Source organism: Catharus ustulatus, chromosome 10 (genome assembly GCF_009819885.2).
Source record: "Catharus ustulatus isolate bCatUst1 chromosome 10, bCatUst1.pri.v2, whole genome shotgun sequence".
In the NCBI taxonomy this organism is placed as follows: Eukaryota; Metazoa; Chordata; class Aves; order Passeriformes; family Turdidae; genus Catharus; species Catharus ustulatus.
This window is the reverse complement of record NC_046230.1, coordinates 12978912-13267269: the sequence shown is the minus strand read 5'-3', so window position 1 is coordinate 13267269 and position 288358 is coordinate 12978912. Positions and strand designations below refer to the sequence as shown.

The following is a 288358-nucleotide window of genomic DNA, read 5'->3' as shown; positions in this document are numbered from 1 at the left end:
GGAGCGCGCTCGGCGGGGGCTGACCCGCGGGATAATAGGGATGCATACTGAATGAATTGGAAGTAACACCTGGCCTTTGTCTGGAAAATTACCATTTTTTTAGGCCAGTCTTCAAAGCTGAACATTTCTTTAGGACTCTGGAGCCATTGAGGAGGCAGACAAAAGGAAGAGAGTCATGGAGAGACATGTAAAAGCTGTAGGCCCAGCAGAAAGGGCGAGAGGGTATGCGAGAAGGCTGAAGGAACAGAACTTAAAACCTCAGCATAAAATTCCAGTTCTTCCCATGCGGATCAGTTTTTCCAAGGGTGAAAGGAAAACAAATTTTCCAATGCATTTAAGTGATTTCATTACACAATTATGTGCTTGCCTAAACTTTAGTCACATACTGTTACCCATCCTTGCAAGTAATCGGTTTTTGGTCTGTGTTTTACAACATGTACTTAATTTGAACATAAAATACATTCATGTCTCTGTGTGCAAAGAGACACATTCACCAAACTCTGTGCCCTGCCTCTCGTTACAGAGAGAGGGAATGCATCTTTTCTGGGCAAACATTACTGTAGAGGAATAATGTTTTACCTTTAGAAACATCCAAAATCCATTTACCACATATATCTAATTGAGAGAAAATGCCACTCTTCTACACTAGCATCCAAGCTTCCAAACAAATGCTCAACTCACTACATTCCAGAGCAAAAGAAACCATTGCCCAAGCCAAATAGAGGGGTATGTGCAGAATACTGGGTAGGTACATTCTCACCAAGATCTCACTCTAGTCTGAGACTGATCCAGCATAACAGAAGTAGGTTTATGCTGGTAGAACTACCCAAATGTTTAAAATTTCACACTTTCTCAAATGTTTACTTTTCTGGATCAGAGTCTTGTGAATAATTGGGCCTGGAAAGTCTTGGACTATTTTGGTGGGAGGAGTGTGATCAGGTCATAAAAATGAGAATGCCATTTTTATAGGGACTTAGCAGTCACACACTGCAAGCTGATCATCAGCCTAACTGCATGTCATCCTCCCCTAAATCAGATTAGTCACAAATGCTTATCAACTGAGCCCTAAAATCCTAATATAGTTTGAAAACATACAAGTTTTTATGAAAGTTATCTTGGAGACTGAATAAAAAAAACCCAAACATGGCAGCTTTGAATATATCTGGTGACAGTGCCTAACAGCCAAGAGGAATCAGGGAGAATTGCTATGTAAAGTTACATCTTTTCAAAAACAAGCCAGTTAGATTACTTCCAGCTCTGGAATCTGCTGTCAATGCCAGCAGCCACCCTCAATATTTTTACCTTGTTTCGTCTTCACTAGCTCACAGCTTTGTGACAGCTATTAGTATTTTGAGTAAATTATGCAGCTTTGATTTGCAATGGTAGAGAAAATTCTTTCCCATCTGCTGGTGGTACCAGGTCTGCCCAGCCTGAGCAGTTCTGCACAGTCAGGTGAGCTGTAGAGGTTACATCAGCCTCTAGGTTGGACCATTAGTCTCAGAAAACCTCTGCAAGCATTTCATGGATGACAGAACGCTACTGTCCCAGGAGAGCAAGCCTGTGCATAGGAATTTACTCAACTCTGTACAATAGTCCTTAGTTTGGTGCAAAGCAAGGAGCCAAAGCAGTGGTTTTTTAGCATCTCAGTGACCTGCTGGTAAATCTGGCAGCTATTTCAGATTTTTCTGAGCAATATTGTAATCACAACAGCATGTTACACCTTTGCAGAGATGCTTCTTGAGAAACAAAGTATATAGTATGGACCTAATAACAGGTTCAGTACAGCTGTACAATATAGCTTGGTTGAGCAAAGAATTTCTGGTTTGCATTTTTGTTCCTCTGTCTCTTCTACTACCAGAATTGATTTTCCCCCATATTGTTTCTAGGTCCAAAATTGAAGGATCAGATCTATTTCTTTTCTGAGCACTTGTTTCCCATTTTGAAAGGTAAGTAATAGTGTAATTTTTTTTTTTACTTCTAGAGCACAAATAAGGTTCCTCATATATGCCTCAAGTGCTAGAACTTGGCATACTTATGCTCTAGTTATCCAGCTGACTTTCTGTATTTATTAAATTTTTAGTACAGTATGTGGAATTATAATCAATGTACTATTGACAAAAGCACTTGGATCACACACTATTTATTTAATTTACTACACTGACTCTAATTTAGTAAATTTAATTCATACATTGTGTTTTCCTGGCAAATTCAGGTACATTACTCAGCAAGGGCACATAGATTGTTTAGTTAACCACTCTAAGTTATGTAAGGGGCCTTGCTTTAGGCTGTTGATCATTAACCTATTCTTTACCAAAAACCTTGCTTGCTGCACATGTTGGGCAGTAACTTGTGAAGTCTGGCCATGCTCTGAAGTCATAACACAAGAAGGGATCATAAATTCTAAATCTCCAGGGTTTTTAGAACAAATTATATCAAAGCAATCTGATCGTCACTCTTTTGCACATAGGATTCTCCCATCAGTAAGTAGTCTCATATTACAGGCATGAAACACTGATAAGCATTTTAGCTCCGGCAAACTATCTGCAGCTGTGTCACATTTGTGTTTCCTTATTTTATGTGTGCCAGTTATCTAGATTAAAGTTGGAATAGCATAGCACTCCACTAGATGACAGGCTTGGTTTAAAGCCAGGCCACTTAGTGATGTTTATCAAACAATTTTCAGCTACACACAGTAGCACAATTCAAAAACCTGAGAAGACCCTAAATTATCAGGCATGCCATGAGAGGTCATTTCTTTTTTTAAATGGAAGATTATAACATTCTCCTCACAAATACATGGAGTCTCCCTAGTCAGAGGCATCAGTGAAATAATCTGATTTCATTTTTTCTACCCAGTTTTGAATGAATGTGAGACTCTCATGGTTCTGAACAATCTTACCCAGTCATTTGGAACCAGAGATGGAAAACGTGTCAAATCAGTGGCCCATGAATTTCAGAAAGTCCTGCTTTCAATAGCTCATTTTTCTGTTCTTTGTTCTTATGCTCATTTAGTCTTTGTTTGCTTGGTTGTGGTTTCTAAACTGTTAATGACCAATTCAACTCCATGGGCTGCCCTCAGGCAATGGTGCTTTAACTTGCATCCCTATGAGATACAAGTTCACCTTGAGCTTCCCTTGCATTATGGTGGGACAACCTGTACTTTAAACCATGACAGGTATTTGCAGGAAGAGTATGACTTGTGATTCTGATATATCCTGAGAGAGGATGCCTCCTGAGAGGCAGAAGGCAAGTTTTTCCTGGATGCTGATGACTGTTGGGGCTGATACCATGACTGGTCTTCTGGGTAAGCTGTCATAGGAAGGAAAATCTGTTTTGACTACCCAATGCTAACATTACCTGATCCAAGGAACTTCTTTAAAGCTAGGTTACTTTTTGCTTTAGAAACCCAATTGAAGTAAATTATGTGGAAGGTAGACTGGAACTGTGTTCTGAACTTACAAATTTGCCTCTTGCTGCTGTGGGGAAAAAAAATCAAGAACTGTGTGCTGTACAGAAAAAAAAAGTCAACAGCCTGACTGCATCACTGCCACCTCTGTCCCAGCTTGGGATGTCTGTAGGGACCCAAGTTGTGCTTACAGAGGATTTCTTGCACATTGAAGAGTGACAGTGAACTTCAGTTAACTTCAGACAGAAATACAAGGCTCATTGCCTGGTCCTTCTGAAGGAGAGAAATGGTTGCTCACTTGCTTTGCCAACATCATGATTTGAGCAAGAAAACTCTGAGTTAGCATCCCCAACACCTCTCCACTACTTTTGATCAAAGCACCTCTTCAACTATACAGTAGTTTATAATGTAATCAACAGCAAAACCAGCTAGCACTTGGCAAAACTCCATAAATCAATTGAGCTAAGAATTCCAGATAACTTGACCATCTGTAGGAATAACTTTACAATAGACACCTTTCTGTGATAAACGCAAACAAGCAAAATACACCTTGATGCTCAGAAAGAGCTAATGATACAATCCTTGCAAATTCTGCTTCATTCATTATTCTTTTCTCAATAAAACCAGTAAAACTTGTCCTTTAGGCTTATGCTGTATACATTTATATTTTAATATTGAGTAAAAATATCCTGTACACTTCCCCTTAGCAATATCTGTCTGTGTTTTAAAATTACAGGATCTGATTGTTCATATTCTGGAGTCAGTGAAAATGTTCCCACTGATACCAGCGAGAGCAGAATCTGGCTTCTAATTTTTAAAGGATATAAGCCATCCTTAGAACAGCATGGGCTCTACTCCCCACCTTCTTTGATGACTTCTAACATTCTTTTGATGTGGAACTCCAAAATAAACCATTTTCTTCTTTGGATATATATGTTGAAAATGATGCAAAACATTGAATAGCAGAGTAAAACATTTTGTGTTTCAGGCCACAATCTCGTTTAAACCAGAAGCTGTTAATAGCAGTTAGTTAAAAGAGAAGAAAATATAGAAGAATAAAAATACTGGGCAAATTTCTTCAAACTCATGGAAATACCATACTGTTTGGTGTAGGCACAAGTGATATTGTACTGATATAGTATAAAAATTTCACTTACACCCTGGGCCTGTCTACAATCATGAGCTGGATATTCAAGCAAAGGTCTTGTGAGCATCCTAATTCTGCTTCTCTGCACTCTGCTGAGAAAATTTAGTTAAGCAAAATGGATAGATAGGAGGGTAAATGCCATTTATAAACACAGAAACCCAGTGACATGCTGATGGTGGAGGGAGGGGTAAAGGCACATCAGGATTATATTCACTCAACATTCACTTTCTCAAAGTTATGATGAGAATAAACTTTGATGAAGTCTATGTTAAAAAATATATCCAGTGGCTATTGTGAAAGATGCCTGGCAGTACTGCATAACACTGAGATGTCACAGCTCTGATTTGACTTCATGGAATATAATTGATGGAACAGATGATGGAATGCAATCATATTGTTGAATGTAGTATTCTGGAAAGATGCTTCAATGTTAAAATTGTATGTGTAATGTAAAATCTGGGAAAGAATAAAATAGGATATAATTGAGTAGAACAGAACAGAACATTTCCTTTCAGAGGCTGAGGTTTTGACTGCAGCTCTGAAATGAACTGAATTTTCTTCTTTCTGTTTTTTTCTTAGTGATTAATTATTATCAAATATTCTTTAAGAGCTTTGACATCTGTTAAATGTAATTACTTTCTCTTCCACATGTAAATCAAAGTCTTTCTTAAAAAAAAAAAGAGAAAGAGGCAGTTTATACTTAAATTAAGTACTTTTGTCTGCAATTTGCAAGTTAAGGTGTATGTAAAGCCTGTGGCTATACTAAGGGCTCAGTTGTGCCTCCTAGGCACAGTGTTAATTAAAGGATGATGTGGATTCATAGAACTCTGAGGAGAACTCTGGAAGGGATTATACCTTGGAGAGGCACAATGCCTCCAGTGCAGCACAGCATGTCAGTAAAATGCACATGCTGTTCACCACCCCCGTTGGTGTTGCTCAGCACCTCCATGGGCCCATCTCCTTCCCACACCCCTCATCCACTTTGCTGGGGTTCACACCCAGGGGACAGTGGCAAGGGACAGTCCTGATACCTGTGTCTGATTCCTGCATGCCAAGGGAAAGGCAGTGCTGGCATCCTTTACACTGCTGATAACTATTCAGACAGGATGCAACCTGGCCAAGGAAAAACAGAAATTTCCAGGTGTCATTCCCTAGATATAGGTTCTCTATTTACTCAGTGTCACATCTTGTAAAAGTCTGACAGCATGTATGATGTTTGACAGCTTCTTATATTTTATCTAAGCCCATTCTATATAGCTGATTCTGAATAATTCTATATCCATGTCTGATTTTGTTCTCCTTCATATTTTTCATCAGGGATCATTTTTCCCTGGGGCAGCACTCTTGACACCAGTGTAGTTTTAGATATGATTTACTCCTATGCAAATAAGATCAGCATCATACCTATGGACCTTTTGTTTAGAATATTGACAGTATCCAAAAGATTTATTCTAATCTCTATGTAAATAATATCTGTGATCAATTTAATACACATTTGAGGGTTTTTCAAGGCTGTATTACTCACTGGATTAAATGTACATTTTGGTAATATATTATTGCATTGTACTTCCAATAGATCTAATTCAGCCCAGGGTGATTTTTTTATAACCGAGTAATAGACCACTGAAAATAGGATTTATTATAGAAGTGCCATGACATTCTTATTTATAGTATAATAGTACAAATTGCCCCTATAATAAATACTCTTCAGTTATCAAATCATTAGTCTTTTATGGTAACACTGACAAATGATCCCATAGGCACAATGATATTATTAATGTAATGTATTAACTTTCAATTTTAAATTGGTTATTGGATCTGGAACAACTGCACATTATATAATGTAGTTTAAACAAGACTTGTGACCTAAATCTGCATAGCTTCACAGCAAAATGTGACTACACATAGTGCTTTAGATATCCTCATATGCAGCATGAAAACAATGTTATTCTGAGCCAACTCAACACAGATCTGTAGATTGCATCCACTGAGAGGAAACTGTTACCAAAGAATGTCTAAAAGGAAAATTTTTAAATCATGCAGAAAATTTCTGGTAAGTCATTGTCATTATGGGTCCCAAGAGAAAGCAGGCCAATTGTTAAGAGCTGATGAAAATAAAGACTAGAATGAATTTTCTTTAGAAATTAGCTTTTGAGGGTTCTTTTCTTACCCGTAGGTGTTTGTTGCATAAAGTGTTCACTGTTACTAGAGAAGAAACAGTATTTACTTATGTATATTTGATCTGGAAATAGTGCAGAACCAGGGTCCTTTGTAGAGATTTTACATTTGTACAAAGTGAAACAAAATAAGCAGGCAGGATTAAGAAAATGTTATAAAAGTAAACTTTACAAGAAGTATTTATTAAACAATGCAATTGGCAAGTCTAACAATGTAAAAAAAATATGCTTAGCAACTTTTCATAATTTAGATTTTTAGTACCCAGCAGATACATTTTTTTATCCTCAGTTCAGTCCCATATTTCAGTACTAGAAATACAAATAATAATTTACATCATTAATAGTCTCAGAATGAGGTACTATTTAATTATATAAATGTTATGCTTCAGCATCACCAGTAATTTATTCAGAATTTTAAGTGCTCTTTTAATGCATCAAAGCTTGATTGGAAAAAAAAGTGAAAATTTTCTATTTGTCTTTCTGGTCAGTTGGATAATATTTCTTTTTCTTAAGAGAAATTTAGGACATTTTTTCCAGCAGCCAGTTAAATATTGTCATTGTTGGTGCCAATAGTTTAGACAAAATAGTTTAGGAAAAAAAAAAAGTAATAATCACAATGGGATGTTAGGAAATTTTTTTTTTCTATATCTCTTATGCATTTTTCTGCTGTGGAGAAAATCTTAGTTTCTTGACTTGCCTCATTCTCATTCCAGCACCCAGCCTCACAAGTCAAGTACAGCAGCTAACTGGTTGATCAAAGTTAGGGCAGCTGGCTATCACTCCCAGACCACATTATAGCATGGAAAAATTCATCCTGGATCTCAGTCAAAAGTCTCTTTCCTGTCTGTCCTCTCCCAGCCAGTTAACATAGTCTCTTCTCTTCAGAAATTCCTGCAACTGAAGATACAGCTTTATCCCAGGTGGAGATTCAAGTGTTTTTACACTCTCCACCTGAAAAACATTTACAGATATTTCTGCAGTCCCTTCTACTCACATTTGGCCCGCAGAGCACATCTGTAATTTTATTAATTTACAGTCATATGACTTTAGACTGTGGATTAAGCACTCATTAATAGGCAGTAAAAGTATGTGTTTATATCTGTCTGTCTTTATCAGAAGAAAGCATCTCTATTTATACCAGATACTATGTCACTCATGAATAGCCATCTGAAGTGCAACATCCTTCACTCATCGTGTAAGAATGTTCTCTTTTCAGCTCATCTAAACAAACTCTTCAACTACAGAATTCAGCAACTTAAAGTCCAGTTCAGCATCCCTTGTCTTGTCAAAGCTTTTGCCCAAATGAGATCTGAGGTGGCACATGGACCAGTAGTTGCTATGAAAATTAAGAATATGGAATCACCCAGCAAACCACAATGAACCTGAAACAACCCCTAAGTCCCATTCTTTACTGCCTGCATAACAGAATTAATCACCAAGGCTTTACTTTGAGATCAAACTTTTGATCTAGGTACAAAAAGAATTCATCACTGATTTATACCCTCAATTGGAGATGCAATTTTGGAGATGCAGTTATCCCAAAGCCAGAGACCAAGTCAAAACACCTTCTAAAAATCAGATACTAAATTGATGGTGGTGATGCAAAGGCCTCGAACAGCTGCCCATGCTCAGTTCACACTTGATCCTAAGCCCATTGAAGGCACTGTGAATCTTTCCTTTGACGTCAATGGGCTTCAGATCAGGTCCTGAGCAATTTTTTAAAAACCTCAGAGAAATCAAAACCATTTCCTTTGGAATGAGACTGTTCACACCCCTTAGTGAAGACTATTTCCTTTCCAAACACAGCTTTCATACCCAAGTCACATCAGCTGAATTTCTATTTTTACCAAAAGCTTCATTTTTTAAAGAAGCAGGAAGTATGTTTTTACTTATATTTCATCTACTATCATCTAAGCTGGTTTTGTTCAGCTTTCAAAAATATCTCCAGCTGGGCACACCAGATCTACAACCAAAAATGCAAAGCATTTTAGAAAGTTATGGCCATTTAAAAACCCCTTTTTTAAAATGGACAGTCCTTGCAGAGGGATTGTCCCTACACACTGCAGCTAGTACACTCCAGTAGATTATTTTGTCTGAAATGTATGGCACCATGTCAAATATTACAAGCTGAATAACCGAACTGATACAACACTAACTGTTATACAGTTAGTATAACATCGTGACAAATGACAAATACTATATAAATTGATTTATGAATGTTTCCAAAATTCAAAATAAATTACAAAGTATAGTAGACCAGGGAGAGTAGATCTACCTGTCAGGATCCAGCTTTGCCTAACCATTTCCTGAAAGTGATGGGGAGATTCTTGGATAATTTCGTCCATGAAAAACAATCCTTGTAATGACCAAGAGAAGAGTGAGGTTCCCCCTTTATTGAAGACTGTGAGAGTGGTGAGTGTGTGTTCACTGCTTGGAGAGAACAAGGGAGCAAAGATGTGTTCAGAGACACCATGTTAATGTGCAGAAAAGGCCAAGCAGAGCTCACCAATTTGAATTATTCCCTTGTGTAAGCAGATCTCCCATAAAGTTTTTCCTGGGGACATCACTGACCAGTGGGCTGTGAATACTACCTGGGAGACTTTGTGTCCCTTTGCTGAATGCCAAAATATCTATATTGATCATTAACACAAAAACTGCCGTATTTTACTATTAAGACTCACATGTGCTGGTATATTATCATTTCAAAGGATAAGGTTATAAGGGACCTTTGCTCCTTGAACTGAAATAACTGCTTATGGTGATGGAGAGTCTATCTTCATTACATTAGCTGAGTTATCATGGGAAAAAACGATGACACAAGCCAAGCATAGCCGTGACAACCCCAGCTCAAAGATAGGCATCTCCCATTTAATGTTGATTGCACCTTTACTCTGGGAAACAGCACTTTCCGGATAAGTTGCTTCCTGAAGAATCTCCTATGGACACTTCTTGCCAAGTCCACCGCTGCGTTCCTGTTGTATTGGGCCTTCATCCCTTGTGACAACACCTGTGTAAAACAGATAGATAAGGTGATCCTCATCTGCAGTTTGCCCCATTTTTTCCTGAGCATTCTGAAAAGATGTACCTCTCAGGGGCCTCATACCTGTGGTTTCGATGCAGAAGCAAAAGCACATGTTTTGCAGAGGAAGAATGTAGATCTTCTGGGATACTTATGATGCACAGTAGTCCTGAGTAGAAGCTAGGTGAGACACAACCAGATAATTCCCTTGGTGAACAGTAGCTCAAGCTATATGGTAGACAGTCTTGGGATGAGATAAAACAGAAGAACTCAATACAGAAAAACAGTCTAAGAAACCTCTTCCAGACTGAAAACAGCAGCTAAGAAGCCTGAATGAAAAGCATTGTCAACTACTCAACTGCATCACTTTCTTCTTCCATGGTAATGAAAGACTTAGTCTAAGTAAAATTTATTGTCCAAAAAAGGCTTGTTCTAGTACCTCAAATGAGGCCAGTAGAAGGGACAGAGATGATTAGTTTGTGAAATTGCCCCCGAAATATGTACTGTGCCTCAAATCAAAAACAAGCAGACCAGGAAGTATAAAATAAGCTTTGAAGGCAGTGCAGGGGGTCAAAAGTGTTTTTTGGTGTGAGGGTCTTAGTGGCCTCAGCTGATGCCAATTTAAAGAGACAAATTATTATACCAGAGGCAGGAAAAATAATGTGGTATTATTCCCTGAGGTATCGATATCTCATCAGACACATTTTTTTGAGTTAAGCAACAAGACAAAAAGGAGGGGGGAGAGAAGCCAAAAGACAACCAAAACCCCCCAAACCAAAAACACCACAGCTCCTCTGAGTATGAATTTAACCAAATAGTTGCTTGATTGTGTTTTTTTAATCCCATGAAAAAACCTGATGCTTATCTGGCTAATTGGGACTCTTCTTGTATCATGACAGTTCAGGAAGCCTAAAGAAAAGGGCTATAAATACATACAGAAAGAGAAGCAATGAATAGGCAGTCATCCTGTGGGTTTAAGAATTGCCCTAGCAGATACCAGGCTCCCAGTTCTAACTCATTTCTTTAACAGCACTGGTGAACATCAAAGAGTACAGCACGGAGCATGCTGAGTCCCAATTACACACCTCAAAAGTAAATGTTACTTCAATGGGAAGTCTTTGGAAATTCAAAATGAAATAAAGGCCAAGATACCCAAATACTCTCTTAAAAATGTACACCCTTACTGATAACAATTGTTTCCTCAAAATACATAGTTATTAATACACAACACTATATCATTTTGTGAAAAATTGTTTCAGAAATGTGTTCAGAGCACATATGGGTATTATACTTTGCAAGATATCAGGAAAAGAAGTGTCAAATAATTAATTTCAGTGAATTTCTATTGTTTTTTAACAAGACATTTTTAGACACAGGAAATCTTCTGAGCTCAGCTCATGTGTTTAAAGGAGAAATAGAGTTAGTACAAATAATTGGTACGTGTTAAAGCTGGGCAAGCGTGAGCTGTTTTATTTTTTTAAAAAAAAAACCCCCTTTAAAAGCTGTGTAAACCCTCTGTAGCTAAATACAAGTTCAAAGAGTTATGTCTTTCACATCATTTAGCAAAAAATCATTGCAACAACTGTCTTTGATTATTGGGTTGGGTTTTTCTTCTTTCTTCCTACAGTAAAAAACAGATTTTTCTCTAATCCAGTGCAAGGAAACAAACTTAACCATGTGGCCATAACATTAATTCAAATAAGTAATGGATAAGGAAATTAATAGATTAGGTGGTCTTTAATTTCAGTTATACAACCTCCTTAACCTTTATGACAGTGTTCACATGCACAGTCCTGTCACATACACTTCCCTTCCTGCAAGTGTATCCAGTATCCAATGAACTGGCTATGGCATGTCATGAAAGTATAGAAGTAACTTCTACAGCCTCCAGCAAGCCCAATGTTACTTAAATTGAATTATTTTCATAGAAAAAATTGTTATGCTATGATAGATATGCCAATACTACCTTAGGTAATATATATTAACTATTAAAAGAAGTGTATGTGTGTGAGTGCTTTATTAAACCTTTGCATTAAGCTACTAACAAGAGTTCGTGCCCCTTACTCCATAGGGTGTTGGTGTTTAGTTCACGTTTTACCTGGTCCTACCTCTAAGATTGTGAGTAGTTCTGGTTTTGTTCTCAGAAAAGGACAAGAATAAGCTTTTCCTAAGGAAATTAATATAAACCAGGATTAATAAAATGTGTTAAGCCTCTTTTACTATTATTTTTATTCTAGACTGGATGCACTGCAAGTAAGATGTAGAAGATGTGTCAATACAGAAATGTATAGAGGATAATTCATGCTGAATATCTTCACTGATAGTTTAATTTTGCAAGACCAAGTTGAAAGAAGGGTTTGTTTTGTCATACAGTAAAAATAATCACCATATTTTCATTTCTTCAAATATGTCAGAATTGTGATTTTTTTTAATGTGCTCTTCATTGCTCCATAATTCCCTTCCTCTCACTGTTTTTGATATATTTTTCTTGATTTTGTTTTCTATAGCCTTTCTTACTTCATTTATCCCTTACAACCCATAACCATAAGATCTTTTCTCATTGTAATGGGTTTCTCTATTTTATTTCCTTTCTTTTCTTTTTAATTAGGTCAGCCCACCACAATTCTGTAGTTTACTTTTTTAAAAAATGGAGGATTGTATAAATGAAGGGAGGGAATTTGCATTAGATTTCATATTAAAAACAAGAACTAAGCTTAACTACAAATTATCTACAATCCTTCAATCACACACTTTTTAGAATAAGCACCTATGAGTGATGTCCTATAATGAGGACATCTGTATTTTGTTAACACTCATTTGTGTTGTGAAAGAGAGCAGAAAGTCATCTGGCTTGCCCATGTTGGCAGTCCCCAAGCTGCCAGACCTGAGCCTGGGTCCTGATTGCATCCGGTGCCAAAAGACACAAGAGGAGGAGCCAACAGCTGAAATTGCAGGGCAAGTGCTCAGCAGAACCTGTGAGCCTCACTAAAGCAAACATTTAGATGTAAAAGGAACCATTTGCATATAAAAATTATTTGGATACATCTGCTTGATGAAGCAGCCATTACGCCCGCCCAGGGCTCTTACAGATCTCAGTCTCAGGTGTGGTTGATCAAATATGGGCAGAAGCAGGTTTGGATACAGGATCAGTCAAATCTATGAACCTCTCCATTAAGACAGATAGCAGCCACAGCAGTACTGAAGCTAAAACAGAGAAATCACACAGCAGGGAAGCAATGCACGGGAAAATGTGAGGAGCTCTGAAGTGTGCGTTCTTATCTTCACCCTCTTTTTTTTCTTTTTTTTTTCTTTTTTTTTTTTTTTTGCATGCTTTTGATCATTTTTAAAATAGTTCAGAACTGCCAGTTAATGCTGAATCTAGATAAATGACAGTAGATCCTGCATGTCTTAAAACATGTGGGATGATAAGGGTTACTCTAGGTACAGACATTTGTGGGGGTAGTTTTGCTGCCATAAGAGCTAATTTTTTACTTTTTTTACAGGAAGTCTTGGATTGTGGATTAGTCATTCCTTGTGGCTCAATATCACCTTCAGCATGATCCAAACCACAAATGTGAGTCACTAATTATCTTTCCTTTGTTTCTTTAGAATCAAGCCTTTTTATTTTTAAATTATTTTATTACTTATCAAGTGCACGAAAAGCAAAATTTCTACTTCATTGGTACAAGAACATGTGCACATTTTTACTTTTTGTTGCTTGCTATTTCAGTTTTCCAATAACACAGAATTATCCGCTTTGTAAGGCTGTAATTTCTCTTCCTGTTTTGCAGTAAATCATCACTTTCAGGACATTCAGAATTTCAGGAAAATTTGTTTTCAAAGTTGCTCCAAAAATATTATTTTTCAGCTCAAACTTAATAGGGTAGCCTTGTGTCTGGACAACATAACCATATTTTGCTATTAGCAATTATAAGAAATTTTCTCTTAGTGCATGCACTGGTACTAGTACGGAATGCTTTTAGATTTCAGGTTACTTGGTTGAAACTGCAGTATGTGGAACTTTTCACAAACTACAGTGCACTTAGCATTAAAAACACTGATTTAATCTAGCTGTATGGATCACTACTGTTAAAAGCAGTGATTTTCAAAATATGCCTTTAAAGCCCTCTTATTTCTTAAACCTGTTTTATCTTTCCTTGCAGTGAGAATGCCAAGACAAACTGATATATTTCCCTGTAGTTAGAACTGATTCATGGAATATACACAATATTCCTGCATTTTAACCCTACAACTATTCCCCAAAGTATCTGCATGCATGGAGCGCCTACTTTCGTTCCTGTCAGCCTAAACAAAGAGTCCTCATCAGTGCTTCCATATTTCTGCCCAGGACTTCCCAGACAAAAATATGCGTTCACATACCCTTAAAATATTTGAGGTATGCACAATAAATCCATTACTTTCATAACACGTCAGACATACTTGTGAATGTGCAGAACTGGACACCACATGCTAAGTAGCTGTTATGCCTCCTGGAAAACAGAGATACACTGCATGTCAGAACCTCCTGGCAGCACAGTCCAGCACTTTCTGGAGTCAGCAGACTTCAGAGAGCAGCCCTGCTGCAGAGGTCAGTGAACCTGCTCTCCCCAGCACTCCTATGCTGGCACGTGCTTTGGAAAGAACATCTCCAGCACCCTGCTCTGCCCTGCAGGGCTGAAGAGCAGGAAAACCCCTGGGCAGCTGGAGCCCCCCATCAACGCAAGATCACAGGTGTGCAGCCTTCCAGCAATTCCCACAGAAATGATGGAGATGTGCTGGTCAGGGCAAGGTTAGGATGTGACTCTGCCACTTTTTCTCTCAAGAAAAGACGTTGGTCTTTGGAATTGGCTGTTGCTGTAGATCAACAAACAGAATCAACAAAGAGCAGGACACATATCAGGGTAAGGATAATAACAGGCATATCAAGAAACCCAAGAACAATTTAAGCCAATGGAAACAAGCAAAGCCAAAATATCTACATCTATACACAAGCAGTCTGGCAAAAGATAATATTTACAACAGATGTTCAGTTTCTTGTCCATTTTCTGCAACTCCAAATTTCAGGAGACAAGATCTGCTGTGGCAATGTTACCAAGCTTATTTAATTCAAGGTCCTAAGAAAGCATGCATGCACTTTAAAAGTTTACATTCATGTTGTGGGGAAAAAAAATTTGGAAAGAGAAAGAAAAAAGATAAAAACATAGGTAAGATATGAAAGTGCTAGAATTGACTCTGTTTATTCATCTCTACATGTGAATGTTGCTTTGGTGCATTTCCTCAGCCTGAACACACTGACATGTACAGACAATCAGGCACATTGAGCCCAGCAGCAGGGGACAGGGGAAACAGCTGAGCCAGGGAGGAGACAAATTCAGGGCAGATCTCAGGATGGCAGGGGAGAGTATATCAGGAACAGAGATTTTACATCCTAGGAAGGATTTTTTGTTCTTTCAAGAGACTTCTACAGTACAGTCCAAAAATGGGATGTTAGGCATACAAGGTTTAATTGCTGTATTTCAGTACTAAAAAAAAAATAAAAAGTGGGGGGAAAAAAAGAAATATGCAATGCAAATGTAAAAAAAAATTATGTCCCTCTGTCACAGGATGACTTTGTCATCGTACAGCTATGGTAAAAATGTATGAAGAATGTAACATATCTTCCTTGTATTAATATACAGTATCAAGAAATAGGTCTAGAGCTCAGGACACAAATGGAGCTTTAGATTAGCTGTCAACAATGTCATATCCATGTTAATAATGCCCTATTCATGCCTGGGGCTGACAGTCTTTCTTATTTTTATTCACAAATTCCATTTAATAACAGCAATAAGTCACTCTAGACAGTGTATTTCTAAGGGATTTCTGCACTTCTCAGGTGGTTAAAGTCACTTGACCTTCGGCCTCATGCCTTAAAAACTCCCTAAGAGATGTGCTAAATTGCCCAGAAATACATTGCCTGTCATGTCTTGTTGGTTAATTAAGGGCCAGCCTAGATGACCTATAAGGACTGCCCTTAAGTAATTACTAATTGATCTCCTACTCAAGAAAAATGAATAAATTCCACAGCAGCCGCACTGTCACATGGCATTTATTCAAATTCATATTCCTCCAATGGAGGATGAAAAGCACACAGTACAATCCACAGGGTGGATTGAGTGCAGAGAACCTTCAGAGCAGCAAAGCCTCAGTCCCAGAGTTTGTCATGTCTGGTTGTTCTCAGCCCTTCACTTGCATTGCCTGAAAATCAGTGTTTGTAGAGATTAAGAAATATCTAGTATTTCCCACCTGGATTTAAGTACTTTGAAAAATATTTAAACTTTGTTACAAATATCCAGCCAAGGAATCTCAGCAAGAATGTAAAATTGTCACCTGATAAAAGCCTACCAAAACAACCAGAGGAAACACATTTCAAAGGTCTTTTCTGAAGAAAGGAGGTGGGACTTAGGTTGGTACAGGAGAGGTCTCTTCAGCTTTTTCTAACACAAACTGTTTATCAGTACTCATGACAGAAATTTCCTGGCATTTTCTGTTTAAAAGAGTCCAAAAACCTGCTGTTTATCATCTGTTTTGATAAGACAATGAAAATGCTTTGCATTGCATCAGAAATCTGGGCAATGTATAGGAAGATATTTTCAGGTATAAGCAATATGAATACAATGATCTTAAGAAATGTACGTATAACAGTATTTATTAGCCTCCTGTCAGCCTCAGTAAGAGCACATTTGTATATTATCCTATCCAAGCAGTTTTCAGATACTGACTTCTCACAACTATTTTAGCTGTTTTCGTGTCTCAAAATTACTCAAAGGGACCCACCGCTGAAATATTTCTTCTGGACTCACTGGATGAAACGAGGACTCATTGGAGTCAAAGATAACAGTTCTGTTGACTGCATTATAAGGCTCAGATTTTAGTCCTGTAGACATGAATAGTATAAAACTTTAAAAAATGGGGAGACACTCTAGTACACAGTAACATATGGTACAGGAGGATAAGCCAGTTTTTTTAGTGCCTTATATGAAAGGCTGCAGTGGTTCCATGCTTCAGCTGATGCTTTGTGCAGGGTTTTCCCCCCTCTCCTAAAGCCACATTAGGGGAAGAGTCGCATTTACCCTGATTGCATAGAAACAGGAACCTGAAATCTGGAAACACGCTCTGATCACTGCGGGGGTACAAACACCACTGGCATAATGCTAGGAATCACATTAAGATACCTGTCTCACTTATTAAATGTTTAAGTGCTTTATCATCCAGACCTTTTAATTTGTTAAATGTTGAGGAGTCAGTGTATGTAAAATGGTAAGTGCTATGGGTAGCTGAGACCAGGGACATAAATATACCCTCTGGTCATTATGATTGCATAACTGATTGCTAGGATTTGACTCAGTGTACAGTACTGATTGTTTTAAGATATAAAGAGATTGATAAATTAAATAAATGCAACAGGCATTCCTGATGCTTGTTTGAAACAGAGAAACAGCGAGTTAGGAAGGGCTGCTTCCCCCACCTGGATAAAACCAAAGGGCTGGAAAGCACAGTCAAATCCAACAACTGCCCTTTCAATCAGTCCCCTGGTACTCTGTGTAAAAATTACATCCTGACCTATTTCTGCAGTTGATGCAATTCTGATATGTTTGATTAAGGTGGTTACTGACAAGATGTGTAAACACATGCAATGTAAGCTGATTTTTGTGATATAACATTTTTACAGTTACTCACAGGCTGCAACAAACTGGTATTTCTAGTGTGGGGCATTTTTTCAGAACCTTGGAGCTAAACTAGATTTTTATGATGTTAAATTCATCTTTAACGAACATCAGTATTTATGCAGCCTCTTGGTGTAGCAGTAAAACATATTCCTTTAAAAATAAGAGAATAAAAATAGTGCTAATTCTGATTCGTAGTTTCTTGCGACTGAAAAGGCTTTGATGTCATCATATTCTGCAATGATTTCTGTGTTTTTCTATAACGTTTTTCTCCCTACACATGTGGATTTTATATCCTCTTCATGTTGGTATAGCATGAAGTCTTATGTGGAATTTAGAGGATCTGAACTAAATGTAGCTAAAAGGAACTTTTGGATGAACTGCCTGGGATTTGTTCAGATCTGTTAAAGTAATGGGGGAAAGCACAAAAGGATAAAGAAAGAAAGGCCTTAATCTTTGTTCCATGAGTGATAAAGCAGCATCACATGGGTGAAAATTGGCCTGACCTTCACCCACATGATGCTGCTTCTGCCTCAGCCACTCTTTCTTTGCTCTGATTAACTGAAGATAGCCTCTTTCTCTGCAAGGAAAAGTCAAAGAACAAAAAGAAAAAAAATTCTGTCTTAACTATAAAAGGTTTATTTTTTTAATCACAGTTGGGCTCATACAAGCCAGTTTCTAATCTTATTTTTTAAGCTAAAAAAGTGCCTTTTTAGAATTTCTTTGGCTCGGTTTCTTTAGCCCCCCCTTCAAACCTCAGGGCCTAGATCTTAACTTGCTTCCCTTGGATGTGCTTTGTTGCTCATCTTCACTTTTACATGATAGCTGTTTGACTTAAATGGGTTGTGCGCCAAAGGATTGCCCCTTGGGGAATGGAAAAACTGGAGGGAGGGAGAGGAAAAGCAGTACTCAGCTGGTTTAAATGGCACGTACAGTATATCTATTGGCAGGGTATTGCCAATGCTCCAAGGAAACTTTCAGCTCAGCTTTTACCACTGAATGCCAGACACTGAGACATGATTTTATGTATCAGATTATCCATGTTCACACAGACTAAAAAATTTACTGCGACACTGTTGTCAAGCAGTTCCTGTGACTAATATTTTTAACAGCAGGATATTTAAAATTTGACAAGGATATAATAATTCGTTGTCCAGATAGTCAACATGCTTGGAGAGCTGCTAATGTCTTCAAAGGTTTCAAGAGGGCACTCTGAAATTAATCTCTTTTGCAATGTGTGCTACATAAATATTTTTGTTACACTATTGCAACAGGATCAAAATGTATTTTTAATTGGATGTTAATCTACTAAACATCACTTAAAGTCATGATTATGTAGGTGTATGTAAGTGTGAATGTATCTGGCTGAGATCCAGTGAATTATTGGCTAAGTCCACGGGCTAGCTTCAATTTGCACTGGTCATTTTTTCCCTTGGGAGCTAAGAATATATGATGCTGTGCAACATAATGGAATGTCATTGTAATGTGCAATGTCTGTTATTGTATTACATATCTGAGGTAGAGAATGAGGAAAGACCTCCCCAGCTTACCTACAGCAGGCATCAGACACTGGAAACACTCCGTATATTACTTAGATGTGTTATATTATGAAATAGCAAATTACTCAATAAGTTCACAGTAGTTTCTAAAATTGAAATCAGACATGCCAATACAAGCATGCTCTGTGTAAGTCTAATGTGACTACCACTGATTAATTAGTGTTGGAAACAACAAACACCAATTCGCTCTGTTTAGAAATTTTGAAGCAGCTATGATTTATGAGAACATTCTTAAAATAATACTGATTCTAATTTTGATATGTGAATACACTGACTCTAACAACATCTCTTCTTCTTTGGCAGTGGTTTCAGAAGCACCAGCATGAGTCCTTTTCTGGCCTGGGCAGACTCTGTCTAGCTATATGTCCTCACATGCACAGCTGAATCAATTATTTTTTAGCGATATAACTGAGATTCACAAGACCTAGATTTTGAGTGTGTAGTAGTACCGGTCACACCATCTAAGAATATGTTTCCATTTGTTTTCCAGAGTAAATTGCACCATTGTGCCCACAGAGTGCCACACAAAATGTTGTGGTTGTAAATATTTTCAGCAACAGTTAGGATTTGGATGCTGATTCAAAGCCCATTGAAGTCAGTGAAAAGACTCCTATTGATTTCAATGTGCTTTGGCTCCATCACTTGATTCTTTGTTTAGAACTTCTAATGATTATTTAATGCAAGAGGCAATACTCTGAGCTTCGGGTGCTGCAGTACTCTAGCTAAAAATAAAATTATAAGGAAAGAATATTTAAAGGGGAAAAATTATCATTTGTATAGCAAATTTAAGTTAGCAATTTAACACATATAATCATCAACACATACATATTTATGAACATTTATGGGGATTCATAAATGCTTCCATAGTACATACAAACACACACACACTCCCTCCATAGTCATACAAATCATACTAAGAATTCAAGATATAAACCTCTAGGTACTGATACAAAGTGCCTAGGAGAGTCCAGTGAAATCCAGGGTATCTGCAACATCCACTGGCAGACGCATCAGAGAGTCTGTAGAGTCCTATTTTCTTCTGAATTGACCCTAGGAGGCTGGTGACATCCCCAGGCCTTGCCAGATGGCATCAGGGTCCTGGTTTGAGGCAACTGAAGGCAGCCCTTAGCTCAGCAGCTAATTACCAACAAAGGATTATCAAGGTTCTGTATATTTTCTCCATAATCATCTTACAGAATTGTTTTTAAGCTCAGAATTTGACAAACCAGCTGGTTTTAATTTTGTGGCTTGAATCATTATTTCATTAACAAGAGGACAGCATTCATGATGACATATAAAATATTGACGCAATAGGCTAAATTTAAAAAGATGGAACATGCTGAAAACCACATTAAAAAAACAAGAACGTGTTTTTATTTAAACCACTAAAAATACTTTAAAATACATTTTTTGTTGAATTGTCTGGCTCTTTTAGTGTTTCCCAGTGCTAAGAGGCTGCTTTCACACACCCATAAAAGCGCACATTGTGCATATATGATTCCACCCTCATCAGTAAGGAGGCAATGTAATTTGGTAAATTCACCTGCTAGTTAGTAGCTATTGACAGGACTAATCTGAAGCCTTCCTCGCCATAAGAAGATAATGAGGTCCAGTACTTTTTTAATTTAAAATAATCTGAGCCAGCCATTGTATTTTACTGAAAATGCACGTTTCTACATATTAAATTGCTCTACATACAGCTTGTTTTGTATGACTTTTTCAGTACATGGCAGCTGCCTTAAACAAGTTTGAAAGGGGCCATTATGGTCTTTTGGGTCAAAATTGTTTTTTTTTTAAAGTGCCAAAGTACTTAGTTACAGTGAATTGGTAACACAATATCCACACCATAATATGCATATCGTGCATGACAAAAGGCGAATAATTTGTAATCTCCATTTAAAATAAAAGCATAAATACCTACTGTATTCAGCAAATCTGAAATATTCTACCAGTACATATTTAAAAGAAACCCAATGTGTTCCCTGTGAAAGACAACAATAGTCTGTACTTTTTTTGTGCAACTTCCTAAAAAATTATTGCTCTTTTTTAATTTTTTCGGCTTTTCCCACTTCATTATTAACATGGTTTCACTATTGAAACATATTTCAGGAAGTCAACAAACTAAAATCTATGTGCAAATAACAGCAATGAAGGCAGGAGAAGCTACATTAAGTGTAATCTCCCAGTGCAACAGAAGTTCAGATCAGAATGGTGTCTCATCCATCTTGGAGGGCCCATTTCAGGCTGTCACCCACACCAGGATTGTGCTAGCGACTGCTGTAGCTGTACTGTATGTCCACAGTCCTCTTCTCCTTCGTACAATCCTTACTTGCCACAGATTTACTCCCTCTGCCTGGTGTTTCTCACAGATTTTTATTGATGACATATATAGACACCATCCCTCCTTCTGTTACATTTGTTCAGTGATCCACATGCAGTATACATAATACAGGGACCTGCATTCGTTTGCAAAGCCTGAAGATATTGTTCATTATGTTTTATGTGCCAGAATAGATAAAAATTATTCCCAGAAGGGTGCATGTTTAAACTGGCAAAGAAAGATGATTGACATCTACCATAAGTACTTTTGTCAAAGCTTTGGCGTGTTATCAGTTTGCAAAGCTATTCTAATGAACAGTGCCCATACTCACCAGATGTGCTATCAAGAATATGCCAGATACTTGCAAAATTCTGCTGCAGTCTTAATGCCAAATGTGTATGTCACAAACAAGTCAGGCTACAAGTTCTGCTAGATAAATTTGATTGGATAAAGAGTTGAGCCTAAAGGGTCAAAGAATGTAAATAATTCTAGGCAGGAGCCTACCCTCCTGGCTAATTTCACTAAATGTGGATTATTATCTCTGTGCTCAAACACTAAATTGCCTTGGATAAATTTGCAACTTTAATACTGATTCAGGCAGAAGTGGAAAATGCTTAATTAAAATAAGGCTTTATATCTGTATCTGAGAAATTAAAAAAACTACAGTATTTAATATTCCTGTTTGTTTATCCTTTTATTCCCAAATGCCCACTGCTAGCTCACAAACATTATTGTTTACATAGGGTACAAGAACAAGAACTAAAACAAAGTCTGTCACAAACACATGAGGGAGGATTTAATTCTTTCATGCTTTCAAGACACCAAGAGCTTGGCAGTGGTTTTCAGCAATGCCTTTTAGTCCCAGTTTTGAAAGCAGTACATACAGAGAGCTTTCTAAATTCCCAGCACATGGCAGGCCCATGCTTGGGCTGGGTTCACATCTGCTCTGACCACCTGAAGGCTGCACAGCAGTAGAAGATATTGGTGAAAGGGATCTTGATTTCTTCTGGGACTTCTTCAAGTATTCCCTAGCTACTCATCATTCAGATATGCATTTATGGACTTCTAATGTTTTAAATTATTTTAATGAAGTAATTAATACAAAATATTTTGTTAAAGTTTAATTCTTTTGGGGACTGCTGGGACTGATACGTTAGAAACAAAACATCAGACTTTTGTTTGGCTTTGTTCCAGGAAGCAGGTACCGCATATTTGTGGATTCAGGTAAGAGCTACTACACAAATTGGGGATATTTTTATTTCATTTCCTTGAGAATCTACTGTAAAATTCTGAAAAAATTAACTAGATTATCATTACTTTCTTGTCAACCTACCACAAATCATCCAAACACAGATTTTAGATAACTACTTCAAAAATATTGAAAATTGGCCCAAGAAAATATATGTTTATTTAGTAATATTTGCTTGCAACGATTCCTCCACACTGTCCCTTACAAAGTGAAGCTAAAGAAGATCATGGGTTTTGTAATGGAGACTGTACATCTGCCAAAATATTCATTTAAAAGTTTTCTTACTCCTCTGAATTTGGGAAAATTCCCCACTGCCATAAGATATTAAGTCCCATGTTGCAGATGTCTAAAAGCACTATTTGTACTAAAATATGCACTGCCAATGATTTCAGGAGTGCCTAGATTCTCTCACTTATGTGGAAGAGTTAATATTTGGCTGGTGTCTTCCCACTTGTCCTTGCCATGGGAGGGAGATCCTCCCTTACGGCCTGGGAGGCCCAGTGACAGCACTTCCACCACTTCATGTCCTCCTTCTCGCTCTCAGAGTTGCTGTGCATTCATACAGAATAATACTTCCAGAGTGTAACTGAAAAAACACCCCAAGTCTCTTAGAATGTGTGTCAAAATTACAAACACAGGGGTTGGTATATATGCATGATAATCATTTCTAGTTATGCATGAAGTTAATTTACAAAAGAAGATTTACATTATTTTAATGGCATTCTCTACAAATAATATTCAATTATTTCAGTTTGGGTTTTATGTCTTTTTATTATTTGCTCATTTGGAGATGTGTATTCATTTGCTTTATCAATAATATGAAAAATTAATGGAGCTCTTATTAAGGTTAAAAGCACCTTAGAGAAGTCATCACTTGTCAGCTCTGTTTTACCACTACAATTACAACAAAGTTGTGTTGCTACCACTTGGCAAAATATTACTCCCTTTTCCCTGGAAGGTTTCAGGTTGCTTTCCTGCTTTTGCTGCTGGAAAGGAGCATTTGGAGCTGTCCTTTAGAGCTGCATGGATGCACTTGCAGAGCAGCACAGAGGAATGGCATCCATGTGCCCGGCATAGCTGGGAAATCCCAGCCTGTTCCTCATCCCCTGGGCACACAGACACTCAAACTCTGCCAGCTCTGCTCCCCCAGCAGGACCCTGCCAGGCACCCACCTTCTACGTCTCTCCTTCCTTGGAGACACCACCAGCCCTGGCTGTGCTTGGCCCTGTCTCTTCCTGAGCTCAGCTGGACTCACTTTGCTGGCCTGAAACAGTGGAATAAATCTCACAATTTTTCCTTTACAAGGTCTAATCCTTCCAGTTTCTTGAAGGTGATTTCCCTGTTGATATCTGAAGACAAATGGCAGGATAATACCCATTTGAAATATAAGTGGACAGCAGCATCAGATCAGAAGGGTAGTGAGAAGAGAGTGAAAGGAAAATGATGACAGAGCACTTTTTGTAAGTGCTGATCCAGTGAAGAGGGTCTCTCTCTGGTTAATGTAATTTAGTGATAATTCTTTGGAAAGGAGAAAGGACTCTTTCACAGCTGTATCAACAATAGCCACTCTCTTAAAAAAAAAAAAAAAAACAGCAGCTGACTTGACATGTCAAGCATCACATTTTTGGCTATGAAAGCAAAGCATAAGCCATGCTGGCCAATAGCACAGACTTGGAATGATGCCACTGAAAAGCTGGTCTGTAAACTGATGCTACCTTATTTCTTGAATTCTAAGAGGGCTTGCTGAGATTTAACAGCAATGCAGAACTACCACATTCCTCATAGATATTTCTTTTCTTGTTACATGAGATCCATGCATGAAGTGAAAAGGAGCAAATGAACATCAGGTTTACATCACCACTGATATGTGAATGATTGATCACCCATTAAATCACATACAGAGCCAGTAACAGCACACGGGGTAGTGTTAAAGCAAAATGTTTGATATTCCGTACTCTAATTAAACATGGAAATAATATGATGCAGTCTGTATTGTAAATGTTATTGCAGATTATAGACCTAGAGGAGAGGTGTTATGCCACCTTTATAGCCTCCAGTTCCTGGAGACTGACTTAGAGCTGCCTCAGGGCTGCCCTAAATTACACCAGTTGGTAATGACTCCCAAAGGGCTGCTATGCATCCAGTGGTTGCTGGAGTGTAAAGTACTTTGGCTATGCCAGCAGCCCATCATTTCACAATGGAGGCTGCGAGCAGCTGGCATAGTGCTTGGAGGAAATCCCCAAGTAGTGGTTTAAGACATTTTTCTAACACTTTTTGTCATGAGAGTGATATAAAATAAAGGCCAGATTTCACAAACACACAAGGGTTTTTTCATTTTTATTTAAGCATCTGTAGTTGTGGTTTGATAAACCTGGAGATGATGGTTTCTATAGGATTTCAGAACAGGTATCAACCAAATATTACTTCAATTGGCAGCATTCCAGATCTCCGTTCTGGCCTTGATTCCCTGCCCGTGCAGTGTAGCACCACCAGCTGTCAAAGGCATATTCCTGATTTACATCTGTGTTAGCAAAAGTAGAACTGGATTTCCCCTTGTATATGCAAGTTTTCTAGTTCAGGCCTATATTCCAGCCTTTATTGGAGCTGCCAAAACACCAGTTAGCATGGACAGAAGATCTTTCGAGTACGTATTACTGTAGCTCGTTCAAAAGCTGTGCCAATTCAGGCAGAGGAGGGATGGGTGCAGTTTTTCTGTACAGTGTGTGGGCTGTGCCAACCATTCTTACACAAATATCTCAAAAGGTCAGCTGTGAAATTATTACTTAATACTGGCAGTTTGGGAAGTTGAATTTTCATCTATCTTTAGGATGTTCTTAAGTGAACATCCTGAAGAAAATAACTGTCTGCTTGCAGCAGAAACTCATGACTCTCAAACTAAGCTAATGCAGTCCAAAACTCAGCTGATGACAGTGTTTTCAAAACTCTGAGGCAAAAAGCCACCACTTACAATCTTACTAACTGTTCTATGAAACGCAGGGAAAAATAAAGTAATTTACAGAGATATACAGAGCACAGAAAAGTAACCCCCTGGGAAGCTACCCAAGGAGATGGAATTACCAGTTCTGTACTAAAGATATCTTTTTAAAAATGTCCATAAGCCCAAATAACATCAAGGAGAAAAATGATCTTATGAAATGTCCCAGGATGTGAACTCATAAAGGACTGACTTTCCATTTAAGTGGAGAAAGGTGAGTGTGCATGCAAGGACTGTGCTGTAACCTTCTTAAAAAGAAGCAAAACATACCATCCCCTTCTCTTCCACCAAGTCTCCCCTTTGAGCTAGTGCTGGCTGGCAGGTCTGCACAGGGTGGAAAAAGGTCAAAAGGAGGATGGATGAAAGAAGCTAATACTGCATTTTCTCTTTTTCCTACCTGTACATCCTCTGTGCAAGGAAGACATGGTTTAAACTTCTATCCTCTTCCTGGAAGGTTCAGAAACCTGTGAGAAAACTTCTTTAGTGCCCTGTACATATTCACAGACAGATGCATGATTTCCCAAAAGAAATTAAGTGGATCAGAAAATCATAGAATTAATTATACTGTAATGATAAGAAAGGGAGATCATCTAGCCCATAATTTTTCCTTAAGTCAGGATTGATTTCAGAGAAGTAAATTCTGGTAGTCATTCTATTTGTTTAATTATTTAATGATTTTTAACATTAGTAGTACCTGTTACTATTTGCCAAGCAAACCATTTGTTGCTTAGCTACTTTTTCTGCAACCTGAATGATATTATCACATTAGAATTAATACAAGCTGAATACTAGGGGTCTGCCACAGTTTTAGTATGTTTCATTTTTTCACTAGATCCTTTCTGGAGCTTGGAAAGAAGCCTAACAAAACTTAAATTACTTGTACCCTACATGTCAAAGGATCCTGGCCAAAATTTCTGTTCAATTTAACAATGTAAACTTGGAATAAACCCTTGGAACACCGATATTTTACTCCACATTTCCAACAAAGCTAGAATACAGTACCTGAGGACAGGAAATTCTTTTGCTGTGGTGTAAAACCTACCGATTTTTCTCTCCTGTGTACTTGCAGAATTTGTTCTTGAAGGCAGAAAGGCTGGGATGGAGAAATACGTAATTAAAGGGAGCTAAAGCAGGAACAATAACGAACAAATGCCATTATTTTTACCATGGTTCTTGGGGGAAGCTAAGGTAGAGACATAGAAAGTCAGTTACTGTGATGCACTTCACTTAGCATGGGTTCATGCAGTGCAAAGAGCTTAATGTCTGCAGCTGAGCTGGGCCTAATGGGCAGCAGTTGTTATCTGTGGAAATGGAGTCTGTGAGAGGCAGCCTGACTACTGCTCCTGTCTCTGATGGCTACTTCTTACTTATTTTGCTTAATTTTCATCCAAAAAAAGCCATCATCTGACTGGTCATCCCAACCCCGAATTTTGCAATCTGAGTTCATTGGTGAGGGTTTAGTGAGGAGAAGGAGGGAGAAGAGGGGGAGTCTGCAAAATAAATCTGGGACTGTGGACAGAGGGGAGCTGCTGCAAGACCTGTGCACCTAACCAGCATCCACATTTTTACAATCTTTTCATACAGTTTTTATATGTCAATGTATGCATATGTACAGGTAGCCCTTCATACACTTATTTTTCTCCCAAATAACAAGAAACTGCTGTAAATCTTCTAATAGGCTTGCAGGGATTTTGCATGCTGCCTTACCACAGACTGAAACCCCTTTCCCACTCTACCTGTCTCACAGCAGTCCCACAGGTGCTGAAAAGCTCCTGCAGTCAAACCACATGAGAACAACCCCACCAGTGCACCACCAACCACTCTGTGTCCTGCCAGCTCTGCAGACTGGTTTGTAGTTGATATCTGCCAGTAACTTCATGGGCCTTTGAGAACACCAAGCAACGGAAACACCTTGTTCTCACCAGAATTAGGGACTCCCAGGCCTCTGTCCTATCTGAGAAGGCTTTAAAGTAGGAAAGACGGTTACCTGTATTTTCTTGCCCCATATACAAAGGCAGGAGTACTTACCTCTATGGAGGCAAGCATTCAACTTAGAAAGAAGTACTGTGAAACCCATCATATTAATCACCATAAGCTTGCAATTTCTTAAGGCAAACACTTATTTACCTGATCTAAATTGATCCAGTTAAATAAGAATCTCATTTATTATTTATATACCTTATAAAGCTCCTAGCACATGAGGAAACTGAGTAAATAAGTAAGGAAGTTCACACAGAAAAACTTATTACCTGTTATTGGTATTCCTGGACTATTCTGATGTTTGCATGCTGTGTATGTTTACACAAAAAGTCAGACTCTCCAACACAATAATGTGAATTTAACAGAAATGTTGCTGGCTTCATTTTTATTGTACAGCAAAATACTTCCCTGCAAGGTTTAAGTATGGATAGTTGGTAAGAATGAGGTCACAAATACCAATACTCCATGGAGTTGCAACAGAAATACAGTGGTCTGGTAGCTCTGTTTTTCTAGATCCTGACAAGACTTTGATAAAGTGTGAAAAGAAAAATATTTTATTCCAGACCATGCAGTATCAAGGCATTGGTTACTTGTTTACTTCCCCCACCCCCCGTTTCTTTTTTATGGTGGGTTTTTTATCAAACCAGACCAGGTGAGCAGGTCACCATTTGACATTCCAATTGCATGGGTGTCTTTGTGTAAACAGAGTATTTTTCAGTGAAGCTCAGCTCCATTTAACAGATGAAAGTGGATTCTAAAGGTTGACGTTCTACCAACAAAACTCAGAAGAGCTGCAATTTAATGATATGCAGCTGAGTGAAATACCTACACCAGGCTGAATCCTGGCACAGGTGAGCAGGACGGCAGGAGCAGGACCCAGGAGGCAAATCTGCAGTCTTGGGGTTACAGAAAACCCTTTGTCAACAGCACCAGCACACAGATTTTAATTGGGTGGGTGTTTCCTCCAGGAAAGAAGATCTGTATTTGAGATTGCTCATTTGGGGGGATGAGGTGAAGGGAGGTGGAGCAGACACGACACAACATTTTGGGGGTATTGTGGGGAAAAGGGTTTGCCAATCGAAGCAAAGGAAAGATGCTGCTCGTTTTCCCAAGTGTCCTGCAAAAAGGCTGCTTGAAAAGTGCAATGATTTTTGACAAATTGTCAAAATCTTTGAGGTGGTTTGGATGCTGTCAGAGCATTTTTCTCTCACCTCAAACAAAGCTTTTCAACTCCTCCTATTTTAACAATCCTAACAACAAAAATTCATCAAATATTCTTTCGCTATTTTAAATGGCTATTGTTTCGCTGTATTTAATCATTAAGGAACCAGAAGGGACACATTTCGTTGAAAAATGTTCGTTTGACCCTTTGTAAACAGCAACTTGGAGCATTTTAACAGGCTCTTCAAACTGTTTGGGCAGAAATAAAGAAGCATCTGGTTTGAAGCACACTTTCATATTGTATTGTTTATGTTGATAGCTTAAGTTCTTTGCTGTGCATTGTTATTTATGACAATTGAATGTAGAACATTTTTGATTCAAAGTGCTTTCATTCTACAGCATGGGAATAAGGCAATCAAAGCTGAGGTGACTTGACTGATTTCATTTAGAAGCTGGATTTCAGCAGGCCTATTAGTGTTGGAGAAGGGAGGGGGAAAGAAAGGATGGAGCAGGTAACTAGGGGATACAAATTAAAAAGGGTGAGAAATCTGGGAAGGAATCCTGCTGATGGTACGGACTATATGAGAAATTTCCACGAGTCACTAAAGCCATGGGAAGAAAGACCAAGAATCTGTCCAAACAAAAAGGCAAGAATTCTATATAGATTTTTTTTTTAACTGGGAAACTTTCAGGAAGACATAAATGCTTCAATTCTCTTGTCCCCTAAGCCAATAAAAGACACAAAAATACATACATTTTAAAAAAAGATTTCATTTTGTTTTCAGTATTATTTCAGAGTTAAGCAGCAAACCAAATGATGCATATTATAAATATAAATTTAGTCAAATGCCAAAGTAACAGTGGAAAATAAATAACAAAAAATAATATGGAGTTATACAAATACTAGCAGAACTGTTCCATGTCAAAGAAAGTTCCTGAAAAGGCTTTTCTGGACACTGTTTTCACCAGACATTACCTATATATTAAATATATGTATATAAATTTAATAATATAGAATTATCAAAAATATTTAAGTCCAAGTATTAAATATATAAATTAATTAATCGAACCCTAATGTTGATATTCAGTAAATGTAAAAAATGGAACAATGAGCTGCTTAAGAGCAAGGTTTATGATTATTAAAGACACATTAAAAGCCTCTATATGCTTGGAGGGGACTGCAGGACAAGTACTCAGGCTCTAAGGAAATCTGTTTTCTAAATATTCCAGGGACAGGAAAAGGTTTAGAAACTCTAATAAGCATTGTACATTTCCAAAGCAGCCGAGGAAGGCATTTATGATTCTGACTTTTCTGTTTAATTTATTCTGTCCCATGTTTCTATTTACTGCACAAAGTGCTGGTTTTGAAGCCGGAGCAGCTCAGTTAATTTGATTTCAGAGCTATTTCCCATAGATCATCCACTAGAACAGGGCTCCTGTAAAAGCAAACAGAAGCCTGACTAGCCCTAGAGCTTCCTCCCAGGCTATATGTTATTTTCTTAAAGACTCTTATTAGACTTTCTGTTTTCAGCCATGTTCAGCAATTCAGAATCAGCACTATTCCAGTCAAAGGAGTATAATGCAATTAACTATTTTTTCCTGTTGCAATGGTAGCATCTTCAACTTGTGGTTTGACAGAGCTTTTTAGTCAGGGTGAATTAAGCACTGTATGCCTCTTTTGCCTGTTCTCCCCTCAAGACTTTGGCTCTCTGCTATTTAGTTCCTCTCAGGCTGTTTTCCTTTCATTTGCCTTATTAGTAGGTAGGTCAGTGGCTGATGCCACCTACTGTGGGCATCCAAAGCTTTTCTTTTGTTTCCTTTTTTTTTCCCCCAAAAGCTTGAGAAGTTGCCACTTTCTTTAGTAGTGATTCACAAAAGATATTAAAAAATAATTTAAATCTCTTGTTAGGAAGAAGATACTGCACCTTCCTTTACAGCTATGTATACACCTTTCTTTAGATCATGTGTGCCTCATCCGAATATCTTAAGATGGCAAAGGTAAATAAAAATCCAAATGAGTTATGGATATATGACATATTAATTAACATTTTTCCATTTACAGGGCTCTTTTTGTCTATAATAGTCTGGTGATTTTTTTTACCTTCCTCTACTCAGAAACCCCTGGAAGCTGGGGAAGGTCAGACCTTGGCTGTGTTGTTAAGACAGAGGGACAAATTGGCATCCATATATCAGATCTGCACTGCCTCCCTTGAGTATTTTTCCAGGAATCTGAACAAATGCAGAAGATAATGTTGTACTCTGGGTAATGCTTATCTGTAGAGGAGCGTGAGGCAGTGTGTACATGTGCATGTGTACATATCTCAGCAGGAACAAATAAACTGTTGTAAGAAAAAGGCATTATTATAGAGGGAAAAAGAAAAAAAGAGGGTTAGTATGAAACATGTTCTCAAATCCTGGAATGATCAGACAGGTCCTGCATGTGTCTTTTTACTTTACAGTCTAAGGTAACTAAGAATTTTCTGATACTCTACCATTCTTGTCTTTAATGCTCTGCTGTCATTATATCTGTCCCTTTCAGTCAATCATTGGCTTTGAGAGTGGTCCCACTAATGCCCTTTTTCTATATTACATCCTTTTTCCTACTGGCTACTATCTTATAACATCCTCTGAGGTCAAATTTGAAGCTCTCTTCCCCCTGGCTTTCTTCTACTCAAGGGCACACTATGCAGCTAGTACTCCATACAGGATCACTCTTATCCTGTTTAATTTTTTAATTATTGCCCTATATCTATCCTGTTCTGTGCAGTATTCCTTAGTCATGCAATATGTTTCTCTGCTTCTATTGCAGCCCTTGTTTTGTCTATTTCTGTACCTTTTTTTTTTTTTTGCAAGCTGCCATTGCTCCAGTACAATTAATATAGGCATAGCTCCAGAGTATAATGAATAGCTCGTTGCAGATTTAAGAGCATATTTTGGGACATATTTATATTCTCCCCTAGAAAGGGAGACTGACTCCAAAGAGTTAGCACTACTAAATCTGTACTGATGTACTAATCTCTCAAGTTCATAGACAAGTTTCTGAACTTAAATCACTGATGCAAAATGTGAGGTTGGAGATCTCCAGATGACAATTTCAATAAATTTGTTAGTGAGAATCACTCCATTAATTGAATTTACTGATACTGGAATGACAAGGAGCACCACACTTAATTCATTAGGTTACATTTTTAGAATGATTGTGGTGATTTCCAGTCTGTAAAATCATGTTCTCTCCTCATTTTGCTGGTTTTCTTGCACTTCAAGCCCTGGAAAACAGCTGCACAATTCAGTATAGATGCCCAGTGGTGTGTGGCCTCTGGAAGGCTTTCACAGTCATAACCATCTGCTCTGTATATCAAACATACCTAGCCAAGCAGCTACTCTGCTGCACCACCAAACCACTGTCAGGAATTGTTTATGCAGCAATATCAGGCCTAAAGCACAAAATAGTGCTCAGGCAAGAGTAAGTATGCATACTCAAAGCTGTATCAGTAAAAAAAAAACTTTGTCATGTGCAGAGAAATTGCAAAGGAGTAATGAATAGCCCTGTAATACAACACAAATCAATCCCTGTAATAGCTTGCTTGCAGTGCTCCATTCTCCCTGCTGCATTCCCTCCTTCCCCTTCCAAACTGAAACTGCATTCAGAATACCCATGCAGAATGACCACAGCTGCTACTACATCAGTGTAAACAAAATTGCCCCAGCCTGTTTACAAATGTGCAAGATGTACTTGGTTATGTGTGTCTGAACATAAGCAGAGCCATAAGCACATATGCAATCAAATCAGTTGCAATGTATTGCAATACATCCCCTGTCATGACAGGTTTTCTGTCTATAAATATCAGATAGATAGATAGATGATAGATTAGATAGATAGATAGATTAGATAGATAGATAGATAGATAGATAGATAGATAGATAGATAGATAGATAGATAGATAGATAGACAGACAGATATGTCCCCATTTAATTCCTCTCATTTTATGCATCCTAAACTTTTTATTCTACTTTATAATCTCATTTTATAGCATATACAATGCTCTCATCTTTTTGAACACTTCAGGTGGCTTCTTTTTCTCTAAGCAGCATCTTGTCTCCCAGTAACTCACAAACATAACAATTCAGATTTCTCTGTTGCTTCCTTGCTTATCACTTTAATGTTTCTGTTTGAAATGAAACTGAGAATAAAAACACTCCAAATTGAATCCACTCCAAACATCCAAAGTGAATTAACTTGGACATGTAGATGTTCTCTCATAATTCTTTCACTTTGGGGACTGTATTTGTTAAACTTTTTTCCTTTCACTGCATATCATACAAATTTTGCTAAATTTTAAATTTTCTAAAATTACTACATTTCATTTACTAAGAAACAGAACAGTTATATTTTCAAAAGCATTTATGCAATAAAATTATGTCTTATGCTGATTCTGAATTTTCCATGAGGCACATCTTTCAGCTTTTGGAAACATTGTACTGTGGCTTCCAGGAAAGAACTTAAGTGTCTAAATTGTTGCTGTTGGTTGGAAGTGAGGATCCAAAATTCTCATTTAGACAGCTTTACTTGCAAATTCTGAGCACCACCAGTCACTTTATCATTTTCATTGTGGTATTCATGTAAACAAGAGGCTTGTCATGAATATAGAACTGGGACCAAACTGAAATGCAGAGAATAGAAAAATTGTACTTCTGATTCACTGTGAAAAGTCGAGTTAACTGAAAAAGAAATTGAATTGGCTATGCACAGTTCTGCTCTGGCTTATTAGCAGAAACACCAAAGGCTACTATTCCTATTTCTACCAGTACAACAATACTTTGGACAGTAGGTGTTTGCATTCCTTGGGTTTGGAATCTTGACAGCTGTTGTTGCCAGAGCCTGCCTTCTTGCATTGCCTTTGACATTGGAAAAACATAACAACCACAGCATGTTTAATTTTACTGTCTTATAAGGAGAAAAAAATCACTTAGAATTACTTTTGGATTTTCATTAATAAGCTCAATAATCTCTTAAGAAGTCTTTGGCAAAGCAACCAATAAGAATGAAGGGATTACAAACTTTAGGTTTTAATGAGAATTGGTTGTTTGTGGTTTTTCTTGTTCTGCCACAATCTATCGTTGGAAGAATGTGTGTTAAGATTTCAGTGCCTAGAATCACAAAATCAAAGTATGGTATTTGCATTACTCGTGTAGGCTTTGAATTGGACTAGTCAGATGAATGGTTTTAAATGTGCACATTTGATTTTGTTGGCCATTTTTCCCTTTGTTTTTAGGCAGCACAGATTTTGAGGAAGGAATTCAGTGGCCAGCTGCCCAAATTAAAGAATAGTGAAAAGATCAAAGTAGTGCATATTGCTACTGTGGTAGTTATTAGCATTTGTGATACCTTTTTCTCATGACAGAACAGAAAGTGGCATAACATCAATCTTGTTTTGTTACAAAAAATAATAAAATGGGGAATTGGTACAAGTACAGCTGTTTTCATTATAATCTCAAGAAAGTAATGTCAGAGTCCTCTTCAGAGGCTGTAATGAAAGGACCTTTGAAGAGCTGGGGTATTCTTCTGTTAGTCACAAAGGTACTGTACGCAGTAATTCCTTTTCTTAAGAAATGGCTGTTCCGTTAGCCCAACAGGAACTGATCACGAGGGTCCCACTATTGCTGAGATGGGGTCATGTAGAGTGGAAATATGAGCTCTATAACCCTTGACCCCTTTCCCTCTTTATTTCGATTCCTTTAACAATGCATGGTTGGCAGACAAAAACAATGGAAAGTTCCAATCTCTTTTGTTTGGCTTGGGAAAAACTCAAGCCAGCTCAGTTTTGTTTTTACCTAAAAGTATGTCTGGGTTTCAATTAAAAGGAGCTACTTTAAGTTTGCTAGTCTGTGAAACTTTGAAAAAAGCCATTGTTGCCCATCCATGATCTAAGCAACAATGAGATAAAGATTCTCACAGTGTGTCACAGTAAAACTACATCTCAGTTCTAACTGCAGAGGCTAAGAAAGGATGGGGTGCTAGCAAGCTGCATTTTTGAGCTACATTCCCATTCATATCTACTTATTAAATCATTACTTTTAAAACAGGACACAGTATTTTAGAAAGTCTGTGCCAAGGAAATACTGGCAAAAGGAAGAACCACAAATAGCACAGTCACAAGAGCTGGTACAGCTTGGGAGTTTAGCAGGTGATGACCTCAACCAACTGTCCCTTATAGAAATGCCATAGGTTTTATTGCAGAGGGACTGAGAAGTCAAAAGTAGTTGATTCAGGACTCTTAAAAAAACAGACTTTATTACTGGATTTATATTATAATCTAGGATTAATAACACCTATTTCTAATCTGCTCAGAGTTTTATGAACAAATGCATTCTTTTACAGAACTAGACATGAAGAGGTGAGTATTTAATTTCATATTTTCTCTCATTATTATACAACAACTCAGTGTCTCCTTTATATCATACTTGGGTGCATGAAACAGTGATTTCTTTTGCAAACACCTCCTCAGGATCAGCTGGTAAAGAATTGGTCCATCCTAACTCACTGTTAATGAGCATTTGAAAGAACCTTGAATGATGAGGCAACATTCGGCTGTAAGAAGTATCCAGTGAAAATTTATAATAAACACACACATTGCAAATCACCTGCAGAGAACTGTATTAGCTGACACCAATTTGCCCTGCACAAATTTGTCCAACACAGTGGGTATGATGAAATAAAGGAAGAGCGCAATTGAAGTCTTTATCCTATTAAAACATCCATGATTTTTATAAAGTCAGCAGTTTATCTGTGCTCCATTTTGGTATTTACAGTTTACAGCTTTGGGTCAGCCCCCAGCTATATGACCTGTGAGTGGAGATCTCTTCCTGGTCTCCCTGTCAGTGCAGACACTGGAAGACCCTTCCTGTGAAAAGCGTAAGTGCTGCATTTTCAGGTACAGTGCAAAGAACTAAACTATGAAGCAGTAATATATGTATTGCAGGATATATAATTACAGTTTTTGAAGGACCACAACCAAATACTTCTGAAGAGTTTGTTATTTGTAGTTTCAATTATGCATTTCCAGAAAATATATTTGTTCAGCCTTCATTTGCTAAAGATAGCTCTGTAAAAGCATTACTCTCCAAATTGTAACTTTTTTTTTTTTCATTTCTTAAAGGAAAGTTTACTTTTGCTTCGTATCATTCTTCAACCCTAAAATTAAGAATTGCTTGATGAACTTGATGAACTTTTGCAGTTCAAAAGCAGTTCTTAAGATTAAGTTTGCAGTATCACACTGTGTCTTCAACTCCACTGATAGAAAAGAATTTGTAAGATGCAGCTCTGAGGAAGAAGTCACTAAAAAAGAAAGTTTCAGACTGAATTACTCTACCCACCCTTCATACAGTTTTGTCACTGGAGTAACAATAATTTAATTTAAATCCAATTATAGAGAAATATTTACAGTAGGGATTACTAAACTTGGGAGTTGTTTCAGTTTCAAGCTCAGCCTGACAAGAATATTATGGCTAGACCTAATCTAGCTAAAAAAGGTTTCCTAGGTTCCTTCTGAGTAAGACAAAGTATATAAGGTATTGGTCATTGCCAACCACTTGACCACCTGCAGAAAAGAAAAAATATTTTGTTTTTAAAAATATAGCTAAATAAAAGAGGAGAGGGAGTGGTCCACCTTTTCTGTGGGTGCTGAAAGGAAGACATTTGTTAGCTTATCCACACAAAATGAGGCACAGAAGCTAAAGGCACCTCAAGTAGGGAATTTCTGCAGGCACACTCATTTCTTGTCCAGAAGAGTACCATCTAGAAAGTAAATTCCTATGTAATGTACAATTCTAAATATTAGCATATTATTGACACCCTGCAGTTTGATCAAAGGCCACAAATTCCTAGATGTGTGCATGGCTTCCATTGTCTTTTGTCAAATTTCTGGATAGGCCTCTGTAGGCAAAATTTAGCCTGCTGCATGGTTCTGATTCATCCTGTATTCCTCTAATGTTCAAAATCTTAAAAATTATTTGGATCAAATACATGAAAGGGAAGACAATATATGGAAAAGGACAGAGAACAATTATTCTCTGTTTCAAGGGTGAATTGCCTTAAGTGAGCAGAAATCAGTCGCAGAAGGCTGCTTGCTTCACTTATTTTTCTAACTGCTCTAGGCAAATACAGATTAAGCCATTCTTTTATCAGGAAAGCCCTCTCCCCAGTATAAAGACACAATCAATCTAAATTGAAGGAAACTAAGATGCACAGAGGGTTTGTTGGGCAAGTTTAGGCTGTACAATGACAGAAAAAGTTTAGGGTTAATTTTGATCTATATTTTACTCCAATATGTTCCTCAGAAATTGAGGTCAAAGATAAACACCTGATATGCTTTATGATAATTTACTGAATAGTTGATAAAGGAGAGTTTCATGTCATCGCTATAAACCTTCTATAAAACACGCGTAGCTAAAGTACAAGCTCAGCTTATTTTCTCATACAAAGTCAAATCAAGATGGATAAAAATAATTTACCCTACATTGAACCACTGCAACCCTTAATCAAATTTAATCCTGTTTCCCTCTTTTGAAAATCTCAACCAAGTTGTGGTTCAGAGAGAAGGCAAACAGTTCCGGTACTCTGGGTTGTCAGGAAAGATTAAAAAGGCTAAATCTTATTTTTATACAAGTCTATACAAGTTCATGATTTTGAAAATAAGAAGCATGCATTATGCACACAATATCAGATTTTGTTCTGCAAAAACAGAACTTAACTTATAAGCTATTTCCAAACCCAACTCAAAATCACATTCATCCCAGTTTTCTCATAATAGAAATGACAAAAATAAAACCTTTTTCTGAACTCAAGAAAAAGTGTGATTTTCCTCGACCTCTGATGATCAGAATAAAAGTGAACAAAGACTCAAACTACCCATATTCTGAGTTTGAAAAAAGAAAATGTGGCTTTTCTGCCACTCTCCTGATACTTTTTTTGGCTAGGAAAGTTTTGATGAATCCTATTTTTGTGTATTTCTGAAACTGGGACATAGAACCAAGAATGCTCCTTGGTGAAAGATTTTATTTACACTTAGAAAGTCTTATTAGTTCTGCCAGAGCAGTTCATATTTACGGGAAGGAGAGATGGCAACAGGGATGGTGAACAGCACAAAAGCCACTGTACTAGATATGAATTCATCAGTTGAGTAGCAATACGTATAAGTGCCCATTAATTTTACTTTTGTGTTAAGACCCACCTTCATTGTGTTATCTCTTCAGTGATGCACCTTTCAGCTTCCCAAAGGAGGGGATAGCATAGACTTTGTAGCACTGATTAACTTCTGAAGTGAATAGAGATTTTAATAACAGCTGAGTAAAACAGAGGGACCAAAGAGCACCAAGGAGCATTACTCAGTGCAAATTTCTCAGTTCTACTAATAAAAGGAGAGCTTCTACTATAGCTTTTTCCTGGAGCCATGAAGAGCTCTTCAGAGCAGCAGTGTGCTTCTAGGAAAGACTGATAGAGCTGGAGAGCCTCGATGGACATTTCCCCAAATACCAAATGTACCTGGGAGTTAGAGCCCCTGTTTCTGTCTCACTGCAGAGAAGATAGGGATGGATTTCAGAAGTTCTGTTGGCTGCAGAAGTTGCCCTGATGGATTTACAGCTTGACCACAGCAACTGCCTTGTCTAGAGGTGGGGCACACACCACAGTTTCTGCTGCTGCATCTTGCTGTTGTAGTCTCAGATAAACTCCTTTTTTTTCACTAAAACATAACATTTTGCAACAGTCATTGAGCTCAATCCAAAATATGCAGCCTTTTAAATAAACCACAGCATCTCAAACACAGACAAATTCACCACGTCACCAATTTTTATTTGGATTATTCAGTTTTCTTGACTCATCTCTGATGCTGAACTAAATTTCCACATGTTATTAACTTTTAAATATTGAATTGTTCCAGTTTTTGATATCAGTATTAAAATCATAACTGCATTTAATTCTTCCTGTATGTAGCTTTACTGAGTGCTGTAAGTTTACTTCTAATGTCAATCCAAGATGAAGTCAGCTGATCCTGCATTTTCTGCAATGATTAGAGATTTTAGTACCGATTTTCCTTTGTGGAAAGTACTGTGAACTTAAGCATTCTATAACAAAATAATCAAGCAAGAAGAAATCAGTGAACTGAAACACTGCTAAGGGTAAGCTAATTTTTGAAAAAGACTGGCATTCAGCAGCCCATATTTGTTAACATGCTGGTGTCTTTTGAAATCGGTTATTGTATTTCATTCCACAGCAGATGAAGACGGTAAATTAGTTCAATTGCAGATGAGAGCTCAGAGCCTACAGGAAGCTGATTTGTTTGTCACCATCCAGGAACTTACAGCATGAAGCAGATCTCTCCCAGCCATCTTCTGTCATAGGGAAAGGAATACCGGGATGTGTGTGTCAGTTTGTTAGCCTGAAAAATGCCCTTCACTTCTGGGTGTCTTCCACTTTGCTTCTGTCAATTGTCTACAATTACTTTAAATTTCAAACATTTAAAGACAAATTGGTGATATGCAAAACTGTGGCATACCAGAGAGAGCTCATTCTTGCTCATTGAAGGCAGGAAATTCACTTTTCTTAGGTTTCAAAACTCAGGGAGAAAAGCAGCTAGAGAAAGAGGCTGCTACCCTGGGATGAAGGCATATGGCACATTTATTTCTTTACTTAATTGTCCACCATATTGTCCCATAACTGTGGAACCCCTTTTCAAATTATGCTCTTAAGCCTGAAACAAGCTCCCCCAACACTGTACAAGGGGCGCAGGAATGTGCTACTTACATTGACTATCTTGGTGGATTTCAGGAAAAGATCTGCTGGGGAGAAATTAAAAGATAGAGGGCATTTGGAAATGAGGGCACTTACACCTTAGTTCCACTTTTAACAAATGGAAAGGTAAGGGAAGAAACACCAAGTGCTAGTCATCTTTGACACCCTCATTATTAGGAGGTTTTTAAATTTTATTCTTGTGGCTCATATTCAACCTGACAAGTCATGTAGCGATTAAAAATTGGAATGCTGCAACAACAGTGTTAGAATTAGGATCAGTGACTGGTTTAACTCTCCCTGACAAGGAAAGCCTGGCAAATGACTCGGTTCCAGCCAGTAGGGAATCTTCAGCCTCACTGCGCACCACCAATGCATCCTGACATGTCTTGCCAAGACAGCCAACGTGGGCCTAGCAGATGCCCTCGGAAAGTTTTCTCTTCTTGCCTTTCTTGCTCCTGTGCTGTTCACTGTTGGACTCTGAACTAAATGTTAGCATGTGCTTAATGGGGGCTAGGTGCATTTTCTAGAACTAGCAATAAGCCTGGGGGTAAGGCGTTGGGCTTATGGAAGAGCTTTTTCTTCCTCAACCTTCTGGAAAAACAGAATTTTTGCAATGACGCAACCACAAGCATGGGAGGTTTCAGAGCCCAGATACAGAGCCCTAGAAGTTTCTAGAAGGAATTATTATGGGGCAATTACATGCTCACAGAGGACTGAAACTTTTTTTACAATATGTGGGCTCTGCTGTTGGTCCTACAGCATTGAGACAACCTCAGTGATATATTCAGATAATGATTTTGGCTCCCCTGGTATCTCTCTCTCTCTCTTTCTGTCTGATAACATGCTGCCCTTTCTGCTATATAGTTGCAGGACAGACGTCTTTGACTGATGTGTTTAAGACATGGGTGGCTTAATAGCTGTGTTATAATAATGACTGATTTTTGGTGTCCTGGGAGAACATCTCTCTTGGCAATTCCGATATAAAAAACAAGTGACATTTTGAAATAAACAAGGTCTACAGGTGGTAGAATTAGCACTCAATCTGTCATCCTGCATGCAAGGCAGAGCCACAGCCACCAGAGGATACACAACAGAAAGTAATTTCAGGTAAGCAGACTAAAATTTGGAGTTTATTATGAAGAAACTAAGACTCAAACCTTAGTCTCCCTTTCTTCAAAGTTGTTGCAGTAACTGGGCACGTGCAGCAAATGACATTTCTTGGGCAGAAGGACAAGGATGGGAACAGAGTTTGAAGAGCCACAGTGGAAGTCCTGCACTCCCCAGGCAATATGAGGCTGGATTCCTTTGCAGTTCTCTTGGGGGCAGCTTGCAGCATCAATTTTAGCATGTGGGCAGTTTATTCACTTCCTTCATTTTCTTCACCTCATGCAAAGGTTGCAAGGGTTGGGTCTTGCCTTCAGGTTTGTAGCTCTGTATCCTTTCTGTGCCCCTTGGGAAAAGATTTCTTTCCTTCCATGCCAGAAGCTGAGATTGGTGATGAGATTTTAGCCAAATATACAAGCAATATCCATGGCTCTGCTGGCTACAATATCTGAAAATAAATAGCAGTTTTACTGAGGAAAAATACACGAGTGTTTTGAGGGTTTTTTAAATTCCATTTTCCTGGTTAGCAAAGTTTATTTCTAGATGAGAAAATCCAAAATGTTCGTGAAGGACTTCAGTCCATACTCATTCAAAGTCATGAACCATTCCAGTGCAGACTTTAAATATGCAATTGCAAATACAATCTGTCTCTGATAAAATACTTTTGTGTGATGACAGAAGAGATACTAATCAGCTCTTGATTAATATTCATTGTATACATATGTGTATTCAGGAAATTAAAAGGCATTTTCTGACAATATGAGAGCATACAGCACAAAAGACATTCCCAGATAAATTGAAGCAAGAAGTGGTCAAGGCAATCTCTTGAATTCAGAGTTAACAAAAGGCCGGGCACTTCATTTTTTCATTCACGCAAGAGGATTAAGAAAAACAGAGCTGGTAGAATCTTGTGATCCCACCCACTCTGGGTACATGTTTTCTAATTAATATGGAAATTTGATCAATTATCAGAATGCACTGGCTGATAGAGATGTGCCATTCATCCTCTGTTCAATCCTACATGTGCCTTGGAAGCAAGAGGAGTGTTTTCCAGTTCTGTACTAATTTAGACACTAAAAATGTCATATTTTTTTTATTTTATTTTCATGTTTAAGGCCATCATTATTAGTATTTTAAATGAACCAAACCAAGCCATTGTCCTGTCCTCCACTAAGATCATGCAAAAATAGCACACACATAAACATAATGCAGAGAATTGCATATAGGGAGATAGAGAACGTGACATCAACATAGTTATCTTTAAGTATCCTGGCATTTGCAAAGGCTAATCATTTCATAGAACTATTTGCAGAATCAGCTACTTCTCTGTGAAGTCGCAATAATCATTAAAGTAAATGAAGAATTTTCTACAGCTGTTTCATCAGGGACCAGGAATCCAGTATTGGACCCAGTGGGACTGTGGGGAGGAACCACCCACCATCAGGAGGGTGCTGGGCACACCCTGCCCTGCTCCTGCTACACTTCCCACACATCACAGGCCCCCATTATGGACAAAACTGAAACTCGACTGCTGAGTAAGGAGCACAGGGCAAAGAAAACATTTTCACCTTTCATGTGTTTGTGGTAGTCTACTAGATCAAGGGTCATCTGTTGATGTGTATGTTTTTCCAATCCTTTTTTTCAAAGACCTTAAGAATAGAAAGTGGGTGGACACAGGGGAGCAGTGCAAGGATAACTGTTAGAGACAGAAACAAATTAGTGAGCCAAAGTCTAGGAAATGGGTGCTACTGAGGCAAATTAAGAGGAAAAATGTCAAACCATAAAGATGTAAATGAATGCTGAATGTTTATAGAGACACTTTTGACCAAAATTTTAAATAACTGGGGAAACCATAACACCCACTGTTGCGCTAACATGAGAGAACAAGAGCACGTGAGATGGCTTGTTGTGGTGTTGTGTTGTCCTAATCCCTCTCAGACTGGTTACAGACCCAGTTAAGAAAGTCTGAGCTCATACACATCAACAGCTCAGATGGCAAAGGCCAGCCTTAATGCAGTAGGAAAGCAGACTGGGAAAAGCCACTGTTAATTTGCTGCCTTCAGTGACAAGAATCTGCTGGTTCCCACCAGCCAGGCCCCAGCAGCTCAGCCTACTGAAAAAGTAGGTGAGCAAAACAACCATCACATTGAAAACTGAGGCTGTGTGAAAACACACAGCCTGAAATGAAGCAGATGGATGCTCAGAGAGCTCCACTCATTCTGAAGTCAAAATACAACAGCTATCTTCTTCCTGTCATATCATGCATTGTCTGGGAGTGCCCTTCAAGTGAAAATCTGATGAAAGAGAGAAACAATAGAAGGCTTAAGTTTCATCTCTTTTTATTTATTTATATTTACACAATTAAAGACTGTAGGTAGGAAAAAGTGCTATTTCAAGAGACAGGTAAGTGCAAAAGCCAAGACCATATCTTAGTGGACAAAAATCTGACAAAGGCAGCAGGATTCAGATTATCTAGGCTCAGAACAAAACAGAGGGATCTGCCTTGCTGGTTTGCACTAAGAAGGCTTCAGTAAATGACATTTTTCCATATTTATCCAGAAACCTACTCACTTTTGCTTCCATCTTCAGGTTCCACTTAAACAAATCTCTGAAAATCTTAAAAGTCTAGTCCTGTGCAAAGATCTCAAAGCTGCTAAAAGTGATTGTTCACCCAAGCAGGGCGCTAGGGCATTTTTCTATTGTTGTAGCTCAAAATATTCATAAGATTAATAAAGATCATGTAAATGCATGTTCACAGCCATATTGTTAATGCTAATAAAGCATTTGCTCCCCAAGCGGGGTGTAGATGTTCAGCATTGGGACAACATGTCCCAATAGAGGTTCCTGCCTAGGACCACCCTGCTGCAGAGGCTCTATCACAATGTAAGGTGAAGAGCAGCAAGTAAATGCCAGATTTCTTTTTTTTTTTTTTTTTGGTACCAAAGACCATGCTGGGATCATTACAACACTGTTTTCCATTATCAATGTACAGTTTTTTAGGATATTTTTTTTTGTATTTGTCCCATCTCCATGGGTGAGGAAGAGAAAGCATGATCTTGCTTGTTTGCAAAGTACAATGAGTTTACACACAACTCTTTTCCAGAGTTTAACTTATTCTGTGTGGACAGAGTGGGAATGAGAAGAACAGGAGCCATCTCTTTCTGCCTTTTTTATTTAACTTCTTTTGTTAAGAATATACTTTTGTCATCAATGAATTTCAGTGGGGATTTACCACCAATCTCAGTGGTTGAACTATGGTGGGTGAAATTCTGACGTCTTGATATAAAACTAGAATTACAAATAACATGTTATAGTTTTATCTAAATTGGAAGAAAGGATTATAAAATTCCTTTAGCAATAACTTGGGGCTTATGCTTTTTAAATTTCAAATATCTGTTTGAATCTCCAGAATTAATGGGAGCATGTTGGAAAGAAATCTCAAATTAGATTACATTGTTTATTTTTGGATAACTCAAAGATTATTTTTCTATCTCACATTCACCAATAAAGAAAGAGTTAAATATAACTTTGGAAGGTATTTTAGTCATAACAGTAATCTCTTTATATATCAGTGGGTCAATAGTTCAGTAAAAGAAGGAACTATAACTTGAATAGACACTAATTAAAAGAATCAATTCTTATCCTACTACATATGTCCAGTCATATTAACACATTTCTAGATTTCTTACTCAGTGGACTAGTCAAGATTAAAGGATTTGCTAATATGGATGAACTGAGTATGCTTCCAAACTGACTGAGCAGATTTGTGAACAAATTAGTTCATTTAAAATTGACAGTGAAAGATTGATTTTGCACAGAATGAGTTACCTAAGGTATTCATCATTTCCTCTGCTTCCATGCACAAGACAGAGATCTGCTTCTTTTTCTTTCTGATTGTAATAGGACTGCTTACTGAGCACCTTTATTTTACAGCCATGATTGCAGCCTGTCATTCTTTTAATTTAGACATATTTTAGCCTCCACAGACCTTCAGAAATAACTTCCTTAAAAGCCTCAGTCTAATGACTCATTACATGAGTTGCTCAATTCAACCACAGTACTTTAAATTATAATGCAAGGGGAAAAATTGCTAATTACACAGAAAAAGATCCAATTACTCCTGAGACCATTTGATTCATTATTCAGATTGTTTTGGAGGTGGGGGTGGGAGGAGGGGTGTCTCTAAACATGGGGTTATGTATCAATGTATTGTGAATGGCTCTTAGATGTCAGATTTGCCATCAGTTATCATCATTCAGAGGTATCCAACATCTCTGTATTTTCCCCTCCCAATCAAAACAGAGTTTCCAGACTGTGATTCATGCATATGTGCCAGTATACAGTTCTTCATCTTTAGCCATTAAATGACATTAGAAGAAAGCTATAACCAATCCTTTCTTAATGCTGCTACATGCTCTGTCATTCACTGAGCTGCCAGCGGGACTTATGTGACCACAAGTTCAACGGGATGTGACCCACAAGTCACGAATCCCTGGAGAGAAGAGTTCTTCCACTGATGAAACATATGGTGCTTGATTTTCTGCCAGTCCAGAGAGTTTGTTTGTGATTTGCTCGTGACTTGGTCCCTCCCATGGCTCGGTGTGATGTTTACTGTTGTGTACGAGTTAAAATCAAAGGGAATGACAAACTTACCAACGTTGTCCTCTTCAGAGCCAAAATTACTGAGACTTGTTTCAGCTACCACCATAAACCCCTTTGGACTCTACAGAGTTAGGTCACATCTTGTCTAAACTTGTGTTTTGCTTATGGGACATTCAGGGCACCCTTACCAGGACTACAATCTCCTCAAATCTGACTCATGTTTAAAGCAGAAGGGAACTGAAATCAGCTAACTACATTCTGTTCCCTGTCTAACAGTTATAGTAACTAGATAATAAAAGATTTTATATGTATTTGTGCTTTTAGTTTAGTTTGCCCAGATGTGAAATGAGATCAAATTTTGATCCAAGGAAGAGCATTTAAATGTGATTGTCTGAGTGTTTTCATGCCAAAATTAACAATACAAATGAAGATGATTGTAATGTAGAAAATTTGATAAAATCCTAGTCTTTTATCCTACTGCAGACTATTGTTTGCAGCTATACTAATGTGAGATGAAACAATTTTAGAGCTCTCAGAAATTACAGTTCTTTCAAAAACTTACAGTCTGCTCAGTCATAGCTCCAGTTTGTTCTACAGACTTTACTAACTGATTCAGCGCTGCTATTGTTCCCTGAAACATGTGTTCTTCCATAACAATTGCTCTTTTGCAGTATACCCATTTTAGTCCCATTTTTTGCTGGATGTCACTAGTCCACACTTTCATTTTGAGCCTAACTGTAATCTACTTTTTTTTTTTCTTCCATTCATGCTTCTTACTTCTTACTTAATTTCCTTTTATTTTACCTAAACATTTCAATACTAATTGCTTTTTCTGATTGCAATGCAGCTCTCCTTCCATTTTCTTAAATTTTGCAGAACTTCTCCTGACAAGAATGTTATGTTACTTATGATGAATTATGCAAGAGCAGTAAAATGCAAAATATGTAAATGGCACACGATTGTTATCTCGCTATTAAAGTGAGACAGTAACAGAATCTGTAATGTATATTAACAGGTTGTTCACATTTTTAATGCAGTGGAGGATGAGAGAAAAAAATTCTCTGGACTTTGTTCTGCAATTGCAGGTGAGAGCAAGACATAATGAAGACACTCTCTCCACCTTCAGTGATTTGTCTTTCACAGTTCAATTCTGCCATTTCACAAGCTTGCTGGCTCTAGGGTTATGTGTCCTGGCAAATTGTTGTCTGTCACCTGTTAATGTATTTCCTCACTTACCTGATTGACAAATTCCCTGCCTTGGCCATTGATTTGTGCGGATACACATGAATGTCTGATGAATTCAATCAAAAACCTCAACACTTTTGGGTAGTTTTTCCTGTAGAGGTTTATCTTTAGTGCATTTTGAGAAGTAATCCATAGCTGTTGCCAAATATTTGTATGTGTCAGGGTCAGCAGTGAGAAAACAACTATCACCATTAATTTGTGCTATCTGTACAGCTCCTATCCTGATGAGCCTGCCATGGTGCTCCGCTGGATCACGTTGTCTACCTCCAGCCAAATCTGACAGCTAACAGGCAAGTTTTGCAGGAGGGTCTCCCATTTACTGGATTTAGCAGGACCAGTGACAGTCTCCCCAAGCTACACAGTAGTCCACAGTCATAACAATTTTAGCAGATGCTGGGCAGAGGGAACCCATCATCATGTCCACCCCAGCAAGGAAAAACCATGGGTTTTGACCAGCCCAGAGGTTTGTAGCTGCACCTGAGTGGAGAGAGGCAGCAATGGTGATGAGCACAAGTACATCTGTGTCAGTCTGATAGGGAGGCAGCTCCCCCTCATCCTGCCTGACAGCTCAGCCAGACTGAGTAGAGCTGAGCATAGGTTTCAGCTCTACGATGAAAGTCAGGGCTCGAGAGCTGAGTCACAGGATGGGAGAGGATGGGAGAAAGAGGAGAATAACTTAACAACCCCAGTCTCTCATGTGCTATGCTTGTTTTCAAAGTGCATCCAGTTTTTGTGTTAGGAAAAAGGTCTTGATTTAAAAGCCAACCATTTCTACATCTGCACGAAACTGAATTTTTATATCATCTTTCACTCATATCATGGTGAACATCAGTATGAGAATGTCAGTCTATGGACTAGCAACAGCTCAAACCAATTCAAATACCAACCAATGCCATTCCTGAACTATCAAATATAAATAAATAAATATAAAATCCTCCTAGCTCATTTTGTTGCTTGGGAAGCCTCACTTCACACCCAGTAATGTAAGCACCTGGTGATTTCTGCTAAAATAGCAATCCTTTTGGCATGCCATTTACTTTGAATTATTCTGCCTAGGCAGTGACTCCTGGATTCCTTTGGGACCCTCAAAACCATCAGGTTTTGGGGTGAACTCAGTCTAGCATTGTTATAGCCTGGATCAGCTCTGCCTCTGGACTGAAACAGCAGCTTCAGCAGGCCACGAGCACAAAACTGGGCGGATTTCATCCAGTCATAACAAGGTCATATGGTGACAAACTTGAGTAATGAAGTTATTCCAGTAAAACAGCACTGGCATTAGCCAGGATTTGCCTTTATGTAACTATATCGAGTTCAAAATTAAAACCAATGTCACTTTGAAAGAGTCACCGTTTTCCTGTTCTCTGGCCTTTTTTTCCTTGTCAGCATCATGAAGAATTTCTACTTTCTTCAGGAGCAGGACCTGCAACTTTCACATTTTAAAAGCTTCTCACTTCCATCGAGGAGATGGAGCAGGTTCTTACCTAAAGCCTACTGATGACAGATTTACTGGGTCTGAGAGGATGTAGAACAGGCTGTTAGAATAAAAAAATCAAGCCAGATTTTCTGATCTGATCAGACAGGAGGAAGAAACCCAGGAACCTTAGCTTATTTGTTTGTTTTCTATTTAGAATGTTATTTATTTTTTATTCTCATGAAGCTAAAGGATTAATAGTGGGAATATTAACTGAAGCCAAGCATAGTGTGAGAGCAGATGCTTTGCAAGCCTTTCCATACAGCCTTGCCAATCCTTCACAGAGCAGCTCTGGGTTACCACACTTTTCTCCATTTTTGTGTCTCTTTTCAGCAGTCAGTGCTAGCCAGAAGGAATTGAATGATGGCTTTGTGATTTAAAGGAGTAATCAGAAATACTAAAAGACTATTGGGTATATTCTTTTGATCAACGCAGGCAAGAATAAAATTTTTTATTATGTGTGTGTGATAGGCTATAAAATGCACACAGTAAGAATATTAATAAGGATAATTTCAGGTTTTGATGATTTTTCAGAACTTCACAATTCTCTCAGGCCTAAAGTGGGAGACATTTTAAGGAGCAAGGATTTCAAAAGAGTTTATAAGCTAGGGTCTGTGTTTTGAGTTATGCTTACAAACAAACTGCTGGCCAGTGTATTTTAAGATCATGTTTTCCTCTTTGCAAAGGGCCCTATAAGACAAATGCATGCTGATTAGCCCACCCTGAAATAATATGCTGTAGCTGTACTAATTGCTACTAGTTCCCATACTGGAAGGGGACAGAGTACAATGGTGTAAAGTGGGCCCCACAATTTCCAAAGGATATCCAGGCCCAGAAAAAGGCACCAAAACTTGAAGGGGCTTGAAGGCAGGTCCTGAGACCACTGGGTTGGCCTAGGCTGGGGCAGGCTGAGAGGTGACCTCATTGCTCTCCACAGCTTCCTGAGCAGGGGAAGTCAAGAAGGAGGTTCTGCCTGACAGGACTCCAGTGGGTGTTCCAAAGCACTGGAACCCCTGGCAACATCTGCATGTCCTGTTTTATTTTGGCTGATTCACCTGCTGCTGGGCATCCCTGCGAATTCATCCCTACGTTCAGGCTGGGCATACAAGGTCATTCATGCTCCAGATATTCATTAGGTGGTGGGGATGCCAAAGAAAGGGTTTGCTTCTCTCTGTGTGAACTTTACAGAGATGCACAGAGCTGGCAGGATTTCCTCACCATTTCTTACAGTCACAACCAGCAGATCCAGCCCTTAAGTCTTATGGAGTCCCACAGATTTCATGTTCATCATGGAAGAGTGAGGCATTAGAGGTATGATCTGGAGGGTGCCAGAAAGGAGAAATGGCTATAAGATATTTCTGCAGACAATTTTTGCATAGTCTCCTTTTCTGCTACCCAGAAATTATTAGTCAGTTGATCCTTTTCATTTAATTTTAAGAAAAACATTGTCTCTATTAAAAATAAAAATTTAGAGTACTATTTTCTTCATACTTTGCACTTGACTGACAAAGTACAGGTTGTTTCAACTGAAGTTTCTGCTTTAATTTTTAAATTGAAGTTACATTAAAGTTTAAAAAAAAAACCCTGCAAAACATAAATCTGTTTGATATTGTTGCTCATAAGTTGCAAATTATGCCAAAACCATGTAAGCTGTACAACAGGAATAAAACCATAAAAATGGATTTTCGTAAATCTCAGAGTCAAATTATTGAACTATAAATATGCAATACACATATTATTGTGTTCATTTTTTTCTTCAGTGAGGTTTTTCCATGTCAAGAAATCTCATCTAAAAATTCGGCTCAGTTCTGATCCTTTAAAATTCCACTAGCTCTCATACATTAGCATTTTCATACTTCCTATTTATCACTATGCTTAGAATTGTTGCAGTGTGATAGAAAGAATTATTTTTGAAGACATAAGTAAGCCTGTTATCCACATGAATAAGGAAGATAATACGGTGAATCTCTCTGAAATGCACAGCCTTAGTGTACAATCAGTGTATTTCTTTCATGTTTATTCCTTTGTCACATATTCATTTGTGAGGGTTCCACAACATGTTCAGTACATGTCATGAATTGGTTTACCACAAGTTTATCCTTTCAGTGCATTTTATTTCACTGCTAAGGCAATCACTGCACATTGGCAGATTTTTATGTATCTAATAACTTCATTCTCTTATCAAAAATTCATTTAATTGGATTTGAGACCGGTTTCACACAGGATTTGGATAAATGGAAGCATAGGTTGCAACCTATGTTCCCTTAGCAGAAATTCGTGTAACTTACTTCAATTGTCGTTTAATACACAATTGCTGCTGTGCAGTTTATCTGCTTGAGTGTTGCTTTTGACAACAGGACCAGTTTAGAGTGTTAGTGTCCCTGTTACTGGAGTATGCAGACAATAGGCTATAAAGGCACTGACTACTAAACTCAGCAAAGCCAAGCAAAACAGACTAACTGAACATTAATAATCTTATTTAATCATCTGGTGGCCCTTGAATCTTCTAAGTCAAAGATGTTTAGGCCTTGGAGTTATAGATGGTCTCTATTGCCAGATAAATTTAACTCCTGTTTTACCAGAAAATAAAAATACCAAAAACCACCTTCAATGACATTCACAGAACCCTACCATCTCTGTTAGTACTTGGGGTGCAGAGTGGCCTTTTTCTGTGTTCCCTTTGCATGTCCCTCCCTCTGCAGCATATCTGTGCAGGGATTTTAAAAACTACATCTATTTCATTTGGGTTATTTGCTGCTGCTTTTTATTTATTTTTTAATGAAGCTTTTATGAAATTCTATATTGTACATTTTTCTGCCTATTGCAATTCCAAGTGCATTTATTATTAAAGTTGAATAACTTACTAATGAAAAAAGACAAGAATTCAGCTGCAGGGTACTTTGTGTTTGGGATATCCAACTTGCATGGTTATCCTTAGATTTAACAACACATGTTCACTTCCACGTGCACACTTTCACACAAAGACACGATACCCACTGGACTGTACCAGAACATAATTTTTAAATTTACCATTTTAGCAATAAATTTCTAAATTGCTTTTAATATATCTTTCCGTTTCCCCTGGATACTTTATAAGTTAAGATTTAGCCATAAAGGTGATTTGCCAACATTAAAATCCTGTGAAAATAAAGAGCTTTTTCCACACTGGTGTTGCACAAAAGTAACTAAGGACAGAATTTAGCCTCATGTGTCAAAGAGGGATTAGGCCTTCCGTGGTTTTGGTTTTGATTAAAATCATCATTGTTTAGCTGTACAATATATTTATGAAGAAAAAACATGAAAGAAAAGAATATATTTTGAACATTAGGAAATTGAGGCAAATAAAAAGGTTAAAGAAAACTATTTCATAAAATGGCATGTAAACATGTGGAATACGTTACCAAAGACAAGAGAGGTAACTTAGAACATATGTTTATGAATCAGTATGTTCAAAAGAGAACAAGATGAGTTTCTCCACAAAGAGAGAATAGAGTGTGAGGAATGCAGGAAATTAGAGATGGAGGGGGGGAAGCAGAAAGGTTGGTTTTATGAGGATTAGTAGCTTTTAACAGAGCAAGGCTGTGAGCAGGTGGAGTTCCCACCCTGGTCTGAATGGCAAATGCACAGCTTGTACTTCAAACACTTATCCTTTTCTAAAGGGGTGAATGGGGTGGGGAGAAGAGTCTTCAGCAGCAGTTGAAAACTTGCAGCTAAATATGGTAAAATCTAAATATAAACACCAGGTTGAGATCTTTAATGCTCCTAGAGTTTTACTGTCAGCATTGCTATCCCAGAACATTTTTTTCTTCTTTTGAATGGGGTGCTCCTGCCCTTACTGTTTGATAAAATTAAGTCACTATCAAAAAGCAGAACTGACCCAATGACTTCACAGACAATAAATACTTGGTAATTGAAGACCTTGGCTTCTTACTTTCTGCAGGAAAGCCAAAAGTAAGCCTGTCACTTTAAGTGTCCTCTTTTCTTCATAATCCTTTCAGGTCCCTGTCCAAAAGAGCTGTTCTATACACCCAGTGGAACATCTACATTTGGGGGCACATCACGCCTTGGGATCATCTTAGAGATCAGACAGAATATTATGTCAGAAGAAAGTCATAAATCCAAAGCTGACCTAAATGTAATCCAGAACACACAAAAGATTCTCCTGAAAAACCTCTCCTTGCCCTGGTCATCTGGTTGTTTTCCTCTCAGAACTCATTTCTAGAAAGGCCTATACAAGGACACTGCCTGTACCCCTGGCAGCCCAGTCTGCTTCCCAGAAGTTTCAGGTTTTGTGAGAAGGATCTGTTTTTCTTGACGAACATGATGTTAGCAATCACTATAGGTAGGAAGAATGACCAAGTATTCCTCTGCATTTGGGATGTGCATCTGCATCCTTTTACCCCCTTCTTTAGAAGTTCTATATGCTTTAATACTTTTCTGTAATAAAGCCATTGTTTTTCTCTCTGATTGATTGTCTAGTCAAAATGCAGTAAATGGGTAAGTTCGTATTGCTGGCAACTTTGTATCTGTGTATTTCTTTGCTGGCATACATCTAAGATCAGTTTTGACCCAATCAAAACTTTTGCCATTTCCTTCAAAAAGAAAGCTCATGTTAAAGTAAGGAGATTTTAATAAACCAATGTCAGACCTTTTTATTCCCTTAAAATCTTCTATGAAAAGAAAGGACATTTTTCCCACAGCATTGATGCAAAATAAAGATTTTAAATTTTCTTGTAAAAAAAAACAAACATGAAAATCTGCAGAAAGCAAATTCATGGAGGGTAGATATATAATCAGGCAAATCTTTGGGTGAGTGATGTTCACAGTATGTGTTCACTATCCCCTATTCAGGAGCAGCCCAATGTGGCATGTGAACATGTACAAGGGCTGACACAAACACCAAAATACCATGCCGAGGATCACCAGGAAATTCTGCACTGTTGAGGAGTGATGCTGTTGAAAGGCATCGCCCTGTCTGCTCCTACACCAGGCTTAGCCTCTTTCAACATCAGACCTAATCACAGCAGAGGGGTTTCTCTGCAGATGGGGGAGGCCACACTCCCTCCTCCATCCTTCCACTGCTGTGGTTGCTGTTTGCTCCCCTTCGTCTCCCTGGGCTGTATCAAACCTCATTATAATGTCCTTGTACCTATTAGTGACATCTAGGGGAAAAGCTCCCAGACAGGTTTATTTACAATGTTTGCTGTCCTCTGCTCACCGTAAATTGTTTGTGATGATGTAACATCCCTTTCTGCCTCCATTTTGTTGCAGGAGGTGGGATGCTCTACGAGTGGATGCTTTTGTTCAGTGGTGGTTTCCTGTGCTGTTAAGTGGCAGCAGATGGTCGCCCCGCAGTGAGATGAGCCCTGGCCATGGTCCTACTGGCAGGGGCAAGAGCACTCAGCTGTCCCTTGCATCCGAACTGGTTTTATCAGGAAAAGCTGGAGAACAAGATAAAGAATCAGATTTCCCTAAAGCAGCTCCCCCATCCCCCCGCAGCATCTGTCAGGGCCTGCTGGCTACAGCTCCACCACCCTGGGAGGCTTCAGACACCGAGGGAGAGGGTGTGCTGGGCCGTGCCATGCTCACTCCTGCTCCCAACAATATGGTTCTTGCCTTATGTTGCATTACTATGGATGCACAGTTTCCATGAAAGGGTTTTATTTTTTCACGGCCACCTGTCCTTGCAGGTCTCCCTTTGCTTTCCCTGAAGTGATATTTCAGAGCTGTCTGTTATAATTTCGTTTCTGACTTTCTGCAATTCGCACTTTTCTTTCTCTGACTCTCACGTTAGATTTATTCTATACCAAAGGTTCTCTTACATTTTAACAATGGTTGAGTTCAAGTTTGCTCTGTGCTGCTCTTCTGAGTACATACTTTTATTCCCTGGCTTGTGTCCATTCTTTTATAGCATTCAGTGTTAGAAGCTTTCTTATCCTTGTTCCACATTTGGTTTCTGACAGCCTTATTCTGGGCACTGTGTTGACACAACAAATTCTTTCCTCTGGCAGTCATATTCCTGATAACATTAAATCTAGAGCTTGCCATCTGACTCTGTGAGCTCAGCTCTTCCTGCTACACAATGCGCTCCAGCAGGACATTGTGCAATACAAAACACAATTTCCATGGCATTCTCCCAAGATGTACTGCTGGTTTTCTCTTTGGCTTATAATGTAAAACCCAAGCAAGTTCCTCTACCAGAAATACCACTAGATTGATCACTACTATATCATTATTGCAAAGTGATCAGTCAGAGTGACAGATGGCTAATTGGTAAGTACGAGTGATGCCCCCAACTGCTCCCCGGAAGAGTCTTGTTAGTAACCTCCTCCTACATCAAGAAAGCTCGGATCACCGAGGTGGGAGAGAAGTTTAGAAGGGGCAAACAATATACGAAATCACAGCATTTGATGGTGTTCTTTGCTGTGTCTCAGCCACCAATCTTTCAGGCTAAGCACTGTTCAGCTCTGAGTGGTCAATGAAGCAGCCTGGCATCATCCCATCCTTGTGTTGGGTAAACCCTTGTACCACCCATTTGTGCACAAACCACTTACCCCAGCCCCAGCACGTGCACTGGGAACACAGGCAAGTAAATACACCCCTGCTGCAAACTGAGACCTGACATTTTTGATGACAGCTTTTAACACAGCTCTTTGAATTTCATTTCCTGAGAAGATTTCAGCCAGTGAAGCTGAGCTATTCATGCAAAACATATGCAAAAATGAGGCAAGCCCAGCAGATGAAATCACTTCTCAGAACGTGAATAAACTTTGGTGGAAAATGTTTGCTATTTTTCCCATGGTAATTGAAAAATTGTGCCTGAGAAATCAGTATCTGCTTCTGAGCATGGACAGCCAAAGTTCAGGTTAAAATAATGACTGGAAGAGGCTTTGCCCATCTCTCAAATTGAAATTTTTTTGCATGTTCAAAAAAGCAAGGCAAAAGTGTTACACTTGTTTACCTGGATTAGATGTTCATTTTATTTGGAACTTATTTGTACACGACTTTTTCTGCAGCAGAAATATCGAGCTCAAAAAAAAAAAAAAAAAAAAAAAAAAAAAAAAAAAAAAGGTTGGTTTTCAATATTTCTGTCCAAGTTCTACTCCATTAAACTTGAAAGTAGGAGCATGTTCCTATGATAGTTCAAGCACCATTTTTACTTGATCTTATTATGCATCTTTTCTTTATTGGAAGGGATGGCTAGTCTTGGTAATGGGCTGTTAAAAGTTTTCTCAAAGTTGTGTGTTCACTCTTTAATTTGTACAGTCTAAAGACGGATACATTGCTTTAACAGTTAAGTGTGGGGGGAAATGGCACAGTAAAGTTTTGGTCTTTCAAAATAATCATTCCTGGGCAAATGCTGTCCTAGAACTTTTGCACCTTCACCAAAAAAAGTTATGATTAACGAGGAAGGAGTGACATAAATATAGAAGAACTTCTTGGTTTGCACTGCAATCACATTTGCATGAGGTTACTGAGAGCAAAAGTTGGCCCATTCTCTTCACACACTTTTGCTATCCTGTCACTTCAGTGTTGCCATTTTATTGGTTTCCAAACAAGTATAGAAAACAGCTAGAAAGTCTTCCAGTAAAGTTTCAGCTTTGCAAGCATGTCATTCATCACCTGAGAGTGTTTCTCCAACCACAATGATCAACATCTGCTACCTTTGCACTGCAGATACTTCCATTTCACAGCAAAAATAATTTTCATTTAAAGAGAGTAAAGTAAATATATACAACAATAAATATAATAAATAATGTATCTATACAGATGACTTGGTCTTGAAAAATGAGAAAGCTTACTTTACAATACTTCAGTTTTGGAAACAAACCCAAAGAACAAGGAGGAGCTGGTTGAGATCAAGGCTGTGTAATTCTAAGTTCGTTTTTAGTTAATAATCAGCCTCTGACTCGCAGCATCCACATTGTCTGGTTTTATTTTTTTTAATTTGGAGGAAAAATATCACTTTCAATTATTTCCTTTTTTAACTCAGCAGAAATTGTTGTGAAGGCCAGTCTTTGTCAAGCTGAAATAAAGGGCCCAAATGCCTCACAGAGAGACAAAAGCAATGGTAGGATCTTATCGTCATATGAAGTTTTCATTGAAAGACCAGTTCAAAGGATCACTGAGAGGGAGAGAAACATGGGTTGTTATGATGAAGTAACAGCCAAAACCCCAATGAACAAAAAAACATTCCTCTTCCCATTCTTCTCCTTCAGCTGCTTATTTCAGTTTCTAGTCAATTTTGCTTTAATTTTTTTTCTAAAGAAGTGATTAGACTGAATAACACCATTTTGATATAAGCCTACACTTTAGATGCATCCAGGAACTGTGGTACCAACCACCTGGAAGAGTCAGCTCCAAACACCAGAGTCAAGGTCATACCAACCACAATGACTGAGGTGCCTTTAATCTGGCAGAACTCAAGAGCAACCTGACTTTTAATTTAAGCTCAGGGTCATCTGTATTAGACACCCATCACCAGTTCTGAAGATTAAATATGTAGATCAAAATGTTTAAGGCTGGATAGGGGCAGAGGAATGTGAGTCTTGAAATCAGAAAGATAGAAATAGTATTCCCCAACCTGAAAATATTTTTAGGCACCAAATTTTAGCAGTTCACAGCATTTTCTCATAGAAAATTTTCTTGAGGAAAAAGTAAAGGAAGAGAGAACTTTTTATTCCCCCAAAGCCTAAATTACTTGTAGAGAGATATGACTGAAGGAGAACTCAGTAAAATTTGTCCTATCCTGCACCCCTAAAAAAAAGCAGAGTCACCATAAAGCAGGGAAGCAGGACAATAACTGTGAGACATCCTTTCAAAAGGCCCTTCAAAGGTTTTATAGACAGATGGATGAGTAGACCTCTCTATATATCTCTAGCCAGATTCAGATCAGTGTTTGTTACAGTATTTAGGTGCACCTTAACTCAGAAGAACTGTTTCAGGTTATTTACTTTGAACAAAAAAAAACCCCACCAGTGAACCCTAGATAGCAAATTAGTCCTTTCAGCTGTATTTACTGGCTCATAGGCAGTGTACAAATCATAAAATGTGACTTGGGAAAAACTAATAGTTCTTCACCCCAAGGTGAATATACTGTGGTAATTACAGCTCCAGTTTTGCACCAACCATAAGCTTTTTTTAGATTAATTTTTTCAGTGCAGTAAAGATTGCTGACTGTGGCCTTTAACAAGGGTGTGGGGACACTCAAATGCCTTGAGCACTATGCAACTTTCTCACCACTCAGATGCTGTGGTAGTAGCAGAAGTCATCCTGCTGCTGCTCTTTGCAGGCACTTCTTCCACGTCCATGTGGGAGAATGTTCTCATCAGTAGAGAAATCCATCCTTGCCATCTGTTTGTGTCAATGAGTCGATCAGCAGTAACTCATCTTCCCAGCACACTGCTCTCTCCCCTCCAGTGTGCCTCTGGGAAGGTTGTCCCATGCCGTGACACGAAGGAGGCTGTGAATAATACTAACATTCAACAAGACTGTGGCTTACATGACTGTGGTCTAGATGAGGTTCTGATAAACTCTCGATGAAATGCCCTACTGTAGTGTCAGATTGTTGTGGTGTGTCCACACTATTTCTGTTCTAGGACATCTGTATTAAAACCTGCAGTGAGTGCCTGACAATCTTCAGTCTTTCCTTCAGAGTGCTGCTGAATTAATTTGAAGTACGGTGATTGTTGTATGGTAGGAAAGCACATCTCTTTAATCAATATAAAGATTGAACTGTTTTACTCAGCAGTCTGTCTTCTGCATTTGGGCAGAAAAATGTGGACATGCTCCTCCTAAACAATACCTACGCATGCCATGCTGGGGTGCTGACAGATGGACATTCTGTATTTACCAACTCCCCCCTGTGGTTTCTTTGCTGTTGGATGTGACATTCTTCAGATGTCTGTTTTATGAATGTCAAAGACCACATGGCTATTTTGCAAAGAGTGGAATTGTTTAAGCAAAATCTTGGCCTTAGTCCCTATTTTAGTTTTTATTTCCTATGTTCTGCTACGGAGACCAGAGCAGGTCTTTCCAAAAATGAACATTCCCTGTCAGTGTGACACCTTTTAATTCCAATAATGAATAAACCTGGTCGTTTGCTCTGTTCCATACTTAATGTTTTCACCTGATCTAGTTTCTTAGCAGCACTGCCACAACAGGAGCAGTATAAGATCTTACTTGATTTATCAAACTAATGAGTTAGTTTTATTGTAAGTGATTAAATGTGTTTTACTTTTTAAAGCACAGGAACTGAAAAGAAATGCATTGTTACAATCTGAAAATAACTAGAAAGATAAGTTCATTAACTTGCCTACACTTGTGCATCATAAAAACCTTGTTAAAAATTACTCCCTAGCCTGCTGTATTAGCTTCTTTATGAGGTAATTTCTCCATACAGTAATAAGATTTTTCTTTTACTCTCCAGTGCATATTAAACCCACTAATCTTCTTTTATAAACTATAGTTTCAGCCACTTTCTCAATTTACTCACTTTAAAGATATTCTCCTATTAATATTAAAGGTAGCAAGCACAGATACGAACTTTGCAAAACAGTCTCTCAGATTTATGGCACAATCATACCACTGCATTGCAATGGCACAAAAGGGACAAAGCAGTAACTGTCAAGTATGTCTCATGACAAACCAAACAATGTTTGTCCCCACAGAATTATTTTCCCATCACATTTATTATGCGAATGAACTATGGGCGTGTTTTCCCCTCTCTGAGCATAAATATAAAGTCTGAATATTCAGTTCTCTGAGGTCTGCACAATTTGCATGGATGTGGCTGAATAAAGACCTGCTCCACCAGGGTATTGCTGCAGTTTTACACCAACATCCATGCCTCTGATTTAGAATGGATGCAGTTAGTCTTGCCAGGGAGGAACAGGTTCTAGGTCACCAGTTCTGTTTCCAATAAAGCAGTGGCCAAATTTCCCTTGAGCCACAGTGAAGTTGTTCAATTGGTTGAGTATGGGCTTGGAAAGGAAAAATACAAATGGGCTATAAATTAACCTTTGCTTTTTCTCAGCTATAAAATAAGAGAAGCCTTAAAATTCAAATAAATAATCTCTGCGCTGAGTACGAGTAATTTGTTATTGTCCTGATTATTGTTAGCATTTTTATTGTTATTTGAAGTGTGGCCATCTCTTGTTATGGCTCAGGAAGCCCTGGGGTCAGAATCTGTGCAATTGTTGAGCAACCAGTCAATCAATACAGTACTTAAGAATCATATTAAATTCAATACTGTATTCTGCAAAGTGTAAGAGTCAGTTTATCCATACTTCTTTTCTTTCTTTTTAACATTATCCAATCTATTTAGGTGTTCTAACAGAGGCTTCTGAGACACTGGTGTGATTTCTATTATCATCTCAAATATCATCAGAATTGTTTCAAGGTAGAGGGTTGGGTAGAGTATGGCCTATGCTGCACATCTGACAGTGCGGGATAACCTGTAAGCACAGGTTTTTAATACTGGCACAATTCCAGCCATTATAAGAGAGACCTAACAATTAAACCATATGTAATTATACTTAGAAAAAGATGTGACTAAGGTGATGGTCCCTCAGACAACACTGAGAAACATTTCCTTCATTAGGGCTGCCCCACTCCCAGTGCCCCTCAGCACCAGGGAACTCAAGCAAGGAGCAATCCCTTTGGTTGTAGGGCATATCCATTTTCAAATGAGCCCGTGTAAGTGATAACAAAGTGGGACAGAAATCTGTAACCCTGTCTGTTTCTGAGCAGATTGGTGCTGTAGCAGTGCATGCATTTACAAATAGACATGAGCATCCTTGCTGACTTCTGTGGAGAACCTGGTAGAAAACCAAGGGATATGCAGGAGTTTTGTGCTCCCATTACTAGGAAGAAGATACAGTATTGTTGGTCTTACACAAATGAGCAAATTTTAATTGCTATAATTTCTGAGGTTAGAAAATTACATTTGGCTAACCAGGTTTGTATTTCTTCATAGTGTCACACTCTTCCTGTAAATTTGAAGTCAAGATATCACAGAAATGCAGACCTCTAATATGCACCAAATAAACTCTAATATGCGCCAAATATGCTTTTAAATCATTAGCATCAACATCCCACCAAGTTCAGTGTAATCATTGCTTTGAGACAGAGCTAACTGAAGAGTTACGGTATAATAGGACAGGAGTAAGAATAAAGCCTCTTGTCAGTGTAATGTTTATATAACATCTCTAGTATTTTGGAAGGGAAGAATGTCTCTGTGAAGTCCTGCCCTTTCCCAGAAAAAACTTCCATGGATAATCTTACACATTGAAAAAGTCACTGGACTAATCCACAACATATTTTTCAAAGTTCTCCTCTGGCAAAATTCACACGAATTACATCATCATAACAGAGCTGTTCACTCTGAAAACAGAAGTGCATTTACAATTTCAGAGGACAATAAGTCTACTGAGCACTACTGGAGAATTTTTTAGTGAAAAGTTTTATTTCTATTCTTTAGGTTTTAAAATGCATCCTAGTAATTGGTTCATGCATTCAGTGTTGACTTGTTATAGAAAAACACACATGCAATCAGACTGGTGAAATTTGATACCTTACAGCTAAAAAATTGGAAAAAGTGACTTGCTGAAAACCATTGTTTAAAGATGTTCCCATGACAGGAGGGCAGGGAGAAAATGAACACAAGTTATGAAATGAACATTGAAGTGTTTGCAAAAAAGCAGGGCATGTGTATTCATTATTTAAACTACTTTCTGAAAAAGTATTGCCTCCATTAAATTTCCAATAATGTGTCTTTTTGATAACACACAACCAGATTGGGCACTTTCCTTGTTTCCATGAATTACTCTTTAAGGAAGGGATGTAAGTTTGGAAAATCTTACTAACATCTTTCATAACTCTTGTTACATCATACTTCAGTAAAAATTTACAAACTCAAATGCATATTTAGTTCCAGAAGTTATTTGATATCTCTGTTATTCATATGTTTGTATATTAATAAAACCGTGCCATGTGTCCAGACCTGAGAAATGCATGTGGTAAAAAAATGTTTAACTTGATTTTTTCTATCACTTCTCAGAATATAATTTTGCAATATTTCTTGAGTGACAAAATAAGTATTATGCCTTATCAATGGCTGTACCACCTTGCAAAAGAAGAGAAAAACTGTCACAGTTAAAATTTTATTTTTAAGGAAACTAAATAGATCTATTTTTTTAAATATGTGAAGACATAGTAGAAAGGAATTCAACGAATTTGAGTCTCCAAAACTAAAGGTATTTGCAAAGAGCTCTCAACTAATCTGTCTTTTAGTCATGAAAGGAGCTATTTTATGATAGTGGCAGGGAGAGAAGTCCACAGTGATATGAACAAGAAAAGTGTCATTTTCATGTGTGTATGGTCAAGACTGGCAATAATATACCTTAAGGAAAATTTTGCCTAAGTACCAATTTTGCAGGGCTTAGGTGGATTGTGAAGCTTAGTTTTTTCTTATTTTGGGGAGTAAATAGCCTTGAATTAGTACCAAATCTAAAACTTGGTGCAGTTTTCACAGAATTACTATTTAAAAAGGGAAAAGGCTCATGCTGCTTCAGAGAGCTTTCACTTGCACCTTTTCCATTCCACACAAAGAGCTGGAGCAGTTCTGATGTAAGTAACATACGGCTAATTTGCTGTATTTATGTCACATTGATATGATACTGACAGTATTCACACAATGGAACCATTATCTGTTAAGACATATGTCTTCCTGGTGTCTGGGTATGTGCAAGGGTCAGAGGAGAACCTGGGCTTTTACAGACAGTTTGAGAAATCCAGGATCATAGGAAAGTGGAGAGGTATAATAGGCAGAATTATCTCTGCCCACTCAGAGGTCACGAGCATGATTTTCAGACATTTAGCCTCATTTATACACAATGATAATGTGAGGTGCAAGCGCTCCGTTTTATTTCCATGCATGGGTGAATCTTTAGTGTTTGCTGATGGAGGCAAGATTGAAGGAGCTTTGCTTTGGCCCCTTCCACTGAAACGGGTATAAATCATGGTTAGATCTGTATTCGTACCAGTGAAATTGAATCCAAACCCACAGACAGGTACAAGACAAAGACCAGGAGTTTAGGCACAGGGACGCATAAGCTGCATAGGGGTCAGCAAAACACCACACCTGAATGGAACCCCTGTCAAAGAGATGTATTGCATAGCAGAGTTTAAATTGCTGTCCTTACCTCCTTCATTTCCATATTCAAAGCTGCTCTTCTCAGCTTAGACAGCACACTCACAAAGTAACCCACGAGTCTAGCACTGTGTCTCAGTGACCTGTAAGAAGTTAGCTGAGTTACATTAATGGGTGATGAGCCTTCCTGACCTAAAGCACAGATGTTACTCTCTTTCATACATTTTATATCCTATGTGGACATCTTTTTAAAGGACCAAACAGTTCCCAACAGAATATTTGTACCAAACCTTTTAAGGTTCATTCACATTTATTTTCTTTTATATTTTTTCACCCTTAAAGGTCATTTCACAAAAGAGATCAAAAGGAACCTTTTCCATTCCTCCTCTGCAGGTGGCCAGCAGCAGATTAACTACTAACAGAGACTTCAATGTATAAATCTGAATGACTTGTTTTACACAGCAATGCAATGCTACTGTCATATGTTGTGTTTGCGTACATTAAAGTGTCTCCCCTAATTTCCTTCCCAAAATGATCCCTCACTACTCTTTCCCCAGAATAATTGCTTGCAATAAATCATCTGTCTTGATATTTATAAAAAGGTACCTTGAAGATGAATAAGTAACTCGTTTTACCAAAGAAACAGAATGCCTGCTAATAAGGTTCTATAAGAACAAAATGTACATCTAAAGTCAGCTGCCTTTGTCCCAGATAGGAGTTAGCTCCTGTAATCTTGGTTCTCCAGAACCCTTCCCAAACCAAATCTGAGCCTGAAATGGTAGTAAGACAGATTCAAATGTGCTTTCCATGAGTTCTTGAAGAAAGAGTGTTCAAAACAAAAACCTTATTCATCTGTTAAACAAAAATGTGGTTTTCAAATGAAAAGTGCTGCATTCAGTCAGTGGAAAATTCAGAATGTTTCTTTAAAATATCTATTTATTCTGTTGCCCACAATTAAAAAAAAAATTAAGAACCTTTTTTTCTAATTGGGACACAGTTTAAGTAGCATTAGCAGGTCCTTGCAGGGCTGAATACCATTGACTACTGTGCCCTTCAGCAGGTAAAATTGTGAATCTTCTTTAGTTGTGTTGCCCTATTTCTTTTAAGGTAAAGACTGGTGAAATAGTGAGGACTCCTCTTGCAAAAAAAAAAAACAATAAAAGAATGTCTGAGAGGATTCTGTGAAGAAATCAGCTGCTTATATATCCATTTTGCTTCAAAGCTATAAAAATAGGATGTTCGCTTCCTGACCCAAGTATGTAGGGCAGAGAATAGAAATGGGAGACTTTTTCACACTAAAAAGAACAGTTAAGAAATAGATTGGCAGTCTCAGAAGGCAAAGTGATTATCAAAACTTAGAGATAACTTTCCAAGTTGTTATACACCTAAAGAGGGTCTATCAAACGATCTGCTCCTGCCCTAGACATCTGAAATTGAACTTTCCCATTGCACTACCCTGGCACTGTGAGTGTGCCTTCACTCACAATACATCAATCAGAGCACATATTATCTCCAGACTTCTGAGTATTTAGGTACTCTGCATTGAAGACAATTTCCCACTACCCACCACTCATATTTCAATTAATACTACATCCCCCCACTGCAGGGTCTAACAGTGAGTTGCTTGACTTATTGTGCAGATTTGATGCTTTTAGTTTTAAAACCAAAAAAGAATCCTTTTTTCTATCATGTAGTAAATATTCCTGGTAATGTAAGCCATGCAAGACCCTTCCTTGTAGAGCCAGCATGTAACACCCCAGCTTGGTGTGTCCCCAAGAAGGGACACAATCACTTTTGTTCATCTGGGATGGGCTTCAGTGTCACAGCGTGGCCAAGCACGACTCCAGCTTGCACAAAAGGAAAAGACAAGGTTCTCTGAAAAACTACTGTATGAAATGTGACTTTCAGTGAACTATTCCAGGCTAGATTCACTTTTAAGGGAAAGGCAAGCAGGCAAGAAAAGAATATTATGATGACAATATTAATAAATATATGAATGAATAAATAATATGAAGAATAATTAGCTGCTCCTTCACTTCCTACCACAAAACAGTATTTGTGTAAGGTACATGTGCCAGGGCTCAGGAGAGAGCAGTCTGCACCATCTCCCACTGGGAAGAGTAAGGTTGTGTTATGGTTACACCAAGGCAATGTGCAGGTGGTGCAGTCACTAGAGGAGGGACAAGCTCTTCAGCTGCAAAGAAGAAGCTGGGAAGTCCAGGACTGGCAGAAGAGGAGTCCCCAGCTGCTCTTACCACCACAGTCCATACCAGCAAATGCCTCCTGGAGTTAGGAAAAATTGGGTGCTGCTTTCTAGCTGAGCAGGAAAGTCCAACTTCTACCTAACCTCTAGAGACATTTTGGGCAAGCAGTGTAATGAATAAGGAACAACACAGCTGGAGAAAAATAGGAGACTTGGTTTTCCTTACAAGTGGTATTTTGGCTTTGCCACTGTGAGTGATGTTCCAAACCAAGCTGTGTGCGACACAAGGTTAAACTGTAACACGCATTTATGGGCTGGAGTTTTTCAACATATTCAACCTGCAGCATCCTTTACTCACTACCAAGGTGACACAGAGTCCATTGTTTTCTGTTACTTGTTGAATTTGTCTCATGTCTCTTGTAGTGCAGTTGAGCTTGACCTGTTGAAATCAGTTGGAATAACTCCACTCTGTTTTATTTTCCCTGGCATTTCAGTGCAAAGCATGATCCCCTAGCACAATCACAGGTGCCTATCTAACCCTACTGTGATGTAACAGGCTGAGGAAGTGTCTGACTGGTTTTGACCTTCAGTAAAAATAGGTCACTAGGAAATCTGGCAGCATTTGGCATAAGACACAGAGAGTATTATTTGTGTTTTAAGGTACTTAGGCAAATTCAGAAGTTAGTGGCAAACTGATACTTTGTCATGATATCATATAGCTGAGGGCAATCTATAAAATCCATCAAGACAACACTTGAAAGCTTCCTGGTGGGAATATTGCACTCAGGTAGCAATGCCCAGAGAAACACTGAGTGTTGGCTATGATAGACAAAGATCATGGTCAAAGGAGGTCCTGAAGCAGTCTGTGCCAGTGAAGGTGCTGAGAAGCCTTGACTGTGTGTTAATTTTTTCTTATTTTTGTCACACATACTTTGTGAAGGATCACACCAATTAAATACCTGTACTGCACCTGAGACACTCATCACCTGATACTGAATTCCAGAGCCACAGAATTTCAACAGAAAATACTTGACCTTATCAGAGTGTCAATAGGACTGAATTTTCAGCATTTTCTGGACTTGGATGTATTAAATGACATTACTAAAATATCTGGTGCTTTTACTGTAAATAATATTTGGATTAAGCTAACATTAATAGCTGCTAAAAATACCTCACTAAGGCAGTGGGAAAGTGAAACAAATCCCTCTATTGCAGAATGGACAATATTCTTATCCAATTCAGCAGCAGAGGAAGAGATACTCTCTCAGAGCAGAAAGGAACTATTTTTAGGAAGCATGGGGCCGCTTGTGAAGAGATAAAGCACAGGTGTAAGTGTAAGAGGTTTAAGCTTATTAAGAGAGTGCATTTAAGATGACAAACATGAAATTAATGCTTTTTTATTTTATTACTTGAAGACTAATGCAAATACATGGAATATCATATATAAGTTAGATGTGTTCCTGCAAAAGTGCACGCATGCATTCTTGTAAACCTGCCCACGTTAGCACAAACAGAAGATTGCCCTAGCAGAAATGGTACAGCCTTTTCTGGAAGTAGCATGGGATAAAATTCCATTGCAGCCATATATCTCCCAGATAAGATCCTGAGATGTGGCCCTCCAGCAGCCAGCTTCCACCTTTCAGAGAGAGAGGTGTTCAGCCAGTGCCTAGATAACCAGTGTCTACATCTCCCTATTTAAAAATCAATTTAAGAGAGTATTGACTGTTTCTGACAAGGTACCATAAAGAAATGTCCTGCAAAACTGATTTTTACATGTTTTAAATGTTTGTCTTAACAAAAATGTGAATCAATCTTTAGGGAACATATCTTAACTAAAAATTGCAGTAGAGGTAGATGTAGGAGCTGGATCTTGCAAACTTTGCTTTTAGTCAAACTAAAAAGAAACCTAATCTGTTGTAGCAGTTACAGTCATATCTGTGCTAACTTTGGAGAGTCAAAAATTGCTGTCATTCCTAACAGACATTGAGACTTTTGAGAAAGATTATTTTTAAAATTAATTTTTGTTTTTAAATCTTCTTTTTTTTATTTGCCTTTCCAATTTGGGCCTTTGGGATAGATACTTTCAAGACCTCCTCAATCAATAAGCACTGAAATTTAATTGTTAGTTTTATTAAGAGAAACTAAGACACTTAAATAATCATATAGCTTAAGGAGTTGGGGCTTTAAGGAAAATACCAAACATTTTTAGATGTGCAATAGTATCAACATGCATAATGATTTTCAGAGTCTGTCTCCTATCCAGAAAATCTAATGATAATTTTGTTCAAGACAGAAGTCACTGTATGAAGAGTGTTACATACAGAAAAGGACCCCATACTTGCCAATTGTTATTTGTTCCATAGCCTCTTCTAATTAGTAGAGTTCCTTCAATTAGTAACTGGAATTGGTTTGCATACATCCTCCAAATTGCTGTAATCAAGCCTCAAAGTAGGAGTCTGAAAAATAGAGGGTGGCAGAGTGGTAATAGAGGGATTGCTGGTGACTGACTGTACATCCAGCACTGGCCAGACATGAACCTCACAAATTCAGACGTACCTTTGGTGTCCCAACCACCTGTACATGCTTTGTTGTGTTTCTCCACTCTTTCCCATGTTGCTAAAAGGGAGTATAAGGTCTACAGCATGACAGATAATATGGATTAGAATAAGCTGCCTTTTTCCAGGCAGAAATTCCCAAAAGAGGTACTTGATTCCTTTAAGAAACAGTGCTAGACATAAGTATTACTAATGACTCACGTTCCTTTGCCCATTTCCAGGGTTCCTAATGAAGGGCTACACTCAGTGCTCAAACATGTAGTTAGAGCAGGGCTGGGAACTTGGTTCCTTTTCATTCAAAACTCCCTTTGATAATAATTGAACTGTTAACTAATTAGTATAAACTCTGTCTGCATTGAAAAGAATGATCAAAATATCAAACAAAAAATCTCAAAACCAAATACAAAGGCAAAAAATCTTTCTTTTTTTTTTTTAATAAGAAACAGCGAATTCTCAACCTATGGAACAACCCACTTGACAGGTCTTTTCCATCACGTCAATTCAAATTGGACACACTGCAGCTTTTTGTGAACAGTCCAGCAATATAATATGTTATACTTGTTAGACCATTACATCAATTGGTGTAAATATTCTCTCATGGCCATGTTTCTCCTATTCAACCAGTTCATGAATGACAGCCAGATAGCAATTTTGTAGTAGTTTACATCAAACAGTTCAGAATAACTTTCCCCACTGTTTGGCCAGCCTTCTTTTCAGTCCAGGAACTGACAACCATCAGCACAACCAGGCTGTCAGGAAGAGCTCAGCTGCCATTTAGGGCTGCATGAGCTTTGCAAAAATGCTCAGGAGTTATCAAGTCCCCCCTAAAATTGCAGTGAGTTTCACCCACGCTGTGTCAGCCATTACACAAAGAGAAATGTATGCAAAAGTACAAATAAGACTGAGGTTTTGTGTAAAAACTAAAGTGTTCAGAAGCACTCCTGCTTGGATGACTAAGATTTTATAAATGACAGGATTGTCAGATGAAAAATAAAATAGGGTCAACTTCTGCTGTTAAAAAAAAAACAGCAATGAACTCTGAAAATAATATTTGTCAATTTTCATAAATGTCCAGTTCACAGCATGGACAGTCATGAACCGTGACAAACTAAATTCAGCACAGAAATTGTACTGAAACAAAATTTTATTATTTGACTTTTTTTCCTCTCCCTTTGTTCATAGATCTTGTCAGGAGAAACTGAATAAGCAGGAAGAACCAAAACAGCAAAGAAAAAATTCAAAATATTTCAAAAATAAATGGACTGTAGATCTTCAGCTGGTTTAAATTGACTTAGCTGCACTGGTTCAATTGTTAAGTATTAAGCATAATAATGTTTCTACCGATTTCATAGCAGGTGAGGGTCTGCCTGTGCTCTTCAAAAGGGACACTTTCCAAATTTAATTTTTGATTTAGAGCAGATAGACAGCTCCTGTTCTCCATCCAGGGAGCTTGCTGGGCTGACGAACGAAAACTGCCTGCGTGAGGCTGACTGCCCCCAGTCCCACAAAGCCATCTATGTTCTTCAGTTGTTCTAACTCCGCTGAAGTGGATGGAGTTGGAGCAATTTAGCAGCAGCTAATGAAACACATTCACATATCATAGCCCAGAAAAATGTTCGTGCTGTATCTCTGCTGATAAACTGTGGACTACTGGCTAATACTGCCTGCAAACAGTAATCACTGGGGCACCATAAGGAGGTTTGTCCTTAGAGATTTGCAACAGATTTTGCTCTCCAGTATTGAAATGCCATGAGCCTAAAAGGAGAAAAAGAACAGTAGGACTAAAGTGTGTTGGACATGCCAATAAATTAATGATAAATTATTAAAGCATGATTGGAAATATTGCCATTTTTCACAGCTGTCAGTTTAAGTATAAAAGCATCAGCACATTAAACTAGTTACTGCTTTTCCATAATTGAGACTTTAGCTTCTAGCTGTGCCCTGCAGCTTTTCATTAATCACTGGGACTGAAGTTCAAGCACAATGACAGCTTAGAAGGCATTAAATGGGCAAAGTATTTTCCAGGTACAGCTAGTAAAGGCCTTTTAGTCCTATAATCCTCAGCTAATTGTTTTTCAAAGTCTCTAAATAAAATCTGCTCATGGCGTCTCCTAGTGACAGAATTAGCAGCAGACTGGTTCTTTTTATCTTGCCACTCTTTCTCTCACCAAAATCTATTGAGTGTCTATATGTTAGCTGTACATAACAGGTGCAAATGGATTGCGATATGTAAAACTGTAACCGATACGCAGCCAGGGACACATTGATTAGATTGCCTGGGAAACAAAACTTCCTCAATGCTTGCTCTAATCACACCATTTAATTTGTCACGAAAGAAGCAAGATGGCGTGGAAGGCTTCTGCAGAGTCTCCCTTTAAACATGGGAGAAGGAAATGTGCAGATTTTAAAATTCAGCCAAATTTGCATACTCAGTGCCCTGGAATAAACAGGCATTTCTTCTGCTGTAGCAGAGGCTGTAGGTTCCCCTCTTGGCTTCCTAGTATTCCCTCCTTTGCAAAGATTTGTACATCAGGACTTAATAGATGTGCCAAAACATTCTTTCTTTTGTATAACAAATTATCAACTGCACTGAGATTCATTAATTATGTCATCTAATTGGATTGAGGCAGGTGCAAAATACCTCAGATGAAGTGGTCACTGGCAAGAAGGCCTAAGCACAAGTTTTTCTATTAGAAATCAGCATGTCTCCAGACTCCTGGAATTACTTTGTACTTATTGATTAATGGCCATAATTTATTACAGTGCAGAAGATCTTGCATTGAGTTAAATGTGTGATTAATCAATTTTCCATCAAATTATGAACAGCAGAACAGTTGCAAGAAAGAAAATACCAAGTGAATTTTTCCCATGGTATATGAATAGAGGGTATGAGGACTTCTGCTTGAGGAGAACTAATAACTGTCTAGCACTTGTTTAATATTTCCTGCCATACTGATGAATGCCATCCACATAAATAGGCCACAGGTAGCAGTGATTGAAAGACCACCAAATAGGTTTTATAGCTGCCTCTCTTATATAATGAAATATTCTTTAAGCCCATCTCAAAACAATTTATTAATGCAAAATGCATTTCTGCCTTCAGCCTGAAATATATCATTGTTAAGTCAACAATATTATATTAAACCGATAACTGATATTGCAGAAGGAAAAATCCCTAGGCAATGTAGAGATGAATTTGAGATTTTGTGTACAGAAGCTCATTTTTATTTCCATCAGAAACACAGACATGTGACTAATTGATGTCACTTCTAATCAGCTAGTAATGCACATTACAAGTATAGCATGAGAACATTTGGGGCCCAATTGGAGGGGGGAAAAATCCCATGGTATTTCTATGTCTTTTATTGAGTAGAGTGACAAGCTTCTTTTCCCTGGTGAAGCAGCATATGCTGTAGAGTTTTATATTACCCTACATCTTCTATAGGCTGTTTTGCACCTCCCTTACTGTAGGAGAATGACATAAAATACAAGTTGACAACACTTCCAGAAGGCAAAAGAAATTTGAATAACTTTTTTAAAATATGAAAAGCAATATGAAGCATTTGCAAAATCAAAGTGCAAAGGATTTTTTCTTAAATGCCTCTGTGATTGATCAAATTTTTATTTTCAAATCATCGTGACAGATTACTCACAGTGATTTAGTTGCAGAAGCTGCCTGGCTGCCATGCTGTTCATTTCCTAAGGTATATAAGAGTAATTTCTGCTTTCTTTGATGTCTTTCCTTAGTAACTGCCCAATTTCCAGGGTGTAGAGTAGAGTCCTATTCATCCCTCTTGCTACAGACTACAGGAGATGGGCACTTGTGGCTTGTTACTGTTTCAAATACACAAATTTGCTTTTTGCTGTACTCAACTTCCCAACTAGGACAGGGACCTTTCTTCTCTGTGTGCTGCCTCTGTTGGCACTACTTCTGAGGTAAGGACTTCTGTTTTTAAAATCATGACCTCCAAAATGTCCTACCAAATCCTGTAGATGGTGCAAGGAGGCCATTCAAAATTATGCTCATTTTTTTGTTGGCCAAATGTCACAGGGCCAACTGTTCAGAAATCAAGTGGAGAACAACTTGAAACTGTGTTCTTTTAAAATGTCTAAGCTGTCTGTAACATCCAAAAGTGACTATTTTTGATGGCTTTTCTGGGCTTTATTGGAAATTAACTGAAAGTAATCATGCTTGGCAAACAGATGACTATCTCTCAACGTCCCACCAAAATCAATATTCCTTGCTTCTATTTGTATCATCCCAGAAAGATAACTTCAATGGATCTAAAATAGATTTGTTGCCAGAAGGAGAGGTTAGAAATTTAAATCTCAGAAAAAAAATTATAAAATATGCTTTCTATTGTATAAATAAATTCTAATGTGGTATTTAATCAACAAATCATTAACTGCTGCATTAGGAATGTCAGATCTCTCTTAATCTGCATGCTGAAGCATTGCCTGTGGATGTGGGAGATCTTGCTTAGAGCTTCACTCTCACCTCAGAAAACTGAACCTGCGGAGGAAGTTCCTTCCTCCCCCATTCATGTTGTCTTTAATAATGGGAAGTGTGGGATGATTTCACCTACACTGTGTTTTTCTGTGACACCCATTAAATAGGTGTTTGCATTTTCTGAGTGACTAATGCACTGAACTTACTTCCCCCCTCCAAGGAGAGCTATCATGCAGAAGGGGATGGATGCTGAATCCCCATACATTTATATCTAACACATACTCTATGATTTCTCATGTATGTGATCATCATGAAACATATGGAACATATTACAAAAAGTGAAGACTGGAGGTTACTGCTACCCTGGGAAAGTTCAAAATTGCATTTCTGTCTAGATGAGTGAAAAATTCCTGAGGCATACAGAAGGGCAGTCTATGAGGAGCACAAGTGTTTCACTGTGAAATGATGTTTACAGTCACAAAGTGCACAAACATATCTCTTCTAGGAGAGATGCTTGCATATGTGTGGCCACACACAGAAGCAAAAGCTGATTGAAGGAACAGAATATTTAAGTATACTGAATACTCCCACAGTCTCCCAATCCCCATCGAATCAGCTGGAGCCCTGGGGCCAGGTTTCTCATCAGCATCCAACAAGGTGAGAGGAAATCATCCTCAGGTGCAGTGCAAGGCTTTCTGGGGGGCCTGGGGGACTTCAGTCACCCTCCGTGGCCCCTCTGGGAACCCCAACCAAGCACTGCGCTGGAGACACAGCAGCTCCCTGCTGACCCTTCCATTTTCTCTTCTCCTGTGCTCTAGGGTAGTATTTGGGGCTTTCTGTCCTCTGTGGGAAACAGGGTGCAGCCTGGCCATGTCCTCAAGCCTGCAGCACCCAGAGTAGCCCAAGTGGCCCTCCAGCAATGTTTTGATCAGTAGTGGCTTCTGCTGCTTGTATTTAATACCCTTGCACACTCCTGTGTGTATATTTTTTCTGATTCTTTTTTAAATATTAATTTTGTTACTAATTAGAAGTCTGCTCCAATTAAGTGAAGTCCTACAAGTGAACTCCCTGTGAGAAAAGTCTTTCTTGAATAAATAGTCATCTACTGAAGCTTCTAAAATTTGAAAATACAAGCCGTCTAAATGCTACAATATGTACCTAAAAAAAGTGCAATTACCTATTTAATAAAACTAAAAGCACTGTATTAGCACTACCAAAAATTTGTTTTGAATCCATTATTTATGGCACTGAACAGAAAGTTCATTTTAGTCAGCTGTAGGCATTAGTCTGTAGCATGTTCTGAACACGTGTATTTGCCTTTGGTTACTCAAAGGAACAAACAGATGTTTCTCTTGGAGATATTAACTCTAAATGTATTTATTTTGTTGCTTTCCTCGCATGGTCTTTTTTAGTTCTTCTGAAAATCTTTGTTTAAAGGTTATTTAGGTAAAAAGCTGCAAATGTAAGAAGGTGTTGAAGGCAGGACTGATGCTCAGATGAGCTTCATGGCTTTCCCTGAATTTAGGAAGAGCTGTGGGAGATGCTTTCAGATGGGGCAGGCAAGAGAACCATGGGGTCATGGAAAAGACTGTGGATAGCAGAACCAGGGGGAACAATGTGGGAAAGAGACTTACAGGTATAAACTGGGAATGGCTCTGGGAAAGGACAGGCAGCAAAATCTGGCTTTGAGGATTGAATATGAAAGAGCCTGAGGTAGGTTTGTATTTGGGTGACTAAAGCTATGTCAATAGATGTCTGGGAGTCAGATTACTTCAACCACATGAGTCTATGTGCTTTTTTTGGAGCAACAGAGCTGCAGAAATCAACACAATGGATACATGACCAGATGGGGGAAGCAAACCCTTTTACATCCAAAAAAAAAAAAAATCCACAACTATATTCATCAGGCAAAATGTCTCCACCTAAATCTCTTGAAATGGAAACTTCAAATAAATATTCAAAGTAATAAAAAAAGCAATCTGCATGTGATATCTCAGCAGAGTTATATCAGCACATCTATGGGACTGTCTTGGCTCACATAAACTGAGAGGCTCCTAAATGAAGTCAGTGCATCACCTGGAGTACATGAAACTAACGTACGGATATCATCATCCATGTTAAAACCAGAATTAATTAAGTCCCTTAAAAGCCTTCTGCTTCAAAGAGTAAAATGCATTTTACATATAGCTTCTTAAAGATACACAGATTTCCAGATCTTAAATAAAGGCTAAAGTTCCTTGAGGAAACTTATTCTTAAATTAAAGTCATGAATGCTTCTTGCAGTTGTCTCATGAACTGGGAGGCAGTATTTTACTAGGATTGCTGAAGAATGACTTCTCTGGCAATTTCATCTGGAACTTACTTTTATATGATATTTGCCTAGCTGTGTCATTCTGAATGTCCACTGCCATTTCAGATCAAATAATTTAGATTTGGCAACTATATATCAATAAAAATTAGGCATGTAGGTAAGCTAAATGTTTAACCCTTCGCTATATTTGTTACAGTTAAAGCTTATTCTTTTAATATTTACACTCCATCTGTATTAATTGTTATAGAGGGTAAAGGCCTTGTCCTTTCTTGAAGATTAAGAACAAAGCAGAAGCAAAACAAGGAGAAGCAGCAGTTGTGAACTTTGTGTTAGGTCACAGCTTGGTCCTCAAAATACTGAGGAGAAGGAGGAGGAGGATGTGGTACCCTTGGGTTTGTTGATGGTCAGCTCCAGGCCTGCTGCAATTCAGCCCTTCCAGCTCCATCTTTAGCACCTCCCAGCCAGTTGTGCCATGCTACAGCAGCTTCAGACAGCTGCTCCATCCTCTGCTGCTGTTTGGAGAACGAGATTATCTAACTTTTGCTTTAATCCTTAAGAACTTAAGCCTGTGCTTATGACATGCTAGATACCTCGCTGCAGCCAGACCTCTGGAAACAGCAAGTTCACCCATGAAAGCAGCTGCAGTCCTGATGTCCTCAGCCTCTCGCAGTGAAGGGGAAAGGCAGCTCTGCAAAACTCATCCTGGCTCCCCAGGAGCGCTGCCAGTGGAGGCTGGGCAGGGGCAGGGCTCAGCAGCCTCTGCCCGGGCCTCTCCCCTCCCGCTCCCCTCCCGGCTCCGGCGCTTTTGGCACGGGCTCACCTGGCTGCCAGCCCCTGGCACGGGCTGGTGGGCAGGTGGCTTGTGCTGCTGTGACCTTGCTCCAAGCAGACTTCTTATCACCAGGGGTCGGCAACCCGAGGAGCGGAGCCGGTCCTTGAAATGCAACCTCTGACTTTTGTGGGCATGGTGCTGCTCACCGAGGCCTGAAACAGGCTGGCTTCAGGCGTCACGTTCGCCCTCAGACGCACACACGGTGCATGTGCCAGTGCTGGAGGCCCCAGCTCCAAAACCCCTCTGACTGCTCAGCCACTTAAACCAGCATTTCTAAGACAACTGGCACACAGCTAGGGAAGCATCCTGCTAAAATGGGGAGAACAAAATTTCTGCGCTCTCAAAGGAGCATGTTTCCCAGAGAGCATGAATGGAGGGGATAGGCCAAAAATTGGTGCATATAATGGCAGCAAACGACAAGCATGTAAATATGCAAGACTATCATTTGATGGAAAATTTTAAACCTCATTAGTGAATGCTTTTTGCATTACTCCCTATATTTACAGAAGACAATACAGGAAAGTTAACAAGGCAGAGTATGTGCTGGGGTGCCAGTGCACTGTGCTGGGAGGGGCTGTCAGACCAGTATCAGACCAGTAACCTGTGCCATCCCCAGTTTCCACAGGCTCCAGCAGGCAGAATGCCCTGGGCTGACTGCTTGGGCAGCATCCAACACCCAGTGAAGTCACGAAGGATCCTCACCATTGACTCTGCTCAGTCCTTGCTCCCTGGCACTTGGGGAGAAAGCAGCTACTGCAGCTTCCTCAGCCTTAACACCCCACTGGTGCAAACCTCCAGCAGGGAGGTGAGGAGGCTTCCCTGAAACTCTCCATTCTCCATCCAGAGATGGGGAAAAGAAGTGTAGTTCTTGTACAGGGGATATCTTGTTATAAATTTTTTTTCACTCTCCCTTTGGCCAACAGAGGCATTAAGGAAAGTTGATTTTTTTTCCCCTGCCATCCATGAGGTGTTCATTATTGCAAACAGTAGGAACTCAGTCTCCAAAATATATTTGGATCTTAAGAAGAATAACATACAGACTTTTAAAGTTTGGACATCCATTTTAAAAGAAAAATACGAGTAGGCTTAACTGTAGTTCTTATGTGAATTTTATATGCACCATACATTTTTTCATACGGTTAATATCAGTCAAGCATGGTTGATATTCTAGTAAAGCAGTTTCTTGTTATTTTTCTTCAAAATATCCTCCTGAAGGTAAGTTAAATGCTCCATAGTCCCAATTCTAAAATTAAATTTTAGGAAAAGGTCCTTTAAAATGGCGTATTGTGTTAAGCCATAGATGCAAAATGTTATTCCTGGCATGACACATCACCACAAGTAACAGAATTAATTTTTCTTTTACAGAAATTACTAATTAAATCAACATAATAAAAATCCTTACAACCAAATTTTCCCCACGGTAACAAAATCTGGACTGGGCTAAAAATACTGAGAAAAATTGTTATCATAAAAGAATTTTATTTTCAATTGCACTCAAGCTTACTTTGGGCTATATCACCTTCCTTTTGGAGAAAAGTGAGGAGCTGAAACTTTAGGAGAGTTTCAAGGAAAATGTTTCAGTGAGGTGCTCGACAGGGAAAGGAGAAGAGTTCCTTATGGCAAAGGAAAGTAGGCTGGCCCAAAGGGCCTGAAGCAGGCCCTACACAGCCTGTGCTGATCTTAGACCCAGCCCTAGTGCTTTGAGCCCAGCCTGGAGACTTTGGGAGATGAGGCTGAGCCACTCTCCTATGGACAAAGGGAGATACCTGTTCATAAACAGACATTTCCACATCTGCACCAAGGGACACTCCTCCACCACGAGCCAAGAGCAATCAGAAGAAAAGCAGGAATAACCCTGGGATGAAAGGGAACTAGAACACTGCTAACATGACCTCAGGGATCTCTACCTTGCAATTTTAAGATTGCCATTCAGCCATTTTATGTCCCTTAAACTCTCTACTGCCTGCAAACCATATTTTATCCATCCCTTATCAAACACTTTGTGGTTACACTTCAGGCCAGATCTAAGCAAAGTTATTAATCATCTGTCAAATAAAATTGCCAGTCTGCTCCATCCTTATTCTTTTTCAATAAAGATCAATTGAAACTGTGCAAAAAATGTCAACAAAGTCAAATCTTTTAAAAAGAAAGCAAAATGAAAGAACTGTAAGCTGTGGTCCAACACACTTTAAAGTAACTAAGCTGTGGTTTTGGATTTGGACATATCTAAGCCAATAGGGGTGGTATTTGTTATTATTTATTGCTTAAATGTGAATCTTTGTTTTCCTTCTAATATGCCTTATGAAAAAAAGAGACATCTGTGCTAAAGTAACCAATCCTTATGGGTGGGGAAGAAACCATCTGGGTTAAAGTAACCAGCGTTTCACTAATTCTAAATCAAGAAGCAATAGCTACATGAAAAAAAAATAATGGGATCTTCTTTAAATTAAAGCACTGAATCTGAAAAGCAGCATTCTAATCTTTTGGTACAATGGCTTTATTCACAAATATGTCTCTAACAAAAATTATGTTGTAATGCAAAGCTGATGTGTGGACAAGTTAAATCCCAAATTTCTATTTTAAGCTTTGTCACACAAACATTGAATAAGTTTTGGACACATAAAAATCAGCAAGAATGGCTATTGTAGTTACAGTGCTGAAACCACTCAAACTGACTTCCAATTAAAAGTCAACAGGATTTTTACACTGAAATTTATCAAGTATTTTTGAAAAAAATTTATTGCAACATTTGCCTTTCAGTTGTTGTTGCCTTGCTGCAAGAATCTCCTTCCCATCTTCTGTGATCTGTGTAAGTGTGAAATTGTCTTTGTCTCATAGGGTTACCCACTTGGCCTCAAGTCAGGCAATAATTCCCTAATCCCATTGTCAATGCTCCATTTCCTTCTACCATAAGCAACGTGGCATTGACTGTTCTCTTGCAAGTACCAGCAAGACTGCAACCCTCTCTGCAGCTCATCAGGTCTTTCCAGCAAGGTGCTCAGCCTTTTACCCAGGCTGGGGAATGTTCAGGAGCAGGAAAGCTCTTGAGATATTTCACCACATTCCCCAGCCCACACTGTGTCTTCCTGCACTGCCAACAGCCACAAGGGTCACTTCTGTTTTCCTCCAAATGGCATTTTCTTCTGTCTCCAAGAGTTTTGAGTCATGTCAGCCTGTCCTTCATGGGAATTAAGCCTCTGTCCCAAGACGCTGCCACCAGTTCTTACTTCGGAGACATCGTTTCTCTCTTCTGTTTCATTATCTTACAAGGCAGGTTGCAGAGCAAGGAATGAACCTAATCCATAAAAATTAGTGCCTGATATCAGGGAAGAAGCTACATTTGTGGAGAAAATGCTAGTTTTGGAGCGTCAGAGTAACAGCAAAGATGAGCCCTGAGGGGCTCTAAGCCAGGGTGATGTGTTGCTTTCTTTGTGCTTGTGAGAACAGAAGGGTTTAAGGCCCAAGTAAATGAACAACTTAAGTGTTTACCCTGGCTCTTTGAAAGGCTCTCAGAACCTGACTATCATTCCTCAGCTCTAAAGATACTCTTTATGATAGTGACAGGGGAACAAATCAGTTGCCCCATGATATCAAGCTAGGGATACGTTTCTGCCTTTTGATGGCCTAAGCCAGATCTTGATTTCTTCCTTTTCCTGTAATTGCAACCTACATATTCTTGTACAGGAACATGCTTCAGTGAAAGTCTGCTTGACCTCTACAACATCAGGTCTTCTCTCAAAAGCCAAAACTCAAATGTATATGTGGTATTTATTGCACAAAATTCTTCAAGAGGCAAAGAACCTTTCCATCAAACTTCTTGAGGCACAAAAGTACTGTGGAAGATTATTTATTGATATGGCTTGGATCCAAAATTATGCACAAAATAAATATTCATATCATCGTTATTGCTTGGCTTTGACTGCTGTTCTCAGGAGGCCATAACAACCTAACTATGACTAACCTGGCACAGGCCTTTCATTGACAGAACTGTATGTTTGTTCTGTTTTATACTGTCAGTGGTGTATAATCAATTGCTGCTCCTTGATTTGTATTGCCTATGGCACTAGGGAAAATTAAAATTAGCATAAATTATAACATTTAACCTTTCAGTACTAGCATGAGATGATATATAGGCAAATGGCAGGGTAAAAGAATCATTTCCACAATGTACCTTTGAAAAATGCATGCAAGTGAAATGAAAGAAGAACTTATGACAATGTTAATTAACATTATGGCATCTTAATGGACTCATTTCATTGTAATGTTTGAAAAATGAAAAATAAGATTATTAGTCAGGTGAAATCCAACTGAGAAAAGTGCTGTCTGGGTATCTTCTGCCAAGTGGAGATTTTGCTATGAATCCACTGTCCGTGTGGTGTTGCCCTCCCTGGAGCTACATATCAGGAGGCAGCAGCTTCAAAGGACTGCAAAAATAATGTCCTTTCCTGATGCTCTTTGGTCCTCATATTTAAAGCAAATGTTGGGACAGAATTGGCCTTAATTAAAAATAAATGTGTTTCACTGATGCTTCCTGAGGTATGCTGAAAAGTTGGGCTGAAGCAATTGGCCTTTGTTGTCAGGAAAACACCTTGCTGTGGATGAACAGTGCTGCAGTTCATGTCATTCATGCTATAGTTCTCTTTTCTTTCTAAACATAACTTTTTCCATTTAAATAATGCTTTCTTACACTTATGATTATTTCTAAATCTGGAAGGGGAAGAACAATACAATCTAATCCCCTTAGTTGTTAACAAGTAAAAATGTGATTAAAAGGTGACTATAAATAAATATAAAATTTATTCAGTTTTCCACATCATTTTATTCCTTTCATGAATGTCTACAGCAGTTTAAGTATGAAGCAAGCGATCTAATCCCACTTACTTCTGGAACATATAAAGGATAGCCATAACCTACAGAGAGACAGACAGATATATGGATGCACAGACAGGATAACATTTTCAAGGTTTCTGGTGAGAGAATCCTTGCAACAGATGTATTTTTTAATTTAGGATTTTCAGTACAGGCTTAGATCATTCATAATTATACCCTCAGACAAGGAGGGCGGTATAAATAAACTTTAATGGAAAGGAAACAGTCTGTAGAATAGGCATTTTCTTTGAATCATAACAACTCTTTGAATTTAAAAAAGAGGCTTTCCTTGAGGGATTGGATGAAAAGCATTTAAAACGTGGCAATCCTTCCCACTTTCTTCTTTGTCTGAGCAGATGGCTGCTGGTCAGAAAAGGCTGAATTTGAAAAATACTAATTTGTCAGGTTGATTCTGGCCCTCAAACATATAACAAATGACCAGTACAGAAATAACAACAGCAGAGGGAGGCAGGAAATCAGACTGGTCTCTGAGATCTGATGCTCCTACTGAAGAGCTGAAAAAATACATAGAAACTAAAACAGAAAGTGCACTAGAAAAATAGCTCAAAGTAAGTAACCATAGGACCTTACTGCTCCAGACTCTGGCCATATATTGGCACTGGGACTTCCTTTGAGCTGGTAGGATAAGGGCTTTAAGTCTCAACAGAGGGAAAGAGGGTGCCTGGAATCAGGCCTTTTTGCTGGGGGCTCTGATAATCCAGAGACAAAAGTCGATAGTGAATTCCAGAGCAGCAGCTGTGATGTTTCCATCTGGGGACCAGAAAACATCTGAATGAATGAGAGAAATGATCTAACAATCAATAACTTTTTTCAAGGCATCACAAGAAGCCTTTGAACAATATCACAAGAAGGAAAAAAAAAGAGAGAAATGCTGTTCTAATGGAGGGGAAAATGAACCCACAAACAAGACCAAATTGACATACAGTATAGCATTATGTTCACAGGAGTAAAAAGGAGAAGAGTCTGGGAACCAAGAGTTTCAGTCCAGAAAAATATTATTTTAAATGTTCTTAGCAAGCTTGGAAAAAAAAAATCCACTGATTGTGGTGACAAAGAAGTGTTGCTTTATTTCATAGAAATGAGTAGTTCTTCAAAGCAGAGCTTCACATTTTACCATACAAAAATTCTGTTCTATTACACAGATGACTACATCTTGATCAAAGGAAAAAGGTAAGATGAAAGATGACCTATCTGTTAGGGCAGCAGGGGGAAAGGGTTAATAAAAGAAAATGTAACCAGCAAACCCGATGTCCTGGTTCTTTCTCCCTGTAGTCCTTACTGGGACAGCTGTGTCCAGACTACACTGGTGAAGTTTTATAAATTACCCTTCCAAATGCAGTGTGGTGGAAGCAGAGGATGGTGAGGTCAGAAACCTTTTCTTGTCATCTCATACCATTCTCATAGAGAAGGTGTAAGCTGAAAAAGCAGACAAAGGAAAAAGGGAAAAAAAAAAAACCCAAAACCTATTTCAGACCAAAGCAGTCTCAACAGTGGAGCAACCTGCAATAGAACAGAAATCAGCTCAGGTATTTGAGGTTGAACAGAGTTCTTTTATAACTTACAGATGGCTGAAATCATTTGTAGGATTTAAGAATTTGCTGGTCTTGGTTAGTGTCCAGAAAGTAAGGAAACAATAAGAAAAACCAGCTTTTATATGTACTCCTGGTTTAAATAGTTTTCAGGGAGCATTTATGCATTGTCTAGAGATAAACTTCAACCCAGAGCGATGCAGTTGCAAAGTATTCATCTCCCTGCTAAGGTGGGATATTTAATGGAGGTGTTTTCATGGAGTAAATAAGACCTACTGCTTTGTGAAAGCATCACAAAATAGCTGCCCAGCCTTCTCATAGATAAACCTTCTGGCAAGGTAACTGGTGAAGAAGCCACAGGAAAAAACCCAACCAACAAAAACAAATAAACAAAACAACCAGAAGATGTTAAAAATTCCCCAATGCAAAATCATTATGTCAATCTCAAAATTCCTCAAAAATTCTATTGTAAATTCTCTTTGTGGTTTGTTGTTTTTTTTTTTTAAACAACTGTTGTGGTTCTGTAACAAGATATGTATTTCATACTTCATACTCAGTAATATCACTGTAACATATTCTTTTTATAAAAGGAACATATATAGTGTCTAGTCCATATAATTACACCCCAAAAAAATCTGAAAACTAAATTAAATTTTGACAGGGTTTGCAGATAGGAGAATGGATTCCTCATTTAGTTCATTTGGAGCCCAGCAAACTCTGCTCTCTCTTCACTGGAAAATTGTAGGACTTTGGGACACTGTGGATCCTCACTGTTCTGCAGAAATATTTAAAATAGGAGATGAACTATTGTTTGAAGAAATAAGAAAGTCAGTTCCCAGCAGCCAGGTGCTTTCAAAAGGCACCAATCTGTGGGGCAAGGGCAAGCAGGGAGGTCGATTTCTGGGAGGGATCATGGGAGCTCCTGCCTAAAGACCAGAACTGCTCTGCCTAGTAAGCATCCTGAGAAGCACTTCCTTGAAACACAGTTGAAAATAATAGTCCTCATATTTTATGTCAATGGGTAATTTCAAAGATAAGCTACAGCTCTCTGTGTATTTTTATGAGGGTAGGAAGCAGGAGATGAAATATTTCAGAGCACTAGAAGATTAATATTACTGTGAGATTCAAAAGTTCTGGTGTAGAGTTTAAACACTGTTGTAATGAAACTTGGTCTCTCTGTGCTGTGAAATACACACACCCTAATTATTTCATGACATTTCTCACACAAACACAAACACAGAATATTTTATCACGTTAAATAATTTAAAAAGTCATGGACAGATGAAACACTATCAAGTATATGAACTTTAAACAACATCTTTGTGAATCACCTAAACTCTACAACCTTCCAACCTCCCCCTGCTACAAAAGCATAACTTAATGTTATGATTTTCAATTTCTAAGTGTGAGGCAATTAAGAAATGCTGAATTCCATCACATGGGATTCTGTGATCTTTCCAGAATGGATCAAGTCTTAGATTTACAAATTATGTCTTACAACTAAAGATGTAATTCACATGTTTAAGGCTCCCAAGATGCTTAATCAATAATGCTCTGAGAAAATGTGTTTTTAAAGTGTGTGAGTTATTACCCATCAAAAGCTGTAGGTTTGTAGCAGGAATGTTGCTGTCTTCATGTGGAAAGTCATCAATGTCTATTGACATCTTCTGTTTAATTGCAATTTAAATCATGGTGTATTGCATTCGATCTCAAAATGGATTACAATGCTTCATTAATTTTGTAGTTCTGTATGGGAAACTTCTACCAGTGACTCTATGGGTCATATATAGGCCTTGGTTTGTGAAGGGAGCTCCTATTGACATCATTGTGAGTTCTGCACATGGACTGAAGGCATGACACGGCCCATTATTCTCAATTTTCCATAGTACAGTTCTCTGAGAGAACACATCACAATAGAAATTGCTTATCTGGGATGCATCAATAAATATATTCCAGGTTTATTATCAAGATTGAAAAAACTCAAACATCCTCTGTACCCACATAGTCACACTTTTTCTAAATTATATTGTCTTTCCTTTTTATTCCTTTCAGATATAACATACAAAACCATCCACATGAAACAAAAAGAATCTGCTGATGAAAAAACACATCACTTATATTATCAGAAGAGGAAATGAACAATAAATCTTAACTAACTACAACTGGTGGCTCTGTCATTGATTTCAGATAGAAAGAAATAATTTCATGGAAGTTTTCTGCTATTCTATTTCCCAATAGTGAGAAAACTTCTTTTTAAAAAAATCTTAGGTACATGTTGGCCCAAGATGGACTGTCAAGTAGTGGAACGAACTTGAAGGGTATATTCATTAAGGAGAGGCAGAGCCCAAGGTGGAGAGAAACAGGATATAATTAGCAATGATGGTGTAAAACTTAGTAAACAAAAATATACACAGAGCATCAACAAGAAAAATTGTAATGCTGAGATTTTTTTAACTGTGAGGATAAAAATAGGGGTGATTCTGTTCTATGTACTATACACACAGAGCACTGGAACACAGGTTAAAAGTAACTGATGTTTGGTTAAAGACCTTTGATCCTGCAGTTTTCATGGCACGCATCAGGAATGAAGCACCGGGGGCTCATCCAGACCTTGAAGACACAGCCTTCAATGGAGGCATGGCAGTGCTTCTCCTCAAAATGGGTTCTTGCAAGTTAAAATGTGGGAATGGTGCCCAGTGCTGTATACTTCTTTGACCCCACTGTTACCTCTGAATTAGCAAACCAGACTTGTATTCAAAGTAAATTATACATCATCCTAGCAATAATATTTGGGGGTTGCTGAAGGATTTTTAGTCCACACTCAATAAGGAGTTCAGTTCAAGTCTTGATCCAAGGAAGAGCAATGAGCAAAAGCAGAGAGCAGTGAGGGAAGGCAAGGATTTCTTGTACCTGCTGATGCCAGGGCAGCTAAGACAGAGGCAGAAAATAACCCATCCCTTTCCCAGTGTTGGCTCTCCACACCACCAGCACTGCATGCCCCAGCATCACAGCCCTTCCTTTCTCCCTCACAGCAGTACCCAAAACAACTGCTGCTCTGCCCAGAACCACTCCTTAGCTGGGACAAGCACAGACTCATGGCATGCACACAGGACCACCAAGGTGCAAACACTGATCTTGTCTTCTTTGGGTGCAGCTTGGGAAAACCAAGAGCTCAATTAATACTCAAGCTCTGGTTTACTACCTCTGAGGAAAGTGAGGCACATTTTTGACTCAAACTAGATACTGATTAAAACTAGGACATAATGATTTTAAAAACATAGATACAAAACCTGAGGAAACCATAAAAGTGCCTTTACAAGTATCCAAGAAAGTATGTAAAGCTTCTAATATTTTCAGTACATTTTCAGTGAGCACATTCATCAGTACCAAAGACACCCTTGGCCCCTCTGTACTGCCTCCAGAACATTAGCACTAAGGCCTTCTGGTAGGTATTCTTCAGAAAGACAATGATGCACCTCTGATCGAGCAGAGATTTAGGGCAGATCCACATTCCTTAGCCACTTCAGAGACCTCATGAATGGCACCACTGCCCACATCACCCAGAACCTCATTTCCTCTGATTGTAGCAATCATTATAGTGATACTCATCCCCCTGACAGCCAGGGAAACCTGCCAGTAAAGCTGAAGTGGTCCTGACTTCCCAAAAACTTTAAAAAAAATCACTGTTCTTTTTTTCTAAGTGGGAGATGGACTCATCAGGGATTGGGAAGGACTCTGCTTGTGTAAACTACATATAATTTAAGAATTGCATGGGGGGGAAAGGGAATGAACCATGACAGTCCTGAGCTAGTTCCTATCTATCCAAATAGTGTTTTTCCAGGGTGGATAACCCATTGTTTACTTATTATATTGAACTTGTTAGTCACTGTGGTATGGATCAAGGAAATTGCCATGACTCAACAAGTTGCTGCAAAGTTTTTAATGGATAATTTTGATGGAGTACATGTTCCTGTGCTGAAATATCATGCCTACATCTTTGATATTACATGGAGGAGGAAAATAAACCCTATAGAAATAAACAATCAACACAGGAAAAACAGATAGCTTTAACAGCATTCTGATTCCAGTAAGAAGTTTCCCAGTAATGAATTTCATTGTCACCATTAACTCCAACTGGAAAATGGAGGTTTTGAACACAGTCAAGAAGAATCCATCAACAGTTGAAAAAGTCACTGCACCTATTTAAATCCACATCGTCTTGTGTGATCCATTTTTACAAAGCACATGCTGAGTGCTGTGTATGAACCAACAAAGTGGTAAGTAAGACAGGAAGTGCAGAGAAATCTGATACTGGAATAAAGGGAGGGCTGAAGCTAGCAGTGAGGATAAGGCTCAACCTAAGAGCTTACTGTACTTCCTTATTAAAGATTGGGCTTAGCCACATTAGAGCCACCTACTCTCCACTGAAACCCTCCTCCTCACCGTTCTCCTCAGCTCTTTTTATCTTGTGCTGCAGAGGAGGCATGGGAAGTTTTGAAAGGTGCTTCCTCTCCGTGTCAAGAAGCTTTCTCATCACCACCCATTGTCCCTGCTCCTTCACTGTGCCCGTGCCTGGGAAACTCAGCACTTCTCAGCGCTCTCATGGCTGGCAGAGCTGGATGGGAGGAGCACAGTGCTGAGCTGTAGGATGAGCACGTGAGTGAAGCCTCTGAAGAAGACCTCAGTTCTCTTTCTGCTCTGGTTAGTGACAAATTTCTGTAGAATTGATGGTTGTCAGAAAGACTATCCTGTGTTTTGGCAGTGCTAGGATAGCACACTGGCTGTCCTTCAGCTGCTGCATTCATTGTTAAGGTAAGGCACTAGCCTTTTTCATTCAGGAGTGTCTTAAAAGTGTAGATTCTGCCCCTCCTTTAGATCAGAGCTTTTTCTGAGGACAGGATACACCTGGGACCACCAAAGCCTAACTCTCACCTAATCAAGGAGCAGAGGAGCTTTAGGGGAAGCCCGTGCACAGTAACCAGTAGGCAGAAATGGGCCACTGGAGAGCGTGCCAGATCTGGGATGGATCCACTGCTTCACACCACCTCAAGCTTCCTCACCCCTTGGCAAACGGACCAACCCAGAACACTCAGGGGAAGGGCTCTCATTTCAGGGACATTTCACACATTTGAAACAGGAACTGGTGAAGTACAGAAGTCTTAGTATAGAGGTGTCAGTGTCAGAAAGGGGGAAGGGAAAAATTAAGAAAATATTCACATTTAAGGAAGTATTAGCACTTAAACGGCTGTAGCTCTGGTATGTGATATCCTGCATTCTCTTAAGCAGTAGTCACAGAGAAATTAAATCTGTTCTCTTCCAGTCCATATAATCACACCTCAGTATGAGTTACATAGTGGATCCAGTCAGAAGAGCAGAACACTTTAGGTGATGCATAGCTGTAGGCTAAGCCTGGGTAGTAAAATTTTTATTTTGTCATATACTTTTTAAATTACATGGAAACATTAACAGAATTTCTTCTTTTGATTTCCTTCTTTAATGACTGCTTTCAAAACACAGTAGATAAATTAGCTTCTATTGATCATGAAGCAGTAGAGTAGCTAGCACTTTTGATCCATGGAATTAGCATTAAAAGATAATGTGTGAAATGCACAAAGCATGTGCATCATGAGTGAGTATTGTCATCAGTAGTCTTGCTTTTCAATAAAGAAAAAATTGTTTGGGGAAATTGGTCAAACAGCTATTGCTATTACATCCACACACTGCTGATTTCTAATATTTTTTTCTAAAGATCAGTAATGATATTCTATTAGGGTGATGAGACCAGAATTAATTTAAATAACTTTGTGCCTGATTCATGAAAAACAAAAAAATGCCTCCACAGCCAGGGGCCATTATTTCTGTAATTTTTCCATGGAAAAGTCATGGTTTGTATTCAACTTCCAGTTCAAAAAGAAAAGTTTTCTATTTATATAGATAGGATTTTATCTTCACAATCAGCTCCAGAGGAATGGCCTAAATACTAAAAGGAAAAACTCCTCCACTATCTAGCTCAGAAATACACTGAGCATGCAACAAAACTCAAAAATATTTTCTTCTAAAATTTATTTATCCACACCCACTGCAGCTGCAAACAAAGAGTAAAATAGGCACACACAAGAAAACTGATATACTGATATATTAATAGGTCGTTTGCTTTTTTAGACATCAGTATAATTCCTGCTATTGAATAATTAGAAATGCCAAAAAGTTTTTACAAGCATGAATCTAAATAAAGATAGGAATTAAAGTAAAACAGGGAGACATGTTGCACTTCTCTAATATTCGAGCAGTATGTTCTGTGCAACAGCTCACATTTACTTGTTTGCTCACAGCACATCTCTCAGCAAACTGTAGCAGCATTGTAAATACCGCTTTCATTTCGCTCTTTCCCTTGAAATCTTTTTTTTCATCGTGAGCAAGAGCTGTGTACCTTGGAGAGATATCCCAGCCAGCTGAGAGACAAATTATGTGGGTAGCATAACTTTATGAAAGTGCAGTGGTTAAAGGAGCTGCACAAGATTCTGCTCGAACAAAATCAGATGAGTATTGCCTGCTGGTTAGAATATTCCTGTGAAGGCCAAATCATATCATATTTCAAATCTGGCAAAATATTTGCAATATTATTTTTACATTTTCCAGTATGATTTTTATTAAAGTGTATACTTGTTCGGTAAAGAATAAGCTCAAACCACCTACCACAAAGATATTATCCACACTTGTACAGGAAAGTAGTTTGCTTTCTAAAGTTACAAAGAATATTTAAAATTAATGGAAGAAAAACAACGGGGGGAAAAAATCTCCTCAGTTTGTTTATAGTGTGCTTTTGACAGTGCTTTCTGTGTGGCCAGGGTTAGCGTTTCCTTTAGTTTCCCTTCGTTTATGTGTGCAACTTTCACAGCCACAGAGAGATTATTTGCAAAGAGATATATATATGTATGTAATTGAAAAACCACAAAACCTGGCCAAAAGATGCAGCGGAGGCCAACTCACTGAACTTTAATCCTGTTTTTAAAGGAGTAGATCACAAGTTTTTAGGGATAGCTTAAACTTCTAGTACATAAAAACCTGCGAACTATGATTTTATTTTTTTTCAGAGAAGTTTTCTTTCCACTTCAAATATTAAATCTCCATGGGGAAAATTTTCTTCAGGTATAAAATGTTGTCTGAAAACAGAACCTACTCCCTGCTTTAATATTCCTACTTCAAGAAAGTAACTTACTGATCCCAGATGACAGCGAGGATACAAACAGTAAAATCTCTTTCACATCATTTGTTTAATGAATTTTAATAACACTTTACTGCTTTTTTTTTCCAGAAATACATTTCTTTCTAAATGCTGCTCTCAGCAAGATAGGAAAGGAAAAAGAAAAAGGTTCATATTTGAGTACGGATTGCAGGATCAGGCCCATTGATCTTGGCTTACTTTCTGCTTAGCTAGCAATAAAGAAAAAAAAATATTAAAGACTTCTTTTTCAGGTACATATACTACAGTTTCCTGCAGCCATAAATCCCTTAGGTTTAAAGAATTTCATCCCAATTACCAAAAATGTACATCCAAGCCCAAGGTAAATTCTTTCTTGCTTTTTTGTTTGTAATTTTAATATTAGTTTTGCTTCCTAAATAGTTTCTTTTCGATCTTCAGGCTGTTTTACACTTTACTATTCCCTTTTTATGCATTTTCTGTCCTTAGATTTCTATTTAATACTTGTTTATGCATTTCTCAATAATTTTAAAACATAACCTCAAAAATAAAATCATACCTTTTCTGCTATGAAAACCCTTTGCTTTAATACAAATACAGTGATTTAAGCACCCTTCTGGGGTTTTTTAGCTGTTAGTGTTCCTGGTCTCAAATTTTAGCATCATTATTTAAAATGAAGGAAAAAAATCAACTTGCAATTTAGACAGTTACCAAATTACCAAAACTAGTGCAGCAACTCTTAATGAGTGAAACCATTAACAATTTTCTGACTGCAGCCCCTGTTCAAATACCTTGGACACCTTGTTAGCACAGAATGAGGTGTTCAATCAAGACACTGGGAATTGGAAGTACCAGGGCACAGTTTTGAGTGGTGATTACAAGGGCATGAGTGTGAGTGCCAAAGTAACAGTCTTCTACACTGCAGGAAGCTGAGAAACCTTCAAGTCTACATTTGTAAATCAGCCTGGATGATTACAGCAGTCACAAGCAAAGAACATATGAAACAATTATTTGCACCGTTCTTTCACTCTTTTAATTTGCTCTTAAAACGAACACAGTGATATTAAGAGCCATTAGTGCTTTGTCTTTGAAAATTTCGTGAGACTTCATATCTTTCTAAGCAGCATCTTAAATTGCTTAAAAGTAGAAATGTAACAAAGAACTATTGTTTTCTGATTGTTAAATCCCTTTCACACCAATAATCTAAGCTTACATTAGCATTCAGATATGTCTTTGAATTTTCTTAGGAAGTATTTGGTTCATATGCAGAAGCAATATGATTTTAGGCTTTCTACTTTTCCGCTTCTTAATTGCTGTGACAAAGGCAGTTTGCCTTTCTTAAATGAGTAAATTTTAAAACAAATTTTGTCACATTAATATTGTGTTGCAGATGTAGATCTACTTCCGTTCTATTAAAGCAAGAGAGTACCACTCTTTGGTGCTAAGTTTGCTACTTTAATTTTATAAAAAGAGTCCTTTATAATAGTTTCAATACAATCCACTCTTTTTTTTTCTTTAAATTCATAAACTGTAATCCATGAAGAAATAACCCTGAACATTACTAAAGCTCATATTTCAGACACAAAACTTGCAATTAGGAGCTACTTTCATATTAAAGATAAGGAATTATTGACTAAGGAAGGGATGAGAAAAAGCAAAGAATTAAATTATCCCTAGTGAAAAACTGGAAAAAGATTATCTATTTTCAAAAATTCAGACTATCCTAATACATTTCTATACTTCATGGATATATATAATATATATATGTAATTCTAGTATTTCACTAGCCTCTGGTTTGAAGAAATAAATTGTCGTGAAAAGTATGTAAAAACTGATGCTTTAATTTAAGAGAAATACAATGTTTCTGCTGTAAGTTTTTTGGACAGCTCATCTAGTGCCTTTTATAGAAATAAGCAAAGTATATTATGAGCTTACTTAGCATCTCAGCTGTACTAATTGCTTATATTAATAGCACATAGAAATTCATTTTGTTCTTTTTGATCATCAAGAAACCTTATGCAAGAACTTTTCACACAGGACCTATTTCTTACATATATTATTGTAGGAACATAAAATGCTTTTTTCAAATTAATACATTTTTGTAATAATTATTTCCTTGCATAATTCTATTTTGAGCCTTGCAAAAACAGCTAGATCTCCCATTTTAAATGCTTCATTATGTCTAACAAATCCTGAAATGCTGTCATATCAGTCTCTGGTTTTACTACTGTTTTCTGGAAACTCCCCAGAACAAATCTTTTAGCACTAAAAGAAACAGATAATTCTGATTCTGTATCTAATATATGAAGACTCAAAAATTATTAAAACAATACAGCCAACCTGTACTAAAACAAAACTCCAGACTGTGAAGTACTTCACTGTTAATGACACACTGGGGAACTAAATTATGCTGTAGGGAATGAAAAGTGCAGCGCTAGGGATCTAAATTATGCTGTAGGGAATGCAAAAGTGCAACATCTCTGCTGCTATTTTGCGCTTGGCTTTTTCCTATACAACTTTAAATTATGTATTGCTGTAAATTTTGTACCTAAGGGTGCTGAAGCTTTCAGGTAATATTATAAAGTTACATAGCACTTAAAAATACAGCTGAATATTCTTACCCCTCCCCCGCTGCCCAGCTATACCTACCAGCAGCTGAAAAAAGCAGTAATTGAAATTAAAGGCTCTTCCAGCACGTAGGAACGTCTGGGTTTAATAACCGGAGGGGTTTCAGGTGCAGAGGGCGCTGTTGTTCGTGTATTCTGCAAGCATTTCCTGAGCAGGGAGAAAAACAGGGATCCACCAGTTTAATGTTTATATTTTTAAGCTTTCCATAAAATGTCAGTGGAATTGCTGACATATAGATGCTACCTTCCACAGTATGTGATGAGTTTCCTGAAATAAATCCTTTTCGTGGCAGTCTAGAAAGGAGATGCCAGCTATCGTCACCAAAGTGAAATGTTTTTCACTGTTTCCACTTTACAGTCCATTTACCAAGATTTTATAACCCAGCCACAAGGTTCCTTCCATCACACATTTTCATATAAAGATATTTCAGTTATTTTCATTTTAAAAGCACACCAGATGTGTTTAAGTGTAACTTGCAATGCAAAGTGTGAAAACAATTCAAAACACATCACTTCGGTGGCATTCTTCTACATTACTTTCTTTCTGAAATATTCTTTGCAGTTCATACCTAGTTGTTTCAGGTGTTTCGCCCATAACAAATTATTGTTAATAAATACACAAAAACCAGTATAATATACCATTTACATCTTGAAATAATCTTCTGCACAATAACTTTTCTTTTGAGTTTTACGTATGCATTTCTTAGCATTAGACGTCCACGCACATAGCAAACAGCTTTAAAGACATCATTCGTTTTTTGAAGTAAATTGTTTTCTAATTCCCTGTACAATGTCCTACATCTTCTCATGCATTCACATTTTCTCTTTTCCCCCACTGATAGAAAAAAACTACCATGCCTAAAAAATAAACAAAAGAGTGAAAAAGAAAAAAGGTAAAAATCTTTATGACAATTTAGACCCACAGAAAGCCAAGAAACTTACAGTTACAGCTGAAATTTTGGTTTAAACTTGAGTAATTATACCTAAGGCATTTGGCTGGACAGGAAAGGATGGTAATCCTGCAATCCTTTTCTGGAGTCACTGGAAGTTCGACCTCAGTGGGAATTACAGATTCAGGCATCCTGGATCAGCTCCTGTGCTGAGTTTCCTGTGCTACCTAAGCCCAACAGGGTGTATTAAAGCCAAAGCAACAGGCTTTGTCCAGTTCCAAGTTGTGACTTTAAATCAATCTAAACTGCTCAAGCAACTTTATTAAGTTCAACATTTATTTACCCATAAAATCTGACCTTGCCTAAAAAGTTATTACTTGAAAGAAAGGAATTGAAGAAGATTATGTGATATACTTTACTTTTCTTCTCTAATAAATTTTATTGATTGCTGTATTGCACTACAGTCTAATGCATCTGTATTTTAAAGCGTGTGCAAAGCATCCACTTGGGAAATCTGATTTTTAAAATGAAGTAACTAGGTTAAACAATAAATTTTGGGAGAAATAAGTTTCTCACATGTCACTCCTGCCATGGGAGTCTCCAACATTTACAAAACAAATTCCACATTTCAAAGAAACAAAAAAAGATCAGAATATGTGGCTGACCAAAATTGCTCTTTGCATGAGGTTTGTGTTCCCCATTAACCAAAACTTTACCTGTTTAAAACAGTGCCTACATTCTAATAAAAACCAGCCATTGATAGTTTTTCTCCTTGAATCAACACTCATTCAAAAGTTTCCCGCCTGATAAAGGCTTTAATATAATCGAGACAAAGTTGCATTTTATGATTGGCAAGTTCTTTGCCCCCCAGCTACCCCCCAGCCTGGTGCAGTGGGGCTCCGAGATGCATTTTGGCCCTGTCTTTATGTCAAATCACTGCCATCAAAACAATGGCACATATTACATGAAAATCTTGTGCAAATGAGCCATAATGGAAGTGAATGACAATCTTGTAAGACCGTGCAGCAGGATTCTCCTTTGATCTGAAATATTGTTAATCTTTCTCAAACATAACACTAAGTATACTTGGCAAATCCTGGATGAGAAAGTCCCCGTAGTGCGGCTCTGTGGACAGCCAGGCAGAAGCCAAGCACACCCCGCCACAAAAAGAGGCACAGCCACGAGAGAGGGACACACCGACACTCAGCCATGAGCTCTGCAATTGCCACAAATTTGTTTACAATTCAATGGCCTCTTCACCCATTTCCTTTTCCCGAAAACAAGCTAAACAATATGTTTATTTATTCTTAATAATGGATATTTGCTGCTGGATCACAGCTTCATTTAATTAAGAAGCTGCAGTATTTAAGATATTAAAATCCATGTTTCGAAAAGGGTTTGCTTTTACAAAACACAGGCCTTATTTATTCACAGCTTAAGAAACAGTCTCACTCTAAATTATAGTTTTAATATGATGTTGCGGGGGAAAAAAATTCTAGCAACATAAGGCAAGATTTTTCATTGGTAACAAAAGCATGATATAGGAGTTTATACTTTCCTAATGATGCTTAAAGCAAAAATCTGGAACGGTATGTCTCAGATGAGGTCATGCATCAACTCCAGGAGAGTAAAAACCTCTCCTCAGACTATATTACAGCCAACTCACACCTTTTTGTTGTGCAGCCAAATATGCACAGCGTATGTAGACGAATGCAAACAGAGTAAATCATGTTGATTCAGTGCTAGTAGGAAATATGCCTCTTCAGTTCTGTGCTGCTTTTGAAGTACTGCCTAAAAATCAGTCTTGGGCTTCAAAGAGAGGGGATTATAGCCTTTATCCAGCAATTAATATGGCTGAAACTCAGAATGTCAGCACCTGACGACTATACAGGCCGGACAGTAGCCTAGTAGGGGTCCAGTCCCCCTCAAGAATTGGAATTTACAATAAAAATGAGTGCATAAATAATATAAATGATAATATAAACAGCGAAATATTTTGGAAAGGGGCGCAAAATTTTAACTTCTAATGACCTGTCTATATTTTGACATGCAGGGAAGAGGGGGAGTTGTGGTGTCCCTTGACCTTTAACCTGCCTTATCCACCTAGATCATTTTAATCTCCCACCAACTGTTAAGCAGAAAAGAGTGCTATTAAAGAGAAAGCTATTCCTTTTGCCTTCTTACATAGATCAGATGACAACCTCTCCAAGTCCCTCCTCTCTGTCAGAGTTCAAGGGTTCAAAAATGGTCAGAATATCAAGCAACAGAAAGCCAGCAGGACTGCTGCAAAAAGAGTTTAAGGACTTTATATTATGCAAAGGGGGTTAAAAAAAAAAGGGAGATTCCATTATTTTGAAGTTTTACTCCCTGAATTTTTTTTTCAAATAGGTAGTTTCTTTTCAGAACATCATAGAGCTTCTTATTTGAGGGGGAGAAAAATTCTTCAATATTGTGATATGTTCCCAAACATGTACCTACTTAATAATCTTTTCTGTATTAATTCTTTCTATGTAGTTCCTCAGGCTTAGGTCACGTGCGCATGTATTCATCAATAGCGTTGTACTGTAAATAAAATGAACACTTAACGATCTAGCTCTAGCCAATGCGTCAGGGGAAATAAAGTAAAATAAGATAAAATGAAATTAAATAAATTGGAGCATGCAGTCTTTTACTTCATAACCATCCTCAGATGGCATTTCCACAATGCTTCATATAGCACCCTACTCCTCAGGGAACATCCAAGCTTTCTACTATTTCTCATTCTTAACCATAGACAGTTGTTATAACACGTTTCTTCTCAGAATTTCCACTTGCTTTGAAGAAAATATCCCCTGAGTACCCATGCTTAATGTACTTATAGAAAAGCAACTCTATATCATGACAAGCTAAACAATATGGTTCTTTAATAAAGAATGTGCGATATTAAATGCAGAGTTCCTATTTCAAAATGGTAAAAAATCAGTTTGAGGGAAGGAATATAATTGCTCAACATAATATAAATGGAATGGGTGCAAGCTGAATGTAATTTTTAACAGAGCCCCACTTTCTAAATATACATATAATGTGTTTGTGTGCCTGTGTACAGAGACATGATAAACAATAGAATTTAGAAAACTGCGTTAGATTTTGGCTTTTCCATTGGACCCTTCATATCCTGTGCATCCTAAAACGCTTAACAATGTTTCCATTGTACTTAACTAAATACAGTAATGGTGGTGCAAGAACACAATGGCCTGAGCTCTGCCTTGGACGGCCAAGCCTGGCTGTGACAGCCAGTTTTGGCTGGGAAGGAGGCTTAGCCAGCCTCTTTTCACAAAAGTGCCACGGCGATATTGCCTAGACAGGCAGCAGGGGCAGGAGAAAGGGATTTTGGATTAACATCTCATCTCATGAAGGACGGCACCTCAAACAGTTCAACACCTCCCCGGTGCTGCGCTGCCATGTCAGCATTAAGAATCAGCCCCAGTCCTGGTGGGAGACTTAAACTTGTGACCTTCTATCCAAGAGGTAAGAGCACTGCTGGCTGAGCCACACTGTCATTATCGATATGTGCTTGCGTGGGCTGACACCAGTGTTGACTACAGTCTGACCTGAGAGTGGAAAATTGATGCCCCCACAGATTTTAGTAGTAACCCCATCTTGCAGAAAAGCTTAGGGTTTTTTTCCCTTTTGGAATTTGCCTCTTCTACCAGAGAGCTGCAGTTTCCAGCAGATGCCTAATCTCTAAATACTGACTTCCTAAACACCTTAAAGGAATTGGAATACCTTTCAGATATATCTGGACTCACAGTATTTAAATGAAAATTTTTAGTTTAGCTTATATTGTTTTCCAGGTAGAATGTATTTTTATAGCAAAGTTCCTGGTGGAGGAAAGAAGATAGGTATAGTATTGCCAATAATTAGGATTAAATTTTATTTACATTTTACAAGGTAGTCAAAGACCTTTAAGGCATCTTGCACCTTTGTAAGCCAGGGTATTTTTCAAGGACACTTTAGTATCAGTAGACAAGACACAAAAAGGGGTAAGAAAAGTGTTCAACTGGTATCATGTGCTATGCACAGGAAAGGAAATACCCTTGGGGAATGTTTTCATTACATTACAACATACATAAATTTGATAGGGAAGAAATTACCCATCTTGATTCTGCTTCTGCTGAAGTTGCCATTACCAAATTAGACAGTTGATGATTGCAGACTTGGACCCAGTCACTGAAGACTCATTCCAATTTGACAGTGATGCTAACCCTATTTAGCAGATGTTAAAATTTAAGCATCTGAAGACTATCTAGATTTGCAGAGTGATGATGTAAAAAGGAATTTTCTAGGGCTGAGGTACACTGTGGGTGTAGATAAACTTTTGAATAAATCTTTAGCTAGTAGTCCAGACAGGTTTAGATTTATAGTTTGATTTTTTTTTTTATCAAAACTTATAATTGGTGCTTATCCCAAGCTGCTAGCACCACACCAAATTTAATTTAGAAGCACAAATCATAGCAGAAAGTGAAACTCTGCCAGATACTAGCAATAACAGTGCCAGCTAATTCTTACACATAAAAGAATCTCCCTCTCTCAGCAGATATCTCAGGGCAATCATATGTTCCTAAAGATACACTGAAAAGATGAACCAGTGATTTGATGGTGGGTAATATCCAGCAACCTTGTTTAATCAGATTTTAGCCTTCAAATCCTGCAAAGTCAGCTGGTTTCACGAGTTTCTGATTGCTTCAAAATCAGAGAGTGAAACAATGAATTAGAGCTGATTACCTACAGCTCTAATTCAGGACCAAACACTGGCAGCAAATATTCCAGAATGGAAACTTGAATACAAGCCTCAGCCTCATTTCTCCAGCCCAGATAGGAGGCATTGAACTGTAACATCTTTTTTTCTATCTGTTCCCTTTTTTTGTACAATGTGTTTGCTTGTTTATTAAAATGTTCACTGCTGTGATCCTGTTTTTTACCTGGGGAGTTGAGTGGATTTAAGATGACACATAGCTGTATAAATCTTATATTTACTATGCCTTCTGTAAAGATGTGCCTGGCTGACCAAAAATAACTTTTATAAGGCAAAAAAGTAGTGGAAAGGCAAGGTGAGGGAGACTAAGGGGGTTATGTGTTCTGTACAGTGTGGTAGATTTACAGGCTGTTGTGTGAGAGCTGAGTCTCTTCCTCAGGAAACCAGCCCAGTCCTGGAACTCTCACTGCTGGATTCTGTGCTCCTACCCAAATGTCATTTCAGTTGTTTAAATCCCTAATCAAACAGATTTAAACTATAATCATACTGAAGACCTTTTACTGAGATTTTTTTCCAGTAAAAACTTTAAAAGTCTTTGTGACAAATGACCTGAATGGATTTTAAGAGGTTTGATCCCAATCTTTGTAATGATTCCCTAAATTCATTTTGGATAGATGTAAACTGTGTTTATGAAGCTAAAGAGTCCTGACCTCTGTCCCTAGTTCATTGATATGGTTTGCTTCTTGTAAATGGATTCTTCTTCTCTGAAATTCATAGGCCAATTCTATCATTTATTATTATTATTATTATTATTATTATTATTATTATTATTATTATTATTATTATTATTATTATAGAAAATCTATTCACATCCATGATTCTATGAATTACTGTACAAGGGCCTTTGTTCTTAGAAGTGGTTCCCTTGAAGTTTGTCAGAAATAATAAGAGGAAACAACTTTTATATATTTCCCAAAACAGAAACTCCAAAAATGGACATCAAGCAAAATATTAAAGTAAATATCTCAGATATTTTATTTATACCAGTGCTCATAACTCAAGGCAATTGAACTCCCCCACCTCTTAGCATAGCTTTTTGCTCTGGGCATTTTCCTTCCACATCTCCAAAGTGCAAGTCTACAACTCTAGCACTGCTTCAGGATATGGAATATCTACATCCTTATGAGTGTTGCACCTCGACGCCAGGAATCACACCACACCCCATCCTCAAGAGCCAGCAACTTGTGTGGAGTCCTTCCTTGAGCTGACTGGGATCTCTGAAATCCATCTACCCTTGAAAGGCAACAACCAGAGAGGCAGCAGCCTCCAGCAGCATGATCTTCCCCATATTCTGTGCCAGCCCTCTTCTCCTCCTAGCTCCAAAACCTCACCTTTCTCTTCAGCTGTCCCTACCCTCCCCCAACATCTTGCCAGCCCAAACCTTCCCACCAAACTCAGGCATCTGCCCGAATCCATCTAGGGCACCTCGTCTTCACTTATTTTATAGTTCACTTCCACTGGTACTGTCTCTATCTGTACACCTTTATCTTCCACACTGCTTCTGCCATTACCACTACCTCTATGCTGGAGATCTTTCATGTCAGAGCCAATTGCTATGGTTACAGGCAATCTGCTGTATGTTTCATCTCCAGGAGCTGTAAATGAGGGAGTTTTAGCAGCATTTGAGTAAGCGCTGCCTCTTCCTTAGATGGAGAATGCAGCCCCACTCAAATTCATCTATCCACTAGTTGCTGTTGCATCATATATATTACACTAATTCTACCTAGATGTACAGATTGACAATGAGCTTGCATCTTCTGAGAAACAACAGCTACAGGACTTTTATTTTATGATCTTTTTCACTTTAATGGTGTAGAACTACCATTTCAGTCACACACCTTTCTAGCTTGTGTACGCAAGCTCTGATTCTGACTGAAGTACGAGAGAGAAAAAGATTTTATCTTATTCATATCTATATATAGTTCTGTAAAATGTTAGTGAAATGGAATATACACGCTCTGCGTCCTGAGAACAAGCCCCACAATAAAAATTACACAGTGTGTTTGCTCTTTGTGCCTTAAGACGATATTATTGGTAGTCCTGAAGTTTTAGTATCATGGAGATGAAGTTCATAGCAACTGAGAATCAACTAAAATATAATCTTAAACACCAGTCATTCCATTTTATTTGCATGTGTGTGTTTGTAATAAGGATGGGAGAGTAGGAGGCATTTCAACTCTGAATTTGGATCAATTTGTACCAGTCTAAATGATGGACAAAATTGATAATACTAGTATTTTGATGTTTTCCCAGGTAAAAATCACACTAGCTAGAAAAACTGTTTTCATTAACACAAATGCAAAACATTCCAATAACTGAGAGTTTGATACTGGTATAATTTTGCATCAGAATATGATCAAAACATTTTGCCTGATTTTATTTCACAATGAATCCAGCCACAAACTCTTCCCACAAATCTGTGTTTAAAAAGAAAACTGCTGATCTCTCATAAACCTCAGTGGAATCAGGATGATCCCCACACTGATCTTCACACTTTCAGCTCAGTGTAGGTGTCAACAGAGTAAATTCTGGTCTGTCCACCCCTCAGATAAAACGCTTAGTTGCTGCTGGCAGATTAGAGGGGCACAAAGGAGCTCCAGCCCTGAAAGACTGTGAGCAGGAACCCCCAGACCAAGTGGCCCTGTTTAAGGAGCAGCCATGGCCAGGCCAGAGCACATGGCTTCAGTGCACACCCAGCTCTGGGAGCTGCTGGGGGCTGCACTGACACACTGACTTCCATGAATTAGTGAGGCAAGTCCCTGTTTGACACAGCAGGTCCACTGGGTATTCTCTGCTGGTTTCAGTCTGTGACATGGCCATCCCTGTGCTCTGGGGAGCTGCAGCTCGTGTCTGTGTGTATCAGAACACAGCCCAGTGCAAAGCCTGCTCCCTGCAGCCCAGCACTGCCTGCAGGTCAGGGCTGCTCATGGAAAGCTCATTCCACGCTGCCTTTGGCTCCTTTGGCTGCCCTTGGCTGCCTTCCATTCCTCCCAGCTCCTCACCAGTGCTGCCCACCAGGAAGGAGTTCCTCCCTGGGGACAGGCTACAAAAATGCCCTGACACTGCTCACATCCCTTGTGATCTGCTGTCCCCCATCCTATACTGCTCCTCATCCTGCTGCAACCTAGTCCAGTGTGAGACTGGAACAACTGATGGGAAAACTATTCTCATTTGTAATGGCAGCATCGTATTTAGATTTGGTATAATGCAAAAATAAAACAAAGCTGGGCCTGAATTTGGCTTTCTGTCTGTAAAATCTTACAAAGGGATGATGACAGCTGAATGAAATCAATATATCCTTTAGGCAAATGACTTTCCCTTCCAAGAATAAATCTCTACAAAAATAAAATTACACACAGTCATTTCAAGGCCCCAAAAAGAACATGATCCACAAATACAATAATTATTTTATTATGTGTTTAATAAACTCTCTTCCAGTTGATAATGTGGCCTTTTAAATCCCTCCTTCCTCGGAGTTCAACTACTCATCATTCACCCCTGATTTAGCTGTGAGTAGCACATTGAGAAAGCTATCACCCACACACCAAATTCCTGTACTGGCAGTACAAAGCTGACCTTGGAAGGAGATGAACCTGGAAGAGCAGAAGGAGGTCTGTAATGCACCACAGTGCACAGTGCAGGATGTGCATGGGGAGCACCTGCTGAGGCTCAGCTCTCAGCTCAGACCTGGCTCTAGCAGCCCCAGGAGAGGGGCCTGGGCAGGACACACACCCTCGGTTCAGGCTGCAGCCTCTGCCCACCAAGCCAGTGTGCTGCTTTGTTTGTCATGGGCTGCGGGGGTAGAACAACTGCAGTGCAAGTCTTGGTGCACCTGACAACAAATAAATGCCCTCATCAGCTCCACGTCTGTGTTTGTTCATCAAGTTAAAGAAGGTCTGAGAAGGTTTTCAGCATGAATTTACCAATGCAGTTTGGAAATTTTCACCTAAAAATCTTAGGCCTGCTTTTTTTTTTTCTTTTTTTTTTAGCATCAATTGATTCCCTCTTCTAAATTTACAGAGCATTTCACACTGTTTCCTGCTGTGGTCGTCATCAGTTCTTGGCCAGAGGACCATGAGGAAGCAAGGCATGAATGGCAGAAAACCCTGTGGCTGTCCTTATCTACAGAATGGCAAACACAAGCTGAGCTCTGTGCAAAGTCCGCTGGGCTGTCAAAGAAAAATTACAAAGGGTTCCCTTCTTTCAGTGAAGTAATATATTTCTGACTTTGCAAAAGTATTTTACTTAGCCACAATTGCATCATATCTGAAATTATTTTATGACCTGAGGCGTGTGTAGCAGGCCCATCTGTTCTCTCATAGTGGCTCTGAGAGGACTGTCACCATTTCATTCAGTGCTTAAAAATTCCAAAAATGAAACAACTTCCATATTTGTTCATGAGATTTACCAAAAAAAGAATGCCACTAACAAAAAGAGACAAAAGAGAACACAAATACTCTCGATCTGTATCTTTCCAAGCCAACATTTTAACTTTTCAAATATAGTCACAGAAACCCTTAACAATTGTCACTAGAAAAGCAACTGAAGTCCAGCTAGCAATGAAAGGAAAAGTGGCTGAAGGTTAGGAGCTATTTGGTAAACTACAGCTAGCTTTTACACTTGTGATTTTTAAGAACAAACCTTTAATTTTGAAATTCACAGTCTCTCCACCATTACAAGCCCCTTCAGGGCAATGATCTATCAAGTTCTGACTGTTTCAAACTGTTTGTGCTAGATTCAGCATCTATCACTCCTCAGACTTGCTGCACATTTAGCCACGGAGCCAAGAAACAATAATTTTCAATTAAGAAACCTGGAGAAGACTTGGGGACTTGATTTATGGTGCATGACTAATTATCAAATAGCTAGCCTAATGAAAATTAAGCTGCTGGTTACTACAAAGATTTAACTTCATTTTCTTGAGAAGAAGCTGATATGACCCAGAATATAATTTATTGAAGTTTTATTATATATTCTAAAACAGCAGAAATTATCTAATTAAATTTTTAAATGCGATTTTAAATTTTCTCATTTTTTACATTGTACACTGTAATGAAGATAGCTCATGTAAACTTATATCTGAATTAAAAGCTTTTTATTGCCTGAAGTTAAAGTGTTTCCTTTTGGATGGTGATGAAAGAGATAGGAATATGAAGGGCGATATGACAGAAATTGCTTTTAAGGCTCAGTGCATTTACAAGCAAAAGACTCTATTCAGCACAGAGTTGATACACAAAAACTAGGTTCAATACCTAGAGTATTTTATATGTAAAATCCTGGTTAGATATTCTGTTTTGGAATTAGTTCTGGAAATCTTTAGAAAATAAGTAGGATAATGCTCTATGATCCTTATTTATTTTTAATTCTTTGTGGGTAGTATTCACAGCTTAAAGAAATCAGTGGACTTTCTTCTCTCGAGTATTTTCTTCCTGCTTGTAGCAGACTGTTTCAGGGCTGCAAGGGTCCAGCTCTGTGGCTGAGAGTAGCACACACTCATCTAAGCAGTCCCACTGGAAACCTCCATCGGGGAAGAGGAAGGTTTACAATTAGGCACTGGGGGTGAAGGCAGAGGTCTCTTAATTACTATTTCTGCAGTGAACTGTTGGATGGAAATTCACAACACTATACATTTAGGGTCTCCAATCATGCAAATATTACATTATTAAGCAGGAGCAACCTTTTAAGTATCCAAAGTAAACAACTCTGTATAAGTCAGTAGTCACCACTATTTTTACCCCACACATTCACATTGACTTTCTCTGGTGTCCATGGATCTATACAGAAAAGGGAAAATGAAACAATAAATTCTTCAAACAACACTCATTTGCAGAAGTTAAAAACCGAAGGTATTTTTTCCAAGGAAAAAACAAATCTATTCCTATGGAAGAAGCCAGCCTTAGCTTGATGTGTGTCACTGCAAACAATTCTCCCTCTGCTCTGAGCCCTGCACGCAGCACTCATAGGCTTTGTTTTGTGCACTTAGGCAAAACAATGGGGAAAGAAATATCAAGGTGAAATGACATAACCCCCTAGATTAGAGCAGCTGGTAACAAGACTGCTCAGGATCGTCACTAAAGATGCTATTCACTGAAAGGGAGAAAAAAGGGAAGGAGGAAGGGTTAACTTGATTTATTCAGGAAATTGCTTGTTTCTTCAGAAGGCCTTTATGGGGACCATCACTTTATGTTAGAAGACAGCTGGTAACCAGAAAGGGAGTGGGAATTAAATTAATTTCCTATCTAACTCTTTAAAGATCTGGGTTCTGTTCAAGTAGATGTACAGATACGTACAGAGAGCAACTGATGCTTTTCCTTCAGTTTCCCAGTTGCAAAAACAGCCTAAACCAAGACTGCATATTTTTAGTATTTTCCATACTGAGGCAGCACTAAATCTTGATTAGCTCCAGTTTGGCTGGGAAAACTCTACCTACACAAATTTCCCTGATGGTTTCAAGACCCTACGTGCTTACATGTGTGATTACAGACTTTATAGCTCGTATGGGGAACTTTCTCACAACAGGTTTGATACAAGATGAGAGACATAACCCCAGACACTAAAGTCAAGTAACAATGCCTTGCACTAGTCCATGAGGGAGAAATCCCTCCCTTTCTCTCCCAAGGTGTTCTCCACTGTCCCTCTGAATTACTTGGACTGGCGCTGGGAGAGCATGTTGTCTTTGCTCTCCTAAACCTATTGTGTCGAACTGCTGTGTGCTGTTAAACAGCTGCCACAATTCATCCCTGGCCTGGCCATACTTCAATAGTGGGTGAAGTGATTCATGCATCTATGGACTGTAAAGTTTGTAAAGCACTTCAGGATCCTTTGACAAAAAGCTGCTACATCACTGTAATTTATTAGCTGAGCGCCTTAAGTCTTAATGACAATACCCTCCGAGGTAATGCAGCTCAGACTATTAGGCTGAAATGGTCTTGAAAAGTTTACACACAAAACTAAATGTATACTGTAAAAGCTTCCTCTGTTTGCAGTCTAGGCTCACTGTCTGTCCACAAAAAGACTTCCTTGTCATGGTTGTTTCTTTAGGTTGCATGGCATTTAGGAGCTGGAAATAAACATATATCCAGATCCTTCCTTACTTGGTGTTGCAGTGCAATGGAAGTGGTTGCACAAAAATATTATCTGATTTAAAATGAGGAGAAGGTCTGTGCACTCATGCATAGTTCAAACTATCAACAAAAATGCTGAGCACCTTTGTTCAGAACTTCCTTTTGTCTCCTGATTTACTGCTGTCATCAAATTTTCAAATAAGGCCATATAAAAATATTCTGCTTCAAGTGAAACCACTTCCTGTGGGGAAATAAAAATACAGGAAAACAGGGAGTAAGAAAAAACGATTGTAGTCTTATTTCAGGTCTAGGATGTAACATTCATATCTCCATGTTACCATTGTGGAGCTTCATGTAATCTTAGCTACCTGATCAATGGTAGATAAAATAGAACACTGTACCCAGGGAGACAATCCTTACACATATACAGTATGAGTTTTCTGTATCTGTAAGATGTTGGAAATTTATTGGAAGAAGAGAAGGAAGTTGATCTGCACATTAAAAGATATATGGTCCTTCATTATAGAGACCTCTCAACCCAAATTTGGAAAATGTTCTGTTTTCCCACTAAAATTTCACAGTTCTGGCCCCTCTCTCTATTCATTGCTGCTAACATGCAATGTCCTCTGATTTACATATTCCAAGTAGCAAGTTAACAGAACCTGAGACAAAGAGGAGAATTGCAGTCATTTGGCTTGACCTATATAGCTCAGGCCATGGCTGAGGTACATGGCCCTGAATGTCATGGGGACATGGTTATCTGGGCCTCAGGTCTCTCACTGTCACTGCCTTCCAAGGCACATTTTGCCATCCTGGAAATCTTTGGTCCTAGATACGAGAACTGGCATCCAGTCACTTTAAAATTCATGCTGAGTTGTCATTCTCTCCAGAACAAGTCAAGGAGTGATATGTACATACACTCCTGGAGTCATCACCTTGCTCAGACTGGAGGTTTGAATCAAGAGCAGGTTCACTGTTTCCCAGGTTTACACAGCAGTGTGGTTTTCTCTGTAAAACCTGCAGGGTAATCAGTTGGATGCATTATGGAGTATTATATCTTAGAAATTACCAGTAGACTTTTAAACTCCACAAAAAGACCATATGGGGTTTGACTCCTTTTCTATTCTTTTGTCCTATTGACCTTTTCCTATTGGCATTGGCTTCTGGTATAGGAATCTAATCCAAACTCTGTACCTTATGGAGCAACTACACCCTAACAAGCAGAGATGCTGGGGCAGTACACAATGTCTGATGTTATCTGAGTAACATCCTGTGAGTTTCTTCTTTAAAGCAGTGGGACCCCATCTCTGCTTCTCAGTGGCCACTGAGAGATCAGCATCTTCCAGTTTTCTCAATTGCTAGTGCAATGCTTAGTAATAATCAGTGCAGGAATGAGAGGAGATGGAAAGAATGGAAGAGAAAATACAAGCAAAACAAGGCTTACTTGAGATTTGAATAAATTAGCTGCTGATGGAGGAAGATGGAGCAGATGGTCAGTCAGAGAAACCTAAGCCCAGGCAGTTCTATGAAAAGCAGCACAAAGCCAAGCAGGCAGCTCGCAGAAGAGGGCCAGCTCAGGCATCCAGGGCTGGAGAGACTGGCACCATCCAGTGCTGGGACGGGCAGGTATCCCAAAGCCCACCAAAAAGAAAACACACAGCCTACAGCAAACCCTCAGGCAGACTGCTAAGAAAAACAACTAGAAAACCAACTAAGTATCCACAGCTGTTCAGGCAAAACAAACTCTTAACTAAGCACCCACCACAAGATTCACCTCAAAAAAAAACATTAAATGGAGCATCTTATTTGTCCTTTAATCCCTGTTGGACCGAGAGGCCAGACGAGTTAAGAATCTGTGCTTTGGTATGGTTGTACAGGTTGGAACAGCCGAAAGAAAACAAGTTCAGCGGTCTCAGATCATTTCCCAAAGGGCCTCTCGTGCCACTGCTGGCAAGAGCTGCCTTTCTCCTTGGCAGCCACAGCCAAGGCAAGGACAGAGTGGGTCTGGAGGTTGCTCACATTTTGCTGGATAATATTTTGTTAGCTCAGAGGATGCTGCAGGGATAGTGAAGTGGGATTTGTATTTACTGTTGCCCAGCCTCAGTTAAGGCAGGACTACAATGTGCTGGCTTTACCTGCCCCTTTTAAAAGCACAAACTCAAACCAAATTTTGCATTCTATTTTATTTTTAAACATGGCTGCATGAAGCACTAAATATGTTTTGAAGGGATTTTTTATGCTTTGCATTAAAAATTCAGTGAATTTCATCTTTACCCTTGGCAAGCACAGAGTTCATACTCAAAGAAACTTCATGAGAAGTGTGAAGGCAGATGCTTTTTTTTAAGGTCACTTACTAAATTTTAGATCAAAATGCAGCAGAAAATAAGTGTCTCCCTCTAAATAAGACAGTTCATGGATTCAGGAAAATGTTTTTAAGTATGGTTGTAAAAACATAGTGCTTATAGAGAAACTGGTTTTACTTTCTAAAATGCTTAAATTTTTTAAAGAAATGTGATTTTTCTCAATTTTCCCTAGATACTAGATTATGGGCCTGAAGGTATTGCTAATTCCAGGTATATTCAAAATTAACAGCTGCTGTTTCTTGATATAAGCAGCATGTTTTCCCTCTCCTCAGACTACTGTACTGCACTAAGTTTATGCTTTTGACAGAAAGGCCATAACAAACTGACCTAGGATAAAGTCCAAGTGCAACTCCTAATGTGGATCACTGGAGAATTCTCAGCAGATTCTGGTGGACAAGGTCTTATCAGGGTGTTCCTACAGTGGAGTATCCAACAAAGGAAATCAGTAATTTCAGGAGTTTTTCTCCCTGCTTGTTGCTGTTTCCTGTTAGGAGATATATCAGATCTCAGATAAAAGTGTTAGTAAGCCTAAATAACCTTTACAGGAAATGTAAAGTCATCCTGGCCTCCAGCTCTGGACCACATGAGGCAAGAAGGGATTTATCTGCTTAACAGCCATACATACCTACGTCCTTGTATATGTGGCTTTTATTCCATATTTGATTTAAAGCACATTCTGGAGAGCCTGTATTTTCTCTGCAGTTAAAGCAAAACTTGCTGAAAACAAAACAATGCAAACAAAGTAGAAAAAATATCATAACAGTATAACTATGGAAAGCTGAATCATCAACAGTGTTCTCATATTTTATTGTGATTTTTCAAAGTGCTAAGTTTCTCTATTAGAAAGACATGGAGATCTAGTTTTACAGCATATTTGAAACACAGAGAAAAATGTTACATGCTGGGCAATGAAATTGAATTTTTTTTTATTCTTGAAAGAGACCTATCCATTTCGTTCAGTTCTGCCATATTTTTAAGTAAAAAAACAATAGGAATCCACAAAAATATTTTGGTAAAATTCGTGAATATCTGCAGGGGTTCTGGAACTAAAAGTGATATTTCTTCCAACCTTCATATGAATAACTCATCTGCTAGCCCCATTTTATTTAGCACAAATGAAATAATAAGGCAGAGACACAGAAAACTGTTTCTCTGCTCATACAGTACTTCTCACTTGTTATAGGTCCATTAATACAAATCAGGCACTTTTTGTGTTAAAGGCTGAAATGATGGAGCAGCTAAGTGTGCTTGTGGCTAAACATTTTCAAAAGACAGTCTTTGATGAGATTCTACTGTGCCATTAGAAGGAGCTGTGTCCTGAAGAGTTTGAGCAAGGCAGGTGAGCCTTAGGGAGGCCAAGACAGAGCAAACCAGAGAAGAGAGGCTTTGACCCTGGGGTGGCTCCCAGGAGTGCAGGCAGGTGCCAGGATTACAGCTGGCAAGGTAATCCTCCCAAACCCACAAAGATCAACAAACAACAATGCTCACATACTGCAGCTGGGCATTTTCTTAATAAAAAATGAAGGGCAGTGCTGCTTTTTCACAAGCCAGATATTAAACAGTCTGTATGGAAGCTGCACTAAGGATTTCAAGAGAAATGTGGTAGTAAAGCAGAGAAGACCTTAGGCCACCTTTTGCAAACAGTGTGTTTAAGGTCTTGGGAAGATAGAAATTGTAGGTTTTACTCTTGCATCTTGATTATTCAAAATAAAAGCTGACTTTATCAACACTCCAGTTTAAAACATGTATCATCCTGCGAAAACCCAAAGTCATTCCAAATGCTTTTGTTAAAGCAGTCTTGAATATATTACATAATTTTAATTTTGAGTATTAGTTTCCCCTTTTCTCCAAATTTCTCTAAATTAGCCTTCTGCCTTATTCTGTCTCCTTCACATAACTCAGGTGAAACATATCTTGAAGAAACCACATGATTAGCAGAACCTACAGTGGATGGGATGAAGCTTTACAGATATTGAGAATTTAAATTTGGGTAATGACACTAAGAAAATATCACTACACCTAAGGTAGACTGGGAAACAGGAAGCCAAAGGTAAAATGTCCTTCAGTATGGTTACAGTAACGATATTATGCTTCTTTCAGGATGTTTTAGATTGGCTTAATTGATGAAAAAATTAAGAGTAAATCTACTCTCCCCATCTCAGCTCCACCCTACAATGTAATGCAAATTAAACAATGTAGTGTAAATTTTTAAAACATAATTATTTCTCTGGTTTCTCAAGCTTCCAGTTTCTAGCAAAAAACTAATATTAACATACCATCATTCATAAAGACTGCACCATGCTGTGCTAGGTTTGTTTTTGTCACATCCCACCTTAAATTGTAAACCACCTTTGAGAGCAGCCTTGTTAATTCATTTTCAACAGGTCATTTTAGGGCCAGACCAGGATTTGGCTTTTGCTTCTGAAAATTACATGTGAACATAATGCCATACAAATAATGAAAAATGTAAATATTCACCATTTGCTGGAATATCCTCAGGTCAACCAAACTCTTGCTGCTTTGTGATTAGTGGTCTATTAATGTGCACTGTGGCTATATCATCTTGCTTTCCCATGGTGACATTATAAGCCTATTAAATGACTTTATATACATAAACATTGGGGGTGGAGGAGGAAGGCATTAAAACATAAAGAGGAATAAACTTCTTTTCTTTTTTGGTTTTTGCTGCTGTTCTTAGTAACGATGCCTTTTTAGTTCTCAGTGTAGCTCATGTCCCTCACTCTACAGCAATTTCTCAGGGCAGCCAGAACAAGCATCCATTGCAACAAACCTTCTCTGTTGCTGTGGCTGCACTCTCTGGCCAGAGGACCAAGTTCTGTCAGGAACTGGTCATACAGGAAAACAGAGGTTTTCCTCTGCTTTATGCCTCAGGCTGCCTGAGACCTCCTTCCTTTCCATGTAGCACCACATAGATCTCCTGGGTTGGTGAAAATGTTGGATTCTGATCTGCACCTCAGCCCTGTGGTCAGTCTGCAATGTGCTACCACCATGATGACACTGTCACTGACCTCCCTTCTCCCCCGACCCTCCAGCTCTCACCCAGAGTGTTGCCCATCCCACAGAGGATATCCACTCATCTGACACATTGCTCCTCATCAAGGCAACCCCTGGCATGCTCTCCTCCTGGAGAATTTGTGTGCATCCATCACATTTCTCCACCTGCAAAGCCTCCCCCTCATGCTGCAGCTATTCTAGCAACAGGGAGGTTCTGTGACTGCACACAAGGTTCTGGATCCTCCCGTTTGACCAATACACTCTGGGCAGACAATTTCTTCCTAAAAGCACTCTTCAGTGGACCATTCATGATTTTTCCATAGGTTTTCACTATTACTCTCTCATGAAGGCTTTGGGATTAGTTGCTGGACAGTGCAGCAGAGGGAGATATCATTGAGAATGTTCCTCCTAGTGCCTCTCCACGAAAGACACAAGCAGAGTCCAAAGTTCCCTTTCCAAGAAAGAGCCCTGGCAGGGTGGCAATTTCAGAGTAACCGTGCATCTCTTTGCCATTTTGGCTGGTATCTGAGCAGTAGTTTTCTCTGTGTCCCTGGGAGGCATAAACCTAAGTATGCAAATGGAAACCAGGATATGATCACCGCTAATTTATGAAATCTGAGTTATTATAAACAATGCACATTTCCCATTAATCTCATCGAAAATGTGTTTTGTGTTAGAAAAGCGGAGTAATTCACAGTTTCCGGGGCATCAAATTTATGAAATTGAAATATAATTTGAATTCCTGTAGGGTTAACAGATATAATTTTCACAATTCATTTAGCTAAAGTCACATTTTCTTCTTTTAACTCTCTTATTGGATGACTAAATTATGATGTATATTAAGTTAACCTTTAATCATGAAAAGCTGTGTTCAGACACTTTGCTACTCTGCAAATGTTAACCAGGAGCAAGAGCTTTGTTCTTGTTAGGTGTGACCTTCCTGTGGGAAGAAGCCTCTTCCATAATAGTTGTATGCTATGCATTTTAGGCAAGCAAAGGTTTGCCCTTATATAGCCTTGGAAATACCTAAATACAGCACTGTGCTATGAATCTGCTTGAAAGGGAAACCTCAAACTCCCAACTTGGAAATCCTGACTTCCATCTGTCATATCCTAGTAAAGGCAAGCATCTTTTCAGGCCCTCCCTTCCATAATGTAGAAGGTATTTATTAGATTTTTCCAAATTAATCCAGCCCAGAGCTGGTTTAATAGTGTCATATTCTGCTAATTACACAATCTTAACATTCAATGATGTTGGCTGTGAAATGTACCCAGCCTCAACATCTCCATTTGATGGACTTACTTGATGTTTTGGCTGCTGCTGTTCAGACCCATCTGCTTGAATGGCACTATGCCCACTCATCAATTGGTTGGACCTTTTCATTACAATATAGATGTCTATCATTTACGAGTTTATGCTGGTTTTCCAGCTAACATTAGATTCAACACCCATGTAGTGAGTGCTTCATGGAAAGCAAAAGGCACACATAGTGACACAAAACCCTGAAATCTGCTTTCAATCTGCTTTCATTAACAATGAAAATACAGTTGAGGTAGATGTATGTTTACATCATTCATTGGGAACAATTTATCAGCTGCATTTATTCCTTATTCTTACTGCTTTGAAAGAAAATTTATGCACAGGCAATTTTCCCCCAGTCTATTCTTCTCTGAGTCAGCGGTAAATCTGTAAACAAGTGCAGAGCTTTCAAAGTTCAACCGCTGGGTATTTGTGTCTGTTTCATCATGGGGCTTTTTTAATTCACATTCAGCTGTTTGCATAGACAGACTGCAAGAGGGGAACTTGTAAAAATGAATAAATAATTAATGTCTAATAATGAGTAATTTGTTACAAGGAATGATCTTCACACCAGTATGTGAGAATTTGGGCCTTCAGCTAAAGAAATTTGCTCCTGAACACTACCTTCAGGAAAATCCCTCCTGAATAAGCATTCACAGGCAAAAAGAGAGATGACTGTAGACAAACTACACAGCCACTTGGGACTTTAATTCAAGTTTATGAACTTCATTAAAGACAATTTACAACATCTGTGAATATTTTTAGTGTTTTTGCAGAATTCATTTTACTTTATTTAAAAATATACACCATTTTTCTAAATGAAGGATCAAAATTTTCTATCAACATCATCTGTTATGTTAAGTGTTAACCAAATATAAATCTGAAGACAAAATGGCGATATGGAATAAACTAATAAAAGAAAAGCAACCAGACAGATATTATTACTGAGATTATTTTAGATACTCCTTCACTATTTTCAGTGGTGACATCATTCAAGTGCCTTCAAATAGTTATTTTCTCCCCTTTCTGTTACCTGACAAAATAGCAGCACTAGGAAAAGAATTCCAGACAAGCAGTGTCTGTTTTGTATCACTAATTTAACAAAATCATTTCAAACACTTTTTTAAATAAGGCAGTCCCACTCAAAATTTTTTTTGAGGAAATGTCACTGTCAGACACCGTCAGCGCTCACCTCGCAGGCACGGGCAGGACGTGGGCTTTGTTTGCTGTGGCTCCCCAGGAGCTGTGTCCCTGTGCACTGAAACTGTTCCATACGCCTCTATAGGCTGATTTGCAGGCTGGGGGATTTTCACCAAGGCTGGGTTTTGTGGGCTGCAGCCAAAGAATTATCCTTACCCCAGTCTGAAAGTTGGTCTTGAGCTGTCCCAGAATTCCAGAAGTGCTGGTTTTGGGGAAGAATCTGTCTAAAAGTGATGACACTGTCTCCTCTGGAAAGTTCTCTTTGCGCTGAGATACTACTGAAGAAGGAACACTGATTTCTTGCTTACACTTAATCAGACTTGTTGACATTTAGATGGAGAAAAAAAAGTGGCTCCCCTGAATACATTAATGGTGTAGAAAAGAAAGATATAGATTACACAGGCCCTCTATAGAAGCAAATCTTGCACGAAATTCTTGTCATTTGATTAATATCTCAAATCAAAAGTCTTACCACATTGCAATCTGGGAATCAAGCCAGCTAAGAAACTAAAACATATATTTTCAGTATAACTGTGTTCATAATGACAGGACCACATGGTCACAGCTTCAAATTAAATAAAATCTGTCTATTACTGTCCTTTTTCTAGGACACCAGGGCGTACATTTAAATACGAAGGAAAACACATCTGCTTGTAGAAAGATACTCTTGTAGAGAGCTGGTGATAGAGACCTGTACAGTGCTGGAAGTTGGAGTACAGTTAGGTCCCTTCGGGATTTCCACCTGATGGGGCAGGGAAAGAATGACTTCCAATAACTTTTCTCCTCTGAAAACTTAGAATCACCTTTTTTGGCCACTTTTTTTAAATGGATGTGTGCTAAACTTTCTTATTGATAAAACCAAATCTCATCAACTTATCCCATACCTGTGCAATTGTGTACTAAACCTGTGCAACACCTCAGTCTCAGTATTCACCTTGCTGCTAGGCCTGCAATTGCTACAGCCTTCTTTGCTGTTGCCCAAAGCACTCCTGTTTTAGCAAACATTTCTTTCCATATCAAGCCTTATGCAGTTTGACACCATTAATGATGATGCTCTTTAAGCCCTGCCCCAGGAAAACAGAAAGAGAGACGCTGCAAACCTCTGCTCCCTCTCCCTCTCACACTCACTCCAGAAGCAGCCCCTGCCCAGCAGCCTCAGTTCTGGACAGCCCAGCATCACACACTGAGGCTGTGCTGAGGCTGCTCAAACACAAAGGGATGCTCCTTTCTGAAAAGCAGTTATCCTGCTCATAATCACAGCAAACTTGGAATTTCTTTCATGTTCCCCTAGTGGTGTTTTATTCTAGCAGGAATTAGTTCAGTAACTCAGAGACCTGTACAGAGAACAACAAGGGGAGCATTTGAAATACCAAAACATTACAATTTAAATTATTGTGCAAATAGAGGCCTGCATAGAGAAAAAAACATTGGTTTAAGTAAACATTGCAAAAGGAGACAAACCTGGACATTATAGAATTTTTTTGCTTATTTAACTTTATCTAAAGTATGAAAATTAATGCGATATGTGGATAACTTGTTCCCTCCAGAAGGTGCTTTACAAGTCATAGATTCTATATGATGTTGCTGTTGCTATAGTAACTCTTTTTTACAGCATAGCAAACACTCATACAAAACCTTTTGACTTTTAGTAAGAAAATTTGCATTCTCAAAATGTTTTCAAGTAAACTTTATGACCTAAAAATAATAGATTCATTGTCTTTCCCTTCTCCCATCTCTCTCAGCAATTAAAATTATGCTTCCTTGGTGAAGGACTTACTCTGTGATCTAAAAAGTGATTTCATCTCACAGCTATATTTTATGCAATCCAGTAACATTGAGAAAACTCTAGTGAGGCCTCATATGTTAACTACTGTACTAGATTTCCCTCTTTCCCTTTCCTCTTTTTATTTTTTTTTTGGCTTTGTTTAAAGGTGATTAATTACTCAAATGCAGTGTGAACCATTCTCTTAATACACGGTGAGTAAGCTCAGTCCTTTTTATCTTCCCTGTTTTGAACACCCAACCGGCCAGTTTTGCCCCACTGAACTAATGCAAGACAAAAAAAAAAAAAACCTCAATGGCACACACTTTGGATAAATACCTCTACACTGTACATTTGCCAAGAGAGCTTCTAAGATCAGCTCTGTAAATGTCATGATCCTTAATGCTATTGTGGTATAACTGAAGAGCGTTCCTTGAGCCCATTTGGCTGGGCTGACTAGCGCACTTTGTTTTCCCAGGAGAAGAAAGCAGAGTAGTAAACCATTTTTGCAGAATGTCATTCTCCCACAACAGTTTATGAAAGAAACATCTGTGACAAGAATCTTTAATGCTTTTCTCAAAGCCAAGCTGACAGTAAAAGAGCATTGCTAAAAGTGGCAAATCAATCCCATTCCACTCCTTCTAGAGCAGGACACCTAATTTGCTATGTATCACATGTATTTTCTTCGCATGTGCTGAGAGGCTGTGACATTGATGTGGTGGCTGTCGTCCAAGCTTCTGTTGAATAAACACTTTGGCCATATAGCAGGCACACTGGCATGTTTAGCAATGTCTGCTGTCCAGTGTGAATTTACTTCACCTCAGGGAAAAGTTTGTTTAGTTTTTAGATTCAAACTGGGGACAAAAACGGTATCTTTGAAGGTTGATTTGAAAACCTTGGGGGATTTTTAAACTTGGCTTGCTTAGTGAGGGGTTTTGTACTACCTGGAAACACAGATATACGAGACAGAAGTAACAACAAATACAGTTCAGTAGCTAAAGATTATTTCATTACTGGTTTTGTGTTGATTGTGTTATAAAAATAAGATGATTCAGCCAAAACCAGTCTCAGAAAAGGTATCTAGATCTGAGAGAATAATTTTTATATTTAGTTAGTTAAAACATCTGAAAGCTTTTACTGACATTGGACAATGAATCAAAGCTCTGGTGAGTGTGCACTGAGGAAACTGAGAGCTCAGCTGTGAATCAGAAGGATCTTTCTTAAGTAGTTGGGGGTTTTTTTAAAGATTTAACACTACTAAAAGTTTTGATTATCCCCAATTAAAGTAAATCCTTAAATAAACTTCTGATATCTGTTACACTTAAATTATTCTATTTTGAAGCATTTTGCAAAAGAAAGTAAGGCAGGAAGAGGACCACAACTTTTGGCATGGATCATATAGACTATAGCATTCTTCTTTCATGTAAAATGTAATGTCTCTCTTGTCACCCTTTTGGCATGAACATGTGAGCCAAGCCATGCAGTTATTCAGCACTATCAGATCTCCCCCTGAATCCCATGGGACTTCTGGCTGAGGCTGGAGCTCCCAGTGTAATGAGATGGATCTAGATAGTGAACTGACGGCTCCAAGAACCTTTCCTGGCAAAGAGTATCCCCACACCTGAAAGCTGAGTGAGGTTAGAGGCTGGAGTGACAGGGCTGGAGGGAGAACACCAATGGCAGATGGCTTGTACCTCACTCATTGCCAGGGGAACAGAGGTCAAACTGCCGGAACACAAACTTTGAACCTAAATTTTGCACTTCAAAAAAGGGAGTCCTACAGAGGGCAGCCATAAAAATATCTTATGTACGGGGTGCTTTCTGAATTCAGGCTGTGGCATTGGGCCTGTTGTATGTTATAAAGCTGAGAAAGTTCCAAAGAAAATCTATTTATTCCATCAGTTGCCATGGATAACACTTGTTTGTATACAGCTTTAAAGTCAAAGGAGTTGCATAAATAAAGAGACCGGAATTCAGAATATATTCCAAAGAGATATAATTGGCATCTCCATAGTAGTTCAATTAGTGGCCCTTGATCAGATAACCAAGGCAGTCTAAGCTCTCCTGAATGTCCCTGTGAAAGTCAGCTCAGTGACTTGTGGGCAGAGTGAAAAGGTGTGGAAGAAACTCGAACACTAATGATATTTAGAATGATAATTCACAGCACCACAGAGAAACAGAAGACAGACTCACCCTGAGGCCATGTGAATGGAAAGCAAGGGTAGTTTCCAAAGCAAAAGGCAGACCTGAAAGATTTAATCCCAATGAGAACAAGCCACCTGTTCTGCTAAATCCATTTCCTCCCCATTCTTCATACCACCTGCCTTATGCAGGGAAGAAGGATTTCATGACTTCAAGAGGCACAGTTCTGCTCTCTTTTTTCAGCAAAAAAGTGCCTCCACACAGTGAGAAATGTCCCTTGCAATTTTCAAGCTCATTTGAACTTGAAAATACTCTCATCTGACTTCAATGGGACAAATCTTCAGTAGGGCACGCTTGGCTGGGCTGGATGCTTGTTGAGAAAACCAGTCTGCAACCACCTGTCGGCTGCTGGGTCCTTTTGTGAACATTCAGCTCTTTGAGAATAGGACCCTATTTCTGCATCTGTACAGCTCCGAGCACATTCTGTCCTTGTGGAAGTGCGGAGCTTCAGACACTACCCAAAACACATGATGTTTTTAAACACTGCAATAGATGCAGTAGTACACAGGCAAGCAAACAAATCCCTGACAGATTAACCCTGAGTCTGAATTTGCCCAGATTAAAATATAAGCAGGTAGTTTGAACACTACTGAGATTTTTAAAGCAAATGTAAATGGTGCAGTATATAACAAACTGCTTTTTTTAACTTGCTCCTCGTTTCCTTTTGTGTGCTCTCCTCCCATATAGTCGATATCCACAACATCAAAACACAATTTCGTTTTATTTTTCAGAGTTCATTTACTTACGCTCAAAGGCTTTTGTTACAAAGAACAAAGCACATGTGTCTAACAGTTTGACCCTTCCTCCATCCTTCCCTAGGGGCTGCAATTAAACTTTCATTTAAGTAGTTATTTGGTGTGTGGGATACTATGCTAAAATACTTTGAATCAGTGGTTTTTGTAAGGCCCCCAGCTGCTCTGTCTACAGCACCCAGTGTTGATCACATTGGAAAGACTTTGCTAATGTTGGGTATGCTTGGGAGGAGTGATTATTTAGATAGAAGAAATGAAAATAGAGAAAGGATTCTTTTTAGGGAAAGGCACTGACTGCAAAGGACAACTGGAGTGTGTATTATGTGTCTGTCCATTTCTTGCCCATCATTTTGTTTCTGCCATGGGAATACACCAAAATATTGGCTTCCTGTGAATAAGGCACTTATTCATGACTTAGGACCTTGTAAATTCCTTATGTGATTGTGTTAAAATGTCCTTACATTTCCCATGCTCATACTAGATTTTTATTTGTGCTGGCACACTCTCCCTGCCCCTCCTCCAGTGCCATTTTATATGCACAAAAACGGAAGATTTGTTTTCCTAAAAAAAATTGCATTCTGAAAAAAAATTTACAGCAAAAGAAGGAAGAAGTATCTTGTTCCCATCTGTACCATCTCTTGACCCTTTGTCTTTGTCATTATTTTCCACATTTTGTAAGAAACAATAGTTGCATTTATTTCTGAATTATTTTGGAGTTGTTCCCCTTCCCTCACTGCACCCTGCCCCAATTTGGTTGATTTTCTTTCTCATCTCATTCACTTCCTTGAAAGCATTCACACAAGAGCAGCTTCATCCACTAGTTTGTGGTTGCAAACCAGATTCTTTTGGAGAAAACTAAGCCTAAAGCCATATGCCAGCACCAAAGTGGTACTTGAGTCACAACCAGGAGGGCTGCACCATCAGCCAGTCTTCCAGTGCACAGCTAATACATTCCTTACAGAAAATTTTACATCACATGTGCAGTGGAGGCATTCGAGCCAGAGGTCCAAACTCTATTTAATTAAAAATAAGTCCTGTGAACCACATGAAATGGAGTTGTGAGGAGCCTAAGCACGTACCAATCCAGTTTACAAGATCTGTTTCTATTGCAGTGAATTGCAGGCTAATTTAATGTCTATAGTGCATGTAATGTCTGCCAAGTCTGCAGCCTCCCTTTCAGTGGGATCACTAAGAATCTCTGTGCCCTTTAAGGTTATTTCCACAAAGTTTGAGACTTCATCTCGACAGGTTCACAGTTTCTAGAAGGATGAAATACCAATATTTTCATACAAGTTGTATTTCTTTAGAAATCTAGCTAGAACTCGTGGCACTCATGTTGAGATACAAATCCCTGTCTGCACAGCAATACCAATAACAGTTCTTCCCAATTATGCCAAAATGTTTTTGCATTGACATTGTAGTTGTCAGCTCATATGTTTCCACCAAATGTGCACTCTAGGACTAAACTGAAACTGAATTTAGAATATTCTAAACTTTTAGGGGCAGGCAGCCATTTGAATCTTGTATGTGTATTTCATGAAGGGCTTAATCAAAACTCAATCAATTCCCACCTCACCAAGTTTAGAAAGGGATTAAAATCCAGTACCAGATTTGGATCTGAATTTTGTGTCTGGGGGCTCATTTCTGTTATCAATTAGCTGTTGCTCTTGTGATGTATCAAAAGGCAGTAGCATATAGGCTGTTGTTTAGAGATGTACATAATGTAGCTTTAAATTTCATTGGGAAACTAAACAAAACCTCTGGCCTTAGGGCTGCATGTTCAAATGCTACAGTCCCATAGTGCATTACACCAGTCAACACTTCTTTTCAAATACCACCCGCATAACAATTAACCTCACTTCAACCTTGAGGTCTCTGATTAGTGATGGCCTATTGTTTAAGTTCCATTAACATAGCCCCTGTGTTGCCCTATTCTCACTCAAATGGACTAATCAAATCAGTCACCAAGGACTTAAGCTCAGGGTCCAACTTCTTTAGTAAGCAGCAATTTTCAATTTAAGTAGAATGGTAGGATGTCATCAACACAGTCACAATTAGTATAGCTCTGACATGGAAAACATTCTTAATGATCCCAAATTTGTGAAATATCAAGGGCCCCAGTAACTTGCAATATGAGAATTTCTATGTATAATAGAAAAATTACAATATCAATAGGGCAGTCAATGCACTACCTTGTACCAGACAAGGCTCTGAAAGGACAAACCTCAATCAAATTCCATTTAATTTCAAAAAGCAAATGCTGTTTTGAACCACTAGAAAAAAAAACACGTTACTGCATTCATAAAATGTTATTTTTGCTACCCACGCCATATTTATTATGCAAAAAAGGAAAGAATTGTTTATTTTTCCAAATCCAGTTACAAAGTTGTTATTCTTGACATTCTTCTTGCTTAGATTACACAACTATGTTTTCATTCACATTAGCTGATACTTGTTCTTTCGATCATTTGGAATTAAAAATGGACTAGTATTATTTCTTTGGATTGTTTTTAACACTGTCTTCAATTTCTGACAAGGTATTGGATGATTGGAGCACAAATCTCTAAGAAGATACAGTGGAAAAGTCATGGAAAATACTTCACCAGTAGAATTCAGGGCCAAATCTTCAAAGGGCCAATATGCACGTAATGAGAGTTGCTGCCTCCTTCTCAGCACAGATACCACACAGGCAAGGAATTCTTTCATTTTCATGTGCATGCAGTTACATATCTTCTCCAACCATTCAGATCTTGCCTTTCTTTGAATAAGCAGCAAGAAGGCAAAGTGGGAAGCCTCTGGCCATTGAGCAGGACACTGAGGACATCAAGGACTTTCAAAATGGAACCTTTGTGGCAGATATGATTTTGCTGTGATTATAACTGGTAATTCCTATCTAATTGAAAAGAACCTATTTTTGTTCTTTTTCTCTTGCCATCTTGTTTTCTTGCCAAATTGTTTCTGCTTTCTCAGTCTAATACTTTTTCAGACCATGGTGGAATCATGCTCTCTCATCTCCTCAGAATATGATGAAGCTGCTAGATGATGTTCACACGTAGCTTTTCTTTTATGATCGGTTAAAACACTGCACAGAATAAACATTGCCAGACACATTAAGTGTTTTATTTTTCTGCTTCAGAGAAGGAAATTTGGCAGAAATATTCCCTAATTTAAATCCAGCTTTTGTCTGCCTCATTGCTTTACACACCATGTAGTGAAAGAACTGGCTTCACACTGCTCCCACACCACCAGTCCATCTGACTGACAATAGATCCAATCTGCATTACATGGGAGGCTGTGTGAGTGGTCTATTCTGCTCCTCCATCTCCACCGACAGCTGGAACTGGACTTGGAGCAAATACCAGGAGAATTTGCATGATAGTCCATTTGGAGCACATATGCTATAAATTCACCATTTCTGCAAAATGGCAAGCCATAGGCCTCGTCTACACAGAAGTTACATGAATTGAAATTAAAACCAATTTAGTCTAAACCAGAATGAACTTTTGCGTGAATGCTCATAATAGTTTAAAACCATCTCGCTTCAGTTTATCCAGCACCACTGGCTTTCCCCAGCAGGCAATTAACCAAGTGCAAGAGAATCACAGACACTGCCAAGCAGTCTCCATCTTTGACTGAAGTCACTTTAAACCCCACCTTTAGCCCCGTGTCTGGTGTGGGCTCTGCCCTATTGGCTGGGGCTGTTCAATCACACCTGTCATTCAGAACTGGGGGAACTCTCACAATTCTTCAGCTCTTGCTCGTGTTACCCACAGTCAGCCATTGCCTTCCCTTGGGAGGACTCCAGAAGTGGCACCACACTTGCCCAGCATTGGATCAGGTTTGATCCTTGCAGTCCCTCGGTGAAGGCACTGGGGCAGCAGCTTCTGGAGTGGCAAAAGCTACACACATTCTCCAGCCATTGTTTTGGTCACGTTACCCCTGGGCACTGACCCCCTGCCTGCACTGCCTCCTGTTGCTCTTTTGTTCAAGAGAAAACTTGTCATTTAGAGGCTGATTATTAGTTTTCTTTTCTCTTCCCCACCCGGAGTCCCCCTTTAACTGGATCATCACCAGTTTTAGAAGAGTTGCCCCTTTCTAAAGAAAACAAAACAGAATAAACAACCTCTTTCCAGTCCCTGCCAGAGCTCTCTTCTTTTCACCAACATCCATTTTCTCCCAAACAAAATGAAAGGACAGGGAGTAAAAAGACAGCTTCTTCCCTCCCTCCACAATGAAACAACAAAGAGCACAAACAAAATTAAAATTAGGCATTTAAGCTGATTTTCGCCACTTAACTTTTGACATGTTTTTGCAAATTTCGTTCAAGTCCCCTCTGAAGGCTCAGCCAGTGAAACCCACTGTATCAAGTGGCGTTTCCAAGCCTTTTTTACATAACTTCCATGAGCCCACGTGTTGTTTGAAGTGGCAAAGGCACCTTTCTGCTAACATGAAAATAGGAGTCTATGACACAACAAAGTATCTGTCCCTTTGAGAAGAAATCAAGGTTGAAATGTATAATTTTTCAACTTCATATACCTCTGAAAATATTTGGGGTCTGATACATCCAAACGCACTCTGCAAAAGGATCTCCAGGTGGGTGATTTATTAGAAGCTAAAGCCATTGCCCAAAAGTTCTGTTCTATTTTATGTCCGTTGTAGCGTCGGTTCAGCTTCATTGTCTTGCTTTGAGAAGTAATTGTTTTTCTCTTCAGAAATATATTTTTCTTCCAGTAAGTCTGCATCATATTCATCATCTGGAATGTATTGGGAGCGCTGCACTGGGCTCAGCTTGCAGCTGCTCCCAATCATATCCGATGTGCTCAGAGCCGACCTGCAAGAGCCTCGGCAGGCGAGGGTGGGACCGCCGGCCCCGCCACTGCTCCTCCTTCCGTCCCTGCTCCAGGGACTTGGCCGCTCTCTGCTTCCAGAATTACACTTCTAGGTGTAATTCCAAATGCCTTTTTTCATCCACAGAGCCATTCACCGCTTGAGAGCTTGTATTTCTTTGAGATGGTTTCTCTGTTTCAACATCGTGTTTCACCTGGCAGCCAAGATTGGCTGCAGTTGCATGAGATGAATAGCAATGTTGACTCTGTAAAATACATGAGAGTTTGCAGAATGACAGGCCATTCTCAGTGCATGTACAGCACAGGAGCAGTAGAAATATGGGGAGTGTCTTGTTTCACAGAGGAGAAAAGAAAGGATTTATTTCCATTGGAAAAAATTAATATTCTTCATTTTTTTGTAAGAATGTCACAACCACTCCCCTGAAAATATTCTGCAGTAGAATTGCTAAGAATTGTGCTCATATTTGCATTGTGGGTTTCACCAGAAGTAGCATCTTTTCCTTAGAGGCTGTTAGGCTTTTTACTGGTCTCACTTAGATCTGAAAAACCCTGAAGAAAACAAAATCCCATATACATGGAACTCATGAGATTTTACCACCATAGGAAGCCATGCAAACAGAATATTGACTACTGGAAACAGAAAATTAGAATTTAATTCACTAAAGGAATTAATTTGATTTTTTTAAAAAAATACAGTATGTGCTAGTCAGGTGCAGCAGGTTTTTTCACTAAGACCTGTTCCCTAGGTCCAGAAGAAGCTTTCTGCACTGGTCTATGCAGATGCTGTAAGGATATTCCTCCATGGCTTTGCAATCATCCAGCTTCTCTTGGGATTTATCTCCAGTTTCAGAGCCTACCTGACTGAGGCAAGGCACAGATGTTGCTGTAGTACACTTGAGAGATTCCTTTTTCTGTATAACCCCACTGCCTTCTACCTCCAACCAATATCCCCTTTTCCTTTCCAAGGAGCACCAGGTCTCTCCACATGCCCTTGTTCCCTTCTCCCTCATTCCTACCTTCCCACTGCTCACCTTGAAGTCTCTCACCTTTTTTTTCATGTGACAGCCAGCGAAGGATCTTAAGTAAGAAAAAAGTACTTTTCTCTGGTTTAACCAAACTAATTGTGTTGACATTAAATTAACCGTCTAAGTTACAAAATACATAATATTGTCGATGGTTGTGATTTTACAGCAGGTCCAGAAATATTCTGTTGTTTCCCTATAGATGGAAGGTCTTCATTTCTCTGTCTTCTTGACCTAGAAGAAAAATTTGTGGCTATAAGAAAAAGATTGAGCAGAGGACTTAAGAGCACTTCAGAAACAGAGCTAATTGCTTTCTCTATTTTTTTTTTAACAAAACTCTTTTAAAATAAAATAGTATGCTTTTTATGGTGGTAACAAGCTGTCATATCACTTCATTTGGGGCTGGCCAAGCTGCTCATAGTGCTGTGTGAGATACAGTTCAAGCCCCTGAGTTGTGTAATAAGCTATGCCCATTGTAATAGTTTCAGCAGCATAAAGTCAGCTCAGTAAAGGTAACTGAACATAAGAAAACATCATTTTTTCCTCACTTAGACAAGACTTGAGCAGACAGGGATAGTGAATCCTTAGCACTACATAGAGCAGGTGGATAGGAAACCATCTGCTCCACTGCTGTTGGCTTTCCTGAGCCTGGGGACCTGAGAGATGCCCCAGGCTCCTCAGCAGCAGTTGCTAAGGAAACATTTTAGGGAACCTTTTTCATAAATTCATAGTAATCTCCATTTCTCAAATGTCAAGGCTAATGACTCACCCTTTGATTGCAAATGGGATTTACTACCATAGAATTGCTGGCAGCCTTCAAAGCTAAATTGTATTTGTCAGCATTTGAAGACTTTTAGTACATTGGTTACCACTGCTCCCCTTGAGTGAGGAGAAAATGTAGATACATGAATATCTGGCAGAATTCCCTCAGATATATTTCAACCCCTTCCTAAGTTTCCATATAGGAAAGAAGACAGGTATTGGTGTTTGAAGGGCTCCCACAGCAGGGAATCCCCAAAGCAAAGCCTGTTCCTTTGGGGGTTTCCTGCCTGAGGTGCAACCAGCCTTCTCCTGGGAACCACAGTCCCCAACAGAGGGGACCTGGGACCAGCTTAAAGCTGTCTCTGGGGTGGCCAGTAGAGACATGCACCTTGCCTTTCCCCCCGGGGGTTACTTGTGCTTGAAGGCAGCCAGATACATCCGTGGATTTTCTGCAAGTCCTTGGCTTCCACTGGTTAATCGCGCCGGCAGTCTGTAGTTTTACCCCTCGTGCATTTTGGATATCACCTGAAACGAAACCAAGAACCTGACACTACAATATTTTGTACCTTCTCAATTCTTTTTTTGCCAAGTGCCAGGTTTGCAAATGCATCCCAAGACTTCTTTCTTCAAAGTGTTTGAGAAGTTATCAACAAACCAAACTTCAAGGATATTTATTGCTTTGAAGGCAATACATATTTAGAACAAGATTCTCTCTCAAGTGATACAGACTTCACTCCAGATGGATCTACTTCCAAGTTAAAAGCTTATAGCCCAAGAATACAATTTCCAAAGTGGATATTTTAACTCCTAGTACTTTAAAAATACATAAAAGAACCTCAAATAAATACAGACCTAACCCCAAGCTTTCTGTAAATTAATTTTTGGGAACACTTCACATTTATATAAATGCATATTATAAATCCATTTGAACAATTGGTTCATAATGCATTTAACACATTTCCACTTAATATAAAAACTACAGAAATAATGTACTTTGAATGGATTCATATTATAAATCACTGTTGCTCATGGAAATCCCTTCTCCCTGGAATTGTCAGTGATTGGTGTATGGAAGATACTGATGAGACCAACTTGTTGTCAGTAGCATTACATTGTTAGAGGACACATTCCTTGATATAAAATCAGTATCCACCAATTTAGGAACTTAATGCATTTAAACAGAAATTCCTTCAGAGGAAAACTTGTATGTCATTTTGAAGTGCTTCCTGGTCACCTTGAACACCACTGTCCAAAACAGGCAGATGGAGTAAACACTCTTCCAACTTTTGCTTTGTCTGTGTAGGGAAAAGATATGCCTCAATCCCTCAAATGAATTTTATACCACTCTGCCTAGAGACAGACAAATTTGCTTTCCTGTTGCATCTGGCTACAGGACTTTACAGTGTAGATTTGCTCATTTTTCAGCTTGCATATTTAGCCAAATTGCCAGGTGCTGGGAGAAGGCTCCACTCTAGAACTCCTTTTGCCTAGAATACAGAAAGGGAAATTCCTGCCTCTAAGATGCTGACCCTGGTGTTTGTAAGGCCATTTATTTTCCTCCATTGACTGGCTTTTAATTCTATACTCTCATAGAATTTTGCTTTTACTGATACAATAAAATTAACCACTGTGAGTGTAGAGGTGGTCTTAGGCAATTCTCCTTAGTTTACAACTGGCTCTGTCTAAAATCATAATTTAAAGAATACAGTTAACTCAGAAAATAAGTCTCCAAATCTTGACTGAAAACATGTGGCCCCAAAATGTAGATGAATAATGAACAAACATCTGCATTATCATACTGTTTACCAAATGCTGAAATCAAAGCTCAGTCTATGCACTATTTCCTCTTTCTGTAGCCAAAAGTCTGCTTGGTTATTACACAATATAGCAAAAACCTGATAGCATATTATTTTAGTAACACTGAGTGTTCTCATTCAGCTAATGATCATTTACATCATTTCTGACCAGAAAAAAAAAAACTCTAAGGTGACTAGGAGGATCTGTCTTTTAGTTTCAGACTCATCAATACCTATAGCTTCTGCACCTGTGTGCCTTTTTTTCATGTGAGGTAAACTGCCATGATGTTGCACCATGTTCCACAGTGGCTCTGAAACACCCTGGCTGATCCTTTGCTTGTAAACACCAAGACAGAACCTGCACACTTAGAAACAAGCACAGGATTGCATGGAGCTACAGCACATGTGAGAGTGGTTTGACCTTTTAAAAGTATTGTTTTCCCGGTTCTATTAAAAAACAGAGATAGAGACTCTGGGAGGTTATGACCAATTTTATTCTCATAAGTAAATGTGAAATCCTGACGACTTTGAAGCATTCTGTAATTCAAACAAAGTTTTATTATTTCCTGAAATGCAACAACCATCAGAGCATCATCTAGGTAGATTAACACTTTGTTGCCTTGCTTCTTAGAGCACTATCAACCTGATCTACCAGCACAATACACATTCCTAATGCTCCCTGTTCAGTTGAAGTTGGGAATTTCCCCTAATTTTGGCAAATGATATGCTGAGAGAAACGTTACTTAACTCACCACACAGCCATAAATCTGCTTTGTAAATCTTGCACTTTTTGGAAGGCTTATTGCTAAAACTTTTGCTTCAGAAGCACATTTAGGGGGTTTAGATTTAATAAGGTTAAAAACCATCTGAGCATTTTGAGACTACAAAGAAATAATATATCTGTAGTGTCCCTTGCGATAGATTAGAGACAGGACTTGGTTGCGGTAATGAATATAAATGGGATTCTTTATTAAAGCCACTGGACAGAAGCAGGACTGTAGCTCTGCTCTCCAGCTCCCAGGCTAACTGCACACAACCTATGCTTTCTAATAGCACCATGCAAGTCTATCCTAAATCCTGGCCTAGATTCAGCACTTTTGGAAGGGATTGCCAAATTCCATGAAACCTAGCTGCTTAAATTGTTCAGCAGTGGATGCAACTTCCAAAGCATGCCTTGCCAAGGCTTGCACAATCCCTACATTTGCATACACGTGAATTAAACAATGAAAAGGCTGGAAATTCTGCAAATGGGAGTAGAAATCTTCTCCATGCAAAATTATTTTTCTTTTTTTTTCCCTGCAAGTTTAGGATAAAAATGGGTCTGGGACTTGAAAGCCTAGATATTTAATTTCTTTAATGCCATTTTAACTACAAAACTAACTTGAACAATAAATGTATATATACAGTGGAGAGAGGCAGCTACCTCTCCATATGTCATAGCCAACATTATAGGCTTACTCCAGGTGTTGGGGATTTTTTCATGGACGCTGGACAGGGAAGTTAATGAGTGTTTCTGGCCTTTGTACTGAATCCAGAGCATGCTCAAGGCATAGACAAAGTAGGTAATGGTTATCCTCTGCTCTGCTTTGGACAGAGGAAAAAGGAACTGGATCCTTGACCCTGAAAAGCCCATTCTGTGGATGCAGCCCCGTGCTCGTCCTCTTCCCGCCAGGCCAAGGGAAGCTGAAGACTTGCAGGTCACTGGCTGGCAGAGAGAGAGCAGCAATGTCCCCTCCATCCTGCAGTCTGGCTGCCCTCATCCTGCCAGCCCAAGGTGCACAGAGGCGTGCAGGGGCTGCAGTGCAGAGCTGGGATAGCCCCACCATGGAGGGAATGCAGTGAGGGAGGATGTTGGTTAGGCTGTTTGGTCTCTCCTTCCTCCTCAAGCCTCGCTGGCTCCTCTGACCTCCCTGTTCCCACTCTGCAGTCCCAAAGCTGCCTTGGCTCTGCCCTTTGCCTGTGCTGCCCACCCGCCCCAGCCCAGTGCCACCCTCATGCTCTGGGTGGCAGACACAGCCCCTGACCCCTTCCCTTCAGGGGCTGGGTTGCTCTTCATTAAACCTGCAAGTGGGACTCTCCTTTGAAGCAGGGCTATCATGCTATTTTCAGACCACACTCACCATTAGGGATGCTTTTATCCAAGGAGCAGAAAATACATTGCCTTTTCCTAATATTTTGAGGAGTGAAGGAGTGTGTTTTCTCTGTGCTCAGACAAGCTGTCTGGATTCCAGCCTGAGGAGTATCTGCCAGAAACTCCAAGATCCCTGCATGGAAAATAGACTGCTAGAATCAAACACATTCAGTTCAGCTTCAAAAACTTCTCCAAAAAGGGTTGTGGCAGACATTCAGGCTGCGGCACAATTTCTGTCCAAGGGGTTGTGGCCTGCCTTGTGCCTGCACAACCACACACCTTCCTGGGACAAACCCCCAGAACCTTCCCCAGCAAGGGACTCGATGGGTGGAGAGGCTGTAGGGATGTTTGAGGGGTTTAATATCACAAAACAGGGACATGACTTTCTTATTTAACTGCCAGGGAGATGAAGACAATGGGCTTTGGAGGAAGGCATGTGGTGGAAGACATTCAAAGGCCTTTTACTTGTACAGTGCTGACTGTTGGTAGTAGGGTTATCCTACAAAAAGAAAAAAAATGAAAACAAAAGCGAAACAAGCAATCAAATCCCGAGACTCCCAAGTTAGAGAATACACATAAAAATGTTGCTGTGGGGCTTCTGACATATTCCCATCACCTCCTCCCTCTTTCTCTCTCTCCTCTCCAATACCAGTGCTCTAGTGCTACACCAAGCAGGGGATTGGGATAAGCAGGAGGGTGCAGTATAGGTGTGGGATCTCAGGATATCAAGAGGTGAAAAGGTGACACTACCTTCTGATTTGAAGAGCCAACTTGAGGAAAGCCTATGATCACATCAGTGGGCCACATGTACCAAGTGAGTGTTGCACATGTCAGTATATTAAACATATGTGGTTCTTATTTCCTATGTTAAAGGAATACAGCTTGCAAGCATCGGGGGGTGTTGTTATTTCAAATGAAAGGTAAATGTGGATTAAGGGTATTTCAAGATTCCCATGGTCTGATGACAATGAATACCTGCAAAATCCAACTTTGTTTTTAAAGCTTTCCCAACATTTAAAATGTCTGCCTCACAAATTGGTGTGGGACCTGGTTTCATTTTAAAGGCTCATGGAAACAACCAGAGCAGCAGGAACAATAACAGCACCCTTTCAGAAAAATACAGGAAATCTTTTCAGCCAGATGCACTGCAGCACTGGGGCCACCATGAAAGTCTTGCAGTTAAAGAAACCTCACAACATCTTCTAGGCAAAAAGGGGATCATCACGTCTCCTAACACTTCATCTTGCATTAGAAATAATTCTTGCTCAAGGAAGCAAAAAAGAGCCAATAAAATGTTCCAACTTCATTCCTTTATTGACTTTTTGTTGCCTTATGTTATTAATAAGAATTTACAACCTAATTTACAGTGTAAGGTTTTAGCATGGACTATGCTTGTATGCAATTTGAATTTTAAAAAACTTAGGGACATCACGAATCTGGCAAAATCTTTTAAGAATTAATAGAGTTTTGTCTGGGACCAGATTTTGTAAAAAAAGGTCTCTAAACTCAACCTTTATATTTTTGTGTGAGAGGAAGAAGGATCTCCTGGGCATCTTATGACTGGGGGTTTGGGATATGAAAATGAGGGATTTGCATGTTGCAAACACTGCTCATGGCAGGGTGCAGGTAAAGAGCAAGGGGCCAGCCACTTTGAAACAGAATTCCTGATTTGCAGGCCCCATGAATGCACTTTTAAATGCCAATTTGATAGGTGGGAAGGCCTTAGGGAGGCTTGGGAGGATGAAAATCAGAGAATAGTAACATTATCACTGTCTTACTTATGTGACAGGGAGATGAAGACAATGATCTTTGAAGCAGTGAATGTGGTGGGAGACATTCAGAAGTCTCTTCTACTTGTACACTGTTGACTGTTGGTAAGGTTATTCAGGAAAAAACAAACAAACAAACAACAATCAAAAAACACAACCCAGCAGCCAAAACCTGAGGCTCCTAAATTAGAGAATACCCATTAAAATGCTGGCCAGAGGCTTCTGATTTGTATATTCCCATCTCCCTCTCCCTCACTCTTTCCTCTCCAATACTAGTGCTGTATTGAGTTGGAAACGTATAAATGTTACATGTAAGATGCAGCCTTACTGTTGCATCTTTATTCAACATCAACTTCCAGATGGGAACTATTTTTCATGGTTCATAAAGCCAAATCCAGCTGCTACATTTGGACCTACATAAGGAATCCACATTTTATTGCCTTAGCAGTGCATATAAAACAATTGCTGTTGTTTCTTTAGTACTGGTGCACCTCACATTTCTCAATATATTTTAGATATTTAAATTTTTAAAACTGTATTTTATAGTTCCTCATTTATCTGTGCACCGTAACAAGATCCTGCCTTTACAACATTTTCTAGATATCTAACATAACTGAAAGAAAAATGACCATGGACAAATGGTATTCAATATAGCAGCCATATATTCAGTTACTTACTAAGAGTGTTCAGACAATTTCCTATGTAAACCACAATGATATTAAATACTTCTGGAATCTCAGCTTTATTAAGAGACAGGAAGTGCAAACTCAGGAGTCTTTCCCCTCCCCCTCGGCTAATCTGACTCTTTGATAGTCATGTGTTAGGAATAACCATCGAGTTGCTCCTAACAAAAAATATTCCCACAGCTAAGAGAGAGTTAACCCTTGCGAAACCTTAAAAGAGAGAGTGGAGTCCATGTGTTCACAGAGAGAGAGAGAGAAAAAAAATCCCCATTAGGAGGAAGTTTATGCCAGCAGCAGGTCTACACAGCCCTCACCGCCAGCTCTTCCACGCAGGCATAATTCATTTGCATTTTAGATGGTATTGTCAGAGCAGCTACAGCACATGCACTGCGGAGAGAACTGGCAGAACGAGCTGTCTTTGTGCTTCCCTCCATCCCTCCCTCCATCCCTCCATCCCTCCATTCCTCCCTCCCTCCCTCCCTCCATCCATCCCTCCATCCATCCTGCCCTCCATCCCTCCATCCTTCCCTTCCTCCATCCCTCCCTCCATCCCTCCATCCCTCCCTCCCTTCCTCCCTCCATCCCTCCCTCCATCCCTCCATCCCTCCATCCCTCCATCCCTCCATCCCTCCCTCCCTCCATCCCTCCCTCCATCCCTCCTTTCCTCCCTCCCTCCCTCCCTCCATCCCTCCATCCCTCCATCCCTCCATCCCTCCTTTCCTCCCTCCCTCCCTCCCTCCATCCCTCCATCCCTCCTCCCTCCCCGGCTCCGCTCGCAGCGCTCGGGCAGCAGCGCTGGGCTCTCCGCTCTCTCCCCGAGCAGATGTCAGCCGGCTTGCTGGAGAGCAAACAAACCCCCACAAAAAGCGCCGAGGTGGGACACAGAGAGTTAATGCAGGGCTATGACAGAGAAGCAAGTTTGCTGTGAATTGGGAAGCACAAACTATAGTAATCCCCACCCTGCTGAGTGGCTTCCCCAGAGGTCTGATACAGTGCCAAAGCCTCTTACGCATACTGAGACAAAGCTTATTTCAAGCCGAATTCAGCTCCTGAAGCCACCATACTGCTTCCTGACAGCCTCCAATTGCACTGCCTCTGTATTTGTGTTTCCTGCTGTTTATATTTACTTGTTCCCAGAGCCACAACAGCTACAAAAACAAATAGTTGCTATTCGCAGGGCTCTGTATCAACACAGGTAAAGTGCTTCGCTTCCCTTTTAGTTTTACAAAGATTGTGCAAATAGGCTTTTAATACCTCAGAGAGATTAATTTGGTAATTATAAACCAGTTTAGGAACACATGCCAAACAATTGGTCATATAATCAGCATCCTTGTTTCAGAGTATTAGCACGGCTGAGGCAAAAGGTTTTTAAACCATAAGGGCTACACAAACACTCCCTTGATTATATTGCTATTATTTCCCCATTCCACTGAGACACAAGCTTGAAATATCACTTTTTTGTTTGTCAAGTCCCTGTGGATGCTCTCCGGATCTGTGCTCCTGTCTCTTTGGCCCCTGTACAGCTATTGTGACGGAGTCTGATTTGGGTAATGGAGATCTTGTTTGATATATTTATTTAAAGAATCGGCTTAAGGAAGCCTGAGAGCCATCAATTCTCTTAATTAACTGCAGAGAAATGATTAATGCTATAAATATGGAATTGATCAGGAAAAAATTATAGTACATAGGATTTAATACGAGTTGTTCCACCAGTATTTAAGACATTAAATATGATAAATCTGGTTCTGGGTAAAGTGTTCATAACTACCCAAGTTATTTATGCACCTCAGAAAATTCCCACCACAAACCACCAGGGCTGTTAGGCTTCTAACTGGAGGGCAGCAGTGCTTTTCAGGTAGAAAAAGTTGCTTTTTCAAAATAAAAAACTCCTCGAAGAAAAGGTCCATTTCATCTGTACTTCCTAAACCAAGCCAAGCAGAAAAGTTTCAAAGTATTTTATTCTGGCCTTATCTAAAAAGAACATTTTCATTTCAAAACAGTTAATTTTTAAATTAATTTTGTTTCAAGTACATCGATGTTGTCCTAAATAATGCACAAGTTTCATTTATCAGGCAATTTTAAAACATACAAATTATTTTGTTAGAGGCTGGAAGATGGGCCTCCAAGCCTTTCCTTTCAGAAGCACCCACACCAAATGTTTCCTCCTGGTGAAAAAGAAGCAAAGAAAAGCAAAACATCAGGCAGGGGGGCAGTTCAATCTGGTGCCATCCCACCAGTGCTCCTCTCTTGAAAACTGAACTGCAGACCAGAAAAGCCCCTGAACCTTAGGTCTGCAGCCACTATTGCCTTAGCGCCTCCTAAAACAAGTTTGCTTTTTATTTCATGTCTGTCAATCAAAACCCAGCACAGGGGTAAGCACAGAGAACCTAACCTGCACATCCAGCTTTTGTGATTCCCACCTGTCACCTAAAACCGCGTCTGAAGAGCTCTGGGGTGTGCAGCCCTCCCTGACACTGCAGTCGCTTTGGCGTTGAGCAGAACCACTGTGCACTGTGCATTCCCTGTGCTGGCTGCTGGGGCTGAGAGGGACAGGGAGGGTCAGTGGAGGGAGGGGTGACCCACTGTGCCAGCCTTAAGGATTGCTGCTGGAAGTTGTTGGAGATGTCCCCCCACCTTTCAGTGTCTTTCTCACCACGAAAAGAATTTAAAGCTGAGCCAACAAGTTCAGTGACATGGTAACGTCAGTGACATTTATAGACATCTAGAAGACAGTACTTTTAGACCTCAAGTGTGCAGCATCAGAGACAGTAGTTTTCTGATTTTTTTTTTTTTTTTCTTTTTATAATAGCTAGTCTCACAATTCTTCCTGTCCCCACTTCCCCCAGTCCCTGGAGAATGAGAGTTATGGAAATAACAACTCCTGAGACCATTTCCCAAGAACTCTGTGCCTTGGTCCACAAGAAATGCAATGCCAGATCCACCCACATCCGACAAGCAAGACATCCTGGAGCAGTTTTAGGAGGAGATGTAAGAGAGATAGAAATGTCACTGTATTCATGTACAGAGCATGGATCCACACATGGAAGGCTAAGCTCCCTCCCCAGGGAAGCTGTGTGAACTTTGCCCAGTCTTTTCCCTGCTTTTGCTTTCCCCTCAGGATTAGTTACCACCCATCATGGGGTGGGAAGATCTGTCAGAGGTCATTCTCCCCCTGGACAGCAGCATGGAGTTCTGTGGCTCTCAGAGCCTGGCCATGACCCACTCACCCACCACTGCACCCTCAGCAGGGACAGGGGGGCCACCAGGAAAGACTCAGCTGCCTTGGGAATGGATCCACAAAGGACTGAGTCTCTGCCTCTGCCCAGGGCTGCCACCCACCTACAGCACAAGTAGGAGGGACCACAGTGGTGACCAAAAGTCTCAGGGACACTGACAGCCCCCTTAAGTGGCATGAAGAAATAAGAAAATCTGAGGAATCATCTTGTGATAGATCCCCTGAGAGCTTGGGGGAGGTAAATGTGTTGGCTGGTGGCATGAGACACAGATGGGTTGGAAGAAGACTCAGGAGAGAGAAGTGACTGAGCACACAAGGGAAACCAGCAGCTCACCTGAGCTCCTAGCTGGGCCACTGGATGATAGTGAATAGAGGGTGTGTTACAGTGTGCCACAAGCCCGATATTGCAGAGGACAGTTGTACAGTTAAACACTCAAAATCCATCTAAACTGCACACTTAAATAGTCTGAATACAGGCACTTAAGAGAGCAAGCCCGTCTTCAGAAAACTACAGAACTAAGGCTCCCAGGGCTCTGACATCTCAGCAGCTAGCAGACTCCAAGCAGAAAGCCATCTGTCAGGGACTGCTCTCCATCCGTGCTTCCCTGTCTGTGTGACCCCACACGGCGGGAGAGGAGACACTCAGACAGGACGGGCAGTGGGGTGCCACAGAAACAGTGGCACAGCACATTCCACAGCCCCTGAAATCGAGGTGCTCAAGATTTCATTCTTCCGTTGGATCCTCGGGCTTTGTATAATTTCAGGGATGAGACCAATTTAATTTTTATAGAGATGTGTAATCCGCCATTTCAACACGCTAATTGAAATAGGCTGACATGCAGCTATGTGCCCTATGAGCCTTCCAAAGCACATATCTTGGCACTTCCCACCAGAGGCTGGATGACATGACTGGAAACCGTACCAGATCCTCTGTGTTTACAGGCCTCTGCTTCTACATTATTATTTTGATTGCTGGCTTTACCAACAAACATCCAAGAGACAGAATCCACTTGGAGAAAATAATAGAAAGCAGAGCTGAAACAGATTTTAAGAGGTCAAAAATCAACTGTACCTGTGCTATTTTTGACAGCTGTTTATTTAATCACTTTGTAAACTCCTTCAGCAGTGGAAATGCACGTTTTCCCAATGCCATCTGACCTGTTCTTTAATTATGACTTTTATAATGCCTAACCTAAATTTTTCATTGAGTAATCTAAGTTTATATTTTCTTATCAATTCAGGGGAAAAAATGTTTAATTAATTTCTTTCCTCTCTTCAGTGCCTTTTTTAGGTATTTGAAGAATTTTAAGATCCCTTCTGTATGCCATAAACAGCCCCCATCTTTTCAGTTTCTCTGGTTCTGGCCACTTGGCTCAGGATTCTCTCCTTTCCTTCATGTCCTTTTTGGAAAGTAATGCCCAAAGCTTGCTAATGCTGAGGAAGGTAGAATGTATACACCTTCTTCCAGGTTACAGTCATTAAAAAAATTCTCAGTACCGCATTTTTCTTTTTCACAACATTGCATCAGTGAAGACTTAAATGCAGGTTGAACCCCTCATAACTTCCCTATTATTTTCTTTAAAATCAAATATTTTAACCTCCATTCTGAAGCCAACTTTTCCACTGTATATACAGTAAGTACCTTTTATTTTCTCTCCGCAGTGAATAGCATTTTTTCTAATCACTTTTCCAATCTGGTTTCCAGTTCCACTCTCCAACATAGCTGCAGTTTTCCCAGGCTCACGTTCTTTGTGGTTGTAATGAGTACAATTGGTTCTTGTACCCAGGACACTACTGACACTAATCAGTGAGCACAGATCACAGCACAGGATCCTGCTTGGTACAGATTTCCATTTCAACAGTGTCTCATTGATAACTGATGTCCAAATATATTTTTCCAACTGGGAAAATACCCATCTTTTGGAAGGTTTCATCAAAACTATGTTTTCTTAGCTTTTTTTATGAATTTATCAAGAGTTATCAAGAGAGAGGTTAAACAGGGTTTGGGGTATTTGCAATTTTTTCCTATAAGATATTAAATAATTCTTGATGAGGCCTGTGTGCACAGTGAAAGAGCCTCAGAAGTCTTGCTTAAAGCCAAGCTCCCCAGTCATGTCACTATAGAGTGCTAAGAATATCCCCATGGCTCTAAGGGACATGTAAGTGTCACTGACTCATGAAAATTGACTCATACTCTGACCATGCATGGTTCCATCCCATCTTTTCTCTTACTATTACTCTTCAAACTCGAACTTTACTCTTAGACATGTGAACTTGTTCATAACTTTCAATATGTTTTACAGACACCTGATTAGAGCTTCACAACACAACTACTAAAAGCATGGATAGAGTCATAATCTTTCCTTAACATGAAGATGTACCTTTTTGAAAAGGAAACTACCTGCCCACCTATGTGGTTAACTATAAGAAAATAATCCCACTAGAAAAATTATAAATTATAGTTCTAAGAAAGCCAACTCTTGACAACTGATTTGGCCTACCTTTAAGGAGTAGAGTCACAGAGATATGAACTAAAATGTACACATTGGGAAATAAATTAGAGTTCAGTAATTAATGTGAATTGCAAAATCTTGTGTTACTCAATGACAACAATTACCATTTAAAATTTTTATTATTCACATTTAAAATACCAGCAATCTAACAGGCCTCTAAAACATCTATCTTGGCTTCTAGTTTAATTATCCTTCAGCTATACAGTCATTCATTTCACGAATTAAAAAAGAAGAGTTTACATATGGGGGAAAGTGCAGAAGCATGGTAGGAGAATTTCTTGGGGGCAACTTCAGGCAACCAATTTTAGTTCATTGCTTAAGCCGCCAACTTCACAAAATTTAGATATGGGAGCTCAGTTTTACCTATGGTGAACTTCTGATCCATGTTTGCTTAATTGCTGTAGGATAACTCTGGACTGCCACTGAGGTTGAGAGCCTAAAGTCACAGAAAGATGGAGACACAAAATGGAGACTAGAATTCACCTCAACTGTTTGCTGAGGACATCAACTATATGTCTTCCTGGTGCTTTTTCTTGGCATTTCAAGAGAAGAAAATATTCTAGCTCTTTAGAAAGAATGAATGACGCACTTTTTCCTGTTTTCCAGTCTTTTGTCTTTCCCTGTTGTTTTGATCCATCCTGCCAGAATGACCTCATCTGCCTTTCTGGTCAGAGGCACCACCATACCTTGTCTCAAGTTCTGCCAGATTTTCAGAATGACACACATTTGTCCCAAAACTTACCTGATAGTAAGTGGCATATTATTGGTTATATCTTGTCAGTTTGATATGTGCTAGTGTGTGAAAAAGGCGTTCTATGAATTCACTGAAAATGAGAGCAAACTAAACTATCTTTAAAAGATCCATTAATGGAAATAAATACATTGTTTTACCATAATTGTCCTTTAAACCTGCTTTCATCTCTTAATTCCACTTGAGTTCTTCAGTATACCTTCCATTCCTACACATCTCTCATGTGGTCAAGAAAGCCTTCTTTGCAAAGAGAAGTGCATGCCTGATACGTTCTTTCACACAACATATTAATATTGTTCTTCCAACAAACATATTAATTATCTTGAATTAAAAGGAAACACTCAGTAATAGTGTATACAGAGATGTGTCTGCAGCAATCCAAAGTGGCAGATGGATTTGGACCCTGAGAAGCAATTTCTCTATACATGCATGGTGCTGTGGGCCAGTGGAGCACCCAGGCTGCTGAAAACAGGAGGCACTGTGTGTGTGAGCTACACTTGTGTCTGGAGGAGCCACTTGCACAGAGGGGTGCATGTTGCTGGAGCCAGGACTCAGCAGCTGCCTCCCGTGCCTCCCATTGCAGAGGGCAGGACAGTGCAGGAAGGGGGAAAAATGACAAGAGACATTCAAATGAGAGGAATTAATAAATACCTGTCTATTAGCCATAGACAGTGTGTGATTCCTGAAATCAGTATTTCTTGCTTTCCTGAAAAAACTCAGAGCCCAATGAATGTGAAATATCAGTAAAATAAAGACTTCTGGGAGCTTGAATGGGTCACAATAGAGAACCATGACTGGAGCATGAAAGACATGATAGGGTCAAAGGCAGAGTGAGTGGTGCCAAAAATGTTTTTTATTTGCGGCAGTTTGTATTTTCAGATCTCGTTTCTCCTCTGTTTTGGTCGAGAGGGGCTCTGCACGAGGCGTGCAGCGAGGATGGAAGCACCTGCCTGCACGGGAGGGCCTGCGCCATGGCAGCAGACATCCAGAGGGAAAACAGATTTCCCTGCTCCCAGTCCAATTGTCCTGCAGCCTGTGGCATTAATAGCATAAACAAACGTCTACAATAGCCCTCACTCTTCTGCTCTGAAAGAAATAAGAAAAGACCTTTCTGAAGCTTCTAGGGAGAGAGACAAGGAGGGCAGAGCAGCTTCCCTCTCGCTCCTCTGACTGATGTCACCATTCCTGTGGCCAAAACATGTTTGTTGCTAAGCAACTATGTATATATTACACTCTTCTGCTTCCATTTGGGATTTAACATATGCATTTTCACTTTCATCTCTGATGCATACTTACATTTGTTTGCAGTGGGTGCCAGAGTGAATGGAAGCTGTCCAGTATGGGATATGCATAAGAACTGAAAGGCACACACGGTGATTTACCAATGTGCATCATTGTTTCGCAGCATAGTTCAATGGGAAACCCACTGAGTGCCATTCACCAGCAGTTGGGACAATTTTTTCATTCAGGATTGATGCTGGTTGCTGTGTAGCAGCCATTGGTTCAAGAAGTGCAGCAGTCTCAGATGTCATGAGGAAACAGTGTGGGGATAGTCTGACTGTTAATTATTGAAGATGGATTCTTTCTACAATGATAAAAGAGGTAGTTCTTCCACCTGAAGTTTTCTGTTTTATGCATAAATTCACTTTTTTCTGCACCTCTCCCAATTACTTGACAGGCAATTAAAAAAAAATAAATAAAAACAAAACACCTTTTTCTTTTGAATTGCATGCAGATGACCCAAATCAGTAGCACCCATCACTCACATTTTTTGATTAATCCAATCTAAAAAGAAATAAGTGGGTAAAGAGAAAAAGAAGGCAGGATGTGAGAGTTCATTTATATTACAAACATTCTGTAACAGAAGAAAAAAATCAGTTTTAACAAACTGTGTCTATTACTCTGTAATGAAATTATAGGAGAATGCTATTAGTCATGTCTGTACATTTATCCACATTGTGAGTTCAATAATTAAATTAGAAGATGTGACATGGAGTTTGCTAAACAAAAATCCATGCTATAACAAAAAGGGTTTGGTATTGTCTCTATTAATAAGCATTAAAGAACAAAACACTGGAGGAATTCTTGCAGTCTCAATCATTTGGGTTTTGTTATGCTTTTCAGTTTAGCTTAATTTCCCACTGGAAGTTTCTCTCTAAGTGTAGTCCTAGGATTATCATCACACAAGGGAAAGAAAAAATACTAAACTCAGTTTGTTACTGATTTTTCCTACTTCCTCCTCCTTGGAAGCCAGGACAGGAGAGGGAGCACAGAAAGGATTCGAGGCAGCCCTTACACCAGCCACAGCTGCTACAACTCCTTTGCTGAGGGAAGACTGGAGGTTTTTTTCTTTCCCCTGAAGCTCATGAAAAATGAACCTATAAAAAGGAATATTATATGAAAGAAACTTGCTTGCCTGCTCGTATGCATTGATTCTGGGCTGTGTCAGTTGGAAGAAAAACTTTGCTCTGGGTGTGCCCCAGCAGAACGCGTTAGGTAGGGCAGCTCTCTCCCAGGACCCGCTCTTCCACAGAAGAGAGGTAAAGCTCAGTGTTATTTCATGTGCTGGCCCCTTTTGCTCTGTGAATTTTCTGCACCCCAGGTCTGAGCAGAGCCTTCAGCTGGAGCACTGATGGCCAATCCAGTGCCTGTTACACTGCTGGACTGCACAAAACAGGCTGCACTGCAAGCAGGAATCTGACTCGGCAGTTAAAAAACAAATTATTTTTTAATAAAAGAGGCAATTTTAAAGTAACTAACTGTGCTACAGCCTCAAACTGCCTTGAGTTTGGAATCAGCTGCTGTTTGCAGCTGTTTGCCTTTCATGCAGGACAGTCTGCATTTAGCACTTCCCCCTGGCCTCAGGGCCACTCCGCAGCTCTGCAGGTACCAGAACTGGTGACACGGAGATCACCTTAAGGTGATGCTTGCCTGAGTTAAACTGCTCGAGAGCCACAGAGATGTCCCTGCTTGCCACTGTGCACAGACATTCTCCAAAATTTTAGATTCACAGAACAGCTGAAGGACTGGCAGCAGCTTCTACATTTAACTTTTAATCTCTGGACATTGTGCCATCCTTTAGAAAAGAGCTGCTTTCCTAATTCACACTCCTGGTGCATTTGAGCCTACCCATATTAAAAGAATGTAGCTTAGAGAATGGTTTACAATACTGTGTATATTTCTTCCAAGAGGATGACCAAGACTCCTTTTATATTCTTAAATTTACTTTAAAATTTAAAAAACAAAAAGTAGCTTCAGTCCATGTTACTTTTCAGCCAACTGAGAAGCATCTTAGCAATTTAAATTGGTATCCACAGTGGCATGACCAGGTCAAAAGAGCATCATTTTTGGTCACAGCTGAAGCTGGGGCTATTCCAGAGGCACATCCAAAAGCACCCTCCATGCTTACTGAACATACCCCTCTCTTCTCCAAATTAGCACATCTCCTACCAATAAAATAACAGCAATATTTGGAGCACCAGTAAAAGTATTATTTCTTCCACTTCAGAAGTCTTCCTGAAATGTTCAGCTGCCGAGGTGATTTTTCATTGTTTTCCCCCAGAGTCTACATTTGGGGAATATTATGAAAAGCTGCAGCTAACACAGATGCACACATTCCAGGGATTCATGTGAAGTCCTGCCACTGCAAGTCCAACTGAGGCGATGAACCTTTGTGGACCTTCCAGGAAGCTTGTGAATTTTGTTGCCAAGTTCAAACAGCTCTAAAATACATAAGGAAATGAGATCCCATGGTATTTATACAAATTCCCATGTCAGACATAAACGGCTACCTTTGTCTACTGTTCAACAAAAAAACAAACTTGCATGAATCTTTCCCAAATGTAGAAGCAGTGATACCATTGTAGTGCTAAATCTGGCAAAAAGCACATCAAGTGTGTGTGCAGAGACTGCTTTGGAGGTTTTGGAAGAGTAAAGGTGGTGTTGTGATACTGCATTTTTAAATGCATTTTATCTGCTGTTGCCTTCCTTTTAATGTATATTTATATGTTATTTATACACATATATTTATCCAAGAGCCAGTAACACAAATCAATAATTGCATAGCACTCTAATACTTGTAACTCAGCAGATACAAAGAATAGAATGCTTTTTTTGCTTCTCGTGTTGAACTTACTTTTTAAAAAATCTAACAATTCATCCTGCCTTTAGGAAAATATTCATGAAGCAAAACTGGCAATAGAAAAATAATTATTTGAAAAACATTATATGAGGTGAGTTGTTGCTTCCCTACTGGATGCCACTTTAAATTGAGCTAATTTGTTTTACCAGTAGCTTAAGAAAACCCCAGCACAGCAGCATGACAATTATATCCAGGTGCAAGGACTTAATTCAACAAATTCTAGGTGGATCCTTCCAGTCAGCTCAGTGGGCCCCATCCTCAGCTGTGGCTAAGAACAGATGCCCTTGGAAAAAAAAAAACACACACACACAAAAAAAAAGCAACCACAACTCTGCAATCACAATCCATTGAATCTTTGAACAGTGAAGCTGAAATGTGTCCAAAAAAAAAAAAAAAAAGAAGATAATTTATATTTCTATGTCCAGAGTATCAATTGAAGCATGATTGAGAAACAAGAACATCTGAAGACATAAATCTGAGAAAACAGATGTTTTTTGCACTATTGTTACATTTCAAATGTAAAAACAATAGCTCATCTACAAAATATTAGAGTGTGGTTCACAAGTTCTCTAGGATTTAGAAGAGGCACCTGAAAAATCAAAGTCAAATCTAGCATTACTGATTTGGGGAACACTTTAATAAAACAATCTAACAGCAGGGCTTGCTGTTTTAATTGGTCTATGTCTTGACATAATAAAAGTTAAAACATCTTCAAAGGCAAGAATCCAGGGAAGAACTCCACATAAATAAGCACCACATAGGTATAGATCATAATACAAAAAAATTAGATTTGTAGGGGGTCTTGATCCTTTAGGAGCCAATAACTGCACAAGTATAATAATTTTCAAGCTTCATTTTTGACAACCTACAGTAACACAGTAATGGTGTGTTCCTGGCTCAGGCAAAACATCCACTGAACTCAAACAGAAAGATACTTCTATAACACTTTGTTTACATATCATTTATTGCAATGGGTTAAGACCAGGAAACAATTTATATCTAAACCCACAGTGTCACATGCTTATTTAATTGCTGAAATACTCCCAGATGTGTGCATGTTTTACTGATTTGTGCACAATATACAGTTACAGTCAATTATTGTATTAGCAGGAACAACAACTAAAGTTCATAAACGCATTTGTATCAAAAAACACTGTATATGTGTATGCATGCCTAAATGGATAAAGATGGTATTTTTTGGGAACTTAGCCTTATTTTGTTACCATTTTGTTATTGTCATCATAATTCATGTATTCCAATTTTTAAATAATATTGCAAAACATATTTTTTCTCCTACAATTTTTACAATTAGGAGTTTGCAAAATGCATCCCAAAAATGCTGCATTTTGTGTTATTAAGAATTTCAACTTTAACTAACACTAATTAGAGGTATACCAGATGACTCTGATTAAACTAGTGGGTAGTGCTTATTCAGATTTAATGTGAGCAATCTGGACATTTTGAAAAACAGCCAAGCTGGGCTCAAATAAAAACCTGCCAAAAATCCAAACTCTGAATTCAGTCAGGCATGTAAGACTGGTTCCCATGAACATTAAAAATAAAATTAAAATCAGTTGGAAGTCTTGGTTTCCTTCAAACGAGAGAACAACCTCCCATACCCTGAAGAAATATTTCTGCCCTGTACATGCTGCCCTTTCAAAGCCACCTCTCAGCACCCCAAACAAGCCAGGGAAGAAGCAGCAAAGAGAGGTTATGGTTTTGTCGAGTGTATCAGCTCTGACATTGCTGGATGCTGGTTTCTGGGTGAGGGTGGAGGCACATAGGAAGAGGGCAGCTGCCAGTTGAAACACATTTTCCAAGACTGTCATCCAGAAATCGAGAGACATGCTTTTCACTAGCTTTTAATTTAAAACACACTCTACAGAGACATATCTTATTCATCTGAACCTTTGAACATCTGATGTAAGGTGAGATTTAGGAATCAAACGTAGAGGGGCTGAGTTTTCTGCTGGTGTAAGATGACATAACCACTTCAGATAATGGACTTGTGGCTGCTTATACGCACATTTGGATTTTATAGAGTCCCCCTCTCCCATATTGTTCACTTGCAGTGCATGTTTTCTATTTATGCTGGCATTAATTTGGAAAGAAAAATCAGAATCTAACCCATTGTGAGATAGTGTATCTTAACTAGTGCTCAAATGCATCAATTTGAATAAATTTAAGAACATAAAGGTCTCAGGTCAATATCCAATGGATATTAATCTCTTCTTTCACACATACCTCCAAAATTCACAGTTCCAAAGATGAGAACACTGAAGATTTAAGAAAAGGGTCACTTTTACACTGCCTATTTCTGTATGGTGCAAAGCACACAACTCCTCCAGGTGAGCTTATTTTCCAAAGCTCCATTTCTTTAACTCAAGATGCCTAAAGACAGGTAAGAACACTACAGATGTTAATCCAAACCACCCTGGGCATATTAAGTTTTGCTACAGTGAAAATGTGCTTTGCAAGGCCAAAGGGTCAAATATTTAAGATGTTTAAGATGTCTATTTCCTACTGGTGAACAACCTAATTATTGGATTTCAACAAGGCTTCTAAACTACACTGTTTGAAAAAGGATCATGCTCTCAATCCGTGTAGTTTCTAAAGAATTGCCACTGGATTTTTTAAACTCTATTTTTAAAACTGCTGCCTTAAACAAAAGGCAAGATCTTGCTTTAGTAAACATTGGGTTAAGAAACTTTGGGTGTATGTTTTATGTTTTCTTTGAATGGTAAGAACATATTACTCTATTGGAGACTCTCCACCTTTAAACCTTTCAATTCTGTATGCAAATGTCCGTTCAAAATTGAGCAGACACAGGCAGGAGATTTTTTTCATCTGCAGTATTTTTTAACAAGTGAGATTGCTGAAAAAGAAGTCAGGGGTTTAGATTTTCAAACTCAAGTTTATATGAAATAAAATTTAAGTTCTAATTCTGGCTTTAAAACTCATCTGTCAAGAAGGTTTAACAATAGACTATATCTCTAAAATAGTTTTCACCAAAAATACATATCAGTGTAGGATTAGCTTTTTTACTTATTACTGTATTAGTCTTTTGAGGAAATGTTTTAGAAATAAAAACTGAAAAAATAGTAAAATTAGCATATGATTAGAAAATAAGTTACTCTATATTTTTCTGATCAATTTCTAAAATAATTTTAGCAGTGCTTAATAGTGCAGTTTTGTTTTGCTTCCAACACTGTTCCTAGTATCTATTTTAGCCTATATTCCACAATGGATGATTACATCTATAATCATTATTGGTCACTGGTCATTAATTTATTTCAGAGTACATACCTCTGTGGGCAGTAATTACTGCATAGCCTTCAAAGAGATATCATTAACAAAATGAGAAGACCGAAAATATGTTAATTACTGTAAATGTTCTACTGGTTTCTCCCTGGAAAAAACACGCCTGGAGATTAAGATCATGTCTAATTTTTTTCCTAGACAATATCATGTAACTTATAAGAATGAAAAATAAAAACTGTTACAGCGCCAGGACTTCCAGCAATTTCAAGTTTCATTTTAAAATCTTGCAAGTACTTTCATGAATCAAAATGAAAACAAATTTCATTAACTTGCAGGTAAAAACCCTTCTATGTCCAAGTGTGGTAGAAGCAAGAATTTTTCAGTCACTGTATTTATGCACAGTCCACCACCATTGAATCCACTGTGACTAACTAGTTATCTCTAATTAGTGATGGTGGGTTGGATGCTGAATAAACCTCATATGCCTTTGCAAAAGGTTTGCTGTAGGTAGAGGTCCTTGTAGGCTCCATAAACCAATGGCTTTTACTGGTGAAAATGCTGCTCGCCCAAACTCAGTAAAAATATTTTCCAGACCAAATTTTCAGCAAGCACTAAGATTTGATGAGAACACCATTTGAATCTGCTGTGTGAAGTTTTGCTGTCCCATAGCTTGGAGTTCAGAGCTGGCAGTTTTCAAAAGGCTCAGAGCAGGTTGGGTGAAGGAAACCAACCAACCAATCAAACAAAAAAACCCAAACCTAGGCTCATTACATTTCTTGACTCATTTATTCTTAAAGGCAAGACCTTTTAGACATTTTTTACAAAAAGCTAAGGAACGTATTTTTCTTGTTTTCCTTTAAGATACCATGCTGGGTTTGCTTCAGTTTCTCCTGGAACATTGTATGAATAGCATATCAGAGAAACTTATTTAAATCTGAACCTTTCCCACATAAAACACATTTCCAAACAATCATCTAAACAGGTTTTGCTTGCAGAACCAATGCCACCAGTGTCCTACACATGATCTTATGTCATAGCTTGGTGTGTAGACTTGCATATTCATGATCTACCAGGCAAAAGAAAAATCTGCCTGTTGAAAGTGTGTGATTTGCAGGGTGAGAAAGTGCTGAGAGAAAACGACATTACCAGAGGTTAACCTCAGTCTGGTCGTTGCCTTGACCATAAACTCTTCAAGGTTCCCCAGGAAAATTTTTATTTTTAATTTTGTGCAGAGAATCGGACAGGGAGGTGATCTTTCACACATGATCAAGAGCACATCAGCAGAGACAGGAAGGCAGAGGGTGACTTTGGATCTAAAAGAATGCTCCAGCTAAAACTACAGAGTCATTCTAAATTTGTATTTCTTGGACTACAGAGAAACTGAATGTGCAAATGCCTGTGGAAAAGAAAGCAAACAGAAAGCCTCATGATTGCTTACATGGGTGTGCAGGATTCATCTGAACCAACATTTGCCAATGTGGTTTTTGAAGTATTTACCCAGCACTGTATGAGACACCAGAGTGAATAAACTAAAGTGAAACAATCATTTCCCATACAGCAAAAGTAAACACTCCATGGCTATCTGACTAGAAAATGTACTATGACATGGCACAGTGTTTTGTAGGCCATTGTGACTCCCTTAATGCCCTTAACAAATTCATAAATTGGCTATTTAACAGTAACTAAGATAGATCAAAAATTTAGCTTCCTACTCAAGAGTCCGACTTCCCTTCAAAACTGAGCAGATTAAGCACCATCCACTGGTGTCCTCTCTGACAGCTCCACACTTGAGTGGATCATATTGACTAAACATCACAGGCTAGACAAATTCCTAGCTTTTGAAATAACTTGAGCTCAGTTTTTAAGCTCTCTGACATAGCAGTCAAAACTCCACTAACATGATTTACAGTTAAATTAAACATAAAAACATCATCATTAAAATAACTGTGATAAGGTTAAGACCTAATGCCTAATATGCTTTCTAAAGGCAGCCAAATATATAAACACTTTGGTCTGAGGTGCCAGTCAGTACAGAAACATAACTACATACACTGTTATACAGCATGCATGAGTTGCAGGCTTTCAATATTTAATGAAATATTCTCAATCCTCAGCTTGATTCGCTTTTCGCCACATTCACAATTATTCATGCACTTTATCTGTTGAGGGTTTTTTTTAAATGTAAAGCTCCAGTAATTTCTGTTTCCCTTCTAGAAGTAAGATTAGAGAAGATCAGAACAAAGTCTTTTGATTTTTAGGGTACTGAATGGCCAATAAAATCAATCTATTTCAGTGAGAGCCCTAACACAACACTGTCTGTAAAAAAAAAGCTTAAGTACTTTTCAAGAAAAAATATAACAATTCCCTAACAAAATTTTTTCTTCCAAAGTTTAATCAAAATGTGAATAGGAAACATTAGATTCCTATAGATTCCTGCCTCACCACCTGGTATAACATTTCGGCCTAAGGCAGTATGAACTTGAAAAATTCAAATACAGTCTTAATAGTATGAAATCCTTTTAAAAATGGTTAGGTGGCTCTAAAGGGGTTTTATTCGCCTCTCAGGGAGGAAAAAAAAATCCTCAAACAAAAAGCAAGCACCTTAAATATATGCTTAGTAGCCCAAATTATCTCTTGACAAATATCTCAACAATACCTTGGTTTATGTTCTATGCATCTGGTGAAAACATGTCTTTTCTCCAGTTATACTTTGTCAAAAAGCCCAATCCTTTGTATATCATTATTAAGGAGGAATAACCAGATTTAGTAATAAATTGCTTCTTCCTTCCTTACCCCAGATCTCTCCCCATTTTGAATAGGTGAAGTGAAACATACTGAAATGCTCATGGATACTATCAGCTGGAAAAAGTTGTCAAAATAATAAAATACTCACTTCTTGCAAGCATTTTTCATCAAAGCATTTTGCAGGTGGTTTCATCATTCCCACTTCCTCTAATAGAGGAACCAAGATGCGGATATGATAAAGATGACAAGCTTACAGGTCTACATCAATGTACACTAGCTGAGAATCTCAAATACTCTTTAAATTTCCTAACTAAAAGCATAAGTAGGAATCATCAAATGAGAATGAGTGCTAAGACAATGTCCACGTATCCAGGATTTGAGCCAAGTATCACAAAGAATATGATTGAAGTCAGGGAAGCCTGTCCTGGGGAATGCAAAGACAGGAAGAGAGAACATCTTCCATGGCGCTCTTTTTATGAGTGATGAAGATGAGTCCTGGTTCTGATCTACCCTCAGCATGAGGAATACAGATGACAGCTTGCTACTACTCCCTCAAAAACAGTCAGATGTTTTCTGCCCTCTCCAATAGTGTCCAGCTTGTTGGAAGGACATTCTAAAATCTCTGTTTTCTAGCAGATGACATTTTGAGGTCCCTTCAGATTTCCAAAGCCAAGCATCAAACCTTTCAGCAGCAGTTATCATCACAGTAGCTCTTAAGGCCCCACACAATGAGACACTACTTTAGTGTGCTGCATTTTTTACTCGTCTGTGCTTTGGAACACTAGGAAAATACCTGAAAAATTATCCTAATTCTGTTTCCTTCCTGGTGAAATCAAGAGGTGTTACATCATCTTTCACTATTTCTTAGTATATAAATTCCCTTTCAAGTTCCTTCAATGGCTTCCCCTTCACCTTTTGTATCGTATTCTAGTATTTCATCTTAACTTCAAGGCACCACACTCTACCAGTCCTTCCTGTGTGTCAGCTCTCCTTTCCTCATAGTAAACCTCCTGCTGGCTCTGCTCTTCTCACACCACTCTGCCTAATGCTTCTTCATAACCTTCTCTCATGGTTTTTCTTAAATGCTGCTACTTTTACACAGAAAATCCATCCCAGCTCCTGAGCACCAACTCCTCTTTTCCACTGAATTATTTCAGTACAGTACTTCTTTTCAAAACATATAAAAAGGTTTAAATGTATATTGCAGAAAGATATTTAGGTGTTTTGTCTGTTTATGAAACTGGGTTTGATATACAGTTAAGGACACTCATGGAAACTACAGAACTCACAAAATATGCTGAAAATGAATGAGAATTAATATCAAGATAATACTTCAAGGAAAATAACCCAATAGCTGAGGGTGCAGCATTACTAATATGCAGATTAAGGTAAAATAATATTTTTTGGGGAAAACAGTGCTTACTCTATGTCTAAAAAAGCATTGGTTTTGAGGTATCAACATCACTCAGAGAAAAAGTCTTGGGGTCATGGTAGTACCATGAAAATATCACTCAGGTGCTTGGTAACACTAAAGTCATTCACACATAAGGAACAGAAAACAAAAATAAAGTCATCTATTCTTTCATTGTACAAATCCATGTTCCTACATTTTGTAAACTGTGGTTAATTATAAGACCTCCACCTGGAAAAATGTCTTAGAACAGGAAAATATGCACAGAAGAGCAATAAAGGTGAACGGTTTCTATACAAGGGATGACTCAGTCAACTACGGCTTTTCATCCTGGAAAAGAGATGGCTTAGGGGAAAAATTATGAAGGTCCACAAAAACCATGAGATAGAGATGAATTGCTCTTTCCTTTCTTCAGTACAGGACATGGTGGCCAAAGGAAGCCAGCTGATCCCAATTCAAAACAAACAAGCAGTTCTTCATTCATATGTAGCAAAATTATGTAAATCCTTGCCAAATGATGTGGCAGAAACAAAACTTTCCTGGGTTCAAGGGCAGGCTTAATAAGTACTTGAAAAGAGAGCTGGAGAGCGTTAGTAAACAGACAAACCACAGTGGTCTTAAAGTCCCTGAGCCAGAACAGTTAGAAGCCAGAAAAATACTCAGTGGACAGATTTTACACATTTGCCTTGAGCATGCTGTATAATCTTCCCTTGACAACGAATTTTGGCCACTATTACAAAACAGTAATGTTAGACAAGCCCTCATCTGAGCTACTGCAGTTGCTCTTAGGAAATTACTTCTGAACATTATAAAAAAAATACTCAGGACACCCCTTCATGCTTCTGAGCAATGCTATGAGTTGAAAAAGCATTAGCACAAAGGGAGAGAGGAGAGAGGGTAATGTTTTTAATAGCAGGAAGCAAACTGAATATAAGTCGGTTTAGAGATAATCTCACATGTACAAGACTGCTTATCTAAACCATTCCTGTATGTTAGATCCAATTTGGGTTTTACACAGTTTAAGGCTGACTGGCGCTCTCTCAATTTTATAATATGTTATTCCTGGGATCATTCAGACGTACACTGAATGTAGGTGAACAATCCCTTGGCTTTGAGGGAAAGCTGAAGAGCTGTGAGGGAGGTTCTGAGCCTCTGCTTATCCTGTGTGCTCAAGCATTCCTGGGACACTGCAGCGGAATAAGGTGCTCTCAGTGACCTTTTGGAAATCTTGGCCAATAAGAAAAACCTAGGCTGCCATCAACAGCCACATCACTTCTCAGTGTTCTGTTTGCCACTTAAGTGAACAAGTACCATCTCCTTTCTTGTTGCACACAACAGCAGAGCACCCTATCAAAGATTAATAAAGAATAATCCAGCAAAAATTATAGCCAGAGGATCTGGAACAGATTTCATGGGCTGATGAGACTTTGGCTAACATACAGCACTCACAACACTTGGAACATCTCCTGTGTCAATGATTAACACTTCGCTGAGCATTCTGAATACATAAGGTATTTCATAGGCAGTAGCTGACCTTAATGAGGGCAAAAGATAAGTGAGCTTTTCAAATCTTTGGGGCAAAATGGTCTGAGAACACTTCAACCATGACAATATCCTGAGTCAACACATTGTGTCTGCAGAAGCAGGACAAAAATCCCTTGTGAAAGGTTTCAAAATAGCAATGAAAGCCAACTTTTATACACCAATACTTAGAAAAGTCTTGGAGTGTGTGTGTTGCACAGGGAAGATGCACACACATCCAGGCCCTCACTCCAAGAAGGTTTGGGAGCACGCCTGCCATATTAAAGGATGTGCTAACTGGAAGCATTGGAAGTGGGGCACATTGCAGCAACCTCTGAATGCCTTGCAGAACATGCAGGTGAGGCTCATGGCTCTTTTCTAAACTTGTGCAAAGCATCCCAGAGACCCTTATAATCTGTATGAGCAGTGTATAATTGCTAGAATGAGGTGCTAGACACAAATGTTAACTGTTATTCTTCAGACACAGCATGCTATTTAGATAGACGTTGCTAAATGAAGCCTGTGGCATCCTCTCTGGATTCATGTTTCTGCTACAGCAGTTACTGCCAGAGAAGTAGCAAGTGGATGTAAATAGTGCTTGAAATATATAAACTATTTCTAAAGTAGGTTAGAAATAGAAAAAAATAAAAAATAAAATAAAGCCTGTCTCCTCAGGTAAATTAACATTCTTAAACCTGGGAAACCTCAAGGCAGATGGAGGTGAGGAAGGAAACTTCCTCTCTCACTACTGATGAGGAAGAAAAAAAAACATGTTGAGGATCAAATCAAAATAGACTCAAAGCTGGTTCTTACAGAAGGTGTTACAATACTACTGCTGTCCCTGTAGAGCAAGTTGCAGATTTCTGACAATACTCTGATCCAGAGACAAAGAAAGGAACCCCACCCAGAGGATAAGCCAGGCTTTGATAAACCCTGCTGTTAAAAGCAGTCAAGTGTCTGAGGAAAGTAAACAATCCTTCTACTGCACTCAACTGAACAGCAAACAGGTACACTGCAGATCTGAAAGCCAACTGCTTAAGATCTCACCCTCCTGTATATATAGACAAGGAGATTTCCTCCAGCATCCCACACACTGTGGGATTATTCCTCACTCCTGCCCACACCCATCCGCTCATCTTCATCTGCTGCAATTGGCTGAGCACATTCTCCATCCGCTGATGTCCCTTCAGTTCAAGCTTTCCTGCTGCCCTAACTTTAGATCCAAGCAAGAGCATTACAGAGCTCCATTGAAAGTGAGGGAAATAAAGTATTAGAAAAATAAGAGCACCGTTTTTCTCAAGCGCATGTAAAAAATTAAAAACCAACCAAACAAAAAATCCTCATTCTTCCCTTGACATTCAGAAGAAAATAACATTAAGTATTTACCCATCTAGTCATTCCTGCTTAGGTCGTCTCACAGCTACAATACCCACCCTAAATTACCTCCTCCTCCCTTAATCACAGCAGGATTTAGAGTTACCCTGTTGTACCCCCCTTTATAGACTGGTGGGTGAATCAATTAAATCCCCACAGCTGGCTACCCTGAAAATCCCTGCACTCAGTTCAGGCAGCTGTGGACCTCCTCTAGCAAAAGGGAAATCATTAACTCCTTCCCAACCATGTCTTGGACATTGGTTTTATAACTTATTTCACACACAATAGTCACCAAGCAAGCACTCAAAGCCCTCTAAACTTGAATAAAATGAAAGCTGAAAAATACCCAAAATGCTATGTTGCCTCTGATTATTTTTTTTTTTTACTGCAGAGACCTAGTCTATTAATTTCCATTAAGCAACTAAACTTGATAAATAGATAACATTATAAAAAGAAAATGTAATTAGCGTGTAGTCTTGGTAGATGTAAACTTACTGGTACCCAGGAGTAATAGCAGTTTATGTGAAAACTAGAATGTTACCATAATTATGAAAATGAATGTATAATTTATGCACATAATATGGAAAATATGCAAGGTGTGTAGAGGATATGATTATATTACATTTTCTTGTTTCCATTGATAGATGATAAATCTTTAGAATATGTTGAATCTATGCATTATTCTGCATGATTTTTGGATGCCCATGATTTCTGATAAAGTTTTTTTTTCTTTTGTTTTTAATTAAACTCCATTTTACTACAGCAGCCCTTCGCCTGCTTTATTATGCCAAAGAAGCATATGGAAATATAAACTCTGAGATGTTACTGATTTATTTTGATGTTGGAGCATTTTGCTCTTGTGTAAACATTTCTTGTGACATGAATATGGATAGTTTCAAATCTTGGAAGAGTTCATTACTAAAGGTAGCATATGTTTTTGACTCCTGAACCATGAGGGAAATGAGAACACCCAGCTTGCCAAACAGTAAATTGTAAACAGTTGGTACACCCCTAAGCAAAAGACTGAAATAATTACTGTATCTGTGTTTTAGAGTAGCCAGCTCATTTTTATGTCTCATTTTTGTTTGGTTTTTTTTTTTCATTTTGCTGATTTAATGTTTTTCTGCAAGGTTTGTAGATGCAGTCTAAATATATACTTAGGGCCTGCAGCATCATGATTCTAAGTGTGCAGATGTCAGCGTGGATTCATGGATTCTCAGATACCCTACGACCACATATAAAAGCCTGGCTGAAAGAGGCAGTCAGCTGTTTTGCTTCCAGATCTACTCATAAAATACATTGTTTTTTTAAACCTGGACTCCATCTTGCACATACCAGACTTCTCCAGGCCATTGAGGAGCTCTGAATACTTTCACCACTTTGATCATGAGAAGCAGAGGCCCCTCACAATTCTTCACGTTGCTCACAACATGGCCAGAGCTGAATGGCATGAGTGCTTATTTTGTGCACCATCTATATGTTCTTGCTCTGATTTTCCAAGGAGCCCAGCATCCTGGCTCTGGTGAAGCTTCCCAAACAAATGTTAGCAGTGTTGCCGGCTGTTGTGGCAGCAAGGTCTGAGGCTGGGCTGAGGTTGAGTGTCCCTTGCCTTTATGAGACAAAAAAAGCCTAGAACCACACAGGTGGTTCTTCACAGACACATTAGACATCACAGCTTTTAACTGGATGCAGCCTTCCTTCTCCTTACTGACACTTTTTATTGTTCCTGCTGGAACACCAGCCTGGAATGCCCAGGTTAAAGGATGGGGTTTGGGTATGCTCACTCTGTCCTGGTGTCTCCTGGGACTCTAGGCATAAAATACTCATCCATGACTCACTTACCATGCTTGATTTTCCTTCTACTCTGCAATTACACCAAAAATAAAAAGGTGTTTCACAGAGTTTCTGGTAGTTTACTGGTTCAGACACTTTTTGGGATTTGTGGCCAAATCACACCTAGCATACCTGGGTTGAACTTGCATTTTCACCACCCCAGGCTGGTTTTCTAAGTACCAGATGTTCCAGGTAACTCCCACTTCTCTGCCTCCATGTTCCCTAAATCTCTGTCTTACACATACTCTGAATACAAGCACACCTTCAAACCCCAGGTTCTCCTGGTAGTGGGGCACCTAATTTGAGATTCTCACTGCAGGGCTTACAGGCAACCAACCATAGATTAGTTTTTCCAAGGTTTTCCATATACAGTAGAATGTTCGTGCTTCTTGAAAAATCTCAGCATTTGGATGGAGCTGAAATAGTGAATGCAGATGAAGAACAGATACAGCTTTAAAAGCAGGAGAGAAAGCTGCCCAGTCACCCAGTTGCAACCCTATTGTAGGACTGCTTATAAGTTGTATCCAGCACTCCAGATAAATCTGTCCTGGACGTCACTATTTAAAGATCTTAGGTGCTTATCTGTCCTTGGGAATCTGGGTCAAGTGATTTGCCTAGGTCCATGCAGCAGGTTGGCAGCACAGCCAGGATTAGGAATCCTGGGTCCTGAGTTATGGGTTATTGCTCTCTCCAGGGCATGGCATTTCCTCCTCAGAACACAAATCAAACACCAATTCACTGCAAAGCTTGGTTACAGACACAACATGAATTTAGGGAGGCACTACACTGTACATAGTGTCATAGGTGTGTGTGGGTGCACTCAGCTGAAAAAGTCAAAAATTTATCCAAAATAAAACATTTCCCTCTGTGTGCTCCACCCCTGGGCAAGAGGAGAGAAAGAGCAGCATGCTAGAGATGTGTTTGACACAGTTTAACACATCAATGGATTGTCCTGGCAGACACTATGGTGAACAGCACAATATCAGAACAGGCACAGAGGCCACAGAGCCCTGCCTGGTCTCCACCTCCCCACCAGCACCACCACGTCCCCCAGCCCCTGAGAACCTGGAGTTAGGCAGCTTGACATGAGTTCTCCTCTTGCTGTGCAGCTGCATGGATTTGCCCAGCTTTGTGTTACATAGCAAATATTGAATGGAGTACTTGCCAGGAGCAAGCATTATAAAACCTCAGCACAAGCATAATCAAATCACTTTTTCTTAAAAAACCAAAAGTGATGGTTCAACATTTGGGCCTGGTTTCAGATTAAGTACTTTTTAAGAAAGGCAAATGGGCTCTAACATTCAGATTTGTAGAAATATACTAAATCAGGCATGTATAATAAACCTTTCACACAGCTCTAGAAAGAATTCCTTTTGTCCCTACAAGAGTTATATATTTGTTAAATTCATCTCTTGTGTAACGTTATTGTTTTCCAGTGTAGTTACATGAAGGATGAATTAAACCCATTACCAAATGATTTTTTACAAACAAATAATTGAGGCTTGCTGAATGAGAAATAAATAGACTCTGCTATTTAAAAGCCAAAGTGAGACAAAAACTGCTTCCCATATTAACTCCTTTAAATCTCTGGGGGAAAAAAAGTGTCAAAGGTCAGGAAATATAACACAACCCTGCACTGCAAAGTTGTATGCTCTCTCAGCAAAAAGAGGAACTCAAGTACTAGGGAAGGACAAGGAACTGATCAAGCAGCAACAAGTTCATTCTTCCAACATATAAAGAGTAGAACATAGGTTCTTTGTTCCACATTTGTTCCATGCAGTTATCAACCAGAATTTACTTAGGCTTTCATTCAAGTGTCATTGTGCAGACTTATTCAAAGGGTGTGGATGGAGCAGTGGCACAGAGATAACTGCCCCATTTCTCCTTCTCTCATCTCCACATTTGATGGCCTCCGCTATAACATGTGATCCCCTTCAAGTTTTTAGGTATAGTGAGATGTAAAGTAGAAGATAAAATAAACATTTTAAGAGAAATAAGGTACGTGTAAAAGCTCACAAAGTATAGAGTAACCAGTTTGGAAAGTCCTCAGAAAGATCCACCATGCTTGTGAATTATGTTGTCTGAGTACAGCAGGCTTTATGGTACTTGTAGCTATTGGGCAACAAATTAAAATTTATTCCAAATGAGTACAGGAAAAGTATAGCTTGAAGAGTGGCTTTAAGAGAGTCTTCACTTCTGTGAATGTTTGGTGATGTTTATTTCTTGAGTCAAACAGCCCTGTTTTAGCTCTTCTGCTCTGGCTGCTCTTCTCGGAAGTTTCAGTGTCTCCTCAGCACACTATAAGATCTTGCAGCAGAAGGTCATTTCCTTTGGTTCATCTTACTAACTACGTGGCACAGATTGCATCACTATTTAGTACCACACACATAAATCACATGTCAGTATGGCCAAGGCAGGCAGTGGCAGGTGGGGCAGGAAAACCTTCTCTGAGCACTCCAGAGAAGAGGAGGAGAAACAACCTCTGGGGGAAATTGCAAAAGAGAAAATCATCATTCCACATTTGCTCCTCATCATTTGCTCCTCATGACAGGAGGAACAAAACTTCTGCCTGTCTCAGATGGGTCCCTTCCCATCTTCACCCTTCTGGGTTCAGCCAACACTGGCCAACCTGCAGGGCACCTCCCTCTCAAAGCTTCTCTGTGGGAGGATTTTATTTCTTTTTGGAATACGTATTGTGAAAAAAGATGGTAAAAGCTGGCAAAACACAAGGCTACATTTGGCTCGGTGTTTTCCCTCCAGTTACAATAAAAGTTATCTATCCAACTCCCTTGAAGGAAGTTTTCATCTTCATTAAAATTCATTGTTCCCTATTCCCCCCCTAGGCCTTCTTATTCTTAATTCTATCTTTCTTATCACTAAATCTACTCTAAATATCACAGCTCTGCTTGTTCTCCTCTTTGTTCTATGTTGGATTAGTCACAGCTCCTTCCTACTACTTGTAATTTGCTACAAAATAATTTACCTATCAACTATAAAGAACATTTGAGCATTTGTATCCCACCAGGGAAGATCAACAGGCCATATCTTACTTTTATGGAACTGCTCCATAGCCCCCTCAAGGCTTTTCTCTCAGAAATCTCTTGAGACCCTCATGCCTCATCACCTAACCTGCTTTCCATTTTATAGGTAGGAAAGTCCAGAGAGACAAAAGGCATCCAGACAGCAGTATCCAGGTTTTCCAAACCCTTGGTTGGTTGACTATAAGCCTCTCTTCTTTCTTTTGTGATTTCCTACAGCACATGGATGTTCTTCCCTTTTTTGTGCTGCTGCCTTATCTCCCTCTCCTGGAAATGTCTTTGTTCTTAAATCTCATCTGAAAACTTTCCAATTTCCTTTCCTTTTTTTGTTGTTACACAACTCATTTCCTTTCCATTCTTTTCCCTTCCCTTTTTCCTTCTCCTGTGGCTCCTAAACTCAATTTATGTTTCAAAAATAATTCTGCTGCTATTTCTTCTTTATTTCTGATTTTCTTATGTTCATGGTAGTCTATCCTCTGAGACTGTTTTTCGTCTCCTTGAGAGTCACTGTGACAATCTGTGTAAAACATTCCTTCTTTTCTTTATCTCTCTCTGCAAAGCATTTTGAACCACTTTTTATGGAGGATGCTTTTATATAATTAAACTAGATTCTGATTGTATGGGAAATGAAAACACTACAGAGTAAGCAAGCTCTGAGGATACTGAAAGCATTATAAGTAACAATATTTGTTCTTTAACCATCAATATTTTAAAAAAATAACACAGACATAGTACATTTGAAAGTTTTGGTACACAAAATATCATTTGTGTGTCCTCAGTGTAAATTAAATTTTGTGCTAGTAGCTCATTTTGGAAAGTCATTCAAAGCAAGTCCTTAAACAAAGGAAGTCCCAGAGAGAGAGAAAGGAGAGGCTTATCTGTATTTAAAGTCCATGTCTGCACTTTCAGAGAATTCAGTAGTTTTCCTTTTCCTAATTCTTATTTTTTCTTCCACTTCATGCCTCATTATAGCCTGTCTTTAACATACGATCTTTCAGTTATAGGTACTTTTTTGCTTTGGTGTCACCAACAGGAAAAGAAAATACTACTTAAATCTGTAACAGCTGCATACTCTGCCCCCAAACTGAATGCACTGTAGATGTGTGAGCCTTCACTATTAAATATTTTCAGCTGCTTATGTGATGTACACATGTGGCAAGTTAGCAAAGTGTTAGCTTGCAATGCTTCCAGCCAGTCATATATCTTTTTTCTCCATGTGTTGTTGTCTTCTGTCTTATGTACATCAATATAATCTTTACTACCTATCCCCACTTTTTGCAATGCACCTAATATAAATCTACCTGAATGTTTGCATAATAGGCAAAAAGATGTCTTAATATGGAGAGTTAGACAATTAAAAGGAGAGCTCCATTTTACAAAATTTCACCGGTATCCAATGTGAAAAAGTATATGGGCTTGATTTGGTTTGGCAAGAAATGGAGGATTTTAGTTTGTCATCATGAATTCAGAAATCTCAGAAATAAGACAGTCCCATCAACTCTCTCACACAAAAACACTCACATTAGTGTCCTCGGTACCCTAAAAGCTATTCACCCTGGCTGAAACACCTCAGAGGAGCGAGGATGATGGGCTGCTGGGAGCACAGCGCTTCTCCCACATTCACGCAAACCTTGGCTCGTGCCTCTGTGATGCACAGGTCAGGTCTGCTACTCATAGTGCCAACTTGCAGCCACCTGCTTTTCACCCTTTAAAATCCCTGTGCATCTCTGTAAACCTCAGAGAAAACAGAGCTTGTTCTGGGCAGAGACTGATATCCCTGACTCCAGCGATGCAAATGGCCACAGGAGCTGTCTGTGCCCCTCTCCCTGCCACCCACATGGGTGTGATCCAGCCCTTCTGCTCCACAGCTCCTACAGCAGCACTTTGGCTTTGCATGGTGGCAAAAGAATATTAACAAGGAAGAATGGGGGCAAAAATTACCTTTCTGTCATCCCAACACAGCAGTGGATTAAGGCAGTCCAGCCGAGGCACACAAAGCTACATTTGCTACAGAAGTACTGAACCATGCACGTTTTTCCTGACTCTTGCTCGGTCTCATAGAACAATAATACATCCTGCTGTAAACCTGGTCTCAATAACTTATTTTTTCAACATATAAAAAGCTTCATTTTCCAGCATCCCCCCCGTACAAAGACCCCAGAGCAGTGATGGCAGTGGTTTGGTGGCTGTGCAGGCAGTGAGTGAGGGGATGCTCACCAGGGGCCAGTGCTCCATGGGGCTGGTGACACAGATGCACTGCCTGCCCCACTGCCCCGTGCCTATTAGCTCTGCAAAGCTGGTTGTGTTTCCTCTCACAATTCAGCTATTATCAAGTTCTGCTCTTCATATGTGGACCACACTGAATTTGAATCTACTCCATCAAAACAAAAAGAGAAGCTTTGGATTCCCATATGCAGCAAGATATGGTTGGACCTGTGTGGCCCATGGCTCCTGAGCCTTAATCATGAAAATGCCTTGTGAAGTCAATGTCAGAGCTGTAGGTAGACTCATTAAGATTTTGCCCCCGTTATTATACCATTAGACAAATCATTCTTTGACTAATTGAAGTACAGGGTGTACTGCAGATCACCACTTGCATTATTTAATGTATGACTAGAGTCAGGAAAAAAATAGTGCTGTAAGTAAACCCCAGCTTGGTCAGAACTTTTAAATCACCTTTTTTACACCCATTGCTTCTACTGAACTCTCCAAATGAAAGAACTTTTTAAAGTAAAAGCCATATTATCACTAAATAAATTACAATACTTAACATCTCAATCATGCAAATAAATCAAACATCATGATAGGTATTTACAGCATTAAACTATTACATCCAAATTTAGGCTTCTAAATAAAATTGCTTGATTATTCACAGGCAGTGCCCAACTGGAAGCTCTGACTTCAGCAGAGAGTTATGAGTACAGGGTCCACAGCCATGCATAATTAGGAAACTTAATATCACTTTAGGACTAAATTTCAATCCTAGGTAATTGAAAAATTTAGCTAACTTATGTGAATATACTAGCTGTATGTGTAAGATTTTACTTCAATATGTCCAGATACACATTTTCAACAACTCTACAAAAATGTAAATTCATTCAAGTTTCCCCAGTGGCTTACCATGTTTCTCTTGTTAATAGTGAACAGTTTTAAGAGTTATCCATATGTTTTTTGTCAGTCTCCAGCTTTCTAGGATTACCTGTGTACTCTCTTGAATGACACAAATCATAATCTCATAATTTTTACATTGTTGAGTCATTATGTATTGTGCCCATGTGAATGAAGCACCTTAAAAACTGATATTTATGTATTAAATCAAAGCAGATCTAGCTTGTGCCTTTCTCCAGCTGCTGGGATCTGAAGGGTGATGGCAGTATTAGTACAGCTGTATGTCAAAGCAGCAAGGCTGCTGGGCAGAGAAAGCCACAATTGTACCTCCTAGACACAGCTACTGCCTGGTCACTCCGGGAACATGGGTCTGTAATCATTCAGAATGGACTTTCCATGCCTGTTTCCTTAGGACTTGCTGGTTCTTAAACTTAAATTTATGGATTCAGTATAACCATAAAAGCAGCAGAGATAGTTTTGTGATAAGAATTATTCATTTCCTGTTAATTCAGTTGACCTTTCCTTGTTGACTTCCAAATGAAAAATATGTAGTCATAAAAGTGAAATTAATATGAATTTTGGAACTCATATAAGCTCACTGTTCCATATTTAAAAGTCACAGGGGTGCTCTCTCTTTTACCTATTATGGCTCTTAACTAAATATCTCCGTTAGTTTCCAAAAGGACCTCAGTTCTCTGATGTACATTGATGGGGAATGTTCAGCAGCAAAGAACAATGGCATTGACTAGGGTATAAAGGTGCTATAAATACCACTATTGCCAACACAATTTTTCCACAGAGGTATCTAAATTCATACAATGAGCTGTATGGATGTCCCATTCTGTCCGCATTTGTGGCAAGCTTACACCAAAATTTTCAAAAATTGCTAACGCTTATGAGTGGTTTTGTACCACAGAGAGGGCTCAAAAGATGCCTGTTCCTAAATTCTTTACATGGATATTAACTTGATCACCTCAGATCTTCAAGACCCCAAAACTAACCCCTCTTTGCATTTTTGGGAGAAGTGGCATGGTTGCAAGTCACCTCTGGCTCTATGGAGCATTTGCTCATGGCACCATAAGCACCAGTGATGAAATGTGGGGCATGAGGGATGTGGAGCCCACACAGAGGCTTTACAGAGGTCATCTGCATTATCAACTTTGTGTAGGGAGAGATCTAATTCCAACAGCAGCATCTGTACCCCACGAGTGACTGGCTAAAATCTTTCAGAAGGAGAGGAGATCAGTTGATCTATACATAGTGAGTAGCTATATTAAAATTTTCATATGTACTTTCAAACACCACCAAAACCATTTTTGAAACATTTGGATTTGACATAAGTCTTACAGACATTTGCTGAACCTGTAAATATCAAGACAGAATTATTAAAATAACTCCCAAATTTTATTAGGTCAGTCCAGTATTTTTGGTGATCAAATTCTGCTTTGTTTTGAAAATCTTTACATTCTATATCATCAAAAATAATTGTTACTCTTCTAAATTGCAGTTGAGATCAAGGTTTCATTGTGCTAAGTGCTGAATATTCAGAAGAGACAGTCCCTGCTCCAAGGAGGCTGCTGGTTTAAGAGACAAAAAAACAGAATCCAGATGGGGAAATGTGATATAGCATACAAGCACAGTGGTTAAGGTGATGATAGCTTCACATCTTAGCCAAGAGCCTGCAAACTGCACAGAACTGGTTGATATCCACACCCATACAGTAACCCATTGATTCCAGTGGGGCTCTGACAGGCAGCCAGAGCTTCCTTGAAAGCACTAATGCCGAAACAGAGGTGTATTAATTCCTTCTCTAGGGCTTTTTCCCCTTCTATTTTATTAGTTCTATTTGTTTTGGGGGTTTTTTTCACTTTTTGCTACTTTCAGTTTTACCCTCTACACAGACTTTTAAATCAGCATAAACTGTCTCTGTTTTCATATGTAATTAAAAGTGTCTAATGAAACATTTTATTTTTTTAATTTAAAAAATAAAATCACTGTTTTCAATTTTAATTTTCAAACCTTTCTTTTGTTTTTTAATTAACTACATCACAGCTAGTTATAACTTGTGCAGTCTTCTTCTTTTACTGTTTAATGTCATCCTCCTCAAATCTGAGAGATGCTTAGAACTTCTAGTTCTCGTTCCCTCCCACTTGTCAAATTCTCAGAGAATCAAATTACTTCTTCTACAGTCAGCACAATGTCCTGATTATCATTACATTGTCTAATTTAATCTTTACTAACCCATCCAGCGATATGAATTCCAAAATAATGTACTATATGAAAAATAGTGTGAAAATAAACTATCTAGTAATGATTAGAACTCCTGCTGATTGCCTGGCTTTATGCGAAATGATGGCAATCACATGTTCAAAGCATGCCAACTGAAGTGTGGCTACCATACTTAGCAGTTTAGTTTCTCATGTGACAGAAGTATGAAATACAGCACAAGCCTTTCTGTGGCTGCGCAGTCGTCTGTGGTGCTTAATGAGAAAGCTGTGTCAGAACTTCCAGCGAGGATGGATCTTTCATGTAGTGACAGGTAAGCAAAGAAACATGAGAGGACAAGGTTTTCTGGAGGAAAGAGAGCAAGCTGTTTGCTTCCATGAGGAAGTTTGTTATTGAGCAATGACTGGTTGAACTGAACTGATCCAGGGTTGCTGTGTATCAGCCCCAGCCTAGAAGGGTCAGACACCTTTTCGTGGGTGCATTAACACAATATAAATTGGAGGAATTAAATGACTTTGTGCTTAAGATGTGCACACGTCTGTATCAGTTTCACCACAGATGCCACAAAGAGAAAAGTTATTATTTTTCTGGGTGTCTGTGGTATTATCTTAGGTCCTGTGTATAAATCTTGGTGCGACCCATCCTGCACCATTCATGGAGCTTGGCATGGTGCAGACTGAAAGCTGACTCATGGCAGCTCCATGGATTTCCTTCACAAGGAAAGAGCCCTCTGAAGGGTAGACTTTTGCTTTTCTCTGCTTCTAAAATGGAAAATATGCAGTGTTATGTGTGTATATGCCAACAAAGGCCAAACAAGAGATACACTTTGTTCTTGGCAGGGAAGATATGTTTTGATATATTTCTTACTTCCAGTAGAAGCTAAAAGTTGACTTTTTAGTTGGTGTATGTCTGTCAGATGGGAGTTGTAATTTTGGTGAGATTACAAGGTCAAACATTCTTTCTGCCAATTAATGTCCTTTTGTCAGCATATTTTTCCTGCTTGGGGAAGCAGTAGGAGATGGCTGGCAAAATACACTTTTGCCAATATACAACGAGTCTGCTTGAGGAAGGTCTGCTAACAAAGCACTGTACAGGTGGACAAATCCTTGAGCAAGCTCTCAAGAAATTTCTGTCTTTGCAAAGAGGAGTTTCTTCTGCTTGTAGATGCTTCTGCTGCTCTTCAGGAGTTGCTCCAAGTAGAACTTCTCTCCCAGAGATTAAAGTGACTATAACTGAACTCTGCAGTTGGACTGATGACTGAAGATCTACTGAGTGAATGTATTTCAACTTTCCTATAGAACAGTCCAGACTCAAGAAGCAGAAAAGAAGCCTCATATACACAGTTGTTTGCAAGGTGTTTCCATATTGAAACACTAAAGCACCATGTCTGGTAAGCCTCTGGTAAGAAACTGCCACTTTTGTACAGAGAAAGGCCACTGAAATTCTCCAGGAACTTTTCTAGCATTTGACCATGCAACCAACTGCAGGACCACAGCCCACAAATACCAGGAGTAATCTGTATTTGTACAATGTGTTCTATAGCTAGTACAAGGTAATTCTGTTTACCTGTTTGTGAAACAAGTATAGATATTATGATACAGGCAGGAAAATAAGAGGCAAGTGTTATATGATACATTTGATATACATCCTGTTGTAAGATTATTCAAACCTCCTAGAGTTTGAGTTTATCTTATTGGTATAGTTATACATTCTTGACCACTGGCTCTACACCACACTTTAAAATCAATTTTATAGCTTCCATATTAGAGTACTACATCTTGCTTATGGGTTGGGGAAGACACAATATTTATCTAATCAACTCTAATTTACAATTTTCTAAGCCAATTCTCTTGTTGCTAGAATAATTCTTGGTTCTTCACAAAGATCTTCCAGAGCAGACTGAGCTTTAGCCATACAACTCTCATTAAAAGCAGCTGGGACAGTAAGTCCTCATGTGACAAATTCAGGGATAGGAGTTTGCTAGCAATGTGCCTCTCAGTCTTTGTGACTAATCAGTCTCATCTGGGACAGCACAATACAGGTAATTATGGGGGACACACTTCCATTAAGCTGTAAACACCTTTTTGGAAAGTGACACTAATATGTTGGCATAAAATCATGCGACTTTAGACGCCTCTAAGCAGCCACACTATTTTGCACAGTGCACGTGGAAGTAACACATAGATAACCCCAACCATCCCAAGGCTTCTCCTACACTCAGAGAATAAAGTGGGAAAAGAAATATGACCATTATTTTAAAATACTACTCAAGCCAAAATTCCCTTACACTTTCATAAGAATATCCATCTTTGCATAACTAAGCGAAGGTTTAGCCTGCAATTGTATAAGTCCTTCGGTAAATAGTGCAAATTTTTAAAGATATTTAGATTATTTGATTTAATAAGGAGTTAGGAATCTAAGTATGCTTTAAAATCCTCCCTAAATTCTATCACATCACCATGTGTGGGTTCATTCATTAATTTGAAATGTGCTCACAGCCTGTATTTCTACAGGGCAGGATTTGGGATTTACTGCAACAGGGATTATGTGTTTGAATGTTCTGAAAGTGGCAACCACTTTTTTTATGTCTTAAGTTTTGTTAAGATTACTGTACCTTTATGTTTTCTCAAAAGTAATATTCCTACCATTGGACAGTCATATCATTTTCTGTTTCCTCTGTTGACCCTTTTTCCCAGAGTGTACATTTATAACCCAAGGTTATAAACAATTAGTACAATCTAATTTTCAATACTAAGGAAAAGGACATGCTTGATTTGTCTCTAAAGTAGGTTACAAGAAAATGAACATGTGAGCTTTGACTGAACAGAAGGTTGAGATAACCTGTGATATTTTCCAAATGTCAAAACCAAATTGTTGGCTAGTTAGTGTTGTATAGTGTAGTTATTAATTTCAATGGGATTATGCTACAATAGAATCCTCTCAGTAATTTTGAATACGTTTTCACAAAATTATCCCAGCAGTTAGAAGAATGAATCCTATTTTGTTCCTACAAAACATAGTCCAAAATTAATTTCTGTGGATAATTTCTTGTACTTTTCAAATTCTGAAATCAATTTACCTATAAATATTCAAACATATACTTCCATTTTTAATTCCTAGTGTATTATTGAAAAATGACAAAGTTAAATATCTAGAACTATAACTGATATAATTGGGGAAGTTCTGTCAAGATCAATAGTTATGCTGATTAACCCAAGCTGAGGATCTGGTCCAATAAATAGCTAACTACATAATGAGCAAAATAATTCACTCTGCTATTAATTAGAAAAAGAACTAAGGAACACTTAATCCAATGCTGGGGTTTGCAGAGGGTGTTCCAAAGCACGTACGCAGTTGTGGGCAATTTGGGAGCAGATCAATGTGTCAAGTTGTGGAGTTCCCACATTTCTCTGTTCTCGGCTGTAAACCCTTTGCATATTTTGGGAGTAAAGGAGGAGTCTACATTTTTTGCAGATGCTGGAAACATGCCAGATCCTCCTATTACAAATATTTCTACATACTGCCAAATGCTCCCATTGGGAATACTCCTTGTATCCCCATAACTACTGGTTTTGCTCAGTCCATTACTCAATAAAACTCGCCACTACTCCAGCTGGAATAGTCTGGTCTGAGAAAAAGGGCACCAGAAATTCCAACACATCTAGCTGGAGAAACTGGGCTGTTAATAGATCCAGCAAGCTGTGATTTATGACCCAATTTTTGCATTAAAAGGAAATACAAAGCTCTGCCTCACAGGTGCAAATACATTTTACTAATTATAACAGTATTTAAAAGTATTATGTGGGAGAAATGGTCTAGTGATAGTAGTTATAAATTTCTTTTAGATCTGTATTTTCATCTATCACTGACTTCAGCGGGGCCAAGAGTTCAGCTCTGATGTCCTAATGATTTGGGAAAAATTGGAAGTATCTCAGCTTTAAAAAAAAATTATTTTCTACCTTTAAGCAGTACTTGAGATCAAGTATGTTTTCCCTGGTGAGTCTGAAAGAAAGGGAATTCATGTATTTGCTACCTTCTACTTTCTACATGCAATTTTTCTATTTTCTTATCATTCTGTAACAATGAAAGATGCCACATTAGTGCATAGAGCCTTAATCTTAACCTGTCAGATGCATTCATTCCTTTCACTATAAAAATTGCATTTCACATTTTCTTTCCTTAGACCCCCAAATTTGCAAACACTTAAGCATGTGCTTAATATTAAGTCTCATTTGGTACAGAAAGCAATGAACTGCACTTAAGAGACACCAGTGCTCTACAAAAATATTTTATAGCTGTTTTTCTCGACTATATTTAATTATTTTAATACCAAATTGAACTGTTTCATCTCATCTCAAATATACCAGAGAAATCTTGAAGCTGCTCTTTAGGCTTCTTTTGATCTGATGAATATTTTCTGGTTTTGAGAATTTCTTCGAACAACCCAATGATTTAATGGCAGCTCTTTTTCCTCTAGCCTAGCAACTAAGCCAGTGCCATCCCACATTAAAGGCAATGAAAATAGACTAGGCTGATTTACAATAAAAATATTTATATTTAATATTAGTGTTTCTGTAGCAGGTCACTAAAGGAATAATAAAAATGGTAGGCTGTTGTTACTGCCTTAAAAAATGGGATTTTTATTTAAGCAAATCATGTCAATGTCTGAAGCCTACTGGATTATCTTCTAACATATGGTAAGTATTGGTTATGTGGTGTGCTGGCTTGCATTTCATTGTTGGAAAAGCATAGAAAACTGATTTTAGTATGCCTTTGCTCTTAGCAGCAGGGTATAATCATTTTTAAAAGAAATTATGGAATCAAGCATTAGCATACTGTGTAAATTTAGGATTTATGGAAGGATGTCATATATCACACACATATATTGCTTTGGGATGCTTAGGAAATCTTCACTACCACATGTCACTGTTTTGTAGTTGTTTAAAATGGTAACTAAGCACATGCAAAAAGATAGCAATGCTAGGATAGTCTTCAAAAAAATTACATTGTTAAGTATTTCATAAACATACCAAAACATTAATACATTATCCATTTTACAACCACTGAACTTTAAGGAATTTCTTTCTGTGAATGCGTCAGTTGTCATTATCCCTGAGGGTATTAGCTAAGCCCCACGTATTCAGCCCCTTGCAACCTTGCCATTCTTACAGGATTAGCTTCAGGTGCCTGGAGGTGGGAGCATGTGTGTGGGTGGGAGTCGGGGCTTTTTGCACCCACAGGAGAGAAAACCAGCACTTCTCATCCCCTTATGTCCCTCCACAATGGGTTGTCCCTCTGCTTTTCTCCATGTGAGGGGAACAGGAGCTGCAGGTGATGCCATTCCCACACAGCTCCAGTGGTGCAGGATGAACACAGAGGCTTTTACCTGGCAAAGCACCAGGAGACATGCCCTGCTCTGGCACCAGGATCTCCTGAAAGAGCAGACTGCACATCATCACTCTAAACAGGAAGCCCAAATTGTAATTGAAAGGTGAGAGAAAAGTACCCATTACATACTTGCCAGCTCATGCTTACTGCTGAGGGTAGGCTTCACTTTACCCTTCACTTTAGATTTCAGCAGCTTAATTAATCTACTAACATCAAAAGGAAAATAATCTGTTACGAGCAGTCCTTCTAAAGACTTGGTGCTTTGAAACTTCATTTCAAAATCGATCTTGCCTCTACCAAAATAAATGTAAAACTCAGAGACGAGAAGAACCCTTTCCTGGGACTCCCCACCACTGTCACTTTTGTTCCACCAGACCTCTGCAAGGTGCATATTAATCACTGCTATTTATTCTGTACATTTGTCTAAATAAGGCTCTAAGTATGTTACTCACCCATACAGAGAGAGACAAGCCACAAATCACCAAAATTGCAGGAGTTTAAGTGTATGGGCTGTCACAGGCCTGATCTGTCAGATTATGGCTGTACAGGGGGTGGTTGTGAGGCCACTGTGGTGGCAGGACCTGGCAGCACACCATGGAGAGAGGGCAGGAAGGCAGGGTATCCCCTTTCCACATTACCCTGCAGGACCTGGCAGCACACCATGAAGACAGGGCAGGAAGGCAGGGTATCCCCTTTCCACATTTCCCATGCTGTGCCAGGGCCACCAGGCTGCCTGTGTGAGGCACTGGGCGGTGACTGGCCAAAGTCCTCTGAGCTCACAGACCTGTTGGTGCTCAAGTGCCAGGCAGAAGAAGCGCCTGTGGAATAATGAACACCACGAGTGCCTGGAAACAGACCACAGGCACAGAGGTGGGAGGAGAGAGCAGAGGGTTTGGACAGCCCAAGGCTCCTCCTTTCAGAGACCAGTGGAACTGCTATTGCTGCAAATGATGGTGAACAGGCATTGAGGAGAGGCCATGTGCTCATGTGACAACTGTCCAAAGGTGATTGCCTTTGACATCTTGACATTTCACTAGAGGCCATCCCCGGCCTCCTGCCCTCAACTAGGTACTTACTTGATGGGAGGCAGAAAAGTAAAGTGAGAAACAAAATTCTGGTACACTGGAGCTCTTAAAATTTAAACTGCTCATGAAAGGAAAAGGCAGAGCCAGAACCAGTATCAATTATTTTAAATTGTAAGGCGCAATGCCGGAGTCAGCAATCAGATCAGCCCCTCATACAAGCTGCTTCAAAGTACAGCTTGAAGAACAAGACTCCCGTCCCACATGCTCAGTGCATTGATAAGGACTATGACTCATATTTGCGAATATTCAGCAAACCTAACACAGCCTGTGACCTATTGCTTAGAAGTGTTCCTGCAAAAACCTAGTTAATCTGTAATAACCAATAATCCCAATTTCTGTATTGCTCCACAGCCCAGATTCTCCAAGGTCTGCCATGCATAAGACGTTTTGTTCCTTCTTGTTCCCCTGATCTGGCCCCTGGTTCCCCACTGGCGTTTTGCAAAGCCTGGGGACCTTGAAGGGGAAGCTGACTGCCTCTACCCAGGTGTCCACTAGGGCAGTGCCAGGGAATGGCTCTCTGACCCATTAAATCATTTTGAAAATGCGGTTATATCTAATTAGTGTTTAGCATTGGCTGTCTTCAGTGTTTGCATTGGTTTCTTTCCATGAAGTGAGATTTCTGGGTTATTTATTACTGCTAATATGTTCCACCACGCTTTGACAGTCACCTTATGTTCTGCCAGTTTGGGGGTTTTTGTCAATTACCCTGATTTCATGTATTCCTCTGATCTTTATCTAAAAATTCTTCTCACTACATCCTCTCAAGACAGAAAGTTGTCCTTGTTTTCTAGATGGATTGTAAGGGCCAGACTGTAGAATAACTACACAAGAAATAAGGGATTTGTTTACAAACAGCTTGATGGAGTTAGTTTACCCAAACACACGAGCTATCCAAATTTCACGTAAAAGAGACCTCTTGTACTGAAGGAGAGTAAAGAAAAGCTGTGGCTCATGGTCAGGTTTATATTTGCATTTTCCATCAAGGGGTTATTTGATCCCCTCTGCAGGGAGCATTTACTTGAAAGATGGGTCTCAGCCACAAAGTGTAAATTCCAATTCACTCTCCCCAAAAGTCTGGTTATTCAGAACGTCCAAGTTTTGGTCCTCCTCTGTGCCAAACTTAGTGGAACAAGAGCTACCTTCCTTCACATTTCAGCTCTCTTTAATATACACTCTTCTCTTTCAGTTTATCATGTCTCAACCTCTTGCTCACATGTGGCAATGTCAGCTCAAGCATGCGCAACGAACTCATAATTCAAAATTACTTGGCTCTGCAATACAAGAAAATCTTAAGAAAACTCCAAATAAATACTGTAATTCTATATTCACATGTATGTTATCTGATAATGTACACAGTGATTTAAATTCTACTACCGTCAAATTCTTTGAATCATTAAACAAGTGATACCCATTGGACATTTTATTCATTCCAGACATGTTTTGACATTTTGGATCAAAATATTTTTTAGTATGATTAGCTAACTTTCTTAGCAATTGCTTTCTTGTATGTAACATAAACTAAGAACACTTTATCAGCTGTGGTGAATTATCCTTTCTAACTCAGAATTACAGAAGTATATTAAATTTGCACATTCAACAATGGAAATTCTCTAGAAAAGAGCAAAATTTATGACTCATTAAGAACTAAAGGGTGTTGTGTTTTGACATTATGAAGGGCTGGGATATTATGAACACAGACTTCCACCAAAAAAAATTTACATTAGAATTAAGCTTAAAAAAATTTAGGTTTTACTGAAACCACCAAGGTTGCCGGCAAGACAGTGCTATGAGTGAATTGTGCAGCTGGATTACATCAATTAGTCCCAAAACCAAACATTAATTAAGCTTTTACTAATATTAATTCATACAATTGCATTCTGTTACAAAAGTAATATTTTAAGGATGAACAGCAACACATTTTCAATTTCCCTGTAGACACTGAATACAGTCACAACCCAGTGTGCAACACATTTAGTAGTGCAATCAGTTCATTGTTCTTATTTTCCTGAAGCTCTAGTAACAGTTTATTTTTATTTTTACTTTTATTTTACTTTTACTTTTTTATATCTTTATCTAATAATGTTTGTTCATCTGCTGTTGTATCACGTACAATGAACACTTCAAAGACATGAGCAGAGAAGGAAAGGGGGGCACAGAAAAAAGCAGTTATAGGACAGTCATGGAGGTAACAACTGTTACCAAATATCTCATTTTATCCTTTCATATTGGAGCTGGCAAATGATTCAAACATGCACTCAAACATAAGTACGGTGTTTTTAAGCACCTCCCAACAAAGCTGGTTTTGTATGACCATAAACTTTTGGGGTCAGCTGCACCCCAAGTCCCAAACTCCATTCTTCCCCGCTTTCAAATGGGACTGAGCTTGGTGAGTTGAGCTTTGCTTCCTCTGGAGGCAAATGAGAGCTACCAGAGACAAATGCAGGAGCCAGTGGCTTCTCTGGGAGCCCCCAGGAAGGACTGGGGGTCCTGCATGGGAGGAGCAGCTGTCTGCCACTGGGAGGATGGACAGGGACATGGTGCTTCAGAGAGACAGACCCTGATTTTCACCTTATCCTCCCAAGCTCCAGAAGGTTTTCTGCCTCAGTCAATCTCCTTCTGTACTGCGACATATTTTTCTACATTACAACACTAATGATTTTAATATTAAATATTCTTTTGCAGAAAAAAAGCCAACACTGATGATGTTTTCCAGGATCTCATTTTCCCGTATATATTAATATCATGCCTCACATTTCAGTGACTTTTATTCAAACTTACTACAGCTGAGTTGCAAAATGTTGTCTTTGTCCTTAAGACCATGACAGAGAACTTTATCTGCATTCAGATGCCTACTGGTTTGTGGTATTTCAATAATAAAACAGCAGGATTGAAGGCTCATGATGAGAAATCTGACTAATTACCTGTTAGATGATAGATGGTTGTAACTCGGCAGTGCCAGTCACTGAAAACAAAACACTTCTAGATATCAATCAGCTTCCTGACAAATTCAATTTCCATCACATTCAGTGGACAATAAATGTGAATTTTACCTCAGCGGCTATATAGATTTGACTTTTAACTTTGCAATATGCATAATGATGTTTTAATAAAGTGGAGATTTCTTTTAAGTAAATTAGTATTTAAATACCTGACATGTTTGTATTTCAGGCTCAAAACTGGTAGAAATAATTAATGTTGCAAATCTGTCTTGTTTTCTACTGCAGACAGCAAAGGTGAATTTAACAGCACTATTTTTGTTCTCTCCATATATTCTTGTTTAAGACCAATTATTTACAATGCTTTTAGTGGAGGTGTTTACCCTCTTTTTCCAGCACCTTATCCATCTATGTATCAGTGAGTTGGGTGCAGATTCTCCGTATGAATCAAAAAACAAAATATCCAGCTATCGCCATTACATATCAGCATGTGTGTCAAGCTAAAACAAAAAGGGATTGGAGCATGGAATTGAATATATATGGGCTTGAAGAAACTCCTCTCATTCTTTCCATATAGGGACTACTTGCATTGTCAACATCTGGAAGTCGTGGATAAGCTTGTCCACTTCAGAATAAATCTGAGTCCAATGTGTTCAATATCCATGCCAAAAGTATGATATGAAAATTAGGTTCTAGAAGTCACCAATTCCTTGAGCACGATAAACTGAAAGTAAAGAGGAAACGTTAACATTGGCCCAAAGTTATGGGGGATGTGCATCCTGTATCACTGCAGCTAATCACTCTGCCCCATGCACCACACACACAGCAGACAAGGGCAGACTCTGCCTCAAACTTCTGAAATCTTCAGGTCTCATGGGATGCAAATTCTCACCAAATGATTTATCTCTGCCTTTTGGCAGGTGGCTTCCCCACAACAAAAAGAAGGGCAGCAAAAATGCATTTATACTTGGTTTAGAGCAGTGTGCTTCTCCTATTTTATTTCACCTAATAAAAAAATTGAAAAAAGAAATCTATAAATAAGATCAAGCCTTAATGCAATTGTCCTTCTTGGAGGAGCAATGTTAATGTGCCCTGTCAGCTGTGGGGGCAAAGCGAAGCTCTGAGGACCCACCACAGGTGTCCACCCGGCCCTCGGTGCAGGAGCTGCAGGGAGCTTTGTCCTTGGGAAATAGGAAAATTATTAAGCAGGTAACATCTGGGACCTGCTTCTCTGAGGCAACATCAGGGAGAGATAACTCTGTTAGTGTGAGTGACGGTCGAGGGTTTCCGGGGCTGGCCACTGGTCTGTGCTGGGTTTGATTGATTGGCGGGTGCTGGGACAAGCTTTGTCTGCTCATTTCTCCAGCCAGAAGCAGCCTCTGCCTTTATCCAGAGCTCCCCATACCAGCCCCTTCCCAGCAGGGTCTCCAGGCTTCTGCTGGAGCAGAGGTGGGCACTGGGTGACCCTGGGGACCACCTGTCCCAGGGCTGAGGCAGGGATGGGCACGTGTGAGCTGGGCTGTGGGAGCTCTGTGCCCGAGCTCTGTGCCAGAGATGAGAGCTATGAAAAAAACTCGAGTGAAAAGGCTGAGAATTTTTCACTGGAGTCAGTTTACTCAGCAAACACCCTAAAGCAGCCATTTCTTCTGAAGTTGAGTTTCTTTCCCAGGTCCTGCCTCAGCACGAGCACCCAGAAGAGCTGAGCCGTGCCGTGGTGTGCAGGTTTCCCAGGGCAATGCAGGACACACACACATGGCTCAGATCTGCCTTTCTGGCATTACATTGGGTTTAGATGCTTTTATATTGGAAGCTGCAGCAAATTTGCCCTCCAAACCACATCCCTCTCTGCAGCCTGGCATTTTGCAAGTAGCTGTTGTTTTCCAATTTGGAGAAATACACATTGTTTTTTCTGAATTTACAGGACATATTTCTATTTTGTTTTACGAAAGAACCTTTATAGCACTGCCAGAGTTTGTCCCTGATTTTGTACAGTCAGGCTATTGCTGTAAAAGGTGACAATATATCTATGAATAAGAGGTTTAGTGCATCAGTGAAAAATTACATTCTTAAACGCAGGTTATTAAAGATTATGTCACCAGTCTGCATGCATGCACATACATATCCATATATTAAAGAAATATGCCAGTAATCAATTTAGAATAGCTTATTTTATTATTTCTTGTGGAAACAATAATGGTTGTATCAACAAATTCTTCTGTTTCTGATTCTGATAATGAATTACTAGGCTCACATTTATATACTACTTTTCATTAGAGATGTACTGAAGACTCTGTAATGATTTTTTTCTTAATCAAACCACTGTACAGAAGAGATCTACTTAGGCTTTTCTTAAAGCAGCCTGACATCAAAAGATTTCAAAAGGACAAAGGCTGCTTTTAAAAGCTAACATACTATTTATGATTTCAAATGGCAAAGGTATGATTTAGCCTGCTTTATTACAGATGTTATAAATGATGTTTCACATAAGAATATTATTCTCTTATTGCTTTCCAGGTAGAGTTTCCACTGGCTTCATTAAAGGCCTGAATGTAAAACAGCTGCAGAACCATGAATTGGGTCCTGGCAAGAGAAATTGTCCCTTTTTTTTTTTTTTTAAATCATTTGACGTGGCAACATGGCAGCTATTTAATTACACTCATGCAAGAACAATAAATAAAGGTCCTATGACCTTTGGTTTCAATAAAATAAAATCTACTTATTCTTTTTAACTAAAATGTCATTTCCCATTTATTTTCCCCCAATGTGGTTGCCAGTGTCCAATTTTTAGGCTCAGTGCACAACAGTGATAAGGTCAAAACCTGAGACAGGGTGATGTGATTAGCCCTGTCCTAGGCTACCTCATAAAAATGTCTACCACACAGCACATGCTCTGTCATGCAAGAAAAAATTGTTTACAAAAGGGTTCAGCCAAACAGAGTTGTGTGAACATGCAAAGGACTTTTTACAGTCTCCTCTCAACAAGTGAGACCGGGGAGAGGAGAATTTTAAAATGGGTAAATAGAAGATAAAACTGGACACTGTGGAAAATCAAAAATTGAGGTGGGTGGTCTGGCAGCTCGAATAACTGTTGCAGATGACCTTACAAAGCCAAGGTGTGATTCATCAGTCCCAGAAGACCTGCAATATGTGATATTTTCCCTGCTTCAGAATAGGCAGAAACCCAAACAAAACCTGACCTGATGAGGTTCGGTTCACAGAGGTCTCATCTCTCCATGAGAATAGGTGGAATTACAAGCATAAATACCAAGCACTAATATGGCACCATAGACAGGGACTTTATTTATCATGCAGAGAGTGAAAACAAAGCTTTCTACTAGATTTATTGGTAAAAGGGAACAGAAGAATCTAGTATGGACAAACTGCATGTTCCCCACATCTCAACTGCCAGGACTTCCTGCCCTCAGGCTTAGATATATTTATCTGGTTATAATTCAGTAAAGTTGTGTGATTTCAAGCCATTCCAAACAAACAAAATAGCTAGGATATTATTCAAGGATGTCCTGACAATGCAATATTTCCCCTTTCAGATTAAAATAAAAAATAGAGATGCTAATTAAATGCTCTCATAAAGAGTTCTTCTTCTCAGAAATTGTTTTTATTAATTTTATTTTTTCAATAGTTTAAGGACTGTAAAAATTAAAATGGTGACAGTTTTATCTGGATGAAATTATTATAGCATGTACATCACTGGGAGAGAGAGAGAAAAGCATATGGAATATATATATATTCAGAGCTTGATTGTGCTGTTTCTTTGTATTCAAAGGCCTCTTTGACTTCACTGGAAATTTTACATATGTGACAGTTGCAGAAATGAGTCCTCAAATTGTACAGAAATCAAATTTCCATGTTAAAGAGACCCTGTTTCTAATTTCACTTGGAAAAATCACAGTTTTTCATATGAACCCCATCTCGTTATTTTTCCAGCCTTTCTAAACATTGGTGCTTTTTATAAATGAGGGGCATTGGGGAGGGAAAAAAAAAAAACAGATAGAAAGAAAAAGAAGACTTTACATGTACCAGGGGATAAATATGTTACTGGAACAAGTTTTTGGTGTTGAGCGTACTGTCAGGAGTAAAGAGAAACATGAATAATACCATTAGCTCCCCTGTGCTCAAAATAAAATATTAATGGCAGCATTTCTTGAGAAATTAAATTACTAGCAGAAAAAAAGTCTTAAAAATGTGCATTCCACGGCCTTGTTGAAAGCCCTCACAGAAATTACAGTCAAATTAACATCCTTTTGTCTTTAGCACACATACTTTATGACCTTGAGAAATGTTCTCTTGTAAATGTCTGAGGTTTTCTTTTCAGAGATGGTCATATTTTGCACACGCTCACTGGCCAAGGGAAAGTGCATAACCATTAGCTAGGTTTGAATGGGTGAAATTCAGTTGTTTGTTTGCAGGAGTCATAAGATCATCTAGGGTCTGTTTAGCCTCTACTTAAACCTCCAAAACTGTTCAGCTTCAGTCATTCTTGACTTAAGGGCATTGATGCTGACCAGTCCAGTTTGTACCAGCTGCACTGATGGACAGTGAGACTCAGCACATGAAAAAAGTGCTCTTTTTGCTGCAACAATTTCCTTAAGGTTCTTATTCAACCATTAGCAGTGACTCACTGGTTGTTAGATAACTGCAGTTCTCACTAAACTGAAAATAAAAAAATCGAGATCCATTCTCACAGAGGTCCTCCATATGTGATAAATACTGGCTTCTATGCTTCTAAGAAGGCTATAATTATCTAAAATATAATTCATTATGTCAAGTCTCCAATGCACAATATATTATCAAATGGAGTAAAAAAAATATTTCTAGATCACGACTATTTCAAAAAGATTATTCCTTGAAGCAAAGAAGGGAAACATTATGACTCATGCCTATCAATTTTCTATTGCCTATATTCATTTTTATCTCAAAAAAAAGGAAAAAGAAAAAATTCAATGTCCTGCCAATAAGTTGAAATTGTTAGCATGTTTTATACACATTAAAATCATGTTTCAAGTAGGGTAATAATACCCCACCAGCCTCAGAAGCAGTGGAGAACACAACCTTCCTTTGCCCTGACTGTGATACAGGAAAAGGCTGGCTCCTGCTGAGACTGTGAGGGGGCTGAAACTTTCCTTTCTCTATAAGGTCACCAAGAAACACAGATATTTGGGGCATAAACCTGCATTCACTTGAATACTGTCAAATGAGGAAAATCTGTGTGCCTCACACAGTGCTCAGCATCTTGTCCAACAATGGTGTACTGACTTCAGGTCAGGCCAAGTGTGTGTCTTCTACCCCAGTCTTTGCAAGGAGACTACCCCTAAGAGTGTTCTTATTAAAATTATATAAATAAGTATTTTCCACAGTCATAAATCATTTTTACAGCTAGGTTTTTCACACTTCTCACCCATTTTCTGATATAATCCACTCTGCTAAATTTTTGCAGAATTGAGGCTAACATGGTTAAACCTAAGATCCCACAGCAATATAATAAATATTCATCAGTACTACATTTGCCTTTATGTACTTCCCAAGCTTCAAAATAGCTAAATGACACAAATTTGTTACAGTGGTAACAGCAACACAATTATGGTTAGTGGCCTGTCGCTGCTACCATCCAAACTTCAGCTTACAATAATACAAAACTCTTGACAGGCCATTCATGGATCAAACTTAAAATTTAAGGAAAAAAGAGAAATGGTTTTAACAACTGAGTGTTTATGGAACTGCCAGATGACAAGCTAGTATATGGAAGAGAAAATTAAATGTACAGAGGAAAAAACAAAACAGACCACGCAAGTTGAAGATAGGTTTTATACATGCACGAAATATTTACCTTGACAATTTTAAAATAAATCAGTACTTTTCTTAAAGGAATGGCAAGAAATTAAGACCCTGAGGGGATGTTCTTCTTCATACCAGAGGCTCAGACTAGCTCAGGAAAAATAGAAGCTCATCCTGCAGATGTGAAAGGACCTGCTACTGGTGTTGGCAGTGAACATCTTGCAGGGGACCCCAGGAATAAATCCTCCTTGAAGGCTACAGGCACCTAATAGAGAAGCTTCCACTCCCTGATCCATCACTAGATATTACACCAGTAACAAGGGGTAAAACATACAATTTGGTGTTCTTCATGGTCTGGGCTTGATGCATGGGGCCGGAAAGGAAGAGGAAGGAGTGGAGTAAAGGAGTAGAAGAGAGGGATTTCTGCCAGAGAGTGGCCAAGGACACTCGAGGCAGGGATCTGCTCTACCCTGCCCTACATGAGTTTCTCTTTCTTCCTCAGCTCCTTAAAAGCGAAAAGAGGAGAGCAACAAGCCCAGCTGCAAGTGACCTTCCCAAGGTGACAGCCAGTCCTCCCCAGCATCTTCACCAGGATGGATCAGGCTGGCCCTGAGAAGTCAGGGCCTTCTTAGGGATTATCCCTGAAACTATGTTCCCCAGTCAGGGAAGAGGTGCTCACCCATCTTCTCACAAAGGAGCATATCAGAGTTCTACAACAGGGGATTTGGATATTTAAGTATAATTTTTAGAAGAAACACATTCTATAGCGCCATGTTCCGGCATCTAGTGAATTGCTATCACAAATAATTAAAACTAATATATGGTTATAAAAATAAATGAATAAAGTATATTTCATTATGCAGTATCCTTGATTTTTATGGTGTTTGATTACTCACTAATTTGCAAAATGTGGTAATCTGCAGTATGCATCCAAGTCATTAGTGAAATCATACTGTACTTTAGTCAACAGGCTGATGATCTGACATGTCCCAACAGCAGCCCTGTACAGAAGGGTAAAATGGATTAAAGGCCCTGATTCTTGTTTTTATAGAAGCCAGTTTACCATACTCAGGCAATGAAAAGTAACCATCGAGTTTCTGCAGAGGCTCACGGTGATATAAATGAACATGAAAATAAGTTAAAAAGGCATTTATGCCTTTTGGGGTTTCTTTTCACATATTTTATCTTTTAATATTTCTGATTAAATTTGGTGAGAATATGTGGGTGACACCTAGAAGACAAATATAACTTGGTATGGATCAACAGCATTAATTCCAACACCCAATTTTGAGAAACATATGTTCACTTGAACAGATATATGGTGTTATCATTGGCACGGCTATAAATAAATATTAAATCCTCATCAGTCAAAATAAGGAGTACTCTGAGGTTTCACTTTCATCACATAACAATAACACCTCTGGAAAAACATTAAGTCTAAATGATAGCATATTTATTATTTGACAAAAACTATCTCACAAAATATTTTTGTTTAATTCCCAGATGATTTACATAATAGATTATAGCAGCTGCTATAACAATTCCAAAGTTGTTTTTTTTTCTGAGTAGTCTTTGAATCCTCTAACACTACAAGTGTTTTTCCAGATCTTATTTTTAAATTAGCATGCCTTGACAAAATACCTACATGTATTTTCCTAGAATGACGCTAGCTATTGATCTCAGCTTGACAAAAGTGGAAGAATTCATAGGTCATTTCAAAGTCACCTGTTGAACCAACAGAGAAGAAATATTTCTCCTTCACCAGCCTAGAATCTTTAGAGAGCAGTGGATGGTGCGAAGGCGCGCACGCGGCGGTGGTGCCCAGCCGGAGCAGAGCGACCTGGCACGTTATCACGGTACTGCAGTTTTTATCTGAGCCCTGAAACAACTGGGTCTGCCCTGAGCTCCTTCTCAGGCAAACTCCTGAAACAGTGGAGGGCCTTTTGTTTAATTGTAGCCACGTGCAAATTTATTTTGGGATGAGCAAATAATTAATCTATTAAAAGGTTCCATGGGACATTCCAAAAGTTGCAGTGAAAAATTATTGTCAACGCACAGCTGAGATGCTGCTTTATAGAATTACCTCATAAAGTAGTACCGTGTGTAATTGCATTCGTGTTGTCACTGTCTCTTTGTAAATCTCCAGAGATTTACAGCACCACACACTGGAGCAAGACCATCTAATATTTATAATGTTTCATTATTTTCATCTACTTGGAACAAAACTTGTAGACTTACAGAAAATCTGACAAGATGTGTCAGAAATAGCAGTGTCCACTTCAGTATCCATAACAGTACACAGAGCACAGGCAGACACGATACCACAGGAATTGCAAGTGACCAAACAGCTGCATGACATTTACTCAAAATAATTTCTGCATTTAACACACTTAGTGAGCGGAACTTGAAAATAGGGTCATTGTTTATTTGGGCAAGGCAGAGGAGAAACTTTGGGTTTTTGCTAGACCTACAGAGTATAAATAGATCTGGATTGCAAAGCCATTTCATTGTACTTTTACAGGTAAAAATAATATTTTAATTATTGACAGCTTTGGCTGGGGAAAAGTTAAAAGGAACTTATCCTATAGTTTAACTCAAAGTCCTTCTTGGGAGAGGATGTACAGATTGTTCCTGGACATATTCACATTGGAAGTGAGTTGTTTACAGCTTTTTGAAACATTTAGTGTTTCATCTTAACACTTCCTAGTTTACTACAAGAAAAACTAGGAGCATGCAGTTTTCTGATTGCTACCATCAGCCAGCAGGAAAATGCTTAAGCAAGAGTAAAGCAATTTTCTTTATTACTGGTGGAGTCTTAAAGTATATGTCCAAGCTTCATAGAGAACATAGCACTGATTGGAAATTTTGCCAGAGTAAGAAAACAAGAATTTGGCCCTTTCTCTGCAACTACTGACAACACTCCACAATTTCATGCTGTTAGGATTTTTTAATTAAATGAGCTATTCTTCAGTACACAATAGAACTAAAAAGGAGAGAGTATCTAAATATGAGACTAAGTTTGTAAGGGAGTCTCTTGGTCCTTTGCAAATGTGTGCAGAAAATTAAAAATTCCATTGGTACTGAGATTTTCTAGATAAGCAAGTCCATATATTTTTAAGGGGTAGGGTTTTTTAAATAGTTGTGCTTTTTGCTACAGTCAATAAGTATCATGAGAAGGAGAAATATGATATTAAGCAGGATCTGATCCTAAACTTATGGCTCCAGTGGGAACTGACTAAACACCATTTATAGCATGTCCCAACAGAAACACTCCATTTGCTGTAGCAGTGTTTACTGCATCTGAATTCTCCTAGCAGAAAACAGCTTTTTCACAGTCAAGTTCCAACATTAGCAGTGAATTAATTATTATGTTATATTTGTAGGACCATGCTAAGGCTGAGAGAGCAGCGGGGTGGAGAGGGGAGGGTCCCTCATTGCTGTTACTCCTTGGCAAAGAAGATATGGTAATCTGGGCAATTTTCAACTTTTAGTCATGTGGCAGAAAAAAAAGTATTTACTGGAAAGGGCCTCACCAAATCTTTGGTATAGTTGCTGCTCCTACAAAAACACACGTTTATCTAAAAGAACAATATTTTAAGAAATATCCTGAAAGCAACCATTGCTTGGATGAGGTGATTTGCATGTCATTTCCATCAGCTCTGCAATACCAGGTTTCTTATCTGCACTTGTATCCAAACACACACCTTTTTATGTCAGACATGAATCAATAAATTTTAATCCAGAATGTTACCCGTAAATAATTTCAATCCAGAATGTTGCCTGTAAACAACACACTATAAACCAAACCAAAACTGGAAAGAGACGAAAAGTGCCGTACCTGTGCAGTGATTTAGACTGTGCCTGTAGCCTGTTCCAACCCAAAAGGAGTCTCCCATTGATTTCAGTGTGGTTTGGTTCAGTCCCTTATTTCAGCCCTCGTGTTTTGCTATTTTAATGCAGTCACCCTTCCTGGTAACCTTTGTCCACTGCTCCTTATAGGAACATTCAACAATTTGCTGTATGATTGAAAATGTCTGGGGAAGTGTGAACCACCAATTGTATGTTAACCAAACATACAACTCCTACAAATATGACAACAGAATACTAATAGGACATTAAAAGTATATTTTCATTTTAGTTTTAAAAAAATATCCTGAGTGTTTCAAATAAACTAACAAGACAATTATAAATGCTCATATTTAGGGATATTTGTCTCAGTCCTGCAGCAAGCAGAAATGGTAAATAAAAATAAATAACAAATCTGAATGGATCAGAAAATATGATTGACACAAAAACTGCTGTAAATATAAACAACCTGCTTCACTCACCAATGTGAATGATAATGATTTTGATTCAAACACAGATACTCAGATTAGATACGTAACCTCTCTTCGTAAATCTAACATGCCAATAAAGCATAAAGATGCAACAAGGAAAATCCAAACCTGAATAATTAAACATTTCTTTTTTATAAATTAAAAAAAATATCTTGGGTGCTGTATACTGGCATTGCATTTACAAATTCTTGATTTTTTTCAATCATACATAATAACAATTTCTTGTTTCTTGATTTGTATTGCAGAGCTAGTGGAAATACATTTCTATTCAGCACTCGTGTCATCTAGCAGATGAGCATTTCGGGGTGTTTTCTGGATGATAGTTCTTTTAGAAGTCAAGCAGAAACTACACTTGCCCTGTTGGGATTTTTTTTAATGTGCAATACCCTGAAACCTAAAATTCCACTGCAAACCACCGTCTGTTACAGTGCTTCATGCTGACCTGGGTGTAAACTTTCACCATTCAAGAAAGTCAAAGGAGGGTGAAATTTTAAGTGCAAAAATATATCTATGTGCATGGGGGGGAAGAAAGGAGGGGAAGAAGGGAAAAGGGGGATGTTTTTTTCAGAAATATTACACCTAGTCCAACCTCATGTCTAACGTGATCTGTTTGAGCTTGCTTGGCCTGCAGCCTGCAAAGGTATCCTGTCAGGTTGGCTGTCCATTTCCTTTTTGTATGAATTTTTAGTAAAATCTACTTGAAATAAAACAGAGCAAGAGATATACCATAACATCTACATGAGTTTTTTATCAACTTCTGAGGGGACCATTTTATATTCAGACTGAAAAATGCACACAGAAAATAGGCCTGAGAAAGAATTCTGAACCTCACAGCATTTGGTTTATATTTTTTTGACTAGAAGTGAAGTGTCTGGCACATCATTCATTTCTTCCTGGAAAGTGCAGATTTGAGGACATGTTCAACCCTGCTCTAAGTTTAGACAGTTTCAGAATAAAAGGGAACTATTCCCAAAGTCCCTGCCCTCTAGGTCTGCATTTTAGATAATGAAGTTTCTGAAGGCGTTGCTCAACACAAACCGACTAAAGAGGAAAGGGAAAGAAAAAAAAAAAAAAAGAAAGGAAGGGGGGGTGAGGAGGAGTAATATGACAGAAAAGTACATGGTTTTGCATTTCTTCTGGATTTATTCCGAATTATATTCCTCTGGGTGAAACAGCTAGCTGATTAGGAAAGTAATGGTCTGATGATTCAGGGAAATGTGGAGCTAGGTTCTTAGTAGTAAAATCCATGTAGGTGAAGAGAGGGGTGCCTAGAGGTTTGTAGGTTCCACTTTGGTAGGATAGACGTTTTCATAGATTAAGGATTAATTTGGAAACGATAGGCTCCTAATAAAACGCCAATGTTATAGCAGTTTTATTAAAACACGTCTTGGAATAAAGGATCAAATTCTCTCGGACTCAGCTGCAGCCCGCTGAGGAACCTGAGTAGAGGCACCATTTATTAGCAGAGGCGACTCATTAGAGAGGGGGAAATCGCTGTCGGCTGGGAACTCGGTCCCGCTTGGGCTGGAAGTTGTGCCTGGGGAGCTGAGGATCGGCCCCTGGCCGTGCCCCTGCCCTGCCGCCCGCTGCAGTGCGGGAGCGGCGCTCACCTCTTCCCGCGGGGAAAGGACAGCAGTGTGCCGCCAGAACGCTCCGCTGTCTCTAGAGCAGTGATCCCTTGGCCAGCCAGCCTGAGCAGAGCAGCAGCACCCGCAGATGCTCAACAAATGATTGCCTAAAATACGAAACCATGACTCCTTCTTTTTTTCAGTCTGGTTTTTTTTTTTTTTTTTCCTTTTTGTAACAGCAACTTCTGGCGATTAATCCCTCTCCAGAGTTTGCCCGTGCCTTGTCACGTCAGTAACGTCCTGCACAACTTAACGAGATAAACCCTGACAAGCTAATCAGGCCGGGCGGGGGCTGGCACCGCGTCCCGGGGCCGGCGGCCGCTCCGCGCCCCCGCCGCCGCCTGCGAGCCCGGCCCGCCGCGGATCGCTGCGGCCCCGAACCCTCGCCCGCCGCCGCCGGGCCGGCCCCGAGGGCAGCGGCAGGGCCGGGCGGGGCCCGCGGAGCGGGGCGGCGGCAGCGCGGAGCCACCGGGCCCGGCCGCGACCCCGCCAGCCGTGCGCGGCTGCCCTCGGGGAGCCGCGGGAGGAGCCATCGGCGCGGGGCTGCGGGCTCGCTTCTCCGCGGCGCGCAGGGACCAGCCCTGAAGTTGGCGGTGCCCGCGGCTCCCCGCGCCTCTCCGCCGGGACCGGGCTCCTGCCGCCGCCCTGGGGCTCCCGAGCCGCGGGGCAGCCCCCGGCCCGGCTCCTTGCGCTGGGAGCCGGGCGCTGAGTATCGTTTTACCCGGAGAATTAGAGCGTCTAATTTATCCAGTCCTCATTTGCGACCGGTCTCCTGCTAAATTATGTCAGCCAAAGGTCAGCCGGACTCAGCGGTTCTCTTCATTTTCTTAATTTTTAAAACAAACCAAAAAAAAAAAAAAAAAGGGGGAAAAAAAAAAGGAGGGGGAGTTTGATGGGGGAGGGCGGGGGAGAGAAACCAGCAAGTTATTCAAATTCAACCTCATCTGAATAATCGTGAATTTGATCCAGTCAGAGCTGCAGACTGTACATTAAAAATAAACGTCCAGGAGGCATTTACTGAAGTTGATCTATTTAAAAAAAATAGAGGTTTTAAAAATGCCACTTCTGTCTCGCCCTTCTCCTAAAGATGGAGTGAGTTTTCAGGTACTGCACGAACCTTGCAGAGTGATATCAGTGTGTCTGCAACACTTAAGTTGACTGCTTGAACCCCCCAATCATAATTGTATGTTCACAAAGCACATATGGCAGCTGCATTCCTTGTATAGTTTGTCATGATCTGGTGTGTAATGTAAATATATAAGTTCCGACCGAAAACACAGGCTAACTTTCCCCATAACGACCAAAAAAAAAAAAAAAGTTGCTTTGCAAACTTAAAAAGAATGACATTAGTGCCGTGCTACTGTCGGAGCCAGCAGTGATTATTTGGTCTGTTTGCTCCCATTCAGAGTTAATACACGACAATAGTTTTACTCTGTGCTGCTTGACGTGAAACCACTGGGGTTGGGCAATTCTGTTCCAAACAAATACAACTTCTACACCCGTCCCTGGGACAGCTAGCCGACAGCTGAGCGAGTTTTGCAATGGAGAAAAGCATCACTTACCACGACGGGGATCTAGATCTCGGCAAAGGCTGCCAGTAGGTCTGAGAAGTGAAAAAACTGGAAGGGAAGCGCAAAAAGCAGAAAGTTGGAAAGGGGGATTTGTGTGTGTGTGTGTGTGTGTGTGTGTGTGTGTGTGTGTGCGTGTGTAAAAGCCTGAGGGAAATGCGAGCACAGCGCTCCCTGCTCTCCCTGGTCGCCACCAAAACAAAGATCCAGGAGTTAAGGGAGCAAAGCTGTGCCAGATCTACACACACGGCTCCTCAGGGCCAAACCTCAGCTTCTCACTCACTCCAGCTAGCGACAAGGGTTAATGCTCCGGAGGGACAGGCTAGCCGGCCCCTGACACCATTGGCTAGGAAAAAAAAAGCAGGTTTAAGGTAAATTTACAGACGCTTTGCAAGTTGCAAAGGGATAATTTTTAAATTAATATAATAGTAACAACAACAATAACAATAACAATAATATTACTAACAGCATCAGCAACAACAAAGTAATAATAGAGCCCATTCTTGTCCAGTTGGCTGAGAAGCGAGGGCACGTCCCCCTCCTCTGCCCCCGCAGCCAGCGCTGCGCGGTCCCGTCCTGGCGCAACGCCCGCGCCCCGCGCCTGCCCCAGCCCACCGGGGGGACCTGGTTATCTCTGGAAGCACAACAGAGGGACGAACCCGGAGGGGAAAGGGCTGGGGGGAGGGAGGAAACGAAGCAGCCATGAGCACTAAATGCAAAGGTTCAGGCTCACACTCAGAGATCAACAGTTTTCTTGGGAGCTAAATGATGAGAGAGGATTCCCACGCGGAGGCGTGGGCATGTGACTCAGGTGTGTGCCCGGGCGCCACTGTCCCCCGAACGCCGTGCTCGCGCCCCTGCAATTACCGGGGAGCTTCCCCTTCGGCTAAGGGGGGAAATGGAAGAAAGGAAAACGCCTGGGTAGAAAGCAGGGGGGAAATATGTATGAATACGCATCCGTTTAAATGTTGGAGCAAATGGTGACAACAGTGCGTGCCCAAGACAAGCTTCCACTTGGGGAACCGAGGTCAGGATCTGCCCTTTCTGAAATGAAAAGGCGACATGATGGACATCGTCTTTATTGTCCCCCCTTGTAGTCGGCTGGGGCGTGCAGGGAGCCTCAGCCGTGCGGGGAGGGGGTCACAGGCACTCCAGGTGTTGGCCGGAGAGGCTTCCACAGCCCAGCCCGGGCGCACACACCTATGGGCGCGCGTTCGTCTGCAGCGCCGGGCGAGGAGGGGAGAGGGGGCGATGGAGAGAGGTGGGCTATGGCGGAGGGGGAAGAGGGAGAGAGAGGCTACGGAAAGGGAATTGTCGCTGCTGGGCGATTTCCAGTCAGCCTGGCTCCACCCGGAACGGTCTTTCTGGGAACTTCGGGGGTGCTGGGCCGGGCCGTGCGGACGCGGCCGTGCCCGGGCCGGGCAAGTGCCCAGGTGTGCCCGAGAGCCCGCGCGGGTTCCGAAGGCTCCTGCCTCCATCCTGCCCGCTCCCCACCGGCTCAGGGGAAAGAAAAGTCCACGTCATTACGAAGATACATTTCTGATACCATGGGATGTTATTTTACCACCGTACAAAAGGCTTTAAAATCACTTTGTGCCGCTGAACAATGAGTACTGGGAATTACTACTATTTGCTAAAAAAATTTAAATTTAAATTTAAAAAAAACCCCTACAGCCTACAAAGAAATAAGTGCCAAGAGCCTGCGTGTTTTCCTCGGATCTATCATGCGATGTCGATATATCAGCAATAAAATATGATGGGCCATACAGCATGATGAGGTTTTCGTAAGAGGAGCGAGACAGAAAGGAATCCATTACAAGAACCTTTTTCTCTTCCCCAGAGACAGTTCTCCTCCGGTGACTGTACCCGTCGCGTTTTGACATATAAGCCCACGAAAAGCCACTCGGCCGGCGACCCCCGGCGCTGAGAACGGCTGTGAGGAGGGGGCCGGGGGCTCGCTAAAGACCCCGTGAAAGGAGGGAGGTCGCGTTTGCCCAACGTGCAGAGGGAGGCTGGAAGCGCCTGCCCGGGCGCATCGCTGCGCGGCAGGGGCACGGCGCGGCGGGGGCAGCCCCGGACGGGCCGTGCCGGGCCGGGCCGGGCCGTGCCGGGCCGGGGGGTGCGGGCCGGGCGGGCAGCACGTGCGGCGGCGGCGCTGCCGTGCGCGGGCGCGGGGCGGGCGCGGGGCGGGCGCGGGCACCTTCCGCGGGCGGCGGGGCCGCGTCATAAATATTCAACAGCACGTGCAGCCGCGCCGCGGGCGCGCATGCGCCAACGGGACTGCCGCCGGGGCGCGCGGCGGGCGCTGACACACACACAGACAGACAGACAGACATAGGCACAGACAGACAAACACAGGACTCGTACAGGGCACTCACAGACGCATCACACACAGCACTCACACAAATACACACACACCCCACTGACACGCACAGAGCACTCACAGAGCACTTACACACACCGCACTCACATACACAGGGTACTCACACACACTCACAGAGCACTTAAACACACAGCACTCACACACAGAGTACTCACACAAATACACACACATCCCACTGACACGCACAGAGCACTCACAGAGGAGTTACACACACCGCACTCACACACAGAGTACTCTCACTAATGCACACCCTACTGACACGCACAGAGCACACACAGAACACTCACACGAATACACACACACCCCACTGACATGCACAAAGCACACACACACACAGAGAACACTCATACAAATACATACACAGAACACTCACACAAATACACACCCCACTGACACGCACAGAGCACACACACACAGAACATTCACACAAATACACACACACCCCACTGACACTCACAGAGGACTCACACGCACTCACAGAAGACTCACACTAATACACACCCCACTGACACGCACAGAGCAGACACACAGAACACTCACACAAATACACGCACACCCCACTGACACTCACAGAGCACTCACACACACAGAACACTCACACAAATACATACACAGAACACTCACACAAATACACACCCCACTGACACGCACAGAGCACACACACACAGAACATTCACACAAATACACACACACCCCACTGACACTCACAGAGCACACACACACACACAGAACACTCACACAAATACATACACAGAACACTCACACAAATACACACCCCACTGACACGCACAGAGCACACACACACACAGAACACTCACAAATACACACACACCCCACTGACACGCACAGAGCACACACACACAGAACACTCACACAAATACACACACAGAGAACACTCACACAAATACACACACAGAGAACACTCACATAAATACAGAGCACACAGAACACTCATATAAATACACACACCCCACTGACACGCACAGAGCACACACACACACAGAACACTCACACAAATACACACACACCCCACTGACACTCACGCACCGCCCCCACGCACAGCCGCGGTTTCCAGGAGCCGTCCCCAGGTGGTCAGTCCTGAACCTCCCCGCTACCCCGCGGCCCCCGAAAGAGGCAACATCAAGCACAAAACACATGGCCCGGCGGAGGGAAGCTTGCTGATGTGGGGGTATTTTCCTGGGCTTATTTTTTATTCACTCTTTGGTCGTATTTCCTCACGGGATTTTTAGCAGTGAAAAGGGTCCTAAAGCATCTTACAGTTCTGCCTCGTGCCAAAACATGACTTTCATTTTTTTGCTGAGCAAAGCCTTGCCCACGTCTCGACAAGCGGCATGTGAGGACTCGGACCTGAGTGTGCCCCATTGATCTGCACCCTGCCTCGCTGCAGCTACCCCAGACAGCTAATTCTGTGTTGGGTCCCCAGATGTAAACACATGCACAATCACAGATGCACACATCGGGCATTTTTTTAATAGCAGTTTCATAGATAGTATGATGGTATATATCTAAAAGGTAATTAATTTGATTTATTATACTTGAAAAATCCTGTCTGCAGTACGGGCGTCATCTGGAAACTTCATGCTATTTTATACTATCGTTCTAAAGCCGAAATAAATGTTACGAATTGATGACAGCTTCCAGCTGCATGATAAAAATAGCCCCTTCGCTTCGCAGGATCGTGTTTCATGTTATCGAAGATGAACCAAATCTGACCCATAGAAGTTCGCAGCAGGGGAAAAAAAAATTGATACAAAATAAAACCTTGGCCATTTCTAATAAACAATGCTTCCAAAACCGTAGTATCTTTGCAGTGAAATGGAACCCACCTTCATACGTTCAGCAGGTTCAGGATATCAGACCTGCCCCTCATTCAAAATAGAAATCTCAGTTATTAATTTTTCTGGGTAATTTTGGAAATTACACTCATTCTGTTACAAATGCCACGCATTGTACAGAAACATTAACATTGAATAAGAGAGGTTCTGTGAGCCTTCGAAAATATATTTCCGTGTAAACACGAGTGTGTGTCCTTCTAGAAACACCGCTCCTTCTTTACGTACAAATGTAGATAGAGAGAGGTAATGCACAGTTACGAGCATATCTGCAATACAATCAGCAAAGCGAACGGTGATTTCGGTGGGCTTGTGTGCATCAGGGGCAGTGCCCGTGTGCCCGTGACTTGTAGGCACAGCTCACGCCATGCCCGTGCCCACCGCGGGACCCCCGCGCCCGCGGAGCCGCGCGGGACGGGGCCGGAGGAGCCGCTCCGCAGGCCGGGCTGCGCGGCCGCGCCGGGCCCCGGCCGGGCCTCTCAGCCTTCCCCGGCAGCACAGCCCCGCTCAGCAGGGAATCGCCAGCCACCTTTTGAGGAAAATGTGTGGGTTCCCGCGGGAACGCCGCGCTACCCGCGGGGATCGAGCCCTCATCTCGAGGTGCCCGGCTCTCACGTGTGCGCGGGGCCGCGGGCGCGTCCCGGCCACGGGCGGGCACAGCCGTGTGCGGCTCCTCAGGCGTGCTGCGGGTGCCAACGGGCCGCGGGTGCGTGCAAATGCAGATGTAAACTTTGTAATGGTGATGCACGGTGTGCCTGGTACCTGCACAGCCTCCTTCGCTCACGAATTCCTCTCCCTCTGAGCACCAGCGGCAAAACGCACACGGGTTCTTTCAGCGTCAGGTCACTTAAAATACTCTGCCCTTTGCAGAGGGGATCTCCTTCCTCATCCTGCCTGCTGGAAGCGGGCTTTGCAGCGGCGCTCTGGCCCCGCGCCGGCCGCACCGGGGCTCCTGCGGCCCGGGCGTGCATCGGGCTCTGCGCGCCCCCCGGCCCGGCCCGCGGCCCGGCTCGCTGCTCGCTCCCTTTAAAAGTTGCTGCGAGAGGAGCAAGGGTTCTGGACACAGGAAAACTTGCAAAGTCAGAGCCGTTTACCAGCGTGGCCAGAAAAGCAGTAAATAAAAGTGTCGATGCTCCGTGCATCAGCCCAGAGACTGCTGCTTCCTCACGGCTAAAAGGATGGCGATAACCAGACGAGGCCAACGCGGAGCGGGTGTCCCCATTTCAAGCAGTGTCTGGACTAAAGAAGCTAACTTTACCTTATGAACACCGGACTTGCCTTTAATAAATTCAAGCGATCACTCACAAACCATTAAAGCGACCTGAAAGGCGAGTCTTTCGCAGGGGAAGTGGAAGCGCCTGTTTATTGTTTTGCATTTAACTTTCTGCGTCCAAACGGCACAAGCACGGCCGGGGGTTGCCACCCGAGAGGGGCCAGCACACACAGCCCTCCACACACCCGCCCGAACAGCCTCCTGCACTCTCCCCGCCGGCACTGCCGTCCTGCTTTGGGTATCTTCAAACACTCTCCCGCGGAGGCGGGAGGCTCCGCGGGCGCGGCAGACCGCGGACGGCAGACGTCGGACCTAAGTGTTCTGTCTGCCCCGGGCCAGGCAGCGCAGAGAGGCGCGGGGCTGTCGGCACGGCCTGCCGTGGGTTGGGAAATTTACTTTTCCCACGCAGGAAAAGTACTGCGACAGCATCTCCAGAGCCAGACATCAGAAAGAGAATGATGGCCCCCGTTGAGGCTGGAGAGCTGGGGTCGGTGGTTCTCCTCGCAAGCCTTTGTGAGTAAATCCGCTAAGGGAGCCTTACAGGAGGAAAGTTGACTTTAGAGACTAAAGAGTGCAGAAACCGCCGAGAGAAACCTCACAACCTCTCTGCCTGAAAACACCCCTCTCTCTGCCGGGGATTTCAAAGCACTGCTCCCCTCTCCAGAGCCAAGCGAACAGCACAAGCACCAGCATGGCGTGGACTTGAATTCAGCATTAACAGTTCCAGCGCCAGTGATCGTCGCTAATTCAGAACATACACGGGATGGAGATCAACCAGTATCGCACAGTTCCCCCTCACCCCAGATAAAAAACCAACAGCAGCAGCAACAACAACACTAGGATCATCCTTTCTGCTGTAGGACGCTCAAACAAACCTCAGACTGAAAGTTTAAAAGAATACTTATTAACCAATACACACAAGTAACAGATCCGTGTTAAGCGACCACTAGGGACTTTACACAAGTTCAAAGAAAGTTGCAATATGCATCTTTAAAATATCTCACCCTCACCACGTTTCTCCGGGTTTACTTTACAGATGGGTGGCTCAAACGAGCTCAACGATTATTTTTTCCTTAGATACGCTCAGGTTACATTTTTTATAACCCATACCCGGTAAAGTCGCAGAGACAGCTACCCTGAAAGATTCGCAACAAGCAACATTTTCGGCGCATGAAACACTTTTTCCCCCGGCTCTTTTGCCCGCTGGGCTACATTTCCTCAAGTCCCAACACTTTCTGCCCTGGTCCCACCGGGCTCCAACTTTTCCTATCTCGCCAAACCCTGCAAGGTGGCGCTCTTTTCATTGAAAACTGGTATTAGCCTTATAATAACAACATTTTGTAGAAAGTAAAGTTAAAAGGAGACCTTCCCACGGGTGCTGCGGGGAGCAGGCTGCCATGCCGAACTGTCAGGAGTGGGGGCTTCGGATGAGCAAGATGACAAACCCTCTCTCTCCCTCCTTTTTTTTTTTTTTTTTTTTTTTTTTTTTTTTGAGGGGTGGGTGGTGAGGCGTGTGCTTTCGGGCAGTGGAAAGTCTCCGAGGGAGATCCCCAAATGTTAGGAACAAAGAGAAATCCTTGCGGCGGGCTGCTGAGAAGCAGCGGGCTGTGCTCTGGGCGGGTTACCGCCGGGGCTGCGGAGTGCCCGCACGAACCGAGGGGAGAGCGGCTCCCCCGCACCCCCGCCCCCCGAGCGGTTAATATGGCTATTGACTCGCTGTACACATAATATTTCTTTAAAGAAGCTGTTAAAGTGTCATCTTGGTCTACTGGAAGGTCAGTTTGTGCAATTCACTCTATGACATATCACAAGCCTTCGCAGCTTTAGCCAACCTCATGATTTGTGTTGTCTGTTGATATGTTGTCTGCTTAATGGGGCGATCATGCAAGCTACAACCAGGAACAAAGCCCAACAGTTCCAACAACCGTAGCTAAGTTAGTGGAAGCAGTACAGCTTGCAAATCTATCAAACTAAACTGCAAGAAAGACAATCTGATTTAGAGAAAAGGCGTTCTGCTACAGTCATTAAGCACAAGTAATTTAGATTTTTTATATTGTCTTCTCATTTACAAATTTACTGTATCAACGCCAGCCAATGGAACGAATTTCTTAAGTAAATGAGAAATAAATAAAAGAGATAGAAAGATAATCAAATTACAAAAATAATTCTTATGCCCTAGATTTATTTTTTAGAAAGCTATTAACACTAGCAAAATTATAGTAATAATAATAACATAGCATAAGAAGTAATTGATTTAAATTAACATCACGTTTTAAGGAATATCAGCAAAGAAAAAAAAAAGAAAGAAAAAAAAACCAAATAAAAAAATACACACAACAACAACAACGGCCTTCGTGAAACAGTGCTGTACTTCTTGGAGTAAAAGGCCCAAGGAAAGTCATGAATCCACTGCCTAAGAATTAGTTATGGTCATAAATGCCTTAAATTAAAATAGCAACCGAAATCTCCTCTGTTTTAAATCTCCTAATATATGTTATCCGAATTAATTTAATTTAGGGACCCAGTCTATGCAGATTCATGGACAGTGTTGGAGTGGAATGCAGCACTTCTCGTGTAACAATTCCCCACATTAATATTTATGTAGCATATGCAATCTATTTCTGTTATTTTTATGGTTGTTATTCTATGTCTGCAAAGGTCATTTAAATTATACTGCGGCCGAAAATTTGTTTCATAAATTTTGATATAAATACTAATTACACACTATAGTAATGCCAGCAGGGATCCTTTCATTTATCACATTTATATCACCTTCGCTGCTTTAGTGATGACATAATGGAAAGCAGTGAAAAACTGGGACAGTTTTATTCTAATATCCTAAAGCTAGTAGGAGTTGCAGCAGGTTGACTTAGTGAATAAGAATTCCTACCACAATTCTTGGGATTTAAGAATCTTTAATAAGGTACGAAATGTTACCAAACAGTTCTGTAAACTAAATTTTACATACCAATTCTTCTAGCCATAAATATTGAATATCTTGTAACAGGTATAACCGGACCTTTACATGCGGATAAATATGGAAATTAGGATTTATATACATTATGTTCTTGTATTTGCCAAAAGCAACGGACAGATATAGTTTATATCTTTTTTTTTTTTTTAATATCACTTTACATAAACAAATGTAACAGTTTGACACGCAGATCCAGGCTTTCACTATACGAATTTCTTGACAGGACGTGTAACAACATTTTACTGCACTACTTAGACTGGACTTTGGGACGAAATGTTGCACTTTATACAAAAAAGCACATTAATACCAATAATATTCTGTTAGATCGACGTTTAGACTGTAATAATACAAAGTAATTCACATTTTGATACACATTTACTAGAACATTCTTGCCATTCAGTACAAATAGTTGAATTTCTACCTCTTCCCTCTGCCCCCCCACCACCTCCGCCCCCCCGCCGTCGCTCCCGCCCGCCCGCCCCTCCCCCCACATATATGCAAAGACCACAAATCCACATATCCCCTTATTCAACTTGCGATATAACTATTTACAAAATCAAACAGTACACTTTTTTTGTTGTTTTGTTTTTGAAGCTAATAATTCTGTATTTACAAGAGGGGATGGGGGGAAGGCCGCTGCCCGAGCAGACATGCAGTTGGCGATCTCTAATCAGTGGTTTCCAGTAAAGCCCTACACAGTTGGCATTTGCCCTGGTAACCTTGTCTTCTTATGCATTCTACTAACCCCTTCTCCTACCAAGCCTTGGAACAGAGCAGAACAGTCAGGCAAAAAAAAAAAAAAAAAAAAAAAAAAAAAAAGGAAAAACTGAAAAAAAAAGAGAGAAATAATAGAGGACAAAAAAAAAAAAAGGAAAAAAATTTAAAATTAAGTCTTCATTTTACTCAGTCCTGGGTCTACTGGCAGCATTTTATTTTTGTTTGCTCATTTAAATTTTGATTTGAGAGGGTCCATTATTTTGGAGTCTTTAAATAGGGTATTTGTTTGCTCGCTTGGGGCTTTTTTTTTTGTTTCGGTTTGTGTTTTGTTGTTGTTGTTGTTTTGTTTTAGCGTTTTAGACGTACCATTCGTTAAAATTTGATGTAAGCGTGCTGTGGCTGGACGTGTGATGGACTGCGGAGGAGGAAGGGGATAAGGAGCTGGCAGTCTGGTTTTCTGTGGATGGAGACACGATGGTTGGAGGGGTGGAGGACTCGTAGCCTGAGCTGGCGGCGGGAGAAGGCTGGGACCCCTGCGAGGATGATTCATGGACCTGCAAGAGAAAACCCGGGCAGAGATAGAGAGCGGCTGCGGACGGAGGCCTTCGCCTGGGGACGCTCCAGACAACGGAACCCAGCACGGGACCCCAGGCTCGGGCTCTCCTGCGGGGCTTCCCGGCGGCCCCAGCTCCAGCCCCGGCCCCTGCCCGCCGGGCAAGGCCGGGCTGCGCCCCCCGGCCGCGTCCTGGCGCTGCCTCCCTGCCCCTCCCCGGGTGAACCGCACCGACCGAGGGCCCCGCGGCGGCGCCGGGCCCGGGGCTGAGCGCGGCCCGGCGGGCGGGGGCTGAGCGCGGCCCGGCGGGCCCGGAGCTGGAGCCCCGCCGCCGGCCGGCCCCGGGCCGCGCTCCGCCCGCAGGCACGGCCCCGCCGCCCTCCGCCCGGGCAGGCCCGCACGCCAGGCGCCCTCCATTTACCTTCATGTGCTTTCGGAGGGAGCTGGGGTGCGTGTAGGACTTGTCGCACATTTTGCAGAGATAGGGCTTGTCGGAAGTGTGCACATGCATGTGCTTTTTGCGGTCGCTGCTGTTTGCAAAGCGCCTGTCACAGCCCTCGAACTCACACTTAAATGGTTTTTCACCTATTGCAGAGGGAAGGGGGAGGGGGGGGGAAAGGGATCTGATTAAGCAGGGCCGGCTGGATCGCTCATTGTCACCGCACCGCCGGACGGAGCTCAGGGCTCCATTTCAAACACTTGCAACTTTCTAACTTCAGCGAGCCTCAAATCCCAAAACCTTGCTTCTAGTCTCTATCTTTTCCGGGCCTCCGGCTCCCGCCAAGTGCCCGTTTCGGAGAGAGGGGGAGCTAAATAACTTTTTTTTCCCCCCTTCTCTTTGGAGGAGCGAGTTTCCTTTCAGCCCCAGTCCCGGGCACCTCTCCCGCTTCACAACGCTCCGAGCGAGAGAGCAGGCGTGGTGGGATATTACACACGATCCTCAGCGTCTAGTTTCCGATTTTATAGCTCGTTCTCGTAACATTTTACTCTCTCATCCAACCCAGCCCCCTCACCCATATTTTCGTGAAATATTGAAAATTATCCTGCCCGGAAAATCAACGAGAGGGCAGCTCCACAAACCCTCGGCAAAAGCGCTAGGGAAAGCGGCTCTGGCTTTCAGCGTTCGGGGACGGGAGCAAGGGGAGATCGCTCTCCCGGCCTGAGGCTGCTGCATTCCCACCTCCCACGAAGGAAAAAGTTCTCAGGAATACCGGCGCCTCCCCTCCGCACAACAATAACACAGTAACGCGCCAGGCTCGGTTTGTTTAATATCTATCGCTCAACGGAATTAAATATTTACCAAGCCCTGAATTGCAGAGAGGAGACGAATGAGCTGCCTCCAACACTTAGCACAATTTCTCATCGTGCCACAGCCAAAACTGCCGAACAATAATTAATTAAAACCTATAAATTTAAACAGGACAGGTTGCTGCGATCCCCCACCCCACCCCCTCCGTCCTAACAATCCCAGCAGCAAACCCTGCCGTCCACCCCCTCTGCCTCGGCAGGGATCATTTTCTTTTTGTTGCTGCTGCTGGCGTGGCTGTGACCGAGCTCTTTTTGCAGCGGAGCTCCGAGCCGGCCTCTCCCGGAAAAAAAAGCAGTGGTCTCTGGACCAAACCCCCTCCTCCCCGTGCGAGCCTCAGCCAAGCCGGCCCCCGACCCCTCCGGCACGGCCCCGCGTCCCGCTCTGGCCCCGGCGCTCGGCGCTTCCACTCGCAGAGAGAAAAGCGACAGAGAAGGTTACCGTACCTGTATGAGTTCTTTTGTGTATTTTGAGATTCTCTGATCTGGCAAACACTTTGCCACAGCCTGGGAAAGGGCAGGGGAAAGGTTTTTCACCTGTGTGGACTCTGATGTGATTTACAAGTTTATATTTGGCCTTGAAAGGTTTCCCTTCTCTTGGACACTCTTCCCAGAAACATATGTGATTGGACTGCTCGGGTCCTCCAACGTGCTCCACCGTGACATGAGTCACCAGCTCGTGCATCGTGCTGAAAGTTTTGTTGCAGGACTTTTTGGGGTTTGACAATTGCTCGGGCTCAATCCACTTACAGATGAGTTCCTGTTTGATGGGCTGCCTCATGTAACGAAAGAAGGCCCCTGCCCCGTGGTGGGCTGCCATGTTCATGTTCATGTGGCCGTAGCCGTGCAGCTGGGTCGAGGCGTAGTGCTCGGAGCGGGGGCTGGTGACCTGGCCGTACTGGTCGGGTCTGCCGTACATGTCTCCGGAGAAGCCCAGGCGCATCTGCCCGTTCACCACGTTAGGCGAAGCGTGGCTGGTGGCTTGTTCGTGCAGCCCCGGGAAAAGTATATGTCCCGCGGCATCTGTGTGTCCGTGGGGTCCGGCGAAGCTGCCGGCAGCGGAGGCGAACAGGCTGTGCTGGGCGCTGGCGGCCGCCGCCTCCCCGAAGCCGCGGTTGCGGAACAGAAAGTCCCGGGTGGAGTTGAAGGCGGCGCTGGAATAGGAGCTGACATGGGTCGGGTGGTGGTGGTGCCCCAGGGCCGCCGCCGCGTAGCCGGGCGCCTGCGAGGTGAAGGCGGTCTGGCCGGCCGAGGCCAGCTCGTGGGTGCTGGGGTTGATTTTGAAGGCGCCCATGCCGTCGGCGAAGGGGTTGATCCCCAGCCCCACTTCTCTGTCCGTGACATCGGCCGTGGAGTGGTGGCGAGAGGATCCGAAGGTAGTGACTCCTATGGCGGGATACTGCGGTCCAGCATCCAGAAGCATCTTCCCAGCGTCGATGCAGCAACCAAAAAAAAAGCACGCGCGCACACACACAACGCGGAGAGAAGCAGCAGCAGCAGCAGCAGCGGCAGCGAAAACACCCTCTTTGGAAAGTCAGCGACGATCACCACCAAAGCAACCACATCAAAAACACCCCCTTCGGCATCAGCGCAGGGGGAAGGAAAAAAAAAAAGGGGGAAAAAAAAAAAGGCTGGTGCGGAAAGGGGAAAGAGATCTTCAGAGATCTTCGCAGTTGCAAATAATAATAATAATAAAAAATGTGCCCCAAAAATATTCACTGTCTCTCTGCTTTGACTTTTCAGGGAGGTTTAAGTGGGGAGGGGGGGGTTGGGTGAGCTCAAAAATAAACTGGCTGCAAATAACAATAACGGCGAGAGTTCAACACAGGCAGGAAAAAAAAAATTTAAAAAAAAAACCAAAACAAAAAAGAAACTTCCTTCAGTGATTTTTTTGGCTATAGGAATGTTGCAAAGTGGCCGAGAGATTGTTTCTCTCTCCTCTTCGAGCTTCCCCACACTCACCCGATTTTTTTTTTCGGGGGGCCTTTTTTTTTTTTTTTCGCTCCGCAAAAAAAAGGCGCAAATCATACACAATATTGTCTTTTGCGGTTTATCTTCCTGGGGAGAAACTTTCACCTCCTCAGCCGGGCGGTGAACGCGAGACTGATAGCGGCAATCATTCCTGCAGATAAATGAATTGAAAAGACGACACCGTCCCCCCCCTTGATGAATGGGAGCCGGGGGCGGAGCGCCGTGCGGGCGGACGTGGGCGCGCATTGGCCGGCGCCGGCTCCCCCTTCCCCGCGTCGCTGCCCCCGGCCCCGCCGGCTGCGGGCGCTGATTGGCCGCGCCGCCTCATCCATCGCAGGTATTGTGGCGCCCTGACACCGCTCTGACAAACGGGGCTGCGGCAGCCCCAACTTTTTTTTTTTTTTTTTAATATATATATATATATATATATAAGACTCTTTTTTTTTTTCTCTTTCTTTCTTTTTTTTTTTTTTTTTTTACCCCCACGAAAATATTTCCAGCGCATCTTTTTGTGTGTATGTGTATGCTAAGGAGAGAAAAAAAAAATCTTCTGTTATTATTTGGGTTATTTTGTCCCCCGCTCTCCCTCTCTCTGTCCCTCTGTATCCAGCATTCTGGTAATGATGATTATGATGATTTCGTGGTGATCCTGAATTTTTAAGACCATTGAGCAACTTTTTAGGCTTTGGAAAGAGAAGCCCTATAGGGATTCGCGTCTTTTGAAGGTGTTTTCTTCTTATTTAAAACTGAAGCTCTCCGAGAGTAGGTGCTGGGTGCACTTGATTTTATTTTTTAACACCAGGCGTGATTTCTCTGTGTAGCTGACTCTATCCCTCCATCAGGTTTCTGATATAAATCTTGTTTTCTGCACCCATCAAAACGCAGGTGGGTGAGCACTCTTAACTTTCTAATTTTGTTGTTGTTGTTTCGCCTCCTTTTTTGTTATTTTCTTCCTCTTCTCTTTCTCGCTCTCATTTTCTATCGCTGTCGCTCACTCTCTCTTTACAGAGTCTCATTCAGGTAAAACTGTAAATTTTCCAAGCCTACAGTATTTCTCCTCCTACTGCATGAAACTCACAGTTACTGCTCTCTTTTATTTTCTTTTTTTTTTTTTTTGAAAAATTTATTTTAAGTCCTCGATAGGAGCAATGTAAATTTTCTGACATTCAAACCTTTTCTAGTTCACAAATCAGTCACCCTTGTCACAGTTATTGAAATTCCTCAACTTGCCACACCAGGACGGTGGAAAAAGCAGGCGGTGTCTTTGTTGCTGACCAGGCTTTTGATCGCCAGAGAAAATTTACTTACCTTCAGATGAGTGAGCAGAAAAAGAAATAACACTCCCTTTGATTTAGTTAGAAAAATGCAGACATTTGGATTCAGTGCAAACATACAACACTTGGTTGTTTTCTAGATGCAACCCTCGATTAACCTGTCTTTCCCCAGCTCAAAGTCTATTGAAAAACTGTGGATAGTTCTTTTTTGTTCCCGCTACAAAGAGCCATTGACTATATATTAAAATGATTGTTGAAAGGTATAAGTATGGTATTTAAAAGCAGAAAACCTTTGTGGCTTAATCAATTAAGCTAAGCAACATTTGTATAATATTTTAAACCGTGCTTCGGCGCTAAAAAAAAAAAAAAAAAAAAAAAACCCTCAAGAAACTTTAAAATACAGACGTCTTTGTGTGTGTATGTATAGATACACTTACGTATGTGCCCATGTGCGTACATATATAAAACTGACAAATTATTTATTTACTCGGTCGCCTGCATATTCATTAGCTCTAATTATTTTCTAGTAACGAAAACACCAAAAGCTCTCTAAGAGTCAGACTCCATACATTTCGCCTTTGTTCAGCTCTTCACTTGCCTCCTTCGCAGCTCAATCCGAGCCCCTCCAATTCCTAGTACCAAACAAAGAAACTTTAAACTCATCCTCTCTAATTAAAGCCGCTGGTAAGCAATCCGCAGCGCAGGTACTGCAAAGTCGGACCAGCAGCTCTTCTGCGAGAACCCTACTCGGGTGAGAGCTGCCTCATTTTGAGAGGTATAAAATGGCCATTGCGGCTAGAAAACAAGCAAACAAACATCAACGACAATAAATAAACTTTGATACGCCTTGATGGAATGTTTCACTGCAGTTTATCTGCAGACGCAGCGTGGCTGTGCTCGGTGCATGGAGATAGCTTTCAGAGCAGATCTATTATGCAATTTTCCTTGGATCTTGGGAGGCTTTAGAGGGTTTGGTGGGGTTTGGGGTTTTTTTTAGAATAATGGTGAGCTGGATCTACACGTTTTCATTTATTCTACGAAACCTATTTGATGGAATTGCAATAGCTTACAGCAACAGGTATACCCGCTCTAGGGAGCGCCTGGGTGTGGACATGGTCTTAAGGCGGGTGTTGCACTACTTTCTGTATTTGGTACTAAAATTAAGCGAAGGACAGAGTTGTCAGCATTATTGTGTAGTGGACGATGGCATTCGGAGAGCTGGAAAGTTAGGTAGTTCAGTGCTAGCCTGCCTCCCAGTGCAAGGGGAAAACAATGATCATTCCAGATCGGTGCAAAATATACGAGAAGGCAGACGAGAAGGTATTTTTAGGAAGCGTATCTAAATATACAGTGTAAGAGTGAATGTAAAAAAAAAAAATGTTGTGGGTTGTAGAAGTTATCAAGTGGGATTTGCGGTGCGCTCTCTGCAGGAAACGAAAGCTGCTCCAGTTCAAAGCCACATGCACCAACGTGACATATAAGCCATTAAAATATCATCCTGACGGCTCATTTCTGCTTCATCATACATTCCCTAACTGCTTCCAGAAAGCAAGAAAAGAAGAAATGAAGGATGACCGCCTCGATGGAAGCGCCAAAGAGGTGGTGGGTTCTTGGGGGGGGGGGGGGGGAAGAAGGGGGGGTATTGTTTTCTTCTTTCATTCTTTCTTTCTTTTCCCTTCCCCTCCACCCCCACTTTTATTTTTGCCAGTTCAGAAATGAGGGGAAACCTTCAACAGGTCGCAGGGGTAAGTGCCTGGGTGTAGGGGGTGTCCGTGCAGCCCGGGCAGCTGCCTAGCCCCCACCGCCTGCCCCAAGGGCTGGACGAGAGCTCCCTGTCGTCGTGGGGGGGTCGTCGGGAGGAGGCTTGGCCACCCCGGGAAGAAGGGCTGGAACCTTGCGGTGCGGGGGGGCAGCGCCTCGGCTGCCCCTCACCCACGTGGGGCAGGGTCCCGGCGGCACCTCGGCGGGAGGGGGCGGGCGGAGGGCCAAGAGCCCGAGAAGCACCGAAGGGGGGTCCGACACCTTCTGTCGGACGCCGGGAGCCGCAGCCGCCCCCCTAAATGCAAAGGGAGGCTCGGCCTGGAGGTCCGCGCAGTGCAGAGCGGCGGAGGTCCGCGGAGCGGGGCAGCGGGGTGCGCAGAGCGGGGCTGAGGCGCTCCCGACCCTGACAGCGGCCGGGATCCCTTCGGACGGGCAAGCACCGGGACCGGACGGGTCCTGGGGCTGCCCGGGCAGTGCCGGGAACCCGGGGCGGCGTGCAGAGGCGGACGAGCGCTGACAGTGGCGAGCCCCGTGGGGAGGCGTCCCGGGGACGCGCTCCCCGCCCAGAACCTCGCCCACTGCCGCGCCCGGTGCCGCGGGAGCGCTCCGGGGGACCCGGCGCTCCGGCACCGCAAGCGCTTCTTTATAGGAGGGTGCGGGAGGGACGGAGCCCCGGAGCTCGGCCGGCCCCCTCCGGCCTCTCCCCGCCCCCCCGCAGGCAGAGCCGGGGGCGCTGCTCCGGGGACGGGGTGCTGCCTCCTACCTGGCCCAGAGCCCGGGGAGGGGCTGCGGCCCCGGTCCCGGCCCCGAGGGGCCGCCCCGTGTCTGAAGGCTGCTGGGGAAGGGAGAAAGCTCCCAAATCCCTGCCCAGAGCGACACATCCGAAGGTGACCTCTGACCCGAGCCCAACTCAGTGTGCCAGCCCGGGGCACCGGCACAGCGCCGACCGATAGGGACTGGCGTGGGCTTCTCGCCGACCCCTTTCCTGTCACTCCTTTGTCACGCACGATCCCTCAGCCCCGAGGAGTCCAGCCAGCTGGTCGGGCTTGTCTCGGGGCTCTCCCCACATGGAGACGAAGAACTTTATTTCTGCACCGAGCCCTTCCCGGGGAACGCTCCCTCGGCCCTGCGCGGCCGCGGAAAGTACAGGTTGTGTGACAATCCGGTGGCGGCGGGGCACACGCCGCCGCTACTGCCGCCCACTCGGTCTGGCTCGCAACCCCGCCCGGGGCCGCCGGGATCCCGGGGGCGGCGGCTGCCCCAGCCCCGCGCACCTTCCAGCCGGTGCGGGAGCGAGCGTTCAGGGAAGAGGGGCGGGGCGGGTCCCACCGCAGCCCCAGCGCCACACCGGGGAGGGCTGGCACCCCACAGCAGCGCCCGACATCCCAACAGTTTGGGCAAGCGGACGTCCTCACCCTCCTGCTCCACCGACGGTGCAGATGAGAAAAGCGCGCGAGGTCGAGCCAGAGTTTTAGCCAGTATTTATTCTGAAATGCAAAGCTGTTTTGCCTTCCTTTTTGTCATCTGGTAACCATTTGAAATATTAAAAGCAGTGATTTTTTTTGTCCAGTTTCAACAAGTTTTGGCGAGCACTTAGGAACTGAGCACTCCTCCAGCCTCCCATCCTAAGCAATAAAGCATAACTCCTTCAAACCTCTCACTAACGGGGCAGTGTTGGCTGCTCTGACTTGAGAAAAGTGCGAGGATGAATGGAAGTTGACTAGGAATTTTATTTCCTAAGGGATTGCTAAGTTTTGGCAGTAATTTTCATCACAGAAGTGAAAATATTGAGGACATAAAATTATTTATGAAAGATTATGACTGTGATACGATGATGAAGTTTTGTAATTGATATCATCAAGTGTTTGCCTTAGTACAGATTTATTTTTGTTTACTAGCTCCGGAGTCCCTGAAATAATAGTAGAAAGAGTAATAATAATATTACTATTACTACTACTACTACTACTAATAATAACGTAATTTTAAGTAACTGATTCCAGATTCTAGTGTGCTTCTCTGTATTAAAAACCAAACAAAATCCTGAGAATTTTGAAGATATCTGCAAAACTTCAGACTCAGACACTGCATCCAGCCCCAGATCTGCTCTCAGAGCTATTGCTGCCGCTCAAAGCAAGCTGTGCAAAGTTCTGCCTGTAGCAGTGGCAGTGCTCTGCCTTACAGAGAGCAAAGAGCAAGCTGAAAATTATAGGCAGGGAGAAGTGCCAGGGTGGTACTTTACTAATCCTTGCTGAGACAACAACTTGTGTTGGAGGCTCGCAGAGAGTCCGGAATTTAATTTCGGGACGGAAGGATCTGTAAACAATATAGCCGAGTGGGTAAAAACTTGCCTTACAATAGCCTGCCAGAAGGTGAATGTCAGATCAAAGGAGAACTGAAAAGATGTCCTTTCATATTTTTTTTTCCCTAAATCAGCCATGGAAACTTCGTGACTCCATAAAACATGTGCTGCTTTGCTGGGGAGACAGCCTCCAGTTTCCCCTCAGAGAAAGCTTCTCTTCCCCTCTCATTGCCTAGTTTGTGTTTTGGTTTCGTTTTATGGATTGTTTTTTTGGGTTTGGGGTTTTTTTTCCCCTTTTCTTTCTGAATGTGTGATGCCCAACGTATAGAGTGCCTTACTCATTTCATATCACACACAAATGGTTTTGCTCTTAACTTTCTACCTCTCTCCTCAAACAGGAACAAGGTCAGGAAATGAGGCACAAGACTCCCCTTGTAATGAGGAAAAGAAAACGACTTTACAGAAACATCCTGGAAAAGTCAAGTAAGTTAAAATATGTCCTTTTTACAGTTCAAAGGAGACTATTTTTTTCAGTTTAGTGTTTAACGTACTTGCATAAACACAAATCAGCGACAGAACTCCCCACTAGCAGCTGCCTAATCCTGCTCAATGCCTATTCATTTGGAGGTTCTAGAATTAATATTTGACGACTCTCTCATTGAAACAACAACCCCTGACCTCATGTGATTGCACTGTCACATTATTCTATGACATATTCATCTTGAATTCATTTACGGACGATTTGATTGGAATGAGGTTTGACATGTATTGGATCCTATTAAAGAAGAAGACTTTGATCTTGTTGATGGGGTTTACATGATATGTATCATCTTTACCAGGGATACCAGGCTTCCACAATGTGGTGTCTAAGTAGTTAGTGACTGACAGCTTATCTGACAGGAATACCTTAATCTTGAGGTCCTGAATGAAATATTCTATTTAAAATAAGCATATGATTTGCTTGTCCTAGGGTAGCTCTAGGTCACAAAATGTGAGAGGCAAACCTAGGCACAAACCGTTGCTTGTCTGGTAGCTGACTACCCATTGTTCGGGAACCCTGAAATGAAGAAGTCCCCGTAAGTGGATATGGGGCGAGGGAATAAAAACAAAGGCAGAGTGTGCTCTCGAGCTACTCGGTACCCTCTCCTCCCTGAGGTGAAGCTGGGATTGCCGAAAGGCTCTCTTGAACCACCTCTTCCTAACCAGCAGTGCCTTCTGCCGGGGTAGGCAGGGACTCGGGCTCAGGTCCTGCGTCTGCTCCCCTCATCCCTCCCTGCCAAAGCGAGTTTAAGGGATAAGGAATTGCACAGGGCGACTTTCTTGGTCCTCTCTGTTTCTACTCCTCGCGTTTTTTCTCTTTCTCGCAGTAAAGATGAGGGGTTTTCAGACTGATCTGTTCCCCTCCTCTCCTTCGGGATTTGAAGCCTTGAAAAGTAACCCCCGAAGCCTGCCTGGAGAGGCCAGCCCAGTCCTCGGGCACCGCCTGGGTATTTTGTAGCTGGTCGGGAAGTTTCCGCAGAGGTGGAAGTGGGAGAACACGGGGTGGGCGAAGGTCAAATTTGGCTCTCTCCAATGCTTCCCGAGGGCAGGAGCTGTGCCTTGAGCTGAGCACGGTTATAAAGGGGGTTGTGTCTTCGAAGCGATGTTAGAAATAGGGACAACATCTTGATGTTTAGGTAGGTTACTACCGAAAACACAAGGCTGAGGGAAAGCCGATGAGCAGCTGGGGCTGTTGTCCCCACCCCGCAAAGGGACGTGCAGCCGGTTCCATGCCGCAGGCCCCGGCAGCCCGGCGGGGCGGGGGTGCGGGTGGCCGCAGGCCGGAGGGTTGGGGCTGCCCCGCGGGCCGCCCGCCCCGGGCTGGGACAGGCGGAGCTCTGGGCCCCGCATGGCGGAGCGGAAAGCAGGGGAGACAGCTCAGCCCTTCACTCAGGGCACAGCCCCGAGGTACTTCCGCGAGAGCCGGGTCGGGGGCCAGAGAAGAGCTTGTGACTCGTCTGTGCAACGTGTCACCTCCGGAGAGCCACCCTCCAGCTCGGGCTAGCTTTGGGCCTGGGGCTGAGGACGGGATCGAGAACACACCACAGCCACAGGAAAATTCGTACTCGGGACCAAGCTGTGAGTCTGTTGGCCCTGCAGAAGCTGATGTTGACACATTTGAGAGTTTGCCCAGTGCCCGGCATGTCTGGTCAATCCAGGCTCAGGCCGCTGCCAAGAAGCGGGCGACCTCGGTCACCTCTCGAGCATGAGCTCGAGCTGCCAAAGGGCTGCACAGACAGGGGTTCAAGTTTTCAAAACATTGTGGGAGATGAGCGAAGCCAGTCCGGGTCTGGGCCCGCTTCTCTTCCCTTGCCCATTTCTCCGCCTCCCCTCAGTCCTGTGGCGGCCCCCGCCCGCCTCCGCCCGCTCCCCCCACGCAACCAGGGCTCACATCAACCTCACCTAACACTGAGGGACACCGAGGGCCAGGTTCTCCCATGCTGCCTGGAAAAGGGTGCGAGAGACAGCCCTGAGTGAGGGGCAAGCTGAGAGCCATGAGTGTCTGGCAAGAAATCATCACATTTGAAATGAACTTAGGGTAAAAGTGTTATGACATCTTTTTTTAATTGGGAAACTCTTCCAAATGTTTTCTCCCTTGACTGAGAAGTGTCAGAATTGATGGATAACAACTATGTAGAGATGCAGTGGTTTAAGGAGGTATGAGGAAAGCAGCTTTATTTGGGATTCACAGTCTCAGTACATTTGTAAGTAACAGATTCATACTTCCTAACGTTTGTCTCTTCTGTGCACTCCTATTGAGATGGTCATGAATAGGACTGTCAAATCCATTTCGTAGAGCAAGTAGACTTGAAAGTTGAGATACTGTGAGGATGGTGCGTGGTTTAAAATGCCTGCGTAAACATGTTATGTAAGGTTGGGGAGCTAATTGCATCATTTGTCACTTTTCATCATCTCCACTCGCAAAGATGCGTGCAAGGATGTATCTATAGCTAGCTACCTGAATATCAGCCTAGTTTTACAGCGCAAGTGTGGTAGACGCAAGCATTACAAAACATGTAATCGCGGCCAACCCAGAATACGCAAAGCTATGACAAAGATGTCTCTCCTATGTGGTTATGTATGTCCTAAACTTTAATCTTATGGTTTCCAATCATTGGCTTGTAGCTTGTGTTATGAAAGTAGCTGGGTTGACATTGCCAAATAGTTTCTTGTTTTACTACTTCACATAAAGCCTATTGATCGCCAGCACTGTTAAATTCTTATGGAAATGCAAAATTCTATGCTGAGAGCTTTACCTGGTATGCATCTGGTAAGGAGCCCACTGGCAAATTTACAGCGAGTCAATGTATTAAAATGATGAGAGTTAAACAGGATGGGTAGAGAATTAATCACTGCTGTATTTCATAAGACTGGGAGGTTATTGGTGGAGCCGTTTCGTGTCAGGATCCAAGTACTGTGGTAACGCAATGGGCAGATGTTTCAAGATTTGTTTTTCTTTCTTGGAGCAGAAGAATCTTTTCCCATGTTTCATTTACTTTTTTTAAGTTCACAATCCCCTTCTTAAAAACTTAAGCAGATGCTTCCTCCTGTGCTGAAGCCCTAAGCTTTTCTAAACCTGTAAGGCCTCAGTCTGTCCAGCTGAAACCCAAACCTACACTTCCACTACTAGCACGCAAACCCTGCACACCATGTTATTTCCTTCAGGTGACTATCATCAGAACCGAGTTCATTATGAATGTTTGGCAATGCTTTTCCTCCAAGCCAAGAACGGGGATTTTACGTGGAACTACCCTGTAAGTGTGTGTGAGAGAAAGCGAGAGAGGGAAAGGGAGAGACTCCCTCTTCTGGGTTAAACATTCAGATTCAGCCTGAACATCACGATTTCTCGCGCTGCTCCGGCGGCCAGTAATCAGATAACTGCTAAAACTTGTCAGAGGAGGGGGAAGGGGATGGGGAGACTCTCAGGGTTCCTTTGTCCAGGCTCAGACACCGGGGCGCTAGCCCGAGTCCTGGGCCGGACACGCTTGGCCAGCGAGCGGCCGGTGCGGCTCCGGCCGCAGCTTCTGCCGGGCAAGGACCTCTCCCCGCGCTGGCAACAAGTGCGAGGACCGCCGGCAGGACCGGCACCGGCACCGCTCCGACTGCCGCTGCTCCGGCCGGGCGGCGTGGACTGCCGGGGCTGCCAGCGCTCCCCCAGCGACGGACCCCGCGGCTGCCCCGTGTCTCGGGGCAGGGCAGCGGGCACGGACAGAGGCCAGGGGGAGGCCGGGGCCGTGCCCTCGACTCCCGCCGAGCCTTTTTTCCCCGGGCACAGGCGGAAGCCCGGCAGTGCCCGGCGCCGGGCGGCGCCCCCCGGACACAGACCCCGGGCCGGGCCGGGCCGAGGGCGCGCCGGGGGAAGGGTTGGCGCGGCGGCGCATGCGCGGCCCGTCCCCGCGCGCGCCCCCCGCCGCACCGGCGATCTCCCTCTCAGGCGGCGGCGGGACCTGTCACGGTGACGTCACGCGGCGGCAGCCAATGGGCGGGCGCGGCGATTGTGCGGCCGGCGGGGCAGCGGCGCGGCCGGAGCGCGGCCCGTCCGGTCCCGCCGCGCCGTGAGGGCCGCCCCGGCCCCGGGCAGCACGGGCCGCGCCGCGGGACCTCCCCGGCCGCCGGCAAAGCCTCCCGCCGGGCCCCGAGCCCACCCGCTGGCACAGCCGCCCGTGCGTCCCGCCGCCAGGGCAGCGGGACCGGGAAACTTTTTCATTTTGGGAGAAAAGAGGGGGAAAAAAAAAAAAAAAGAAAAAAAAAAAAAAAGAAAGTTATTTCCACCGCTCCCCTTCTCCCCCCTCCGCTGCCCTGTGTATCTCTCCTCCCGCTGTCAGGTGACTTTTTAGCGTTAGAAGCTAATGAGCGTGGATGCTCTGGGGATCCCGGTGATGGACCCTGCTGCTCTCTCCAGGCGGAACACGGCGCTCAGATTAGTAGACTTGGCGGGGGCTCCTCGCCACCACCACCGCCCCCCTCAGAGCCTGACAGGCTTCCCGGGCGTCGCCGGGCACCCCCACACCACGGCGCCCACGCAGCCGGGGCAGCACGCCGCCGAGTCCCGCCTCGGGCCGCAGCAGCTCCGGCCAGAACACATGGGGCACCGCCACCATCCTCCTCCTCATCCTCCTCCTCAGCATCACCCCGCGGCCCTTAAGATCAGCCCTGCCCCTCATCCCCACCACCAGCTCCACCATCACCACCATCATCATCATCATCATCATCATCATATGGCAGGCCAAGCCGAGGTGGTCTGTAGTCAAACGGCAGCTTTTGGCCCGGCGCAGTCACCAGCAGCCCCTTACCCCGTCTCTCACCCTGCCCAGGCTCTGGCAGCAGGTAGGGACTTCTTCATACGCAGAGACCTGCCGGCCCCACTCATGCCAGGGCTGACCGAGCAGCACCCCGCTGCAAGTTCTCACCACGGACTGTTTGTCTCAACAACAGGTAGCTACCCCGGACACCATGGTCACCACCACCACCACTCAGAAGCTGGGAATCCCTCTCTGTTCACTGGACTCCATGAGCAGCCTCCCCATGCAGCTCCAGGTGGCCATCTAAACGGACAGCTCAGACTGGGGTTACCTGGAGAAATGTACGCCAGGTCTGAACATTTCACTCAAGTACCAGCCTCCAGGACAGATCATTTTGCTGCTTCTTCGCTTCATAACTACGGTGGTATGAATCTGAACGTGAACCTGGCACCACACCACGGCCCGGGTGCCTTCTTTCGTTACATGAGGCAGCCCATCAAACAGGAGCTCATCTGTAAGTGGATTGAGTTGGACCAGACTCCCAAAAAATTATGCTCGAAAACTTTCAGCACGATGCACGAGCTGGTGACTCATGTCACGGTGGAGCACGTTGGAGGACCCGAGCAGTCCAATCACATATGTTTTTGGGAAGAGTGTCCAAGAGAAGGGAAACCTTTCAAGGCCAAATATAAACTTGTAAATCACATCAGAGTCCACACAGGTGAAAAACCTTTCCCCTGCCCTTTCCCAGGCTGTGGCAAAGTGTTTGCCAGATCAGAGAATCTCAAAATACACAAAAGAACTCATACAGGTCAGTATGTAAAGCTCTCTTTACTCTCTTTCTCTCTGTTATTCAGCGTACTGTTTTGCTGCTTTTTTTTTTTTAATGTATCCTTTGAGTTGTTATTGAATGCACGCCAAGTACTTCTGGAAAATAAATTCTCAGATTTGTTTGCTTCTTTACCGTTTGGAGAAGGGGGAGGAAAGGGGGAGGAAGGGGAAAGCAAGAGCAAATCTCAGAATTCTCAGAATTCTCGTCAATATTTTTTCTGGTTGTGTGGAGAGGCTGCTGTAATGTTTATATGGGTAGATGTGTGTAAATATCGAATGATATAGCTACTATTTCTGCTAATTCACACTGGCGAGGATTTTTTTTTTCTTTTCTTTTTTTTTTTGATTTAAAGTAGTCGGGGGGTAAAAACGAAATCATTGTGCAAGCTCACAAATTAAAAGTGAACAATGGAAGTTACAACTTGTCTAGTCAGTTTTGACTGATGTCTCTGAGATGCTGCTGCTCGAACATTGTGAGAATAACACAGCTGCGACCTTTTCGTTCAACAGTTCTGTTTTGGGCAGAGGGAGTTTCAAATGTTTGATCTGAATAACACTGACATTTTTAATGAGCATTGCCTTCCAACGACTTTCTGCATTCGCAAATATGGGGAGCTGCAATTTCTGATTCTCGTGAGGGGGGGAAGAAAGAAAAAAGAAAAGAAAGAAAAGAAACCCTTGTATTGTTTCGGCCTGTACATTCTGAAATGTCATTTGCAGATCTGTTAAGTGAAATTGGGACATGTGTCAGAAACATCTGTTAGTTCTAGTTAACAGAAAATAAAGTAACACGATGGACGATCTTGCAAAACTACGTTTGAACTCTTCCGGCCAGGAAAGCATTTATAATTAATGAAATTGCACGTAGAAAGTTTTCACACTTCCAGGAGCAGCTTGTGAAGTTGTATTAATTAGTTTAGCAGCCGGTGTTTGTACTCTAGAGCGCTGGCTTGTCTATTTTTTTTTTCTTTTCCATTTCTAAAGAAGAAGATAAGAAATAAGCCCTTTTTGGAAAATTTAATCTGTTCCAGTGTAGGGTTTTCCACCTCCCACCCCCTTCTGTACAGCCTTATGCACTGCGAGGGAAACTACATAATCCTATTGTAAGATCTGCTTACAGCCAAACGATTTTTTTCGCCTTCCAGTTCATAAAACTCCCCTTCCCCCATGCTTGGTGCAGGGCTTGACCTTCCAGGAGTTGCATTTTTTATGATAGAGCGCGACGTGATATAATATGCAGAACATACACTAATTTCGTATCGCTATCGTCTAAACATAGCACTGAGATATTACAGCGACCGTCACTCGTCACCTCATTATTTTTCCATCGCTCTATGAGGAGTAAGTCTGTGTGCGGGGCGGGGGGGTGGGGGGGAGGAGGTGGACGACAGCATAGTTGTGTTCCTCGGCTGCCTTCTTGGCCCCCTTTTTCCTCGAAAAAGGGGTATCCCCGGGTCACGCAACTTGTATCCCAGCCAGCTCCTTGTTGGATCAGCACAGGTACAGCCATTAACCGGGAGAGCTCATCTCTTAATGACAGTGTTTTTCTTAAGTAAACAAACTTTTACTGCTCTTTAACGGCCTCACTGTTTGAAGTCTCTGAAGCAGAAAATGGTTAAATTCTTGGGAAAACTGACCTACATCGGAGATGCAGGTTCAGGGCAAACCCGAGAGCGGAGATTTGCGTTTGTTAAACACCATTCGGCGCGTCTGTACTTTTGGCTTTAACTTTCTCGGTGATTAATTGCTGTATTGTGCAAACTCCTGCAGGGCCTTTATGGTTCCACCGTTTCTATTAAACACCCAGAAGTTGTCAAAAATGCAATGTTTCTGAAACCCTAATAGAACTCACTACGAATTATTCATGAAGACAGTTCTAGATTCAACAGGAAAATTATCGCCTCCTTAAATATTAATGACTTCTGATTTCTCCGAGGCTGGGGAGCAGGCAGGGGGATATCTGGCGATGTTCGAGTTTTTCAGGTTGGAGGATAAGGCCGTCAAGGCGGCGGCAACGGGACGAGCAGGACGGGCTGGGATCACTTCACCGCCTTCCCTGAGGGCCAGGAACAATAGTGCGAGGCGTGGGACGGAGCCCCGCTCCCTCCCTGCGGCCCCCGCCGCCCCCGCGCCTCGCCCGCAGCCCGGGAGCCGCCAGCTCCGGCTTCCCCCCACCACCACTCACCCGGAGAAGTTGGTAAATACCTTAATCCACTCCCGGAGACGGGGGATTATGCCACAAATTCCAAGCTGAATTTCACTGAACACTTTTGCCCAGCTACAAGTGTGCGGGTAAAATGGCGGTTGAGTCTCCATCGGCCGCGGAACTTTGTGCGTGGCCGCGGCTCCGTGCCCGGGCTGCGGCAGCCGGGACCTGTGCAGTGTCCTCTCCCCGCCGGGCAGGGATTTCCGCGTGAGGAAACCTGCTCTCGCGAAAGGAATACTTGCAAACGGCTCGGATGGCTCCTCTTTACTGAGGCGTTCAGGGAATGCAACCCGGGCAGCTGAGAAAATGCTGCCCTCTTCCCACTTGAAGCCCGGCTGCACGGACGGACCTTTCAGTGGCTCTTCCCGGGGGTTAAGCGAAGTTGAACATTTTTCAACTCGGCAAAGCGCAGTGCGGCGCAGCCCGCTTTTACCTGAATGGAACTCACTTTGCACAAGCGGAGTGCTTATGAGGATGGCTTTCCCTGGGGTCTCCTAACTTACTGCTTGCTTGTACTACACTAATATCCTTGATTTGTTGTCTCAACTTAGATGCTGAAGGTCAAATTATTTCCTTACGTGAAACTCTAATTAGATTATAGGCGGGCGTGTGTCTATACATATGCACCGCTGTATGTCGACAGTATTTGGTTACAGAATCCGCATCGTTTTGTGAGAGACCTTATCTTTAACCTCTTCCCTCCCTTCCCTCCAACGTCAGGTATTTACCCATCCTCTGTGCAAATGTTAACGGTGCAGGATGTCAGTGCTCCTCATTGATTATTACAGTGAGGAAAGGGCATACTTTAAACGCGGAGCCATGAGCCTTTCCCACCCACCTTGCATAAAGTGCATTCATGTGAAATATTTGGAATGCCTTCCTTTATTTGCCTCTGCTCGCAACCGAGCCCGATGTAGGCTGAATCTCTCCTAAATTTAATCATGACGAATTGAGAGGGGAAAAAAAAACTACAACCACAAACGCACAACCCAAGGAATTTAAAAACCGAACCAAAACAAACACACAAAACCAAATATTGGAAGTCTTTTCGGTTACATACGCCATGATGGTGAACACAGTTGCTTTGTTTGCACTTCACGTTAATGTTAGGCCATGTATTTTTGGGGAGTCCTCTCCGCCCTTCTATTTTTTGACTTTTGACGGATGAGGAGGATATTTTCATAGTCGGTTGGTACAGGACCTGGGTACCCCTTGGCAAGCAGGGTTTTGCAGTTTGCTATTGTCAGCGACAATAATGCTGCCAGCGTTTCATCTGCATTTGGCTGTGGCGTGTTTCCTTGAAAACCTCCTGTATATCGTCTACCAAGCCGGGTCCACACGATTTGAGGTTAAACTTTCACATGACTCCAGCCACACGATTGTGTTATGCGTAACATCACTTATTATATGATCAGACAATTTAATCCCGATTGCAATTCCTTCAGTGACTGTGTAGGTTGAAACGAAGAGGGAATCCTACACTCGCGACAACGCCGTGCTCTGGCCTAGTCATCTTTCTGCAGAATCTTTATCGTTTTTTACCCCACAATCTATATTTCTTTTGAAATATTTCATACTTTAGGACACGGTATCAGCAAGCTGGGGAGCGGGGAGAGGAAGGGGATGTGGATGTTCCATGGCATTGTAACCAGTGCAAATATGAAGTGGATGAAATATGATCTAGCCAGGTTATGAAAAATATTTCCACGTGCCTGGGGGACTGTGAGAAATGTATTTAACGTAAAAACTTTCGAAGGGATAAATCACTGACCGCTCTTTTTGCAGGACTTCCGAGAATGCGGGGACAGCATAAGTTGCTCGGAACGAGCAGTTCTCCTCTAAGTTTTCCTTGTTTCGGAGCTTTGTCTTTTGCACAGAGCCCTACGATGGCACACACACACAGGCCAGGGGAAAGAGAAGGAGAAGCTGGCCGGGCAGGGCGCTCCGCCTGCGGAGCCGGCCGCGCGTCCGGGTGGGCACGGAGTGGCGGCTCCGGGGAATGCTCGGCGGGGCCCCGCGGAAGGGCAGAGCTAGTGAGAGGAGATTCCGCGGGGACAGGAGCCGTGGCAGGGCCGGAGAGAGGGGTCCGGGGAGGCTGTGGGCTGTGGGGGTGAGGGATGCGCTGCTCCCGGTCCCGCCGCCGCCGCTAATGGCTGTGCTCGCCCATTGCCTCCTGCAGGGGAGAAGCCGTTCAAATGTGAATTCGAGGGCTGTGACAGGCGCTTCGCCAACAGCAGTGACAGGAAGAAGCACTCGCATGTCCACACCAGCGACAAGCCCTACAACTGCAAAGTGAGAGGCTGCGACAAGTCCTACACCCACCCCAGCTCCCTGAGAAAACACATGAAAGTGCACTGCAAATCCCCTCCTCCCAGCTCCGGCTACGAGTCCTCCACGCCCTCCTTGGTGTCCCCCTCCTCGGACTCCGGCCGGGAGCCCCCCGCCTCCTGCTCCCACGCTGAGCCCTCCGCGCCCGCGCAGCCCGCCGCCAACCTGAGCGAATGGTACGTGTGTCAAGGCTCGGGGCCCCGCGGCCCCCCCGGGCCCCCCGGCGCCTCCCCGCCGCCGCGCCTCCCCGCCGAGCCCCGGCCCCGCTGCTAGGGAGCACCGAGGGCGGCGGGCCCGGCCCGGCCGGCACCGGGAGCGCCGCGCCGGCCACGGGGAAGCCGAGCGGGAGCGGCGGCGAGAGGCGCTTGGCGGAGGGAGAGAGGCTGCGGAGCGCACGGGTGGGCCCTGCCTGCGGCCCCGGCACCGCACACACCGGAGGGCTGCGCTCGCCTCGGCCGGGGCGCTGCCACCTCCTCCCGCCGCGCCGCACACCCCCGCTCTGACCGCCTTGCTCCAGTCTGTTTACATGCCAACTGATTTGCATTCCCTTTCCTTACCCCTGTCCTTTCCCCTTTCCTTCCCTTCCTTTCCCTTCCCCTTCCTCTTCCTCTTCCCGTTTTCCTTTCCCCTTCCCTTCAGTGGTTTCATACAGATTTTCTCTGTACAGATTTTCTCTTGTCAACAGTACTGTGTGCTGCACTGTTCTGTTCGCCCACGATTTTCTGTGAGTGTGGTTTTTTTAAGAAATATATATATATAAACTATTATTTGTTACCAATTTGTACAAAATGGATCCATTAAATTTTTTGACTAATTAATCCGTTCGATGGACGTTTCTGTAGAGAATCTCCTTATTTTCCCTCTTTCTGTATATAAATACATATATATATATTTCCTCCCCCCACCCAGTAGTCGCTAATAAAGAAAGGCCCAGGGGGTGCGATGATTGACTGTCCATTTTAGCTCCCACTGGTAATGACTTCTAATACCTAAACATGCCTGTCCCCACCCAGAGCGCGCTCCTGTTGAACCGTGGGCGCTGAAACTCCCGGGGGGGCGGTTCCGACGGGCTGGGGGGGTCCGTTCAGCGACGTCACCGCCAGGGCGGGGGCCAGGCAGCCCCCGGCAGCGCGGGACCTGGGGCCGCTGCTCCGCGGCTCTGCCCTGCCAACAGCCCCGAGGAGAAATGAACCGCTCCCACAACGCGGCTTTAGCATCTCCATCCTGTCCCAGAGTCTCAAACCTACAGGGTTCACTGCACTGCTTCAGAGAAAGGGGGGGGGGGGGGGGGGTAAAAAAATAAGCAAACACTAAAATAAATAAACAAACCTCCCCACTGGGGTAGCTTGAAACTACCGAATGGTGCCGTTTTAATTACTTTAATGATGTTTAAGAGTACCAGATAGTATAGACAAATAAATAGCATAGGCTGCTGGAAAGGGTTTCTATGGCTTGCGGAGAGCAGACAGAAGGCTGCTGTAGCCGCATCCTCTGGTGCCTGACAGATCACCTCCGCACCCAGGTGACTGGGGTTACTGCGTGTGCACAGCTGTACACGCGCGCACATAAACACGTGTATGTTGATACCGAGAAATAAAAAAACGACAGGAAAATAAATAGCTGGTCAGTGACTAAAGACACCCCAATGCCCAGTGTTTTCCTTACTATACAGCCGTATTTTTCTCCCAAGGCACCATGTCGGCGTTCGTTTCTTCATTCGCCCAAACTCAACTTTTGTATTTAAACACCACAGATAGTGACAATAGCATATCGCTAAAGGGAATACACTTAGGGGATCGGTTAGGTGAGAGCGATGTGTGAAAGACGAACCTAAACAGGGGAGAGTTGTGCCCCTCTCCAGCCCCCGAAACTTGTGTCATGGAAATCGAGAAGTGCAAAAGCCAGATGCGGGTAGGAAGGATGTTTCCATCATGTCCTGAGATCTGTTTATTTCTTTATTTCTCTATTTACAGAAGTATTTGGATGTGCAGGCTAATCACCTTTAATTTTTCATTTGCTTGTTACAGATGTCTACCCCGTTGCTCTCAAGGTAATCTAGACAGACGCAGCTGAAAGCCTGAGTCTTATGCCTTAGACATCAAAGCAAGCTCGCACAAAGAAGTATTTCTTCACAACGGTGAATCTTCATGGTAAGTTAGGATTTCTATGGCAATAGGCAAGTCATACTTAAATAGTGAAAGGCGAAGTCTGGAGCCCGTCCAGTCTTTTCATTAAGGACATAATATTTACGTCTAACAGGCCCTTTTTCTTGTGTATACAAGTATATATTTTTGTTTGACGCGAACTAAATCATTTTCATTTAATTTCCGGTAAACAAAACCCACGCGAACAGGGCACTTGTTCCAGACCATAATAAAAATGGATAAGACTGTCAGGAAGAAAAGGCCCGCTTGAACCGTCGCCTCAGCTCACTTTTGTTTCTGCTTTCTGCCAGGATCAGAGAATGCATTTGGGATTTGAGGGCGAGTTTCTAAAGGCAAGGAAATGGTTTTTAAGGGGGGAAAGAAAAGGAGAAAGGTCTAATCAAGCTCGGGTTGTTCAAAGGGCCTGATTTTGGGGTTGAAAGTGTGAGTTTTATGGTGCATCAGCATGCCACGTTAGGATCGCTATGGTAATGAGGAGAGCAATAGCAAGCGGCCTTCAAAGGAGGCACACTCCATTTGAGACAGTCTATTAAGATACATTTGCACTGACCTTTGGTTTCATGCTAGCTTAATACACTCAATCTGCTCCCCGCTAGAGATAGACTTCCTCCACCTAATGCACTTCGGCGGAGCTGGGTTTTGCTGGGCTTCACCCTCCCCCCGAGGCGGGCTCCGTTCCGACGCTGTCGCCCCGGTCTCCTTCTCCCCAAAGTAAGGCACTGCCAGCCCCCCAAGCTCGGTGGGAGCTCCCGCCCGCTGTCCCCTGCCTTTCTGACCAGCTTCTAGCAGCAAAACTGGCCACAAAACCTGAGAATTGCTTCCTTTTCCTTCCCACCGAACGTGGGAGGGGGAGATAGGATGGGGAATGGAAGATTCCCCTCCTTGGGCTGCCCCTATGTCAGGGAGTAGGTGCCCCGATGGAATCCCCCCAGGAGCTGGAAAGAGGGGTGAGGTCTGGGGGGAGATGGTCGTACCCCATTCCCACTCGGGCCGGTCCCGCTGTCGCTGCGCGGCAGCGAGCGGAGGCTCCGCGGTGCGGGGAACTTGACACCCGCATGGCCGGGGCCATGGGCGCTGGGCCATGGGCCCGGGAAAGTTAGAAGTCCATGTTCCAGTAATTGTCTTGTTGTTTATTTTATCCAAGTACCCTAGTGAATAGGGGAAAAATAAACACGGGGGAAAAAAATTCAAACAGTTGAGTCGTCTTTAGTGCCAGCCCTTGTGGTTGAATAAAAAGGATGGTCCAATTTCTATTGAGCTGAGAAATCTTTGAAGTGGGAGTTATTATCTGAGAAATTCCTGCTCGTCGTCCTAACAACGCTGATGAAACGTAAAAGGTTCTTTGTCAGCGATTTGTTCTCCTCTCTGTCAAACTCACCCTGCCCGTTAGCTTTAAACCGTTTCTAAAGAGATAAAATCAAACTTTTAAAGATAACTTTAGGGGCCCAGAGGGTACAGAAAATACCAAACTATCGAATCCTGTGTATAGTCATACATCTGGATAGATGCGGCTGTGTCTGCATGAAACTCTGACCGTGTACAGATGTCCGTAGATGTCTGTATGACCTTACAGTTCGAAAGTTGAAATTATGTCCATTGTTTTTGCATTTCATCCTCCAAAATTTTCCGTCTAATAAATTATTCCTACACACACTCTGCACAGAATGTGATTCTTGGGCAAAGGCAGAAACGTTGGGTTTCATTAACACCACTTTGTGACCAACAAATGTATCCTTCCAGTAGAGTGAAAGCAAGAGCGTAGACACAGAGTAAATTCTTTGATCATTTAACAGTCCGAATACCTATCAAGCATGTATATACTGCAATGTATCGAAGTTGTTAACGCATTCGAAGTGATGGCTTCCATATGCTCTCATGTTTTATTGTCTGTGCGTGTAAGGATAGTCGAACTGCATCCTTCTTGTATCTTCATTTTATAAACATAACGGTGTTGTACTGAAATGATTCCCTGATCAAGTTTTATTTAGTAGTTCCTCACTGGATATCATGCAATGCCCTGTTCGGAGTATGAATTCCTTGAAGTTGTAACTCATCAGTGTACTTCTGTTTTAGTTTTAGTAAAGAATTATCTGAGCCCAATCCTGCCATTCTAAGCCAAACCATTTATTTAATGGGACCTTTTCTGAGTAAAGACAGAGCCAAATTAGAGTGGAGTGGGTATTACTATCATTGGTTTTTTTTTGGTCTTGTCATATTTATGGATAAAATCTAGCACATTCTTTGTGAACTGTACGGAGAAGAAGCCTCTGAAAAATGTAGCTTGCAGAAAAACATTTACAATGTTGATATGCTGTATCTCTTTTCAGACTTCTCATTCCTTATTCCAGACTATCTATTCCTTATTTTTCTTTATCACGTGTTTGGCAATGGAGGAATGTTCTGTTATGTGCTTGAACATACTATTTATTTTTAATATTTGGATTTTTTTACAATAAATATTTATAAGTATTTCATTTCTATGGTTATTTTTACAAATGCGCACTTTTAAAATATGTGTTTGTACTGATGATACCGAGCCATTCCTAAAACACTATGTAATCAATCTTCTCTTTCTGTTGGTTTTTATATTAGTTGAAAAAAAATTGCCCAAACCTGTGTACTATTAATGTGGTGTACAATCAAGTATTAATGAGTGATTTTTTTTGTTGGTCTTTAACCTTTTTTAATGTTAATCGTTTTAGGTTGGCATTTCCATTAAAAGAACAAAACAAAACAAACCCCTTCTCTGGCTTAATTTCTGAGACAACATTTTTCAAATCGCAGCCTTCACACCAATTTTACTTCAGGCATTGCCCAAGGTGCAGGGTGCAGAAACAGAGCCCGGTGTCACCCAGGTGGAGCCCTGTCCCTCTGGGAGGTGGGTGCGTGCCCCGGTCACCGCCGCAGTGGCACCCTGGCTCCTCACGGGCACCGTGCGGCTCTGGGGACACCAACACTGGGATGTTGGGCACCAGCACTCGGGGGATTGGAGTGAGTTTTCAGCAGGGCTGCCCCGGGAGGCTGCTGCTCCCCTCCGCCCCAAGGGCTGATGTTTCGCAGGATGCAAGTGCTCTTTTGAAGAATTTCCACCCCGCCCTTCCACCCCCAGAATGGGTCCCCGGTACAGCGAAATAAAACCCCTTTATAAGGTTCCTAGGAGGATTTAGTGCGTTTTATTTCTTTTTTAAGAGATGAAATTCTTTCGCCAGCTAAAGTAAGCTGAAAGTAAGCCTTTGCCATGCGTGTTCTCCTGATCGATGCTAATGGGTTGCAGGGTTTCGCGGCTCCCGAACCTGCTCAGAGCTCCCTCCGCATGACAAACGCCAGCTTTGCTGTTCGGAGGGATGCTGCAGCCTCGGGCACACCGCGGCCCGAACCCGGCGGGCGCCTTGCGCATGCGCTGCCTTCATTCCTTTTGGAAAAGGAAAACTTGAAAGAAGTTGCCTAACACAGAGAGATGACAAAAAGTTGGCTTTAGCTGCCAGGAATATTGTCAATAGAGAATACATTTGACTACATGGAGGGAGAGAGAGAAAGAAAGAAAATAATTTAAGAAATAATAGAATTCAAGAAAAAGAAATGAAGGAAAACATTTTTGCTGGTCTGTAAAAGACAAAAACTGGCCCATAAAGGAAAGGAGGGCTAACAGTACATGCTAATTAAAGAATACAATTCTATGGTCTATAATGATTGAGCGAAGACATGTACTTATTACACTTGACTGTCAACAAGGGAAGGAATGTCCCCTCAGACAACATGGTGAGAGACGTGTGGGCATTATTAGTGGCCCTTTTATAGACATTGCCTTTTCTTTCTCAATGCTGACAAACCATTTTGGAGGGAACCATCCCCTGTTGCTTCCTATCATCGATCCCCATGCAAGGCCCTGCATTGTGCAAGTGCATTAATTAAAGACCATTCATTTAACAAAAGCACATTGTATGCTCAGGAAAGGAAGATTAGAAATATGAATCAGTAACCGAGACCCGTTTCCGCCACCTTACCGGGAGAAGCAGAGGGGAAGGAGGTGCAGCGTGGTTAAACCATCTGCACCTCCCGGACGGAGCGGGGCTCAACTCCGGTTGGGCTTTTTGGGACAGAAATCCTGAAACTGATTACAATTGAAAATAACAACAACAACAAAAAAAGGTTGTCAAGTGTCTCTGTGGGCGCCAGATTGCTCGACCCTGCTCGGCGCCTGGCCAGCCGCCCTCTCCAAGGGGCAGCCCAGCCCGGAACGGCCCGGCTCGGTCCGGAGCCCCTTCCCGGGGCCGGGCTCCCCACCCGGGAGCGCCCGTGTCCGGGGCTGGTGTGCGTGTGCACGCACATCCCCACACACATTTGTTATGTCAACGGGTTCTCTCAGCTGCACGTAGAGACACAGGCACACGGAGCAGCGCCCATCCCTCCCCACCCCTGCGCTGCCCAGATTTTTGCAGTCGGAAGGAAAAACCATCTGGTGCTCCAAAGCCGGTCGTGACACAAACGTGACTTATCGTGACAAGGTAGAAGGAATATGTAGGGAGAAGGAGGTTATGAGGGAGCGGGGGAAGGACAGAAGACGGATTCCCAGTATCACCCACATGACTTGCTAAGCGGCTCCAGCTCCTCTAAAACCTCTGGGCCATATGTTAGTTTATTTACACCCTTTGTCTTTTGGTGCGTAACCTAGTGAAATAATATTCCTGGGATATAAATGAAAGTAAGCTACAGTAAACAAACAAGGGCAGCGCCTGCTAAAACGATATGTAACATTTCTGAGTTTCCAACAGAGTATGTCGTTCCCATGGCTATAACGGGGCCACGTTAGCAATTAAGGCTTTTAGTTAAAGCCCCTAGATTTTTAATGCTGAATGACACCTTGACTCCATTTTCTCATAGATGATTTAGAGTTTTTTGCAGGATTACACTATGGGAGGAAAAGGAGGGAGAAGGACAAAAGCAAAATCAGCTCTTTAACAGTTAAGAAAAAATGGCACAACAGACTAAGGTGTTCTTAATGATGGCAACATCTCAGAGAAACCTCTGAAACTTTCCGTGAGTCTGACTTTATTCTCAGCTTCTTCTCCATTTGGATCCGCCCCGCTCCGAGGCCAAGACCACCGGGGCTCCTTTGGATCAGGAGCCGAGACCCCGCGGAGCTGCAGAGGGTGCGGGCAGCAGATCCCGCGTTTCAAAATCCGTGCATCAACTTCGTTTTCTTCATCGTGAGGCGGCCAACCTCATGGCCGGGCTGGAGCTTGCTGCTCTACAAGGAAACCTTTTTCCTAAAATAAATAGGACTCTCTAAAAGATCGGCAGATCTGAAAGATTTTTTCTTTCCCCCCGGTCAATGTTACCCAAGGATCGGCTCTATGCTGCCGCAAAACCCGTCCCCGGGTCATTGCGGGTTGCCTGGACCGGGGAAGCCACCCCGGGGGGCCGGGCTGAGCCCTGCGGGGCTGGGGGAGGCCCCCGGGACGGCGCTACCCGTGTCCAGCAGCTCCCTCTTGCCCCTCTTTGCCTCCCCTGCCTCGCTGCTGCCTCTGAGAATACCTGCTACAGCACGCTCTGAAAATCAGACAAAAGCGCGGACACCACCACTCCCCCATAATCCCCCCAGCTGTTTTGGGAAGACACATAAAAAAATTAGTCCGCAACTTTTGACTAGTGTCTGCTGGCTTACATTATCCTGTGCCCTGGGTGGGGGCACCAGTGGAGCAATGAGAGCTCCCTGCTCCAGCGCCTGCTCCCGCCAGCGGCCGGGAAACAGGGTGCGACTGAACTTGGGCACAACTGGGCTGCCCGCCCGCAGCCCTCCCTCTTCCTCGTCACGGGGAGTCCCGGAGTGGGGAGTCAAAGGGAGGCTTCAAGGGGGGAGGTTTTGTTATCCCTACCTGAGGACAGATTAATCCTCGCATACACTTGATAAAGATGAAGATCTTGCTGGGAGGAAGAGGGAAAAAACGGGAAGGAAAAGAAAGGAATCGCTGGATTGTTATTGTCTAGAAAACAGGCCACCTTAAAAAACCTGTTGTAGAAATACAGAGAGTCCTTTAAGTGTGAAATATCATTTCATTGTAAATAGTCAAAAAAGAGTCGGTAATCCAACTTCCGGAAACTGTTCTGAATTATTTCAGCAGACTCTTTTAAAAGAGGATTAGCAGGGCTTTAGGGGCAAAATCCTTCTGTTTTATTCAATCTCTGATTTTATGTTATAATTACTAGATGTAAAGACTCGCGAATTAGTATGCAGGCGTCGTTCAGACATTATGCAGGTGCTATTCTAATCATTCAGCTTTTTAATTAAGGAACGAGGTAAGAAAACAGAATCATAAAAACACTTTTGTGAGAGCTGAGAAAATCGTGAGCGACTGCATGAATAAAGCCTTTATACCTTGTCCTGACAGGTCAGACACCAATTGCCTGACTTACGACCTTTTCTTGCTGAAACAATGGTTAACAGCTTTCTCACCTTGTTCCCATTATAGCCTTTATTCTCTCAGAGAATTTATGGAAATGGCCCTAAAATGCTTACACTAAAGAGGGAGATGCAAAAAAGTATTGCAATTTTAATTGGTGCGTGTCCCGTACAAAGATACTTTAATTCGAGGTCGTTCGGGAATTGAGGTACTCGGCTAGGCACGAGGATTTGGGTAGATCGAAACGGTTTGAAGCATAAAATTCTCCTTCAGGGAGAGGAGGGGGACACAAACAAACAAAAAAGCCACCCAAAGTTGCCGGAATGCCCGGACAGCCGCCGCGGCTGGGACGGCGCCGGTCCCCCTTTGTTCAGCGCATCAGAAGGCATCGTGTTCCTAGGTCCCGCGATGCAAACTTAAAGCCTTTGTAGGGCTTTGTTATTATTATTTAATTTCTTTCCCTTGCCTTCCTCCTCTCCCCTCCTCTCCACCCTCCCCACGCCTGGCACGACTGCATCACGTGTATTAACATATGAATGAAACAACCAGAGCCAATGCACTTAAGGTAATACCTATGCTCCGTTCTCGCCTGATTATCTTTTTATAGAAAGTTACATTAACTAATGACATTTACATAAATATGAATAATTAGTAAGGTAAGTAATTCTGCTCCGACGGGGGAAGGCGGAGTAGGGAAGAGTCTGGGACCTGAACCCAATTTTCGTCTCCGTAGACCTGGACGGAGCCTCGCCCTGGCACTGGACAGGAGGCATGGAGTCCTCAGCGGGGAGGAGGAGAACTGTCACGTTTATATTGTTCTCTCTTTCCCCCCCCCCCCTTTCTTTTTTTTTTCCCCCTAATGCGAAACTTTTCTCTTGTGCCCCTCTTTTATCTCCCCTCCAGACCTCCAGTTCTGAGCAGAGTTCAGTGGCTGTAAATGATAGGTTCCCAAAAGCATCAATCCGCGCTCCTCTAGTACTTGGCCGAGAACAATGCAAGTATTAGGATATCAGCAGCACTCGAAATGATCACGCGTTAAATTATTTTGCTTTCACGGATGAGGGGGCTTTTTTCCAATGTAAATCAAGCGCTTTAGTTATTAAGTCTGAACACTAATCTCCAACAACCTTTACATAATGTGGCAGAATGTGCCACACCACTTCGCACCTGCACTCTGAATAGAGCCGCCTTTTCAATGTAAGACACGCTTGTTGCCCCTGGGCTCCAAAGGAGTTGTGTGAATAAGTCAAGCTTTTTGAATACCCCTACTCGCTTTCTCTTCCTCCTTTGATCACAGAAAATGTCTTCTAATTTGTCCTTTTTCATTGTAACAACGTTTTCAAGTCTCTTTTTATTTTCCAAACCACATATTTATAAAGAACATAAATCGCCCCAGAAAACAAAAGTTCTCTCCTCGCCAACTGGCCGAGTAGCCTATGACCACTTTGTTATTCACAAGGAGAAGGAGAAAACAAAGTTCTCGCAAAGACTGTTGCTTCTCGAGTTTGTCCTAAACAAACGTTTAACTTTGGGACAGGACGCGGGGGGAGAAACATGTTTGTTTCCTTCAAAAATAAGGGCAGGTCCATTTGCCTTGGGGATCTGCTTGCTGCTCTCTCCAGGCTGGGGGGCAGCTGCGTTTCAACCTTCTACTGGCGAGAAATGGCGAGGAGGAGGGCAGAAGGGACCGGTACCTCTCTTTGACCACTGGAGTGACTGAAGCCTCCGCCAACTTCCTGAGCCCACCAGACAGCTCAGGGCGAAGCCAGCTGTAGAGAGCGGGTTTGCACGCATTAATTCTTAGCTGAGCTGCCCACTTTAACGACCTTCGAGATAATGAACTCTAATTTATAAATCCGAGAAAGATGTCAAAGTTAATAGCGAGCGGAACCGCTGAAAAGAACCGCTGTGCTCCTTTCTCCCCCACCCCACCATCTCCCTGACACTGTTTTTCCTCCGAGGAGTGGGGCAGAGGCTGCCCCGGTACCGAGTGCGCGGTGCCCGGCCCGGTGGCTCCGGGCTGCCCTGCCCGCTCCGCAGCCCCGCATCAGCTGCGGGGGCACAGGCGAGAGACCAGCAGGGGTTCCACCCCCTGCTTCCACCTCAGCCCTTTCTCAGACATCTCCGAGGTGCTTTGCCCGAGTGTCTGCTAAGGAGCAGTAGGTTAATGGCATTTCAGTGAAGTTGCTCGCTCTGCAGGCTAAGCCCAACCTAGGAGTTTCTCACTCCTCCTTCTCACAGACGGGTTTCCGGACGACTCTTTAACATCCCTATTCATTAGCACGTTAATCAAGGCTGTAATCCCAGCGAAGAGGTGCCTGTGCATTCCTGCTGCAGCTAAAGCCGCCTCTCGAGCGTGCACCTATGCGCAGCGCTGCGCAGCGCCCGCTCCCCCCTCCGACGGGTGCTTCCACCGAGAGCTGTTTCCTTGCATTACCGTAGGCTCCGGGTAAGAAAACTAACAAACCCTTCTAATACAGTTTAAAACACTTTGATGTCTTGCCAAGAAACACACTTCCTTCAAGAGACAAGTCAACATTTGTTTTTCACATTAAATGGCATTTAGTTGCCACTGAAAAAATGATGCTGAAGGACCACTTTTTAATTCGATGTATAACAACCGCGGGGGTCTAAGAGAAAATAACGGCGAAAGCTATAGACACAAATAACTAAATTACCAAAACGTTAGTATATCTCCTAGGTTCATTAATATGTAACAGACTCCCCAGTTAATCTCCAAAAGCCAGTGTTCCCCCTCTAAAATAGCACTCTGGGACGAATTGTACAGGAGATCAATCACTGCTAATGCAGTAAGGTTTACTGCAAGGGGGGAAAAAGCTATTTACACCTTCAAATAGAAGCTTTTGAGATTTAAGAGTAAGGGTCATACATCACCAAGAATAAATGATTATGAATTGGTAAACGCGCCCTCCAGCCATTAGCTATGCGACGCGATTTATCATTTCTGGGTGTTTTTCTTTTTAAAATCATCTGGCTGTTTGAAAAGAAAAGCATGACGGAGAAAAAAAACACCGCGGGAAAGTTTGTTTTTGCATATACTATAAGTCATCAAAACATGGCTATTCAGAAATAAACGGGGTCACTTATGAACTGCTTAACGAGAGACAATAAAGCCCTTTCATTGTACGCTTTTATGACTCAGGGATCGGTGGGCTTCTCCCAGCCCAGCCTCCGGCCGTTCTCTGCCTTTTTTCCTCCTTTCGTTGTAAGTTACAAACCCGCGAGTGTTGCAAGAAATCATTTATGCCCTAAAAAGAAAAAAAAAGAAAAGGTTGCCAGTGTCTTTCTGTTGCCTGGCGTATATTGAACTCAAACTACAGGAGACATTTTGCCAGTTTTGAACAATTGCCAGTCTTTATCCAAGATGGTCCGAAACAGCCGTGTGAGGACTGGATGGGGAGGACCTGCCTTAGATGAGATGGTGGGACAAGAGACCTCTAGTTCCTTGTCTCCATCAGAAAAAAAAGAAAAAAAAAAAGAAAAAAAATAGAGAGATGAGGGCTAGTTTGGGTGGAAAACCTTGCAGCCCAAGGTCAGTGGAAGCCAGTTCAGCCCGTCAGGCGATATCTAGATATTCTTGTGTGTGTAGTCGACTCTTCATTTTTCTTAAGCTATTATCATTAAAACTGTTTCGCAATGCCAAGTAAACTTTTTTCCACTTAGACTCTCAGGGCGGTGGGAATGTTGTTCATCAAAAGAAGTAATTTGTAATAAAACACATACTTCAGAGATGGGAAAGAATGACAGCGTGCTGCCGAAGGGCGGGGAGAGGAGAACTGGCGGCTGCTGGGGGCCGGGGTGCCGATTCCCAAGGCCCCGAGCTTGGGGCAGGCACCGGGATCTGCCGTCGGGGGAGACAGCCCGATGGAGAGGGGGAGTAATAATCGAGGTTCTGGGGGGAAGTCACCTGCCATCTCCTCGAAACCTCTTTCATTCCACAAACAGCTAGGCACCAGTCCAGCTGCGAGGTGCTGGCTGTGCGCAGGGAGGACTTCCAGGGCCACCTCTCTGGAACACTCTCTGGATGTGGCCCTCAGAAAGGTTGGGCAGACCCTGCAGGCCTCTTGCAGAGATGTGTTCGGACCTCTGCTCAGGAGGGTCTCCGGGAAAAATGTAGAGTTCCCAAACTCTTACATCCCACTGCCCCGGTACGTTGGGCTTCAATTTTGACAAGTGCATGTTTCTTAGGGTAAGAGATTTAATATATCTGGTGAAAGGGTCTGTGGCAGTGAGACTCACAGCAGGTAAGCAGCTCTGCTAGGAGGCTTTTTTAGTCCCACTTCTAACACTCCTAACATATTTGCAAGATTTGGGAATAAAAGACTTGGTTTTAGTCTCGAGGACGAGCTGAAATTTCTGGTTTGTTTTACAAGCTCGTTACAAGCACATTTGGCCAACGGGCACTGTTTTATGTAAAGACAAAGACACAGAGCCCATTCTGGGAAATGCGGGGCTTTTAGAAAACTATGCTTCGTGTCTTATTGTCTACTGGGTGGCTTTGGAATAAAAACTCAAACACAAACCCCAAACTCAAGGCAGTTGCACGCGATGGGTTGCTGACCCTCCGAGTGCAAATACCTTGGAGGCACATGGAGACATTTATCGGGGGATACTGTCCCCTCTCATCTTCCGGGCATCTCCCTGCTCCGCACGGTAAGCACCGAAGCGCTCCTGTGCCAGCCTCTCGCCCACTCAAACAGGGCCACCTCGTCATGGACTTCACTGGGGCATGAGCGAATGTGCGCTGTGCAGAGAACGGGGGCACTGTGGAAGCCTTTCCCGGGTGCAGCCGGTGGGATGCGGGGAGGGTGGGCAGTGACCGGCACTGCCCGGGCCTGCCCGCACCCCTGGCCCCGTGCAGCCTCCTCTGCCCACGCCGAGCAGCTCCTGCTGCACCCCTCGCTCTCCGAGGGGTGATAATAAACTCGCAGTTCGCCTTTGTCACAGGAGAGCAAAGGGAGGCCGTTCCCTGCCTCCCCGGGGTCCCCACTGGAACGTCCACTTCTTGGTCCACCAAAGAGGGCTGGGGCACAAGACGTTGTGCGCAGAAATCCTCTTTTCTTTCAGAAGCTTATCTCACAACACAGAGGAAGGGGAAAAATAATAGTCTGAGATGATCTAGTTCTTTGGAATAGATGAAATTGTTTCCTTGAATATCTAATATTGCAATTGCTGTTCGAAGTACACCCATTTCCTCTTTATTACATCATTCTGCATTTTATTTCTATGATTTTATGTTTTACTGCTGCTCCTGCAAAAGTCTATATTTTCAGCGTTATAGAAAGTCTCTGAAGATCCATAAGATTATTATTTATCTGACTTTCTGCGTCTCCGAGAGCTGTATACATTATATAATTGCCTTAAAATGTTTTCATAAATTACATTCAGAAATGTGTCATAGTAAATTACCTTTGTAATAAAATGTAAAAAATGCAAATGGCTGTTGTCTTTATTACGTTTTAAACCATTGGTTTATCTGCACTATTTCACTTGTCAGTTGCACAATATGTTGTATAAAGGGAAAGCACAGTTTGATAACAGATAGATGGAACCTCGTGTGTAATCTAGCAGGCACGTACAGTTTGGGTCATTTCCTTATCTCCCGCAGAAAAGACATTATCCCCCTCATATTTACATACTTTTCAATATTTGTCAAACAATCATAAATTATAAATTAATGAAATGTTCGACAGTCTTCAGAGATCAGGCTAATGAAGACATTTACCTTTTTGGTGATTTGGATTCTCATCTTTGTAAGTTTAATGACATTTAGACTCTCACGGTTTATTAGGCTTTATTAGATTTGTCCTCCACTCCTGCTGTCATTCAGATGTCTCTGCATAAACATCACCTGCTTCAGGTACTAGAACAAATCTTCTCCTTCCTCTGGAGCAGCAGCGACACCACGCCTGGGCGCGGAGCGGGGCGCGGAGCAGGGGGCCATGGCCAGCACAGGCCGCGGGCCGCTGTCCTCGGCCGGCACCACGGGCTGCTCGCCACCCCGGCCGGGCTGGCAGCCCTCTCTCCAGCCAGCCCCGGCGGCCGGGAGCTGCTAAACGCCCTCCCAAGCCAAGGAACCCATCTGCCTTTGGTTACGCCGGAGCCCGAGCCCAGCCCGCAGACAGGCGCACCCAGCCCGGCCCCTCGAGGCCACCCCTGTCGGGCTCCCAGGGACGCCTGAGCGTGCCGGTGTCGTGTGCCAGTGTCGTGTGCCAGCTCTCAGCGCGCTGTTTGTTGTTTCCGTGCGCTCGGGACGGGCTGCGGAGCGCGGGGCTGGCGGCGGTGCCCGGCCGGGAGGGCAGCCCGGCCCCGCTCGGCGTGCGCGGGGAACTCGCTCTCGTGGCTGGTACCTGCCTCCCCAACGCCATCAGGCTGCAGAAATTAAATTAAATCGCCCCCAGGAAGGTCGGCGCTCGTCCACCTTTGCTGGAGAGGCACACGCTGAATCCCACGGGCCAGACCCTGGCGCCATCTTCCCGGGAACAAAGAGCCGGGGCTCCCCAGGCTCGCCGCCGCCCTGTAATCGAGTTTCCTAATTTCATTACTCCGCTGGCAAATGTCAGAAGCATGTGCTGGGGCACGCTACCCCCGCCTCTCCCCCGTCCCCAGGGACCTGGCGGGTGCCTCGACGGCCGGCCCGGCCCCGGGAGCGGGCAGGGAGGTTGGGCTCTGCCTCGCAACCTCCGCGCTCCATCAGAGGTCGGCTGTAAACCTCGCGCCACGAACCTCGGGCATTATTTGCAGAGGCTTCCAAATATTTCCAAACAACGCTTTTTAAAAACACAACGGAGAGTTATTAAAGCGCTTGTTGGTAAAGTGAGCATGTGTTCTGCAATCATCAAAAATTGATATGTACCACCAGTAAAGTAATTATGCACCGTCCTGAGGATACGAGAACAGTACATTGTTAATCCACTTGCACACCCGTTGACTTGCAGCATCAGGCTGCAAATAGCTTAATTAAGTCATACACGTGGAATATAACCATATTGTTACATTGCGTTATGCACACTATATCTCAATTTATTGGGACAATTAATGCCAGTGATAGACCTCGGGCGAAAAATATTAACCACAAAGCACTAAAGTTGCATTCTGGTGACATTTGCAGTACGGGAAGCAAACATTGAAACAAGGCACAGCCTTCGAGAACTGCGAGGACCGCCGGGGATGCCTCTGCCCCCGAGCCCGTCCCTAGCAGGCAGTGGGCAGCCAGGGGGAACGACCTCCACATTTCTCCGTTCCTTGGCTGAGTCCTGCCTTGAGAAAACGCCCGGAGGATCAAAACCGAAAAAAACCTTATTCCTCTTTACTTCAGGGGAGTTTGGGTTGGTTGAGCGCTCCAGGGTCGGTCCTCAGAAGGTGTGAAGTCCAGAGCAAGGGGCCTCAGAGCCAGAGCTTCTTCGCAGAGCAGAGGAGCGGTAACACAGCGGGGCAGGGATTGAAAACCAGCGTTTCACGGGCAGCCTACAGCTGGGGGGACACCCCAGCCCGTCTGATATCCTGCACACTGCAAACATGACCACACGTCCGGCATGAACGGACAGAGCCGACCCTGTGGGCCCGGATCCCGATGGAGTCGGGTCACAACGTGTCGGCAGCGTCCAGTCAGTCAGTGGTCAGAATAGGGAAGCACAGCTGGTGACCAAGGCAGCAATGCTTAGACCCCCACCCCAGGACAACCTGTCCCCTCACCCGCTCCAAAATGCGGGGCGCCCTCGCCTCGTCGTCCCTCGAGGGACGCGGGGGATGAAGGTAACGCCGGCAGCGCTCACAGCATCGCATATCCAGGGGTTCTCAAGCGCCCTGCACAGGCACAGCCCGGGGCTGAGCGGCACTGGGGAGGGCGGTGGGACCTGTCCCACGCAGAGGGAAGCACTGGGGGCAAGGGCAAAGGGGGCAGCTCCGAAGGGCAGCGGGGTCCTTTGTCCAGATCATTAGTGTAAGCAGGGGCAGGTACGCTTCTGGCAGCATGTGACTGGGTCGTACCCCTTTATCCTCTGATTCACCCCTTTTACCGTAAAACCGTTCAGAATCGATATTATTTTATGGGCAATAAAATATTCCTAAATCAAAACCAAAACTTATTTGGTCGACAGATTTTACTGCTTCCTCCAAGTTTTCTAAACGGTCCTCGACGGTGCGCTGTCATTTCCAGCGGGATGGGGATGTCATTCCCCTCTTCAAATTTCCCCAGCCTGCGTTCTTTGGGGATGCAAGGGGCGATTTCCAGCCTCTGGAAGTCTTTGATTTAACGGATTTCCCAAGCGTTTTGGGGAAAAGGCGTCCAGAAGGTCATGAGGATTCCCCTGGACGTCTCTCTTGCCCACACCGAGCTGGCCCATTAAGCGCAGCCACAGGTGGAGGCAGGAGCACAAGTTAGATCCATGCGCTGGGCAGCGGCGGGGGCCGCCGAAGGTCAGGGGTGGCTAAGAGGGACACAGGTCCCTGCCCACACCCCGGTGCCCAGGGCTCCTCAGCTCACTCACACACGAGTGGAGGAGCTGCTTTTCCCAAAGTTTTTCCGGCCAGCATCTTTCCACTCTTATTTGAGCTCTTCTCGTAAGCCTCTGCGCCAGCCGGGAAACGACTGGAAACTGGTTTCCGCTCCTGACCAAACTGGTTTCCGCTCCTGACCAAACTGGTTTCTGCTCCTGACCACTGTCGTGACTGGTGCCGTCTTCGCCCCGGCAGCGCCTGTCGAGGAGCCATTCCCGGAGGTCCTCAGGCGTTAGGAAAGTCCGCAGTAAATTTGCTCTTTGAAAGGGGACAGTGTCCAGTGCGCACCTCGCCCACTCACCCACGCAAAACCACGCTCCTTCCTCCACTCCGTAGCTGGCTTTTAGCAGCGTTATTCTCTCTTTCGTTTACTCGTTTACAAATTAAGTCAAATATCAAGAGTTCAAATCCCCGCTGTCCCGGGGAAACAGCCGGCTCTCGGGGATAGCCCTCGGCTCCCGGGCACTGCCCGCAGCATTCCCCCTCGCAGACAGGACCACGGGCAGGACCTTGGGTCCCCCTTGGTGGCAGCAGCACCGACCGCCTCCAGGCGTGGGCTCGGGGCTCCCCCGTGGTGGGGACAGCCGCCCCTCGGGGACCTGCGCTCCGGTGGCCGCGGTACCTGTGCGAGCGCCGGGGCTGCCCCGCTCCGGGACCCCGGGATGCTCCGGCCCGGCCCGGCCTGGCCGAGCGGCCCCGCCCGCTCCGGAGCTCCGGCTCCCGGTCCCGCGGGCAGGGACAGAGGTGAGGGGGCAGCTCGGCCTGGGGCACCTGCGGGTGGCTGCAGCCCCCCTCCCACTGGGAGCTGAGGAGCCTTGGTCTGCAGGATTGGAGAACTGTGGAAAAGGGGCAAGAGGAGAGAGGAGCCCGGGCAGGACGGGCAGGGCTGTCAGATTATTGTCACCCCTGCGCAGTCAGAACTACGTCCTTCGGTCCAGCAGACCAGAAACTCTGTCCTGTTGCTAAAGCAGGTGGACACAGCCTCGGACTCAGGATAAGGTGCCACATCTCTGCCCTCGCTTACAGCCAGGACAACTTTCTGGAAGCCAATGGCAGTCTCCGAGCGCCACTGAGATCACGAGAATTTCAAAGCTTCTTCCGACAGAGTAGATTAGAGTTTACTAGTGGTTTTAGGGCTGTTTATGAGTATTTCCTAACAATAAACCAAGCCCACATCGAATTCAACCCCTTGCCCCGCACAATCACTAGTCTGTGGTATTAATTTTTGTTATAATTATTAATCGCAGTTATTATTTAGATATATTTACTAGTCATAAGAAGGACAGGAGCTGATTCAAAGCACAGCCTTCGGCTGCAATCCCTGCAGTCCCACAGATTTGTCCTTTCTGGTTACGGCCGGGAAGCCCTCCCTGGAGATGAGACATGAGGTGCTGGTAAATTAAAAAGTAACACCTTGCCCAGGGGCTATGAATGCCGTGTCTTTTTTCAAACTAATAAAACATAAAAAAGGTTAAAAAAAAAAAAAAGCCAAAAATCCTGAGTTGAGGAGGAAAGAAAAACTATTCGTGCCATATGAATTTCAAAAACTCGCTTTTGTTTATTTATTTATACTTTTAAGGGAGGGGGCAGAAGTGGGACAAAGCACGATAAACATAATAAGAAGCTGAAAGTCTGGAGGACTGTAACTTCGGTGGATTGGTTTAAAGTGGGGGCAGACTGTCTACCTTTGGCCATCTGGCTGATTTAAGCTTTTGCCCCCATGCTGTATGATTTTAGCTTAAAATCTCTTCCGTTGCAGTGCTGCTTTTATTGAATTCATCAAAAGCAAACTTTCCCTGAGTTTTTTTTTTTTTTTTTTTTTTTTTTAAGAAGGGCTAAAATAATAAGTCGACCACTGTGACATTCTCTGGGCTTAGGCCATTTTTCATAACGCAGCTGATACGCTTTTGTGCAGCTAAGGCGACCAAACAGATGAATAACGAGAAAAGTCTCTCGAAAACTAAAGCTTACAGCTTTTCCCATCTTTAAAAAGTTAAGTAAAATGAGAGGTGCATGTAAAAAAACCCCTTCCAAATCCAAAACCCAAATCCCATCACGCCAAAGATCAGGGCAATACTTTTATACCTCTGAATGGTAACGATGCCTTTTAAACAACTTACTGCACACACACACACACACACACACACGCGCGCACACACACACACACACACACACACACACACTCGCACAAAACTTTAAAGCTTGTGAAACTGCCCAGGTGGTGTTTATAGGACCGTAGCCAGTGAGTTGTAAAGAAATCCGAGACAGTTGAAGATTAAACTATTTAGAAATACATGACAAACCTTTTTTTTTTTTTTTTTTTTTTCCTTAATTTTATTCCTGTTTCACTGTATCCACCGTGTTTAATGCAGGGCTTAAAGGGTCAAGTTGTCTGCAGCATCAAAGAAGAGTCCCACAAATTGTGATGGTTTGGCAGGCGGGGGTAAGTTTATTATTATTTTTAACGTGTTTTCTCATGAGTGTATGCTTGTGCTTAAAGTTTGCGTTGCAAAGAAAATATGCCCTCGTGATTTTAATGTCATTTTAGCCATAAACCAGTTTTGCGCTCAGAATCACGTCTCTAAAGTTGTTGATGTTCTTCTTGGAGTTTTGTCAAAAAAGAAAAAATCCTCCCGCTTCTCCCAGCAGCAGAGCCAGGCAGAGCCAGACCCCACGGTGAGGGACTGGGAGGCGAGTGCCTCTGTGCCACAAGGCAACAAGTAAGAATTTAATGAGTTTTCGCCTGGGTTCAAAATAATCGTTTTTATTTGATTGTTTGTTAGGGTTTTCTTTTTGGGTTGATCTCTTTTTAATCCCACTGTAATGTTATTTATTTATTTATCTGTTTGTTTATTTATGTATTTATTTATTTATTTTGCACGTGCATCCCCCAGACCTGAGTGCCTTAAAACCACAACTGTGAACTCCTTGTTTATTATGAAAAGTACTGTACGTACAGGCTGGGTGGAAGCACAGCCATTGGTTCAAATAAAATGACTATTGATTCAAAGTGCGAGCCCTCCAGGCTGAACCGAGAAGGAAGGAATGGGTCATCATTTTTTTTCTTTTTTCTTTTTTTTTCCCTTAAAAGAGAGAGAGAGAGCGAGAGACACTTCTAAGCTGTGAGTGTGACAACCATCATCCAGTCCTTTGATTCTTCTCTATTTTTTTTTTATAGATAGCAGGAAAAAAAAATCCTATGAGAGATAGTAAGGTTTGCTTGGGAAAATCGGCAGGTAGATCACCCTCAGAAATAAATTCCAACCTTTCCTATTCAAAACATGGATTTTTTAAAAATTGCGACGACGTGGGGAGGAATGAGGATTATAAAGTAACTCGCTTCCTCCTCCCCCTCCTCCCCACGCACTTTCAATGAGGAGCCAAACTGCACTTCCCTGCCACCGGTCTCTGCTCGCCCAGCTCCTCCGGAGTTGCTCAGTGCACCGAGCCGGCTGGCGATGGACAGCCCATCTTCGTTTGTCCGGGGGAGGGGAAGGGAGAGGAAACAAATACCAGGAAAGAAATAAATAGAAAGGAAAAGACGAAAGAAGAAAAAAAGGAAAAAAAAAAAAGGGATGAGGTCAGACCTGTACAAAAACCACCAGCTTATTGGAAGGCACTTGTTAGCAACGGGAGGTGATGGTGCAGTAGCTGCACCCCGGGCACCCTCCGAGCTTCCAGCCCTTCCACCCGGGAGCTGTCTGGAAACGATCACAGCCGGCTCACAGCTAATAATGCCCTTCGCAGAGGTTTGGTCTGCGGTGCTCGCAGAAAATGCAACTTTTGCCCCATTGGTTAGCTAGGTGAATTAGCACACACTGCAACTGAACAGTACTTGACCTTTGCCTTTATGTTTGCTCAAATGTTTGCCTAAAACACAATCACCCTTGACAAGAGAGCATGCTACCGTGTGACACTGCCTATTCAATAGATAGATGTTCCCTGCCACACACAACCCAGTTCAGCATTTTAAATAGCTTAGGTATTTGTAAAAGCCGTATAAATTAATGTCTGATGATCGCTAGTTGCTGGTTAAAGAGCCGACTATTTAACACGTAAAGTAAGAGTCGGCTTTAAAAAAGCCCAAACCAGACCATACCAAAGGATCGTCCGTACAGGATATAAGGTCAGAAAAGCGAATTTGTGGCCAGGGCGATCAACAGATTCTTAATCTGCCCAATTCACAGCGTGGCTTTGTCGAGCTGCACTAGCAGCTGGGGTTTTGGGACTGGCTATAGCAAACGTATCATGGCACACATCCTCTCAGCCCAGACACTGTCCCGACCCGCTGATGGCACAGATGTGAGGGCAGAGGTGCAACCACGCACCTGAGAAGTTCACAGGTGACACAGGCTAAAGGATGGAGACACGCAGCTTACCCTGATGTAAATCTGACCTAACCTTCTTCTCACAAGCCTCTCTTGTTGAAATTGGGCAAACATCACAAAACTTTAGGGGAACCAACAAAAGTTGCCATTTGGCGGGAGTATTTTACGCGTGAATTTGATCGCTGAAGCCCGGAGTGCAAGGCATCTCCCCGAAGCCTGCTCGGAAGGCACGGCAGAGCCGGTGGTTGCCGGGCTGGAGCCGGGCGGCTCTGGGGGGCTGCCGGGCGGGCAGGGCGGCGGCCGCGACTCCGCGCTCCGCGTCAGAGGCGGCACGGGACGGGACGGGACGGGACGGGACGGAGAGGGCATGGAGCAGAAAACAGTCACCGTTCATAAATACAGTCACCCTTCATATTTATGAGGCAGAGCATCATTCATTAATAGAATGACACCTGATGTGCGGCTTTTGTTTCAAAGGATACTTTATTATTTGGAAACGTGACAAAGCGGCTCTCTGGAACAGAATATTTATACCAAATGCAGTTTCTGATGTAAGCGGATACCTGCACATCTTGCTAGCACTTCCAGTCGGTAAAATATTGCGCAGCCCAACAGGAAAAGTACAAGTGATATTGCAAACAGCTGCTCTGCTTTGATTTACCTTTACTGTCTTCATCTGGAGAATTTTTTTTTTTTTATGATCAATTTTTACTGTCTTTCAATTTTGGGAAACAGCACTTCCCCTCCATCTCTCTCTGTGTGTTTTATTTTCACGTCACGATTTAGTCAGGATCATTTTGAAAAAAATTGATTCATGTTTATACGAACATCTTTCTTCAGATCTAACGTTAACTTGGCATTAAACCCAAACAGATAGGCTAAAACCAGTAACCTAGCTTAGCCAAAACAGTTGTTGCAGAAGCGGGATGGAATGGCACCGAGTGAGACATTTAGCTATTACTCGTTGCCAGTTAGACAGAGAATTTATTTCTATAAATAATTGGAAATTTTTGAATCGACAATTATATTATCTCGTTTACAACTAGGCAGAAAATTATGTTTAGAAAAAATAGCAATCGGACTTCACAAATAAGATATTTGCAATCGAGAGGAATCCAAATCTAATTTCTTAGGAGGCTGGCTGCTGCCCGATGAGTGCGCTTGCCTTGGCACGGACACGCGCGGGGGGCGTGCCCAGCCCCGCGCCCCGCGGTCACACAGACGGCAAAGGTCAGCGCCTGCCGAGCGCCGCCCCCGCCGCTCCGGGGAGCGCACCCTGCTCGGCTCCCCGCTCTGCCTCCCGACAGAGCCAAACCTGACCTGCTGCAAACAGCCTTCCCCACGGGCTGAAATGATACCTCGGATTATTTGCCTCTGTGCGGCTGGGTTTTGATGTGGATACATGTTTGCTTAGGCTTGTAAGTCACGAGTGACCTAGAATAACATAGCACGTACCCCTAGAGGCAAAACAACCGAAGTGAACTTTCAGGCCAGATGATATTCAAAGCGAAGTTGTGAGGAGAGCGCCGGGGCTCGTTTCTGCCAGGGGGAGCAGGGAGCAGAGCCGGGGGGACGGGCGGTGCGGGGCTGTCCCCACGCACAGCCGCACATGCCACGCACCGCCCCGGCTCCTGGCCAGGGAACTCGTTGGAAAACTTCACCTGGAGGAAACGGGATTTGAGGAAGCACTCGAATGGAATGGGCGTCGACATCGGGAGAGTTTTTAGAGTGTTTAGGAGTGTTCTCCTTGATTTTGCTGGGATTTAGAGTCCTTAGGAAAGAGAAAGAATCAGTTAAAGGAGAGACAGATTATTCTGTGCAGGCGCTGTCAATAATGATTTCAAAACAAAACCATCTTTTTAAAAGGGAAAAATCCCTATATCAGAATTAAATATTTATATTCCCTTAGGTATAGAAAGGCAAGCGTGTCTATTTTTTTCCTAGTGTCAAGAAAAAATAATTTCGAATGTTATAACCTCTATTTAAAATATGGGCTTGATGTATTCCCGAAGCGATTGTTGTTTTCGGCTAATTTTGGTCGGACGTTCTTTTATATTTATTAGCCTTTTCTCTAGGCACCTCGAGAAAAGTTTGTGGGGGGATGCTTTTTTTTTTTTTTTTTTTTTTTTGCCAGCAGTCCAATTCCGGTCAGAAATTCTGCTCCTTTTCCGGAGAATTTTGCGCTGGAGTAAAGCTCTCTTCCAGAGCAGAGGGCACAGCGCAGCATCATCGCCTGTTTCAGGAATACCCACATGGCTTGCTTTGCCTTTGTATCTTTAATTTCCAAAGGATGAATTTTGCTGGCAGGGAGATCAAGGAAGTGTCTCTCTCCTATATTTGCTATGCTGTGCAGGTATCTGTAATTAGAATAAGACACCCAGCACAATGAGCAGCTATTGTATGAGAGTTTGAAGCGCGACAGTTCTTCTTCTGGTTCAGAATCGCTGCCTACAGTTATTCTCCGATTTCCGATGCCTATTATGTATACAATCGAGCCTATAATTACCTGCTGATTTCTTTGTAGTTGTTAAAGAGAGTTTGTAGTGCTCGGGCAATATTGTCCAGTCGTTATGTCTCCAGAAGCTGTCATGAAAGCTTGAATATACTCTGTACAGTCTGCAAGTAATCAATGAAATTTACGATCTCGACCCCCCTCTCCACACACATTTCCTGTCCAAAGAAGAAAAATTGAGATATGAAGGTGTCTGTGTCTCCTTCCCAGCACCCCTCACAGGGCGGCTTTGGCAGGGAAATGAGTGGCAGGCTCAGCAGTTTCACACGGTAGCGGGAAGTGGGTGGGAGCTTCCCGCGGGACAGAGCCGGGCGGGCGGCGGGGCCGGGGCGCTCCGAGGGGCTGTGCCCGCCCGCTGCCCGGGGATCCCGGCCGTGCCTACCGGGGGTCCCCGCGGTGCGGGGGTTCTCCGAGGGGCTGTGCCCGCCCGCTGCCCAGGGATCCCGCTGCCGAGGGTCCCCGCGGTGCCAGGGATCTCCGAGGGGCTGTGCCCGCCCGCTGCCCAGGGATCCCGGCCGTGCCTGCCGGGGGTCCCCGCGGGGCCGGGGCGCTCCGAGGGGCTGTGCCCGCCCGCTGCCCAGGGATCCCGGCCGTGCCTGCCGGGGGTCCCCGCGGTGCGGGTGCGGGTGCCAGGGCAGGGGCGGAGGACGGGAGGAGGCTGGAGGTGAGCACGGCAGCCCTGCCCCGCTCCCCACGCGGCTCTGCCCGCTGCGGAGGGGCGATGCCTTCGGCCCCAGCCGGCTCCCCCGGTCCCATCCACTGCGCGGAGACACCGCCCTCCACTCTCCTCGGGGCCGTGCGTGGCTCTCCGTGGATCCCAACTCTGCGGTCAGGCTGCTGCTTTCCCAAGCCACCCCCCTGTATTCCCCTCCGCCCGCGCCTTCCAGGGCCGCTGCAGCCCGGAGGGACCCGGGGCTTCCCGCGGAGAGGGTGTCACCCATCTGTGGGTGGGTGCACCGTCTCCGTCCCCCCGCAAAGCCGTCCCAAGTGTGTCTGTGTGTTTGAGGGGGAGAGAGAGACGCTCCAGGCATCTCGCTTCTTTCCTGAACACCGACCCGCTGCGACTTTTTTTCAAACTCTGTTATTAAAGCAGCATTTAGGGAGTGCCCATAATTGTACAGCTAAGAGGCATGGCTGATGCACCTCAGCTCGGAAGGTCGGATCAGGGTAGCAGCCCCCCTCCCTAAAGGATGGGGGACGAGGGAAAAGTTTGGGGCCTGAAGTTTGACTAAAGCACTTAAAAAAAAAAAAAAAAAAAAGAGATAAAGGAGAAAGGCACTTTCAGGCTGACACAATAGTGAATCAGCCATGACCCAACAATTAATCTTGGGAAGAGAATGTGACCAGATAGGGTGGGAAGTCGATTCCCTGGGGTGTATGTGCGGGACTGGAGGAGCAGGCAAGGGGATTTGATCTTGAGCCCCAGGCCTGCCACATCTTCTTCCAGTGGTTATCTTTCAGAGAGACGAAACACAGCCCTCTTCCATCCCTTCTCTGCAAGGCCAAGGTACTGCCTGCAAGTGGATGGTGTGCATGTGGATGGTGTGGATGTGTCCCCAAGTCTTCCCAGAGCCATGCAGACCCACTACCTCAGCGATCATTTTTATGCCAGTCTCGCTCCTGTGGTTTCTGGGCACTGACTGCGAGGAAAAGGGACACTTCAGAGGGTAAAGGGTCAACTCTTGGGCACTGAGAGGAGGATCTTTGTTGGCATGGCATGGGATCTGGGTTTGAATATCCAATGCAGGTTGTAGGCAATAGCCAGGAGGCGCTGGTAAAGGTTAGGTGATGCCAGGCAGATGCAGCAGTGGAGACTTGGTTCCCTCCATGTACTGGATGGTGCACCCAGAACATTCCAGTTGTGATCTAAAGCCAGACTTGAAATTGCCACAGCTCATTGCTGGGGCCTACAATGCTCCGACACCCATGTGCCCACCTGTGGCTCTCTCCTGCTGGAAAAAGGCTGTGTCACCCTGTTTTGTGTCTGTCTGACATAAATGCTGAAGTGAGGACCCTGAGTTGTCCCAGGAACCCAAGCAAGTCCCAGTCCCTGCTTACAGCCGTCCAGTGAGGGGTGAATCTGCCTCCATTTGCAGTATAAACCCAAACAAGGGGTCTGATACCATTGGCTACATTAATTGAATTCAACTAGGCATTTTGAAGATGGTGATTTCCTTTCAAAAATAACTAAGGAAAGGTAACTAGAGAGAGAACAAGCTCTCACCAAGGATGTCTGAGTTTCATAATAAACCTTCCTCTAACTTCTACTCTCTTCCCAACCTACCATATTCTCTTGCCCAGAAACTGACTCCTTCAGAGTAGGAAACCAGCCTGTGATGGAGTTAATCAGTGAATCGTGCAGGAACACGTTTCAACCAGGGCACCAAAGCCAGTGAAATCGATACAGCACAGACCAGTCATTTCTGTTATTTCCTCTGCTGGCATTTTAATGAAAAGGAAGTAGCTGTAATGCAATCCTTTTGGAGAAATCAACACTTCCCGCTGTTGGAAGCAAGGCAAGGATCTGAGCTGGATTCAAATAATGAAGGTTAATTCCGGGAGGGTTACATGCATGGAGTCACATGTGAACTCAACCAGTCACTTGTCCTCCTGGAAAGAACCAAAGCTAGCCCCAGTTTTTCGTCTAGGATTATTTATGGCCTGTCCAACACATGTGATGACTGTTGCCACTTACAAACAAAGAAGTCAAATGCACACTGATGTATTTGCATGGACACTCCAGTTCTTTTTCCAACATTTCAGCATCTCGTGGCCTCACATGGTCCAGAATTGTCTGATTTTTCCAAAAAGGGTGTTAGCCTCACATCCATGCCTCTAACATTTACACAAAACCATGACTTGGGGAACAGCATAATTTTGCATCATTTGTTGAAATGTAGTGTGATGGGCATGCTTTTCATTGTGCACATCTGTTATTAACATCAGCATTAATTAGTAGGCTTGGGTTATCTTGTCTGAGCCCTAAGCAAGGGTCACTGACACCCCAGAGGTGTCCTGGGCCCAGCAGGTGGGAAAGCCCCAACCTGTAGGAGAGTCTTAGGGCCAAGGCTGAGGGGGACACCCAGCTTGGGCAGCACCCGTGCTTATTCCTGGTTGCTTTGGGGAGGAGGAGGGGACAGGGAGGGGGGCTTTTGGCACACGCCATGCCCAGGGTCGTCAGGACTGGAGAGAGCCCAACACACGAATGGACTACCCTCCTTCCCTGCCCCTGAAATTCTCAGGCACAAAAGTAGACCCAAATTATAAAAGCCTGTTCTGTGCATCAGCAACAACAACAACAAAAAAAGCTCCCTATTCTCCCCTGACTTTGTTCTTTTGATTTTTTATAGATCAAAGGCAGGATAGAGAAAAAAAATTGGCAGGCGAAGATAGACATTGTTCTAGTGACAAGATGAGGGTCCCGAAAGGAGAATGCTTGCTCCATCGGAAGTGGCTGCGTGGCAAAGGGAGAAACCTCACTTTTCAAGCCCCTTTGCGAGGCATTGTCTTTGGGGCTGGCGCTGCTGCCATACAGTAGGGTCCCCATGGCAACGCAACCTGCTGCTGCTGCTGCTGCTGCCCCTCTTCCAGAGTTGAAGGCACTGAAAGGCAGCTGAAGTGACTGGGCTTAAAGAGCAACAGAATAAACAATATTTTGATTCATTGGGAGAAGAGAGAGAGGCTCCCGCCCCCCCACCCCCGCCCCCCGACCCATGAATGCTGGCATTGTCCATGCTTTTCTGAATCTGATTTACCATATCATAACCCCTAGGAAGAAGAAAACATCAATATCCCGAAGGAATGGAGATGTTTCTATGGAAAACCTAGGAATTTTAGTCCATAACAGATCTGGTGTAAAAATCAAAGAGATCAAAGGCGGCGCTCCCAGGAGTATAGATGCGTCTCTGAATTAAAGATGGACGATGCAGACTACAAAGTACTTTTTTTCCACCCTTCTTTATTCAGGCCTCTGTTTCCATTTCAAGGGAGGCGCTGTCCCAACATCATATCTGAGCCCAGACAGTCACCGCGAACAATGCTCGCGAAGGGGGAGAAAGGCTAAAGAAAGCAAATCATAACAACCATCCGGCCTGGCAGGATTGTTTCCATTACAAACCCGAGTGCAACAATTAATTACGAAATTGAGAGGGGAAAAAAAAAAGAAAGAAAAAAAAAAAAAAAAAGGAAGGAGGGCGAGGCTCAAGTGAAGCGATTAATATAGACGGCAAAGGCTGAGGGAGTGGTGTTCGGGGCTCTGTGGTTTGGGGGGCAGGTTGGCTGCTCTCCGCCACTCCCTGCATCCCAGCATCCCAGGCCGGAGCATCCCGGCTCTCGGCGCCTCCCCGCCGGCTGTCCTGGCCGCAGGGCTCCGGGGCTGGAGGAGCGGGATGGCCGGGCCGGGCTGCGCTCCTCATCCTCGGGCAGCTCCCAGGGCGGCTCCGGGTCTTCTCAGGTTGGCACCAGTCCACCGAGTGCCACAAAGAAAGCAAAAACATATTTAGGACGTGACGGGGACAGCCAGACACTTCATCACGCGCGGCCCGGATCCTCTGTGCCAGCCGGAGCAAACCCGGCGGCACGGCTGTGCCCTTGGGGTGCGGGTACCCATGTCCCTGCACGGCCATGCCTTCTGAAAGGTGAAGTTTTTCCATGCAGACACCCCTGGTCCCTTTTCCCGGAGGCCGGGAAGCGTGCGGGAGAAACGCGTTGTTTAGAGCCCAAGAGGACGAATATTAGAGAAGTCAATTAAGTTGTTTGGAAACACATGCAGGAAAAAAAAAAAAGCGCTGTGACTACTGTTATGAAGAAAGCCAATTAAAATGGTTTGATAAGCATATGTATTAGCAACAAGTGTAGCACAGAGGTCAGAAACAACACTAAGTAAACAGAGTTGACAGAAGAGTGAATCTTTTGTGGCGGGTGCGCAGCTGTCCGGCCTCCCTTTGTCCGGGAGGAGGCTGGGTGCACGCTCCCTGCTGCCCTCTCCCCAACTCAATGCACAAAAACAGATTGGGATGTTCTGCATGCATAGGCAACATTGCAGCTCCAGTCCTCCCTTTTCTGTTCCTTCTTTAGGAGACAGGGCTCTCCAGACATTTTTTTCCTGACAGTAACAAAGCAGGGCTGTAAAACAGTTCAGAATAGAAGGGGAGAAAGAACAGAAAGGAGTCCCCGAGGGGGAAAAAAGCGCCATGTCACTGGACAAAAGAATAGGAAGTTCAAAATAGAAATAAAACTGAAAGCAAGAATTATCTTGTTAAACAGAGGTGCTTCTTTTTTTTTTTTTTTTTTTTTTTGTCCAGAGTGGCCTTTGTGAAAGTTTTTAAAGTATCACGACGTGGAACAAGTGTGTAAGTCCTTACACATACTTCAGTCAAAGATTCATGAGCTTCCGAGAGCCTTGATGGCTTATTTATGTGTCAGCAAATTCTGCAGCTTAAATACGTTTGAAAAAACAGATCTGGGGTTAGTCGGAGTCCCGCAGACATGGCTTTAAATGTGCGGGGCGGGCAGGGGATTCCGCCCGGGCCAGAGAAAGGAAATGAAAAGATCAAGAAGCAACGAGCCGGTTTCTTTTTATTCCAAGTCTGGAGAATAAACACAGGCCAGGTTGTTTCTGCTGAGTCCTGCTCACACAGGGACAGAGGTGCCAGTCAGGGTGTGCTGGGAACACCGTTCAGTAACCGAATACACTTTTCCCGGCAGGGCAGCTGAGGAGCCAGGGCTGAGCTGTCCCGGCCGTGGGAGCCGGGCTGTGTCTCGGGGCTGTCATCCAGGTGATTTTCTCGCTTGGGAGATCAGATATTTTCGTGTGAGAACACATCACTTTCTCCTGCCACCACCTACCCAGGAAAGGATGCACGGGAATGATGTCTCACTTCTTACTCGGCATCATCACCTTAAACTCATCTTTAATTCTGCACTTGTCTTTCTTGATTTAATGACACCGGAGGAAAAAAAATAGTTAGAAAGGATCCGGGGTTGTGGGGGGAAACGATGCCAAGCCGGGATCAGTACCTAAGTCCCAGGAGCACACACACCTCCCTGACTCTGCTCTATCTCTATCTACTCTATCCTCTATCTCCAATACGGAGCTTTGCACGCCTTTCCCGAGGAACCTTCTCGGAGACAACTTTTGTTAAACCAGAGCTGACAGCGAAACCTCAGGAGAAGCAGTGCAACTTGGTTCCCAGGGGCAACACGTGTTGCCCAATGTTTCCCAAATTGTCCCCAATACAGTCAGGGTATCTGCAGAGAGTGTCTTTTGCAGTCCCCTGAGAAGGTGACAGTTCTTGTGCGCTTTTGATCCTGGACTCTGGTTTAGTCAAGTTTTGGTTTGAAAAAGATAAATGCGAAAGTCTAAATTTTATGACTTTGGGATTTGAATATGAATCTTCGGTCTGGGCACAAGAACACACCAGCCCACTGCAAATCAGAGAGGCAAAATCATTATAGCCTGTCATTTGGGTTGCTGTTCTGTCTTTGAAGCGCAGTCCAAGAGCAAACTTTTCTGATGAATCGAAGTCGTTAAATTTTAGTGCAGATGAATTATGGTTTAGCTTCTAAAATAGTGCAAATGTTTAATAAAAATCATCTCATCTGTGGCCTTTTAGAATCGCCTTGTTTCACCAGCGAACATTCAATTTGAGGCATCTCACCCTTTTCTAAATGTCATCTTCCCAGCAAACTCCAGTTATTAACAATATCAATTTTCTCTTTCAAGTCTGTCAGTCTCATAATTTAAGGAGACTCTTTGTCTTAAAGATTTCACAATCGGAAAAAGCCGACTCGACTCACACGGCTGCGTGATTTCGGGAGCGTGGGCAAACAGCGCCGTGGGCACGGCGCTGAAAGCCCTTGGAAGGGACACGCGGGGCCCGAACCCACCGGCCCGGCCGGCTGCGGGACGGGAGCAGGAGCAGGAGCAGGAGCAGGAGCAGGAGCAGGAGCAGGAGCAGGAGCGAGCCGCGGGCGCGCTGCTCCGCGGGTCCTGCGCGGCCGCGGCGCCGGGCGGCTCTGGGCGGGCTGCGGGTGCGCCGGGCTCCGCTCCCATCCGAACCCAGGGGCTCCGCTCCCATCCGAACCCAGGGGGCTCCGCTCCCATCCGAACCCAGGGGGCTCCGCTCCCATCCGAACCCAGGGACTCCGCTCCCCCTCCGGGCCCAGGGGGCTCCGCTCCCATCCGAACCCAGGGGGCTCCGCTCCCATCCGAACCCAGGGGGCTCCGCTCCCATCCGAACCCAGGGGGCTCCGCTCCCCCTCCGGGCCCAGCGGGCTCCTCTTCCCCCCGTGTCCTCCCCGTGCCCAGCGGGTTCCTCTTCCCCCCGTGTCCTCCCCGTGCCCAGCGGGCTCCTCTTCCCCCCGTGTCCTCCCCGTGCCCAGCGGGCTCCTCTTCCCCCCGTGTCCTCCCCGTGCCCATCGGGCTCGGTTCCCCCCGTTCCCAGCCCTCCCGAGCGCGGCCGGCCCGGGCCCAGGCGCTTCCCCGCTCCCCTTGCCCGCCCGCGGTAGCTGCAGCGCTGGGGTGGGCAGTGTGCACGTCGACATGGACTTCAGTGAAACCAGATGCCAGGGTATGAATTAATACTGGTGTTTTGCAGATTCTATAACCATTAAAGCATCGAATTAATTAAGTTCTGCGGCTTTCTTTAAGTCGAATGCTTTCGCTTTATTCCCATCAGTGGGAGGCGGGTCAGCGCACTTGGGCACAACGATCAGATACTTTCCAGAAGTTTATCTGTACGTCAGAACACGTTCTGAACCGATTCCAGGAGCACTTCGCCTCTCATCCATGAAGCCTGCAAGCTTTGGAGAGTACAGTATAAATAGCGCGGACTACACTGTGTTTGCAGCACAGCAGACCTCAGCCCTTTGGCCATTTGAAGGAGGGTTTGGATTTTTTTAGAGGCTCTTTCCCGTAACCCCGCCCCATCACAGCTAGGTAAAGTCAACAGGCAGCGTCTAAATTACAAATGTTTTAATGGGAGAGGGCTTGACTGGGGACCTCTCTCGTTCATCCCCTTGCAAACAAAGATTAAAAAGTTTCCTAGAGGGCAGGAAAACCCGAAAACCCCGATGACCTTACAATTCACCCCACACATTAAAACAGTGGCTGCACGGCTGTCTGCCTGAGAAGAAAATGCAATAGACTTCAGCGGAAATTGAAACAAGGACATTTCTGCTAAGAATGGACTTGGTCTGGTACATCTTTTGGATCAGATCAAGACAACTGGGTTTGATTTTGCTTGGCGTTACAGGGAACACGGGAAAGAGAAAACCGCACCAAAGTGGGGCCCAGGGTTTCAGAAGTGAGCAGCTGATCAGCTCTTGGCCCCGGAGCGGTGCCTTACGCTCAGCAGAGCGGGCAGGTACAGCTGAGCCTGCTCTGGGCTTTTGCAGCACATGGCAACACCGGAGGAGGAGGTCTCTGAACGGGCTGCGGATGTCTTTGCTGAAAGAGGCGCACTCAGCATCCCCGCTCCCCGGAGCCCCAGTGCACCCCGTGTCCCGAACCCCTTCCGCTCCCTCCCGAGCAGCTTCCAACACTGTCCTTGTGCGCGGCCTCCCGCCAGCGCTGGCCACTCGCTCGCCCTGGAATAGCAATCCCATCTGGCACAGGGGACACGGCCGGGGGATCTCCTCCTCCCCGAGGAGCTGCGCCCTGCACAGTGCCACTACCGGGGAGAACAGACCAGCGAACCGCCAGAGCCCGGCAGGGGACACACCGGCAGGTTAACAGAGGGACGAGAGGCACGGCAGGGGTCTCTCTGTTCCTCTGGGGGTCTCAAGGAGCACGGGACCCTTCTCAGCAGACTTCGAGGGAAACCACGGCAGCAGGGAGAAACTCGCTGCGCAGGACTCCTCAGTACCGAGTAGCTGCGCAGCTTCGTTTGAGCAGCAGGAATGAACGTGCAGCAATTTACTCCTTATTTCTCCCATGTTTAATCCCACGATTAACCCCGCGTGCCTTCCCTCGCGCGTTCTCATTCAGTTAATAAAAGGAAAAAAGAAAGAGAGGAGATAACTGTGCCGGAGGCCTTTGGAAAGCTGAGCGCATCCCGGGGCTGGTGTCAGGCTCAGCTCTCCGCAGCGCTGCTCGCTTGGGGCCGGCCTTGCTCGCCGCCTGTCACCGCCACCCCGACATTGTGTCTGTCGCGACACGAATCGGGCCCCGCCAGCGCCGCACCCGCCTGCAGGTCCAGGGTGGGAGGCGGGGACAGCTCCGGTCCAGAGCAATTCCTCCGACATAATCGAAGGTGGAAAGCTTTTCTGGCTTCCCATGGCCAGAGCCGGGGCTTGGGCTCGGCCGAGCTCACCAAGACCTTCTCAGGAGCGCAAATATTTCAGTCTCTCTTATGAAAAAAACCCCAAACAAAATCAAAACCCCCAAACAAACCTGGCTGGGGTAAGTCCCCGCGCAGGAGTTTGCTGACCCCATCCAGACCCTGCCCACCACCGCATCTCACTCAGGGACATCAGTGAGCTCCGATGATTAAGGAAAAATTACTTCATTGTCAAGAGTCACATATAGAGTCTCAAAGTACTGTAAATATTTTCCTTACACTAAAAAAAAAACTCGATTAAAGGATACAGTTTATTGGAATAATGCGAGTACATTTCAAAGAAATCAAATACCCAGAGTTACTCAATATTCAGACACTCGAGGCTACAAAGCGAGGTGCAAACAAAGCCTTTTGCAGCAGAATAGCAGTAATGTGCTGTACCTGAAGTAAGTCACTGCTGGGGAGCTGTGTCAGACACTGCTAATTAACCTACTTTTCAACTGAGTTGATGTCAACTTTTTGTAAGGGAGGAGAGAAGCGCTCTTCCTTGAAAGATGGACTGATCCCATTGCGGTCCTTGGCGTGCCCCCCACCCCGTGGGTGCCCCCCACTCCATCAGGCACCCCCCCGTTCTGTGGGACTGAGTAGCACCAGCCACACAAAGCTACGCGGTGCTTGATTTGTGCCTTTATTTGATTTGTGCCTTTTTTGACTTGTGACTGTGTGGCGTTTGGAGCGCGCTGGGCAGCCCCGGTTGCAATGACTCTTTCCCCAGGAGTGACCCTCTGCTCCTCGGCGTCACAGGGCGGTGGCGGCCGTGGACAGCCCCCCCCGCCCCTCGCACTTCCAGTAAAGAAGTCGTTCTCTGTGTGGGAAAGCAGCTCTTTGCTAGGGGGATATAACACTCTGCTGTTTTACTTTAACAAACTGGAGCAGGAAGACAAAATTAAATTGACCTCTACACATCCATGGGTGCATCCGAGGGATGCTTTAGCTCAGCAACATGAAAATCTCCAAAACAGTGCCTAAAATATCCTCCACAACCCTCTGAATTTCTCATACAACCACAAACAAAAAGGGAAGAGCTAGTGTTTTTCTCTCTCCCATCTCTTTCCCAAAGCACCAGCAAAACAAACAATCCTTCCTCAACTCTGAATTTACACAACCCTTTAACTGAGTACAGACGTGTCAGTTCATATTACCTGTGGATCTGGCTCATGGCTATACATATGAGAGAGCACTGCCCCTGCTCCCCCCACTTTCCCCCCCCCATCTTTCCCTCTTTTGAATGCTCCTGTTAAGGGAGAGAAGAAGACCTAGTAGGGTACTGGTTTTACCTGGGTTTTATATGTCATGGAAAATTAAGAAATTGCCAGTTTAGGCATAATTTGTGAGAAGATATGGCAGAGAAAAAATTTAGTGGAGAGACGACAAGGCTTAGAAGAACCAAGTGTAGAAAAAGTTGTTGTTGAGTAATAGGCCTGAGCAAGGAGTGAATGCTTTCTTTCTCCACAGTAGGCAGCAGAAGAGAGTGGGCTTAAATTGTAGCAAAGGGGGTTTAATGTAGAGGTGGATTGAGGTCTCCAACTGTAAGACGAGCTGAATGCTGGAACTGACCTAAGGAGTTTTTGGGGTGTTGGTCCATGGTGGAGAAGCCAGACAAGCCTCTGCTAGGGATGACATGAGAGTGAAGAGCCTGCCTTTGAGGCAGAAGACTAATTCTTCAATCTCCCTAGCTATATCTGATATATTTTAGATAAGAGAAATAGCAGAGTTTGCACTGAAAAGATAAAATAAAATACACTCAGTCTTTGTAGCATTACTAGGCTAAAGGGGAAGAGGTTTAGACTGCATACAGAGCCTCTGACATTGCTCCCAGCAAGTGGGACAAACTTTGAGGATTCTAAGGCAGGCTTTGGCAGTAAAGGATTAGTAATTTGTAGAATTAGGATGGTGTTTTAGGTATTTAATTATGTAATTACCATATTAAGAGGCAAAGGGCAAGCCAAGTGAAAATGTGAACTTTGCAATATGGGAGGACTGGTTACTGCAGCTCCATCTAGGAGCTGGATTTGTGAGGTCCCCAACTGATGCGTGCATCACTGAGGTTGTTTTGCACCACGTGCTGAGGTTGCAGGGACATTTTTCACTTAAGAGAACCTTTTACTGTGCAGGTCACCACTTTTCCAAAAGAAGTAAGGATTTCACTTTAAAATCAACAAAAGTGCTAACAGTCTGAATGTTAATGTAAGTATTTAATTTGAATTTTTCATGCCTCTAATTCTTCTACCTACCAGATCACTAGGAATAATACTCAGCAGGTGTCCAAATGTTGAGAATGTGGCTGATTTTATACCTGTATGTCTCTGAAATCAAACAAACAACTTTTCCTTAACTGGGAGCTGAAGAAAAAATATGTTATCCTGAAGTCTGAGTTCTCAATGTATTGAAGGAAGTGTGCAAAGAGTGGTGAAAAATATGGAGGGAGCAATTGCTAATGGAAAACAGAACACAATTTTATAGTGCTCTTCCCTGGAATTTAGTTGTCATCCAAATGTTTCCCATGAACAATAACATTCCAGATATAGCCACCTGGTAGCAATGGGCACAGCTTTAGAGTTTAAATGCTTTTTTTTAGCATATATGAACCTGAAAACATACTTTCTACTGGGAGACAAGCTGTTTGGTGAAGAACTCCCACTCTTTCCTCTGCTTTGATATAAAATTTCTCTTTTCATTTACTAACATACTTATGGAAATAATTTGCAAACATATTGTATCTCTTAAGTTTGAGATATTATGCCATTTGTTCCTATGCAGACTCCTAAGTGAAGGCATTGTGGGGGTCCTGCTTAAACAGTGGATGTGAAGAAAGCTTCATGTATTTCATGGGTTGGTGGGTAGGGACTGTGCTACAGCGTTTCACCTCCTGCTTGTTGAACAATTGTGCATTAACTTTTCACTTTTCATTTAAAAGAAATAGCTAAAAGTTGATTGTAGCAGCCTTAGTCACAGAGATTGTGATATAAAAATAACTTCCAGACCTAAACTAATGCATAATCTGAGGGAAGCAGAAATAAACTGTTGGTGTGAACAACCCCATCTATTTTAATAGGTTACTAATTCAGAAGCAAAAACTAAATTGGGAAGAATGCTGTATTAAATAAATACCATATGCATGACTCATCAGCATGTTGTTCCTTTTCATATTTAATTATACTTAGTCTTTAAGGTCTATTGTTTACTTTAAGATGGAAAGAAACACCCTTTTCTAGAAAACAAAATACAGTAAAACGCAGGGATTTCAGTCACTATTGCTTTGTGAAAGTATCCAAGACACTGGCCACATGACAGGAAGAACAAACTTCACACGTGATAATTCAGTTTTGCAAAGTTTACCATGCATCTGCTTTAAGAAGATGAAGGCAAACAGAAGAGCAGTGCAGCAATTACAATGCCAGGCAGTCGTTTGTACTGAATAGGTCATTCAGAATGGAGTTCTGGCAAGTGTAAATGTCTGCTGTGCTGCTTACAGCTCCTCTTGGGCACAATAAGATTTGTGAAAGTGTTTTCTACTTGGTGTTTCTTGAACAAACATTTTCTTTGGAGGAGTCAGGGATCTGTGTCTTTTTCTTGTTTGTTCTCCCTGAGCACAAATGACAGTACAATTATTGCATGCAAGGTAGTGGTGGTGTTGAGGGACTTTGGGAATATTTATGATTTTATCAGAGTTCTTTTACTTCCTTGGACTAATTTTTTTCAGAAATGTATTAATTGTATAGCTCATATATAAACCTTACAATTTATGAAATTACTATTATTATGGATGATGGATAGTGACATTTTCACTTTCATATACCAAAATCTTGTTCTCTTGCTGATCTTATGAAATCTCATAGCTTTCTGTGTAAGAAACTGACTTGCAATTTGGATTTTGTCTGTACAGATACCCACAGTGGAGGGCTTTTTTTTTAAAAAAAATTTCATTTGGGGGATAAACAGCCTTATATGACAATAAAGTGGACAATCTGGTGTGCTGTCACTTGTGAAAAAAAAGTCAGATTAAAATGTGATATAGGATGGTACTCCACATAGCTGGGAACAGGATTTCTTAACATCTTTATCACCACTTATCATAAGTTATCTGAACCTCTTCACTGCTGAAATTAAAACAAAAAGAAAACCCCACAAAAACAGCACAGTTCCTGGATCATCCACTTTTAACAAATTTAAAAGCGTTGTGAGATGTAGGAATTCAGCAAAGAACTTTTAATTTATTTTCATAAGCATTGTCTCAGGTCTATGTACACCATAGATGTAACCAAAAGAAACCCCTGCAAATCCCCCAGCCCCTGCAGAATCTTGCGGTGAGGTGCATTTGTATGGATGCTGAGGTGTTCTGAGCTCAGCCCGCTGTGCCATGTGAAGCTGAGGTGGTTGGAAACACGGGGTAGGTGCTGTATCTGATTCCATTAAAGTGCTGCTGATGGCTGGTGCAAGCAGCCTTGTGACACCTGCACGGCCAGCCTCGTCCTGCATGGCTGCATCCCTCTGCCTTCTGAAGCACATCTTGAGATGGATGGGAGTGCTGCTGGGTGAGGGGGGAAAAGGGCAGGAGGCTGTGCTCTAGGAACATGGCTTTGCTCATTGCTTCCCTGAAATGCCTTCCTGCAGCAGCTGTGGCTCTGGGTACAATGGCTTAATTTCAAAGAAGCAGATTTGTTAGTAATGTAATGCCTGGGCATTTGAGAGTTTTGTGGTGTTCTCTACAGTCCAGACTGGCAGGCCTGTTCCTTGCTCTCGGGGGCAGTGACGAAGTAAAATGTCTCCTCTAGACAGCAAGGTCCTGAAAGGATTTCACTGGGAATTCCCCTACTTCATGCACATTGGCTGTTCAGTGAATGTTTACTTGACTTATTCTTGTCCTACACTCAACACTTTCAGGGAGAGGGGGACATACCTTGTTCTCTAGGAAAACGCTTTTTTTTTTTTAATTTAAATTTCCTTCCCCCACCTTTTTTTAAACCTTAAAGGTACCTGGTTACAGGGTCACCCGTGTCTCTACTTGGTGTACCCTAAGATAGACTTGCTTTGCTGTGGTGGAAGACTGGGGGTCTGATTTAGTTATTTTTGCTTTGGCTTTCACAGGCTTTTTTGAGTGTTACTGACTATACCATTCATCCCATTACATCAGATGGTAAACTTTTTTTCCTGAACATCAGCTATATATAGAGACAAGGAGATAAATTTCTGGACCAAAGATTTCTGATATTCTAGAGGCCTCTAATTTCAGATCATTGTCACGCTGCTGAACAACAAGGACCTTGGCAGACTTCAGTTTTATGTGTAGCAGAGAAAAAAATTGAGCCTCTAGATATGATATGTCTGGCCTAATTCTGGTATGGTTCAGTGAGCTGTGCAGTGTTCTGCTTGATTTACCTCAGTGTAAACAGTGTTTGATCTCCTCTCCCAGATTGGTCTGGTCCCCCCTCCTGAAGTAAGGAAGTCAGGAGAAGTTTTGATCCCTGTAGTCAGAGCAGTGGCCTGGCCTCCCACAACTTGTTTTATTTGAGGGGCTCCTCAGCCAAATCTCCTGTGTTCGATTGGGCGCTGCTGCTTCCAGGATGTGCTGCCCGTGTCCACCCTGCTGTGCTGGCACTCCTCTGCAAGCCTTTGGTGTGTCTGTGGTGCTGTGAGTATCCCAGGATGTACAGATAGCCTTTACCACAATTTGCTTGAATTCCTTCTTTATGTTTAGTGGGTCACACAGATCTGATAAGCTGATGTTTGTTTTCATCTGGATCATAGGCCTCAACACGCCTTTTGGCTGTTTGCTTGTTTGTGTGTGTGCAAAGTGCAGAGTTTTGTAGAAATTCAGTACTGGAGGAAGAAAATACCTTTCATATGTGCTTTCCCTGGGAAAAAAAATCTCATTTTCCAACATTATGCATAGTTATGGTATTCTGATTTAATTACATACAGAATAAATATAACGTAGGCCCCAAACTGGTGAGATCAGCTTTCAATCACAGCAGGCCATAAGCTCTAGTAATTAACCATACCTCCACAAACCATCCCTGCTAATAAATCCAGGGAAAAAAAAGAACACAGCAGAGGGAAAAAAGAGAAATGAAAAATACAAGATTTTATAGCAAAGGGCCAGACAGCACCCTGATGGATGCACAGCACATCCCTCAGAAAACACAGTGCAGTGGTAAAGCATTTGTTCTCCAAACAGAGGTGCCTGGAGCCAGGGATGTGGAGCTCTTTGGGGCGCTGGGAGCTGAGCAGGGAGGATGTGGGGCTCAGCTCCCTGCCCTTGCCCAGCCCTGAGCCCCTCGGGGACCCTGCAGGGAGGAGCTGCCAGGGCAGCCCCAGCTGGGGCTGTGAGCGCTGGGCTGCTCCGAGCCAGCAGCACCACTGCAAACCCGAGTCAAGAGCCCGCGAGGAAATGTGGATTGTCCTCTCCTGTGTGCATGGGTAAGGCTTCACATGGATCAGTGCTGCTGCTTTTAGTGGTGCTTGAAATTTTCCACTCTGCTTCTGATGTGGCACGTGCAGCCCTTGAAAGTTCCCAAACTAGATTCTTAACAAAAGAGATATAAAGCAGGGAGTCATTCTTCAGTTAAAAACAAACAAAATTAAAGACATTCTAAATGAAACAATGGGAATTGTAGAAAGATCACCTGTTTCATTTCAGTCAGGCCCCCAGAGATATTAAACACACTTACTTCACAGACTTAATTGCCTCAGGATGAGGCAATCCTGTATATCTTTTTTAGAACCATTAATAACCTACTTCACCTGATTGCAGCAAGTATTTTATTAGAGGATTTGTCAAATGGTAAATGCAAGGACTTTATGCACAGATAAACAACAAAAATTGACCAAATTTAGCCTCCACTTACAGCTAAAGCTCATTTTTATTTTAATCTTCCATTTAATTTGAAACTTAATAGCTTTTCAAAAATTAAACCTACGTGATTTTCCTACAACACTTATTTTGATTAAATCAAATATGCTCATTTGTACAATACTCAGTGCCTTGTTGTTGAGCATTGTTGAGTATGTGCGATTTTATATTTGCTCCTTTTATTCGTGATATGGCATAGAAGAAAGCAGAAATTCTAGAAAGATAATGAAAAACTAACCATCCACAATTTATATTTGTGTTTATTTATGTGTGTTTATTTGCAAGCACAGAATGCTACCCTCCAGAAGAAGCCAAGGCATGCACACAATTGAAATGTCTCATTGCATGGATGGTAGAAAAGGGTCTGCACATTTCAGGGTGTCTCAGTGACAAGACAAAACTGTGCAGGGATGGTGGACAGAGCAGGCAACGTGTTTGTGAGCAAGGGGAGGCTGCTGCTGTGTGACATCCAGCCCTCCTGGCACTGCTGAGAGAGATGGGAGTGAACTGGAGGGAATCCAGAGGACAACAGCAAACAAAACCAGGAAGCTAGCACATGTCTCCTTCAATGAAAGGATGTAATAATTTGCTTTCTTTAGCATTAAAAGCGGGAGAATGAGGGGCCTCATTTTTGTTTTGGGATGGAGAGGTAATAACAGAGAAAAGACCATCCATTGTTTAATTCTCTGAAGCTGTTATTCACAATTGGCTGATATTTACAGGGAGGTAAGATTAGGCTGGATATTAGGGAGCAATTTCTAGCTGGTGGAGTAGTGAAACATGGAAAAAATTTTCTGGGTATGTGTACAAATCTTGATGGAAATTTGGAAAACCAAACAGACCTCTACTGTTTGGAGGTGTTTGGACACAGGTCCATCCAGCCCTGGGGCTCTGCTCCTCAGCACTGTGCTCATGTGGCTGTGTCCTAGGGCAAGGTCAGGCAAACATGTGTGCAACACAGCACAGACTTCTCTGTGAAATAGCAGGAGTGTATCTGGTCCTCAGTGTGCAAGACACATTTCTGGCTGGGAGTTAAGACATGAGTGGAGAATGATATCTGTCTGCCCTGCTCTACAGAGCTAATACATTTTCTCTTGTTATTTTTAACAGAATTTTGTGTTATAAATTCACATTGCCATACTTATCTTACTTTTCTTAAAATAAACCAAAAATGGCTTTGGTACCACCTTCCTTAATCCTAAATGTTTTAATCTGAAGTACCACTGTGGTGCCTCAGAGTGCTTGTAGTTCAGTGTCACATCACTACCCTTTGCATGATCAGTTCATCCCTCACAGAGCTCTGCAGCCAGAAATTCCCTCTTCTGTCTTCTGGTAGTGGTAAAAGTAGAAATGGAAAAGAAAATGTGAAAGGGAATAAAGTTTCTAGAGAATGTGGCATTGCCTCTTCTTAGTCCCATTATTTTGATTTCCATTGAAATACATGTTACTTAATTTAAAAAAAAAGTTATAAGATATAGAAATGTTCCTGTGGCGATTAAAATCCATGTTCTGTTATACCTGAAGATTCACAGAGAACCTTTTTTGTGCACATTTGAATGGAAGCTCAGTAAGTGGTTATCAAAAAGAAAGGAAATTTCCACTGCAGAAATATTATTTCCTTATGAAATACATTATGACTTTCTGTGCTGTCATGTGTTGGTGACTTAAAGAACATTGTGGAAGATAAGGACTGATTATGAATTCTGTGTTGGCGAAGATTAAAGATCCCCCTTAATTCCTGTTGAATTATTCTAAAAGGAAAATATCATGCCTCAGCAGTGAATTCTGGATATCTGCTTGCTCTTTGGCAGGGGAAGACAGAGATGGGGACTCTTGAACCTTAGGTTGTCTGTATTCTGAGGAGAGTGCACTGCCAACTAATCAGACAAACTCACCCCTTTGACTAGCTGGCCAAAGGAGGAAGATATTTTCATGTACAAAATGCCCTTTAGCCCTAAGCCTCTCCTGAAGTGTCTAAATTTCAATTAGAAACCTAACCTCAGGCACTATTATTGCATTTTTTTCCCCCAAACCCACCTGTGTTTCATTAAAATAAAATGGGATATGTGCACTTACACTGCAAGGAGAATATGATGAAGAGGGGAAATCCAGCCTTTAATAATATTAGCTTATAATCAGTACTAGATTTAACAGCATTTGTATTTCAGTGATAAATATCCAACTGGATCCAGTGCAGGAGACTCCTTTATGAGTCAGCAGAAGCCAGCTTGGCACATGCTGCCATGTGGGCAGTTCTGCCCTGTATTTCTTGCAGATAGGCTTGTTCCTTCATCTTCCTCAGTAGATGCTCTTCCAAGTGTTCTCAACATTCTCTTCCTAAGGAAGTGTTCTATCTGCCACATTCACTGACTGCTGCCTGACTTGGGCTCCCTTTGGAGCTCTTTTGGACTCTCTAGCAGTTATTAGTGTTTTTATTTTAGCTGGGGACACATCTTTGTAAAAGGATGGAGAAAACAGCTCTGAAGGGTCTGTAGGCAGGGGGTTTGTGTGTGCTTTGCTTACCAGGCTTCCAGCTCGACATCCCTTGGTGGGTTGGATTTGAACCTGCTCTTTTTGGCTTTTGGTCTGAGTGTTTTCTAGGATGCTGCCTCCTAGGAACCCCAAATAGATCCTTTCTCTAGCTGTGTTGAAATCAATCCGCTGCAGTCACTGGATGTTGGGGAGGGTTTCTAACAGAAGATTGCTAACAGAACATTAGCTTTGATAGAAAACTGGGTGTTTTCTGCACTTGACACACTGGATCATAAAGTTATAGGACTGGAGAAAATCTCAAGAGGTGAGCCAGTCAATCCTCCTTTTCCAACCGTCGCTGAACCCATGTTGGAATGTAAATAGGAGCCAGCTTGGGAATGGGGGAAGACGTCTGGAAAATGAATAGCATCAAATGATTTCCTAGTTTAGGATCCAGGAAGGGAGGTGATGGGGATATGAAATCTGTAGCTTAAAATGAATTTTAATGTATATTTCTTCGCCTAGAGAAGCAAGCTCTCAGGAGCCTCAACACAGTACCAGTTGTAAATGAAATCTCTTAAGAGCACTGCTGTCCTGCTGCTTCACCCACCTAAGTTTTGAAGAGCACCCTTCTCATTTGTTGTGGTTGCTGCTCAGCAATGCAGATGGCAGAAAGTCTCTGTGTTATTACTTTCTATGACTTCACATAGTGTTCTTTTGGCTCTGCTTCATTCTAAGACTAATTTGCCATAGCTGCAAATTTAAATAATTTTAGTCATTGCCAGGTGAAGGCCACTCCTCTTGATTGGGGCCTTCAACCCCATTTACAATTCAGCTGGTAGAATATGTTTGAAGTCACCTTGGATGATGATATTGGACAATGACTGGCTTTTCCTCTCAGGTGTGAAGAGCTTCATGAGCTCTGTGTGTGGAAAGCAGGATAAATATGGATCTGTACCCTTTCTTTAGGCAGACATGGATGGGATCCCTTTCTCTTTAAGGAGATGGAGAACAGATTTTAAAGGATGTGTAGGTAGACCAAGAAGTCTTAATTTAAGACTTTGTGGTATGCATAAGAGGGGATTTTGTTATTTTGCAAATGGTTTTGGTGTCACTGTGTGGGTGTCTCTCATAGTACAGAGCTGGAAAAGCATTCAAAAGGAAGAGGGGAGAATGAAAAGTCTCAGATGGGAGTTGCTGTTATTCAGGAAAGTAATCAAGAGTACTCTTGCAGGAAAGCCAGTTTCTGCCTAATAACATTGCTTCCTTTTCTTTAAAGTATTGGTGGTGTTCCTCCTCAATAGAAAAATATTTTTATTTCTAAAAAGAACTGTTTTCCCATAAATTCTGGATAGTGGAGTTCTGAAGAACTCCGGGTATGCAGGACACCCAGATGTACTCCTCATAGAATGTCTTTGTGAACTGGAAATTTTTCTCTATTTCAACTCTGTTTTTTTTTTTCATTGAGTCTAAGACACTGAGAGCTTGATACAAACTGTTTTGTCTGAAGTTTTAATAAGATATTAATGATCTGAGTTTCCCATCTTTGCTGATCAACTCAAGAAAGCTTTAATCAAAATCATTGCATTCTGAAATTTGTAATATAGGTAACTCTGGCATACAAAAGGAACCCATCAAAGTTCTTCTCCAATGTCTTTATTTATAACAATAATGAAAAGATCTTTTAAAGTCATTTGACTTGGCACCTGCATACCTGAAACAGATTGAAATGAGACCAGGGTAGTGCAAATGAGACAGTATGGGGGACAAAATCTCAGGCAAACCTATCAGTTAGTGCAGTGTGTCCCCTGGTACTCCCCAAATATTATACTTGGAGATAGCAGAGGTTGCTACTGAATCTTGTAGTGACTTCTGTTTGCATCCCCTCTGAATCAGGAGTAGTCTATAACATAAATATAAAAGTAGAACTCATCAGACTTGCAGAAAAAGCCTTCACAGTGAAAAAAGTCTTTGCAGACATGAACATTGCTGGGTTTGTTTCTTGGCAGGAGACACTTGTCAGGTGATAGCTCCCCTCCCCCAAAAAATAGTGCAGTAGTAGCTGAGACTGTTTTTTTTATTTCTTCTTGGCAGAGGAAAGATGTCAATTTATTTCTGCTTTTACAGCCATAACAACTCTTTGCCTACTTACATTTATGCACTTAATATTTTGCCATTGTGGCATTAGACTGGTTCAACATGACCTGGTGGAGTAACTTGAAGCCACTGAGGCATTCAGACAGGTTATTCATTCTGAGCAAGACTCGTTGCTATGAGCAGGTGAGGAGTCTCTGTGTTCACCAAGTACCTGTGCTGGAAATGATTTTGCAGTGTTCTATTGAGAGTAATGCTTAATGATTTTGGGATAATTTCATTTTTTTTAAAGAGTTATGTCAGATCTTTTCAACTCTTTGGTTGGCTGATACTTTGTTCAGGGTCTTATTCAGCTTATTTAACCATCACAGTATTATCAACTGCATATTATCTGTATGTCTGAAGGTTCTTTTAAAAACTAATTTTCATACAATGACACTTTTATAGAAGACAAATGCATATGAAATCACCAAGCATCACATATTAAAATACCTTAACATTTATTCGCTGTCTTGTAATGACATCCAAGAACGGAAGGGCTCAAGTGATGTCATTTAACAAAAGCACCCAAAGTAAATTCTCTCCTGCACAGTATGTAATTAAGTTCTTAAAATTTTACCACAGCATACTAAGATGTCATAAGGGTTGAAGAGCTGATTGGACAACTTAATAGAAGAAAACACTGTTGAGAGCTAGAAACACTGGATTCAGCATTCAGGAAATAGTTCAGAAAGTCTCTGTGCAGCAAATGGCTGGAATTGAGACTATTGCCGTTTGTCTCCCTGAGTGTTTGGCCTCCCTCTACAGGCACCTACATTCAGCCACTGTTGGAACAGGATACTCAAACAGATAAACCTTGGTTTTGTCTACCACAGCTATTCTTATCCTAAAGCTGGTTAATTAGGCAATCAACCAAGAGATAAAGTACGTATTTGTTTATGAAGCTATATTTGCTGTTTCATTTATTTAAAAAAAAAGCACTCTAACTTGGAACTAACCCAAGCCCCTCTGAAGTCATTGACTCAACAAGCTGACTTCCATTATAATTTAGTTTGAAAACTGGAAATTGTAACAACAGAAGTGTAAAACCAGAAATACTACTGTATTAGTTGATTATGCTTTAGACAAAGTGCTAGTTAAAGAGTAAAATGGACCGACCATGACTTTCAATTTCATTTAAAACTTTGTAGTTCTCAAGTATATTTTTGTACTGACATCTGGATATTTCAATATCTGAAGCAAATAGGAGCAAAACAGAAACCACCTGGATTTTCAAACTCCATATGTAGAAAATGTAAATGCACACAGTTTTGCCTTTCTTCCTGTTTTCTTTGATTTTTTATTCTTTTCCTGTATGCTTGTTTGCTCTATGAAAGCTTCCTAATTGCTAATTGTATTTTGATTTTTGAGTTCCTTTAAATAAACACAATGCTGTTATTCTGCAGATGTGTAGGGAAACCCTGACCTCTGCTGAAGCCTAAGGGAGACCTTATGTTGATATGACTCCACTCCAGGACTTCACAGTGATAATCTCTGGGTCTAGGAGTAGAATTTTTATAGTTACAATATCAGGACCAACCTAATAAAAATCTAAACTTCTGTATAGGTCATGGTATGTGTTTCACTCAGTTTTCAGTGTTGAACATTCTTCTTTTGTTCATCCGTGCAAAAGACAACATTGAAATATTGCTTTGGGTCTGGATGTGAGACTCAGCTGTCATACAATATTTGGCTCACTAGACTTCAGCAGTTAGATGAAGAATTAATTTAGACTGTTGAATTGAAATAAATTCAGTTAATTGAAGTCAGTCAATAGGAGCTCTTTGTACATATTTGAAAGAAGAATGTAGACCTTTTAAAGTCTAATCAACTACAGAACATTATTAAGTTCCCATAAGAAATGGTTTAAGTGCAACGTGATAATGAAAAATGAGAGTGAAAAAATTTTGTTCATTTTGAGTAGCTCTACAATCTAGAATCTGAAAAGAAACCACTTTACATAATGGAAGGAGATACTTACAAAGCAGTCAGACTGAAAAATACCTAGAATTATAGGGGGTGGCAAATTAGAAAAGAGCTTGTAAAGTGATACAGTGGCAAAAGTAATTTTAGGCTGGAGAGATATCTCTTTAGCAACTAAGGAGGTGCTAATGCCTTTATTATGTGAAATGGTGCCTGCAACACCACACTGAGATCCGTGAGCCTCTGACAGTAGAAAAGCATCACCAGTGAAAACAAAACGCAGCAAACCTGAAATGTGCTTTGGAGGCTGGGGCAGAAGTAAGTACTGTATAGCCAAATGCTGATCCTTTCACTCTGCTTTACAATTGCTGATTTAAGAGACTCCTTAGTGATTTAACAGTCAGTTGAAGGTTACAAAACACTATGAATAACCAGCATTTACCACCTTTTTTTTTGCCTTCAGGTAGAAGACTTTGAACTTGATCCTTAGGTTGAATGTCTGGTTCCATCACTACAGATTAATATTGCCTTTGAGAAATCCGGGGCCAAATATCTCTGTGTACATCAGTATGCCATTTCTTGGATTTGTCTCATTTTCAGAATGATCTGCATCTTTTGCTTTGTTGTTGAAGACGTTGAAATGAGTCAGACACCTCTACAGTTTTCTTCAAACTGCTGAAGTGTCTGCACTTGGCCAGGCTAAAGGTCAATCCAGACCGATATCCTGCTCTTCCCTATCGCTATGAGCAGATGCCTGGGGAAGAAGGCAAGAACAGCTGTGCAGTGATACTTCTTGGAAATGTACTTCAAGCTTCTTGGGGGTTTTTCTCCTGTTACAAATGCCACGTTTCTGTTTACTAGTCCTGTTGAATTCCTTTTCTGTTAATATCTCCAGATGCTTTTTCCATATAGATTTTTTTGGCAGTCCAGATATATTCCAGTGAAGAGGCTTTCTTACCCTAACTTTGCACTGTATATCAAGAATGCCCTACTTTCCTTCTGAACTTGACATCATCTGATGGCCACTCAGCTCTCCTGGGGAGTGATTGCTCCTTCCTCATACGTCCTGTCCACATTATTCTTGATATTAAGGAGCTTTACTATGTCTCTGTTAGTCATTTCAGTATTTTTTTTCCAATTTCCAAGAGGTTTAGGGTATTCAACCTGCCCATGCCTGGAGGCTGTAGCTGAGTGTTATTCATACTTGTCACCCTCTCCAACTCTTTTTCCATTCTATTGTGTTTGAGCAGCTATATTAGTGTAACTGTAACTGCTCTCCTTTTGATAATTTACAAATTTGGCTTCTAATCTTGCAGTGAGAGCCAAAGAGGTTGAATCTTGGTCAGCTGAACTGAGCTCTGTTTGGATCCCCTGCAAACATCTGATAAGAAACTGGAACTCTAGAGAGGACCAGAACCACATGTTCTTCCTGGTGTGTGTGAGCAGTGAGCACTGAACTGTTTTCCCTGGTTTGCTCAAAAGGACTTTGCTCTTCAGTGGTGATTGTTTCTTTGTAAATACTAATTATGAAGATAAAACCCCTTTCTGTTCTTTTGAGTAATTGGATAAAGGACATTACCCTAAAATGTGAATAATATTTTTTAGTTAAATAGCTTCCCCCGTAAGGTTCACTTTTATCAGAAACAATCTTAAAAAAAAAATTCCAGTCAAAGGGAAAGATTAGATCTAATGTCCTGAAGTTTTGGAAAACCATAAGAGAAAAAACAATCAGCTGCAAATAGCCACCCAAAAGAGTGATTAACAGGAAAGACAGAAATTTAAACAATGATGGAAGAGCACCCTGCAGATGTTCAGAGTTTTCGGTAGAATGGCTTAAAGTGAGGGAAGTTCAGCATGTTCATGAGCTCGTGCAGGACTGGGGCTGCATGGAGGATGTGTTTTCTCTCTCCCCAGAGCAATATAAATGATACATCTTGGATGAAATTCATCCCCGATGTACAAGTTAAAAATAGAGACTAGAAACAATTCTTTTTAGATCTAAACATTTGCACGGGATAGGGACTATTGAATATTAAAAATCTGTGAAGTAACATAAAACAGAGCTGGACAGACATTCTCAGAGAGCTCTGTAAAAACTTACAGGAACCTGAGGTAATGATCAGGCTAGGAATGGTTTTTAAAAATAACTTTCCCTAGCTTTTTCGGGGTCTGTTAAATTTTATGTACTGAAAAAATATTCTCTGAATGGGATCTCAGACCATCGGGAGCAGACTTTCTCTCCAGTTTTTAGTGTGAAAAGGATCTTCTAAAATATCATATTTGCACACAAAGTTTATTTTACATGAGTTTGTTTATCTCTTCTGTCTCCTGGCTGCAGAGGGTGAATTCTGCTCCATGCTAATCAACCTGAATGGTTAATGCCCAATTGGTGTGTTAAGTGTTTAGGTTTATGATGCTATATAAGTAAAGTGCTAAATACAAATGAAATAAACCCATCATTACTACAGCTTGCATTAGGTTTATGGTGTTGTGTTCTCAAGATGTGCAACCCGTTTGTGTGTAGCAATTGAAGGTTATACACTTTAGATTATAAGAAGTTCAAGCATGTGGTACAGGAAGAAACATCAAAGGTTAGGCTGTTATTATTAGGACACTTCAAAGAAAAGAATTTCTGAAGCCTTTAAGTTTTACGGCAGGTGCATGAAGAGGTGCCAGGTCATCTCAGGGTGGTCAAAAGAAGACTACATTGAAACTAGATTGCATAGGACCCCTTTTATCTGTCAGAGACAGTTGGGACCCTGACTTGGAAAGAGTTTTAACAGTGATTTTGAATACTGGACATCAAGCCTCTCTAATTTCAGCTGCTCTCAGCATGGAAGCTCGCAGTCAGGTCTCTCCCAATGGGCACATCTGGGTAACAGAAGAGTGTCCTCCTGCCTTGTGGCAGGCACAGAGCTCCGGGGCGGCCGGCGCTGGGTCAGGCAGGCTGAGCTCCCCACGAAACACTCGGCGGTTTGAAGCAGATATTTGCTTCCATAATTATGGCAGTGCAGGGGGATGACCTCTGGCTCCTGCTCAATGTCTGTAATCCATTTGGAGACAAAAATGTCATTCTGGTGTTACTTATTTGGGAGAAGTACAAAAGGAGATTAATCGTATTTGTAGTTTAAACAAACTAGCACAATAAATCCAACACCTTCTGATTAGAATGTGATCATATGCCCCTAATGGGATATTACAGGAAGCTATATGGAGAATAATATTTTTACAATCAAATTAAGTGACAGTGATGGTTAATTTTAGCTTATTAGAGCAATATCTGTTCAGAGCTTGGAAAGAAAGCATTTATTTCCTTAGCTTGCACAGACGTCTCTTTCCTGGAGACTTGTATCTCAGCCCCACTTGCTCTGTGCTGTAATTTGTCAATTTAACACCACTTAACAAGTATATTCTTCTTTGGAACATCATCAGGCAAAATAATGACTTTGTCTTAATAAAATGAAAAAACAAAATGAATTATATATAGGCAACAAAAACATATTCCCTGCAACCAGCTGCAAGAGGGTTTCTTCTGCTAATGAATTAATACATTAAGCAGTAATAGTTAAAAACCATTTTACATTGCTTTGATCATTCACTTACACGCCATTAATAGACTAAGCATTTTAGTATGAAAAGGCTGTGTTTACAAATTAGTCCAGAGGACATGTTTCACACTGAAGATCAGCACATATATTGTGTTTTATTTCAGCTGCACATGACACAACCTTAATATTAGAGCCAGATGATTAAAAGAACATTACCTGAGCCTTGAGAGTCACTGAATGAGCTATGCTAAATTGGTTGTTTTCTATTTTGTGATTAATTGTGCTTCTAAACCATATTTTAGTGTGCTTTGTTTTTCTGTCCCCAGTCATCCCATATTATTAAAGAGAAATTCTGCATATCTCTCCTGGAGTCCAATTAAGGATTTGCATCATGACTAGATTTTTCACTTTAATTACTGTATATAAAGTAGGTTTTGACTTATTTCCATATTTATCAAACTATGCAGAAGAAGCAAAATTCATCAAATAAACAGATATCTGTGGCTATAATTGCAGCCTGCACTGAGCATGTAGGAAGAAAATATGAGGGTCCAAATTTCATTATGTAGAACATAATAAACATCTGAATAATTAAACTGTGTGTAAATCAAATGCTTGGCAGTAGTAAGAATAGAGAAGAGACACCTTACTTTGATCAGAAAAAATACCATGTTTCTAAATATATTTAAAAAATGTATTTCAAACATCATTCAATCAGCACTGAGTAGAAACACACAAACCAAAGCCTTTAATTTGTGGCTGGTTATCAGGTAAGGGAGAATATCATGTGCATTTGGAAACATTTTTTCATTAATAGTAAAGTAAGCTTAGCTCTCCTTTTTGTATGAGTATTGAAAGCATACTGCAAACAAACTAGAGGATGCAAACTCTTGCATGGAAATGGCAAGTTCAATTAGGACTTGCAGCCAGTTCTGATAAACTGTCTTAAATCAAATGGCATAATTGTTCGTTGTCCACTTGAATATCTTCTCTTAGGTCTCAGTTAAAAGGAATAAAGGAACATTTCTTTATTAAATGATTTCTAATGATGAGCTTTAATTAATGTTTTTCCACTTGCTATGAAGTAGTGCTATCATCTATTTCTGTTACCCATATCTTGAACCCTGGGATTTTTATTTCTCTAAAAATTTCAAGGAAATTGCATTTCATATGGAACTGTGCAAAATTGTTCCAAGCTAAAAATACTAAAAATAAAGTTTTGTGGACCAGATCTGACTTGAGTGTAAAATTTTACTGATGTTAAAACAACGATAAGAACACAAAAAACATTCATGTCGATTTGCATTTAAAATAAAGAAGAAATGCACAACCTCTAGTCAAGCACACTTATACCTACTTACTCCAGAACAAAGATGGATTTTTGGCTGAATTTTGAAAAATAGAATTTTAATTGCTACTTTGATTAGATTTTTTAGGTACATAAAATCTTTTTAATTTGCTGTAAAACTTCTTAAAAAAACATTTTGTTATTTAGTTTTTTAGTATTTAGTATTTTAGTTTTAGGTTTTTTTAGATTATTTTTAGTGATGTTTATGGAAGTGAAGAGCTACTCTGTTGTAATTGCATCTTTTTGTAGATACTAAAATTGTTTCTTGGAAATGAGAACTTGCTTTATTAATTTATTTGGTCTGCCCTATTGAGTACACAAATAATAGAGGACGAGAAAGATAACTTGGATAAGGGGGAGCTGCAAAACTTAATTAAAAAATGCTTTAAATGAACACACCAGCAAAAGGGATTTATGCCTGTGCAAGCAAGAGAATGGAAAGCTAATCACAGCACCTGGAGGTAAAGAATATGTACTGAAATTCTTGTCAAATTTTAATCTATACCCATCTGCCAATCCAATTTACGCATGCTGTAAGATACTCAGGAGATGTGCTGATTGAACAAAGCAAACCTCTTCTTGAGGAGGGGAGAATAGAAATGTGCCTCAGTGCATTTCCTAGACTGAGACCTTTCTAACAACCTCCCACACAGCCACCATCAGCAGAAAAGTCCAAGGGACCTCGGGCCATGCTGGAAGTCTGGATAAAAGCAAATGTAGGGCTCATTCTCAAATGAAGGAGGAATAATCATAGGAGCATCCATTAGCACTAACATCACTTTCAAGCAAGGTACTGCACAACCTCTGACAGATGTAGTGCTATGACGAGCAGCTTAGGTGTGGTTAAGCTTAGCTTACGGTATTAGGGACCATTATCTGCTATTACATCTGCAGCATGTCACTCGTGTGTGGCACTTAGCAAACAGCTGACATGTCAGGGCACACGAGGATGAGAAGGAATGCAGGAAAGTCTGAATGACAGGAGAAAAACCCAAAGCATGCTCTTGAAATAAGGTTAGTGTAACTGTCTGTCAGGTGGAAACTTTTTACAAGGAAGGAAAGTGGGATGGCAGGAGTGTAAGGGATAAAACTTGGTTCCACGTGTTTTTCCACAGCATTAGTGGTGTGTGCTCTTCTAACCCTCCCTGTTTAGTCTTGTCTGGCAGGGTAGAAAACCACTGATAGGAAATAGCAGTACAGGGTTGTATTCTAACTCAAAGTCTCAACTCAGCAATGTATTCTTTTAAATGCAAAACCAAGAGAAAGGACAAAGGTGAGACTTCCTTCCTTGACTTGTCTATTCCATTCAGGATTGAGGAATATCAGCAGGAATCAAGGGAGGAGTTTGCAACAGTGTTTGTTGTGTTTAACTCAATAAACAGAGGAAAAGCAAAGAGCTAAAGAGGAAGGAATGCAAAGATGCTAAGGTTGCAATAACCATATTATATACATATATATATAACAATATAAACATAAACACAGCAAGCTAGCTGGTATTTCAGGAATTTGACATACCAATCATCCTATTGGTATAAAATTATTAACCCAACATAAGTCTTTAATGATAAACACCATAATAAAATTGTGTCTTAACATTACTGGGGATTAAGGGCTGATGTCAAGAAATGATCTTCCTAAACCTAAAGTTGTTCTTCCCTCTGAATTACACTGTAAGTATTAAAGTGCTGTTTTTCACCAATAGCTAAAGTCACTGAAAAAAGAATTATGTGGCAGAGGCAAGGCAGGCCAGCTGTTCTCTATTGGTCACAGTCACCACTGGTTAAAATATCTTGTGCTCACAATTCCTGGACTGAGATTGGCAAGCTGAAAAGAATGTGGAAAGGGTGATATTTATGCCTGGGAATAAGAGAAGAATAAAGGAGCAGAGAGAGCAGAGAGAGCTCAGGTGGTACATCTGCTCTTAGCAAAGGAAGCATACGGCAGAAAGGACAACATCCTCTCTCTTGAAGAGAAACACATTATAGAGAAATGCATTTAGGTTTACTGGCTCTCTTTCATCTGTTTTGAGCCTCTTCTCCCACCACTATCCTCCCCAAGGACTCACTTTTGCATGGAAAGTATTGCACTGAGGGCTGTGATACAGAGGAAGTGGAGATCCACAGCTCATATTTCTGGGACCTGGTTACAATTTGGTTGCAATGCAGAAAGTGGCCAACTGTGCAGTGGAGTTTATTAGACTATCCAGGTGTTTCCTGTACTTCCAGGGAAGGATCAAAGTTTGTAGTTACAAGAGTGCATAGACTATCAGAGTGTATGAAATATATCACAAATGTATTCATTGAAACTCTGTAGAGCTACTGTTGGAACTGTACTATTAGCCTTAGAGACTTCAACATCCATATGAACATCAAACCAGATGAGGCAACATCTGTTTTCCTGGTAAGGCTGAGCAACCTAGATTTTACCCAGCCACTTGACAGGCATTCATAGGGCAGGAAAAAGTATTTGATTTTCATTTGCATATGGTCTAGTTGTCAGAAATACAAAGGGACCTTTTTGTTTGGTTTGAGAATTTTCAACTAAATTTCAATGTGAGAATTATTTTACCTTACCCAATCCAAGCAGTTCCTTCAAGATCAGATAGCAGTTATTATTTCTAGGGTTTTTTTAGCTTAAGTGAAGTATAAGCTTTTTCTTCCTGGCTTATTGTTAGCAAAGACAACCAAATTCTCTCGGTTGTGGATAATATGGCAATCAATTTTATACTGATCTTTGTCCTTGAAAATGAGCTTGTTCAGTGGTTGAAGTTCACAATCTATGGCTTAGGAGAGTTAACTAGCAGTTTTTTGACCTTCATATATAATATATATAGATATATCTTATTGACTATTATTGGGAACATCTTTCCCATTTCCAAAGCAATTTATTTTCAATCATTACTTCTTTAGAAATATTCCGAAAAATGAAATATTTTAAAGATTTAGTGTTTAGACACTGCAGTATTTCAGATAGAATCTCCTCTGCTCCCTTTCAGTAGACACCTTCTGTTTGGTTTTTTTGCTAATACGAACATGTTTACATTTTCTTACTGTAATGCTGTATTCTTGTTGTATTTTAGAGTGTATTAAGTTCTTTAGTCACTTGATATGCTGAAAAATATAATTAGAACCATTATTAATTACTATTTCTGCTCAGGTTACCCAAGGTGGTTTATTTCCAGCTATCCAAAAATTTTGGTTGTGCTTCATGCTACATTTACTTATTACATTTTAGTAAGAGCTCATCCCTACAAAAAGTTGGTTTTCATATTTATGATAGCTATTCTTTCCCAATTAAAAAAAAAGTAATCTGAAAATCACTTCAAAAGTCAGGTAAACACTCATGGGTCAATACCTGGCTTTTGCTGTCTTTGCTGTATAGTTCCTGTTCTACTAACTTCAAACATGATGGGTTTGGAACCTACTGAACTGTAACACATAATAACAAAGCACTCACAGAATATAGTGCCAATATCAGAGGTGATAGAGGCTTAGTAAAGAGTACTTTTGATAGTAAAAGTGCATACATTCATAAAAATATTTTTTACACAAAAATGAGAACCATTGACTCTCACTGTCATTCATTTTTCTGCTGAAGTTTAATGAGACTTGAATCAAAATAAAGTGAACTGCACACTACTGAAAAGCTTCTTTTGCTTTGCACAGGGTAATGCAAAGGATATTGAACATAGCTGCACACACAGAGCTGTTTTTTGCCATGGGTGGATCAATCCTTGGGTAGCATAAAACCAAACAGATTCTTTGAGGACTTTTGGTGTGAGAGGTGCAGTGGGGCTGGAGAAAGCCCAGTGAGTGCTCAGTCCTATCTGACTCTACATTTCAGCTTGCTTCTGGCTTTCCATGTGCTGACTTCTGACCATGCTTCTCACCCTCAGCATGTAAAATAACCCTGCCCCCAGATGATATTAATTTGCATGAGTGCTTGTTGGGAACCTTCTCAGATTTTTGTTGGGTAAAGAGGCATATATGATTTGATGGCTCTGCTATCAAGGGTGTCAGCCAAAGCTTTACTTCCCTCTGGAGCTTAATCTTCATAGTACAGCACAGCAGGATTTGCTGGAAACCTGGTGCTGCCATCGGGCTAGCATTTCAGTGGAGAGGGACAAGGAGGCTTCTCCCAGCCAAGGGAAATGTAAGCAAGGGAAACCTCTGAATGGCTACTTTGAAGACAATTGTCATGTCCCAGTGCTCCAAATTTCAAACTTAAATTAGTGTTTTTCTAGAGTTTAATAGTGGTAAGCACGTCTACATCTGGAGTCCCTTTCAGAGCTTTAACTAAACTGAGACTATAGAAGAACTGTGATTGCTGGAAACAAATTTTCTTTAGGCTCAAAACTTTGCCAATTGTCTATTTTGTGATTCAGCTGTCATTTATATTAAATGTCTATTTATTATATTAATTCTTACAAAATTTAGTTTATAAAACACATATCCCTTGGAAGTTTTTCACTGCAGCTACTTATAGCAAATTTAACTGTTGGAAATGAAGCAAAGGGAAAGTCTAAACAGAAACCCAGCCCTGTATCTTGTCTGAAGAGTGGGGATTACATTGTGTTGACATAGTTACTTGACTACATGAAACACACTTTGGGTATCTAAAGAGTCTATAAACATTTTCATTAAGTTCTCATTACCTCTATTTATACAGTACCATAGTATAGGCAAAAGCTGGATGCTTATTGCTTAATGGTATTAACTGCATGATGATGGTTAGTAAAAGGATGGCTTAGGAAAAGGAAAGTGGGTGAATACCATATTATATTGACAAATATAACATGCAGATTGAGACCAAACTGTAAAGAGGCTGCGCAAGCCACATAACCATTTTTGGGGCTGGGAGTGTTAGCATCCCTGATCTCTATGATGTTTGTTTCTCATGTCCTACTCACTTTATCAGGGTGAGAAGCAGGGAGGTGTGTTTGGAAATGGATGGCTGTCCCCTCAGTGTTGGGTGACACAGGTGTGGAGCCATAGCAAGACTAAAATGGTGGAGAAGGGATGATAGCATCCCCAGCCTTCAAGAACTGCTTATGCCAGGCACAAAGAGGGATGGGAATTTGAGGCTGTGCCTGTGTGAAGGAAGAAGTGAGGGTAGTGTGTACCCTAGTAGCTGTACTCAAAATTCAGAGAGCTGAACTTGGTGGAAAAACAATCTAGCCCCTGATTCACACATTCCAAGGAATGGGCAATATGAGATAAAATTAATATATTGACATCTCAGTACCAAAGGAAAAGGCCTAGGTGTGTGCTATGGCAGAAGCTGGGCAGTGCAGAGGATGTGAGGAGCTGCACTGTGGTGGCTGTGCTGGAGGCTGTTGTGCCAGTGGTGGTGGTGGGCAGCTGGGGGACAGAGATGGGAACATCCCCTAGAGTGTGGCTCCGAGCTACTGCCACAAGTATTAAATACTGCTTTTCTGACTTTCACAATGGATAAATAGGCTGTGCAGAAACCTACTAATGTGTCTTTTAAATGATGCCTCTTTATTTTTGGTTTTCTGCCTATAATGCCTCAGTGAAAATATAGGTGGTAGGAAAGGTCCTCTGATTTAGTAGAGCATTTCAGAATTATCCATGAGCTAGTGCCCTCCATATTGCTGCAAGCAACCAGTGTTTACTGCTTTTAGGAGTAGATTTTGGATCCCAGTAGCATTTGAGAATTTTTATTCCTTTCCAGAACAACTTTATGCCGACTCCATATTTGTGACTGCTTTTTTGATTATCTAGGACACAGAAACACAATTCAAGGAATGGCTATACTAACAAAGAAAATGTCTCCTGAAAAGCTGCTACATTTTTCCTTGCACCAAATACTGTGTTTTTAATGCAAAGTTTTATCCCCAAGATATAATACCTTAGTGCTGGGAAATGGTAGATTACTGTTTAGGTATTAAGTGGGTGCTCTGATGTCCATCACTTCGCTCGAACTTGAATGATGACAGACTTGGTATCCTCCAGCAGTTCGCATTGAAGGCCTCTCTCTACCTTCCTTTTCAGTTCATCCTGGATAGCTCTGCTACAGATAATCACTAACTGCATATTTCAACGATTAAGTTAATCTATTAATGTTAATCTTGGACTCTGAGCTTTCCACTCCTGTTTGCCATGATAATCCCATGCTCTTTGCACTTCCAAATTGACAACAGTGTAACTTGACACTTCACTGTAAAAGCAATGGTTTTATAGCCACAACCCTCAGTGATATAAGCAAAATGAGATTTGTCATCATTCTGTGAGTTAGAACTCACTATAAATAGAAAGTGTTCAAAAGGTGTTATTTGGTAGTTTGCATTATGCAGCTGTCTATTTAAATCATTTAGTTTTGGCATCTAATCTAACTCCGAGTCTCCATCAGAGACAAATAAGAAACCATATGTGAAAGCATCTGTGAAAATCTTTCTTTTATTTATGACAACATTAAAGAGAGGCTCTGATGTCAGTTACTTAACAATAATAGACGTTCCTTTGCACCTATAGTGCCTGGTTACTTGGGCATATCCCTCTGTGGTATCTTATACCTACTGCTGTTTGCTTCATTATATACAGATGCACAGCAGTGAAGACAGTAATAGTCTTTCTTAATTAAATAAAGCTAAATGTTAATTAGTCAGAAAAATTGATTTATTTTCAGTGCATGAGACTTTTCATTGTGTCTCTCTTCTTTTTAAAGAACAGGTTGGATATTTATTTAGGACTTTGCATTTTTTCTTTTATTTCTGCACTGTATTTGGACTCTTGTGGTGGGATCTAATCGTCATAGAAAAATTATAGGTCTACAGATGTTTTCAAGATGTTACTCTGTCAGTAGCAGATTATCCCCTGTAGCAAAATCTCATTAAAGTGCAATTTACAGAGCTCTGCTGATGTTGCCATCAACCAAAATTAAAGGCATTAATTTTTCAAAGTTCACAGAAGTCCTTACATAAATGATGTAGCAGTTTGCAAGAACAATTTACAGAAGTGTTATTTGCAGAATTAACCTACATTAACAGAACAAATGTTGTAAGGGTATAAGAAAGGATTGGGCAGTGAAATTGCAGATGTTCATGGTTTGTTTTAGGTAGTGGGTGCAAAAAACTGTTGAAACGAAACAGTTCTTTCTCTTTGATGCAAAGTTGGGTAAGTAATTTGGAATCTGAACTCTGTCTGTGAAGAGTTAAGCTTATAATAGAGTGATCACCAGTTGGGGACACCCACGGAGACCTTAAATTCTACTTTGAAACATCTGTACTTGATATCTCTTAGAAAATTCCCATTTAGAGAATGAGTTTATGTAGCTCATGTTGTGAGTATGCCTCCTCAATAGAGTACCAAATGCTTATCCAGGTATTTATTGTCTTAAGATGTCCATATTTTAACTGAGCCTAGAATTTCTGTGTCAAAGGCACTGGGAAATTTCAGGCTATTGGTGTTTTTTGGACCAGTACCAGAGTAAACCTCAGTTAAATCAGTGGGAGGACATGACTAATTTTCAATATTTAGAGCCATATGCATATGTAATGACCATGTTAGTGAATGTTCACCTGCCTCTGCCGCACCCTGAAGTGCTGGCCAGCGTGGTTGTCATGGTGAAACCTCCACAGCCACAGTTATCACTTCCACTTCTGTACAGTGGTGTATTTCATTACCCAGAATTAACATTCAGCTGATGGGTAACCCCCTCCCTCCCACACAAACCAGCTGAGCATGTGCTTGGAGTTAAAAGTCACCATCTCTCCAGAACTTGGAGCCAACAGAAACATTTTAACTTCAGTACTTACACAGGACACACTCCCCACTCACACATTGCTGTGTGTGTTCATAGAAGGTTTCATTCCACTATAACAGGTTGGTATAATTCTACCAACTTTTTTTTTTTTTAATGGCAAACAGTTGTTTAGACATGAGCTGGTTAAGCTGGAACAGTATCAGAGTATCAGGATGCCTTCCATGGAAAAGCAATGGTGACCCTAAGCTTTAGTTCTTATCTTTACAGTTTTGGGAAGCATTTGTCTTGAATATTACTTTGGTTAAAGATGTAACAAAAAAAATGCCCCAAAGGTATGTTTTTATCTGTTACTTCGTTCTAGAATTCTCCCATTTTCTGTTAATGAAAGATTTAGACCTTTCACAGAAAAATCCTGTTTTATTTCAAGCAGTCAGTTTATTCAGGTTTTACCCCACGTGTCACCCACATTCTTGTCAGCTCTGAGGTGACTGAACAGGCAGGTATGAGCAACACTGTGCACTCCTTCACCTTAGGAATGCCTCTTGCCTGAGCTCTATTCAGCCTTCTCAGCTTTTCAGTTTCCAAAGTGCTTAACACTGCTGTTGGGGTTTTTGGTCTTTGGTGCTCTGCATTTGCAGAAGAAATGCTGAGTGCTGCTTGCTTTTCAGTACCTGGTTACTGAATTTTAGAGATTAAAATGGGGCAGAGGTGCTCAGGAACAATCCTCCTGAGCACTGAGGTCCAACAGAGCAGGCCCCCACGCTGTGCTGGCACTGTTTGTGGACTGGCTGACAAAACCAGAGATGGACACGGGAACTGTGGGAACGGCACAAGTTCACTGAAATGGCACAATTCCCAAATATAAAACCACAGCCCAGCAGATTGCTTGTGAGTCACAGTTAGCCTTGGCAATTTGACAACCTGGGTATTTAAATTGTCTTTAGCTGCTAGAGACAGAAAAGTGAGGGCTGGATGGTCATGTAGGTCATCACCTTGTCTGTGTGTGCAGCAGAGTGCAGGGCTGACCTGTGGGGACCAAGTCTGGCTTGTGGGGACTGGATCTGACCCGTGGGTCTGATCCAAGGGGATGAGGGCTAACCCAGGAGCTTTCAGATCTCTCTGAGTCTGTACACCCAGAGTAAAGAGAGGAGGCTAGATCAGGCTAGCCATGGAACTGGTCATGCTGGGGGAAATCTGCGCATTTAGGACTAATGTGCTTGTATCTTTTAGGACTGGGTTTGCATGGCAGAAATTCCTTGAGCTTGTAGCAGCTGCAGTATGGACACTGACTGGCATCTGACTGGCATCTTCCAGCCTGCTGAGGAGTACAGAACATGTCCTGAGAGGGCTTGAAGCTTGCAACCATGAGTTATATGGCCCTGCAACAAGTGTCTGATGCATTAATCCAGTGTAGGTGCAACAATATATGTAAGGGAGAAGTTAAATTGAACTGCATTTATTGCCATTTTATAAATGTTGGCTTATTTATAGAACCCACTAAAGCAATTTATTTGGGAATATGGCTGCTAGCACTACACTGTGATACACGTGCATAAATTGCAGTAGAGATACAAATGACTGCTTGCTCCTGTAGTATTCAGTGAGTCTACAATCAGGCAGGAGTTGCTTGATAATACAGGCCATAAATTTCTCCCACAGATTTGCCTCTAAGTTTTTGATTAAATCAGAGTATCTAATTAAAAAAAATTGCACGTGGAATGGATCACAGTTGTTGGTAACATGCTCTGGTGTTTGAACACAAAAAGTAATGGTGTATCATAAGACTTTGAGTATCAGTGACTGCAGCTGAACATACTTAAATAAAACCAACCAAATAAGCAAACAAACAACAAACCATGCTTTGTCTCATATTGCAATTTTAATGATGTAGTTAGTGAAGAAGAGAATGTGATCCCTGATTGAAAATTTTTGCATCTCTTTTCCCAAGAGCTGCTGTCTTGATTTCTGTTTGTGTCCCTAAATATAGTGCTGTTTTTCAAACAGTAAAAGCATCATCTTTTCTTCATATTCCAGCTGCCTCTGAGAGATTAGTATAAATCATATTGGCTTTCAATAGGAACATTTTCAGATAATTTGTAACATTATGCAATGGAAGAATAGTTTGCAAAGGAAGAATATTGTGAAACCACACCACTTTAGCAATGTATCTGTATTCTGCAATAAGTTTTATTGTCTGTCTCCTTTGTGTAGAAAATGTGTGATAAATACTGACGGTCACCGTTGTCCTTTTTCCTTTCCCATAGATGATAACGTGACTTCAAAGAGTTAAAACACAAAACCGCTTTAAGGACTAGTAAACACGTGTTCCTGATTTGCAGGAAATAATAATTTTTTCATTCTTATGAGCTGCTCCTCAAGAAACCTCACCTTTCTCTCTCAAAACAGTGCTACTCTCTGAAGTTCCTACACACAAACCGCTTTGACTTTTCCAGGAGCACCGGCCCTGTGGCTGCGCTGCCCCTCCACCAGCTCCGAGCCCGAGCTGGGCTCCCTCCGCAGTGTGCGGGGGTCCGAGGGGCTGTGCGGGGTTCCGAGGGGCTGTGTGGGGTTCAGAGGGGCTGTGCGGGGTTCAGAGGGGCTGTGCGGAGTTTCAGAGGGGCTGTGCGGGGTTCAGAGGGGCTGTGCGGGGTTCGGAGGGGCTGTGCGGGGTTCAGAGGGGCTGTGCGGAGTTTCAGAGGGGCTGTGCGGGGTTCAGAGGGGCTGTGCGGGGTTCCGAGGGGCTGTGTGGGGTTCAGAGGGGCTGTGCGGGGTTCAGAGGGGCTGTGCGGAGTTTCAGAGGGGCTGTGCGGGGTTCAGAGGGGCTGTGCGGGGTTCAGAGGGGCTGTGCGGGGCTCGGAGAGGCTGTGCGGAGTTCAGAGGGGCTGTGCGGGATTCAGAGGGGCTGTGAGGGGCTTGAAGGAGCTGTGCGGAGTTTCAGAGGAGCTGTGCAGGGCTCGGAGGGGCTGTGCTCGCTCTGCCCGGGCTGTGGCTGCCGGCGGTGCCGTTCCCGCTACCGCTCCCGGTGCCGCTCCGGGTGCCTCTCCCGGTACCGTTCCCAGTGCCTCTCCCGGTGCCGCTCCGGGTGCCGCTCCCAGTGCCTCTCCCAGTGCCTCTCCCGGTGCCGTTCCCAGTGCCTCTCCCGGTGCCGTTCCCAGTGCCTCTCCCAGTGCCTCTCCCGGTACCGTTCCCGGTGCTGCCCCCGGTGTCGCTCCCGGTTCTGGCAGCTCAGGACGCGGCGCCCGCAGCCGCCCCCGCCCCGCTCCCGGGGCCGCTCGGAGCCTCCCCCGCTGCCCGTGCCCTGGGGACATGGGCAGGACACGGGCACAGTGGCCAGGAGGGTGGCACCGCGTCCCTTCCCGGCACTGTCCCGCTGTGGGAACCTCCCGGGGCCGGGAGTCCGCTGGCGGGGCTGCCTGGGATCGCACGGGAGGAGAGGAGCGCTCCCGCCTTGTCCCGGCCAGCCCGATCCCGAGGAAGCTGAAAGACGGCGAGTAAAAGTAGTTGGAGATCATGTAGCCAGCGCTGTCAAATGCGCAATACTTATTGTTATGCTCCCCTAGAAAATAAGCAGGAACCAAAATATAAAAGTGTTATATGAATATTTAATACACGTTTGGCTATGTAAACGTAGAATGGGTTTTAAAAGAGATGGCACAGGGAGGAAAATGTGAATGTTCTCAAAGAAAACGATATTTCTCGCAGCTTTTGGTAAATGCTTAAACTTAACTTGGGCTTAACTTTGCAGAAAATGTGAGAACCATATGAATGTCTGTGCCTTATGCAAAGCCATGAAATCTAAAAGCATGAACCTCTGTTCACTATTAACAAGTAAAACCCCATTCTTTTTCTCTCTAAGGTCCTGATTAATGGACAAAAACCTTCTTCCTTGTTTTTTCACATTCTTTTTGCAGTTCCTTAAATGTGAGACAGACAATAAATTATCTGCACAGATCCTACTACATACCAGTTACTATTTGGAGCTTGACTGAGAAGCAGAAACAAATATGGGTATTGTGCAAACCACATTGGGTACAAAGACTGCACACGGATTGCCACTTATAGTCAACAGCTGGGAATAATATGGGTCTTTATTAATCTGAATATTAGTGTTTGCCATTTTGTTTCTTTTTCGTGATTTTGACAAGATGGTGGGAAGAAAGACATAAGGGATTTCTTGCTGATAAGGATGCTCTTAATATTCCCTTTGTGCCAGTTTGTTTACTCCTTTTATGTGGGGTATTTATTTTCCTTTTAACAGCCTGAAACTTCTGTAATTAGAAAGAGAGAGAACTGAATTTAGAGCTGTACCAAAAATGGCAGTCCTGATCTGCAGTGCATTAGGAAAGGAGACAATGGGTTGAAGCAGGCAGGAGAGTGGAGACAAGAAATTTATTACTGGGCATTGCCTAATGAGATGAAAATTCCTTGGGATTTTCAAATAAGCACCACAGAAGAGCAGTATACCAGTGTTCATCTGCACAAACCTTCCCACGCTTCAAATTTAAAATAATAACTGTGTCTTGTTATGGAAGGACATGGACAGTGCTGGGAGGAAGGATGTGACTGTGGTTAAAGTGAGTATTGGATGCAGAAAACTTGACCTCTAATTCCACCTTTGGCAGTTTCAGTCAGTGGTAATTCACTCAGCGTGCCTCAGTTTCCCTGCTCGTAAAGCAGTGCTGATTGTGTGGCTGGGCACAGGGGACAGCTGAAATGTACATTCCAGTAGATAAAGCTCTATATAATCTAAGTGCATCATGTTATTTCTGGTTGAAATCCTTGCTTAAACAAAATTCTCTGTGACCTCCCTGAGAAGAGCTGCAAAGGTCAAGGCTATTACATTTGGGCTATTATTACACTCCAGGTCCAGGAATAAGGAAATAAATCACACATAATGAGAAAAAGTTTCACAAAGGTTTTTTTATAATCAGAGAAGAAACTAAAAGCGGAACATTTTCTTGAAAAAGGACATTTTCATACACTACAGAACTAATGATGATTTTACTTTATGTTTCTAGCGTATGCAGCTCTTACAGAAAATTCTGCAGAGCCGTCCAAATCCCCTTCTTTTTTAATGTGGCTGCTTTTTGTGATTATAGGCTTAGACATGATCTGCAAGATTTAAATTCAAACAAAAGATGATGAAAACGAGAGGTGAAAGTGTTTTTTGTTTTCTATCATCTAGCTCTCTATGCTCTGCTTTTTATGTCATTGTTTTAATAATTTAGCTAAATTGCTGGGAAAACAGACAGTGTTTAAATCAATGTAACAGCCTGGTGTGGACACAAGTGTGTTAGCTATAAAGATATTTATTACTGTATAGCTTTAACGAAAGCAAACAGCAGTGGTATAAATAAACTCTGTACCCATAATATTCTGTTTGTGATATGAGGTGGCACTGATTTTAGCCAAAACATTTTTTCCAATTGATTTGAATACTTTACTGTAGAAATTGCATTGAGGTAAGGCCTGAGGAGGATCTGACGTGAACAAAAAAGGTGTTGGAGGATGTATCTTGGCTGTCATGCCAGATTGATTCCGAAAGAATTGGGAAGAATCTTAACAAGGGAGGTATTCACCTTTTGGGAAATTTGTTATCTTTTTTTTTTTTTTTAGTTGGTAACATTAAGTAGTGTTTTGGGTTTAGTAATGTTTCTACACTTCAAAATTGTGGTACCAAAATAAACAAAAGTCTTTTCACCTTGAAAAGATTATAGCATAGCTTTTCCAAGTAGCTCATTAAGAATTATCTTATTGTATTTATTAAAAGGTTTATGTTGGAAATAAAATATCTTTCCAACTTTTGGGAATTAGGTCTCCTAAGAATAAATTGTTTTATATAAAATGCTAGTATTTGAGCTGACTCATTTGCTTCCTGAAGATTGAGAACTTGCATCATATTTGTAGAATATAGTACATCTTTCTCCTTTCTTTCTCCTTTTATGCTTTTGTTCCCTGATTATATTCTGTTTATCATATCAGAAGAGTAACTTTTTAAGTGAAGAATAAAAAACATTGCATTTTTTATTACAGGCAAAATCCTGCCCAAGCCATAATGAGGTGAAAACTTGAAATATACCATGTACATGATAGAACGATTTAAATTTTCAAACATCAGATTTGGTATGATTGTCCCACAGTTTCTGCTGCTTAATATTGTTAATTTTATTGCTTGTGAAGTAATCACACAATGGCAACCAGGCTTTAATGCAAACACACCGAAGGATAGAATTAAGGTTGAATGTTCACCGTTAACGGTGCCTATCCTCATTTTTATATGCTTAACTCTGCAGCTTTAATATTGCATTAACTTGGTTTTTAGAGAGAGCATTTTGCCCTAAGTATAAGAAAAACGTTGATCTTTTATGTTGTCAGCCAGGGCAGATGCAAATCCTTCTACTTTTTATTGAAGAATTAACCATCTCCCTCTGGAGCACAAATGCCAGCAGTACTGGTATAATTTTATTTTTAAGGCTATGGCCTGTAGTAAGCTGATTGAATGGTATAATATGTTCTATTCAAATCTGACTGCTTATGCACTTCGTTTCGTAATGCCTTTGAAAATGTATCATGTTCCAAGATGAATACAAGTTATGCATAAAAAAGCTGTTTGTTACATAGCTTGGAAAATGTGGAATCAATTACTATTAGATTTGAGAAAACCAGGAACCTTTATGATGAAAAAAAAATTATTTAGTTTGTAGTAATAATATCAAGTTACAGTGCAACAAATTCCTTTCCCTTAGAAAACTAGTTCAGTTTTACTTCAAAACAGTAACTCTTAGGGGATAGTGAGTGCCTCAATTAATATTATGTCAATTTGTTTTACCATCTGCATGTATTTACTAACCCAGGATATCTCAGATGCCCTAAAAATCACCATGTTTACTCAGCTGAAAACAAATCCGAAGATCCCATTTCATTTTCAAGCCACCAGGATATGTTAGAGTAAGTTCCATGTGTTGACAGATCCTTCAGGTTTTATTTATGGAGCAGCATTTGCGTGAGAGATAATAGGCTAAGAATAACCATTACCTCACCTAATTGTTGTCTCCTTAAGGCTTCTAAAAATGTATTTGGGGTTGGAGAGCAGGCAGCACAGGCGGTGTAAGGAGTCCACCAACTGGTACCGTCTGTGTTCGTTACTACTAATCCAATCACTTGGGATCAGATGGTCTTGTGGCAGCTTCTTCCCCCGTGGACAGAGAGACAGTTTTAGAATAGAAAGATGTAGGGGCACATGGTAGGTATATAATAGATATATAATAGCTATATTAATAACAGATAATAGGCAGTAATTGTAATAATAATAAAATAATAGATACACCAATAAAGCATGCCAGGAAATTGTTGTGCAACTTGTTGGCCAACAAAAACACTTTGAAAAAAAGATGCATTTTAACCATATCCAAGCAAAATATTCTTTTTCTTTTCACTTGTTGAGCATTGTTTCTTTTGAGCAATGTGTGTGTCTGCTTGCCCGATATTTCCAGCCTGGCCCTGTAGCCAGAGAATAGGGCAGGAGGAGGAAGACAGGGGAAGTGGTGGGCATTTGGTGAGCAGGGAAAGGGGAATTTGTGTGTCTGCCCAACCATAACAGCAGGAGATTCCCTTGCAAAAGACCTATAGGGCATTTATAAGCACCTTAAAATCATCCTTTTAGCTACCATCCTACATTTCTCTGTAAAAAAAATCCTTCCTTTAGAGGAAAGAATGCTTATGTAACTTAATTCTTGCTCTATTTCTTTATAAACATTGCTCTTTCAAAACTCTTAGGTTTTGAGATCCCCTGAAACACAAGAGATCTTAGTAGTACCTTGGGTGTGTTTGAAAACTTTAAAAGTAGCTGAAGATTTGAGAAGTTAGACTTTTTCCTGATTATATTATTTTGACTCCAAAACAAAGCCTTCCTAATTTTTAGTTCTTGTGTTTTTCTTAAGAAAATTAAAAATATTTGAAGGGAAGCAAAAAAACTTCCCTTGAATTTTTAGTAGCTGAGCACAGTTTATTTTTGGGCAACATTATATAAATAATATATGGGGCAAATCTGACTCTTTCTCTAGAGGGCAAGAGACCAAAGCTCACAGGTTATTTAATAAATAATCAGAGGACTGAGATAGAAATAGGAAGATTTTTTTTCTTTATGGAGCCCTGTGTCACCAGTTACACTGACCAGGTGGCAATGGAAAGCTGCAGAGGGATGCAGTATTTAGGCTTGCTCAAAACATGCCTGCTTCATACCTGAGCATGAAACCTCTGTGCTGTGTTCTGGGAAGCCTTTTATATGTGAGAGGGGTAAAGACCAAACTATGGCAGGTCAAGCTTGGGCATAGGAAGACCATTAAACAACAAGGATTTCCTTTAGGAAAACATTTCTCTCACTTTAAGGAAATATTGGATATTAACAGTATCTCTTACCATTTCCTAGGCAGGTGGAAGGTGATTTCCAGTCACCCTAGACAGAGATTGAAAGTAATTTAATATAAATGTGGTAGGGTATGTATGTGTCAAAGTATGGAGAGGAACAGGACCTAAAGATTCACTGAAATACATGTATTTCCTAGTATGATTAAGGAAGGCACATACAGAGAAACTGAGATGTTCACTGAGAAGGGAGTAGCATCCAAACCTGGAGTGATAAAGTGATCTACTAATTAGGGAACACTTTTAATTTAAAGTAGCTACAAATTATTATGAATTTGATATACTACAAATATTTATATGCTACAAATTGTTTATGAATTTTACATGTGTACATTAACTGGAAATGAAAGTCGGAGGAAGAATTTAATTTCTATGTACCTGCACAATTTTTCTTGTTTGTGGTCTCTGCCTGTAATTACACTTCCATGGTTGCCTTTGGGCATGCTTTGGCTTAATCCACGGACTCCAGCCAAAGCTACACAAGATGTGAATTATGACCTTGCCTGGGAATGGCTTCTTATTTAGAAAAACACTTGAGTGAGTGAGATAAATGTTTCTCTGAGCCTGTACCAGAGAACTGAAGCCCAACCTCCTTTTGCAAGACCACATTGAGGGTGTACTGCTTTGAGTTTATGAAATATGTAAGTACAAATCTCTCTGGTGCTTTGGTAATCCTCAAGTCTGGGCCTGCAGTTCAACACTTACACAATTTACATGTGCTAGTGCAATTGTAAAATTCTTCAGGACTTAGTAGATCTAAATATGAGATTCTTTGAACAGCATAGCTATAAAGCAACAACAAAACAAATTTGGGCCTTTAGCTGGCTTTTTATTTCTGAACCAAACAACCTCTTTCTGATTAAGTCCTAGAGAGAAGTGCAGATTCTACAAAATTAAATGAGAATTTTGCTAATGATCTGAATAAATCAGTCATACTTCTTCAAGATAATGTTTTCACTCCTATTTTTGAGAAGATGTTATCATTATTGCAGCTCAGCAAAGGGACTGTGAACAGTTTAAAGGTCTCTCATAAAAGAGAGAACAAACAAGGTGAAATCCTCACTCAGAGAAGGGTGAACAGAAGAAAAGTTCCAAAAAGCATTCTGTTTAAAGGACTCTTTTAGAAGAACGCTCCTCACAGGTTCTTGCAGCTACTTTGCATGCTAAGACTGGGGGAGGAAAAGGACCCAACACAGGCAAACATCTGAAGTTGAGGAGGTGATGGCATTATGTTTGCCTGGGCACTTGAATCCAGTGAGTGGTGGCACAAATGACACACTCCAGAGTGATTTTCATGGAGCAGGACTGCTGCCTCCCCCTGCACCCGGGCTGGTCCTGCTTGGGGCATGTGCACACTGTGCCCCACCCCAGCCCACTGCTCATTGCTTTATGGCCTTGTAAGGAGAACCTTTGGGCAGTTCTTTTGGCTTACAATTGTTTTCTTCTTGAGCAGTACACAATTTGTGTTAACTTACTTTGAAAACAGTAAGTCAGAACCAGAGGAAGAATACGAAGTTAAGCCAGCAGAACACATGTGCAATGCCAAAGGCCAGGCATAATGCTTTTATTTGCCTGTTTTTCATTTGCCTAACTTTTTGGAACTGCTTTTTTTTGTTGCACCTTTAACACACAGTACATGGATGTGTAAACAAGACCAACTTCCTAAACAAGAGAGCTCATTAAAAGTGAACCATGTGTGAATCTGCTGCTGCTTCAAAATAGGAAAACTATCTTACCTCAGGTTTGGAGGGAGTGAGTACTGCAAACCTCTTTCAGGGCATCATTAGCATATTTTAAACTGTTAGCCAAAACAACATCCCCTGCACTGGCTCCTTGGGTCAGGGCCTTAAGGTATGCCACTCCATGTGAGCACTTCAAGAGCTGCAGTCCCTTTGCTGGAGATCAAACAAGATTTTCTCCACACAGAGAATTAAACCAACACATGAGGGTGCCTTTATCAAACTGTGTTTGATAATGAAGGCTTCAAAAAGCTAGGTGGGTCAAAATGTCAGTGTCTTTCTTTTGGTCTGTTCAGGTTCTGTATTGCCGTACAAATTATAGACGGAAAGTCTCAGAATGAGAGATGTCTGTTATTTCCCTTGGGAACTATTTCATTATTGGCAAGAACTTCTCTATGTTTCCTTCCCCCCCCGTTTCCCAATTTCTTGTGATTTTTCCAAGTGGTGTAATACAAAACAGTTTTTCTGTCTTTATAAATACCAGCATCTTAATTCCTTTTCCATAAACTGATAGATATATCTATCAACAGATCTGTGGGCAATTCATGAAGGAAAGTAATGTCTCTGATACTGATTTTTAAACTAATGAATAGAGAAAATTAATACAACTCTTCCAAGCATTCTGTCTCTATACGGTTTGCTTGGGTCAAGTCGCATGATGAGTTGTGTATGTATGCAATAAAAAATGTAATTTAAATGCCTGTTGCTTTTGAAAAGTGATTTTATGCAAAAACTGGTGTAAATTATGCAAAAAACTGGCGTCCATTATTGCATGGTAGTGGATAGACCATGAAGCTGCTCTGCAGAATGTAAAAAGCATGTAAACAATCAGAAAAGGGAATTTGAAAATGAAGGGAAGTGAGCAAAGAATACCAGCTGATGAATAAAACATTTCCCAAAGTTCAGAAAAGTCAGCTGGTCTATGTTAAAGTGGTTGCCAGGCAACTCATCTTTTAAAACAAGTACTTCTGTGGCAGATAACTCATAAAGACATTGAAATGGCAAAATTAACTGCTCTTGAACAATTTCTTCGATACATTAGGTACAAACAGGCTTTCATTCATCATCAGGCGTGCATATCTTCTTGTTACAAGTTTTTTCCTTGAACAAATGCATGTATTTTGTCCAAAGCACTGCATTTTTAACTGTTTCATCTTATTCCTCATGAGGGAACAACTAGGAATCCCTGCCTTAAATCTGGGCACTGACATAAATCTAGTTTGGATGAAATAAGGGAACTCATTCTCTATTTTGAAAAATAGACAGGTTTGTTTGGTAGGATTAGAGCACTCGCATGTAAAGAGGGGATTGGTTGCAGTCCACCAAATATTTTCCATGAGACAGAGAGGGAGAGGCTCCTGTAATAGATTGTAAAAAACTTCAGGAAAAAAACAGGCAGGTCCTGGTGGTTATCTCTGTTAGAGGAGCATAAAGCACTAACTGGAGGCGAAAATTGATCATATGGAATAATTTATTTGACTTTTTCCTTTCCAATTTTTGACTGAACAAAGTTGTGTTGTTTTTTTTTTTTCTTTGCTATTGTGTTCATTATTCATGATTGCTCAATGAGCACTTTAGTGAAACACTGAGCACAAAGGATGTTTGCAGGCTGATCATGGTGCCTGTGTTTTCAGCACTTTGCTACTTGCTGTTTATCATTTGTAATTGATCACCTTCATAGTAAGATACTCTTTCCATCTCCAGATTGTATAACTGAAAGTTTTAGAGATGAGAAAGAGAAAATTGAAAAACTTTCCGCAAGATTATTCTTTTCTGTTGAATATGACAAAATTGTATCTTTACTGAAGTAGAAAACGAATAATTAAAAAGCTCTTAATAATTCCAAAGCAAATCTCTAAACCTATTTGGGAATGTTGATAAATTCTTTTTTGAGTGCCAGATCATCTCTGCCATTTGAAAAATGGCTGGATATAAAATGGGGATAACCCATCTCTCTAACAGAGCAGCACAGGGTGGTGCTCCTTTCCTGGGTGTTTGATTGCTGCCAGCAACGCTACCACAAGTGAGAAATCCTCAATTTGTGGTTGTCCTCCTGAGTTGCCTTCTACTGGTGATTCAGCCATAACCATTGTTTCCTCAACCACATTCAATAAAACAAAACAAAACAATCAATCCAACGACTGTGCAAAGTACCTTTCCTGTAAAAAGTTCAAATGTACCACCAAAATGCTTATTGAGATGCAGATTAATGCAGTGTCGAGTGTTTTTGTTGATAGCTCACAGTCAGTGCTTTGCAGTGCTGCTGTGGGGACATGTGGCTGATGTTGGGACAGCAACTTTTCACTTGGTATCCTGCTGCAGTCCTGGGACATTGCACTCAGAGCAGAATCAGTGCATGGACACCAGTCCCATGGTAGCAAATCAGCCCCTGGATTTCCATCTGAACACACCTTAGCTTGGTTTTGGAGTGATTTTACTAAAAATATGTTAGAGAAACAAATCAGGATGAAAGCTGGGTAATGTTTTGATGCAGTGTATTTTTCATGCTAGTGTTAAAATATGCAGTAATTTTTAAGGTCTGTAATATTTTTTGTCCTCAACCAGTACAATCCCATTGAAATAATTAATTAAGGCATGGATAAGTTTAACTCTCAGTTAGATGGCTCTTTTTAAAACAAGATTGGCTATTAGAGTAAATTTATTCACTGAATGGATGGTCTAGTATTGGAACAGGCTGTTCAGAGAAGTGGTGGAATCACCATTCCCAAAAGTGTTCAAAGCACTGTGTAGATGTGGTGTTTTGGGATGTGTCTCAGGGGTGGACCTGGCAGTGTTGGTCTAGGGGCTGGTCTTGATCTTAGAGGGCTTTTCCAGTCTATGATTCTCCTGATTTTAAATGCTTATTATCAGCATTTTGTTTACTTTTTGCCTGACTCTCTGATCTTTAATATTTTCTGTGCTCTGAATATCCTCCTGGGCTCTGCAGTCACCCAAGGTGAATGCTGTGACATGTGGCACAGGTGGATTCATGTGTGGGGACAGTGATGTGATGTCCTGTGCAGCACAGGCACTGCCACTGTGACTGCTCCCCACGCCCCCATCAGTGGGCAAATGATGGGCTGGGATGCCAGGAACACCCCTGGAATACACAGCTAATGTACCATCTTCCCCTGCATGTGTGTATAAATATATATGTGTGTGGATAATTAATGCACATAATTACTTAGATTGCTTGATACAGATACTTACTTTTGTTTGTAGTAAATATGTTGGAAGGCTTCAGAAACACAGTTAATGAGCCTGTTTAGCTATTCAAAAGATACAGGATCTGAAACTTTGGGAGTAGGAGGTGTTGCAGGAGCTGTAGCTTTTATTCAATTCCTCAGGTCAGGCCACCAGCAGCTGTGAAAATCAATAAGGCTTACCATGATGAAACAAACTCAAAAAAGAAGCATTGACAGAGAATATTCCACAAAGTCACTATTGATGAGGCTGAGCCTGCTCATACCAAAACCTGGAGAGGTTTTACTCTTTTCTCTAAGAACCTTGGACCAACATCAGGAACTTGCAGGATTCTTTGGGCAGTTTCCCAAAGTCCAGTCTCCTGATGGATCCAGAATGTGCCTGGATACCACAGTACTAGAGCATGTTGGGGCAGTGTCTCCCTCCATCACTCCTTCCTGCACTTCATTGAAGGTTTTGGTGAAGCAGTCACCAGTTTTGTTTGTTTGTTTGTTTTCTTTTTCAGAACCTTTCAGAGCATTTAAAAAATCACATAACCTTGCTGATCATGCAAGAAAAATCAAGTTGTGCAGATATTAATAGCAAAGACTTGAGAGACCGTCATAAAACATTTTAGTTGTATAAATTTTAATATACATAGAAAGCATTCTAAATAGTATTAGAGATAGTGTAAATAATATAAATCTTCTGATACCATCATAAATATTCTCTTCTCATTCTCCTACACTCTGTCTGATTTGATGTCATATCAGATATAACTGCAAAGATGGCTGTAATCCATATTTTTAAGACCAAAGAAACTTTCACAGTAGAAAGCATCTAGTATTGGAAGATGTAATCCTATATAAAAGCAGTAACAGCCAACATGTCAGGAAAAATTTTGGCTCCTGGTTTATGTAATGTACTTAAAACAAATCCTGGTTAAACACAATTATTTTCTTATAGAATAAATTATTTTGGACAAGTCTGATGGTCTTTAAATTTTTTTTCCACGTGTTTAAAATGGTCAAAAGAGTACATTTGCCAAGCCCAAGCAGTCATGAATATGTCAAGCACCTGAACAAAGATAAGTAGAATAAATAAATAGAAAAAGAATGTCTGAGAAAATAATGTTGCGTCTGTTATGTGCTGTCTCCTTTCATCTGCTTTATCATTCATGCTTGCTAGATTTTCTCTGCAGTTGGGAGGGTTAGAAAATGAGAAACTGAGGTTTTGCATAATCACATGATTCCAGGAAATGCACTTTTAGGGAAAATGACCAAGTGTCACAGGCAGTTGACAAGCATGACAAGCCATGAGAGGGTGCTGTCAGTTGCTGGGTGTGAACTTCCAGTTTCAGCCAGTTATGAACATAAATACACCATTTGTTACTTTGGAGTAGCATTTATTTATTAACTCATTTCACCAAAGAAATAGTCAACTTTGCAAGTGTCTTCAAATCATTTGCTGTCATATGGTTTGCAACACTTTTTATGGCCTCTGTAATTTACGGTAAAGTGATTTAAAATATATACCTTGATTAGATCTACATTAGTCTTATATTTTTTATGTCAAATTATGTAAAAATGGAAATAATGATTAATTTTGCTATAGGAAATTTCACCGAGTTATAATAATTTCAGTCTTATCTCTTTGAGCTGCATGTTTCTCCTATTGCTTTAAAACTAATTTAGGCCACATTATATACAAAATTAAATCTTACTTTTATAGCTACACCCTTGGGGTTCAATGAAAAGACTTTATGAGCTAGAAATTAAAAGTACTGGTTGAAAATACTATTACATTATACAAGCTATTATTAAGGCAATTTACAAAGTTGGTATTAAAACTATGCACATTTTTCATTGTTAGCACCCATATATTCAGCAAGCCCATGGGACCATTTTGTACATAATCTGGCAAATAAAATCAACTGAAAGGTAAACAGTAAGTCCACAGCATTTCTAGATAGGGAAAATTGCACTATAATAACTGTAAAGCAGATTTAGCTTCAGATTGTTATTCATTTAGGTGATACACACCACATTTGTTAAAAGTAAAAACCAGTTTGAAATTCTGTGTTCCACAAATATTGGAGAACACACAGAAACTGTGAGTTTGTTTTCTCATAAAAAACCCATATACCTTATATTCAATGAAATTCAATTTGGCACAAGTCTATTTTGCATCTTAAATGTGTAGACACAGTTAATTTTTGACTCTTATGTATATTTCCAGAATTTGGAGGCAATATAATTGCTTGTTTTGCTTGGACTGTCGGTAACATAATGCATGGCTTAATGCTTTTATTTATGAATAGTGATGTTAAAAAACCTTGCAACATGATTTATTGCCTTCTAATTTTAAGGATACTTAAAGAAGAGAGACCACCAAGAAGCAGGGTGTAATATCAAATATTTGCCCAAGATGAAGCAGAACCACATGAGCATGCAGTTGGTCCTTTAATGTGATAAATTTATATGTTCCATATTGGAGCACCCTAGGTGTTATATCAAGATGGGACAACTGTGTTTAAACAGAAGGGGAAAAGATTTCTTTTTCCTCTCTTGTGGAAACCCACTGCAATAGTAGAAATGTTTTGTCAAGAAAGCTGCTACCGGGACTGGCTGGGTGCAGTGTGAGTGTTGGAAGAGTTGGAAGGATGGAGCATTTGCTACAGCAATCCCTGGCTGCTCTGTGGCTGCAGGAGTCTTTTTTGGGAAGGTCTTGTTGCTGTGACTCAGAGTTTTTTCCATCTACTTTTCCTCAAATTTTACAGAAAAAACTGACACATTTCTGATGGAGTCAGAGGACAAGGAAGTGCATTCTTCCCTTGGTTTCCAGGGCTGAGTTCTAGCTAGCATTTGGCAGTAAGTGGAGAGGACTAGGACTTTTGGGATTTAACTATTCTGAGGTTTAAACTTGTGGTATATTTGGCACATCAGTTCTTTCAGAGGAGTCTGAGAAAACACTCCCCAGACTTTTTGACAGGCTGATCCATGAGGTGCTAGATTTTAACCAGTCCAGGAGAGAGCAAGGATGCTCAGGCTGCTGCTGCAGGTTCAGTGGGGATAATAATTAAAAACCTGTCCAGATTCTGGGTAAAACAGCAAAATTGTTCTTGCTACTAGCCTTTGTGGAAAGCTTGTGGGTCAGGAGCTGCCTGAGAAGGAGGAGCTCATGTTAATGTGCTGCCCAGTCATGGTTAGCCAGCTTTCAGGGAATGCTGTGGGAGTGCTGAAAGACAGAGATCCTTTCCTTGGATGCTCAGCAGTCAGGCTCTGTAGGAAAAGTATGGATTAGGTGTCAAAGGTGACTGGCACACTGTATAATCAAGCCAATAAACTCTGCTGTGTTGCTGAGCAAAAGAAATTTTGACTGTTCCTGTTGTGTTGGGACAGAGGAAATTCCATGCAGGAATGTTGTGTGCAGCTGTTGTGACCTGAAGCGTGCTGTCAGTCTGCACTGAGGGGTCACAGAAACACCTGAAAGTGTCTGATTTTATTTATGGGAGGGATCAATAACCCTTTAAATGAAATAACCCAAGAGTGTAAGCTTTTGGAACTAATTTTTTTTTTTTTTTCATGTTACAAGAAAAAATTGAGAAGAAACAAGATTTTATTTGGCTAACAAAATCTTCTCTAACCACCCAACTTTATTCCCATTGCTGACTATAAAGATATGATTTATAGAGATTAAAGAAGCTTAAAAAAAAAGCTCTAATATTGTATTTAATTTTGACGGTCTCTATTATTTCTTACTGTCCCTTAAAGAAAAAGCTTTTATAACTATTACAGCATAATGCAAAC

At 41.7% G+C, this 288358-nt stretch overlaps 2 protein-coding genes and 2 long non-coding RNA genes across 12 annotated transcripts; 1 reads left to right on the top strand and 3 right to left on the bottom strand.

Annotated features, from left to right (window-relative positions):
- Positions 1–118331: 118331 nt before the first annotated feature.
- LOC117001066 lies at positions 118332–183211 on the bottom strand. Its single transcript, XR_004418907.1, has 3 exons — positions 182919–183211; positions 123042–123178; positions 118332–122125 (listed from the first exon to the last, which is right to left on the bottom strand). It is a non-coding gene; the product is annotated as an uncharacterized LOC117001066 (long non-coding RNA).
- Positions 183212–191084: 7873 nt separating this feature from the next.
- Positions 191085–196128, bottom strand: ZIC1 (Zic family member 1). The gene is made up of 3 exons (XM_033068444.2): positions 194430–196128; positions 193099–193262; positions 191085–192678 (listed from the first exon to the last, which is right to left on the bottom strand). The coding sequence occupies exons 1-3, from the start codon at positions 195403–195405 to the stop codon at positions 192481–192483; spliced, it is 1338 nt and encodes a 445-aa protein (XP_032924335.1). The 5' UTR covers positions 195406–196128; the 3' UTR covers positions 191085–192480.
- Positions 196129–196478: 350 nt separating this feature from the next.
- Positions 196479–231451, top strand: ZIC4 (Zic family member 4). Of its 9 annotated transcripts, none has more exons than XM_033068439.2 (6): positions 196479–196838; positions 198658–198829; positions 201686–201770; positions 206763–207380; positions 211786–212110; positions 213962–216837. In XM_033068439.2, coding segments are annotated over exons 2-6 (1068 nt in total). In that variant the 5' UTR covers positions 196479–196838; positions 198658–198790; the 3' UTR covers positions 213963–216837. The 9 variants fall into 9 exon arrangements, 7 of the variants coding, with proteins under 7 accessions (XP_032924330.1, XP_032924331.1, XP_032924329.1 ...); XM_033068440.2 differs by lacking the exon at positions 196479–196838 and adding an exon at positions 198225–198547; XM_033068438.2 differs by lacking the exon at positions 196479–196838 and having other exon boundaries at positions 198225–198829.
- Positions 208760–212170, bottom strand: LOC117000630. Its single transcript, XR_004418834.1, has 3 exons — positions 212100–212170; positions 209606–211779; positions 208760–209456 (listed from the first exon to the last, which is right to left on the bottom strand). It is a non-coding gene; the product is annotated as an uncharacterized LOC117000630 (long non-coding RNA).
- Positions 231452–288358: the final 56907 nt, after the last annotated feature.

Bases quoted from the DNA above. Each gene is read 5' to 3' on its own strand.
- ZIC4 (XM_033068436.1), top strand. From the start codon at position 206,177: ATGAGCGTGGATGCTCTGGGGATCCCGGTGATGGACCCTGCTGCTCTC. The intron at 207,381-211,785 runs GTCAGTATGTAA...TGCCTCCTGCAG, and splicing joins ACACAAAAGAACTCATACAG to GGGAGAAGCCGTTCAAATGT.
- ZIC1 (XM_033068444.2), bottom strand. From the start codon at position 195,405: ATGCTTCTGGATGCTGGACCGCAGTATCCCGCCATAGGAGTCACTACC. The intron at 193,263-194,429 runs GTACGGTAACCT...CCTCTGCAATAG, and splicing joins ACACAAAAGAACTCATACAG to GTGAAAAACCATTTAAGTGT. The intron at 192,679-193,098 runs GTAAATGGAGGG...TTTCTCTTGCAG, and splicing joins CCCTCCGAAAGCACATGAAG to GTCCATGAATCATCCTCGCA.